A 288,358-nucleotide genomic window follows, 5' to 3' on the forward strand; every position below is an offset into this window, starting at 1 on the left:
TGCTTCACTCCAGGTTTACTGTATCCCTTGGACCTTCTTATTGACGATGAAACACAGAAATTGCATCGGAATTAAATACAAAAGGCACAATGCCGACTTAAGTACATGTAGACTGACTTTTCCTACTGTCTATGTTTTGAACCATTTCTGTGACACTAGTTATAGATTCCGATGGTTCATTTCTGGTTTACTGTATCCCTTGGACCTTCTTATTGACGATGAAACACAGAAATTGCATCGCAATTAAATACAAAAGACACAATGCCGACTTAAGTACAAGAAGACTGACTCTTCCAACTGTCTATGTTTTAAGCATTCCTGTGACACTAGTTATGGATTCCGATGCTTCACTTCAGGTTTACTTTATCCCTCTGACCGTCGTATTGACGAAGAAACACATAAATTGCATCGGAATTAAATAGAAATGGCACAATGCCGACTTAAGTACTACAAGACTGACTCTTCCTACTGTCTATGTTTTGAACCATTCCTGTGACACTAGTTATAGATTCCGATGCTTAACTTCAGGATTAGTGTTTCCCTTGCACCTTCTTATTGACGATGAAACACAGAAATTGCATCGGAATAAATACAAAAGGCACAATGCCGACTTAAGTACAAGAAGACTGACTCTACTGACTGTCTATGTTTTGAACCGTTCCTGTGACTCTAGTTATAGATTCCGATGATTCACTCCAGGTTTGCTGTGTCCCATGGACCTACTTATTGACAATGAAACACAGAAATTGCATCGGAATTAAATACAATAGGAACAATGTCTACTTAAGTACATGTAGACTGACTCTTCCTACTATCTATGCTTTGAACCATTCCTGTGACACTAGTTTTAGATTCCGATGCTTAACATCAGGATTACTTTATCCCTTGGACCTTCTTATTGACGATGAAACACAGAAATTGCATCGGAATTAAATACAAAAGTATCATTGCCGACTTAAGTACAAGAAGACTGACTCTTCTTACTGACTGTGACTTGAACCGTTCCTGTGATACTAGTTATAGATTCCGATGCTTCACTTCAGGTTTACTGTATCCCTTGGACCTTCTTATTGACGATGAATCTCAGAAATTGCATCGGAATAAAATACTAAAGGCACAATGCCGACTTAAGTACAAGAAGACTGACTCTTCCTACTGTCAATGCTTTGAACCATTCCTGTGACACTAGTTATAGATACCGATGCTTCACTTCAGTTTTACTGTATCCCTCTGATCTTCTTATTGACGATGAAACACAGAAATTGCATCGGAATTAAATACAAAAGGTACAAGGCCGACTTAAGTACAAGGAGATTGACTCTTCTTACTGTCTATGGTTTGAACCATTCCTGTGACACTAGTTATAGATTCCGATGCTTCACTCCAGGTTTACTGTATCCCTTGGACCTTCTTATTGACGATGAAACACAGAAATTGCATCAGAATTAAATAGAAAATGCTTAATGATGACTTAAGTACAAGAAGCCTGACTCTTCTTCCTGACTATGATTTGAACCGTCCCTGTGAAACTAGTTATAGATTCCAATGCTTCACTCCAGGTTTACTGTATCTCTTGGACCTTCTTATTGAAGATGAAACACAGAAATTGCATCGGAATTAAATGCAAAAGGCACAATGCCGACATTAGTACAAGAAGACTGACTCTTCCTACCGTCTATGCTTTGAACCATTCCTGTGACACTAGTTTTAGATTCCGATGCTTAACTTCAGGATTAGTGTTTCCCTTGGACCTTCTTATTGACGATGAAACACAGAAATTGCATCGGAATAAATACAAAAGGCACAATGCCGACTTAAGTACAAGAAGACTGACTCTTCTTGCTGTCTATGTTTTGAACCATTGCTGTGACACTAGTTATAGATTCCGATGCTTCTCTCCAGGTTAACTGTATCCCTTGGTCCTTCTTATTGACGATGAAACACAGAAATTGCATCGGATTTAAATACAAAAGGCACAATGCCGACTTAAGTACAAGAAGAATGACTCTTCTTACTGATTATGATTTGAGCCATTCCTGTGACACTTAAATTCCGAGGATTCACTTCAGGTTTACTGTATCCCTTGGACCTTCTTATTGACGATGAAACACAAAAATTGCATCGGAATTAATTACAAAAGGCACAATGCAGAATTAAGTACAAGAAGACTGAATCTTCTTACTGTCTATGTTTTGAACCATTCCTGTGCCACTAGTTATAAATTCCGATGCTACACTCCAGGTTTACTGAATCCCTTGGACCTTCTTATTGACGATGAAACACAGAAAATGCATCAGAATTAAATAGAAAAGGCACAATGCCGACTTAAGTACAAGAAGACTGACGCTCCTTACTGACTATGTTTTGAATCATTCCTGTGACACTAGTTATAGATTCCGATGCTTCACTTCAGGTTTACTATATCCCTTAAACCTTCTTATTGACGATGAAACACAGAAATTGCATCGGAATTAAATAGAAAAGGCACAATGCCGACTTCTACATCTACATCTACATTGATACTCCGTAAGCCACCCAACGGTGTGTGGCGGAGGGCACTTTACGTGCCACTGTCATTACCTTCCTTTCCTGTTCCAGTCGCGTATGGTTCGCGGGAAGAACGACTGTCTGAAAGCCTCCGTGCGCGCTCTAATCTCTCTAATTTTACACTCGTGATCTCCTCGGGAGGTATAAGTAGGGGGAAGCAATATATTCGATACCTCATCCAGAAACGCACCCTCTCTAAACCTGGCGAGCAAGCTACACTGCGATGCAGAGCGCCTCTTTTGCAGAGTCTGCCACTTGAGTTTATTAAACATCTCCGTAACGCTATCACGGTTACCAAATAACCCGGTGACAAAACGCGCCGCTCTTCTTTGGATCTTCTCTATCTCCTCCGTCAACCCGACCTGGTACGGATCCCACACTGATGAGCAATACTCAAGTATAGGTCGAACGAGTGTTTTGTAAGCCACCTCCTTTGGTGATGGACTACATTTTCTAAGCACTCTCCCAATGAATCTCAACCTGGTACCCGCCTTACCAACAATTAATTTTATATGATCATTCCACTTCAAATCGTTCCGTACGCACACTCCCTGATATTTTACAGAAGTAACTGCTACCAATGTTTGTCCCGCTATCATATAATCATACAATAAAGGATCCTTCTTTCTATGTATTCGCAATACATTACATTTGTCTATGTTAAGGGTCAGTTGCCACTCCCTGCACCAAGTGCCTATCCGCTGCAGATCTTCCTGTATTTCGCTACAATTTTCTAATGCAGCAACTTCTCTGTATACTACAGCATCATCCGCGAAAAGCAGCATGGAACTTCCGACACTATCTACTAGGTCATTTATATATATTGTGAAAAGCAATGGCCCCATAACACTCCCCTGTGGCACGCCAGAGGTTACTTTAACGTCTGTAGACGTCTCTCCATTGATAACAAGATGCTGTGTTCTGTTTGCTAAATACTCTTCAATCCAGCCACACAGCTGGTCTGATATTCCGTAGGCTCTTACTTTGTTTATCAGGCGACAGTGCGGAACTGTATCGAACGCCTTCCGGAAGTCAAGAAAAATAGCATCTACCTGGGAGCCTGTATCTAATATTTTCTGGGTCTCATGAACAAATAAGGCGAGTTGGGTCTCACACGATCGCTGTTTCCGGAATCCATGTTGATTCCTACATAGTAGATTCTGGGTTTCAAGAAATGACATGATACACGAGCAAAAAACATGTTCTAAAAGTCTACAAGAGATCGACGTAAGAGATATAGGTCTATAGTTTTGCGCATCTGCTCGACTTAAGTACAAGAAGGCTGACTCTTCTTACTGTCTATGATTTGAAACATTCCTGTGACTCTAGTTATAGATTCCGATGCTTCACTTCAGGTTTACTGTATCCCTCTGTCCTTCTTATTGACGATGAAACACAGAAATTGCATCGGAATTAAATACAAAAGGCACAATGCCGACTTAAGTACAAGAAGAATGACTCTTCTTACGTTCTATGTTTAGAACCAATCCTATGACACTAGTTATAGATTCCGATGCTTCAATTCAGGTCTACTGTATCCCTTGGACCTTCTTATTGACCATGAAACACAGAAATTACATCGGAATTAAATACAAAATGCACAATGCCGACTTAAGTACAAGAAGACTGACTCTTCCTACTGTCTATGTTTAAAACCATTCCTGTGACTCTAGTTATAGATTCCGATGCTTCACTCCAGGTTTACTGTATCCCTTGGACCTTCTTATTGACGATGAAACACAGAAATTGAATCGGAATTAAATACAAAAGTAACATTGCCGACTTAAGTACAAGAAGACTGACTCTTCTTACTGACTATGACTTGAACCGTTCCTGTGACACTAGTTATAGATTCCGATGCTTCACTTCAGGTTTACTGTATCCCTTGGACCTTGTTATTGACGATGAAACACAGAAATTGCATCTGAATTAAACACAAAAGGCACAATGCCGACTTAAGTACAAAAAGACTGACTCTTCTTACCGGCTATGTTTTGAACCATTCCTGTGACACTAGTTATAGATTCCGATGCTTCACTTCAGGTATACTGTATCCCTCTGACCTTCTTATTGACGACGAAACACAGAAATTGCATCGGAATTAAATACAAAAGGCACAATGCCGACTTCAGTACAAGAAGACTGATTTTTTTTACTGACTATGTTTTGAACCATTCCTGTGACGCTAGTTATAGATTCGGATGCTTCACTTCAGGTTTACTGTATCCCTCCGACCTTCTTATTGACGATAAACACAGAAATTGCATCGGAATAAAATAGAAAAGGCACAATGCCCGCTTAAGTACAAGACGACTGACTTATCTCACTGTCTATGTTTTGAACCGTTCCTGTGACACTAGTTGTAGATTCCGATGCTTCACTTCAGGTTTACTGTATCATTTGGACCTTCTTATTGACGATGAAACACAGAAATTGCATCGGAGTTAAATACAAAAGGCACAATGCCGACTTAAGTACAAGAAGACTGAGTCTTCTTACTGACTATGCTTTGAACCATTCCTGTGACACTAGTTATAGATCCCGATGCTTCACTTCAGGTTTACTGTATCCCTCTGACCTTCTTATTGACGAGGAAACACAGAAATTGCATCGGAATTAAATACAAAAGGCACAATGCCGACTTAAGTACAAGAAGACTGACTCTTCCTACTGTCTGTGTTTTGAACCATTCCTGTGACACTCGTTATAGATTCCGATGCTTCACTTCAGGTTTACTGTATCCCTTGAACCTTCTTATTGACGCTGAAACACAGAAATTGAATCGGAATTAAATACAAAAGGCACAATGACGACTTAAGTACAAGAAGACTGACCCTTCCTACAGTCTATGTTTTGAACCATTCCTGTGACACTAGTTATAGATTCCGATGCTTCACTTCAGGTTTACTATATCCCTTAAACCTTCTTATTGACGATGAAACACAGAAATTGCATCGGAATTAAATAGAAAAGGCACAATGCCAACTTCTACATCTACATCTACATTGATACTCCGTAAGCCACCCAACGGTGTGTGGCGGAGGGCACTTTACGTGCCACTGTCATTACCTTCCTTTCCTGTTCCAGTCGCGTATGGTTCGCGGGAAGAACGACTGTCTGAAAGCCTCCGTGCGCGCTCTAATCTCTCTAATTTTACACTCGTGATCTCCTCGGGAGGTATAAGTAGGGGGAAGCAATATATTCGATACCTCATCCAGAAACGCACCCTCTCTAAACCTGGCGAGCAAGCTACACTGCGATGCAGAGCGCCTCTTTTGCAGAGTCTGCCACTTGAGTTTATTAAACATCTCCGTAACGCTATCACGGTTACCAAATAACCCGGTGACAAAACGCGCCGCTCTTCTTTGGATCTTCTCTATCTCCTCCGTCAACCCGACCTGGTACGGATCCCACACTGATGAGCAATACTCAAGTATAGGTCGAACGAGTGTTTTGTAAGCCACCTCCTTTGGTGATGGACTACATTTTCTAAGCACTCTCCCAATGAATCTCAACCTGGTACCCGCCTTACCAACAATTAATTTTATATGATCATTCCACTTCAAATCGTTCCGTACGCACACTCCCTGATATTTTACAGAAGTAACTGCTACCAATGTTTGTCCCGCTATCATATAATCATACAATAAAGGATCCTTCTTTCTATGTATTCGCAATACATTACATTTGTCTATGTTAAGGGTCAGTTGCCACTCCCTGCACCAAGTGCCTATCCGCTGCAGATCTTCCTGTATTTCGCTACAATTTTCTAATGCAGCAACTTCTCTGTATACTACAGCATCATCCGCGAAAAGCCGCATGGAACTTCCGACACTATCTAATAAGTCATTTATATATATTGTGAAAAGCAATGGCCCCATAACACTCCCCTGTGGCACGCCAGAGGTTACTTTAACGTCTGTAGACGTCTCTCCATTGATAACAAGATGCTGTGTTCTGTTTGCTAAATACTCTTCAATCCAGCCACACAGCTGGTCTGATATTCCGTAGGCTCTTACTTTGTTTATCAGGCGACAGTGCGGAACTGTATCGAACGCCTTCCGGAAGTCAAGAAAAATAGCATCTACCTGGGAGCCTGTATCTAATATTTTCTGGGTCTCATGAACAAATAAGGCGAGTTGGGTCTCACACGATCGCTGTTTCCGGAATCCATGTTGATTCCTACATAGTAGATTCTGGGTTTCAAGAAATGACATGATACGCGAGCAAAAAACATGTTCTAAAAGTCTACAAGAGATCGACGTAAGAGATATAGGTCTATAGTTTTGCGCATCTGCTCGACTTAAGTACAAGAAGGCTGACTCTTCTTACTGTCTATGATTTGAAACATTCCTGTGACTCTAGTTATAGATTCCGATGCTTCACTTCAGGTTTACTGTATCCCTCTGTCCTTCTTATTGACGATGAAACACAGAAATTGCATCGGAATTAAATACAAAAGGCACAATGCCGACTTAAGTACAAGAAGAATGACTCTTCTTACGTTCTATGTTTAGAACCAATCCTATGACACTAGTTATAGATTCCGATGCTTCAATTCAGGTCTACTGTATCCCTTGGACCTTCTTATTGACCATGAAACACAGAAATTACATCGGAATTAAATACAAAATGCACAATGCCGACTTAAGTACAAGAAGACTGACTCTTCCTACTGTCTATGTTTAAAACCATTCCTGTGACACTAGTTATGGATTCCGATGCTTCACTCCAGGTTTACTGTATCCCTTGGACCTTCTTATTGACGATGAAACACAGAAATTGCATCGGAATTAAATACAAAAGTAACATTGCCGACTTAAGTACAAGAAGACTGACTCTTCTTACTGACTATGACTTGAACCGTTCCTGTGACACTAGTTATAGATTCCGATGCTTCACTTCAGGTTTACTGTATCCCTTGGACCTTGTTATTGACGATGAAACACAGAAATTGCATCTGAATTAAACACAAAAGGCACAATGCCGACTTAAGTACAAAAAGACTGACTCTTCTTACCGGCTATGTTTTGAACCATTCCTGTGACACTAGTTATAGATTCCGATGCTTCACTTCAGGTATACTGTATCCCTCTGACCTTCTTATTGACGACGAAACACAGAAATTGCATCGGAATTAAATACAAAAGGCACAATGCCGACTTCAGTACAAGAAGACTGATTTTTTTTACTGACTATGTTTTGAACCATTCATGTGACACTAGTTATAGATTCGGATGCTTCACTTCAGGTTTACTGTATCCCTCTGACCTTCTTATTGACGATAAACACAGAAATTGCATCGGAATAAAATAGAAAAGGCACAATGCCCGCTTAAGTACAAGACGACTGACTTATCTCACTGTCTATGTTTTGAACCGTTCCTGTGACACTAGTTGTAGATTCCGATGCTTCACTTCAGGTTTACTGTATCATTTGGACCTTCTTATTGACGATGAAACACAGAAATTGCATCGGAGTTAAATACAAAAGGCACAATGCCGACTTAAGTACAAGAAGACTGAGTCTTCTTACTGACTATGCTTTGAACCATTCCTGTGACACTAGTTATAGATCCCGATGCTTCACTTCAGGTTTACTGTATCCCTCTGACCTTCTTATTGACGAGGAAACACAGAAATTGCATCGGAATTAAATAGATACGCCACAGTGCCTACTTAAGTACGAGAAGACTGACTTTTCTTACTGGCTATGTTTTGAACCATTCCTGTGACACTAGTTATAGATTCCGATGCTTGACTTCGGTTTTACTGTATCCCTTGGACCTTCTTATTGACGATGAAACACAGAAATTGCATCTGCATTAAATACAAAATGCAAAATGTCGACTTAAGTACAAGAAGACTGACCCTTCCTACAGTCTATGTTTTGAACCATTCCTGTGACACTAGTTATAGATTCCGATGCTTAACTTCAGGTTTACTGTATCCCTTGGACCTTCTAATTGACGATGAAACACAGAAATTAGATCGTAATTAAATAGAAAATGCACAATTCCGACTTAAGTACATGAAGACTGATTCTTCTTACTGTCTATGTTTTGAACCATTCCTGTGACACTAGTTATAGCTTCCGATGCTTCACTTCAGGTTTACTGTACCCCTTGGACCCTCTTATTGACGACGAAACACAGAAATTGCATCGGATTTAAATACAAAAGGCACAATACCGACTTAAGTACAAGAAGACTGACTCTTCTTACTGTCTATGTTTTGAACCATTCCTGTGACACTAGTTATAGATTCCGATGCTTCACCTCAGGTTTACTGTATCCCTTGGACCTTCTTATTGACGATGAAACACAGAAATTGTATCGGAATTAAATACAAAAGGCACAATGCCGACTTAAGTATAGGAAGACTGACCCATCCTACTGTCATTGTTTTGAACCATTCCTGTGACACTTGTTATAGATTCCGATGCTTCACTTCAGGTTAACTGTATCCCTCTGATGTTCTTATTGACGATGAAACACAGAAATTGCATCGAAAATCAATACAAAAGGCACAATGCCGACTTAAGTACAAGAAGACTGACTCTTCTTACTGTCTATGTTTTGAAGCATTCTTGTGACACTAGTTATAGATTCCGATGCTTCACTTCAGGTTTACTGTATCCCTTGGACCTTGTTATTGACGATGAAACACAGAAATTGCATCTGAATTAAACACAAAAGGCACAATGCCGACTTAAGTACAAAAAGACTGAATCTTCCTACCGGCTATGTTTTGAACCGTTCCTGTGACACTAGTTATAGATTCCGATGCTTCACTTCAGGTATACTGTATCCCTCTGACCTTCTTATTGACGATGAAACACAGAAATTGCATCGGAATTAAATACAAAAGGCACAATGCCGACTTCAGTACAAGAAGACTGATTTTTTTTACTGACTATGTTTTGAACCATTCCTGTGACACTAGTTATAGATTCAGATGCTTCACTTCAGGTTTACTGTATCCCTCTGGACCTTCTTATTGACGATAAACACAGAAATTGGATCGGAATAAAATAGAAAAGGCACAATCCCGAATTAAGTACAAGACGACTGATATTTCATACTGTGTATGTTTTGAACCGTTCCTGTGACACTAGTTGTAGATTCCTATGCTTCACTTCAGGATTACTGTATCATTTGGACCTTCTTATTGACGATGAATCACAGAAATTGCATCGGAGTTAAATACAAAAGGCACAATGCCGACTTAAGTACAAGAAGACTGACTCTTCTTACTGACTATGTTTTGAACCATTCCTGTGACACTAGTTATAGATCCCAATGCTTCACTTCAGGTTTACTGTATCCCTCTGACCATCTTGTTGACGAGGAAACACAAAAATTGCATCGGAATTAAATAGATACGCCACAGTGCCTACTTAAGTACGAGAAGACTGACTCTTCTTACTGGCTATGTTTTGAACCATTCCTGTGCCACTAGTTATAGATTCCGATGCTTTACTTCGGTTTTACTGTATCCCTTGGACCTTCTAATTGACGATGAAACACAGAAATTGCATCGGAATTAAATACAAAAGGCACAATGCCGACTTAAGTACAAGAAGACTGACCCTTCTTTCAGTCTATGATTTGAACCATTCCTGTGACACTAGTTATAGATTCCAATGCTTAACTTCAGGTTTACTGTAATCCTTGGACCTTCTTATTGACGATGAAACACAGAAATTGCATCGGAATTAAATACAATAGGAACAATGTCGATTTAAGTACAAGTAGACTGACTCTTCCTACTGTCTATGCTTTGAACCTTTCCTGTGACTCTAGTTTTAGATTCCGATGCTTAACTTCAGGATAACTGTATCCCTTGGACCTTCTTATTGACGATTAAACACAGAAATTGCATCGGAATTAAATAGAAATGGCACAATGCCGACTTAAGTACTACAAGACTGACTCTTCCTACTGTCTATGTTTTGAACCATTGCTGTGACACTAGTTATAGATTCCGATGCTTCTCTCCAGGTTAACTGTATCCCTTGGTCCTTCTTATTGACGATGAAACACAGAAATTGCATCGGATTTAAATACAAAAGGCACAATGCCGACTTAAGTACAAGAAGACTGACTCTTCTTACTGATTATGATTTGAGCCATTCCTGTGACACTTAAATTCCGAGGATTCACTTCAGGTTTACTGTATCCCTTGGACCTTCTTATTGACGATGAAACACAAAAATTGCATCGGAATTAAATACAAAAGGCACAATGCAGAATTAAGTACAAGAAGACTGAATCTTCTTACTGTCTATGTTTTGAACCATGCCTGTGACACTAGTTATAAATTCCGATGCTACACTCCAGGTTTACTGTATCCCTTGGACCTTCTTATTGACGATGAAACACAGAAATTGCATCGGAATTAAATACAAAAGGCACAATACTGACTAATGTACAAGAAGACTGACTCTTCTTACAGTGTATGTTTTGAACCATTCCTGTGACACTAGTTATAGTTTCCGGTGCTTCACTCCAGGTTTACTGTATCCCTTGGACCTTCTTATTGACGATGAAACACAGAAATTGCCTCAGAATTAAATAGAAAGGGCACAATGCCGACTAAAGTACAAGAAGACTGACGCTTCTTACTGACTATGATTTGAACCATTGCTGTGACACTGGTTATATTTTCCGATGCTTCACTTCAGGTTTACTGTATCCCTTGGACCTTCTTATTGACGATGAAACACAGATATTGCATCGGAATTAAATAGAAAAGGAACAATGCCGACTTAAGTACAAGAAGACTGACTCTTCTTAGTGTTTATGTTTTGAACCATTCCTGTGACACTAGTTTTGGATTCCGATGCATCACTTCAGGTGTACTGTATCCCTTGGATTTTCTGTGTTTCCTCGTCAATAAGAAGGTCGGATGGATACAATAAACCGGAAGTGAAGCATCGGGATCTATAACTAGTGTCACAGGAATGGTTCAAAACATAGTCAGTAAGAAGAGTCAGTCTTCTTGTACTTAAGTCGGTATTGTGCCTTTTGTATTTAAATCCGATGCAATTTCTGTGTTTCATCGTCAATGAGAAGGTCCAAGGGAAACAGTAAACCGGAAGTGAAGCATCGGAATCTATGACTAGTGTCACAGGAATGGTTCAAAACATAGACAGTAAGAAAAGTCAGTCGTCTTGTACTTAAGTCGGCATTGTGCCTTTTCTATTTAATTCCGATGCAATTTCTGTGTTTCATCGTCAATAAGAAGGTCCAAGGGATACAGTAAACCTGAAGTGAAGCATCGGAATCTATAACTAGTGTCACAGGAATGGTTCTAAACATAGACAGTAAGAAGAGTCAGTCTTTTTGTACTTAAGTCGGCATTGTGACATTTCTATTTAATTACGATGCCATATCTGTGTTTCATCGCCAATAAGAGGGTCAGAGGGATACAGTAAACCTGAAGTGAGGCATCGGAATCTATAACTAGTGTCACTGGAATGGCTCAAAACATAGTCAGTAAGAAGAGTCTGTCTTTTTGTACTTAAGTCGGCATTGTGCGTTTAGTGTTTAATTCTGATGCAATTTCTGTGTTTCATCGTCAATAAGTAGGTCCAAGGGATACAGTAAACCTGAAGTGAAGCATCGGAATCTATAACTAGTGTCACAGGAATGGTTCAAACATAGTCATTAAGAAGAGTCAGTCTTTTTGTACTTAAGTCTTCATTGTGCCTTTTGTGTTTAATTCCGATGCTATTTCTGAGTTTCATTGTCAATAAGTAGGTCCAAGGGATACAGTAAACCAGAAGTGAAGCATCGGAATCTATAACTAGTGTCACAGGAATGGTTCAAAACATAGACAGTAAGAAGAGTCAGTCTTCTTGTTCTTAAGTCGGCATTGTGCCTTTTGTATTTATTTTCGATGCAATTTCTGTGTTTCATCGTCAATAAGAATATCAGAGGGATACAGTAAACCTGAAGTGAAGCATCGGAATCTATAACAAGTGTCACAGGAATGGTTCAAAGCATTGACAGTAGGAAGCGTCAGTCCTCTTGTAGTTAGGTCGACATTGTGCCTTTTGTATTTAATTCCGTTGCAATTTCTGTGTTTCATCGACAATAAGAAGGTCCAAGGGATACAGTAATACCGAAGTCAAGCATGGGAATCTATAACTAGTGTCACAGGAATAGTTCAAAACATAGCCAGTAAGAAGAGTCAGTCTTCTCGTACTTAAGTAGGCACTGTGGCGTATCTGTTTAATTCCGATGCAATTTCTGTGTTTCCTCGTCAATAAGAAGGTCAGAGGGATACAGTAAACCTGAAGTGAAGCATCGGGATCTGTAACTAGTGTCACAGGAATGGTTCAAAACATAGTCAGTAAGAAGAGTCAGTCTTCTTGTACTTAAGTCGAAATTGTGGCTTTTGTTTTTAACTCCGATGCAGTTTCTGTGTTTCATCGTCAATAAGAAGGTCCAAATGATACAGTAAGCCTGAAGTGAAGCATCGAAATCTACAACTAGTGTCACAGGAACGGTTCAAAACATAGACAGTAAGAAAAGTCAGTCGTCTTGTACTTATGTCGGCATTGTGCCTTTTCTATTTTATTCCGATGCAATTTCTGTGTTTATCGTCAATAAGAACGTCAGAGGGATACAGTAAACCTGAAGTGAAGCATCCGAATCTATAACTAGTGTCACAGGAATGGTTAAAACATAGTCAGTAAAAAAAATGAGTCTTCTTGTACTGGAGTCGGCATTGTGCCTTTTGTATTTAATTACGATGCAATTTCTGTGTTTCATCGTCAATAAGAAGGTCCAAGGGATACAGTAAAACCGAAGTCAAGCATCGGAATGTATAACTAGTGTCACAGGAATGGTTCAAACATAGCCAGTAAGAAGAGTCAGTCTTCTCGTACTTAAGTAGGCACTGTGGCGTATCTATTTAATTCCGATGCAGTTTTTGTGTTTCCGCGTCAATAAGATGGTCAGAGGTATACAGTAAACCTGAAGTGAAGCATCGGGATCTATAACTAGTGTCACAGTAATGGTTCAAAACATAGTCAGTAAGAAGAGTCAGTCTTCTTGTCCTTAAGTCGGCATTGTGCCTTTTGTATTTAACTCCGATGCAATTTCTGTGATTCATCGTCAATAAGAAGGTCCAATTGATACAGTAAACCTGAAGTGATGCATAGGAATCTACAACTAGTGTCACATGAACGGTTCAAAACATACACAGTAAGAAATGTTAGTCGTCTTGTACTGAAGTCGGCATTGTGCCTTTTGTATTTAATCCCGATGCAATTTCTGTGTTTCATCATCAATAAGAAGGTCAGAGGGATACAGTATACCAGAAGTGATGCATCGGAATCTATAACTAGTGTCACAGGAACGGTTCAAAACATAGCCGGTAAGAAGAGTCAGTCTTTTTCTACTTAAGTCGGCATTGTGCCTTTTGTGTTTAATTCAGATGCAATTTCCGTGTTTCATCGTCAATAACAAGGTCCAAGGGATACAGTAAACCTGAAGTGAAGCATCGGAATCTATAACTAGTGTCACAAGAATGCTTCAAAACATAGACAGTAAGAAGAGTCAGTCTTCTTGTACTTAAGTCGGCATTGTGCCTTTTGTATTTATTTTCGATGCAATTTCTGTGTTACATCGTCAATAAGAAGGTCCAAGGGATGCAGTAAACCTGAAGTGAAGCATCGGAATCTATAACTAGTGTCACAGGTATGGTTCAAAACATAGACAGTACGAAGAGTCAGTCTTCTTGTACTTAAGTCGGTATTGTGCCTTTTGTATTTAAATCCGTTGCAATTTCTGTGTTTAGTCGTCAATAAGAGGGTCCAAGGGATACAGTAAACCTGAAGTGAAGCATCGGAAGCTATAACTAGTGTCACAGGAATGGTTCAAAACATAGACAGTAAGAAGAATCAGTCTTCATGTACTTAAGTCGGAATTGTGCATTTTCTATTTAATTACGATCTAATTTCTGTGTTTCATCGTCAATTAGAAGGTCCAAGGGATACAGTAAACCTGAAGTTAAGCATCGGAATCTATAACTAGTGTCACAGGAATGGTTCAAAACATAGACTGAAAGAAGGGTCAGTCTTCTTGTACTTAAGTCGGCATTTTGCCTTTTGTATTTAATTCCGATGCAATTTCTGTGTTTCATCGTCAATAAGAAGGTCCAAGGGATACAGTAAAACCGACGTCAAGCATCGGAATCTATAACTAGTGTCACAGGAATGGTTCAAAGCATTGCCAGTAAGAAGAGTCAGTCTTCTCGTACTTAAGTAGGCACTGTGGCGTATCTATTTAATTCCGATGCAATTACTGTGTTTCCTCGTCTATAAGAAAGTCAGAGGGATACAGTAAACCTGAAGTGAAGCATCGGAATCTATAACTAGCGTCACAGGAATGGTTCAAAGCATAGTCAGTAAGAAGAGTCAGTCGTCTTGTACTTAAGTCGGCATTGTGCCTTTTCTATTTTATTCCGATGCAATTTCTGTGTTTATCGTCAATAAGAAGGTCAGAGGGATACAGTAAACCTGAAGTGAAGCATCCGAATCTATAACTAGTGTCACAGGAATGGTTCAAAACATAGCCGGTAAGAAGAGTCAGTCTTTTTGTACTTAAGTCGGCATTGTGCCTTTTGTGTTTAATTCAGATGCAATTTCTGTGTTTCATCGTCAATAACAAGGTCCAAGGGATACAGTAAACCTGAAGTGAAGCATCGGAATCTATAACTAGTGTCACAGGAACGGTTCAAGTCATAGTCAGTAAGAAGAGTCAGTCTTCTTGTACTTAAGTTGGCAATGTTACTTTTGTATTTAATTCCGATGCAATTTCTGTGTTTCATCGTCAATAAGAAGGTCCAAGGGATACAGTAAACCTGGAGTGAAGCATCGGAATCTATAACTAGTGTCAGAGGAATGGTTTTAAACATAGACAGTAGGAAGAGTCAGTCTTCTTGTACTTAAGTCGGCATTGTGCATTTTGTATTTTATTCCGATGTAATTTCTGTGTTTCATGGTCAATAAGAAGGTCCAAGGGATACAGTAGACCTGAATTGAAGCATCGGAATTTATAACTAGTGTCATAGGATTGGTTCAAAACATAGAACGTAAGAAGAGTCAGTCTTCTTGTACTTAAGTCGGCATTGTGCCTTTTGTGTTTACTTCCGATGCAATTTCTGTGTTTCATCGTCAATAAGAAAGTTAGAGGGATACAGTAAACCTGAAGTGAAGCATCGGAATCTATAACTAGAGTCACAGGAATGGTTCAAAACATAGACAGTAAGAAGAGTCAGCCTTCTTGTACTTAAGTCGAGCAGATGCGCAAAACTATAGACCTATATCTCTTACGTCGATCTCTTGTAGAATTTTAGAACATGTTTTTTGCTCGCGTATCATATCATTTCTGGAAACCCAAAATCTACTATGTAGGAATCAACATGGATTCCGGAAACAGCGATCGTGTGAGACCCAACTCGCCTTATTTGTTCATGAGACCCAGAAAATATTAGATACAAGCTCCCAGGTAGATGCTATTTTTCTTGACTTCCGGAAGGCGTTCGATACAGTTCCGCACTGTCGCCTGATAAACAAAGTAAGAGCCTACGGAATATCAGACCAGCTGTGTGGCTGGATTGAAGAGTTTTTAGCAAACAGAACACAGCATGTTGTTATCAATGGAGGGACGTCTACAGACGTTAAAGTAACCTCTGGCGTGCCACAGGGGAGTGTTATGGGACCATTGCTTTTCACAATATATATAAATGACCTAGTAGATAGTGTCGGAAGTTCCATGCGGCTTTTCGCTAATGATGCTGTAGTATACAGAGAAGTTGCTGCATTAGAAAATTGTAGCGAAATACAGGAAGATCTGCAGCGGATAGGCACTTGGTGCAGGGGTGGCAACTGACCCTTAACATAGACAAATGTAATGTATTGCGAATACATAGAAAGAAGGATCCTTTATTGTATGATTATATGATAGCGGGACAAACATTGGTAGCAGTTACTTCTGTAAAATATCTGGGAGTGTGCGTACGGAACGATTTGAAGTGGAATGATCATATAAAATTAATTGTTGGAAAGGCGGGTACCAGGTTGAGATTCATTGGGAGAGTGCTTAGAAAATGTAGTCCATCAACAAAGGAGGTGGCTTACAAAACACTCGTTCGACCTATACTTGAGTATTGCTCATCAGTGTGGGATCCGTACCAGGTCGGGTTGACGGAGGAGATAGAGAAGATCCAAAGAAGAGCAGCGGGTTTTGTCACCGGGTTATTTGGTAACCGTGATAGCGTTACGGAGATGTTTAATAAACTCAAGTGGCAGACTCTGCAAGAGGGGCGCTCTGCATCGCGGTGTAGCTTGCTCGCCAGGTTTCGAGAGGGTGCGTTTCTGGATGAAGTATCGAATATATTGCTTCCCCCTACTTATACCTCCCGAGGAGAGCACGAGTGTAGAATTAGAGAGATTAGGGCGCGCACGGAGGCTTTCAGACAGTCGTTCTTCCCGCGAACCATACGCAACTGGAACAGGAAAGGGAGGTAATGACAGTGGCACGTAAAGTGCCCTCCGCCACACACCGTTGGGTGGCTTGCGGAGTATCAATGTAGATGTAGATGTAAAAGTCGGCATTGTGCCTTTTCTATTTAATTCCGATGGAATTTCTGTGTTTCATCGTCAATAAGAAGGTTTAAGGACTATAGTAAACCTGAAGTGAAGCATCGTAATTAAATAGAAATGTCACAATGCCGACTTAAGTACAAAAAGACTGACTCTTCTTACTGTCTATGTTTAGAACCATTCCTGTGACACTAGTTATAGATTCCGATGCTTCACTTCAGGTTTACTGTATCCCTTGGACCTTCTTATTGACGATGAAACACAGAAATTGCATCGGAATTAAATAGAAAAGGCACAATGCCGACTTAAGTACAAGACGACTGACTTTTCTTACTGTCTATGTTTTGAACCATTCCTGTGACACTAGGTATAGATTCTGATGCTTGACTTTCGTTTTACTGTATGCCTTGGACCTTCTTACTGACGATGAAACACAGAAATTGCATCGGAATTAAATACAAAAGGCACAATGCCGACTTCAGTACAAGAAGACTGACTCTTCTTCTTGTCAACGCTTTGAACCATTCCTGTGACACAAGTTACAGACTCTGATGCTTCACTCCAGGTTTACTGTATCCCTTGGACCTTCTTATTGACGATGAAACACAGAAATTGCATCGGATTTAAATACAAAAGGCACAATGCCGACTTAAGTACAAGAAGACTGGCTCATCTTACTGATTATGATTTGAGCCATTCTTGTGACACTTAAATTCCGATGATTCACTTCAGGTTTACTGTATCCCTTGGACCTTCTTATTGACGATGAAACACAGAAATTGCATCGGAAATAAATACAAAAGGCACAATGCCGACTTAAGTACAAGAAGATTGACTCTTCTTACTGTCTATGCTTTGAACCATCCCTGTGACACTAGTTATAGATTCCGATGCTTCACTACAGGTTTACTGTATCCCTTGGTCCTTCTTATTGACGATGAAACACAGAAATTGCATCGGATTTAAATACAAAAGGCACAATGCCGACGTAAGTACAAGAAGACTGGCTCTTCTTACTGATTATGATTTGAGCCATTCCATTGACACTTAAATTCCGATGATTCACTTCAGGTTTACTGCATCCCTTGGACCTTCTTATTGACGATGAAATACAAAAATTGCAAGGAATTAAATACAAAAGGCAGAATGCAGAATTAAGTACAAGAAGACTGACTCTTCTTTCAGTCTATGTTTTAACCATTCCAGTGACACTAGTTATAGATTCCGATGCTTCACTCCAGGTATACTGTGTCCCTTGCAGAAATTGCATCGGAATTAAATACAATAGGAACAATGTCGACTTAAGTACAAGTATACTGACTCATCCTACTGTCTATGTTTTGAACCATTCCTGTGACACTAGTTTTAATTCCGATCCTTAACTTCTGGATTACTGTATCAATTGGCCCTTCTTATTGACGATGAAACACAGAAATTGCATCGGATTTAAATACAAAAGGCACAATGCCGACTTAAGTACAAGAAGACTGACTCTTCTAACTGATTATGATTTGAGCCATTCCTGTGACACTTAAATTCCGATGATTCACTTCAGGTTTACTGCATCCCTTGGACCTTCTTATTGACGATGAAATACAAAAATTGCATCGGAATTAAATACAAAAGGCACAACGCAGAATTAAGTACAAGAAGACTGACTCTTCTTACAGACTACGTGTTGAACCATTGCTGTGACACTAGTTATAGATTCCGATGCTTCACTTCAGGATTACTGTATCCCTTGGACCTTCTTACTGACGATGAAACGCAGATATTGCATCGGAATTAAATAGAAAAGGAACAATGCCGACTTAAGTACAAGAAGACTGACTCTTCTTACTGTTTATGTTTTGAACCATTCCTCTGACACTAGTTTTGGATTCCGATGCATCACTTCAGGTTTACTGTATCCCTTGGACCTTCTTATTGACGATGAAACACAGAAATTGCATCGGAATTTAATAGAAAAGGCACATGCCAACTAAAGTACAAGAAGACTGACTCTTCTCTCAGTCTATGTTTTAACCATTCCTGTGACACTAGTTATAGATTCCGATGCTTAACTCCAGGTTTACTGTATCCCTTGGACCTTCTTATTGACGATGAAACACAGAAATTACATCGGAATTAAATACAAAAGGAACAATGCCGACTTAAGTAAAAGAAGACTGACTCTTCCTACTGTCAATGTTTTGAACCATTCCTGTCACACTAGTAATACATTCCGATGCTTCACTTCAGGTTTACTGTATCCCTCTGATCTTCTTATTGACGATAAACAAAGATATTGCATCGGAATAAAATAGAAAAGGCACAATGCCGACTTAAGTACATGACGACTGAATTTTCTCACTGTCTAAGATTTGAACCATTCCTGTGACACTAGTTGTAGATTCCGATGCTTCACTTCAGGTTTACTGTATCATTTGGACCTTCTTATTGACGATGAAACACAGAAATTGCATCGGAGTTAAATACAAAAGGCACAATGCCGACTTAAGTACAAGAAGACTGACTCTTCTTACTGACTATGTTTTGAACCATTCCTGTGACACTAGTTATAGATCCCGATGCGTCACTTCAGCTTTACTGTATCCCTCTGACCATCTTATTGACGAGGAAACACAGAAATTGCATCGGAATTAAATAGATACGCCACAGTGCCTACTTAAGTACGAGAAGACTGAGTCTACTTACTAGCTATGTTTTGAAACATTCCTGTGACACTAGTTATAGATTCCGATGCTTGACTTCGGTTTTACTGTATCCCTTGGACCTTCTTATTGACGATGAAACACAGATATTGCATCGGAATTAAATACAAAAGGCACAATGCCGACTTAAGTACAAGAAGACTGACCCTTCTTACAGTCTATGTTTTGAACCATTCCTGTGACACTAGTTATAGATTCCGATGCTTAACTTCAGGTTTACTGTATCCCTTGGTCCTTCTTATTGACGATGAAACACAGAAATTGCATCGTAATTAAATAGAAAATGCACAATGCCGACTTAAGTACATGAAGACTGATTCTTCTTACTGTCTATGCTTTGAACCATTCCAGTGACACTCGTTATAGCTTCCGATGCTTCACTTCAGGTTTACTGTATCCCTTGGACCCTCTTATTGACGATGAAACACAGAAATTGCATCGGAATTAAATACAAAAGGCACAATACCGACTTAAGTACGAGAAGACTGACTCTTCTTACTGTCTATGTTTTGAACCATTCCTGTGACACTAGTTATAGATTCCGATGCTTCACTTCAGGTTTACTGTATCCCTTGGACCTTCTTATTGACGATGAAACACAGAATTTGCATCGGAATTAAATAAAAAAGGGACAATGCCGACTTAAGAACAATAAGACTGACCCTTCCTACTGTCAATGTTTTGAACCATTCCTTTGACACTTGTTATAGACTCCGATGCTTCACTTCAGGTTTACTGTATCCCTCTGATCTTCTTATTGACGATGAAACACAGAAATTGCATCGAAAATAAATACAAAAGGCACAATGCCGACTTAAGTACAAGAAGACTGACTCTTCATACTGTCTATGTTTTGAACCATTCCTGTGACACTTGTTATAGATTCCGATGCCTCACTTCAGGTTTACTGTATCCCTTGGACCCACTTATTGATGATGAAGCACAGAAATTGCATCAGAATTAAAAACAAAATGCACAATACCGACTTAAGTACAAGAAGACTGACTCTTCTTAGTGTCTATGTTTTGAACCATTCCTGTGACACTAGTTATAGATTCCGATGCTTCACTTCAGGTTTAATGTATCACTTGGACCTACTTATTGACGATGAAACACAGAAATTGCATCGGAATTAAACACAAAAGGCACAATGCCGACTTAAGTACAAAAAGACTGACTCTTTTTAATGACTATGTTTTGAACCATTCCTGTGACACTAGTTATAGATTCCGATGCTTCACTTCAGGTGTACTGTATCCCTTGGACCTACTTATTGACGATGAAACACAGAAATTGCATCGGAAATAAACACAAAAGGCACAATGCCGACTTAAGTACAAAAAGACTGACTCTTCTTACTGACTATGTTTTGAACCATTCCAGTGACACTAGTTATAGATTCCGATGCTTCACTTCAGGTTTACTGTATACCTCTGACCCTCTTATTGACGATGAAACACAGAAATTGCATCGGAATTAGATACAAAAGGCACAATGCCGACTTAAGTAAAAGAAGTCTGACTCTTTTTACTGACTATGTTTTGAACAATTCCTGTGACACTAGTTATAGATTAGGATGCTTCACTTCAGGTTTACTGTATCCCTCTGACATTCTTGTTGACGATGAAACACAGAAATTGCATCGGAATTAAATAGAAAAGGCACGATGCCGACTTAAGTACAAGACGACTGACTTTTCTTACTGTCTATGTTTTAAACCATTCCAGTGACACTAGTTATAGATTCCGATGCTTCACTTCCGGTTTACTGTATCCCTTGGACCTTCTCATTGACGATGAAACACAGAAATTGCATCGGAATTAAATACAAAAGGCACAATGCCGACTTAAGTACAAGAAGACTGACTCCTCTTACTGAGTATGTTTTGAACCTTTCCTGTGACACTAGTTATAGATCCCGATGCTTCACTTCCGGTTTACTGTATCCCTCCGACCTTCTTATTGACGAGGAAACACAGAAATTGTATCGGAATTAAATAGAAACGCCACAATCCCTACTAAAGTACAAGAAGACTGACTCTTCTTACTGGCTATGCTTTGAACCATTCCTGTGACACTAGTTATAGATTCTGATGCTTGACTTCCGTTTTACTGTATCCCTTGGACCTTCTTACTGACGATGAAACACAGAAATTGCAACGGAATTAAATACAAAAGGCACAATGCCGACGTAAGTACAAGAAGACTGACCCTTCTTAATGTCTATGATTTGAACCATTCCTGTGACACTAGTTACAAATTCCGATGCTTCACTTCGGGTTTACTGTATCCCTCTGAGCTTCTTATTGACGATGAAACACAGAACTTGCATCGGAATTAAATACAAAAGGCACAATGCCGATTTAAGTACAAGAAGACTGACTCTTCTTACTGACTATGTTTTGATCCATTCCTGTGACACTAGTTACAGATTGCAACGCTTCACTTCAGGTTTACTGTATCCCTCTGACCTTCTTATTGACGATGAAACACAGAAATTGCATCGGAATTAAATACAAAAGGCACAATACCGACTTAAGTACAAGAAGACTGACACTTCGTACTGTCTATGTTTTGAACCATTGCTGTGACACTAGTTATAGATTCCGATGCTTCACTCCAGGTTTACTGTATTCCTTGGACCTTCTTGTAGACGATGAAACACAGAAGTTGCATCGGAATTAAATACAAAAGGCACAATGCCGACTTAAGGACAAGAAGACTGACTCTTCTTACTGACTATGTTTTGAACCATTCCTGTGACACTAGTTATAGATTCCGATGCTTCACTTCAGGTTTACTGTACACCTTGGACCTTCTTATTGACTATGAAACACAGAAATCGCATCGGAATTAAATACAAAAGGCACAATGCCGACTTAAGTACCAGAAGACTGACTCTTCCTACTGTCTATATTTTGAACCATTCCTGTGACACTAGTTATAGATTCCGATGCTTCACTTCAGGTTTACTGTATCCCTCTGACCTTATTGCCGATGAAACACAGAAATTGCATCGGAATTAAATAGAAAAGGCACAATGCCGACTTAAGTACAAGAAGGCTGTCTCTTCTTCTTTGTCTATGCTTTAAGCCATTCCTGTGACACTAGTTATAGATTCCGATGCTTCACTTCAGGTTTACTGTATCCCTTGCACCTTCTTATTGACGATGAAACAAAGAAATTGGTTCGGAATTCAATACAAAAGGCACAATGCCGACTTAGCTACAGGAAGACTGACTCTTCTTACTGACTATGCTCTGAACCATTCCTGTGACACTAGTTATAGATTCCGATGCTTAACTTCAGGATTACTGTATCCCTCTGACCTTCTTAGTGACGATGAAACACAGAAATTGCATCGGAATTAAATACAAAAAGCACAATGCCGACTTAAGTACAAGAATACTGACTCATCTTACTGTCTATGATTTGCACCATTCCTGTGACACTAGTTATAGATTCCGATGCTTCACTCCAGGTTTACTGTATCCCTTGGACCTTCTTATAGACGATGAAACACAGAAATTGCATCGGAATTAAATACAAAAGGCACAATGCCGGCTTAAGGACAAGAAGACTGACTCTTCCTACTGACTATCTTTTGAACCATTCCTGTGACACTAGTTATAGATTCCGATACTTCACTTCAGGTTTACTGTATCCCGCTGACCTTCATATTGACGATGAAACACAGATATTGCATCGGAATTAAATACAAAAGGCACAATGCCGACTTAAGTACAAGAGGACTGACTCTTCTTACTGTCTATGTTTTGGACCATTCCATTGACACTAGTTATAGATTCCGATTCTTCACTCCAGGTTTACCGTTTCCCTTGGACCATCTTATTGACGATGAAACAAAGAAATTGCATCGGAATTAAATAGAAAAGGCACAATGCCGACTTAAGTACAGGAAGACTCAATCTTTTTACTGACTATGTTTTAAACCATTCCTGTGACACTAGTTATAGATTCCGATGCTTCACTTCAGGTTTGCTGTATCCCTTGGACCTTCTTATTGACGATGAAACACAGAAATTGCATCGGAATTAAATACAAAAGGCAAAATGCCGTCATAAGTACACGAAGACTGACTCTTCTTACTTTCTATGGCTTGAACCATTCCTGTGACACTGGTTATAGATTCCGATGTTACACTCCAGGTTTACTGTATCCCTTGGACCTTCTTGTTGACGATGAAACACAGAAATTGAATCGGAATTAAATACAAAAGGCACAATGCCGACTTAAGGACAAGAAGACTGACGCTTCTTTCTGACTATGTTTTGAACCATTCCTGTGACTCTAGTTATAGATTCCGATGCTTCACTTCAGGTTTACTGTATCCCTCTGACCTTCTTATTGACGATGAAAAACAGAAATTGCATCGGAATTAAATACAAAAGGCACAATGCCGACTTAAGGACAAGAAGACTGACACTTTTTACTATCTATGCTTTGAACCATCCCTGTGACACTAGTTAGAGTTTCCGATGCTTCACTCCAGGTTTACTGTATCCCTTGGTCCTTCTTATTGACGAAGAAAAACAGAAATTGCATCGGAATTAAATACAAAAGGCACAATGCCGACTTAAGAACAAGAAGACTGACTCTTATTACTGACTGTGTTTTGGACCATTCCTGTGACACTAGTTATAAATTCCGATGCTTCACTTCGGGTTTACTGTATCCCTTGGACCTTCTTATTGACGATGAAACACAGAAATTACATCGGAATTAAATACATAAGGAACAATGTCGACTTAAGTAAAAGAAGACTGACTCTTCCTACTGTCAATGTTTTGAACCATTCCTGTCACACTAGTAATACATTCCGATGCTTCACTTCAGGTTGACTGTATCCCTCTGATCTTCTTATTGACGATAAACAAAGATATTACATCGGAATAAAATAGAAAAGGCACAATGCCGACTTAAGTACAAGACGACTGAATTTTCTCACTGTCTAAGTTTTGAACCATTCCTGTGACACTAGTTGTAGATTCCGATGCTTCACTTCAGGTTTACTGTATCATTTGGACCTTCTTATTGACGATGAAACACAGAAATTGCATCGGAGTTAAATACAAAAGGCACAATGTCGACTTAAGTACAAGAAGACTGACTCTTCTTACTGACTATGTTTTGAACCATTCCTGTGACACTAATTATAGATCCCGATGCGTCACTTCAGGTTTACTGTATCCCTCTGACCTTCTTATTGACGAGGAAACACAGAAATTGCATCGGAATTAAATAGATACGCCACAGTGCCTACTTAAGTACGAGAAGACTGAGTCTACTTACTGGCTATGTTTTGAAACATTCCTGTGACACTAGTTATAGATTCCGATGCTTGACTTCGGTTTTACTGTATCCCTTGGACCTTCTTATTGACGATGAAACACAGATATTGCATCGGAATTAAATACAAAAGGCACAATGCCGACTTAAGTACAAGAAGACTGACCCTTCTTACAGTCTATGTTTTGAACCATTCCCGTGACACTAGTTATAGATTCCGATGCTTAACTTCAGGTTTACTGTATCCCTTGGACCTTCTTATTGACGATGAAACACAGAAATTGCATCGTAATTAAATAGAAAATGCACAATGCCGACTTAAGTACATGAAGACTGATTCTTCTTACTGTCTATGTTTTGAACCATTCCAGTGACACTCGTTACAGCTTCCGATGCTTCACTTCAGGTTTACTGTATCCCTTGGACCCTCTTATTGACGATGAAACACAGAAATTGCATCGGAATTAAATACAAAAGGCACAATACCGACTTAAGTAAGAGAAGACTGACTCTTCTTACTGTCTATGTTTTGAACCATTCCTGTGACACTAGTTATAGATTCCGATGCTTCACTTCAGGTTTACTGTATCCCTTGGACCTTCTTATTGACGATGAAACACCGAATTTGCATCGGAATTAAATAAAAAAGGGACAATGCCGACTTAAGTACAAGAAGACTGACCCTTCCTACTGTCAATGTTTTGAACCATTCCTTTGACACTTGTTATAGACTCCGATGCTTCACTTCAGGTTTACTGTATCCCTCTGATCTTCTTATTGACGATGAAACACAGAAATTGCATCGAAAATAAATACAAAAGGCACAATGCCGACTTAAGTACAAGAAGACTGACTCTTCATACTGTCTATGTTTTGAACCATTCCTGTGACACTTGTTATAGATTCCGATGCTTCACTTCAGGTTTAATGTATCACTTGGACCTACTTATTGACGATGAAACACAGAAATTGCATCGGAATTAAACACAAAAGGCACAATGCCGACTTAAGTACAAAAAGACTGACTCTTCTTAATGACTATGTTTTGAACCATTCCTGTGACACTAGTTATAGTTTCCGATGCTTCACTTCAGGTTTACTGTATCCCTTGGACCTTCTTATTGACGATGAAACACAGAAATTGCATCGGAATTAAATACAAAAGGCAAAATGCCGACTTAAGTACATGAAGACTGACTCTTCTTACTATCTATGTTTTGAACCATTCCTGTAACACTAGTTATTGATTCCGATGCTTCACTTCAGGTTTACTGTACACCTTGGACCTTCTTATTGACTATGAAACACAGAAATCGCATCGGAATTAAATACAAAAGGCACAATGCCGACTTAAGTACAAGAAGACTGACTCTTCCTACTGTCTATATTTTGAACCATTCCTGTGACACTAGTTATAGATTCCGATGCTTCACTTCAGGTTTACTGTATCCCTCTGACCTTATTGCCGATGAAACACTGAAATTGCATCGGAATTAAATAGAAAAGGCACAATGCCGACTTAAGTACAAGAAGGCTGTCTCTTCTTCTTTGTCTATGCTTTAAACCATTCCTGTGACACTAGTTATAGATTCCGATGCTTCACTTCAGGTTTACTGTATCCCTTGCACCTTCTTATTGGCGATGAAACAAAGAAATTGGTTCGGAATTCAATACAAAAGGCACAATGCCGACTTAGCTACAGGGAGACTGACTCTTCTTACTGACTATGTTTTGAACCATTCCTGTGACACTAGTTATAGATTCCGATACTTCACTTCAGGTTTACTGTATGCCGCTGACCTTCTTATTGACGATGAAACACAGATATTGCATCGGAATTAAATACAAAAGGCACAATGCCGACTTAAGTACAAGAGGACTGACTCTTCTTACTGTCTATGTTTTGGACCATTCCATTGACACTAGTTATAGATTCCGATTCTTCACTCCAGGTTTACCGTTTCCCTTGGACCATCTTATTGACGATGAAACACAGAAATTGCATCGGAATTAAATAGAAAAGGCACAATGCCGACTTAGGTACAGGAAGACTCAATCTTTTTACTGACTATGTTTTAAACCATTCCTGCGACACTAGTTATAGATTCCGATGCTTCACTTCAGGTTTGCTGTATCCCTTGGACCTTCTTATTGACGATGAAACACAGAAAATGCATCGGAATTAAATACAAAAGGCAAAATGCCGACATAAGTACACGAAGACTGACTCTTCTTACTTTCTATGGCTTGAACCATTCCTGTGACACTGGTTATAGATTCCGATGTTACACTCCAGGTTTACTGTATCCCTTGGACCTTCTTATTGACGATGAAACACAGAAATTGCATCGGAATTAAATACAAAAGGCACACAGCCGACTTAAGGACAAGAAGACTGACGCTTCTTTCTGACTATGTTTTGAACCATTCCTGTGACTCTAGTTATAGATTCCGATGCTTCACTTCAGGTTTACTGTATCCCTCTGACCTTCTTATTGACGATGAAACACAGAAATTGCATCGGAATTAAATACAAAGGGCACAATGCCGACTTAAGGACAAGAAGACTGACACTTTTTACTATCCATGCTTTGAACCATTCCCGTGACACTAGTTATAGATTCCGATGCTTCACTGCAGGCTTACTGTGTCCCTTAGACTGTCTTATTGACGATGAAACACAGAAATTACATCGGAATTAAATACAATAGGCACAATGCCGACATGAGTACAAGAAGACTGACTCTTCCTACTGTCTATGTTTTGAACCATTCCTGTGACACTAGTTATAGATTCCGATGCTTCACTTCAGTTTTATTGTATCCCTTGGACCGTCTTATTGACGATGAAACACAGATATTGCATCGGAATTAAATACAAAAGGCACAATGCCGACTTAAGAACAAGAAGACTGACTCTTATTACTGACTGTGTTTTGGACCATTCCTGTGACACTAGTTATAAATTCCGATGCTTCACTTCGGGTTTACTGTATCCCTTTGACCATCTTATTGACGATGAAACACAGATATTGCATCGGATATAAATAGAAAAGGCACAATGTCGAATTAAGTACAAGAAGACTGACTCTTCTTACTGTCTATGTTTTGAGCCATTCCTGTGACACTAGTTATAGATTCCGATGCTTCACTCCAGGTTTACTATATCCCTTGGACCTTCTTATTGACGATGAAACACAGAAATTGCATCGGAATTAAATAGAAAAGGCACAATGCCGACTTAAGTACAAGAAGACTGACGCTTTTTACTGACTATGCTATGAACCATTCCTGTGACACTAGTTATAGATTCCGATGCTTCACTTCAGGTTTACTGTACACGTTGGACCTTGTTATTGACTATGAAACACAGAAATCGCATCGGAATTAAATACAAAAGGCACAATTTTGACTTAAGTACAAGAAGACTGACTCTTCCTACTGTCTATTTTTTGAACCATTCCTGTGACACTAGTTATAGATTCCGATGCTTCAATTTAGGTTTACTGTATCCCTCTGACCTTATTGCCGTTGAAACATTGAAATTGCATCGGAATTAAATACAAAAGGCACAATGCCGACTTAAGGACAAGAAGACTGTCCCTTCTTACTATCTATGTTTTGAACCAGTCCTGTGACACTAGTGATAGATTTCGATGCCTCACTTCAGGTTTACTGTATCCCTTGGACCTTGTTATTTACGATGAATCACAGAAATTTCATCGGAATTAAATACGAAAGGCACAATGCCAAATTAAGTTCAAGAAGACTGACTCTTCTAACTGACTATGTTTTGAACCATTCCTGTGACACTAGTTATAGATTCTGATACTTCACTTCATGTTTACTGTATCCTTCTGACCTTCTTATTGACGATGAAACACAGAAATTGCATCGGAATGAAATAGAAAAGGCACTATGCCGACTTAAATACAAGAAGACTGACTCTTCTTACTGTCTATGCTTTGAGCCATTCCTGTGACACAAGTTATAGATTCCGATGCTTCACTTCAGGTTTACTGTATCCCTTGCACCTTCTTATTGACGATGAAACACAGAAATTAGTTCGGAATTCAATACAAAAGGCACAATACCGACTTAACTACAAGAAGACTGACTCTTCTTACTGACTATGCTTTGAACCATTCCAGTGACACTAGTTATAGATTAAGATGCCTAACTTCAGGATTACTGTATCCCACTGACCTTGTTAGTGACGATGAAACACAGAAATTGCATCGGAATTAAATACAAAAAGCACAATGCTGACTTAAGTACAAGAATACTGACTCACCTTACTGTCTATGATTTGCACCATTCCTGTGACACTAATTATAGATTCCGATGCTTCACTTCAGGTTTACTGTTTCCCTTGGACCTTCTTATTGACGATGAAACACAGAAATTGCTTCGGAATTAAATACAAAAGGCACAATGCCGACTTATGTACAAGAAGACTGACTCTTCCTACTGTCTATGTTTTGAACCATTTCTGTGACACAAGTTATAGAGTCGTATGCTTCACTTCAGGTTTACTGTATCCCTTGGACCTTGTTATTTACGATGAATCACAGAAATTGCATCGGAATTAAATACAAAAGCACAATGCCGACTTAAGTACAAGAAGACCGACTCTTCTTACTGTCTATAATTTGAACCATTCCAGTGACACTAGTTATAGATTCCGATGCTTCACTTCAGGTTTACTGTATCCCTTGGAACTTCTTATTGACGATGAAACACAGAAAGTGCATCGGAATTAAATACAAAAAGCACAATGCCGACTTAACTACAAGAAGACTGACTCTTCTTACTGACTATGCTTTGAACCATTCCTGTGACTCTAGTTATAGATTCCGAAGCTTAACTTCAGGATTACTGTATCCCTCTGACCATCTTAGTGACGAATAATTTCAGAAATTGCATCGGAATTAAATACAAAAAGCACAATGCCGGCTTAAGTACAAGAATACTGACTCATCTTACTGTCTATGAATGCACCATTCCTGTGACACTAGTTATGGATTCCGATGCTTCACTTCAGGTTTACTGTATCCCTTGGACCTTGATATTTACGATGAATCACAGAAATTGCATCGGAATTAAATACAAAAGGCACAATGCCGACTTAAGTACAAGAAGACTGACTCTTCTTACTGTCTATAATTTGACCATTATAGTGACACTAGTTATAGATTCCGATGCTTCACTTCAGGTTTACTGTATCCCTTGGACCTTGTTATTTACGATGAATCACAGGAATTGCATCGGAATTAAATACGAAAGGCACAATGCCAAATTAAGTTCAAGAAGACTGACTCTTCTTACTGACTATGTTTTGAACCATTCCTGTGACACTAGTTATAGATTCTGATACTTCACTTCAAGTTTACTGTATCCTTCTGACCTTCTTATTGACGATGAAACACAGAAATTGCATCGGAATTAAATAGAAAAGCCACTATGCCGACTTAAGTACAAGAAGACTGACTCTTCTTACTGTCTATGCTTTGAGCCATTCCTGTGACACAAGTTATAGATTCCGATGCTTCACTTCAGGGTTACTGTATCCCTTGCACCTTCTTATTGACGATGAAACACAGAAATTAGTTCGGAATTCAATACAAAAGGCACAATGCCGACTTAACTACAAGAAGACTGACTCTTCTTACTGACTATGCTTTGAACCATTCCAGTGACACTAGTTATAGATTAAGATGCCTAACTTCAGGATTACTGTATCCCACTGACCTTGTTAGTGACGATGAAACACAGAAATTGCATCGGAATTAAATACAAAAAGCACAATGCTGACTTAAGTACAAGAATACTGACTTATCTTACTGTCTATGATTTGCACCATTCCTGTGACACTAATTATAGATTCCGATTCTTCACTCCAGGTTTACCGTTTCCCTTGGACCATCTTATTGACGATGAAACACAGAAATTGCATCGGAATTAAATAGAAAAGGCACAATGCCGACTTAGGTACAGGAAGACTCAATCTTTTTACTGACTATGTTTTAAACCATTCCTGTGACACTAGTTATAGATTCCGATGCTTCACTTCAGGTTTGCTGTATCCCTTGGACCTTCTTATTGACGATAAAACACAGAAAATGCATCGGAATTAAATACAAAAGGCAAAATGCCGACATAAGTACACGAAGACTGACTCTTCTTACTTTCTATGGCTTGAACCATTCCTGTGACACCGGTTATAGATTCCGATGATACACTCCAGGTTTACTGCATCCCTTGGACCTTCTTATTGACGATGAAACACAGATATTGCATCGGAATTAAATACAAAAGGCACAATACCGACTTAAGAACAAGAAGACTGACACTTCTTACTGTCTATGTTTTGAACCATCCCTGTGACACTAGTTAGAGTTTCCGATGCTTCACTCCGGGTTTACTGTATCCCTTGGTCCTTCTTATTGACGAAGAAAAACAGAAATTGCATCGGAATTAAATACAAAAGGCACAATGCCGACTTAAGAACAAGAAGACTGACTCTTATTACTGACTGTGTTTTGGACCATTCCTGTGACACTAGTTATAAATTCCGATGCTTATCTTCGGGTTTACTGTATCCCTTTGACCATCTTATTGACGATGAAACACAGAAATTGCATCGGATGTAAATAGAAAAGGCACAATGTCGAATTAAGTACAAGAAGACTGACTCTTCTTACTGTCTATGTTTTGAGCCATTCCTGTGACACTAGTTATAGATTCCGATGCTTCACTCCAGGTTTACTATATCCCTTGGACCTTCTTATTGACGATGAAACACAGAAATTGCATCGGAATTAAATAGAAAAGGCACAATGCCGACTTAAGTACAAGAAGACTGACGCTTTTTACTGACTATGCTATGAACCATTCCTGTGACACTAGTTATAGATTCCGATGCTTCACTTCAGGTTTACTGTACACCTTGGACCTTGTTATTGACTATGAAACACAGAAATCGCATCGGAATTAAATACAAAAGGCACAATGAAGACTTAAGTACAAGAAGACTGACTCTTCCTACTGTCTATTTTTTGAACCATTCCTGTGACACTAGTTATAGATTCCGATGCTTCAATTTAGGTTTACTGTATCCCTCTGACCTTATTGCCGTTGAAACATAGAAATTGCATCGGAATTAAATACAAAAGGCACAATGCCGACTTAAGGACAAGAAGACTGACCCTTCTTACTATCTATGTTTTGATCCAGTCCTGTGACACTAGTGATAGATTTCGATGCCTCACTTCAGGTTTACTGTTTCCCTTGGACCTTGTTATTTACGATGAATCACAGAAATTGCATCGGATTTAAATACAAAAGGCACAATGCCGGCTTAAGTACAAGAAGGCCGACTCTTCTTACTGTCTATAATTTGAACCATTCCAGTGACACTAGTTATAGATTCCGATACTTCACTTCATGTTTACTGTATCCTTCTGACCTTCTTATTGACGATGAAACACAGAAATTGCATCGGAATTAAAAAGAAAAGCCACTATGCCGACTTAAGTACAAGAAGACTGACTCTCCTTACTGTCTATGCTTTGAGCCATTCCTGTGACACAACTTATAGATTCCGATGCTTCACTTCAGGTTTACTGTATCCCTTGCACCTTCTTATTGACGATGAAACAAAGAAATTAGTTCGGAATTCAATACAAAAGGCACAATGCCGACTTAACTACAAGAAGACTGACTCTTCTTACTGACTATGCTTTGAACCATTCCAGTGACACTAGTTATAGATTAAGATGCCTAACTTCAGGATTACTGTATCCCACTGACCTTGTTAGTGACGATGAAACACAGAAATTGCATCGGAATTAAATACAAAAAGCACAATGCTGACTTAAGTACAAGAATACTGACTCATCTTACTGTCTATGATTTGCACCATTCCTGTGACACTAATTATAGATTCCGATGCTTCACTTCAGTTTTATTGTTTCCCTTGGACCTTCTTATTGACGATGAAACACAGAAATTGCATCGGAATTAAATACAAAAGGCACAATGCCGACTTATGTAAAAGAAGACTGACTCTTCCTACTGTCTATGATTTGAACCATTTCTGTGACACAAGTTATAGAGTCGTATGCTTCACTTCAGGTTTACTGTATCCCTTGGACCTTGTTATTTACGATGAATCACAGAAATTGCATCGGAATTAAATACAAAAGCACAATGCCGACTTAAGTACAAGAAGACCGACTCTTCTTACTGTCTATAATTTGAACCATTCCAGTGACACTAGTTATAGATTCCGATGCTTCACTTCAGGTTTACTGTATCCCTTGGACCTTGTTATTTACGATGAATCACAGAAATTGCATCGGAATTAAATACGAAAGGCACAATGCCAAATTAAGTTCAAGAAGACTGACTCTTCTTACTGACTATGTTTTGAACCATTCCTGTGACACTAGTTATAGATTCTGATACTTCACTTCATGTTTACTGTATCCTTCTGACCTTCTTATTGACGATGAAACACAGAAATTGCATCGGAATTAAATAGAAAAGGCACTATGCCGACTTAAGTACAAGAAGACTGACTCTTCTTACTGTCTATGCTTTGAGCCATTCCTGTGACACAAGTTATAGATTCCGATGCTTCACTTCAGGTTTACTGTATCCCTTGCACCTTCTTGTTGACGATGAAACACAGAAATTAGTTCGGAATTCAATACAAAAGGCAAAATGCCGACTTAACTACATGAAGACTGACTCTTCTTACTGACTATGCTTTGAACCATTCCAGTGACACTAGTTATGGATTAAGATGCCTAACTTCTGGATTACTGTATCCCACTGACCTTGTTAGTGACGATGAAACACAGAAATTGCATCGGAATTAAATACAAAATGCACAATGCTGACTTAAGTACAAGAATACTGACTCATCTTACTGTCTATGATTTGCACCATTCCTGTGACACTAATTATAGATTCCGATGCTTCACTTCAGGTTTATTGTTTCCCTTGGACCTTCTTATTGACGATGAAACACAGAAATTGCATCGGAATTAAATATAAAAGGCACAATGCCGACTTATGTAAAAGAAGACTGACTCTTCCTACTGTCTATGTTTTGAACCATTTCTGTGACACAAGTTATAGAGTCGTATGCTTCACTTCAGGTTTACTGTATCCCTTGGACCTTGTTATTTACGATGAATCACAGAAATTGCATCGGAATTAAATACAAAAGCACAATGCCGACTTAAGTACAAGAAGACCGACTCTTCTTACTGTCTATAATTTGAACCATTCCAGTGACACTAGTTATAGATTCCGATGCTTCACTTCAGGTTTACTGTAACCCTTGGAACTTCTTATTGAGTATGAAACACAGAAAGTGCATCGGAATTAAATACAAAAGGCACAATGCCGACTTAACTACAAGAAGACTGACTCTTCTTACTGACTATGCTTTGAACCATTCCTGTGACTCTAGTTATAGATTCCAATGCTTAACTTCAGGATTACTGTATCCCTCTGACCATCTTAGTGACGATGAAACACAGAAATTGAATCGGAATTAACTACAAAAAGCACAATGCCGGCTTAAGTACAAGAATACTGACTCATCTTACTGTCTATGAATGCACCATTCCTGTGACACTAGTTATGGATTCCGATGCTTCACTTCAGGTTTACTGTATCCCTTGGACCTTGATATTTACGATGAATCACAGAAATTGCATCGGAATTAAATACAAAAGGCACAATGCCGACTTAAGTATAAGAAGACTGACTCTTCTTACTGTCTATAATTTGAACCATTATAGTGACACTAGTTATAGATTCCGATGCTTCACTTCAGGTTTACTGTATCCCTTGGACCTTTTTATTGACGATGAAACACAGAAATTGCATCGGAATTAAATACAAAAGGCACAATGCCGACTTAAGTACAAGAAGACTGACTCTTCCTACTGTCTATGTTTTGAACCATTACTGTGACACTAGTTACAGATTCCGATGCTTCACTCGAGGTTCACTGTATCCCTTGGACCTTCTTATTGACGATGAAACACAGAAATTGCATCGGAATTAAATACAAAATGCACAATGCCGACTTTAGTACAAGAAGACTGACTCTTCCAACTGTCTATGTTTTGAACCATTCCTGTGACTCTACTTATACATTCCGATGCTTAACTTCCGGATTACTGTATCCCTCTGACCTTCTCATTGACGATGAAACACAGAAATTGCATCGGAATTAAATACAAAAAGCACAATGCCGACTTAAGTACAAGAATACTGACTCATCTTACTGTCTATGTTTTGAACTGTCCCTGTGACACTAGTTATGGATTCCGATGTTTCACTCCAGGTTGACTGTATCCCTTGGACCTTCTTATTGACGATGAACCACAGAAATTGCAACGGAATTAAATACAAAATGCACAATGCCGACTTAAGTACAAGAAGACTGACCCTTCTTACTGACTATGTTTTGAACAATTCCTGTGACACTAGTTATAGATTCCGTTGCTTCACTTCAGGTTTACTGTATCCCTCTGACCCTCTTATTGACGATGAAACACAGAAATTTCATCGGAATTAAATACAAAAGGCACAATGCCGAATTAAGTACAAGAAGACTGACTCTTCTTACTGTCTATGCTTTTAACCATTCCTGTGGCACTAGTTATAGACTCCGATGCTTCACTCCAGGTTTACTGTATCCCTTCGACCTTCTTATTGACGATGAAACACAGAAATTGCATCGGAATTAAATACAAATGGCACAAGCCGACTTAAGTACAAGAAGACTGACTCTTCTTACTGTCTATGATTTGAACCATCCCTGTGACACTAGTTATAGATTCCGATGCTTCACTGCATGTTTACTGTGTCCCTTAGCCCTTCTAATTGACGATGAAACACAGAAATTACATCGGAATTAAATACAATAGGCACAATGCCGACTTAAGTACAAGAAGACTGACTCTTCCTACTGTCTATGTTTTGAACCATTCGAGTGACACTAGGTATTGATTCCGATGCTTCACTTCAGGTTTACTGTATCCCTTGGACCGTGTTATTGACGATGAAACACAGAAATTGCATCGGAAATAAATACAAAAAGCACAATACCGACTTAAGGACAAGAAGACTGACTCTTTTATGGACTATGCTTTGAACCTTTCCTGTGACACTAGTCATAGATTCCGATGCTTAACTTCAAGATTACTGTATCCCTCTGACCTTCTTATTGACGATGAAACACAGAAATTGCATCCGAATTAAATACAAAAGGCACAATGCCGACTTAAGTACAAGAAGTCTGACTCTTCTTACTGTCTATGTTTTGAACCATCCCTGTGACACTAGTTATAGTTTCCGATTCTTCACTCCAGGTTTACTGCATCCCTTGGTCCTTCTTATTGACGAAGAAACACAGAAATTGCATCGGAATTATATACAAAAGTCACAATGCCGACTTAAGTACAAGAAGACTGACTCTTATTAATGACTATGTTTTGGACCATTCCTGTGACACTAGTTATGAATTCCGATGCTTCACTTCGAGTTTACTGTATCCCTTGGACCATCTTATTGAGGATGAAAAACAGAAATTGCATCGGATATAAATAGAAAAGGCACAATGTCGACTTAAGTACAAGAAGACTGACGCTTCTCACTGACTATGATTTGAACCATTCCTGTGACACTAGTTATAGATTCCGATGCCTCACTTCAGGTTTACTGTACACCTTGGACCTTCTTATTGACTATGAAACACAGAAATCGCATCGGAATTAAATAGAAAAGGCACAATGCCGACATAAGTACAAGAAGACTGACTCTTCCTACTGTCTATATTTTGAACCATTCCTGTGACACTAGTTATAGATTCCGATGCTTCAATTTAGGTTTACTGTATCCCTCTGACCTTATAGCCGATGAAACACAGAAATTGAATCGGAATTAAATACAAAAGGCACAATGCCGACTTAAGGAAAAGAAGACTGACCCTTCTTACTATCTATGTTTTGAACCAGTCCTGTGACACTAGTTATAGATTCCGATGCTTCACTTCTGGTTTACTGTTTCCCTTGGACCTTCTTATTGGCGATGAAACACAGAAATTGCATCGGAATTAAATACAAAAGGCACAATGCCGACTTATGTACAAGGAGACTAACTCTTCCTACTGTCTATGTTTTGAACCATTTCTGTGACACTAGTTATTGAGTCCGCTGCTTCACTTCAGGTTTACTGTATCCCTTGGACCTTCTTATTGACGGTGAAACACTGAAATTGCATCGGAATTAAATACGAAAGGCACAATGCCAACTTAAGTTCAAGAAGACTGACTCTTCTTACTGACTATGTTTTGAACCATTCCTGTGACACTAGTTATAGATTCCGATGCTTCACTTCAGGTTTACTGTATCCTTCTGACCTTCATATTGACGATGAAACACAGAAATTGCATCGGAATTAAATAGAAAAGGCAGTATGCCGACTTAAGTACAAGAAGACTGACTCTTCTTACTGTCTATGATTTGAGCCATTCCTGTGACACTAGTTATAGATTCCGATGCTTCACTTCATGTTTACTCTATCCCTTGCACCTTCTTATTGACGATGAAACACAGAAATTGGTTCGGAATTCAATACAAAAGGCACAATGCCGACTTAACTACAAGAAGACTGACTCTTCTTACTGACTATGCTTTGAACCATTCCAGTGACACTAGTCATAGATATCGATGCCTTACCTCAGTATTACTGTATCCCACTGACTTTGTTAGTGACGATGAAACACAGAAATTGCATCGGAATTAAATACAAAAAGCACAATGCCGACTTAAGTACAAGAATACTGACTCTTCTTACTGTCTATGTTTTGAACCGTCCCTGCGACACTAGTTATAGATTCCAATGTTTCACTCCAGGTTCACTGTATCCCTTGGACCTTCTTATTGACGATGAAACACAGAAATTGCATCGGAATTAAATACAAAATGCACAATGCCGACTTAAGTACAAGAGGACTGACCCTTCTTACTGACTATGTTTTGAACCATTCCTGTGACACTAGTTATAGATTCCGTTGCTTCACTTCAGGTATACTGTATCCCTCTGACCTTCTTATTGACGATGAAACACAGAAATTGCATCGGAATTAAATACAAAAGGCACAATGCCGAATTAAGTGCAAGAAGACTGACTCTACTTACTGTCTATGATTTGAACCATCCCTGTGACACTAGTTATAGATTCCGATGCTTCACTGCAGGTTTACTGTGTCCCTTAGACCTTCTTATTGACGATGAACCACAGAAATTACATCGGAATGAAATACAATAGGCACAATGCCGACTTAAGTACAAGAAGACTGACTCTTCCTACTGTCTATGTTTTGAACCATTCGAGTGACACTAGTTATAGATTCCGATGCTTCACTCCAGGTTTACTGTATCCCTTGGTCCTTCTTATTGACGAAGAAACACGGAAATTGCATCGGAATTATATACAAAAGGCACAATGCCGACTTAAGTACAAGAAGACTGACTCTTATTAATGACTATGTTTTGGACCATTCCTGTGACACTAGTTATAAATTCCGATGCTTCACATCAGGTTTACTGTATCCCTCTGACCATCTTATGTACGATGAAACACAGAAATTGCATCGGAATTAAATACAAAAGGCACAATGCCGACTTATGAACATGTAGATTGACTTTTCCTACTGTCTATGATTTGAACCATTCCTGTGACACTAGTCATAGAATCCGATGGTTCATTTCAGGTTTACTGTATCCCTCTGCCCTTCTTAGTGACGATGAAACACAGAAATTGCATCGGAATTAAATACAAAAAGCGCAATGCCGAATAAAATACAAGAAGACTGACTCTTCTTCTTGTCTACGCTTTGAACCATTCCTGTGACACTAGTTACAGACTCCGATGCTTCACTCCAGGTTGACTGTATCCCTTGGACCTTCTTATTGACGATGAAACACAGAAATTGCATCGGATTTAAATACAAAAGCACAATGCCGACTTAAGTACAAGAAGACTGGCTCTTCTTACTGATTATGATTTGAGCCATTCCTCTGACACTTAAATTCCGATGATTCACTTCAGGTTTACTGTATCCCTTGGACCTTCTTATTGACGGTGAAACACAGAAATTGCATCGGAATTAAATACGAAAGGCACATTGCCAACTTAAGCACAAGAAGACTGACTCTTCTTCCTGACTATGTTTTGAACCATTCCTGAGACACTAGTTTATAGATTCCGATGCTTCAATGCAGGTCTACTGTATCCCTTGGACTTTCCTATTGACGATGAAACACAGAAATTGCATCGGAATTAAATACAAAAGGTACAATGCTGACTTAAGTACAAGAAGACTGACTCTTCTTACTGACTTTGTTTTGAAGCATTCCTGTGACACTAGTTATAGATTCCGATGCTTCACTTCAGGTTTACTGTATCCCTTGGACTTTCCTATTGACGATGAAACACAGAAATTGCATCGGAATTAAATACAAAAGGCACAATGCCGACTTAAGTACAAGAAGACTGACTCTTCTTACTGTCTACGCTTTGAACCATCCCTGTGACACTAGTTATAGATTCCGATGTTTCAATTAAGGTTTACTGTATCCCGTGGACCGTGTTATTGACGATGAAACACAGAAATTGCATCGGAAATAAATACAAAAAGCACAATACCGACTTAAGAACAAGAAGACTGACTCTTCTTATGGACTATGCTTTGAACTATTCCTGTGACACTAGTCATAGATTCCGATGCTTAACTTCAGGATTAATGTATCCCTCTGACCTTCTTATTGACGATGAAACGCAGAAATTGCATCCGTATTAAATACAAAAGGCACAATGCCACCTTAAGTACAAGAAGTCTGACTCTTCTTACTGTCTATGTTTTGAACCATCCCTGTGACACTAGTTATAGTTTCCGTTGCTTCACTCCTGGTTTACTGTATCCCTTGGTCCTTCTTATTGACGAAGAAACACTGAAATTGCATCGGAATTAAATACAAAAGGCACAATGCCGACTTAAGGACAAGAAGACTGACCCTTCTTACTATCTATGTTTTGAACCAGTCCTGTGACACTAGTTATAGATTCCGATGCTTCACTTCAGGTTTACTGTTTTCCTTGGACCATCTTATTGACGATGAAACACAGAAATTGCATCGGAATTAAATACAAAAGGCACAATGCCACCTTAAGTACAAGAAGTCTGACTCTTCTTACTGTCTATGTTTTGAACCATCCCTGTGACACTAGTTATAGAGTCCGTTGCTTCAATTCAGGTTTACTGTATCCTTTGGGCCTTCTCATTGACGGTGAAACACAGAAATTGCATCGGAATTAAATACGAAAGGCACAATGCCAACTTAAGTTCAAGAATACTGACTTTTCTTACTGACTATGTTTTGAACCATTCCTGTGACTCTAGTTATAGATTCCGATTATTCACTGCAGGTTTACTGTATCCTTCTGACCTTCTTATTGACGATGAAACACAGAAATTGCATCGGAATTAGGTAGAAAAGGCAGTATGCCGACTTAAGTACAAGAAGACTGACTCTTCTTACTGTCTATGCTTTGAACCATTCCTGTGACACTAGTTATAGATTCCGACGCTTTACTTCAGGATTACTGTATCCCTCTGACCTTCTTATGGACGATGAAACACAGAAATTGCAACGGAATTAAATACAAAAGGCACAATGCCGACTTCAGTACAAGAACACTGACACTTCTTACTGACTATGTTTTGAACCATTCTTGTGACACTAGCTATAGATTCCGATGCTTCACTTCAGGTTTACAGTAGCCCTTAAACCTTCTAATTGACGATGAAACACAGAAATTGCATCGGAATTAAATACAAAAGGCACAATGCCGACTTAAGTACAAGATGACTGACTCTACTGACTGTCTATGCTTTGTACCATTCCTGTGACTCTAGTTATAGATTCCGATGCTTCAATTCAGGTCTACTGTATCCCTTGGACCTTCTTATTGACGATGAAACACAGAAATTGCATCGGAATTAAATACAAAAGGTACAATGCCGACTTAAGTACAAGAAGACTGACTCTTCTTACTGACTTTGTTTTGAAGCATTCCTGTGACACTAGTTATAGATTCCGATGCTTCACATCAGGTTTACTGTATCCCTCTGACCATCTTATGTACGATGAAACACAGAAATTGCATCGGAATTTAATACAAAAGGCACAATGCCGACTTATGAACATGTAGATTGACTTTTCCTACTGTCTATGATTTGAACCATTCCTGTGACACTAGTCATAGAATCCGATGGTTCATTTCAGGTTTACTGTATCCCTCTGCCCTTCTTAGTGACGATGAAACACAGAAATTGCATCGGAATTAAATACAAAAAGCGCAATGCCGAATAAAATACAAGAAGACTGACTCTTCTTCTTGTCTACGCTTTGAACCATTCCTGTGACACTAGTTACAGACTCCGATGCTTCACTCCAGGTTTACTGTATCCCTTGGACCTTCTTATTGACGATGAAACACAGAAATTGCATCGGATTTAAATAGAAAAGGCACAATGCCGACTTAAGTACAAGAAGACTGGCTCTTCTTACTGATTATGATTTGAGCCCTTCCTGTGACACTTAAATTCCGATGATTCACTTCAGGTTTACTGTATCCCTTGGACCTTCTTATTGACGGTGAAACACAGAAATTGCATCGGAATTAAATACGAAAGGCACATTGCCAACTTAAGCACAAGAAGACTGACTCTTCTTCCTGACTATGTTTTGAACCATTCCTGAGACACTAGTTATAGATTTCGATGCTTCAATTCAGGTCAACTGTATCCCTTGGACCTTCTTATTGACGATGAAACACAGCAATTGCATCGGAATTAAATACAAAAGGTACAATGCTGACTTAAGTAGAAGAAGACTGACTCTTCTTACTGACTTTGTTTTGAAGCATTCCTGTGACACTAGTTATAGATTCCGATGCTTCACTTCAGGTTTACTGTATCCCTTGGACCTTCTTATTGTCGATGAAACACAGAAATTGCATCGGAATTCAATACAAAAGGCACAAGGCCGACTTAACTACAAGAAGACTGACCCTTCTTACTGACTGTGTCTTGAACCATTCCTGTGACACTAGTTATAGATTCCGTTGCTTCACTTCAGGTTTACTGTATCCCTCTGACCTTCTAATTGACGATGAAACACAGAAATTGCATCGGAATTAAATACAAAAGGCACAATGCCGAATTAAGTACAAGAAGACTGACTCTTCTTACTGTGTATGCTTTTAACCATTCCTGTGACACTAGACATAGACTCCGATGCTTCACTCCAGGTTTACTGTATCCCTTGGACCTTCTTATTGTCGATGAAACACAGAAATTGCATCGGAATTAAATACAAAAGGCACAATGCCGACTTAAGTACAAGAAGACTGACTCTTCTTACTGTCTACGCTTTGAACCATCCCTGTGACACTAGTTATAGATTCCGATGTTTCAATTCAGGTTTACTGTATCCCGTGGACCGTGTTATTGACGATGAAACACAGAAATTGCATCGGAAATAAATACAAAAAGCACAATACCGACTTAAGAAGAAGAAGACTGACACTTCTTATGGACTATGTTTTGAACTATTCCTGTGACACTAGTCATAGATTCCAATGCTTAACTTCAGGATTAATGTATCCCTCTGACCTTCTAATTGACGATGAAACACAGAAATTGCATCCGTATTAAATACAAAAGGCACAATGCCGACTTAAGTACAAGAAGTCTGACTCTTCTTACTGTCTATGTTTTGAGCCATCCCTGTGACACTAGTTATAGTTTCCGATGCTTCACTCCTGGTTTACTGTATCCCTTGGTCCTTCTTATTGACGAAGAAACACTGAAATTGCATCGGAATTAAATACAAAAGGCACAATGCCGACTTAAGGACAAGAAGACTGACCCTTCTTACTATCTATGTTTTGAACCAGTCCTGTGACACTAGTTATAGATTCCGATGCTTCACTTCAGGTTTACTGTTTCCCTTGGACCTTCTTATTGACGATGAAACACAGAAATTGCATCGGAATTAAATACAAAAGGCACAATGCCGACTTATGTAGAAGAAGACTAACTCTTCCTACTGTCTATGTTTTGAACCATTTCTGTGACACTAGTTATAGAGTCCGTTGCTTCAATTCAGGTTTACTGTATCCTTTGGGCCTTCTCATTGACGGTGAAACACAGAAATTGCATCGGAATTAAATACGAAAGGCACAATGCCAACTTAAGTTCAAGAAGACTGAATTTTCTTACTGACTATGTTTTGAACCATTCCTGTGACCCTAGTTATAGATTCCGATGCTTCACTGCAGGTTTACTGTATCCTTCTGACCTTCTTATTGACGATGAAACACACAAATTGCATCGGAATTAGGTAGAAAAGGCAGTATGCCGACTTAAGTACAAGAAGACTGACTCTTCTTACTGTCTATGCTTTGAACCATTCCTGTGACACTAGTTATAGATTCCGACGCTTTACTTCAGGATTACTGTATCCCTCTGACCTTCTTATGGACGATGAAACACAGAAATTGCATCGGAATTAAATACAAAAGGCACAATGCCGACTTCAGTACAAGAACACTGACTCTTCTTACTGACTATGTTTTGAACCATTCTTGTGACACTAGCTATAGATTCCGATGCTTCACTTCAGGTTTACAGTAGCCCTTAAACCTTCTAATTGACTATGAAACACAGAAATTGCATCGGAATTAAATACAAAAGGCACAATGCCGACTTAAGTACAAGATGACTGACTCTACTGACTGTCTATGCTTTGAACCATTCCTGTGACTCTAGTTATAGATTCCGATGCTTCAATTCATGTCTACTGTATCCCTTGGACCTTCTTATTGACGATGAAACACAGAAATTGCATCGGAATTAAATACAAACGGTACAATGCCGACTTAAGTACAAGAAGACTGACTCTTCTTACTGACTTTGTTTTGAAGCATTCCTGTGACACTAGTTATAGATTCCGATGCTTCACATCAGGTTTACTGTATCCCTCTGACCATCTTATGTACGATGAAACACAGAAATTGCATCGGAATTTAATACAAAAGGCACAATGCCGACTTAAGTACAAGAAGACTGGCTCTTCTTACTGATTATGATTTGAGCCATTCCTGTGACACGTAAATTCCGATGATTCACTTCAGGTTTACTGTATCTACATCTACATCTACATCTATAGTCCGCGAGCCACCTTACGGTGTGTGGCGGAGGGTACTTATTGTACCACTATCTGATCCCCCCTTCCCTGTTCCATTCACGAATTGTGCGTGGAAAGAACGACTGCTGGTAAGTCTCCGTATTTGCTCTAATTTATCGGATCTTTTAGTTGTGATCATTACGCGAGATATATGTGGGCAGTAGTAATATGTTGCCCATCTCTTCCCGGAATGTGCTCTCTCGTAATTTCGATAATAAACCTCTACATATTGCGTAACGCCTTCCTTGAAGTGTCCGCCACTGGAGCTTGTTCAGCATCTCCGTAACGCTCTCGCGCTGACTAAATGTCCCCATGACGAATCGCGCTGCTTTTCGCTGGATCATGTCTATCTCTTCTATTAATCCAACCTGGTAAGGGTCCCATACTGATGAGCAATACTCAAGAATCGGACGAACAAGCGTTTTGTAAGCTACATCTTTCGTCGATGAGTCACATTTTCTTAGAATTCTTCCTATGAATCTCAACCTGGCGCCTGCTTTTCCCACTATTTGTTTTATGTGATCATCCACTTCAGATCGCTCCGGATAGTAACTCCTATGTATTTTACGGTCGTTACCGCTTCCAATGATTTACCACCTATGGCATAATCGTGCTGGAATGGATTTCTGCCCCTATGTATGCGCATTATATTACATTTATCTACGTTTAGGGAAAGCTGACAGCTGTCGCACCATGCATTAATCCTCTGCAGGTCTCTTGGACCTTCTTATTGACGATGAAACACAGAAATTGCATCGGAAATAAATACAAAAGGCACAATACCGACTTAAGTACAAGAAGACTGACTCTTCTTACTGTCTATGTTTTGAACCATCCCTGTGACACTAGTTATAGATTCCGATGCTTCACTCCAGGTTAACTGTATCCCATGGTCCTTCTTATTGACGATGAAACACAGAAAATGCATCGGAATTAAATACAAAAGGCACAATGCCGACTTAAGTACAAGAAGACTGACTCTTCCTACTGTCTATGTATTGAACCATTACTGTGACACTAGTTATAGATTCCGATGCTTCACTCCAGGTTTACTGTATCCCTTGGACCTTCTTATTCACGGTGAAACACAAAAATTGCATCGGAATTAAATACGAAAGGCACATTGCCAACTTAAGCACAAGAAGACTGACTCTTCTTCCTGACTATGTTTTGAACCATTCCTGAGACACTAGTTATAGATTCCGATGCTTCACTTCTGGTTTACTGTATCCCCCTGACCGTCTTATTGACGATGAAACACAGAAATTTCATCCGAATTAAATAGAAAAGCACAATGCCGACTTAAGTACTAGAAGACTGACTCTTCCTACTGTCTATGTTTTGAACCATTCCTAAGACACTTGTTATAGATTCCGATGCTTCACTTCAGGTTTACTGTATCCCTTGGACCTTCTTATTGTCGATGAAACACAGAAATTGCATCGGAATTCAATACAAAAGGCACAAGGCCGACTTAACTACAAGAAGACTGACCCTTCTTACTGACTGTGTTTTGAACCATTCCTGTGACACTAGTTATAGATTCCGTTGCTTCACTTCAGGTTTACTGTATCCCTCTGACCTTCTTATTGACGATGAAACACAGAAATTGCATCGGAATTAAATACAAAAGGCACAATGCCGAATTAAGTACAAGAAGACTGACTCTTCTTACTGTGTATGCTTTTAACCATTCCTGTGACACTAGTTATAGACTCCGATGCTTCACTCCAGGTTTACTGTATCCCTTCGACCTTCTTATTGACGATGAAACACAGAAATTGCATCGGAATTAAATACAAAAGGCATATTGCCGACTTAAGTACAAGAAGACTGACTCTTCTTACTGTCTACGCTTTGAACCATCCCTGTGACACTAGTTATAGATTCCGATGTTTCAATTCAGGTTTACTGTATCCCGTGGACCGTGTTATTGACGATGAAACACAGAAATTGCATCGGAAATAAATACAAAAAGCACAATACCGACTTAAGAACAAGAAGACTGACTCTTCTTATGGACTATGCTTTGAACTATTCCTGTGACACTAGTCATAGATTCCGATGCTTAACTTCAGGATTACTGTATCCCTCTCACCTTCTTATTGACGATGAAACACAGAAATTGCATCCGTATTAAATACAAAAGGCACAATGCCGACTTAAGTACAAGAAGTCTGACTCTTCTTACTGTCTATGTTTTGAACCAACCCTGTGACACTAGTTATACTTTCCGATGCTTCACTCCTGGTTTACTGTATCCCTTGGACCATCTTATTGACGATGAAACACAGAAATTGCATCGGATATAAATAGAAAAGGCACAATGTCGACTTAAGTACAAGAAGACTGACGCTTCTCACTGACTATGCTTTGAACCATTCCTCTGACACTAGTTATAGATTCCGATGCTTCACTTCAGGTTTACTGTACACCTTGGACCTTCTTATTGACTATGAAACACAGAAATCGCAGCGGAATTAAATACAAAAGGCAGAATGCCGACTTAAGTACAAGAAGACTGACTCTTCCTACTGTCTATATTTTGAACCATTCCTGTGACACTAGTTATAGATTCCGATGCTTCAATTTAGGTTTACTGTATCCCTCTGACGTTATTGCCGATGAAACACAGAAATTGCATCGGAATTAAATACAAAAGGCACAATGCCGACTTAAGGACAAGAAGACTGACCCTTCTCACTATCTATGTTTGAACCAGTCCTGTGACACTAGTTATAGATTCCGATGCTTCACTTCTGGTTTACTGTTTCCCTTGGACCTTCTTATTGACGATGAAACACAGAAATTGCATCGGAATTAAATACAAAAGGCACAATGCCGACTTATGTACAAGAAGACTAACTCTTCCTACTGTCTATGTTTTGAACCATTTCTGTGACACTAGTTATAGAGTCCGTTGCTTCACTTCAGGTTTACTGTATCCCTTGGGCCTTCTTATTGACGGTGAAACACAGAAATTGCATCGGAATAAAATACGAAAGGCACAATGCCAACTAAAGTTCAACAAGACTGACTCTTCTTACAGACAATGTATTGAACCGTTTCTGTGACACTAGTTACAGATTCCGATGCTTCACTTCAGGTTTACTGTATCCTTCTGACCTTCTTATTGACGATGAAACACAGAAATTGCATCGGAATTAAATAGAAAAGGCAGTATGCCAACTTAAGTACAAGAAGACTGACTCTTCTTACTGTCTATGCTTTGAACCATTCCTGTGACACTAGTTATAGATTCCGATGCTTCACTTCAGGTTTACTGTATCCCTTGCACCTTCTTATTGACGATGAAACACAGAAATTGGTTCGGAATTCAATACAAATGGCACAATGCCGACTTAACTACAAGAACACTGACTCTTCTTACTGACTATGCTTTGAACCATTCCAGTTACACTAGTTATAGATTCCGATGCCTAACTTCAGGATTACTGTATCCCACTGACCTTGTTAGTGACGATGAAACACAGAAATTGCATCGGAATTAAATACAAAAAGTACAATGCCGACTTAAGTACAAGAATACTGACTCATCTTACTGTCTATGATTTGCACCATTCCTGTGACACTAGTTATAGAATCCGATGCTTCACTTCAGGTTTACTGTTTCCTTTGGACCTTCTTATTGACGATGAAACACAGAAATTGCATCGGAATTAAATACAAAAGGCACAATGCCGACTTAAGTACAAGAAGACCGACTCTTCTTACTGTCTATAATTTGAACCATTCCAGTGACACTAGTTATAGATTCCGATGCTTCACTTCAGGATTACTGTATCCCTCTGACCTTCTTAGTGACGATGAAACACAGAAATTGCATCGGAATTAAGTACAAAAAGCACAATGCCTACTTATGTACAAGAATACTGACTCATCTTATTGTCTATGAATTGCACCATTCCTGTGACACTAGTTATAGATTCCGATGCTTCACGCCAGGTTTAATGTATCCCTTGGACCTTGTTATTTACGATGAATCACAGAAAATGCATCGGAGATAAATACAAAAGGCACAATGCCGACTTAAGTACAAGAAGACTGACTCTTCTTACTGTCTATAATTTGAACCATTCCAGTGACACTAGTTATAGATTCCGATGCTTCACTTCATGTTTACTGTATCCCTCGGACCTTCTTATTGACGATGAAACACAGAAATTGCATCGGAATTAAATACAAAAGGCACAATGCCGACTTAAGTACAAGAAGACTGACTCTACCTACTGTCTATGTTTGGACCATTTCTGTGACACTAGTTATAGATTCCGATGCTTCACTCCAGGTTTACTGTATCCCTTGGACCTTCTTATTAACGGTGAAACACAGAAATTGCATCGGAATTAAATACGAAAGGCACATTGCCAACTTAAGTACAAGAAGACTGACTCTTCTTCCTGACTATGTTTTCAACCATTCCTGTGACACTAGTTGTACATTCCGATGCTTCACTTCAGGTTTACTGTATCCCTTGGACCTTCTTATTGACGATGAAACACAGAAATAGCATCGGAATTAAATACAAAAGACACAATGCCGACTTAAGTACAAGAAGACTGACTCTTCCAACTGTCTATGTTTTGAACCATTCCTGAGACACTAGTTATAGATTCCGATGCTTCACTTCAGGCTTACTGTATCCCCCTGACCGTCTTATTGACGATGAAACACAGAAATTGCATACGAATTAAATAGAAATGGCACAATGCCGACTTAAGTACTAGAAGACTGACTCTTCCTACTGTCTATGTTTTGAACCATTCCTAAGACACTTGTTATAGATTCCGTTGCTTCACTTCAGGTTTACTGTATCCCTCTGACCTTCTTATTGACGATGAAACACAGAAATTGCATCGGAATTAAATACAAAAGGCACAATGCCGAATTAAGTACAAGAAGACTGACTCTTCTTACTGTATATGCTTTTAACCATTCCTCTGACACTAGTTATACACTCCGATGCTTCGCTCCAGATTTACTGTAACCCTTCGACCTTCTTATTGACGATGAAACACAGAAATTGCATCGGAATTAAATACAAAAGGCACAATGCCGACTTAAGTACATGAAGACTGACTCTTCTTACTGTCTATGCTTTGAACCATCCCTGTGACACTAGTTATAGATTCCGATGCTTCACTGCAGGTTTACTGTGTCCCTTAGACCTTCTTATTGACGATGAAACACAGAAATTACATCGGAATTAAATACAATAGGCACAATGCCGACTTAAGTACTAGAAGACTGACTCTTTTTAATGACTGTGTTTTGAACCAGTCCTGTGACACTAGTTATAAAATCCGATGCTTCACTTCGGGTTTACTGTATCCCTTGGACCATCTTATTGACGATGAAACACAGAAATTGCATCGGATATAAATAGAAAAGGCACAATGTCGACTTAAGTACAAGAAGACTGACGCTTCTCACTGACTATGCTTTGAACCATTCCTGTGACACTAGTTATAGATTCCGATGCTTCACATCAGGTTTATTGTACACCTTGGACCATCTTATTGACTATGAAACACAGAAATCGCATCGGAATTAAATACAAAACGCACAATGCCGACTTATGTACAAGAAGACTAACTCTTCCTACTGTCTATGTTTTGAACCATTTCTGTGACACTAGTTATAGAGTCCGTTGCTTCACTTCAGGTTTACTGTACCCCTTGGGCCTTCTTATTGACGGTGAAACACAGAAATTGCATCAGAATTAAATACGAAAGGCACAATGCCAACTTAAGTACAAGAAGACTGACTATTCTTACTGACTATGATTTGAACCATTCCAGTGACACTAGTTATAGATTCCGATGCTTCACTTCAGGCTAACTGTATCCCTTAAACCTTCTTATTTACGATGAAACGCAGAAATTGCATCGGAATTAAATACAAAAGACACTATGCCGACTTAAGTACAAGAAGACTGACTCTTCTTACCGTCTATGTTTTGACCCGTCCCTGTGACCCTAGTTATAGATTCCGATGTTTCACTCCAGGTTGACTGTATCCCTTGGACCTTCTTATTGACGATGAAACACAGAAATTGCATCGGAATTAAATACAAAATGCACAATGCCGACTTAATTACAAGAAGACTGACTCTTCTTACTGACTATGCTTTTGAACCATTCCTGTGACACTAGTTATAGATTCCGTTGCATCACTTCAGGTTTACTGTATCCCTCTGACCTTCTTATTGACGATGAAACACAGAAATTGCTTCGGAATTAAATACAAAAGGCACAATGCCGAATTAAGTACAAGAAGACTGACTCTTCTTACTGTCTATGCTTTTAACCATTCCTGTGACACTAGTTATAGACTCCGATGCTTCAGTCCAGGTTTACTGTATCCCTTCGACCTTCTTATTAACGATGAAACACAGAAATTGCATCGGAATTAAATACAAAAGGCACAATGCCGACTTAAGTACAAGAAGTCTGACTCTTGTTACTGTCTATGTTTATAACCATCCCTGTGACACTAGTTATAGTTTCCGATGCTTCACTCCTGGTTTACTGTATCCCTTGGTCCTTCTTATTGACGAAGAAACACTGAAATTGCATCGGAATGAATTACAAAAGGCACAATGCCGACTTATGTACAAGAAGACTGACTCTTATTACTGTCTATAATTTGAACCATTCCTGTGACACTAGATATAGATTCCGATGCTTAAGTTTAGGTTTACTGTATCCCTCTGACCTTATTGCCGATGAAACACAGATATTGCATCGGAATTAAATACAAAAGGCACAATGCCGACTTATGTACAAGAAGACTAACTCTTCCTACTGTCTATGTTTTGAACCATTTCTGTGACACTAGTTATAGAGTCCGTTGCTTCACTTCAGGTTTACTGTATCCCTTGGGCCTTCTTATTGACGGTGAAACACAGAAATTGCATCAGAATTAAATTGAAAAGGCAGTATGCCAACTTAAGTACAAAAAGACTGACTCTTCTTACTGTCTATGCTTTGAACCATTCCTGTGACACTAGTTATAGTTTCCGATGCTTCACTTCAGGTTTACTGCATCCCTTGCACCTTCTTATTGACGATGAAACACAGAAACTGGTTCGGAATTCAATACAAAAGGCACAATGCCGACTTAACTACAAGAACACTGACTCTTCTTACTGACTATGCTTTGAACCATTCCAGTGACACTAGTTATAGATTCCGATGCCTAACTTCAGGATTACTGTATCCCACTGACCTTGTTAGTGACGATGAAACACAGAAATTGCATCGGAACTAAATACAAAAAGCACATTGCCGACTTAAGTACAAGAATACTGACTCATCTTACTGTCTATGATTTGCACCATTCCTGTGACACTTGTTATAGATTCCGATGCTTCACTTCAGGTTTACTGTTTCTCTTGGACCTTCTTATTGACGATGAAACACAGAAATTGCATCGGAATTAAATACAAAAGGCACGATGCCGACTTATGTACAAGAAGTCTGACTCTTCCTTCTGTCTATGTTTTGAACCATTTCTGTGACACTAGTTATAGAGTCCGATGCTTCACTTTGGGTTTACTGTATCCCTTGGACCTTGTTATTTACGATGAATCACAGAAATTGCATCGGAATTAAATACAAAAGGCACAATGCCGACTTAAGTACAAGAAGACCGACTCTTCTTACTGTCTATAATTTGAACCATTCCAGTGACACTAGTTATAGATTCCGATGCTTCACTTCAGGATTACTGTATCCCTCTGACCTTCTTAGTGACGATGAAACACAGAAATTGCATCGGAATTAAATACAAAAAGCACAATGCCGACTTAAGTACAAGAATACTGACTCATCATATTGTCTATGAATTGCACAATTCCTGTGACACTAGTTACAGATTCCGATGCTTCACGTCAGGTTTAATGTATCCCTTGGACCGTGTTATTTACGATGAATCACAGAAATTGCATTGGAGATAAATACAAAAGGCACAATGCCGACTTAAGTACAAGGAGACTGACTCTTCTTACTGTCTATAATTTGAACCATTCCAGTGACACTAGTTATAGATTCCGATGCTTCACTTCATGTTTACTGTATCCCTCGGACCTTCTTATTGACGATGAAACACAGAAATTGCATCGGAATTAAATACAAAAGGCACAATGCCGACTTAAGTACAAGAAGACTGACTCTTCCTACTGTCTACGTTTTGAACCATTTCTGTGACACTAGTTATAGATTCCGATGCTTCACTCCAGGTTTACTGTATCCCTTGGACCTTCTTATTGACGGTGAAACACAGAAATTGTATCGGAATTAAATACGAAAGGCACATTGCCAACTTAAGTACAAGAAGACTGACTCTTCTTCCTGACTATGTTTTCAACCATTCCTGTGACACTAGTTGTAGATTCCGATGCTTCACTTCAGGTTTACTGTATCCCTTGGACCATCTTATTGACGATGAAACACAGAAATAGCATCGGAATAAAATACAAAAGACACAATGCCGACTTAAGTACAAGAAGGCTGACTCTCCCAACTGTCTATGTTTTGAACCAGTCCTGAGACACTAGTTATAGATTCCGATGCGTCACTTCAGGCTTACTGTATCCCCCTGACATTTTATTGACGATGAAACACAGAAATTGCATCCGAATTAAATAGAAAAGGCACAATGCCGACCTAAGTACTAGAAGACTGACTCTTCCTACTGTCTATGTTTTGAACCATTCCTAAGACACTTGTTATAGATTCCGTTGCTTCACTTCATTTTTACTGTATCCCTCTGACCTTCTTATTGACGATGAAACACATAAATTGCATCTGAATTAAATACAAAAGGCACAATGCCGAATTAAGTACAAGAAGATTGACTCTTCTTACTGTCTATGCTTTTAACCATTCCTGTGACACTAGTTATAGACTCCGATGCTTCGCTCCAGATTTACTGTATCCCTTCGACCTTCTTATTGACGATGAAACACAGAAATTGCATCGGAATTAAATACAAAAGGCACAATGCCGACTTAAGTACATAAAGACTGACTCTTCTTACTGTCTATGCTTTGAACCATCCCTGTGACACTAGTTATAGATTCCGATGCTTCACTGCAGGTTTACTGTGTCCCTTAGACCTTCTTATTGACGATGAAACACAGAAATTACATCGGAATTAAATACAAAAGACTCAATGCCGACTTAAGTACAAGAAGACTGACTCTTCCAAATGTCTATGTTTTGAACCATTCCTGTGACGCTAGTTATAGATTCCGATGCTTCACTTCAGGATAACTGTATCCCTCTGACCGTCTTAGTGACGATGAAACACAGAAATTGCATCCGAATTAATACAAAAGGCACAATGCCGACTTAAGTACAAGAAGACTGACTCTTCTTACCGTCTATGTTTTGAACCGTCCCTGTGACCCTAGTTATAGATTACGATGTTTCACTCCAGGTTGACTGTATCCCTTGGACCTTCTTATTGACGATGAAACACAGAAATTGCATCGGAATTAAATACAAAATGCACAATGCCGACTTATGTACAAGAATACTGACTCTTCCTACTGTCTATGTTTTGAACCATTCCTGTGACACTAGTTATAGATTCCGTTGCTTCACTTCAGGTTTACTGTATCCCTCTGACCTTCTTATTGACGATGAAACACAGAAATTGCATCGGAATTAAATACAAAAGGCACAATGCCGAATTAAGTACAAGAAGACTGACTCTTCTTATTGTCTATGCTTTTAACCATTCCTGTGACACTTGTTATAGACTCCGATGCTTTAGTCCAGGTTTACTGTATCCCTTCGACCTTCTTATTGACGATGAAACACAGAAATCGCATCGGAATTAAATACAAAAGGCACAATGCCGACTTAAGTACATGAAGACTGACTCTTCTTACTGTCTATGCTTTGAACCATCCCTGTGACACTAGTTATAGATTCCGATGCTTCACAGCAGGTTTACTGTGTCCCTTAGACATTCTTATTGACGATGAAACACAGAAATTACATCGGAATTAAATACAATAGGCACAATGCCGACTTAAGTACAAGAAGACTGACTCTTCCTACTGTCTATGTTGTGACCCATTTCTGTGACACTAGTTATAGAGTCCGATGCTTCACTGCAGGTTTACTGTGTCCCTTAGACCTTCTTATTGACGATGAAACACAGAAATTACATCGGAATTAAATACAAAAGGCACAATGCCGACTTAAGTACAAGAAGACCGACTCTTCTTACTGTCTATAATTTGAACCATTCCAGTGACACTAGTTATAGATTCCGATGCTTCACTTCAGGATTACTGTATCCCTCTGACCTTCTTAGTGACGATGAAACACAGAAATTGCATCGGAATTAAATACAAAATGCACAATGCCGACTTATGTACAAGAATACTGACTCAACTTATTGTCTATGGATTGCACCATTCCTGTGACACTAGTTTTAGATTCCGATGCTTCACGTCAGGTTTAATGTATCCCTTGGACCTTGTTATTTACGATGAATCACAGAAATTGCATCGGAGATAAATACAAAAGGCACAATGCCGACTTAAGTACAAGAAGACTGACTCTTCTTACTGTCTAAAATTTGAACCATTCGAGTGACACTACTTATAGATTCCGATGCTTCACTTCATGTTTACTTTATCCCTCGGACCTTCTTATTGACGATGAAACACAGAAATTGCATCGGAATTAAATACAAAAGGCACAATGCCGACTTAAGTACAAGAAGACTGACTCTTCCTACTGTCTATGATTTGAACCATTACTGTGACACTAGTTATAGATTCCGATGCTTCACTGCAGGTTTACTGTGTCCCTTAGACCTTCTTATTGACGAAGAAACACAGAAATTACATCGGAGTTAAATACAATAGGCACAATGCCGACTTAAGTACAAGAAGACTGACTCTTCTTACTGTCTATAGTTTGAACCATTCCAGTGCCACTAGTAATAGATTCCGATGCTTGACTTCATGTTTACTGTATCCCTTGGATCTTTTATTGACGATGAAACACAGAAATTGCATCGGAATTAAATACAAAATGCACAATGCCGACTTATGTACAAGAATACTGACTCTTCCTACTGTCTATGTTTTGACCCATTTCTGTGACACTAGTTATAGAGTCCGATGCTTCACTTCAGGTTTACTGTATCCCTTGGACCTTCTTATTGACGGTGAAACACAGAAATTGCATTGGAATTAAATACGAAAGGCACAATGCCAACTTAAGTACAAGAAGACTGACTCTTCTTACCGACTATGTTTTGAACCATTCCTGTGACACTAGTTATAGATTCCGTTGCTTCACTTCAGGTTTACTGTATCCCTCTGACCTTCTTATTGACGATGAAACACAGAAATTGCATCGGAATTAAATACAAAAAGCACAATGCCGACTTAAGTACAAGAATACTGACTCATCTTACTGTCTATGATTTGCACCATTCCTGTGACACTAGTTATAGATTCCGATGCCTCACTTCAGGTTTACTGTTTCCTTTGGACCTTCTTATTGACGATGAAACACAGAAATTGCATCGGAATTAAATACAAAAGGCACAATGCCGACTTAAGTACAAGAATACTGACTCATCTTATTGTCTATGAATTGCACCATTCCTGTGACACTAGTTATAGATTCCAATGCTTCACGTCAGGTTTAATGTATCCCTTGGACCTTGTTATTTACGATGAATCACAGAAATTGCATCGGAGATAAATACAAAAGGCACAATGCCGACTTAAGTACAAGAAGACTGACTCTTCTTACTGTCTATAATTTGAACCATTCCAGTGACACTAGTTATAGATTCCGATGCTTCACTTCATGTTTACTGTATCCCTCGGACCTTCCTATTGACGATGAAACACAGAAATTGCATCGGAATTAAATACAAAAGGCACAATGCCGACTTGAGTACAAGAAGACTGACTCTTCCTACTGTCTATGTTTTGAACCATTCCTGAGACACTAGTTATAGATTCCGATGCTTCACTTCAGGCTTACTGTATCCCCCTGACCGTCTTATTGACGATGAAACACAGAAATTACATACGAATTAAATAGAAAAGGCACAATGCCGACTTAAGTACTAGAAGACTGACTCTTCCTACTGTCTATGATTTGAACCATTCCTAAGACACTTGTTATAGATTCCGTTGCTTCACTTCAGGTTTACTGTATCCCTTGGACCATCTTATTGACGATGAAACACAGAAATTGCATCGGATATAAATAGAAAAGGCACAATGTCGACTTAAGTACAAGAAGACTGACGCTTCTCACTGACTATGCTTTGAACCATTCCTGTGACACTTGTTATAGATTCCGATGCTTCACTTCAGGTTTACTGTACACCTTGGACCTTCTTATTGACTATGAAACACAGAAATCGCATCGGAATTAAATACAAAAGGCACAATGCCGACTTATGTACAAGAAGACTAACTCTTCCTACTGTCTATGTTTTGAACCATTTCTTTTACACTAGTTATGGAGTCCGTTGCTTCACTTCAGGTTTACTGTACCCCTTGGGCCTTCTTATTGACGGTGAAACACAGAAATTGCATCGGAATTAAATACGAAAGGCACAATGCCAACTTAAGTACAAGAAGACTGACTCTTCTTACTGACTATGTTTTGAACCATTCCAGTGACTCTAGTTATAGATTCCGATGCTTCACTTCAGGTTTACTGTATCCCTTAAACGTTCTTATTGACGATGAAACGCAGAAATTGCATCGGAATTAAATACAAAAGACACAATGCCGACTTAAGTACAAGAAGACTGACTCTTCTTACTGTCTATGTTTTGACCCGTCCCTGTGACCCTAGTTATAGATTCCGATGTTTCACTCCAGGTTGACTGTATCCCTTGGACCTTCTTATTGACGATGAAACACAGAAATTGCATCGGAATTAAATACAAAATGCACAATGCCGACTTATGTACAAGAAGACTGACTCTTCTTACTGACTATGATTTGAACCATTCCTGTGACACAAGTTATAGATTCCGTTGCTTCACTTCAGGTTTACTGTATCCCTCTGACCTTCTTATTGACGATGAAACACAGAAATTGCATCGGAATTAAATACAAAAGGCACAATGCCGAATTAAGTACAAGAAGATTGACTCTTCTTTCTGTCTATGCTTTTAACCATTCCTGTGACACTAGTTATAGACTCCGATACTTCAGTCCAGGTTTACTGTATCCCTTCGACCTTCTTATTGACGATGAAACACAGAAATTGCATCGGAATTAAATACAAAAGGCACAATGCCGACTAAAGTACAAGAGGTCTGACTCTTCTTACTGTCTATGTTTATAACCATCCCTGTGACACTAGTTATAGTTTCCGATGCTTCACTCCTGGTTTACTGTATCCCTTGGTCCTTCTTATTGACGAAGAAACACTGAAATTGCATCGGAATGAAATACAAAAGGCACAATGCCGACTTAAGTACAAGAAGACTGACTCTTATTAATGACTATGTTTTGGACCATTCCTGTGAAACTAGTTATAAATTCCGATGCTTCACTTCGGGTTTACTGTATCCCTTGGACCATCTCATTGACGATGAAACACAGAAATTGCATCGGATATAAATAGAAAAGGCACAATGTCGACTTAAGTACAAGAAGACTGACGCTTCTCACTGACTATGCTTTGAACCATTCCTGTGACACTAGTTATAGATTCCGATGCTTCACTTCAGGTTTACTGTACACCTTGGAACTTCTTATTGACTATGAAACACAGAAATCGCATCGAAATTAAATACAAAAGGCACAATGCCGACTTAAGTACAAGAAGACTGACTCTTCCTACTGTCTATATTTTGAACCATTCCTGTGACACTAGTTATAGATTCCGATGCTTAAATTTAGGTTTACTGTATCCCTCTGACCTTACTGCCGATGAAACACAGAAATTGCATCGGAATTAAATACAAAAGGCACAATGCCGACTTAAGGACAAGAAGACTGACCCTTCTTACTATCTATGTTTTGAACCAGTCCTGTGACACTAGTTACAGATTCCGATGCTTCACTTCAGGTTTACTGTTTCCCTTGGACCTTCTTAATGACGTTGAAACACAGAAGTTGCATCGGAATTAAATACAAAAGGCACAATGCCGACTTATGTACAAGAAGACTAAGTCTTCCTACTGTCTATGTTTTGAACCATTTCTGTGACACTAGTTATAGAGTCCGTTGCTTCACTTCAGATTTACTGTATACCTTGGGCCTTCTTATTGACGATGAAACACAGAAATTGCATCGGATTTAAATAGAAAAGGCAGTATGCCAACTTAAGTACAAGAAGACTGACTCTTCTTACTGTCTATGCTTTGAACCATTCCTGTGACACTAGTTATAGATTCCGATGCTTCACTTCAGGTTTACTGCATCCCTTGCACCTTCTTAATGACGTTGAAACACAGAAATTGCATCGGAATTAAATACAAAAGACACAATGCCGACTTAAGTACAAGAAGACTGACTCTCCCAACTGTCTATGTTTTGAACCATTCCTGAGACACTAGTTATAGATTCCGATGCTTCACTTCAGGCTTACTGTAACCCCCTGACCGTATTATTGACGATGAAACACAGAAATTGCATCCGAATTAAATAGAAAAGGCACAATGCCGACTTAAGTACTAGAAGACTGACTCTTCCTACTGTCTATGTTTTGAACCATTCCTAAGACACTTGTTATAGATTCCGTTGCTTCACTTCATTTTTACTGTATCCCTCTGACCTTCTTATTGACGATGAAACACAGAAATTGCATCGGAATTAAATACAAAAGGCACAATGCCGAATTAAGTACAAGAAGACTGACTCTTCTTACTGTCTATGCTTTTAACCATTCCTGTGACACTAGTTATAGACTCCGATGCTTCGCTCCAGACTTACTGTATCCCTTCGACCTTCTTATTGACGATGAAACACAGAAATTGCATCGGACTTAAATACAAAAGGCACAATGCCGACTTAAGTACATGAAGACTGACTCTTCTTACTGTCTATGCTTTGAACCATCCCTGTGACACTAGTTATAGATTCCGATGCTTCACTGCAGGTTTACTGTGTCCCTTAGACCTTCTTATTGACGATAAAACACAGAAGTTACATCGGAATTAAAAACAATAGGCACAATGCCGACTTAAGTACAAGAAGACTGACTCTTCTTACTGTCTATAGTTTGAACCATTCCAGTGCCACTAGTTATAGATTCCGATGCTACACTTCATGTTTACTGTATCCCTTGGACCTTCTTATTGACGATGAAACACAGAAATTGCACCGGAATTAAATACAAAATGCACAATGCCGACTTATGTACAAGAAGACTGACTCTTCCTACTGTCTACGTTTTGACCCATTTCTGTGACACTAGTTATAGAGTCCGATGCTTCACTTCAGGTTTACTGTATCCCTTGGACCTTCTTATTGACGGTGAAACACAGAAATTGCATCGGAATTAAATACAAAAGACACAATGCCGACTTAAGTACAAGAAGACTGACTCTTCCAACTGTCTATGTTTTGAACCATTCCTGTGACGCTAGTTATAGACTCCGATGTTTCACTTCAGGCTTACTGTATCCCTCTGACCGTCTTAGTGACGATGAAACACAGAAATTGCATCCGAATCAATACAAAGGCACAATGCCGACTTAAGTACAAGAAGACTGACTCTTCTTACCGTCTATGTTTGAACCGTCCCTGTGACCCTAGTTATAGATTCCGATGTTTCACTCCAGGTTGACTGTATCCCTTGGACCTTCATATTGACGTTGAAAAACAGAAATTGCATCGGAATTAAATACAAAATGCACAATGCCGACTTAAGTACAAGAAGACTGACTCTTCTTACTGACTATGTTTTGAACCATTCCTGTGACACTAGTTATAGATTCCGTTGCTTCACTTCACGTATACTGTATCCCTCTGACCTTCTTATTGACGATGAAACACAGAAATTGCATCGGAATTAAATACAAAAGGCACAATGCCGAATTAAGTGCAAGAAGACTGACTCTTCTTATTGTCTATGCTTTTAACCATTCCGGTGACACTTGTTATAGACTCCGATGCTTCAGTCCAGGTTTACTGTATCCCTTCGACCTTCTTATTGACGATGAAACACAGAAATTGCATCGGAATTAAATACAAAAGGCACAATGCCGACTTAAGTACATGAAGACTGACTCTTCTTACTGTCTGTGTTTTGAACCATCCCTGTGACACTAGTTATAGATTCCGATGCTTCACTGCAGGTATACTGTGTCCCTTAGACCTTCTTATTGACGATGAAACACAGAAATTACATCGGAATTAAATACAATAGGCTCAATGCCGACTTAGGTACAAGAAGACTGACTCTTCCTACTGTCTATGTTGTGACCCATTTCTGTGACACTAGTTACAGAGTTCGATGCTTCACTGCAGGTTTTTCTGTGTCCCTTAGACCTTCTTATTGACGATGAAACACAGAAATTACATCGGAATTAAATACAAAAGGCACAATGCCGACTTAAGTACAAGAAGACCGACTCTTCTTAGTGTCAATAATTTGAACCATAACAGTGACACTAGTTATATATTCCGATGCTTCACTTCAGGATTACTGTATCCCTCTGACCTTCTTAGTGACGATGAAACACAGAAATTGCATCGGAATTAAATACAAAAAGCACAATGCCGACTTATGTACAAGAATACTGACTCATCTTATTGTCTATGAATTGCACCATTCCTGTGACACTAGTTATAGATTCCGATGCTTCACGTCAGGTTTAATGTATCCCTTGGACCTTGTTATTTACGATGAATCACAGAAATTGCATCGGAGATAAATACAAAAGGCACAATGCCGACTTAAGTACAAGAAGACTGACTCTTCTTACTGTCTATAATTTGAACCATTCCAGTGACACTAGTTATAGATTCCGATGCTTCACTTCATGTTTACTGTATCCCTCGGACCTTCTTATTGACGATGAAACACAGAAATTGCATCGGAATTAAATACAAAAGGCACAATGCCGACTTAAGTACAAGAAGACTGACTCTTCCTACTGTCTATGATTTGAACCATTACTGTGACACTAGTTATAGATTCCGATGCTTCACTCCAGGTTTACTGTATCCCTTGGACCTTCTTATTAACGGTGAAACACAGAAATTGCATCGGAATTAAATACGAAAGGCACATTGCCAAGTTAAGTACAAGAAGACTGACTCTTCTGCCTGACTATGTTTTCAACCATTCCTGTGACACTAGTTGTAGATTCCGATGCTTCACTTCAGGTTTACTGTATCCCTTGGACCTTCTTATTGACGATGAAACACAGAAATAGCATCGGAATTAAATACAAAAGACACAATGCCGACTTAAGTACAAGAAGACTGACTCTTCCAACTGTCTATGTTTTGAACCATTCCTGAGACACTAGTTATAGATTCCGATGCTTCACTTCAGGCTTACTGTATCCCCCTGACCGTCTTATTGACGATGAAACACAGAAATTGCATCCGAATTAAATAGAAAAGGCACAATGCCGACTTAAGTACTAGAAGACTGACTCTTGCTACTGTCTATGTTTTGAACCATTCCTAAGACACTTATTATAGATTCCGTTGCTTCACTTCTGGTTTACTGTATCCCTCTGACCTTCTTATTGACAATGAAACACAGAAATTGCATCGGAATTAAATACAAAAGGCACAATGCCGAATTAAGTACAAGAAGACTGACTCTTCTTACTGTCTATGCTTTTAACCATTCCTGTGACACTAGTTATAGACTCCGTTTCTTCGCTCCAGATTTACTGTATCCCTTCGACCTTCTTATTGACGATGAAACACAGAAATTGCATCGGAATTATATAAAAAAGGCACAATGCCGACTTAAGTACATGAAGACTGACTCTTCTTACTGTCTATGCTTTGAACCATCCCTGTGACACTAGTTATAGATTCCGATGCTTCACTGCAGGTTTACTGTGTCCCTTAGACCTTCGTATTGACGATGAAACACAGAAATTACATCGGAGTTAAATACAATAGGCACAATGCCGACTTAACTACAAGAAGACTGACTCTTCTTACTGTCTATAGTTTGAACCATTCCAGTGCCACTAGTTATAGATTCCGATGCTTGACTTCATGTTTACTGTATCCCTTGGACCTTCTTATTGACGATGAAACACAGAAATTGCATCGGAATTAAATACAAAATGCACAATGCCGACTTATGTACAAGAAGACTGACTCTTCCTACTGTCTATGTTTTGACCCATTTCTGTGACACTAGTTATAGAGTACGATGCTTCACTTCAGGTTTACTGTATCCCTTGGACCTTCTTATTGACGGTGAAACACAGAAATTGCATTGGAATTAAATACGAAAGGCACAATGCCAACTTAAGTACAAGAGGACTGACTCTTCTTACTGACTATGTTTTGAACCATTCCAGTGACACTAGTTATAGATTCCGATGCTTCACTTCAGGTTTACTGTATCCCTTAAACCTTCTTATTGACGATGAAACGCAGAAATTGCATCGGAATTAAATACAAAAGACACAATGCCGACTTAAGTACAAGAAGACTGACTCTTCTTACCGTCTATGTTTTGAACCGTCCCTGTGACCCTAGTTATAGATTCCGATGTTTCACTCCAGGTTGACTGTATCCCTTGGACCTTCTTATTGACGATGAAACACAGAAATTGCATCGGAATTAAATACAAAATGCACAATGCCGACTTAAGTACAAGAAGACTGACTCTTCTTACTGACTATGTTTTGAACCATTCCTGTGACACTAGTTATAGATTCCGTTGCTTCACTTCAGGTTTACTGTATCCCTCTGACCTTCTTATTGACGATGAAACACAGAAATTGCATCGGAATTAAATACAAAAAGCACAATGCCGACTTAAGTACAAGAATACTGACTCATTTTACTGTCTATGATTTGCACCATTCCTGTGACACTAGTTATAGATTCCGATGCTTCACTTCAGGTTTACTGTTTCCTTTGGACCTTCTTATTGACGATGAAACACAGAAATTGCATCGGAATTAAATACAAAAGGCACAATGCCGACTTAAGTACAAGAAGACCGACTCTTCTTACTGTCTATAATTTGAACCATTCCAGTGACACTAGTTATAGATTCCGATGCTTCATTTCAGGATTACTGTATCCCTCTGACCTTCTTAGTGACGATGAAACACAGAAATTGCATCGGAATTAAGTACAAAAAGCACAATGCCGACTCATGTACAAGAATACTGACTCATCTTATTGTCTATGAATTGCACCATTCCTGTGACACTAGTTATAGATTCCGATGCTTCACGTCAGTTTTAATGTATCCCTTGGACCTTGTTATTTCCGATGAATCACAGAAATTGCATCGGAGATAAATACAAAAGGCACAATGCCGACTTAAGTACAAGAAGACTGACTCTTCTTACTGACTATGTTTTGAACCATTCCTGTGACACTAGTTATAGATTCCGTTGCTTCACTTCAGGTTTACTGTATCCCTCTGACCTTCTTATTGACGATGAAACACAGAAATTGCATCGGAATTAAATACAAAAAGCACAATGCCGACTTAAGTACAAGAATACTGACTCATCTACTGTCTATGATTTGCACCATTCCTGTGACACTAGTTATAGATTCCGATGCTTCCCTTCAGGTTTACTGTTTCCTTTGGACCTTCTTATTGACGATGAAACACAGAAATTGCATCGGAATTAAATACAAAAGGCACAATGCCGACTTAAGTACAAGAAGACCGACTCTTCTTACTGTCTATAATTTGAACCATTCCAGTGACACTAGTTATAGATTCCGATGCTTCATTTCAGGATTACTGTATCCCTCTGACCTTCTTAGTGACGATGAAACACAGAAATTGCATCGGAATTAAGTACAAAAAGCACAATGCCGACTTATGTACAAGAATACTGACTCATCTTATTGTCTATGAATTGCACCATTCCTGTGACACTAGTTATAGATTCCGATGCTTCACGTCAGGTTTAATGTATCCCTTGGACCTTGTTATTTCCGATGAATCACAGAAATTGCATCGGAGATAAATACAAAAGGCACAATGCCGACTTAAGTACAAGAAGACTGACTCTTCTTACTGTCTATAATTTGAACCATTTCAGTGACACTAGTTATAGATTCCGATGCTTCACTTCATGTTTACTGTATCCCTCGGACCTTCTTATTGACGATGAAACACAGATATTGCATCGGAATTTAATACAAAAGGAACAATGCCGACTTAAGTACAAGAAGACTGACTCTTCCTACTGTCTATGTTTTGAACCATTACTGTGACACTAGTTATAGATTCCGATGCTTCACTCCAGGTTTACTGTATCCCTTGGACCTTCTTATTAACGGTGAAACACAGAAATTGCATCGGAATTAAATACGAAAGGCACATTGCCAACTTAAGTACAAGAAGACTGACTCTTCTTCCTGACTATGTTTTCAACCATTCCTGTGACACTAGTTGTAGATTCCGATGCTTCACTTCAGATTTACTGTATCCCTTGGACCTTCTTATTGACGATGAAACACAGAAATAGCATCGGAATTAAATACAAAAGACACAATGCCGACTTAAGTACAAGAAGACTGACTCTTCCAACTGTCTATGTTTTGAACCATTCCTGAGACACTAGTTATAGATTCCGATGCTTCACTTCAGGCTTACTGTATCCCCCTGACCGTCTTATTGACGATGAAACACAGAACTTGCATACGAATTAAATAGAAAAGGCACAATGCCGACTTAAGTACTAGAAGACTGACTCTTCCTACTGTCTATGTTTTGAACCATTCCTAAGACATTTGTTATAGATTCCGTTGCTTCACTTCAGGTTTACTGTATCCCTCTGACCTTCTTATTGACGATGAAACACAGAAATTGCATCGGAATTAAATACAAAAGGCACAATGCCGAATTAAGTACAAGAAGACTGACTCTTCTTACTGTCTATGCTTTTAACCATTCCTGTGACACTAGTTATAGACTCCGATGCTTCGCTCCAGATTTACTGTATCCCCTCGACCTTCTTATTCACGATGAAACACAGAAATTGCATCGGAATTAAATACAAAAGGCACAATGCCGACTTAAGTACATGAAGACTGACTCTTCTTACTGTCTATGCTTTGAACCATCCCTGTGACACTAGTTATAGATTCCGATGCTTCACTGCAGGTTTACTGTGTCCCTTAGACCTTCGTATTGACGATGAAACACAGAAATTACATCGGAATTAAATACAATAGGCACAATGCCGACTTCAGTACTAGAAGACTGACTCTTATTAATGACTATGTTTTGGACCATTCCTGTGACACTAGTTATAAATTCCGATGCTTCACTTCGGGTTTACTGTATCCCTTGGACCATCTTATTGACGATGAAACACAGAAATTGCATCGGATATAAATAGAAAAGGCACAATGTCGACTTAAGTACAAGAAGACTGACGCTTCTCACTGACTATGCTTTGAACCATTCCTGTGACACTAGTTATAGATTCCGATGCTTCACTTCAGGTTTACTGTACACCTTGGACCTTCTTATTGACTATGAAACACAGAAATCGCATCGAAATTAAATACAAAAGGCACAATGCCGACTTAAGTATAAGAAGACTGACTCTTCCTACTGTCTATATTTTGAACCATTCCTGTGACACTAGTTATAGATTCCGATGCTTAAATTTAGGTTTACTGTATCCCTCTGACCTTATTGCTGATGAAACACAGAAATTGCATCGGAATTAAATACAAAAGGCACAATGCCGACTTAAGGACAAGAAGACTGACCCTTCTTACTATCTATGTTTTGAACCAGTCCTGTGACACTAGTTACAGATTCCGATACTTCACTTCAGGTTTACTGTTTCCCTTGGACCTTCTTAATGACGTTGAAACACAGAAATTGCATCGGAATTAAATACAAAAGGCACAATGCCGACTTATGTACAAGAAGACTAACTCTTCCTACTGTCTATGTTTTGAACCATTTCTGTGACACTAGTTATAGAGTCCGTTGCTTCACTTCAGGTTTACTGTATCCCTTGGGCTTTCTTATTGACGATGAAACACAGAAATTGCATCGGATTTAAATAGAAAAGGCAGTATGCCTACTTAAGTACAAGAAGACTGACCCTTCTTACTGTCTATGCTTTGAACCATTCCTGTGACACTAGTTATAGATTCCGATGCTTCACTTCAGGTTTACTGCATCCCTTGCACCTTCTTATTGACGATGAAACACAGAAATTGGTTCGGAATTCAATACAAAAGGCACAATGCCGACTTAACTACAAGAACACTGACTCTTCTTACTGACTATGCTTTGAACCATTCCAGTGACACTAGTTATAGATTCCGATGCCTAACTTCAGGATTACTGTATCCCACTGACCTTGTTAGTGACGATGAAACACAGAAATTGCATCGGAACTAAATACAAAAAGCACAATGCCGACTTAAGTACAAGAATACTGACTCATCTTACTGTCTATGATTTGCACCATTCCTGTGACACTTGTTATAGATTCCGATGCTTCACTTCAGGTTTACTGTTTCTCTTTGACCTTCTTATTGACGATGAAACACAGAAATTGCATCGGAATTAAATACAAAAGGCACAATGCCGACTTATGTACAAGAAGTTTGACTCTTCCTTCTGTCTATGTTTTGAACCATTTCTGTGACACTAGTTATAGAGTCCGATGCTTCACTTCGGGTTTACTGTATCCCTTGGACCTTGTTATTTACGATGAATCACAGAAATTGCATCGGAATTAAATACAAAAGGCACAATGCCGACTTAAGTACAAGAAGACCGACTCTTCTTACTGTCTATAATTTGAACCATTCCAGTGACACTAGATATAGATTCCGATGCTTCACTTCAGGATTACTGTATCCCTCTGACCTTCTTAGTGACGATGAAACACAGAAATTGCATCGGAATTAAATACAAAAAGCACAATGCCGACTTAAGTACAAGAATACTGACTCATCTTATTGTCTATGAATTGCACAGTTCCTGTGACACTAGTTACAGATTCCGATGCTTCACGTCAGGTTTAATGTATCCCTTGGACCGTGTTATTTACGATGAATCACAGAAATTGCATTGGAGATAAATACAAAAGGCACAATGCCGACTTAAGTACAAGAAGACTGACTCTTCTTACTGTCTATAATTAGAACCATTTCAGTGACACTAGTTATAGATTCCGATGCTTCACTTCATGTTTTCTCTATCCCTCGGACCTTCTTATTGACGATGAAACACAGAAATTGCATCGGAATTAAATACAAAAGGCACAATGCCGACTTAAGTACAAGAAGACTGACCCTTCCTACTGTCTATGTTTTGAACCATTAATGTGACACTAGTTATAGATTCCGATGCTTCACTCCAGGTTTACTGTATCCCTTGGACCTTCTTATTGACGGTGAAACACAGAAATTGCATCGGAATTAAATACGAAAGGCACATTGCCAACTTAAGTACAAGAAGACTGACTGTTCTTCCTGACTATGTTTTCAACCATTCCTGTGACACTAGTTGTAGATTCCGATGCTTCACTTCAGGTTTACTGTATCCCTTGGACCTTCTTATTGACGATGAAACACAGAAATAGCATCGGAATTAAATACAAAAGACACAATGCCGACTTAAGTACAAGAAGACTGACTCTCCCAACTGTCTATGTTTTGAACCATTCCTGAGACACTAGTTATAGATTCCGATGCTTCACTTCAGGCTTACTGTATCCCCCTGACCGTCTTATTGACGATGAAACACAGAAATTGCATCCGAATTAAATAGAAAAGGCACAATGCCGACTTAAGTACTAGAAGACTGACTCTTCCTACTGTCTATGCTTTGAACAATTCCTAAGACACTTGTTATAGATTCCGTTGCTTCACTTCATTTTTACTGTATCCCTCTGACCTTCTTATTGACGATGAAACACAGAAATTGCATCGGAATTAAATACAAAAGGCACAATGCCGAATTAAGTACAAGAAGACTGACTCTTCTTACTGTCTATGCTTTTAACCATTCCTGTGACACTAGTTACAGACTCCGATGCTTCGCTCCAGATTTACTGTATCCCTTCGATCTTCTTATTGACGATGAAACACAGAAATTGCATCGGAATTAAATACAAAAGGCACAATGCCGACTTAAGTACATGAAGACTGACTCTTCTTACTGTCTATGCTTTGAACCATCCCTGTGACACTAGTTATAGATTCCGATGCTTCACTGCAGGTTAACTGTGTCCCTTAGACCTTCTTAATGACGATGAAACACAGAAATAACATCGGAATTAAATACAATAGGCACAATGCCGACTTAAGTACGAGATGACTGACTCTTCTTACTGTCTATAGTTTGAACCATTCCAGTGCCACTAGTTATAGATTCTGATGCTTCACTTCATGTTTACTGTATTCCTTGGACCTTCTTATTGACGATGAAACACAGAAATTGCACCGGAATTAAATACAAAATGCACAATGCCGACTTATGTACAAGAAGACTGACTCTTCCTACTGTCTACGTTTTGACCCATTTCTGTGACACTAGTTATAGAGTACGATGCTTCACTTCAGGTTTACTGTATCCCTTGGACCTTCTTATTGACGGTGAAACACAGAAATTGCATTGGAATTAAATACGAAAGGCACAATGCCAACTTAAGTACAAGAAGACTGACTCTTCTTACTGACTATGTTTTGAACCATTCCAGTGACACTAGTTATAGATTCCGATGCTTCACTTCAGGTTTACTGTATCACTTAAACCTTCTTATTGACGATGAAACGCAGAAATAGAATCGGAATTAAATACAAAAGACACAATGCCGATTTAAGTACAAGAAGACTGACTCTTCCAACTGTCTATGTTTTGAACCATTCCTGTGACGCTAGTTATAGATTCCGATGCTTCACTTCAGGTTTACTGTATCCCTCTGACCGTCTTAGTGACGATGAAACACAGAAATTGCATCCGAATTAATACAAAAGGCACAATGCCGACTTAAGTACAAGAAGACTGACTCTTCTTACCGTCTATGTTTTGAACCGTCCCTGTGACCCTAGTTATAGATTCCGATGTTTCACTCCAGGTTGACTGTATCCCTTGGACCTTCTTATTGACGATGAAAAACAGATATTGCATCGGAATTAAATACAAAATGCACAATGCCGACTTAAGTACAAGAAGACTGACTCTTCTTACTGACTATGTTTTGATCCATTCCTGTGACACTAGTTATAGATTCCGTTGCTTCACTTCAGGTATACTGTATCCCTCTGACCTTCTTATTGACGATGAAACACAGAAATTGCATCGGAATTAAATACAAAAGGCACAATGCCGAATTAAGTACAAGAAGACTGACTCTTCTTACTGTCTATGCTTTTAACCATTCCTGTGACACTTGTTATAGACTCCGATGCTTCAGTCCAGGTTTACTGTATCCCTTCGACCTTCTTATTGACGATGAAACACAGAAATTGCATCGGAATTAAATACAAAAGGCACAATGCCGACTTAAGTACATGAAGACTGACTCTTCTTACTGTCTATGCTTTGAACCATCCCTGTGACACTAGTTATAGATTCCGATGCTTCACTGCAGGTTTTCTGTGTCCCTTAGACCTTCTTATTGACGATGAAACACAGAAATTACATCGGAATTAAATACAATAGGCACAATGCCGACTTAAGTACAAGAAGACTGACTCTTCCTACTGTCTATGTTGTGACCCATTTCTGTGACACTAGTTATTGAGTTCGATGCCTCACTGCAGGTTTACTGTGTCCCTTAGACCTTCTTATTGACGATGAAACACAGAAATTACATCGGAATTAAATACAAAAGGCACAATGCCGACTTAAGTACAAGAAGACCTACTCTTCTTACTGTCTATAATTTGAACCATTCCAGTGACACTAGTTATAGCTTCCGATGCTTCACTTCAGGATTACTGTATCCCTCTGACCTTCTTAGTGACGATGAAACACAGAAATTGCATCGGAATTAAATACAAAAAGCACAATGCCGACTTATGTACAAGAATACTGACTCATCTTATTGTCTATGAATTGCACCATTCCTGTGACACTAGTTATAGATTCCGATGCTTCACGTCAGGTTTAATGTATCCCTTGGACCTTGTTATTAACGATGAATCACAGAAATTGCATCGGAGATAAATACAAAAGGCACAATGGCGACTTAAGGACAAGAAGACTGACTCTTCTTACTGCCTATAATTTGAACCATTCCAGTGACACTAGTTATAGATTCCGATGCTTCACTTCATGTTTACTGTATCCCTCGGACCTTCTTATTGACGATGAAACACAGAAATTGCATCGGAATTATATACAAAAGGCACAATGCCGACTTAAGTACAAGAAGACTGACTCATCTTATTGTCTATGAATTGCACCATTCCTGTGACACTAGTTATAGATTCCGATGCTTCACTTCAGGTTCAATGTATCCCTTGGACCTTGTTATTTACGATGAATCACAGAAATTGCATCGGAGATAAATACAAAAGGCACAATGCCGACTTAAGTAAGAGAAGACTAACTCTTCTTACTGTCTATGTTTTGAACCATTACTGTGACACTAGTTATAGATTCCGATGCTTCGCTCCAGATTTACTGTATCCTTTCGACCTTCTTATTGACGATGAAACACAGAAATTGCATCGGAATTAAATACAAAAGGCACAATGCCGACTTAAGTACATGAAGACTGACTCTTCTTACTGTCTATGCTTTGAACCATCCCTGTGACACTAGTTATAGATTCCGATGCTTCACTGCAGGTTTACTGTGTCCCTTAGACCTTCTTATTGACGATGAAACACAGAAATTACATCGGAGTTAAATACAATAGGCACAATGCCGACTTAAGTACAAGAAGACTGACTCTTCTTACTGTCTATAGTTTGAACCATTCCAGTGCCACTAGTTATAGATTCCGATGCTTGACTTCATGTTTACTGTATCCCTTGGACCTTCTTATTGACGATGAAACACAGAAATTGCATCGGAATTAAATACAAAATGCACAATGCCGACTTATGTACAAGAAGACTGACTCTTCCTACTGTCTATGTTTTGACCCATTTCTGTGACACTAGTTATTGTGTCCGATGCTTCACTTCGGGTTTACTGTATCCCTTGGACCTTCTTATTGACGGTGAAACACAGAAATTGCATTGGAATTAAATACGAAAGGCACAATGCCAACTTAAGTACAAGAAGACTGACTCTTCTTACTGACTATGTTTTGAACCATTCCAGTGACACTAGTTATAGATTCCGATGCTTCAGTCCAGGTTTACTGTATCCCTTCGACCTTCTTATTGACGATGAAACACAGAAATTGCATCGGAATTAAATACAAAAGGCACAATGCCGACTTAAGTACAAGAAGTCTGACTCTTCTTACTGTCTATGTTTTGAACCATCCCTGTGACACTAGTTATAGTTTCCGATGCTTCACTCCTGGTTTACTGTATCCCTTGGTCCTTCTTATTGACGAAGAAACACTGAAATTGCATCGGAATGAAATACAAAAGGCACAATGCCGACTTAAGTACAAGATGACTGACTCTAATTATTGACTATGTTTTCGACCATTCCTGTGACACTAGTTATAAATTCCGATGCTTCACTTCAGGTTTACTGTACACCTTGGACCTTCTTATTGACTATGAAACACAGAAATCGCATCGGAATTAAATACAAATGGCACAATGCCGACTTAAGTACAAGAAGACTGACTCTTCCTACTGTCTATATTTTGAACCATTCCTGTGGCACTAGTTATAGATTCCGATGCTTCAATTTAGGTTTACTGTATCCCTCTGACCTTATTGCCGATGAAACACAGAAATTGCATCGGAATTAAATACAAAAGGCACAATGCCGACTAATGTACAAGAAGACTAACTCTTCCAACTGTCTATGTTTTGAACCATTTCTGTGACACTAGTTATAGAGTCCGTTGCTTCACTTCAGGTTTACTGTACCCCTTGGGCCTTCTTATTGACGGTGAAACATCAGAAATTGCATCTGATTTAAATACAAATTGCACAATGCCGACTTAAGTACAAGAAGACTGACTCTTCTTACTGACTATGTTTTGTACCATTCCTGTGACACTAGTTATAGATTCCGTTGCTTCACTTCAGGTTTACTGTATCCCTCTGACCTTCTTATTGACGATGAAACACAGAAATTGCATCGGAATTAAATACAAAAGGCACAATGCCGAATTAAGTACAAGAAGACTGACTCTTCTTACTGTCTATGCTTTTAACCATTCCTGTGACACTAGTTATAGACTCCGATGCTTCAGTCCATGTTTACTGTATCCCTTCGACCTTCTTATTGACGATGAAACACAGAAATTGCATCGGAATTAAATACAAAAGGCACAATGCCGACTTAAGTACAAGAAGTCTGACTCTTCTTACTGTCTATGTTTTGAACCATCCCTGTGACACTAGTTATAGTTTCCGATGCTTCACTCCTGGTTTACTGTATCCCTTGGTCCTTCTTATTGACGAAGAAACACTGAAATTGCATCGGAATGAAATACAAAAGGCACAATGCCGACTTAAGTACAAGAAGACTGACTCTTATTAAAGACAATGTTGTGGACCATTCCTGTGACACTAGTTATAAATTCCGATGCTTGACTTCGGGTTTACTGTAACCCTTGGACCATCTTATTGACGATGAAACACAGAAATTGCATCGGATATAAATAGAAAAAGCACAATGTCGACTTAAGTACAAGAAGACTGATTCTTCTCACTGACTATGCTTTGAACCATTCCTGTGACACTAGTTATAGATTCCGTTGCTTCACTTCAGGTTTACTGTATCCCTCTGACCTTCTTATTGACGATGAAACACAGAAATTGCATCGGAATTAAATACAAAAGGCACAATGCCGAATTAAGTACAAGAAGACTGACTCTTCTTACTGTCTATGCTTTTAACCATTCCTGTGACACTAGTTATAGACTCCGATGCTTCAGTCCAAGTTTACTGTATCCCTTGGTCCTTCTTATTGACGAAGAGACACTGAAATTGCATCGGAATGAAATACAAAAGGCACAATGCCGACTTAAGTACAAGATGACTGACTCTAATTATTGACTATGTTTTCGACCATTCCTGTGACACTAGTTATAAATTCCGATGCTTCACTTCAGGTTTACTGTACACCTTGGACCTTCTTATTGACTATGAAACACAGAAATTGCATCGGAATTAAATACAAAAGGCACAATGCCGACTTAAGTACAAGAAGACTGACTCTTCCTACTGTCTATATTTTGAACCATTCCTGTGACACTAGTTATAGATTCCGATGCTTCAATTTAGGTTTACTGTATCCCTCTGACCTTATTGCCGATGAAACACAGAAATTGCATCGGAATTAAATACAAAAGGCACAATGCCGACTTAAGGACAAGAAGACTGACCCTTCTTACTATCTATGATTTGAACCAGTCCTGTGACACTAGTTACAGATTCCGATGCTTCACTTCAGGTTTACTGTTTCCCTTGGACCTTCTTAATGACGATGAAACACAGAAATTGCATCGGAATTAAATACAAAAGGCACAATGCCGACTTATGTACAAGAAGACTAACTCTTCCTACTGTCTATGTTTTGAACCATTTCTGTGACACTAGTTATAGTGTCCGTTGCTTCACTTCAGGTTTACTGTATCCCTTGGGCCTTCTTATTGACGGTGAAACATAGAAATTGCATCGGAATTAAATACGAAAGGCACAATGCCAACTTAAGTTCAACAAGACTGACTCTTCTTACTGACTATGTATTAAACCGTTCCTGTGACACTAGTTATAGATTCCGATGCTTCACTTCAGGTTTACTGTATCCTTCTGACCTTCTTATTGACGATGAAACACAGAAATTGCATCGGAATTAAATAGAAAAGGCAGTATGCCAACTTAAGTACAAGAAGACTGACTCTTCTTACTGTCTATGCTTTGAACCATTCCTGTGACACTAGTTATAGATTCCGATGCTTCACTTCAGGTTTATTGCATCCCTTGCACCTTCTTATTGACGATGAAACACAGAAATTGGTTCGGAATTCAATACAAAAGGCACAATGCAGATTTAACTACACGAACACTGACTCTTCTTACTGACTTTGGTTTGAACCATTCCAGTGACACTAGTTATAGATTCCGATGCCTAACTTCAAGATTACTGTATCCCACTGACCTTGTTAGTGACGGTGAAACACAGAAACTGCATCGGAACTAAACACAAAAAGCACAATGCCGACTTAAGTACAAGAATACTGACTCATCTTACTGTCTATGATTTGCACCATTCCTGTGACACTTGTTATAGATTCCGATGCTTCACTTCAGGTTTACTGTTTCTCTTGGACCTTCTTATTGACGATGAAACACAGAAATTGCATCGGAATTAAATACAAAATGCACAATGCCGACTTATGTACAAGAAGACTGACTCTTCCTTCTGTCTATGTTTTGAACCATTCCTGTGACACTAGTTATAGAGTCCGATGCTTCACTTCGGGTTTACTGTATCCCTTGGATCTTGTTATTTACGATGAATCACAGAAATTGCATCGGAATTAAATACAAAAGGCACAATGCCGACCTAAGTACAAGAAGACCGACTCTTCTTACTGTCTATAATTTGAACCATTCCAGTGACACTAGTTATAGATTCCGATGCTTCACTTCAGGATTACTGTATCCCTCTGACCTTCTTATTGACGGTGAAACACAGAAATTGCATCGGAATTAAATACAAAAGTCACAATGCCGACTTAAGTACATGAAGACTGACTCTTCTTACTGTCTATAGTTTGAACCATTCCTGTGACACTAGTTATAGATTCCGATGCTTCACTTCAGGTTTACTGTTTCTCTTGGACCTTCTTATTGACGATGAAACACAGAAATTACATCGGAATTAAATACAATATGCACAATGCCGACTTAAGTACAAGAAGACTGACTCTTCTTACTGTCTATAGTTTGAACCATTCCAGTGCCACTAGTTATAGATTCCGATGCTTCACTTCAGGTTTATTGCATCCCTTGCACCTTCTTATTGACGATGAAACACAGAAATTGGTTCGGAATTCAATACAAAAGGCACAATGCAGACTTAACTACACGAACACTGACTCTTCTTACTGACCTTGCTTTGAACCATTCCAGTGACACTAGTTATAGATTCCGATGCCTAACTTCAAGATTACTGTATCCCACTGACCTTGTTAGTGACGGTGAAACACAGAAACTGCATCGGAACTAAACACAAAAAGCACAATGCCGACTTAAGTACAAGAATACTGACTCATCTTACTGTCTATGATTTGCACCATTCCTGTGACACTTGTTATAGATTCCGATGCTTCACTTCAGGTTTACTGTATCCCTTGGACCTTCTTATTGATGGTGAAACACAGAAATTGCATTGGAATGAAATACGAAAGGCACAATGACAACTTAAGTACAAGAAGACTGACTCTTCTTACCGTCTATGTTTTGAACCGTCCCTGTGACCCTAGTTATAGATTCCGATGTTTCACTCCAGGTTGACTGTATCCCTCTGACCTTCTTATTGACGATGAAACACAGAAATTGCATCGGAATAAAGTACAAAAGGCACAATGCCGAATTAAGTACAAGAAGACTGACTCTTCTTACTGTCTATGATTATAACCATTCCTGTGACACTAGTTATAGACTCCGATGCTTCAGTCCAGGTTTACTGTATCCCTTCGACCTTCTTATTGACGATGAAACACAGAAATTGCATCGGAATTAAATACAAAAGGCACAATGCCGACTTAAGTACAAGATGTCTGACTCTTCTTACTGTCTATGTTTTGAACCATCCCTGTGACACTAGTTATAGTTTCCGATGCTTCACTCCTGCTTTACTGTATCCCTTGGTCCTTCTTATTGACGAAGAAACACTGAAATTGCATCGGAATGGAATACAAAAGGCACAATGCCGACTTAAGTACAAGAAGACTGACTCTTATTAATGACTATGTTTTGGACCATTCCTGTGACAGTAGTTATAAATTCCGATGCTTCACTTCGGGTTTACTGTATCCCTTGGACCATCTTATTGACGATGAAACACAGAAATTGCATCGGATATAAATAGAAAAGGCACAATGTCGACTTAAGTACAAGAAGACTGACGCTTCTCACTGACTATTCTTTGAACCATTCCTGTGACACTAGTTATAGTTTCCGATGCTTCAATTTAGGTTTACTGTATCCCTCTGACCTTATTGCCGATGAAACACAGAAATTGCATCGGAATTAAATACAAAAGGCACAATGCCGACTTAAGGACAAGAAGACTGACCCTTCTTACTATCTATGTTTTGAACCAGTCCTGTGACACTAGTTACAGATCCCGATGATTCACTTCAGGTTTACTGTTTCCCTTGGACCTTCTTAATGACGATGAAACACAGAAATTGCATCGGAATTAAATACAAAAGGCACAATGCCAACTTATGTACAAGAAGACTAACTCTTCCTACTGTCTATGTATTGAACCATTTCTGTGACACTAGTTATAGAGTCCGTTGCTTCACTTCAGGTTTACTGTACCCCTTGGGCCTTCTTATTGACGGTGAAACACAGAAAATGCATCGGAATGAAATACGATAGGCACAATGCCAACTTAAGTACAAGAAGACTGAATCTTCTTACTGACTATGTTTTGAACCATTCCAGTGACACTAGTTATAGATTCCGATACTTCACTTCAGGTTTACTGTATCCCTTAAACCTTCTTATTGACGATGAAACGCAGAAATTGCATCGGAATTAAATACAAAAGACACAATGCCGACTTAAGTACAAGAAGACTGACTCTTCTTACCGTCTATGTTTTGACCCGTCCCTGTGACCCTAGTTATAGATTCCGATGTTTCACTCCAGGTTGACTGTATCCCTTGGACCTTCTTATTGACGATGAAACACAGAAATTGCATCGGAATTAAATACAAAATGCACAATGCCGACTTAAGTACAAGAAGACTGACTCTTCTTACTGACTATGTTTTGAACCATTCCTGTGACACTAGTTATAGATTCCGTTGCTTCACTTCAGGTTTACTGTATCCCTCTGACCTTCTTATTGACGATGAAACACAGAAATTGCATCGGAATTAAATACAAAAGGCACAATGCCGAATTAAGTACAAGAAGACTGACTGTTCTTACTGTCTATGCTTTTAACCATTCCTGTGACACTAGTTATAGACTCCGATGCTTCAGTCCAAGTTTACAGTATCCCTTCGACCTTCTTATTGACGATGAAACAAAGAAATTGCATCGGAATTAAATACAAAAGGCACAATGCCGACTTAAGTACAAGAAGTCTGACTCTTCTTACTGTCAATGTTTTGAACCATCCCTGTGACACTAGTTATAGTTTCCGATGGTTCACTCCTGGTTTAGTGTATCCCTTGGTCCTTCTCATTGACGAAGAAATACTGAAATTGCATCGGAATGAAATACAAAAGGCACAATGCCGACTTAAGTACAAGAAGACTGACTCTTATTAATGACTATGTTTTGGACCATTCCTGTGACACTAGTTATAAATTCCGATGCTTCACTTCGGGTTTACTGTATCCCTTGGACCATCTTTTTGACGATGAAACACAGAAATTGCATCGGATATAAATAGAAAAGGCACAATGTCGACTTAAGTACAAGAAGACTGACGCTTCTCACTGACTATGCTTTGAACCATTCCTGTGACACTAGTTATAGATTCCGATGCTTCACTTCAGGTTTACTGTATCCTTCTGACCTTCTTATTGACGATGAAACACAGAAATTGCATCGGAATTAAATAGAATAGGCAGTATGCCAACTTAAGTACAAGAAGACTGACTCTTCTTACTGTCTATGCTTTGAACCATTCCTGTGACACCAGTTATAGATTCCGATGCTTCACTTCAGGTTTACTGCATCCCTTGCACCTTCTTATTGACGATGAAACACAGAAATTGGTTCGGAATTCAATACAAAAGGCACAATGCCGACTTAACTACAAGAACACTGACTCTTCTTACTGACTATGCTTTGAACCATTCCAGTGACACTAGTTATAGATTCCGATGCCTAACTTCAGGATTACTGTATCCCACTGACCTTGTTAGTGACGATGAAACACAGAAATTGCAACGGAACTAAATACAAAAAGCACAATGCCGACTTAAGTACAAGAATACTGACTCATCTTACTGTCTATGATTTGCACCATTCCTGTGACACTTGTTATAGATTCCGATGCTTCACTTCAGGTTAACTGTTTCTCTTGGACCTTCTTATTGACGATGAAACACAGAAATTGCATCGGAATTAAATACAAAAGGCACAATGCCGACTTATGTACAAGAAGACTGACTCTTCCTTCTGTCTATGTTTTGAACCATGTCTGTGACACTAGTTATAGAGTCCGATGCTTCACTTCGGGTTTACTGTATCCCTTGGACCTTGTTATTTACGATGAATCACAGAAATTGCATCGGAATTAAATACAAAAGGCACAATGCCGACTTAAGTACAAGAAGACCGACTCTTCTTACTGTCTATAATTTGAACCATTCCAGTGACACTAGTTATAGATTCCGATGCTTCACTTCAGGATTACTGTATCCCTCTGACCTTCTTATTGACGGTGAAACACAGAATTTGCATCGGAATTAAATACGAAAGGCACATTGCCAACTTAAGTACAAGAAGACTGACTCTTCTTCCTGACTATGTTTTCAACCATTCCTGTGACACTAGTTGTAGATTCCTATGCTTCACTTCAGCTTTACTGTATCCCTTGGACCTTCTTATTGACGATGAAACACAGAAATAGCATCGGAATTAAATATAAAAGACACAATGCCGACTTAAGTACAAGAAGACTGACTCTTCCAACTGCCTATGTTTTGAACCATTCCTGAGACACTAGTTATAGATTCCGATGCTTCACTTCAGGTTTACTATATCCCCCTGACCGTCTTATTGACGATGAAACACAGAAATTGCATCCGAATTAAATAGAAAAGGCACAATGCCGACTTAAGTACTAGAAGACTGACTCTTCCTACTGTCTATGTTTTGAACCATTCCTAAGACACTTGTTATAGATTCCGTTGCTTCACTTCATTTTTACTGTATCCCTCTGACCTTCTTATTGACGATGAAACACAGAAATTGCATCGGAATTAAATACAAAAGTCACAATGCCGAATTAAGTAGAAGAAGACTAATTCATCTTACTGTCTATGCTTTTAACCATTACTGTGACACTAGTTATAGACTCCGATGCTTCGCTCCAGATTTACTGTATCCCTTCGACCTTCTTATTGACGATGAAACACAGAAATTGCATCGGAATTAAATACAAAAGGCACAATGCCGACTTAAGTACATGAAGACTGACTCTTCTTACTGTCTATGCTTTGAACCATCCCTGTGACACTAGTTATAGATTCCGATGCTTCACTGCAGGTTTACTGTGTCCCTTAGACCTTCTTATTGACGATGAAACACAGAAATTACATCGGAATTAAATACAATGGGCACAATGCCGACTTAAGTACAAGAAGACTGACTCTTCTTACTGTCTATAGTTTGAACCATTCCAGTGCTAATAGTTATAGATTCCGATGCTTCACTTCATCATTACTGTATCCCTTGGACCTTCTTATTGACGATGAAACACAGAAATTGCACCGGAATTAAATACAAAATGCACAATGCCGACTTATGTACAAGAAGACTGACTCTTCCTACTGTCTATGTTTTGACCCATTTCTGTGACACTAGTTATAGAGTCCGATGCTTCACTTCATGTTTACTGTATCCCTTGGACCTTCTTATTGACGGTGAAACACAGAAATTGCATTGGAATTAAATACGAAAGGCGCAATGGCAACTTAAGTACAAGAAGACTGACTCTTCTTACTGACTATGTTTTGAACCATTCCAGTGACACTAGTTATAGATTCCGATGCTTCACTTCACGTTTACTGTATCCCTTAAACCTTCTTATTGACGATCAAACGCTGAAATTGCATCGGAATTAAATACAAAAGACACAATGCCGACTTAAGTACAAGAAGACTGACTCTTCCAACTGTCTAAGTTTTGAACCATTCCTGTGACGCTAGTTATAGATTCCGATGCTTCACTTCAGGTTTACTGTATCCCTCTGACCGTCTTAGTGACGATGAAACACAGAAATTGCATCCGAATTAATACAAAAGGCACAAAGCCGACTTAAGTACAAGAAGACTGACTCTTCTTACCGTCTATGTTTTGAACCGTCCCTGTGACCCTAGTTATAGATTCCGATGTTTCACTCCAGGTTGACTGTATTCCTTGGACCATCTTATTGACGATGAAACACAGAAATTGCATCAGAATTAAATACAAAAGGCACAATGCCGACTTAAGTACAAAAAGACTGAATCTTCCTACTGTCTATGTTGTGACCCATTTCTGTGACACTAGTTATAGAGTTCGATGCTTCACTTCAGGTTTACTGTATCCCTTGGACCTTCTTATTGACGGTGAAACACAGAAATTGCATTGGAATTAAATACGAAAGGCACAATGCCAACTTAAGTACAAGAAGACTGACTCTTCTTACGGACTATGTTTTGAACCATTCCAGTGACACTAGTTATAGATTCCGATGCTTCACTTCAGGTTTACTGTATCCCGTAAACCTTCTTAATGACGATGAAACGCAGAAATTGCATCGGAATTAAATACAAAAGACACAATGCCGTCTTAAGTACAAGAAGACTGACTCTTCCAACTGTAAATGTTTTGAACCATTCCTGTGACGCTAGTTATAGATTCCGATGCTTCACTTCAGGTTTACTGTATCCCTCTGACCGTCTTAGTGACGATGAAACAGAGAAATTGCATTCGAATTAAATAGAAACGGCACAATGACGACTTAAGTACTAGAAGACTGACTCTTCCTACTGTCTATGCTTTGAACCATTCCTAAGACACTTGTTATAGATTCCGATGCTTCACTTCAGGATTACTGTATCCCTTGGACCTACTCATTGTCGATGAAACACAGAAATTGCATCGGAATTCAATACAAAAGGTACAAGGCCGACTTAACAACAAGAAGACTGACTCCTCTTACTGACTGTGCTTTGAACCATTCCTGTGATTCTAGTTATAGATTCCGATGCTTAACTTCCGGATTACTGTATCCCTCTGACCTTCTTAGTGACGATGAAACACAGAAATTGCATCGGAATTAAATACAAAAGGCACAATGCCGACTTATGAACAAGAAGAATGACTCTTCCTACTGTCTATGTTTTGACCCAATTCTGTGACACTAGTTATAGAGTCCGATGCTTCACTTCAGGTTTACTGTATCCCTTGGACCTTCTTATTGACGGTGAAACACAGAAATTGCATCGGAATTAAATACGAAAGGCACAATGCCAACTTAAGTACAAGAAGACTGACTCTTCTTACTGACTATGTTTTGAACCATTCCTGTGACACTATTTATAGATTCCGATGCTTCACTTCAGGTTTACTGTATCCCTCTGACCTTCTTATTGACGATGAAACACAGAAATTTCATCGGAATTAAATAGAAAAGGCACAATGCCGACTTAAGTACAAGAAGACTGACTCTTCTTACTGTCTATGCTTTGAACCATTCCTGTGACACTAGTTATAGATTCCGATGCTTCACTTCAGGTTTACTGTATCCCTTGCACCTTCTTATTGACGAAAAAAAACACAGAAATTGGTTCGGAATTCAATACAAAAGGCACAATGCCGACTTAAGTACAAGAAGACTGACTCTTCTTACTGTCTACGCTTTGAACCATCCCTGTGACACTAGTTATAGATTCCGATGTTTCACTTTAGGTTTACTGTATCCCGTGGACCGTGTTATTGACGATGAAACACAGAAATTGCATCGGAAATAAATACAAAAAGCACAATACCGACTTAAGAACAAGAAGACTGACTCTTCTTATTGACTATGCTTTGAACCATTCCTGTGACACTAGTCATAGATTCCGATGCTTAACTTCAGGATTACTGTATCCCTCTGACCTTCTTATTGACGATGAAACACAGAAATTGCATCCGTATTAAATACAAAAGGCACAATGCCGACTTAAGTACAAGAAGTCTGACTCTTCTTACTGTCTATGTTTTGAACCATCCCTGTGACACTAGTTATAGTTTCCGATGCTTCACTCCTGGTTTACCGTATCCCTTGGTCCTTCTTATTGACGAAGAAACACTGAAATTGCATCGGAATTAAATACAAAAGGCACAATGCCGACTTAAGTACAAGAAGACTGACTCTTATTAATGACTATGCTTTGGACCATTCCTGTGACACTAGTTACAAATTCCGATGCTTCACTTCGGGTTTACTGTATCCCTTGGACCATCTTATTGACGATGAAACACAGAAATTGCATCGGATATAAATAGAAAAGGCACAATGTCGACTTAAGTACAAGAAGACTGCCGCTTCTCACTGACTATGCTTTGAACCATTCCTGTGACACTAGTTATAGATTCCGATGCTTCACTTCAGGTTTACTGTACACCTTGGACCTTCTTATTGACTATGAAACACAGAAATCGCATCGGAATTAAATACAAAAGGCACAATGCCGACTTAAGTACAAGAAGACTGACTCTTCCTACTGTCTATATTTTGAACCATTCCTGTGACACTAGTTATAGATTCCGATGCTTCAATTTAAGTTTACTGTATCCCTCTGACCTTATTGCCGATGAAACACAAAAATTGCATCGGAATTAAATACAAAAGGCACAATGCCGACTTAAGGACAAGAAGACTGACTCTTCTTACTGACTATGCTTTGAACCATTCCTGTGACACTAGTTATAGATTCCGATGCTTCACTTCAGGTTTACTGTATCCCTTGCACCTTCTTATTGACGATGAAACACAGAAATTGGTTCGGAATTCAATACAAAAGGCACAATGCCGACTTAACTACAAGAACACTGACACTTCTTACTGACTATGCTTTGAACCATTCCAGTGACACTAGTTATAGATTCCGATGCCTAACTTCAGGATTACTGTATACCACTGACCTTGTTAGTGACGATAAAACACAGAAATTGCATCGAAATTAAATACAAAAAACACAATGCCGACTTAAGTACAAGAATACTGACTCATCTTACTGTCTATGATTTGCACCATTCCTGTGACACTAGTTACAGATTCCGATGCTTCACTTCAGGTTTACTGTTTCTCTTGGACCTTCTTATTGACGATGAAACACAGAAATTGCATCGGAATTAAATACAAAAGGCACAATGCCGACTTATGTACAAGAAGACTGACTCTTCCTACTGTCTATGTTTTGAACCATTTCTGTGACACTAGTTATAGAGTCCGATGCTTCACTTCAGGTTTACTGTATCCCTTGGACCTTGTTATTTACGATGAATCACAGAAATGGCATCGGAATTAAATACAAAAGGCACAATGCCGACTTAAGTACAAGAAGACCGACTCTTCTTACTGTCTATAATTTGAACCATTCCAGTGACACTAGTTATAGATTCCGATGCTTCACTTCAGGTTTACTGTATGCCTTGGACCTTCTTATTGACGATGAAACACAGAAAGTTCATCGGAATTAAATACAAAAGGCACAATGCCGACTTAACTACAAGAAAACTGACTCTTCTTACTGACTATGCTTAGAACCATTCCTGTGACTCTAGTTATAGATTCCGATGCTTCACTTCAGGATTACTGTATCCCTCTGACCTTCTTAGTGACGATGAAACACAGAAATTGCATCGGAATTAATTACAAAAAGCACAATGCCGACTTAAGTACAAGAATACTGACTCATCTTATTGTCTATGAATTGCACCATTCCTGTGACACTAGTTATAGATTCCGATGCTTCACTTCAGGTTCAATGTATCCCTTGGACCTTGTTATTTACGATGAATGACAGAAATTGCATCGGAGATAAATACAAAATGCACAATGCCGACATAAGTACAAGAAGACTGACTCTTCTTACTGTCTATAATTTGAACCGTTCCAGTGACACTAGTTATAGATTCCGATGCTTCACTTCATGTTTACTGTATCCCTCGGACCTTCTTATTGACGATGAAACACAGAAATTGCATCGGAATTAAATACAAAAGGCACAATGCCGACTTAAGTACAAGAAGACTGACTCTTCCTACTGTCTATGCTTTGAACCATTACTGTGACACTAGTTATAGATTCCGATGCTTCACTCCAGGTTTACTGTATCCCTTGGACCTTCTTTTTGACGGCGAAACACAGAAATTGCATCGGAATTATATACGAAAGGCACATAGCCAACATAAGTACAAGAAGACTGACTCTTCTTCCTGACTATGTTTTCAACCATTCCTGTGACACTAGTTGTAGATTCCAATGCTTCACTTCAGGTTTACTGTATCCCTTGGACCTTCTTATTGACGATGAAACACAGAAATAGCATCGGAATTAAATACATAAGACACAATGCCGACTTAAGTACAAGAAGACTGACTCTTCCAATGTTTTGAACCATTCCTGAGACACTAGTTATAGATTCCGATGCTTCACTTCAGGCTTACTGTATCCCCCTGACCGCCTTATTGAAGATGAAACACAGAAATTGCATCCGAATTAAATAGAAAAGGCACAATGCCGACTTAAGTACTAGAAGACTGACTCATCCTACTGTCTATGTTTTGAACCATTCCTAAGACACTTGTTATAGATTCCGTTGCTTCACTTCAGGTTTACTGTATCCCTCTGACCTTCTTATTGGCGATGAAACACAGAAATTGCATCGGAATTAAATACAATAGGCACAATGCCGACTTAAGTACATGAATACTGAATTTTCTTACTGTCTATGCTTTGAACCATCCCTGTGACACTAGTTATAGATTCTGATGCTTCACTGCAGGTTTACTTGGTCCCTTAGACCTTCTTATTGACGATGAAATACAGAAATTACATCGGAATTATATACAATAGGCACAATGCCGACTTAAGTACAAAAAGACTGACTCTTCTTACTGTCTATAGTTTGAACCATTCCAGTGCCACTAGTTATAGATTCCGATGCTTCACTTCATGTTTACTTTACCCCTTGGACCTTCATATTGACGATGAAACACAGAAATTGCATCGGAATTAAATACAAAATGCACAATGCTGACTTATGTACAAGAAGACTGACTCTTCCTACTGTCTATGTTTTGACCCATTTCTGTGACACTAGTTATAGAGTCCGATGCTTCACTTCAGGTTTACTGTATCCCTTGGACCTTCTTATTGACGGTGAAACACAGAAATTGCATTGGAATTAAATACGAAAGGCACAATGCCAACTTAAGTACAAGAAGACTGACTCTTCTTACTGACTATGTTTTGAACCATTCCAGTGACACTAGTTATAGATTCCGATTCTTCACTTCAGGTTTACTGTATCCCTTAAGCCTTCTTATTGACGATGAAACGCAGAAATTGCATCGGAATTAAATACAAAAGACACAATGCCGACTTAAGTACAAGAAGACTGACTCTTCCAACTGTCTATGTTTTGTACCATTCCTGTGACGCTAGTTATAGATTCCGATGCTTCACTTCAGGTTTACTGTATCCCTTAATCCTTCTTATTGACGATGAAACGCAGAAATTGCATCGGAATTAAATACAAAAGGCACAATGCCGACTTAAGTACAAGAAGACTGACTCTTCTTACCGTCTATGTTTTGAACGTTTCCTGTGACCCTAGTTATAGATTCCGATGTTTCACTCGAGGTTGACTGTATCCCTTGGACCTTGTTATTGACGATGAAACACAGAAATTGCATCGGAATTAAATACAAAATGCACAATGACGACTTAAGTACAAGAAGACTGACTCTTCTTACTGACTATGTTATGAACCATTCCGGTGACACTAGTTATAGATTCCGTCGCTTCACTTCAGGTTTACTGTATCCCTCTGACCTTCTTATTGACGATGAAACACAGAAATTGCATCTGAATTAAATACAAAAGGCACAATGCCGAATTAAGTACAAGAAGACTGAATCTTCTTACTATCTATGCTTTTAACCATTCCTGTGACACTAGTTATAGACTCCTATGCTTCACTCCAGGTTTACTGTATCCCTTCGACCTTCTTATTGACGATGATTCATAGAAATTACATCGGAACTAAATACAATAGGCACAATGCCGACTTAAGTACAAGAAGACTGACTCTTCTTACTGTCTATAGTTTGAACCATTCCAGTGACACTAGTTATAGATTCCGATGCTTCACTTCATGTTTACTCTATCCCTTGGAGCTTCTTATTGACGATGAAACACAGAAATTGCATCGGAATTAAATACAAAAGGCACAATGCCGACTTAAGTACAAGAAGACTGACTCTTCCAAGTATCTATGATTTGACCCATTTCTGTGACACTAGTTATAGAGTCCGATGCTTCACTTCAGGTTTACTGTATCCCTTGGACCTTCTTATACGGTGAAACACAGAAATTACATTGGAATTAAATACGAAAGGCACAATGCCAACTTAAGTACAAGAAGACTGACTCTTCTTACTGACTATGTTTTGAACCATTCCAGTGACACTAGTTATAGATTCCGATGCTTCACTTCAGGTTTACTGTATCCCGTAAACCTTCTTATTGACGATGAAACGCAGAAATTGCATCGGAATTAAATACAAAAGACACCATGCCGACTTAAGTACAAGAAGACTGACTCTTCCAACTGTCTATGTTTTGAACCATTCCTGTGACGCTAGTTATAGATTCCGATGCTTCTCTTCAGGTTTACTGTATCCCTCTGACCGTCTTAGTGACGATGAAACAGAGATATTGCATCCGAATTAAATAGAAAAGGCACAATGACGACTTAAATACTAGAAGACTGACTCTTCCTACTGTCTATGTTTTGAACCATTCCTAAGACACTTGTTATAGATTCCGATGTTTCACTTCAAGTTTACTGTATCCCTTGGACCTTCTTATTGTCGATGAAACACAGAAATTGCATCGGAATTAAATACGAAAGGCACAATGCCAACTTAAGTACAAGAAGACTGACTCTTCTTACTGACTATGTTTTGAACCATTCCTGTGACACTAGTTATAGATTCCGATGCTTCACTTCAGGTTTACTGTATCCCTCTGACCTTCTTATTGACGATGTTGTTGTTGTTGTTGTTGTGGTCTTCAGTCCTGAGACTGGTTTGATGCAGCTCTCCATGCTACTCTATCCTGTGCAAGCTTTTTCATTTCCCAGTACCTACTGCAACCTACATCCTTCTGAATCTGCTTAGTGTATTCATCTCTTGGTCTCCCTCTACGATTTTTACCCTCCACGCTGCCCTCCAATACTAAATTGGTGATCCCTTGATGCCTCAGGACATGTCCTACCAACCGATCCCTTCTTCTGGTCAAGTTGTGCCACAAACTTCTCTTCTCCCCAATCCTATTCAATACTTCCTCATTAGTTATGTGATCTACCCATCTAATCTTCAGCATTCTTCTGTAGCACCACATTTCGAAAGCTTCTATTCTCTTCTTGTCCGAACTATTTATCGTCCATGTTTCACTTCCATACATGGCTACACTCCATACGAATACTTTCAGAAATGACTTCCTGACACTTAAATCACTACTGGATGTTAACAAATTTCTCTTCTTCAGAAACGCTTTCCTTGCCATTGCCAGCCTACATTTTATGTCCTCTCTACTTCGACCATCATCAGTTATTTTACTTCCTAAATAGCAAAACTCCTTTACTACTTTAAGTGCCTCATTTCCTAATCTAATTCCCTCAGCATCACCCGACTTAATTAGACTACATTCCATTATCCTTGTTTTGCTTTTGTTGATGTTCATCTTATATCCTCCTTTCAAGACACTGTCCATTCCATTCAACTGCTCTTCCAAGTCTTTTGCTGTCTCTGACAGAATTACAATGTCATCGGCGAACCTCAAAGTTTTTATTTCTTCTCCATGAATTTTAATACCTACTCCGAATTTTTCTTTTGTTTCCTTTACTGCTTGCTCAATATACAGATTGAACAACATCGGGGAGAGGCTACAACCCTGTCTTACTCCCTTCCCAACCACTGCTTCCCTTTCATGTCCCTCGACTCTTATAACTGCCATCTGCTTTCTGTACAAATTGTAAATAGCCTTTCGCTCCCTGTATTTTACCCCTGCCACCTTTAGAATTTGAAAGAGAGTATTCCAGTCAACGTTGTCAAAAGCTTTCTCTAAGTCTACAAATGCTAGAAACGTAGGTTTGCCTTTCCTTAATCTTTCTTCTAAGATAAGTCGTAAGGTCAGTATTGCCTCACGTGTTCCAGTGTTTCTACGGAATCCAAACTGATCTTCCCCGAGGTTGGCTTCTACTAGTTTTTCCATTCGTCTGTAAAGAATTCGTGTTAGTATTTTGCAGCTGTGACTTATTAAGCTGATAATTCGGTAATTTTCACATCTGTCAACACCTGCTTTCTTTGGGATTGGAATTATTATATTCTTCTTGAAGTCTGAGGGTATTTCGCCTGTTTCATACATCTTGCTCACCAGATGGTAGAGTTTTGTCAGGACTGGCTCTCCCACGGCCGTCAGTAGTTCCAATGGAATATTGTCTACTCCGGGGGCCTTGTTTCGACTCAGGTCTTTCAGTGCTCTGTCAAACTCTTCACGCAGTATCATATCTCCCATTTCATCTTCATCTACATCCTCTTCCATTTCCATAATATTGTCCTCAAGTACATCGCCCTTGTAGAGACCCTCTATATACTCCTTCCACCTTTCTGCTTTCCCTTCTTTGCTTAGAACTGGGTTTCCATCTGAGCTCTTGATATTCATACAAGTCGTTCTCTTATCTCCAAAAGTCTCTTTAATTTTCCTGTAGGCGGTATCTATCTTACCCCTAGTGACGATGAAACACAGAAATTGCATCGGAATTAAATAGAAAAGGCACAATGCCGACTTAAGTACAAGAAGACTGACTCTTCTTACTGTCTATGCTTTGAACCATTCCTGTGACACTAGTTATAGATTCCGATGCTTCACTTCAGGTTTACTGTATCCCTTGCACCTTCTTATTGACGATGAAACACAGAAATTGGTTCGGAATTCAATACAAAAGGCACAATGCCGACTTAACTACAAGAAGACTGACTCTTCTTACTGACTATGCTTTGAACCATTCCAGTGACACTAGTTATAGATTCGAATGCTTAACTTCAGGATTACTGTATCCCACCGACCTTGTTAGTGCCGATGAAACACAGAAATTGCATCGGAATTAAATACAAAAAGCACAATGCCGACTTAAGTACAAGAATAGTGACTCTTACAGTCTATGATTTGCACCATTCCTGTGACACTAGTTATAGATTCCGATGCTTCACTTCAGGTTTACTGTTTCCCATGGACCTTCTTATTGACGATGAAACACAGAAATTGCATCGGAATTAAATACAAAAGGCACAATGCCGTCTTATGTACAAGAAGACTCACTCTTCCTACTTTCTATGTTTTGAACCATTTCTGTGACACTAGTTATAGAGTCCGATGCTTCACTTCAGGTTTACTGTATCCCTTGGACCTTGTTATTTACGATGAATCACAGAAATTGCATCGGAATTAAATACAAAAGGCAGAATGCCGACTTAAGTACAAGAAGACTGACTCCTCCAACTGTCTATGTTTTGAACCATTCCTGTGACACTAGTTATACATTCCGATGCTTCACTTCAGGTTTACTGTATCCCCCTGACCGTCTTATTGACGATGAAACACAGAAATTGCATCCGAATTAAATAGAAAAGGCACAATGCCGACCTAAGTACAAGAAGACTGACTCTTCATACTGTCTATAATTTGAACCATTCCAGTGACACTAGTTATAGATTCCGATGCTTCACTTCAGGTTTACTGTATCCCTCTGACCTTCTTATTGACGATGAAACACAGAAATTGCATCGGAATTAAATACAAAAGGCACAATGCCAACTTAAGTACAAGAAGACTGACTCTTCTTACTGTCTATGTTTGAACCATTCCTGTGACACTAGTTATAGATTCCGATGCTTCACTTCAGGTTTACTGTATCCCTCTGACCTTCTTATTGACGATGAAACACAGAAATTGCATCGGAATTAAATACAAAAGGCACAATGCCAACTTAAGTACAAGAAGACTGACTCTTCTTACTGTCTATGTTTGAACCATTCCTGTGACACTAGTTATAGATTCCGATGCTTCACTTCAGGTTTACTGTATCCCTCTGACCTTCTTATTGACGGTGAAACACAGAAATGTCATCGGAATGAAATACGAAAGGCAAAATGCCAACTTAAGTACAAGAAGACTGACTCTTCTTCCTGATTATGTTTTGAACCATTCCTGTGACACTAGTTATAGAGTCCGATGCTTCACTTCAGGTTCACTGTATCCCTTGGACCTTGTTATTTACGACGAATCACAGAAATTGCATCGGAATTAAATACAAAAGGCACAATGCCGACTTAAGTACAAGAAGACTGACTCTTCCAACTGTCTATGTTTTGAACCATTCCTGTGACACTAGTTATACATTCCGATGCTTCACTTCAGGTTTACTGTATCCCTCTGACCGTCTTATTGACGATGAAACACAGAATTTGCATCCGAATTAAATAGAAAAACCACAATGCCGACTTAAGTACTGGAAGACTGACTCTTCCTACTGTCTATGTTTTGAACCATTCCTGTGACACAAATTATAGATTCCGTTGCTTCACTTTAGGTTTACTGTATCCCTCTGACCTTCTTATTGACGATGAAACACAGAAATTGCATCGGAATTAAATACAAAAGGCACAATGCTGGATTAAGTACAAGAAGACTGACACTTCTTACTGTCTATGCTTTTAACCATTCCTGTGACACTAGTTATAGACTCCGATGCTTCACTCCAGAATTACTGTATCCCTTCGACCTTCTTATTGACGATGAAACACAGAAATTGCATCGGAATTAAATACAAAAGGCACAATGCCGACTTAGGTACAAGAAGACTGACTCTTCTTACTGTCTATGCTTTGAACCATCCCTGTGACACTAGTTATAGATTCCGATGCTTCACTGCAGGCTTACTGTGTCCCTTAGACCTTCTTATTGACGATGAAACACAGAAATTGCATCGGAATTAAATACAAAAGGCACAATGCCGACTTGAGTACAAGAAGACTGACTCTTCTTCCTGACTACGTTTTGAATCATTCCTGTGACACTATTTGTAGATTCCGATGCTTCACTTCAGGTTTACTGTATCCCTTGGACCTTCTTATTGCCGATGAAACAGAGAAATAGCATCGGAATTAAATACAAAAGACACAATGCCGACTTAAGTACAAGAAGACTGACTCTTCCAACTGTCTATGCTTTCAACCATTCCTGTGATACTAGTTATAGATTCCGATGCTTCAATTCAGGTTTACTGTATCCCCCTGACCGTCTTATTGACGATGAAACACAGACATTGCTTCCGAAAGAAATAGAAAAGGCACAATGTCGACTTAAGTACTAGAAGACTGACTCTTCCTACTGTCTATGTTTTGAACCATTCCTAAGACACTTGTTATGGATTCCGATGCTTCACTTCAGGTTTACTGTATCCCTTGGACCTCCTTATTGTCGATGAAACACAGAAATTGCATCGGAATTCAATACAAAAGGCACAAGGCCGACTGAACTACAAGAAGACTGACCCTTCTTACTGACTATGCTTTGAACCAATCCTGTGACTCTAGTTATAGATTCCGATGCCTAACTTCCGGATTACTGTATCCCTCTGACCTTCTTAGTGACGATGAAACACAGAAATTGCATCGGAATTAAATACAAAAAGCACAATGCCGATTTAAGTACAAGAATACTGACTCATCTTCCTGTCTATGTTTTGAACCGTCCCTGTGACACTAGTTATAGATTCCGATGTTTCCCTCCAGGTTGACTGTATCCCTTGGACCTTCTTATTGACGATGAAACACAGAAATTGCATCGGAATTAAATACAAAAGGCACAATGCCGACTTAAGTACAAGAAGACTGACTCTTCTTACTGTCTATGCTTTGAACCATCCCTGTGACACTAGTTATAGATTCCGATGCTTCACTGCAGGTTTACTGTGTCCCTTTGACCTTCTTATTGACGATGAAACACAGAAATTACATCGGAATTAAATACAATAGGCACAATGCCGACTTAAGTACAAGAAGACTGACTCTTCCTACTGTCAATGTTTTCAACCATTATTGTGACACTAGTTATAGATTCCGATGCTTCACTTCAGGTTTACTGTATCCCTTGGACCGTGTTATTGACGATGAAACACAGAAATTGCATCGGAATTAAATACAAAAAGGCACAATACCGACTTAAGAACAAGAAGACTGAATCATCTTATGGACTATGCTTTGAACCATTCCTGTGACACTAGTCATAGATTCCGATGCTTAACTTCAGGATTACTGTATCCTTCTGACCTTCTTATTGACGATGAAACACAGAAATTGCATCCAAATTAAATTCAAAAGGCACAGTGCCGACTTAAGTACAAGAATACTGACTCTTCTTACAGACTATGATTTGAACCATTCCTGTGACACTATTTATAGATTCCGATGCTTCACTTCAGGTTTACTGTATCCCTCTGACCTTCTTATTGACGATGAAACACAGAAATTGCATCGGAATTAAATACAAAAGGCACAATGCCAACTAAAGTACAAGAAGACTGACTCTTCTTACTGTCTATGTTTGAACCATTCCTGTGACACTAGTTATAGATTCCGATGCTTCACTTCAGGTTTACTGTATCTCTCTGACCTGCTTATTGACGGTGAAACACAGCAATTTCATCGGAATTAAATACGAAAGGCACAATGCCAACTTAAGTACAAGAAGACTGACTCTTCTTCCTGATTATGTTTTGAACCATTCCTGTGACACTAGTTGTAGATTCCGATGCTTCACTTCAGGTTTACTGTAACCCTTGGACCTTCTTATTGACGATGAAACACAGAAATTGCATCGGAATTAAATACAAAAGGCACAATGCCGACTTATGTACAAGAAGACTGACTCTTCCAACTGTCCATGTTTTGAACCATTCCTGTGACGCTAGTTATAGAATCCGATGCTTCACTTCAGGTTTACTGTATCCCTCTGACCGTCTTATTGACCATGAAACACAGCAATTGCATCCGAATCAAATAGAAAAGGCACAATGCCGACTTAAGTACTAGAAGCCTGACTCTTCCTACTGTCTATGTTTTGAACCATTCCTAAGACACTTGTTATAGATTCCGATGATTCACTTCAGGTTTACTGTATCCCTTGGACCTTCTTATTGTCGATGAAACACAGAAATTGCATCGGAATTCAATACAAAAGGCACAACGCCAACGTAACTACAAGAAGACTGACTCCTTTTACTGACTATGCTTTGAACCATTCCTGTGACCCTAGTTATAGATTCCGATGTTTCACTTCAGGTTGACTGTATCCCTTGGACCGTCTTGTTGACGATGAAACACAAAAACTGCATCGGAATTAAGTACAAAATGCACAATGCCGACTTAAGTACAAGAAGACTGACTCTTCTTACTGACTATGTTTTGAACCATTGCTGTGACACTAGTTACAGATTCTGTTGCTTCACTTCAGGTTTACTGTATCCCTCTGACCTACTTATTGACGATGAAACACAGAAATTGCATCGGAATTAAATACAAAAGGCACAATACCGACTTAAGTACAAGTAGACAGACTCTTATAACTGACTATGCTTTGAACCATTCCTGTGACACTAGTCTTAGATTCCGATGCTTAACTTCAGGATTACTGTATCCCTCTGACCTTCTTATTGACGATGAAACACAGAAATTGCATCGGAATTAAATACAAAAGGCACAATGCCGCATTACTGTCTATGCTTTGAACCATTCCTGTGACACTAGTTATAGATTCCGATGCTTCACTCCAGGTTTACTGTAACCCTTGGACCTTCTTATTGACGATGAAACACAGAAATTGCATTGGAATTAAATAGAAAAGGCACAATGCCGACTTAAGTACAAGAAGACTGACTCTTCTTACTGACTATGTTTAAACCATTCCTGTGACACTAGTTATAGATCCGATGCTTCACTTCAGGTTTACTGTATCCCTCTGACCTTCTTATTGACGATGAAACACCGAAATTGCATCGGAATTAAATAGAAAACTCACAATGCCGACTCAAGTAGAAGAATACTGACTCTTCTTACTGTCTATGTTTTGAACCATTCCTGTGACACTAGTTATAGATTCCGATGCTTCACTCCAGGTTTACTGTATACCTTGGACCTTCTTATTGACGATGAAACACAGAAATTGCATCGGAATTAAATAGAAAAGGCACAATGGCGACTTAAGTACAAGAAGACTGACTCTTCTTAGTGATTATAGTTTGAACCATTGCTGTGACACTAGTTTTAGATTCCGATGCTTTACTACACGTTTACTGTATACCTTGGTCATTCTTATTGACGATGAAACACAGAAATTGCATCGGAATTAAATAGAAAAGGCACAATGTCGACTTAAGTACAAGAAGACTGACTCTTCTGACTGTCTATGTTTGAACCATTCCTGTGACACTAGTTATAGATTCCGATGCTTCACTCCAGGTTTACTGTATCCCTCTGACCTTATTGCCGATGAAACACAGAAATTGCATCGGAATTATATACAAAAGTCACAATGCCGACTTAGGGACCAGAAGACTGACTCTTCATACTGTCTATGTTTTGAACCATTCGTGTGACACTAGTTATAGATTCCGATGCTTCACTTCAGGTTTACTGTATCCCTCTGACCTTCTTATTGTCAATGAAACACAGAAATTGCATCGGAATTGAAAACAAAAGGCACAATGCCGACTTAAGTACAAGAAGGCTGACTCCTTCTACTGTCTATGCTTTGAACCATTCCTGTGACACTAGTTAAGGAATCCGATGCTTCACTCCAGGTTTACTGTATCCCTTGGACCTTCTTATTGACGATGAAAAACACATAATGCATCGGAATGAAATAGAAATGGCACAATGCCGACTTAAGTAAAATAGGACTGACTCTTCTTACTGATAACAGCTTGAACCATTCCGGTGATAATGGTTTTAGATTCCGATGCTTCACTTCAGGTTTACTGTATCCCTTGCACCTTGTTATTGACGGTGACACACAGTAGTAGCATTGGAATTAAATACAAAAGGCAAAATGCCAACTTTAGTACACGAAGACTGACTCTTCTTACTGTCTATGTTTTGAACCATTCCTGTGACACTAGTTATAGAATCCGATGCTTCACTTCAGGTTTACTGTATCCCTTGGACCTTCTTATTGACGATGAAACACAGAAATTGCATCGGAATTAAATACAAAAAGGCACAATGACGACTTAAGTACAAGAAGACTGTATCTTCTTACTGTCTATGTTTTGAAACATTCCTGTGACACTAGTTATAGATTCCGATGCTTCACTCCAGGTCTACTGTATCCCTTGGACCTTCTTATTGACGATGAAACACAGAAAATTCATCGGAATTAAATACAAAAGGCCCAAGGCCGACTTAAGTACAAGAAGACTGACTCTTCTTACTGACTATGTTTTGAACCATTCCTATGACACTAGTTGTAGGTTCTGATTCTCACTTCAGGTTTACTGTATCCCTCTGACTTTCGTATTGACGATGAAACACAGAAATTGCACCGGAATTAAATACAAAAGGCACAATGCCGACTTAAGGACAAGAAGACTGACACTTCTTACTGACTATGTTTTGGACCATTCCTGTGACACTAGTTATGGATTCCGATGCTTAACTTCAGGATTACTGTATCCCTCTGACCTTCTTATTGACGATGAAACACAGAAATTGCATCGGAATTAAATACAAAAGGCACAATGCCTCATTACTGTCTATGCTTTGAACCATTCCCGTGACACTAGTTATAGATTCCGATGCTTCACTCCAGGTTTACTGTAACCCTTGGACCTTCTTATTGACGATGAAACACAGAAATTGCATTGGAATTAAATAGAAAAGGCACAATGCCGACTTAAGTACAAGAAGACTGACTCTTCTTACTGTCTATGTTTTCAACCATTATTGTGAGACTAGTTATGGATTCCGATGCTTCACTTCAGGTTTACTGTATCCCTTGGACCGTGTTATTGACGATGAAACACAGAAATTGCATCGGAATGAAATACAAAAAGGCACAATGACGACTTAAGTACAAGAAGACTGTATCTTCTTACTGACTATGTTTTGAACCATTCCCGTGACACTAGTTATAGGTTCTGATTCTCACTTCAGGTTTACTGTATCACTCTGACTTTCGTATTGACGATGAAACACAGAAATTGCACCGGAATTAAATACAAAAGGCACAATGCCGACTTAAGGACAAGAAGACTGACACTTCTTACTGACTATGTTTTGGACCATTCCTGTGACACTAGTTATAGATTCCGATGCTTCACTTCAGGTTTACTGTATCCCTCTGACCTTCTTATTGACGAAGACACACAGAAATTGCCTCGGAATTTAATAGAAAACGCACAATGCCGACTTAAGTACAAGGAGACTGACTCTTCTTAATGTCTATGTTTTGAACCATTCCTGTGACACTAGTTATAGATTCCGATGCTTCACTGTCGGTTTAGTGTATCCCTTGGACCTTCTTATTGACGATGAACACAGTAATTGCATCGGAATTAAAGAGAAAATGCACAATGCCGACTTAAGTAGAAGAAGACTGATCTTCTTACTGACAATGTTTTGAACCATTCCTGAGACACTAGTTATAGATTCCGATGCTTCACTTCAGGTTTACTGTATCCCTCTGACCTTCTTATTGACGATGAAACACAGAAATTGCATCGGAATTAAATAAAAAAGGCACAATGCCGACTTAAGTACAAGAAGACTGACTCTTCTTACTGTCTATGTTTTGAACCATTCCATTGACATTAGTTATAGATTCCCATGCTTCACTCCAGGTTTACTGTATCCCTTTTACACTCTTATTGACGATGAAACACTAAAATTGCATCGGAATTAAATACAAAAGTCAAAATGTAGGCTTAAGTACAAGAACACTGACTCTTCCTACTGTCTATGTTTTGAACCATTCCTGTGACACTAGTTATAGATTCCGATGCTTCACTTCAGGTTTACTGTATCCCTCTGACCTTATTCACGATGAAACACAGAAATTGCATCGGAATGAAGTACAAAAGGCACAATACCGACTTAAGTACAAGAAGACTGACTCTTCTTACTGTCTATGCTTTGAACCATTCCTGTGACACTAGTTATTGATTCCGATGCTTCACTTCAGGTTTACTGTATCATTTTGAACTTCTTATTGACGATGAAACTCAGAAATTACATCGGAATCAAATACAAAAAGCATAATGCCGACTTAAGTACAAAAAGACTGACTCTTCTTACTGACTATGTTTTGAACCATTCCTGTGCCACTAGTTATAGATTCCGATGCTTCACTTCAGGTTTACTGTATCCCTCTGACCTTATTCACGATGAAACACAGAAATTGCATCGGAATTAAATACAAAAGGCACAATACGGACTGACCATTCTTACTGTCTATGTTTTGAACAATTCCTGTGACACAAGTTATAGATTCCGATGCTTCACTTAAGGTTTGCTGTATCCATCTGACATTCTTATTGACGATGAAACATAGAAATTGCATCGGAATTAAATACAAAAGGAACAATGCTGACTTATGTACAAGAAAACTGACTCTTCTTACTGTCTATGTTTGAACCATTCATGTGACACTAGTTATAGATTCCGATGCTTCACTTGAGGTTTACATTATCCCTCTGAACTTCTTATTGACGATGAAACACAGACATTGCATCGGAATTAAATAGGAAAGGCACAATGCCGAATTAAGTACAAGAAGACTGACTCTTCTTACTGTCTATGTTTTGAACCATTCCTGTGACACTATTTATAGATTCCGATGCTTGACTTCTGGTTTACTGTATCCTTGGACCTTCTTATTGACGATGAAATACAGAAATTGCATCGGAATTTAATACAAATGGCACAATGCCGACTCAAGTACAAGAAGACTGACTCTTCTTACTGTCTATGTTTTGAAACATTCCTGTGACACTAGTTATAGGTTCCGATGCTTCACTTCAGGTTTACTGTAACCCTCTGACTTTCTTATTGAGGATGAAACACAGAAGTTGCACCGGAATTAAGTACAAAAGGCACAATGCTGACTTAAGGACAGGAAGACTGACTCTTCTTACTGACTATGTTTTGAACCATTCCTGTGACACTAGTTATAGATTCCGATGCTGCACTTCAGGTTTACTGTATCCCTCTGACCATCTTATTGACGATGAAATACAGAAATTGCATCGCAATTAAATACAAATGGCACAATGCCGAATTAAGTACAAATAGTCTGACTCTTCCTATTGTCTATGTTTTGAACCATTTCTGTGGCACTAGTTATATATTCCGATGCTTCACTTCAGGTTACCTGTATCCCTTGGACCTTCTTATTGACGATGAAACACAGAAATAGCATCGGAATTAAATACAAAAGGCACAATGCCGAATTAAGTACAAGAAGACTGACTCTTCTTACTGTCTATGTTTTGAACCATTCCTGTGACACTATTTATAGATTCCGATGCTTGACTTCAGGTTTACTGTAACCTTGGACCTTCTTATTGACGATGAAATACAGAAATTGCATCGCAATGTAATACAAATGGCACAATGCCGACTCAAGTACAAGAAGACTGACTCTTCTTACTGTCTATGTATTGAACCATTCCATTGACACTAGTTATAGATTCCGATGCTTGACTTCAGGTTTACTGAATCCCTTGGACCTTCTTATTGACGATAAAACACAGTAATTGCATCGGAATTTAATACAAAAGGCACAATGCCGACTCAAGTACAAGAAGACTGACTCTTCTTACTGTCTATGCTTTGAAACATTCATGTGACACTAGTTATACATTCCAATGCTTCACTTCAGGTTTACAGTATCCCTCTGGCCTTCTTATTGACGATGAAACACAAAAATTGCATCGGAATTAAATAGAAAAGGCACAATGCCGAATTAAGTACAAGAAGACTGACTCTTCCTACTGTCTATGTTTTGAACTATTTCTGTGACACTAGTTATATATTCCGATGCTTCAATTCAGGTTTACTGTATCCCCTGGACCTTCTTATTGACGATGAAACACAGTAATTGCATCGGAATTAAATACAAAAGGCACAATGCCGACTTAAGTACAAGAAGACTGTATCTTCATACTGTCTATGTTTTGAAACATTCCTGTGACACTAGTTATAGATTCCGATGCTTCACTCCAGGTTTACTGTATCCCTTAGACCTTCTTATTGACCATGAAACACAGAAATTGCATCCGAATTAAATACAAAAGGCACAATGCCGACTTAAGGACAAGAAGACTGACTCTTCTTACTGACTATGTTTTGAAACATTCCTGTGACACTAGTTATAGATTCCGATGCTTCACTTCAGGTTTACTGTATCCCTCTGACTTTCTTATTGACGATGAAACACAGAAAATAAACCGGAATTAAATTCAAAAGGCACAATGCTGACTTAAGGACAAGAAGACTGAACCTTCTTACTGACTATGTTTTGAACCATTCCTGTGACACTAGTTATTGATTCCGATGCTTCACACCAGGTTTACTGTATCCCTCTGACCTTCTGATTAACGATGAAACTCAGAAATTGCATCGGAATTAAATACAAAATGCACAATACCGAATTAAGTACAAGAAGACTGACTCTTCCTACTGTCTATGTTTTGAACCATTTCTGTGACACTAGTTATGTATTACGATGCTTCACTTCAGGTTTACTGTATATCTTGGACCTTATTATTGACGATGAAACACAGAAATAGCATCGGAATTAAATACAAAAGGCACAATGCCGAATTAAGTACAAGAAGACTGACTCTTCCTACTGTCTATGTTTTGAACCATTCCATTGACACTAGTTATAGATTCCGATGCTTGACTTCAGGTATACTGAATCCCTTGGACCTTCTTATTGACGATAAAACACAGAAATTGCATCGGAATTTAATACAAAAGGCACAATGCCGACTCAAGTACAAGAAGACTGACTCTTCTTACTGTGTATGTTTTGAACGATTCCTGTGACACTAGTTATAGATTCCAATGCTTCACTCCAGGTTTACTGTATCCCTTGGACCTGCTTATTGACGATGAAACACAGAAATTGCATCGGAATTAAATACAAAAGGCACAATGCCGACTTAAGGACAAGAATACTGACTCTTCTAACTGACTATATTTTGAAGCATTCCTGTGACACTAGTTATAGATTCCGATGCTTCACTTCAGGTTTACTGTATCCCTCTGACCATCTTATTGACGAAGACACACAGAAATTGCCTCGGTATTAAATAGAAAAGGCACAATGCCGACTTAAGTACAAGAAGACTGACTCTTCTTAATGTCTATGTCTTGAACCATTCCTGTGACACTAGTTATAGATTCCGATGCTTCACTCTTGGTTTACTGTAACATTTGGACCTTCTTATTGACGATGAAACACAGAAATTGCATCGGAATTAAATACAAAAGGCACAATGCCGACTTAGGGACAAGACGACTGACTCTTCCTACTGACAATGTTTTGAACCATTCCTGTGACACTAGTTATAGATTCCGATGCTTCACTTCAAGGTTTACTGTATCCCTCTGACCTTATTCACGATGAAACACAGAAATTGCATCGGAATTAAATACAAAACGCACAATACCGACTGACTCTTCTTACTGTCTATGTTTTGAACAATTCCTGTGACACTAGTTATAGATTCCGATGCTTCACTTCAGGTTTACAGTATCCCTCTGACCTTCTTATTGACGATGAAACACAAAAATTGCATCGGAATTAAATAGAAAAGGCACAATGCCGATTTAAGTACAAGAAGACTGACTCTTCCTACTGTCTATGTAATGAACCGTTCCATTGACAATAGTTATAGATTCCGATGCTTCACTTCAGGTTTACTGTATCCCTCTGACTTTCTTATTGACGATGAAACACAGAAGTTAAACCGGAATTAAATACAAAAGGCACAATGCTGACTTAAGTACAAGAAGACTGATTCTTCTTACTGTCTATGCTTTGAACCATTCCTGTGACACTAGTTATTGATTCCGATGCTTCACTTCAGGTTTACTGTATCATTTTGAACTTCTTATTGACGATGAAACTCAGAAATTACATCGGAATCAAATACAAAAAGCATAATGCCGACTTAAGTACAAAAAGACTGTTTCTTCTTACTGACTATGTTTTGAACCATTCCTGTGCCACTAGTTATAGATTCCGATGCTTCACTTCAGGTTCACTGTATCCCTCTGACCTTATTCACGATGAAACACAGAAATTGCATCGGAATTAAATACAAAAGGCACAATACGGACTGACCATTCTTACTGTCTATGTTTTGAACAATTCCTGTGACACTAGTTATAGATTCCGATGCTTCACTTCAAGTTTACTGTATGCCTCTGACCTTCTTATTGACGATGAAACATTGAATTTGCAAAGGAATTAAATACAAAAGGCACAATGCCGACGTAATTACAAGAAAACTGACTCTTCTTACTGTCTATGTTTTGAACCATTCCTGTGACACAAGTTATAGATTCCGATGCTTCACTTAAGGTTTGCTGTATCCATCTGACATTCTTATTGACGATGAAACATAGAAATTGCATCGGAATTAAATACAAAAGGAACAATGCTGACTTATGTACAAGAAAACTGACTCTTCTTACTGTCTATGTTTGAACCATTCATGTGACACTAGTTATAGATTCCGATGCTTCACTTGAGGTTTACATTATCCCTCTGAACTTCTTATTGACGATGAAACACAGACATTGCATCGGAATTAAATAGGAAAGGCACAATGCCGAATTAAGTACAAGAAGACTGATTCTTCTTACTGTCTATGCTTTGAACCATTCCTGTGACACTAGTTATTGATTCCGATGCTTCACTCCAGGTTTACTGTATCCCTTAGACCTTCTTATTGACCATGAAACACAGAAATTGCATCCGAATTAAATACAAAAGGCACAATGCCGACTTAAGGACAAGAAGACTGACTCTTCTTACTGACTATGTTTTGAAACATTCCTGTGACACTAGTTATAGATTCCGATGCTTCACTTCAGGTTTACTGTATCCCTCTGACTTTCTTATTGACGATGAAACACAGAAAATAAACCGGAATTAAATACAAAAGGCACAATGCTGACTTAAGGACAAGAAGACTGAACCTTCTTACTGACTATGTTTTGAACCATTCCTGTGACACTAGTTATTGATTCCGATGCTTCACACCAGGTTTACTGTATCCCTCTGACCTTCTTATTAACGATGAAACTCAGAAATTGCATCGGAATTAAATACAAAATGCACAATACCGAATTAAGTACAAGAAGACTGACTCTTCCTACTGTCTATGTTTTGAACCATTTCTGTGACACTAGTTATGTATTACGATGCTTCACTTCAGGTTTACTGTATCCCTTGGACCTTATAATTGACGATGAAACACAGAAATAGCATCGGAATTAAATACAAAAGGCACAATGCCGAATTAAGTACAAGAAGACTGACTCTTCCTACTGTCTATGTTTTGAACCATTCCATTGACACTAGTTATAGATTCCGATGCTTGACTTCAGGTTTACTGAATCCCTTGGACCTTCTTATTGACGATAAAACACAGAAATTGCATCGGAATTTAATACAAAAGGCACAATGCCGACTCAAGTACAAGAAGACTGACTCTTGTTACTGTGTATGTTTTGAACGATTCCTGTGACACTAGTTATAGATTCCAACGCTTCACTCCAGGTTTACTGTATCCCTTGGACCTTCTTATTGACGATGAAACACAGAAATTGCATCGGAATTAAATACAAAAGGCACAATGCCGACTTAAGGACAAGAATACTGTCTCTTCTAACTGACTATGTTTTGAAGCATTCCTGTGACACTAGTTATAGATTCCGATGCTTCACTTCAGGTTTACTGTATCCCTCTGACCTTCTTATTGACGAAGACACACAGAAATTGCCTCGGAATTAAATAGAAAAGGCACAATGCCGACTTAAGTACAAGAAGACTGACTCTTCTTAATGTCTATGTCTTGAACCATTCCTGTGACACTAGTTATAGATTCCGATGCTTCACTCTTGGTTTACTGTAACATTTGGACCTTCTTATTGACGATGAAACACAGAAATTGCATCGGAATTAAATACAAAAGGCACAATGCCGACTTAGGGACAAGAAGACTGACTCTTCCTACTGACAATGTTTTGAACCATTCCTGTGACCCTAGTTATAGATTCCGATGCTTCACTTCAAGGTTTACTGTATCCCTCTGACCTTATTCACGATGAAACACAGAAATTGCATCGGAATTAAATACAAAAGGCACAATACCGACTGACTCTTCTTACTGTCTATGTTTTAACAATTCCTGTGACACTAGTTATAGATTCCGATGCTTCACTTCAGGTTTACTGTATCCCTCTGACCTTATTCACGATGAAACACAGAAATTCCATCGGAATTACATACAAAAGGCACAATGCCGATTTAAGTACAAGAAGACTGACTCTTCCTACTGTCTATGTAATGAACCGTTCCATTGACAATAGTTATAGATTCCGATGCTTCACTTCAGGTTTACTGTATCCCTCTGACTTTCTTATTGACGATGAAACACAGACATTGCACCGGAATTAAATACAAAAGGCACAATGCCGGCTGAAGGACACGAAGACTGACTCTTCTTACTGACTATGTTTTGAACCATTCCTGTGACACTAGTTATAGATTCCGATGCTTCACTTTAGGTTTACTGTATCCCTCTGACCTTCTTATTGACGAAGACACACAGAAATTGCCTCGGAATTAAATAGAAAAGGCACAATGCCGACTGAAGTACAAGAAGACTGACTCTTCTTACTGTATATGTTTTGAAACATTCCTGTGACACTAGTTATAGATTCCGATGCTTCACTTCAGGTTTACTGTATCCCTCTGACTTTCTTATTGACGATGAAACACAGAAGTTAAACCGGAATTAAATACAAAAGGCACAATGCTGACTTAAGGACAAGAAGACTGACCCTTCTTACTGACTATGTTTTGAAACATGCCTGTGACACTAGTTATAGATTCCGATGCTTCACTTCAGGTTTACTGTATCCCTCTGACCTTCTTATTGACGATGAAACTCAGAAATTGCATCGGAATTAAATACAAAAGGCACAATGCCGAATTAAGTACAAGAAGACTGACTCTTCCTACCGTCTATGTTTTGAACCATTTCTGTGACACTAGTTATTTATTCCGATGCTTCACTTCAGGTTTACTGTATCCCTTGGACCTTATGATTGACGATGAAACACAGACATAGCATCGGAATTAAATACAAAAGGCACAATGCCGAATTAAGTACAAGGAGACTGACTCTTCCTACTGTCTATGTTTTGAACCATTCCATTGACACTAGTTATTGATTCCGATGCTTGACTTCAGGTTTACTGAATCCCTTGGACCTTCTTATTGACGATAAAACACCGAAATTGCATCGGAATTTAATACAAAAGGCACAATGCCGACTCAAGTACAAGAAGACTGACTCTTATTACTGTCTATGTTTTGAACCATTCCTGTGACACTAGTTATAGATTCCAATGCTTCACTTCAGGTTTACTGTATCCCTCTGACCTTCTTATTGACGATGAAACACAGAAATTTCCTCGGAAATAAATAGAAAAGGCACAATGCCGACTTAAGTACAAGAAGACGGACTCTTCTTAATGTCTATGTTTTGAACCATTCCTGTGACACTAGTTATAGATTCCGATGCTTCACTTTAGGTTTAGAGTATCCCTTGGACCTTCTTATTGACGATGAACACAGTAATTGCATCGGAATTAAATAGAAAAGGCACAATGCCAACTTAAGTAGAAGAAGACTGACTCTTCTTACTGTCTATGTTTTGAACCATTCCATTGACACTAGTTATAGATTCCGATGCTTCACTCCAGGTTTACTGTATCCCTTTTACATTCTTATTTACGATGAAACACTGAAATTGCATCGGAATTAAATACAAAAGCCAAAATGCCGGCTTAAGTACAAGAAGACTGACTCTTCCTACTGTCTATGTTTTTAACCATTCCTGTGACACTAGTTATAGATTCCGATGCTTCACTTCAGGTTTACTGTATCCCTCTGACCATATTCACGATGAAACACAGAAATTGCATCGGAATTAAATACAAAAGGCACAATACCGACTGACCCTTCTTACTGTCTATGTTTTGAACAATTCCTGTGACACTAGTTATAGATTCCGATGCTTCACTTCAGGTTTACTGTATGCCTCTGACCTTCTTATTGACGATGAAACATTGAATTTGCATCGGAATTAAATACAAAAGGCACAATGCCGACTTAAGTACAAGAAAACTGACTCTTCTTACTGTCTATGGTTTGAACCATTCATGTAACACTAGTTATAGATTCCGATGCTTCACTTGAGGTTTACATTATCCCTCTGAACTTCTTATTGACGATGAAACACAGACATTGCATCGGAATTAAATAGAAAAGGCACAATGCCGAATTAAGTACAAGAAGACTGACTCTTCCAACTGTCCATGTTTTGAACCATTCCTGTGACGCTAGTTATAGAATCCGATGCTTCACTTCAGGTTTACTGTATCCCTCTGACCGTCTTATTGACCATGAAACACAGAAATTGCATCCGAATCAAATAGAAAAGGCACAATGCCGACAAGTATTAGAAGCCTGACTCTTCCTACTGGCTATGTTTTGAACCATTCCTAAGACACTTGTTATAGATTCCGATGCTTCACTTCAGGTTTACTGTATCCCTTGGACCTTCTTATTGTCGATGAAACACAGAAAATGCATCGGAAATCAATACAAAAGGCACAACGCCAACTTAACTACAAGAAGACTGACTCCTTTTACTGACTATGCTTTGAACCATTCCTGTGACCCTAGTTATAGATTCCGATGTTTCACTCCAGGTTGACTGTATCCCTTGGACCGTCTTATTGAGGATGAAACACAAAAACTGTATCGGAATTAAGTACAAAATGCACAATGCCGACTTAAGTACAAGAAGCCTGACTCTTCTTACTGACTATGATTTGAACCATTGCTGTGACACTAGTTATAGATTCCGTTGCTTCACTTCAGGTTTACTGTATCCTTCTGACCTACTTATTGACGATGAAACACAGAAATTGCATCGGAATTAAATACAAAAGGCACAATACCGACTTAAGTACAAGAAGACAGACTCTTATTACTGACTATGCTTTGAACCATTCCTGTGACACTAGTCATAGATTCCGATGCTTAACTTCAGGATTACTGTATCCCTCTGACCTTCTTATTGACGATGAAACACAGAAATTGCATCGGAATTAAATACAAAAGGCACAATGCCGCATTACTGTCTATGCTTTGAACCATTCCTGTGACACTAGTTATAGATTCCGATGCTTCACTCCAGGTTTACTGTAACCCTTGGACCTTCTTATTGACGATGAAACACAGAAATTGCATTGGAATTAAATAGAAAAGGCACAATGCCGACTTAAGTACAAGAAGACTGACTCTTCTTACTGACTATGTTTAAACCATTCCTGTGACACTAGTTATAGATTCCGATGCTTCACTTCAGGTTTACTGTATCCCTCTGACCTTCTTATTGACGATGAAACACCGAAATTGCATCGGAATTAAATAGAAAACTCACAATGCCGACTCAAGTAGAAGAAGACTGACTCTTCTTACTGTCTATGTTTTGAACCATTCCTGTGACACTAGTTATAGATTCCGATGCTTCACTCCAGGTTTACTGTATACCTTGGACCTTCTTATTGACGATGAAACACAGAAATTGCATCGGAATTAAATAGAAAAGGCACAATGGCAACTTAAGTACAAGAAGACTGACTCTTCTTAGTGATTATAGTTTGAACCATTGCTGTGACACTAGTTTTAGATTCCGATGCTTTACTACACGTTTACTGTATACCTTGGACATTCTTATTGACGATGAAACACAGAAATTGCATCGGAATTAAATAGAAAAGGCACAATGTCGACTTAAGTACAAGAAGACTGACTCTTCTGACTGTCTATGTTTGAACCATTCCTGTGACACTAGTTATAGATTCCGATGCTTCACTCCAGGTTTACTCTAACCCTTGGACCTTCTAATTGACGATGAAACACAGAAATTGCATCGGAATTAAATACAAAAGGCACAATGCCGACTTAAGTACAAGAAGACTGACTCTTCTAACTGACTATGTTTTGAACCATTCCTGTGACACTAGTTATAGAATCCGATGCTTCACTTTAGGTTTACTGTATACCTTGTACCTTCTTATTGACGATGAAACACAGAAATTGTATCGGAATTAAATACAAAAGGCACAATGCCGACTTAAGTACAAGAAGACTGACTCTTCCTACTGTCTATGCTTTGAAACATTCCTGTGACACTAGTTTTGGATTCCGATGCTTCACCTCAGGTTTACTGTATCTTTCTGACCTTCTTATTGACAATGAAACACAGAAATTGCATCGGAATTAAATACAAAAGACACAATGCCGACTTAAGTACAAGAAGACTGACTCTTCCTACTGTCTATGTTTTGAACCATTCCTGTGACACTAGTTATAGATTCCGATGCTTCACTTCAGATTTACTGTATCCCTCTGACCTTATTGCCGATGAAACACAGAAATTGCATCGGAATTAAATACAAAAGGCACAATGCCGACTTAAGGACAAGAAGACTGACTCTTCTTACTGACTATGTTTTGAAACATTCCTGTGACTCTAGTTATAGATTCCGATGCCTCACTTCAGGTTCACTGTATCCCCTGGACCTTCTTATTGACGATGAATCACAGGAATTGCATCGGAATTAAACACAAAAGGCACAATGCTGACTTAAGTACAAGAAGACTGACTCTTCTTACTGTCTATATTTTGAACCATTCCAGTGACACTAGTAATAGATTCCGATGCTTCACTTCAGGTTTACTGTATTCCTTGGACCTTCTTATTGACGATGAAACACAGAAATTGCATCGAAATTAAATACAAAAGGCACAATGCCGACTTAAGTACAAGAAGACTGACTCTTCTTACTGTCTATGTTTTGAACCATTACTGTGACACTAGGTATAGATTCCGATGCTTCACCCCAGGTTTACTGTATCCCTTGAACCTTCTTGTTGACGATGAAACACAGAAATTGCATCGGAATAAAATACAAAAGGCACAATGCCGAATTAAGGACAAGAAGACTGACTCTTCTTACTGTCTATGTTTTGAACCATTCCTGTGAAACTAGTTATAGTTTCCGATGCTTCACTTCAGGTTTACTGTATCCCTCTGACCTTCTTATTGACAATGAAACACAGAAATTGCATCGGAATTAAAAACTAAAGGCACAATGCCGACTTAAGTACAAGAAGGCTGACTCCTTCTACTGTCTACGTTTTGAACCATTCCTGTGACACTAGTTATAGAATCCGATGCTTCACTCCAGGTTTACTGTATCACTTGGACCTTCTTATTGACGATGAAAAACACATACTGCATCGGAATGAAATATAAATGGCACAATGCCGACTTAAGTACAAGAGGACTGACTCTTCTTACTGATAATAGTTTGAACCATTCCGGTGACAATAGTTATAGATTCCGATGCTTCACTTCAGGTTTACTGTATCCCTTGGACCTTGTTATTGACGGTGACACACAGAAATAGCATTGGAATTAAATACAAAAGGCAAAATGCCAACTTTAGTACACGAAGACTGACTCTTCTTACTGTCTATGTTTTGAACCATTCCTGTGACACTAGTTATAGAATCCGATGCTTCACTTCAGGTTTACTGTACCCCTCTGACCTTCTTATTGACGATGAAACACAGAAATTGCATCGGAATTTGATACAAAAGGCACAATGCCGACTCAAGTACAAGAAGACTGACTCTTCTTCCTGTCTATGCTTTGAACCATTCCTTTGACACTAGTTATAGATTCCAATGCTTCACTTCAGGCTTACTGTATCCCTCTGACCTTCTTATTGACGATGAAACACAGAAATTGCATCGGAATTAAATAGAAAAGGCACAATGCCGAATTAAGTACAAGAAGACTGACTCTTCCTACTGTCTATGTTTTGAACCATTCCTGTGACACTAGTTATATATTCCGATGCTTCACTTCAGGTTTACTGTATCCCTTGGACCTTCTTATTGACGATGAAACACAGAAATTGCATCGGAATTAAATACAAAAAGGCACAATGACGACTTAAGTACAAGAAGACTGTATCTTCTAACTGTCTATGTTTTGAAACATTCCTGTGACACTAGTTATAGATTCCGATGCTTCACTCCAGGTTTACTGTATCCCTTGGACCTTCTTGTTGACGATGAAACACAGAAAATGCATCGGAATTAAATACAAAAGGCCCAAGGCCGACTTAAGTACAAGAAGACTGACTCTTCTTACTGACTATGTTTTGAACCATTCCTGTGACACTAGTTATAGATTCCGATTCTCACTTCAGGTTTACTGTATCCCTCTGACTTTCGTATTGACGATGAAACACAGAAATTGCACCGGAATTAAATACAAAAGGCACAATGCCGACTTAAGGACAAGAAGACTGACTCTTCTTACTGACTATGTTTTGAACCATTCCTGTGACACTAGTTATAGATTCCGATGCTTCACTTCAGGTTTACTGTATCCCTCTGACCTTCTTATTGACGTAGACACACAGAAATTGCCTCGGAATTAAATAGAAAAGGCACAATGCCGACTTAAGTACAAGGAGACTGACTCTTCTTAATGTCTATGTTTTGAACCATTCCTGTGACACTAGTTATAGATTCCGTTGCTTCACTGTCGGTTTAGTGTATCGCTTGGACCTTCTTATTGACGATGAACACAGTAATTGCATCGGAATTAAAGAGAAAATGCACAATGCCGACTTAAGTAGAAGAAGACTGATCTTCTTACTGACTATGTTTTGGACCATTCCTGAGACACTAGTTATAGATTCAGATGCTTCACTTCAGGTTTACTGTATCCCTCTGACCTTCTTATTGACGATGAAACACAGAAATTGCATCGGAATTAAATACAAAAGGCACAATGCCGACTTAAGTACAAGAAGACTGACTCTTCTTACTGTCTATGTTTTGAACCATTCCATTGACACTAGTTATAGATTCCGATGCTTCACTCCAGGTTTACTGTATCCCCTTTACATTCTTATTGACGATGAAACACTGAAATTGCATCGGTATTAAATACAAAAGTCAAAATGCCGGCTTAAGTACAAGAACACTGACTCTTCCTACTGTCTATGTTTTGAACCATTCCTGTGACACTAGTTATAGATTCCGATGCTTCACTTCAGGTTTAATGTATCCCTCTGACCTTATTCACGATGAAACACAGAAATTGCATCGGAATGAAATACAAAAGGCACAATACCGACTTAAGTACAAGAAGACTGACTCTTCTTACTGTCTATGCTTTGAACCATTCCTGTGACACTAGTTATTGATTCCGATGCTTCACTTCAGGTTTACTGTATCCCTTGCAGTTTCTTATTGACGATGAAACACAGAAATTGGTTCGGAATTAAAATACAAAAGGCACAATGCCGACTTAACTACAAGAAGACTGACTCTTCTTACTGACTATGATTTGAACCATTCCAGTGACACTAGTTATAAATTCGAATGCTTAACTTCAGGATTACTGTATCCCACCGACCATGTTAGTGCCGATGAAACACAGAGATTGCATCGGAATTAAATACAAAAAGCACAATGCCGACTTAAGTACAAGAATACTGACTCATCTTACAGTCTATGATTTGCACCATTCCTGTGACACTAGTTATAGATTCCGATGCTTCACTTCAGGTTTACTGTTTCCCTTGGACCTTCTTATTGACGATGAAACACAGAAATTGCATCGGAATTAAATACAAAAGGCACAATGCCGTCTTATGTACAAGAAGACTGACTCTTCCTACTGTCTATGTTTTGAACCATTTCTGTGACACTAGTTATAGAGTCCGATGCTTCACTTCAGGTTTACTGTATCCCTTGGACCTTGTTATTTACGATGAATCACAGAAATTGCATCGGAATTAAATACAAAAGGCACAATGCCGACTTAAGTACAAGAAGACTGACTCCTCCAACTGTCTGTGTTGTGAACCATTCCTGTGACACTAGTTATAGATTCCGTTGCTTCACTTCAGGTTTACTGTATGCTTCTGACCTACTTATTGACGATGAAACACAGAAATTGCATCGGAATTAAATACAAAAGGCACAATACCGACTTAAGTACAAGAAGACTGACTCTTCTGACTGTCTATGTTTGAACCATTCCTGTGACACTAGTTATAGATTCCGATGCTTCACTCCAGGTTTACTCTAACCCTTGGACCTTCTAATTGACGATGAAACACAGAAATTGCATCGGAATTAAATACAAAAGGCACAATGTCGACTTAAGTACAAGAAGACTGACTCTTCTGACTGTCTATGTTTGAACCATTCCTGTGACACTAGTTATAGATTCCGATGCTTCACTCCAGGTTTACTCTAACCCTTGGACCTTCTAATTGACGATGAAACACAGAAATTGCATCGGAATTAAATACAAAAGGCACAATGCCGACTTAAGTACAAGAAGACTGACTCTTCTAACTGACTATGTTTTGAACCATTCCTGTGACACTAGTTACAGAATCCGATGCTTCACTTTAGGTTTACTGTATACCTTGTACCTTCTTATTGACGATGAAACACAGAAATTGTATCGGAATTAAATACAAAAGGCACAATGCCGACTTAAGTACAAGAAGACTGACTCTTCCTACTGTCTATGCTTTGAAACATTCCTGTGACACTAGTTTTGGATTCCGATGCTTCACCTCAGGTTTACTGTATCACTCTGACCTTCTTATTGACAATGAAACACAGAAATTGCATCGGAATTAAATACAAAAGACACAATGCCGACTTAAGTACAAGAAGACTGACTCTTCCTACTGTCTATGTTTTGAACCATTCTCGTGACACTAGTTATAAATTCCGATGCTTCACTTCAGCTTTACTGTATCCCTCTGACCTTATTGCCGATGAAACACAGAAATTGCATCGGAATTAAATACAAAAGGCACAATGCCGACTTAAGGACAAGAAGACTGACTCTTCTTACTGACTATGTTTTGAAACATTCCTGTGACTCTAGTTATAGATTCCGATGCCTCACTTCAGGTTCACTGTATCCCCTGGACCTTCTTATTGACGATGAATCACAGGAATTGCATCGGAATTAAACACAAAAGGCACAATGCTGACTTAAGTACAAGAAGACTGACTCTTCTTACTGTCTATATTTTGAACCATTCCAGTGACACTAGTTATAGATTCCGATGCTTCACTTCAGGTTTACTGTATTCCTTGGACCTTCTTATTGACGATGAAACACAGAAATTGCATCGAAATTAAATACAAAAGGCACAATGCCGACTTCAGTACAGGAAGACTGACTCTTCTTACTGTCTATGTTTTGAACCATTACTGTGACACTAGGTATAGATTCCGATGCTTCACTCCAGGTTTACTGTATCCCTTGAACCTTCTTGTTGACGATGAAACACAGAAATTGCATCGGAATAAAATACAAAAGGCACAATGCCGAATTAAGGACAAGAAGACTGACTCTTCTTACTGTCTATGTTTTGAACCATTCCTGTGAAACTAGTTATAGTTTCCGATGCTTCACTTCAGGTTTACTGTATCCCTCTGACCTTCTTATTGACAATGAAACACAGAAATTGCATCGGAATTAAAAACTAAAGGCACAATGCCGACTTAAGTACAAGAAGGCTGACTCCTTCTACTGTCTACGTTTTGAACCATTCCTGTGACACTAGTTATAGAATCCGATGCTTCACTCCAGGTTTACTGTATCACTTGGACCTTCTTATTGACGATGAAAAACACATACTGCATCGGAATGAAATATAAATGGCACAATGCCGACTTAAGTACAAGAGGACTGACTCTTCTTACTGATAATAGTTTGAACCATTCCGGTGACAATAGTTATAGATTCCGATGCTTCACTTCAGGTTTACTGTATCCCTTGGACCTTGTTATTGACGGTGACACACAGAAATAGCATTGGAATTAAATACAAAAGGCAAAATGCCAACTTTAGTACACGAAGACTGACTCTTCTTACTGTCTATGTTTTGAACCATTCCTGTGACACTAGTTATAGAATCCGATGCTTCACTTCAGGTTTACTGTACCCCTCTGACCTTCTTATTGACGATGAAACACAGAAATTGCATCGGAATTTGATACAAAAGGCACAATGCCGACTCAAGTACAAGAAGACTGACTCTTCTTCCTGTCTATGCTTTGAACCATTCCTTTGACACTAGTTATAGATTCCAATGCTTCACTTCAGGCTTACTGTATCCCTCTGACCTTCTTATTGACGATGAAACACAGAAATTGCATCGGAATTAAATAGAAAAGGCACAATGCCGAATTAAGTACAAGAAGACTGACTCTTCCTACTGTCTATGTTTTGAACCATTCCTGTGACACTAGTTATATATTCCGATGCTTCACTTCAGGTTTACTGTATCCCTTGGACCTTCTTATTGACGATGAAACACAGAAATTGCATCGAAATTAAATACAAAAAGGCACAATGACGACTTAAGTACAAGAAGACTGTATCTTCTAACTGTCTATGTTTTGAAACATTCCTGTGACACTAGTTATAGATTCCGATGCTTCACTCCAGGTTTACTGTATCCCTTGGACCTTCTTGTTGACGATGAAACACAGAAAATGCATCGGAATTAAATACAAAAGGCCCAAGGCCGACTTAAGTACAAGAAGACTGACTCTTCTTACTGACTATGTTTTGAACCATTCCTGTGACACTAGTTATAGATTCCGATTCTCACTTCAGGTTTACTGTATCCCTCTGACTTTCGTATTGACGATGAAACACAGAAATTGCACCGGAATTAAATACAAAAGGCACAATGCCGACTTAAGGACAAGAAGACTGACTCTTCTTACTGACTATGTTTTGAACCATTCCTGTGACACTAGTTATAGATTCCGATGCTTCACTTCAGGTTTACTGTATCCCTCTGACCTTCTTATTGACGTAGACACACAGAAATTGCCTCGGAATTAAATAGAAAAGGCACAATGCCGACTTAAGTACAAGGAGACTGACTCTTCTTAATGTCTATGTTTTGAACCATTCCTGTGACACTAGTTATAGATTCCGTTGCTTCACTGTCGGTTTAGTGTATCGCTTGGACCTTCTTATTGACGATGAACACAGTAATTGCATCGGAATTAAAGAGAAAATGCCCAATGCCGACTTAAGTAGAAGAAGACTGATCTTCTTACTGACTATGTTTTGGACCATTCCTGAGACACTAGTTATAGATTCAGATGCTTCACTTCAGGTTTACTGTATCCCTCTGACCTTCTTATTGACGATGAAACACAGAAATTGCATCGGAATTAAATACAAAAGGCACAATGCCGACTTAAGTACAAGAAGACTGACTCTTCTTACTGTCTATGTTTTGAACCATTCCATTGACACTAGTTATAGATTCCGATGCTTCACTCCAGGTTTACTGTATCCCCTTTACATTCTTATTGACGATGAAACACTGAAATTGCATCGGAATTAAATACAAAAGTCAAAATGCCGGCTTAAGTACAAGAACACTGACTCTTCCTACTGTCTATGTTTTGAACCATTCCTGTGACACTAGTTATAGATTCCGATGCTTCACTTCAGGTTTACTGTATCCCTCTGACCTTATTCACGATGTAACACAGAAATTGCAACGGAATGAAATACAAAAGGCACAATACCGACTTAAGTACAAGAAGACTGACTCTTCTTACTGTCTATGCTTTGAACCATTCCTGTGACACTAGTTATTGATTCCGATGCTTCACTTCAGGTTTACTGTATCCCTTGCAGTTTCTTATTGACGATGAAACACAGAAATTGGTTCGGAATTAAAATACAAAAGGCACAATGCCGACTTAACTACAAGAAGACTGACTCTTCTTACTGACTATGATTTGAACCATTCCAGTGACACTAGTTATAAATTCGAATGCTTAACTTCAGGATTACTGTATCCCACCGACCTTGTTAGTGCCGATGAAACACAGAAATTGCATCGGAATTAAATACAAAAAGCACAATGCCGACTTAAGTACAAGAATACTGACTCATCTTACAGTCTATGATTTGCACCATTCCTGTGACACTAGTTATAGATTCCGATGCTTCACTTCAGGTTTACTGTTTCCCTTGGACCTTCTTATTGACGATGAAACACAGAAATTGCATCGGAATTAAATACAAAAGGCACAATGCCGTCTTATGTACAAGAAGACTGACTCTTCCTACTGTCTATGTTTTGAACCATTTCTGTGACACTAGTTATAGAGTCCGATGCTTCACTTCAGGTTTACTGTATCCCTTGGACCTTGCTATTTACGATGAATCACAGAAATTGCATCGGAATTAAATACAAAAGGCACAATACCGACTTAAGTACAAGAAGACAGACTCTTATTACTGACTATGCTTTGAACCATTCCTGTGACACTAGTCATAGATTCCGATGCTTAACTTCAGGATTACTGTATCCCTCTGACCTTCTTATTGACGATGAAACACAGAAATTGCATCGGAATTAAATACAAAAGGCACAATGCCGCATTACTGTCTATGCTTTGAACCATTCCTGTGACACTAGTTATAGATTCCGATGCTTCACTCCAGGTTTACTGTAACCCTTGGACCTTCTTATTGACGATGAAACACAGAAATTGCATTGGAATTAAATAGAAAAGGCACAATGCCGACTTAAGTACAAGAAGACTGACTCTTCTTACTGACTATGTTTAAACCATTCCTGTGACACTAGTTATAGATTCCGATGCTTCACTTCAGGTTTACTGTATCCCTCTGACCTTCTTATTGACGATGAAACACCGAAATTGCATCGGAATTAAATAGAAAACACACAATGCCGACTCAAGTAGAAGAAGACTGACTCTTCTTACTGTCTATGTTTTGAACCATTCCTGTGACACTAGTTATAGATTCCGATGCTTCACTCCAGGTTTACTGTATACCTTGGACCTTCTTATTGACGATGAAACACAGAAATTGAATCGGAATTAAATAGAAAAGGCACAATGGCAACTTAAGTACAAGAAGACTGACTCTTCTTAGTGATTATAGTTTGAACCATTGCTGTGACACTAGTTTTAGATTCCGATGCTTTACTACACGTTTACTGTATACCTTGGACATTCTTATTGACGATGAAACACAGAAATTGCATCGGAATTAAATAGAAAAGGCACAATGTCGACTTAAGTACAAGAAGACTGACTCTTCTGACTGTCTATGTTTGAACCATTCCTGTGACACTAGTTATAGATTCCGATGCTTCACTCCTGGTTTACTCTAACCCTTGGACCTTCTTATTGACGATGAAACACAGAAATTGCATCGGAATTAAATACAAAAGGCACAATGCCGACTTAAGTACAAGAAGACTGACTCTTCTTACTGACTATGTTTTGAACCATTCCTGTGACACTAGTTATAGAATTCGATGCTTCACTTTAGGTTTACTGTATACCTTGTACCTTCTTATTGACGATGAAACACAGAAATTGTATCGGAATTAAATACAAAAGGCACAATGCCGACTTAAGTACAAGAAGACTGACTCTTCCTACTGTCTATGCTTTGAAACATTCCTGTGACACTAGTTTTGGATTCCGATGCTTCACTTCAGGTTTACTGTATCTCTCTGACCTTCTTATTGACAATGAAACACAGAAATTGCATCGGAATTAAATACAAAAGACACAATGCCGACTTAAGTACAAGGAGACTGACTCTTCCTACTGTCTATGTTTTGAACCATTCCTGTGACACTAGTTATAGATTCCGATGCTTCACTTCAGCTTTACTGTATCCCTCTGACCTTCTTATTGACAATGAAACACAGAAATTGCATCGGAATTAAAAACTAAAGGCACAATGCCGACTTAAGTACAAGAAGGCTGACTCCTTCTACTGTCTACGTTTTGAACCATTCCTGTGACACTAGTTATAGAATCCGATGCTTCACTCCAGGTTTACTGTATCACTTGGACCTTCTTATTGACGATGAAAAACACATACTGCATCGGAATGAAATATAAATGGCACAATGCCGACTTAAGTACAAGAGGACTGACTCTTCTTACTGATAATAGTTTGAACCATTCCGGTGACAATAGTTATAGATTCCGATGCTTCACTTCAGGTTTACTGTATCCCTTGGACCTTGTTATTGACGGTGACACACAGAAATAGCATTGGAATTAAATACAAAAGGCAAAATGCCAACTTTAGTACACGAAGACTGACTCTTCTTACTGTCTATGTTTTGAACCATTCCTGTGACACTAGTTATAGAATCCGATGCTTCACTTCAGGTTTACTGTACCCCTCTGACCTTCTTATTGACGATGAAACACAGAAATTGCATCGGAATTTGATACAAAAGGCACAATGCCGACTCAAGTACAAGAAGACTGACTCTTCTTCCTGTCTATGCTTTGAACCATTCCTTTGACACTAGTTATAGATTCCAATGCTTCACTTCAGGCTTACTGTATCCCTCTGACCTTCTTATTGACGATGAAACACAGAAATTGCATCGGAATTAAATAGAAAAGGCACAATGCCGAATTAAGTACAAGAAGACTGACTCTTCCTACTGTCTATGTTTTGAACCATTCCTGTGACACTAGTTATATATTCCGATGCTTCACTTCAGGTTTACTGTATCCCTTGGACCTTCTTATTGACGATGAAACACAGAAATTGCATCGGAATTAAATACAAAAAGGCACAATGACGACTTAAGTACAAGAAGACTGTATCTTCTAACTGTCTATGTTTTGAAACATTCCTGTGACACTAGTTATAGATTCCGATGCTTCACTCCAGGTTTACTGTATCCCTTGGACCTTCTTGTTGACGATGAAACACAGAAAATGCATCGGAATTAAATACAAAAGGCCCAAGGCCGACTTAAGTACAAGAAGACTGACTCTTCTTACTGACTATGTTTTGAACCATTCCTGTGACACTAGTTATAGATTCCGATTCTCACTTCAGGTTTACTGTATCCCTCTGACTTTCGTATTGACGATGAAACACAGAAATTGCACCGGAATTAAATACAAAAGGCACAATGCCGACTTAAGGACAAGAAGACTGACTCTTCTTACTGACTATGTTTTGAACCATTCCTGTGACACTAGTTATAGATTCCGATGCTTCACTTCAGGTTTACTGTATCCCTCTGACCTTCTTATTGACGTAGACACACAGAAATTGCCTCGGAATTAAATAGAAAAGGCACAATGCCGACTTAAGTACAAGGAGACTGACTCTTCTTAATGTCTATGTTTTGAACCATTCCTGTGACACTAGTTATAGATTCCGTTGCTTCACTGTCGGTTTAGTGTATCGCTTGGACCTTCTTATTGACGATGAACACAGTAATTGCATCGGAATTAAAGAGAAAATGCACAATGCCGACTTAAGTAGAAGAAGACTGATCTTCTTACTGACTATGTTTTGGACCATTCCTGAGACACTAGTTATAGATTCCGATGCTTCACTTCAGGTTTACTGTATCCCTCTGACCTTCTTATTGACGATGAAACACAGAAATTGCATCGGAATTAAATACAAAAGGCACAATGCCGACTTAAGTACAAGAAGACTGACTCTTCTTACTGTCTATGTTTTGAACCATTCCATTGACACTAGTTATAGATTCCGATGCTTCACTCCAGGTTTACTGTATCCCCTTTACATTCTTATTGACGATGAAACACTGAAATTGCATCGGAATTAAATACAAAAGTCAAAATGCCGGCATAAGTACAAGAACACTGACTCTTCCTACTGTCTATGTTTTGAACCATTCCTGTGACACTAGTTATAGATTCCGATGCTTCACTTCAGGTTTAATGTATCCCTCTGACCTTATTCACGATGAAACACAGAAATTGCATCGGAATGAAATACAAAAGGCACAATACCGACTTAAGTACAAGAAGACTGACTCTTCTTACTGTCTATGCTTTGAACCATTCCTGTGACACTAGTTATTGATTCCGATGCTTCACTTCAGGTTTACTGTATCCCTTGCAGTTTCTTATTGACGATGAAACACAGAAATTGGTTCGGAATTAAAATACAAAAGGCACAATGCCGACTTAACTACAAGAAGACTGACTCTTCTTACTGACTATGATTTGAACCATTCCAGTGACACTAGTTATAAATTCGAATGCTTAACTTCAGGATTACTGTATCCCACCGACCTTGTTAGTGCCGATGAAACACAGAGATTGCATCGGAATTAAATACAAAAAGCACAATGCCGACTTAAGTACAAGAATACTGACTCATCTTACAGTCTATGATTTGCACCATTCCTGTGACACTAGTTATAGATTCCGATGCTTCACTTCAGGTTTACTGTTTCCCTTGGACCTTCTTATTGACGATGAAACACAGAAATTGCATCGGAATTAAATACAAAAGGCACAATGCCGTCTTATGTACAAGAAGACTGACTCTTCCTACTGTCTATGTTTTGAACCATTTCTGTGACACTAGTTATAGAGTCCGATGCTTCACTTCAGGTTTACTGTATCCCTTGGACCTTGTTATTTACGATGAATCACAGAAATTGCATCGGAATTAAATACAAAAGGCACAATGCCGACTTAAGTGCAAGAAGACTGACTCCTCCAACTGTCTGTGTTGTGAACCATTCCTGTGACACTAGTTATAGATTCCGTTGCTTCACTTCAGGTTTACTGTATGCTTCTGACCTACTTATTGACGATGAAACACAGAAATTGCATCGGAATTAAATACAAAAGGCACAATACCGACTTAAGTACAAGAAGACTGACTCTTCTGACTGTCTATGTTTGAACCATTCCTGTGACACTAGTTATAGATTCCGATGCTTCACTCCAGGTTTACTCTAACCCTTGGACCTTCTAATTGACGATGAAACACAGAAATTGCATCGGAATTAAATACAAAAGGCACAATGTCGACTTAAGTACAAGAAGACTGACTCTTCTGACTGTCTATGTTTGAACCATTCCTGTGACACTAGTTATAGATTCCGATGCTTCACTCCAGGTTTACTCTAACCCTTGGACCTTCTAATTGACGATGAAACACAGAAATTGCATCGGAATTAAATACAAAAGGCACAATGCCGACTTAAGTACAAGAAGACTGACTCTTCTAACTGACTATGTTTTGAACCATTCCTGTGACACTAGTTATAGAATCCGATGCTTCACTTTAGGTTTACTGTATACCTTTTACCTTCTTATTGACGATGAAACACAGAAATTGTATCGGAATTAAATACAAAAGGCACAATGCCGACTTAAGTACAAGAAGACTGACTCTTCCTACTGTCTATGCTTTGAAACATTCCTGTGACACTAGTTTTGGATTCCGATGCTTCACCTCAGGTTTACTGTATCTCTCTGACCTTCTTATTGACAATGAAACACAGAAATTGCATCGGAATTAAATACAAAAGACACAATGCCGACTTAAGTACAAGAAGACTGACTCTTCCTACTGTCTATGTTTTGAACCATTCTCGTGACACTAGTTATAGATTCCGATGCTTCACTTCAGCTTTACTGTATCCCTCTGACCTTATTGCCGATGAAACACAGAAATTGCATCGGAATTAAATACAAAAGGCACAATGCCGACTTAAGGACAAGAAGACTGACTCTTCTTACTGACTATGTTTTGAAACATTCCTGTGACTCTAGTTATAGATTCCGATGCCTCACTTCAGGTTCACTGTATCCCCTGGACCTTCTTATTGACGATGAATCACAGGAATTGCATCGGAATTAAACACAAAAGGCACAATGCTGACTTAAGTACAAGAAGACTGACTCTTCTTACTGTCTATATTTTGAACCATTCCAGTGACACTAGTTATAGATTCCGATGCTTCACTTCAGGTTTACTGTATTCCTTGGACCTTCTTATTGACGATGAAACACAGAAATTGCATCGAAATTAAATACAAAAGGCACAATGCCGACTTAAGTACAAGAAGACTGACTCTTCTTACTGTCTATGTTTTGAACCATTACTGTGACACTAGGTATAGATTCCGATGCTTTACTCCAGGTTTACTGTATCCCTTGAACCTTCTTGTTGACGATGAAACACAGAAATTGCATCGGAATAAAATACAAAAGGCACAATGCCGAATTAAGGACAAGAAGACTGACTCTTCTTACTGTCTATGTTTTGAACCATTCCTGTGAAACTAGTTATAGTTTCCGATGCTTCACTTCAGGTTTACTGTATCCCTCTGACCTTCTTATTGACAATGAAACACAGAAATTGCATCGGAATTAAAAACTAAAGGCACAATGCCGACTTAAGTACAAGAAGGCTGACTCCTTCTACTGTCTACGTTTTGAACCATTCCGGTGACAATAGTTATAGATTCCGATGCTTCACTTCAGGTTTACTGTATCCCTTGGACCTTGTTATTGACGGTGACACACAGAAATAGCATTGGAATTAAATACAAAAGGCAAAATGCCAACTTTAGTACACGAAGACTGACTCTTCTTACTGTCTATGTTTTGAACCATTCCTGTGACACTAGTTATAGAATCCGATGCTTCACTTCAGGTTTACTGTACCCCTCTGACCTTCTTATTGACGATGAAACACAGAAATTGCATCGGAATTTGATACAAAAGGCACAATGCCGACTCAAGTACAAGAAGACTGACTCTTCTTCCTGTCTATGCTTTGAACCATTCCTTTGACACTAGTTATAGATTCCAATGCTTCACTTCAGGCTTACTGTATCCCTCTGACCTTCTTATTGACGATGAAACACAGAAATTGCATCGGAATTAAATAGAAAAGGCACAATGCCGAATTAAGTACAAGAAGACTGACTCTTCCTACTGTCTATGTTTTGAACCATTCCTGTGACACTAGTTATATATTCCGATGCTTCACTTCAGGTTTACTGTATCCCTTGGACCTTCTTATTGACGATGAAACACAGAAATTGCATCGAAATTAAATACAAAAAGGCACAATGACGACTTAAGTACAAGAAGACTGTATCTTCTAACTGTCTATGTTTTGAAACATTCCTGTGACACTAGTTATAGATTCCGATGCTTCACTCCAGGTTTACTGTATCCCTTGGACCTTCTTGTTGACGATGAAACACAGAAAATGCATCGGAATTAAATACAAAAGGCCCAAGGCCGACTTAAGTACAAGAAGACTGACTCTTCTTACTGACTATGTTTTGAACCATTCCTGTGACACTAGTTATAGATTCCGATTCTCACTTCAGGTTTACTGTATCCCTCTGACTTTCGTATTGACGATGAAACACAGAAATTGCACCGGAATTAAATACAAATGGCACAATGCCGACTTAAGGACAAGAAGACTGACTCTTCTTACTGACTATGTTTTGAACCATTCCTGTGACACTAGTTATAGATTCCGATGCTTCACTTCAGGTTTACTGTATCCCTCTGACCTTCTTATTGACGTAGACACACAGAAATTGCCTCGGAATTAAATAGAAAAGGCACAATGCCGACTTAAGTACAAGGAGACTGACTCTTCTTAATGTCTATGTTTTGAACCATTCCTGTGACACTAGTTATAGATTCCGTTGCTTCACTGTCGGTTTAGTGTATCGCTTGGACCTTCTTATTGACGATGAACACAGTAATTGCATCGGAATTAAAGAGAAAATGCACAATGCCGACTTAAGTAGAAGAAGACTGATCTTCTTACTGACTATGTTTTGGACCATTCCTGAGACACTAGTTATAGATTCAGATGCTTCACTTCAGGTTTACTGTATCCCTCTGACCTTCTTATTGACGATGAAACACAGAAATTGCATCGGAATTAAATACAAAAGGCACAATGCCGACTTAAGTACAAGAAGACTGACTCTTCTTACTGTCTATGTTTTGAACCATTCCATTGACACTAGTTATAGATTCCGATGCTTCACTCCAGGTTTACTGTATCCCCTTTACATTCTTATTGACGATGAAACACTGAAATTGCATCGGAATTAAATACAAAAGTCAAAATGCCGGCTTAAGTACAAGAACACTGACTCTTCCTACTGTCTATGTTTTGAACCATTCCTGTGACACTAGTTATAGATTCCGATGCTTCACTTCAGGTTTACTGTATCCCTCTGACCTTATTCACGATGTAACACAGAAATTGCATCGGAATGAAATACAAAAGGCACAATACCGACTTAAGTACAAGAAGACTGACTCTTCTTACTGTCTATGCTTTGAACCATTCCTGTGACACTAGTTATTGATTCCGATGCTTCACTTCAGGTTTACTGTATCCCTTGCAGTTTCTTATTGACGATGAAACACAGAAATTGGTTCGGAATTAAAATACAAAAGGCACAATGCCGACTTAACTACAAGAAGACTGACTCTTCTTACTGACTATGATTTGAACCATTCCAGTGACACTAGTTATAAATTCGAATGCTTAACTTCAGGATTACTGTATCCCACCGACCTTGTTAGTGCCGATGAAACACAGAAATTGCATCGGAATTAAATACAAAAAGCACAATGCCGACTTAAGTACAAGAATACTGACTCATCTTACAGTCTATGATTTGCACCATTCCTGTGACACTAGTTATAGATTCCGATGCTTCACTTCAGGTTTACTGTTTCCCTTGGACCTTCTTATTGACGATGAAACACAGAAATTGCATCGGAATTAAATACAAAAGGCACAATGCCGTCTTATGTACAAGAAGACTGACTCTTCCTACTGTCTATGTTTTGAACCATTTCTGTGACACTAGTTATAGAGTCCGATGCTTCACTTCAGGTTTACTGTATCCCTTGGACCTTGCTATTTACGATGAATCACAGAAATTGCATCGGAATTAAATACAAAAGGCACAATGCCGACTTAAGTACAAGAATACTGACTCCTCCAACTGTCTGTGTTGTGAACCATTCCTGTGACACTAGTTATAGATTCCGTTGCTTCACTTCAGGTTTACTGTATGCTTCTGACCTACTTATTGACGATGAAACACAGAAATTGCATCGGAATTAAATACAAAAGGCACAATACCGACTTAAGTACAAGAAGACAGACTCTTATTACTGACTATGCTTTGAACCATTCCTGTGACACTAGTCATAGATTCCGATGCTTAACTTCAGGATTACTGTATCCCTCTGACCTTCTTATTGACGATGAAACACAGAAATTGCATCGGAATTAAATACAAAAGGCACAATGCCGCATTACTGTCTATGCTTTGAACCATTCCTGTGACACTAGTTATAGATTCCGATGCTTCACTCCAGGTTTACTGTAACCCTTGGACCTTCTTATTGACGATGAAACACAGAAATTGCATTGGAATTAAATAGAAAAGGCACAATGCCGACTTAAGTACAAGAAGACTGACTCTTCTTACTGACTATGTTTAAACCATTCCTGTGACACTAGTTATAGATTCCGATGCTTCACTTCAGGTTTACTGTATCCCTCTGACCTTCTTATTGACGATGAAACACCGAAATTGCATCGGAATTAAATAGAAAACACACAATGCCGACTCAAGTAGAAGAAGACTGACTCTTCTTACTGTCTATGTTTTGAACCATTCCTGTGACACTAGTTATAGATTCCGATGCTTCACTCCAGGTTTACTGTATACCTTGGACCTTCTTATTGACGATGAAACACAGAAATTGAATCGGAATTAAATAGAAAAGGCACAATGGCAACTTAAGTACAAGAAGACTGACTCTTCTTAGTGATTATAGTTTGAACCATTGCTGTGACACTAGTTTTAGATTCCGATGCTTTACTACACGTTTACTGTATACCTTGGACATTCTTATTGACGATGAAACACAGAAATTGCATCGGAATTAAATAGAAAATGCACAATGTCGACTTAAGTACAAGAAGACTGACTCTTCTGACTGTCTATGTTTGAACCATTCCTGTGACACTAGTTATAGATTCCGATGCTTCACTCCTGGTTTACTCTAACCCTTGGACCTTCTTATTGACGATGAAACACAGAAATTGCATCGGAATTAAATACAAAAGGCACAATGCCGACTTAAGTACAAGAAGACTGACTCTTCTTACTGACTATGTTTTGAACCATTCCTGTGACACTAGTTATAGAATTCGATGCTTCACTTTAGGTTTACTGTATACCTTGTACCTTCTTATTGACGATGAAACACAGAAATTGTATCGGAATTAAATACAAAAGGCACAATGCCGACTTAAGTACAAGAAGACTGACTCTTCCTACTGTCTATGCTTTGAAACATTCCTGTGACACTAGTTTTGGATTCCGATGCTTCACCTCAGGTTTACTGTATCTCTCTGACCTTCTTATTGACAATGAAACACAGAAATTGCATCGGAATTAAATACAAAAGACACAATGCCGACTTAAGTACAAGGAGACTGACTCTTCCTACTGTCTATGTTTTGAACCATTCCTGTGACACTAGTTATAGATTCCGATGCTTCACTTCAGCTTTACTGTATCCCTCTGACCTTATTGCCGATGAAACACAGAAATTGCATCGGAATTAAATACAAAAGGCACAATGCCGACTTAAGGACAAGAAGACTGACTCTTCTTACTGACTATGTTTTGAAACATTCCTGTGACTCTAGTTATAGATTCCGATGCCTCACTTCAGGTTCACTGTATCCCTTGGACCTTCTTATTGACGATGAATCACAGGAATTGCATCGGAATTAAACACAAAAGGCACAATGCTGACTTAAGTACAAGAAGACTGACTCTTCTTACTGTCTATATTTTGAACCATTCCAGTGACACTAGTTATAGATTCCGATGCTTCACTTCAGGTTTACTGTATTCCTTGGACCTTCTTATTGACGATGAAACACAGAAATTGCATCGATATTAAATACAAAAGGCACAATGCCGACTTAAGTACAAGAAGACTGACTCTTCTTACTGTCTATGTTTTGAACCATTACTGTGAGACTAGGTATAGATTCCGATGCTTCACTCCAGGTTTACTGTATCCCTTGAACCTTCTTGTTGACGATGAAACACAGAAATTGCATCGGAATTAAATACAAAAGGCACAATGCCGAATTAAGGACAAGAAGACTGACTCTTCTTACTGTCTATGTTTTGAACCATTCCTGTGAAACTAGTTATTGTTTCCGATGCTTCACTTCAGGTTTACTGTATCCCTCTGACCTTCTTATTGACAATGAAACACAGAAATTGCATCGGAATTAAAAACTAAAGGCACAATGCCGACTTAAGTACAAGAAGGCTGACTCCTTCTACTGTCTATGCTTTGAACCATTCCTGTGACACTAGTTATAGAATCCGAGGCTTCACTCCAGGTTTACTGTATCACTTGGACCTTCTTATTGACGATGAAAAACACATACTGCATCGGAATGAAATAGAAATGGCACAATGCCGACTTAAGTACAAGAGGACTGACTCTTCTTACTGATAATAGTTTGAACCATTCCGGTGACAATAGTTATAGATTCCGATGCTTCACTTCAGGTTTACTGTATCCCTTGGACCTTGTTATTGACGGTGACACAAGGAAATAGCATTGGAATTAAATACAAAAGGCAAAATGCCAACTTTAGTACACGAAGTCTGACTCTTCTTACTGTCTATGTTTTGAACCATTCCTGTGACACTAGTTATAGAATCCGATGCTTCACTTCAGGTTTACTGTACCCCTCTGACCTTCTTATTGACGATGAAACACAGAAATTGCATCGGAATTTGATACAAAAGGCACAATGCCGACTCAAGTACAAGAAGACTGACTCTTCTTCCTGTCTATGCTTTGAACCATTCCTTTGACACTAGTTATAGATTCCAATGCTTCACTTCAGGCTTACTGTATCCCTCTGACCTTCTTATTGACGATGAAACACAGAAATTGCATCGGAAATAAATAGAAAAGGCACAATGCCGAATTAAGTACAAGAAGACTGACTCTTCCTACTGTCTATGTTTTGAACCATTCCTGTGACACTAGTTATATATTCCGATGCTTCACTTCAGGTTTACTGTATCACTTGGACCTTCTTATTGACGATGAAACACAGAAATTGCATCGGAATTAAATACAAAAAGGTACAATGACGACTTAAGTACAAGAAGACTGTATCTTCTTACTGTCTATGTTTTGAAACATTCCTGTGACACTAGTTATAGATTCCGATGCTTCACTCCAGGTTTACTGTATCCCTTGGACCTTCTTATTGACGATGAAACACAGAAAATGCATCGGAATTAAATACAAAAGGCCCAAGGCCGACTTAAGTACAAGAAGACTGACTCTTCTTACTGACTATGTTTTGAACCATTCCTGTGACACTAGTTATAGATTCCGATTCTCACTTCAGGTTTACTGTATCCCTCTGACTTTCGTATTGACGATGAAACACAGAAATTGCACCGGAATTAAATACAAAAGGCACAATGCCGACTTAAGGACAAGAAGACTGACTCTTCTTCCTGACTATGTTTTGAACCATTCCTGTGACACTAGTTATAGATTCCGATGCTTCACTTCAGGTTTACTGTATCCCTCTGACCTTCTTATTGACGAAGACACACAGAAATTGCCTCGGAATTAAATAGAAAAGGCACAATGCCGACTTAAGTACAAGGAGACTGACTCTTCTTAATGTCTATGTTTTGAACCATTCCTGTGACACTAGTTATAGATTCCGTTGCTTCACTGTCGGTTTAGTGTATCGCTTGGACCTTCTTTTGACGATGAACACAGTAATTGCATCGGAATTAAAGAGAAAATGCACAATGCCGACTTAAGTAGAAGAAGACTGATCTTCTTCCTGACTATGATTTGGACCATTCCTGAGACACTAGTTATAGATTCAGATGCTTCACTTCAGGTTTACTGTATCCCTCTGACCTTCGTATTGACGATGAAACACAGAAATTGCATCGGAATTAAATAAAAAAGGCACAATGCCGACTTAAGTCCAAGAATACTGACTCTTCTTACTGTCTATGTTTTGAACCATTCCATTGACACTAGTTGTAGATTCCGATGCTTCACTCCAGGTTTACTGTATCCCCTTTACATTCTTATTGACGATGAAACACTGAAATTGCATCGGAATTAAATACAAAAGTCAAAATGCCGGCTTAAGTACAAGAACACTGACTCTTCCTACTGTCTATGTTTTGAACCATTCCTGTGACACTAGTTATAGATTCCGATGCTTCACTTCAGGTTTAATGTATCAACTGACCTTATTCACGATGAAACACAGAAATTGCATCGGAATGAAATACAAAAGGCACAATACCGACTTAAGTACAAGAAGACTGACTCTTCTTACTGTCTATGCTTTGAACCATTCCTGTGACACTAGTTATTGATTCCGATGCTTCACTTCAGGTTTACTGTATCCCTTGCAGCTTCTTATTGACGATGAAACACAGAAATTGGTTCGGAATTAAAATACAAAAGGCACAATGCCGCCTTAACTACAAGAAGACTGACTCTTCTTACTGACTATGCTTTGAACCATTCCAGTGACACTAGTTATAGATTCGAATGCTTAACTTCCGGATTACTGTATCCCACCGACCTTGTTAGTGCCGATGAAACACAGAAATTGCATCGGAATTAAATACAAAAAGCACAATGCCGACTTAAGTACAAGAATACTGACTCATCTTACAGTCTATGATTTGCACCATTCCTCTGACACTAGTTATAGATTCCGATGCTTCACTTCAGGTTTACTGTTTCCCTTGGACCTTCTTATTGACGATGAAACACAGAAATTGCATCGGAATTAAATACAAAAGACACAATGCCGTCTTATGTACAAGAAGACTGACTTTTCCTACTGTCTATGTTTTGAACCATTTCTGTGACACTAGTTATAGAGTCCGATGCTTCACTTCAGGTTTACTGTATCCCTTGGACCTTGTTATTTACGATGAATCACAGAAATTGCATCGGAATTAAATACAAAAGGCACAATGCCGACTTAAGTACAAGAAGACTGACTCCTCCAACTGTCTATGTTGTGAACCATTCCTGTGACACTAGTTATACATTCCGATGCTTCACTTCAGGTTTACTGTATCCCCCTGACCATCTTATTGACGATGAAACACAGAAATTGCATCCGAATTAAATAGAAAAGGCACAATGCCGACTTAAGTACAAGAAGACTGACTCTTCATACTGTCTATAATTTGAACCATTCCAGTGACACTAGTTATAGATTCCGATGCTTCACTTCAGGTTTACTGTATCCATCTGACCTTCTTATTGACGATGAAACACAGAAATTGCATCGGAATTAGATACAAAAGGCACAATGCCAACTTAAGTACAAGAAGACTGACTCTTCTTACTGACTATGTTTTGAACCATTCCTGTGACACTAGTTATAGATTCCGATTCTCACTTCAGGTTTACTGTATCCCTCTGACTTTCGTATTGACGATGAAACACAGAAATTGCACCGGAATTAAATACAAAAGGCACAATGCCGAATTAAGTACAAGAAGACTGACTCTTCCTACTGTCTATGTTTTGAACCATTCCTGTGACACTAGTTATAGAATCCGAGGCTTCACTCCAGGTTTACTGTATCACTTGGACCTTCTTATTGACGATGAAAAACACATACTGCATCGGAATGAAATAGAAATGGCACAATGCCGACTTAAGTACAAGAGGACTGACTCTTCTTACTGATAATAGTTTGAACCATTCCGGTGACAATAGTTATAGATTCCGATGCTTCACTTCAGGTTTACTGTATCCCTTGGACCTTGTTATTGACGGTGACACAAGGAAATAGCATTGGAATTAAATACAAAAGGCAAAATGCCAACTTTAGTACACGAAGTCTGACTCTTCTTACTGTCTATGTTTTGAACCATTCCTGTGACACTAGTTATAGAATCCGATGCTTCACTTCAGGTTTACTGTATCACTTGGACCTTCTTATTGACGATGAAACACAGAAATTGCATCGGAATTAAATACAAAAAGGTACAATGACGACTTAAGTACAAGAAGACTGTATCTTCTTACTGTCTATGTTTTGAAACATTCCTGTGACACTAGTTATAGATTCCGATGCTTCACTCCAGGTTTACTGTATCCCTTGGACCTTCTTATTGACGATGAAACACAGAAAATGCATCGGAATTAAATACAAAAGGCCCAAGGCCGACTTAAGTACAAGAAGACTGACTCTTCTTACTGACTATGTTTTGAACCATTCCTGTGACACTAGTTATAGATTCCGATTCTCACTTCAGGTTTACTGTATCCCTCTGACTTTCGTATTGACGATGAAACACAGAAATTGCACCGGAATTAAATACAAAAGGCACAATGCCGACTTAAGGACAAGAAGACTGACTCTTCTTCCTGACTATGTTTTGAACCATTCCTGTGACACTAGTTATAGATTCCGATGCTTCACTTCAGGTTTACTGTATCCCTCTGACCTTCTTATTGACGAAGACACACAGAAATTGCCTCGGAATTAAATAGAAAAGGCACAATGCCGACTTAAGTACAAGGAGACTGACTCTTCTTAATGTCTATGTTTTGAACCATTCCTGTGACACTAGTTATAGATTCCGTTGCTTCACTGTCGGTTTAGTGTATCGCTTGGACCTTCTTTTGACGATGAACACAGTAATTGCATCGGAATTAAAGAGAAAATGCACAATGCCGACTTAAGTAGAAGAAGACTGATCTTCTTCCTGACTATGATTTGGACCATTCCTGAGACACTAGTTATAGATTCAGATGCTTCACTTCAGGTTTACTGTATCCCTCTGACCTTCGTATTGACGATGAAACACAGAAATTGCATCGGAATTAAATAAAAAAGGCACAATGCCGACTTAAGTCCAAGAATACTGACTCTTCTTACTGTCTATGTTTTGAACCATTCCATTGACACTAGTTGTAGATTCCGATGCTTCACTCCAGGTTTACTGTATCCCCTTTACATTCTTATTGACGATGAAACACTGAAATTGCATCGGAATTAAATACAAAAGTCAAAATGCCGGCTTAAGTACAAGAACACTGACTCTTCCTACTGTCTATGTTTTGAACCATTCCTGTGACACTAGTTATAGATTCCGATGCTTCACTTCAGGTTTAATGTATCAACTGACCTTATTCACGATGAAACACAGAAATTGCATCGGAATGAAATACAAAAGGCACAATACCGACTTAAGTACAAGAAGACTGACTCTTCTTACTGTCTATGCTTTGAACCATTCCTGTGACACTAGTTATTGATTCCGATGCTTCACTTCAGGTTTACTGTATCCCTTGCAGCTTCTTATTGACGATGAAACACAGAAATTGGTTCGGAATTAAAATACAAAAGGCACAATGCCGCCTTAACTACAAGAAGACTGACTCTTCTTACTGACTATGCTTTGAACCATTCCAGTGACACTAGTTATAGATTCGAATGCTTAACTTCCGGATTACTGTATCCCACCGACCTTGTTAGTGCCGATGAAACACAGAAATTGCATCGGAATTAAATACAAAAAGCACAATGCCGACTTAAGTACAAGAATACTGACTCATCTTACAGTCTATGATTTGCACCATTCCTGTGACACTAGTTATAGATTCCGATGCTTCACTTCAGGTTTACTGTTTCCCTTGGACCTTCTTATTGACGATGAAACACAGAAATTGCATCGGAATTAAATACAAAAGACACAATGCCGTCTTATGTACAAGAAGACTGACTTTTCCTACTGTCTATGTTTTGAACCATTTCTGTGACACTAGTTATAGAGTCCGATGCTTCACTTCAGGTTTACTGTATCCCTTGGACCTTGTTATTTACGATGAATCACAGAAATTGCATCGGAATTAAATACAAAAGGCACAATGCCGACTTAAGTACAAGAAGACTGACTCCTCCAACTGTCTATGTTGTGAACCATTCCTGTGACACTAGTTATACATTCCGATGCTTCACTTCAGGTTTACTGTATCCCCCTGACCGTCTTATTGACGATGAAACACAGAAATTGCATCCGAATTAAATAGAAAAGGCACAATGCCGACTTAAGTACAAGAAGACTGACTCTTCATACTGTCTATAATTTGAACCATTCCAGTGACACTAGTTATAGATTCCGATGCTTCACTTCAGGTTTACTGTATCCATCTGACCTTCTTATTGACGATGAAACACAGAAATTGCATCGGAATTAGATACAAAAGGCACAATGCCAACTTAAGTACAAGAAGACTGACTCTTCTTACTATCTATGTTTGAACCATTCCTGTGACACTAATTATAGATTCCGATGCTTCACTTCAGGCTTACTGTATCCCTCTGACCTTCTTATTGACGATGAAACACAGAAATTGCATCGGAATTAAATACAAAAGGCACAATGCCAACTTAAGTACAAGAAGACTGACTCTTCTTACTGTCTATGTTTGAACCATTCCTGTGACACTAGTTATAGATTCCGATGCTTCACTTCAGGTTTACTGTATCCCTCTGACCTTCTTATTGACGGTGAAACACAGATATGTCATCGGAATTAAATACGAAAGGCACAATGCCAACTTAGGTACAAGAAGACTGACTCTTCTTCCTGATTATGTTTTGAACCATTCCTGTGACACTAGTTGTAGATTCCGATGCTTCACTTCAGGTTTACTGTATCCCTTGGACCTTCTTATTGACGATGAAACGCTGAAATTGCATCGGAATGAAATAGAAAAGACACAATGCCGACTTAAGTACAAGAATACTGACTCATCTTACAGTCTATGATTAGCACCATTCCTGTGACACTAGTTATAGATTCCGATGCTTCACTTCAGGTTTACTGTTTCCCTTGGACCTTCTTTTTGACGATGAAACACAGAAATTGCATCGGAATTAAATACAAAAGGCACAATGCCGACTTATGTACAAGAAGACTGACTCTTCCTACTGTCTATGTTTTGAACCATTTCTGTGACACTAGTTATAGAGTCCGATGCTTCACTTCAGGTTTAATGTATCCCTTGGACCTTGTTATTTACGATGAATCACAGAAATTGCATCGGAATTAAATACAAAAGGCACAATGCCGACTTAAGTACAAGAAGACTGACTCTTCCTGTTGTCTATGTTTTGAACCATTCCTGTGACACTAGTTATACATTCCGATGCTTCACTTCAGGTTTACTGTATCCCTCTGACCGTCTTATTGACGATGAAACACAGAATTTGCATCCGAATTAAATAGAAAAGGCACAATGCCGACTTAAGTACTGGAAGACTGACTCTTCCTACTGTCTATGTTTTGAACCATTCCTGTGACACAAGTTATAGATTCCGTTGCTTCACTTTAGGTTTACTGTATCCCTCTGACTTCTTATTGACGATGAAACACAGAAATTGCATCGGAATTAAATACAAAAGGCACAATGCCGACTTAAGTACAAGAAGACTGACTCTTCTTACTGTCTATGCTTTGAACCATCCCTGTGACACTAGTTATAGATTCCGATGCTTCACTGCAGGCTTACTGTGTCCCTTAGACCTTCTTATTGACGATGAAACACAGAAATTGCATCGGAATTAAATACAAAAGGCACAATGCCGACTTGAGTTGAAGAAGACTGACTCTTCTTCCTGACTACGTCTTGAATCATTCCTGTGACACTAGTTGTAGATTCCGATGCTTCACTTCAGGTTTACTGTATCCCTTGGACCTTCTTATTGCCGATGAAACAGAGAAATTGCATCGGAATTAAATACAAAAGACACAATGCCGATTTAAGTACAAGAAGACTGACTCTTCCAACTGTCTATGCTTTCAACCATTCCTGTGACACTAGTTATAGATTCCGATGCTTCAATTCAGGTTTACTGTATCCCCCTGACCGTCTCATTGACGATGAAACACAGAAATTGCTTCCGAATGAAATAGAAAAGGCACAATGCCGACTTAAGTACTAGAAGACTGACTCTTCCTACTGTCTATGTTTTGAACCATTCCTAAGACACTTGTTATTGATTCCGATGCTTCACTTCAGGTTTACTGTATCCTTTGGACCTCCTTATTGTCGATGAAACACAGAAATAGCATCGGAATTTAATACAAAAGGCACAAGGCCGACTGAACTACAAGAAGACTGACCCTTCTTACTGACTATATTTTGAACCATTCCTGTGACTCTAGTTATAGATTCCGATGCTTAACTTCCGGATTACTGTATCCCTCTGACCTTCTTAGTGACGATGAAACACAGAAATTGCATCGGAATTAAATACAAAAAGCACAATGCCGATTTAAGTACAAGAATACTGACTCATCTTACTGTCTATGTTTTGAACCGTCCCTGTGACACTAGTTATAGATTCCGATGTTTCACTCCAGGTTGACTGTATCCCTTGGACCTTCTTATTGACGATGAAACACAGATATTGCATCGGAATTAAATACAAAAGGCACAATGCCGACTTAAGTTCAAGAAGACTGACTCTTCTTACTGTCTATGCTTTGAACCATCCCTGTGACACTAGTTATGGATTCTGATGCTTCACTGCAGGCTTACTGTGTCCCTTAGACCTTCTTATTGACGATGAAACACAGAAATTGCATCGGAATTAAATACAAAAGGCACAATGCCGACTTGAGTTGAAGAAGACTGACTCTTCTTCCTGACTACGTCTTGAATCATTCCTGTGACACTAGTTGTAGATTCCGATGCTTCACTTCAGGTTTACTGTATCCCTTGGACCTTCTTATTGCCGATGAAACAGAGAAATTGCATCGGAATTAATTACAAAAGACACAATGCCGATTTAAGTACAAGAAGACTGACTCTTCCAACTGTCTATGCTTTCAACCATTCCTGTGACACTAGTTATAGATTCCGATGCTTCAATTCAGGTTTACTGTATCCCCCTGACCGTCTCATGGACGATGAAACACAGAAATTGCTTCCGAATGAAATAGAAAAGGCACAATGCCGACTTAAGTACTAGAAGACTGACTCTTCCTACTGTCTATGTTTTGAACCATTCCTAAGACACTTGTTATTGATTCCGATGCTTCACTTCAGGTTTACTGTATCCCTTGGACCTCCTTATTGTCGATGAAACACAGAAATAGCATCGGAATTTAATACAAAAGGCACAAGGCCGACTGAACTACAAGAAGACTGACCCTTCTTACTGACTATATTTTGAACCATTCCTGTGACTCTAGTTATAGATTCCGATGCTTAACTTCCGGATTACTGTATCCCTCTGACCTTCTTAGTGACGATGAAACACAGAAATTGCATCGGAATTAAATACAAAAAGCACAATGCCGATTTAAGTACAAGAATACTGACTCATCTTACTGTCTATGTTTTGAACCGTCCCTGTGACACTAGTTATAGATTCCGATGTTTCACTCCAGGTTGACTGTATCCCTTGGACCTTCTTATTGACGATGAAACACAGATATTGCATCGGAATTAAATACAAAAGGCACAATGCCGACTTATGTACAAGAAGACTGACTCTTCTTACTGTCTATGCTTTGAACCATCCCTGTGACACTAGTTATGGATTCCGATGCTTCACTGCAGGTTTATTGTGTCCCTTAGACATTCTTATTGACGATGAAACACAGAAATTACATCGGAATTAAATACAATAGGCACAATGCCGACTTAAGTACAAGTAGACTGACTCTTCCTACTGTCTATGTTTTCAACCATTATTGTGACACTAGTTATAGATTCCGATGCTTCACTTCAGGTTTACTGTATCCCTTGGACCGTGTTATTGACGATGAAACACAGAAATTGAATCGGAATTAAATACAAAAAGGCACAATACCGACTTAAGAACAAGAAGACTGACTCTTCTTATGGACTATGCTTTGAACGATTCCTGTGACACTAGTCATAGATTCCGATGCTTAACTTCAGGATTACTGTATCCTTCTGACCTTCTTATTGACGATGAAACACAGAAGTTGCATCCAAATTAAATACAAAAGGCACAATGCCGACTTAAGTACAAGAAGACTGACTCTTCTTACAGACTATGTTTTGAACCATTCCTGTGACACTATTTATAGATTCCGATGCTTCACTTCAGGTTTACTGTATCCCTCTGACCTTCTTATTGACGATGAAACACAGAAATTGCATCGGAATTAAATACAAAAGGCACAATGCCAACTTAAGTACAAGAAGACTGACTCTCCTTACTGTCTATGTTTGAACCATTCCTGTGACACTAGTTATAGATTCCGATGCTTCACTTCAGGTTTACTGTATCCCTCTGACCTTCCTATTGACGGTGAAACACAGAAATTTCATCGGAATTAAATACGAAAGGCACAATGCCAACTTAAGTACAAGAAGACTGACTCTTCTTCCTGATTATGTTTCGAACCATTCCAAAGACACTTCTTATAGATTCCGATGCTTCACTTCACGTTTACTGTATCCCTTGGACCTTCTTATTGTCGATGAAACACAGAAATTGCATCGGAATTCAATACAAATGGCACAACGCCAACTTAACTACAAGAAGACTGACTCCTTTTACTGACTATGCTTTGAACCATTCCTGTGACCCTAGTTATAGATTCCGATGTTTCACTCCAGGTTGACTGTATCCCTTGGACCGTCTTATTGACGATGAAACAAAAAAACTGCATCGGAATTAAGTACAAAATGCACAATGCCGACTTAAGTACAAGAAGACTGACTCTTCTTACTGACTATGTTTTGAACCATTGCTGTGACACTAGTTACAGATTCCGTTGCTTCACTTCAGGTTTACTGTATCCCTCTGACCTACTTATTGACGATGAAACACAGAAATTGCATCGGAGTTAAATACAAAAGGCACAATGCCGCATTACTGTCTATGCTTTGAACCATTCCTGTGACACCAGTTATAGATTCCGATGCTTCACTCCAGGTTTACTGTAACCCTTGGACCTTCTTATTGACGATGAAACACAGAAATTGCATTGGAATTAAATAGAAAAGGCACAATGCCGACTTAAGTACAAGAAGACTGACTCTTCTTACTGACTATGTTTAAACCATTCCTGTGACACTAGTTATAGATTCCGATGCTTCACTTCAGGTTTACTGTATCCCTCTGACCTTCTTATTGACGATGAAACACCGAAATTGCATCGGAATAAAATAGAAAACTCACAATGCCGACTCAAGTAGAGGAAGACTGACTCTTCTTACTGTCTATGTTTTGAACCATTCCTGTGACACTAGTTATAGATTCCGATGCTTCACTCCAGGTTTACTGTATACCTTGGACCTTCTTATTGACGATGAAACACAGAAATTGCATCGGAATTAAATAGAAAAGGCACAATGGCGACTTAAGTACAAGAAGACTGACTCTTCTTAGTGATTATAGTTTGAACCATTGCTGTGACACTAGTTTTAGATTCCGATGCTTTACTACACGTTTACTGTATACCTTGGACATTCTTATTGACGATGAAACACAGAAATTGCATCGGAATTAAATAGAAAAGGCACAATGTCGACTTAAGTACAAGAAGACTGACTCTTCTGACTGTCTATGTTTGAACCATTCCTGTGACACTAGTTATAGATTCCGATGCTTCACTCCAGGTTTACTGTAACCCTTGGACCTTCTTATTGACGATGAAACACAGAAATTGCATCGGAATTAAATACAAAAGGCACAATGCCGACTTAAGTACAAGAAGACTGACTCTTCTTACTGTCTATGTTTTGAACCATTACTGTGACACTAGTTATAGAATCCGATGCTTCACTCCAGGTTTACTGCATCCCTTGGACCTTCTTATTGACGATGAAAAACACATACTGCATCGGAATGAAATAGAAATGGCACAATGCCGACTTAAGTACAAGAGTACTGACTCTTCTTACCGATAACAGTTTGAACCATACCGGTGACAATAGTTATAGATTCCGATGCTTCACATCAGGTTAACTGTATCCCTTGGACCTTGTTATTGACGGTGACACACAGTAATAGCATTGGAATTAAATACAAAAGACAAAATGCCAACTTTAGTACACGAAGACTGACTCTTCTTACTGTCTATGTTTTGAACCATTCCTGTGACACTAGTTATAGAATCCGATGCTTCACTTCAGGTTTACTGTATCCCTTGGACCTTCTTATTGACGATGAAACACAGAAATTGCATCGGAATTAAATACAAAAAGGCACAATGACGACTTAAGTACAAGAAGACTGTATCTTCTTACTGTCTATGTTTTGAAACATTCCTGTGACACTAGTTATAGATTCCGATGCTTCACTCCAGGTTTACTGTATCCCTTGGACCTTCTTATTGACGATGAAACACAGAAAATGCATCGGAATTAAATACAAAAGGCCCAAGGCCGACTTAAGTACAAGAAGACTGACTCTTCTTACTGACTATGTTTTGAACCATTCCTGTGACACTAGTTATACATTCCGATTCTCACTTCAGGTTTACTGTATCCCTCTGACTTTCGTATTGACGATGAAACACAGAAATTGCACCGGAATTAAATACAAAAGGCACAATGCCGACTTAAGGACAAGAAGACTGACACTTCTTACTGACTATGTTTTGAACCATTCCTGTGACACTAGTTATAGATTCCGATGCTTCACTTCAGGTTTACTGTATCCCTCTGACCTTCTTATTGACGAAGACACACAGAAATTGCCTCGGAATTAAATAGAAAAGGCACAATGCCGACTAAAGTACAAGGAGACTGACTCTTCTTAATGTCTATGTTTTGAACCATTCCTGTGACACTAGTTATAGATTCCAATGCTTCACTGTCGGTTTAGTGTATCCCTTGGACCTTCTTATTGACGATGAACACAGTAATTGCATCGGAATTAAAGAGAAAATGCACAATGCCGACTTAAGTAGAAGAAGACTGATCTTCTTACTGACTATGTTTTGAACCATTCCTGAGACACTAGTTATAGATTCCGATGCTTCACTTCAGGTTTACTGTATCCCTCTGACCTTCTTATTGACGATGAAACACAGAAATTGCATCGGAATTAAATAAAAAGGCACAATGCCGACTTAAGTACAAGAAGACTGACTCATCTTACTGTCTATGTTTTGAAACATTCCATTGACACTAGTTATAGATTCCGATGCTTCACTCCAGGTTTACTGTATCCCTTTTACATTCTTATTGACGATGAAACACTAAAATTGCATCGGAATTAAATACAAAAGTCAAATTGCCGGCTTAAGTACAAGAACACTGACTCTTCCTACTGTCTATGTTTTGAACCATTCCTGTGACACTAGTTATAGATTCCGATGCTTCACTTCAGGTTTACTGTATCCCTCTGACCTTATTCACGATGAAACACAGAAATTGCATCGGAATGAAATACAAAAGGCACAATACCGACTTAAGTACAAGAAGACTGACTCTTCTTACTGTCTATGCTTTGAACCATTCCTGTGACACTATTTATAGATTCCGATGCTTGACTTCAGGTTTACTGTATCCTTGGACCTTCTTATTGACGATGAAATACAGAAATTGCATCGGAATTTAATACAAATGGCACAATGCCGACTCAAGTACAAGAAGACTGACTCTTCTTACTGTCTATGTTTTGAAACATTCCTGTGACACTAGTTATGGATTCCAATGCTTCACTTCAGGTTTACTGTATCCCTCTGACTTTCTTATTGACGATGAAACACAGAAGTTGCACCGTAATTAAGTACAAAAGGCACAATGCTGACTTAAGGACAGGAAGACTGACTCTTCTTACTGACTATGTTTTGAACCATAACTGTGACACTAGTTATAGATTCCGATGCTTCACTTCAGGTTTACTGTATCCCTCTGACCATCTTATTGACGATGAAATACAGAAATTGCATCGCAATTAAATACAAAAGGCACAATGCCGAATTAAGTACAAATAGTCTGACTCTTCCTATTGTCTATGTTTTGAACCATTTCTGTGACACTAGTTATATATTCCGATGTTTCACTTCAGGTTACCTGTATCCCTTGGACCTTCTTATTGACGATGAAACACAGAAATAGCATCGGAATTAAATACAAAAGGCACAATGCCGAATTAAGTACAAGAAGACTGACTCTTCCTACTGTCTATGTATTGAACCATTCCATTGACACTAGTTATAGATTCCGATGCTTGACTTCAGGTTTACTGAATCCCTTGGACCTTCTTATTGACGATAAAACACAGAAATTGCATCGGAATTTAATACAAAAGGCACAATGCCGACTCAAGTACAAGAAGACTGGCTCTTCTTACTGTCTATGTTTTGAAACATTCATGTGACACTAGTTATACATTCCAATGCTTCACTTAAGGTTTACAGTATCCCTCTGACCTTCTTATTGACGATGAAACACAGAAATTGCATCGGAATTAAATAGAAAAGGAACAATGCCGAATTAAGTACAAGAAGACTGACTCTTCCTACTGTCTACGTTTTGAACCATTTCTGTGACACTAGTTATATATTCCGATGCTTCACTTCAGGTTTACTGTATCCCCTGGACCTTCTTATTGACGATGAAACACAGTAATTGCATCGGAATTAAATACAAAAGGCACAATGCCGACTTATGTACAAGAACACTGTATCTTCATACTGTCAATGTTTTGTAACATTCCTGTGACACTAGTTATAGATTCCGATGCTTCACTCCAGGTTTACTGTATCCCTTAGACCTTCTTATTGACCATGAAACACAGAAATTGCATCCGAATTAAATACAAAAGGCACAATGCTGACTTAAGGACAAGAAGACTGACTCTTCTTACTGACTATGTTTTGAAACATTCCTGTGACACTAGTTATAGATTCCGAGGCTTCACTTCAGGTTTACTGTATCCCTCTGACTTTCTTATTTACGATGAAACACAGAAAATAAACCGGAATTAAATACAAAAGGCACAATGCTGACTTAAGGACAAGAAGACTGAACCTTCTTACTGACTATGTTTTGAACCATTCCTGTGACACTAGTTATTGATTCCGATGCTTCACTTCAGGTTTACTGTATCCCTCTGACCTTCTTATTAACGATGAAACTCAGAAATTGCATCGGAACTAATACAAAAGGCACAATACAGAATTAAGTACAAGAAGACTGACTCTTCCTACTGTCTATGTTTTGAACCATTTCTGTGACACTAGTTATATATTCCGATGCTTCACTTCAGGTTTACTGTATGCCTTGGACCTTATTATTGACGATGAAACACAGAAATAGCATCGGAATTAAATACAAAAGGCACAATTCCGAATTAAGTACAAGAAGACTGACTCTTCCTACTGTCTATGTTTTGAACCATTCCATTGACACTAGTTATAGATTCCGATGCTTGACTTCAGGTTTACTGAATCCCTTGGACCTTCTTATTGACGATAAAACACAGAAATTGAATCGGAATTTAATACAAAAGGCACAATGCCGACCCAAGTACAAGAAGACTGACTCTTCTTACTGTCTATGTTTTGAAATATTCCTGTGACACTAGTTATAGATTCCAATGCTTCACTCCAGGTTTACTGTATCCCTTGGACCTTCTTATTGACGATGAAACACAGAAATTGCATCGGAATTAAATACAAAAGGCACAATGCCGAATTAAGGACAAGAAGACTGACTCTTCTTACTGACTATGTTTTGAAGCATTCCTGTGACACTAGTTATAGATTCCGATGCTTCACTTCAGGTTTACTGTATCCCTCTGACCTTCTTATTGACGAAGACACACAGAAATTGCCTCGGAATTAAATAGAAAAGGCACAATGCCGACTTAAGTACAAGAAGACTGACTCTTCTTAATGTCTATGTTTTGAACCATTCCTGTGACACTAGTTATAGATTCCGATGCTTCACTCTAGGTTTACTGTAACCCTTGGACCTTCTTATTGACGATGAAACACAGAAAATGCATCGGAATTAAATACAAAAGGCACAATGCCGACTTAGGGCAAGAAGACTGACTCTTCCTACTGACAATGTTTTGAACCATTCCTGTGACACTAGTTATAGATTCCGATGCTCACTTCAAGGTTTACTGTATCCCTCTGACCTTATTCACGATGAAACACAGAAATTGCATCGGAATTAAATACAAAAGGCACAATACCAACTGACTCTTCTTACTGTCTATGTTTTGAACAATTCCTGTGACACTAGTTATAGATTCCGATGCTTCACTTCAGGTTTACTGTATCCCTCTGACCTTATTCACGATGAAACACAGAAATTGCATCGGAATGAAATACAAAAGGCACAATGCCGACTCAAGTACAAGAAGACTGACTCTTCTTACTGTCTATGTTTTGAACCATTCCTGTGACACTACTTATACATTCCAATGCTTCACTTCAGGTTTACTGTATCCCTCTGACCTTCTTATTGACGATGAAACACAGAAATTGCATCGGAATTAAACAGAAAAGGCACAATGCCGAATTAAGTACAAGAAGACTGACTCTTCCTACTGTCTATGTTTTGAACCATTTCTGTGACACTAGTTATATACTCCGATGTCTCACTTCAGGTTTACTGTATCCCTCTGACTTTCTTATTGACGATGAGACACAGAAATTGCACCGGAATTAAATACAAAAGGCACAATGCCGGCTGAAGGACACGAAGACTGACTCTTCTTACTGACTATGTTTTGAACCATTCCTGTGACACTAGTTATAGATTCCGATGCTTCACTTTAGGTTTACTGTATCCCTCTGACCTTCCTATTGACGAAGACACACAGAAATTGCCTCGGAATTAAATAGAAAGGGCACAATGCCGACACAAGTACAAGAAGACTGACTCTTCTTACTGTATATGTTTTGAAACATTCCTGTGACACTAGTTATAGATTCCGATGCTTCACTTCAGGTTTACTGTATCCCTCTGACTTTCTTATTGACGATGAAACACAGAAGTTAAACCGGAATTAAATACAAAAGGCACAATGCTGAATTAAGGACAAGAAGACTGACCCTTCTTACTGACTATGTTTTGAACCATTCCTGTGACACTAGTTATAGATTCCGATGCTTCACTTCAGGTTTACTGTATCCCTCTGACCTTCTTATTGACGATGAAACTCAGATATTGCATCGGAATTAAATACAAAAGGCACAATGCCGAATTAAGTACAAGAAGACTGACTCTTCCTACTGTCTATGTTTTGAACCATTTCTGTGACACTAGTTATATATTCCGATGTTTCACTTCAGGTTTACTGTATCCCTTGGACCTTATGATTGACGATGAAACACAGACATAGCATCGGAATTAAATACAAAAGGCACAATGCCGAATTAAGTACAAGGAGACTGACTCTTCCTACTGTCTATGTTTTGAACCATTCCATTGACACTAGTTATAGATTCCGATGCTTGACTTCAGGTTTACTGAATCCCTTGGACCTTCTTATTGACGATAAAACACCGAAATTGCATCGGAATTTAATACAAAAGGCACAATGCCGACTCAAGTACAAGAAGACTGACTCTTTTTACTGTCTATGTTTTGAACCATTCCTGTGCCACTAGTTATAGATTCCAATGCTTCACTTCAGGTTTACTGTATCCCTCTGACCTTCTTATTGACGATGAAACACTCAAATTGCATCGGAATTAAATACAAAAGGCACAATGCCGACTCAAGTACAAGAAGACTGACTCTTCTTACTGTCTATGTTTTGAACCATTCCTGTTACACTAGTTATAGATTCCAATGCTTCACTTCAGGTTTACTGTATCCCTCTGACCTTCTTATTGACGATGAAACAGAGAAATTGCCTCGGAAATAAATAGAAAAGGCACAATGCCGACTTAAGTACAAGAAGACGGACTCTTCTTAATGTCTATGTTTTGAACCATTCCTGTGGCACTAGTTATAGATTCCGATGCTTCACTTTAGGTTTAGAGTATCCCTTGGACCTTCTTATTGACGATGAACACAGTAATTGCATCGGAATTAAATAGAAAAGGCACAATGCCAACTTAAGTAGAAGAAGACTGACTCTTCTTACTGTCTATGTTTTGAACCATTCCATTGACACTAGTTATAGATTCCGATGCTTCACTCCAGGTTTACTGTATCCCTTTTACATTCTAATTGACGATGAAACACTTAAATTGCATCGGAATTAAATACAAAAGCCAAAATGCCGGCTTAAGTACAAGAAGACTGACTCTTCCTACTGTCTATGTTTTGAACCATTCCTGTGACACTAGTTATAGATTCCGATGCTTCACTTCAGGTTCACTGTATACCTCTGACCTTATTCACGATGAAACACAGTAATTGCATCGGAATTAAATACAAAAGGCACAATACCGACTGACCCTTCTTACAGTCTATGTTTTGAACAATTCCTGTGACACTAGTTATAGATTCCGATGCTTCACTTCAGGTTTACTGTATGCCTCTGACCTTCTTATTGACGATGAAACATTGAATTTGCATCGGAATTAAATACAAAAGGCACAATGCCGACTTAAGTACAAGAAAACTGACTCTTCTTACTGTCTATGTTTTGAACCATTTCTGTGACACAAGTTATAGATTCCGATGCTTCACTTCAGGTTTGCTGTATCCCTCTGACATTCTTATTGACGATGAAACATAGAAATTGCATCGGAATTAAATACAAAAGGCACAATGCTGACTTAAGTACAAGAAAACTGCCTCTTCTTACTGTCTATGTTTGTACCATTCATGTGACACTAGTTATAGATTCCGATGCTTCACTTGAGGTTTACATTATCCCTCTGAACTTCTTATTGACGATGAAACACAGACATTGCATCGGAATTAAATAGAAAAGGCACAATGCCCAATTAAGTACAAGAAGACTGACTCTTCCAACTGTCCATGTTTTGAACCATTCCTGTAACGCTAGTTATAGAATCCGATGCTTCACTTCAGGTTTACTGTATCCCTCTGACCGTCTTATTGACCATGAAACACAGAAATTGCATCCGAATCAAATAGAAAAGGCACAATGCCGACTTAAGTACTAGAAGCCTAACTCTTCCTACTGTCTATGTTTTGAACCATTCCTAAGACACTTGTTATAGATTCCGATGCTTCGCTTCAGGTTTACTGTATCCCTTGGACCTTCTTATTGTCGATGAAACACAGAAAATGTATCGGAATTAAATACAAAAGGCACAATACCGACTTAAGTACAAGAAGACAGACTCTTATTACTGACTATGCTTTGAACCATTCCTGTGACACTAGTCATAGATTCCGATGCTTAACTGCAGGATTACTGTATCCCTCTGACCTTCTTATTGACGATGAAACACAGAAATTGCATCGGAAGTAAATACAAAAGGCACAATGCCGACTTAAGTACAAGAAGACTTACTCTTCCAACTGTCTATGTTTTGAACCATTCCTGTGTCACTAGTTATACATTCCGATGCTTCACTTCAGGTTTACTGTATCCCTCTGACCGTCTTATTGACGATGAAACACAGAAATTGCATCCGAATTAAATAGAAAAGGCACAATGCCGACTTAAGTACTGGATGACTGACTCTTCCTACTGTCTATGTTTTGAACCATTCCTGTGACACTAGTTATAGATTCCGTTGCTTCACTTCAGGTTTACTGTATCCCTCTGACCTTCTTATTGACGATGAAACACAGAAATTGCATCGGAATTAAATACAAAAGGCACAATGCCGCATTACTGTCTATGCTTTGAACCATTCCTGTGACACTAGTTATAGATTCCGATGCTTCACTCCAGGTTTACTGTAACCCTTGGACCTTCTTATTGTCGATGAAACACAGAAATTGCTTCGGAATTAAATACAAAATGCACAATGCCGACTTAAGTACAAGAAGACTGACTCTTCTTACTGACTATGTTTTGAACCATTCCTGTGACACTAGTTATAGATTCCGATGCTTCACTTCAGGTTTACTGTATACCTTGTACCTTCTTATTGACGATGAAACACAGAAATTGTATCGGAATTAAATACAAAAGGCACAAGGCCGACTTAAGTACAAGAAGACTGACTCTTCCTACTGTCTATGCTTTGAAACATTCCTGTGACACTAGTTTTGGATTCTGATGCTTCACCTCAGGTTTACTGTATCTCTCTGACCTTCTTATTGACAATGAAACACAGAAATTGCATCGGAATTAAATACAAAAGGCACAATGCCGACTTAAGTACAAGAAGACTGACTCTTCCTACTGTCTATGATTTGAACCATTCCTGTGACACTAGTTATAGATTCCGATGCTTCACTTCAGCTTTACTGTATCCCTCTGACCTTATAGCCGATGAAACACAGAAATTGCATCGGAATTAAATACAAAAGGCACAATGCCGACTTAAGGACAAGAAGACTGACTCTTCTTACTGACTATGTTTTGAAACATTCCTGTGACTCTAGTTATAGATTCCGATGCTTCACTTCAGGTTCACTGTACCACTTGGACCTTCTTATTGACGATGAATCACAGGAATTGCATCGGAATTAAACACAAAAGGAACAATGCTGACTTAAGTACAAGAAGACTGACTCTTCTTATAGTCTATATTTTGAACCATTCCAGTGACACTAGTTATAGATTCCGATGCTTCACTTCAGGTTTAGTGTATTCCTTGGACCTTCTTATTGACGATGAAACACAGAAATTGCATCGAAATTAAATTCAAAAGGCACAATGCCGACTTAAGTACAAGAAGACTGACTCTTCTTACTGTCTATGTTTTGAACCATTACTGTGACACTAGGTATAGATTCCGATGCTTCACTCCAGGTTTACTGTGTCCCTTGAACCTTCTTGTTGACGATGAAACACAGAAATTGCATCGGAATTAAATACAAAGGGCACAATGCCGACTTAAGGACAAGAAGACTGACTCTTCTTACTGTCTATGTTTTGAACCATTCCAGTGACACTAGTTATAGTTTCCGATGCTTCACTTCAGGTTTACTGTATCCCTCTGACCTTCGTATTGACAATGAAACACAGAAATTGCTTCGGAATTAAAAACAAAAGGCACAATGCCGACTTAAGTACAAGAAGGCTGACTCCTTCTACTGTCTATGCTTTGAACCATTCCTGTGACACTAGTTATAGAATCCGATGCTTCACTCCAGGTTTACTGTATCACTTGGACCTTCTTATTGACGATGAAAAACACATACTGCATCGGAATGAAATAGAAATGGCACAATGCCGACTTAAGTACAAGAGGACTGACTCTTCTTACTGATAATAGTTTGAACCATTCCGGTGACAATAGTTATAGATTCCGATGCTTCACTTCAGGTTTACTGTATCCCTTGGACCTTGTTATTGACGGTGAAACACAGAAATAGCATTGGAATTAAATACAAAAGGCAAAATGCCAACTTTAGTACACGAAGACTGACACTTCTTACTGTCTATGTTTTGAACCATTCCTGTGACACTAGTTATAGAATCCGATGCTTCACTTCAGGTTTACTGTACCCCTCTGACCTTCTTATTGACGATGAAACACAGAAATTGCATCGGAATTAAATAGAAAACTCACAATGCCGACTGAAAAACAAGAAGACTGACTCTTCTTACTGTCTATGTTTTGAACCATTCCCTTGACACTAGTTATAGATTTCGATGCTTCACTCCAGGTTTACTGTATCCCTTGGACCTTCTTATTGACGATGAAACACAGAAATTGCATCGGAATTAAATAGAAAAGGCACAATGCCGACTTAAGTTCAGGAAGACTGACTCATCTAAGTGATTATAGTTTGAACCATTGCTGTGACACTAGTTATGGATTCCGATGCTTTACTTCAGGTTTACTGAATCCCTTGGACGTTCTTATTGACGATGAACCACAGAAATTGCATCGGAATTTAATACAAAAGGCACAATGCCGACTCAAGTACAAGATGACTGACTCTTCTACCTGTCTATGCTTTGAACCATTCCTTTGACACTAGTTATAGATTCCAATGCTTCACTTCAGGCTTACTGTATCCCTCTGACCTTCTTATTGACGATAAAACACAGAAATTGCATCGGAATTAAATAGAAAAGGCACAATGCTGAATTAAGTACAAGAAGACTGACTCTTCCTACTGTCTATGTTTTGAACCATTCCTGTGACACTAGTTATATTTTCCGATGCTTCACTTCATGTTTACTGTATCCCTTGGACCTTCTTATTGACGATGAAACACAGAAATTGCATCGGAATTAAATACAAAAAGGCACAATGACGACTTAAGTACAAGAAGACTGTATCTTCTTACTGTCTATGTTTTGAAACATTCCTGTGACACTAGTTATAGATTCCGAAGCTTCACTCCAGGTTTACTGTATCCCTTGGACCTTCTTATTGACTATGAAACACAGAAAATGCATCGGAATTAAATACAAAAGGCCCAAGGCCGACTTAAGTACAAGAAGACTGACTCTTCTTACTGACTATGTTTTGAACCATTCCTGTGACACTAGTTATAGATTCCGATTCTCACTTCAGGTTTACTGTATCCCTCTGACTTTCGTATTGACGATGAAACACAGAAATTGCACCGGAATTAAATACAAAAGGCACAATGCCGACTTAAGGACAAGAAGACTGACTCTTCTTACTGACTATGTTTTGAACCATTCCTGTGACACTAGTTATAGATTCCGATGCTTCACTTCAGGTTTACTGTATCCCTCTCACCTTCTTATTGACGAAGACACACAGAAATTGCCTCGGAATTAAATAGAAAAGGCACAATGCCGACTTAAGAACAAGGAGACTGACTCTTCTTAATGTCTATGTTTTGAACCATTCCTGTGACACTAGTTATAGATTCCGATGCTTCACTGTCGGTTTAGTGTATCGCTTGGACCTTCTTATTGACGATGAACACAGTAATTGCATCGGAATTAAAGAGAAAATGCACAATGCCGACTTAAGTAGAAGAAGACTGATCTTCTTACTGACTATGTTTTGAACCATTCCTGAGACACTAGTTATCGATTCCGATGCTTCACTTCAGGTTTACTGTATCCCTTTTACATTCTTATTGACGATGAAACACTGAAATTGCATCGGAATTAAGTACAAAAGTCAAAATGCCGGCTTAAGTACAAGAACACTGACTCTTCCTACTGTCTATGTTTTGAACCATTCCTGTGACACTAGTTATAGATTCCGATGCTTCACTTCAGGTATACTGTATCCCTCTGACCTTATTCACGATGAAACACAGAAATTGCATCGGAATGAAATACAAAAGGCACAATACCGACTTAAGTACAAGAAGACTGACTCTTCTTACTGTCTATGCTTTGAACCATTCCTGTGACACTAGTTATTGATTCCGATGCTTCACGTCAGGTTCACTGTATCATTTTGAACTTCTTATTGACGATGAAACTCAGAAATTACATCGGAATCAAATACAAAAAGCATAATGCCGACTTAAGTACAAAAAGACTGACTCTTCTTACTGACTATGTTTTGAACCATTCCTGTGCCACTAGCTATAGATTCCGATGCTTCACTTCAGGTTTACTGTATCCCTCTGACCTTATTCACGATGAAACACCGAAATTGCATCGGAATTAAATACAAAAGGCACAATACGGACTGACCATTCTTACTGTCTATGTTTTGGTCAATTCCTGTGACACTAGTTATAGATTCCGATGCTTCACTTCAAGTTTACTGTATGCCTCTGACCTTCTTATTGACGATGAAACATTGAATTTGCAAAGGAATTAAATACAAAAGGCACAATGCCGACGTAAGTACAAGAAAACTGACTCTTCTTACTGTCTATGTTTTGAACCATTCCTGTTACACAAGTTATAGTTTCCGATGCTTCACTTAAGGTTTGCTGTATCCCTCTGACATTCTTATTGACGATGAAACATAGAAATTGCATGGGAATTAAATACAAAAGGAACAATGCTGACTTATGTACAAGAAAACTGACTCTTCTTACTGTATATGTTTGAACCATTCATGTGACACTAGTTATAGATTCCGATGCTTCACTTGAGGTTTACATTATCCCTCTGAACTTCTTATTGACGATGAAACACAGACATTGCATCGGAATTAAATAGAAAAGGCACAATGCCGAATTAAGTACAAGAAGACTGACTCTTCTTACTGTCTATGTTTTGAACCATTCCTGTGACACTATTTATAGATTCCGATGGTTGACTTCAGGTTTACAGTATCCTTGGACCTTCTTATTGACGATGAAATACAGAAATTGCATCGGAATTTAATACAAAAGGCACAATGCCGACTCAAGTACAAGAAGACTGACTCTTATTACTGTCTATGTTTTGAAACATTCCTGTGACACTAGTTATAGATTCCGATGCTTCACTTCAGGTTTACTGTATCCCTCTGACTTTCTTATTGACGATGAAACACAGAAGTTGCACCGGAATTAAGTTCAAAAGGCACAATGCTGACTTAAGGACAGGAAGACTGACTCTTCTTACTGACTATGTTTTGAACCATTCCTGTGACACTAGTTATAGATTCCGATGCTTCACTTCAGGTTTACTGTATCCCTCTGACCATCTTATTGGCGATGAAATACAGAAATTGCATCGCAATTAAATACAAAAGGCACAATGCCGAATTAAGTACAAATAGACTGACTCTTCCTACTGTCTATGTTTTGAACCATTTCTGTGACACTAGTTATATATTCCGATGCTTCACTTCAGGTTACCTGTATCCCTTGGACCTTCTTATTGACGATGAAACACAGAAATAACATCGGAATTAAATACAAATGGCACAATGCCGAATTAAGTACAAGAAGACTGACTCTTCCTACTGTCTATGTATTGAACCATTCCATTGACACTAGTTAGAGATTCCGATGCTTGACATCAGGTTTACTGAATGCCTTGGACCTTCTTATTGACGATAAAACATAGAAATTGCATCGGAATTTAATACAAAATGCACAATGCCGACTCAAGTACAAGAAGACTGACTCTTCTTACTGTCTATGTTTTGAAACATTCCTGTGACACTAGTTATACATTCCAATGCTTCACTTCAGGTTTACAGTATCCCTCTGACCTTCTTATTGACGATGAAACACAGAAATTGCAACGGAATTAAATAGAAAAGGCACAATACCGAATTTAGTACAAGAAGACTGACTCTTCCTACTGTCTATGATTTGAACCATTTCTGTGACACTAGTTATATATTCCGATGCTTCACTTCAGGTTTACTGTATCCCCTGGACCTTCTTATTGACGATGAAACACAGTAAATGCATCGGAATTAAATACAAAAGGCACAATGCCGACTTAAGTACAAGAAGACTGTACCTTCATACTGCCTATGTTTTGAAACATTCCTGTGAAATTAGTTATAGATTCCGATGCTTCACTCCAGGTTTACTGTATCCCTTAGACCTTCTTATTGACCATGAAACACAGAAATTGCATCCGAATTAAATACAAAAGGTACACTGCCGACTTAAGGACAAAAAGACTGACTCTTCTTACAGACTATGTTTTGAAACATTCCTGTGACACTAGTTATAGATTCCGATGCTTCACTTCAGGTTTACTGTATCCCTCTGACTTTCTTATTGACGATGAAACACAGAAAATAAACCGGAATTAAATACAAAAGGCACAATGCTGACTTAAGGACAAGAAGACTGAACCTTCTTACTGACTATGTTTTGAATCATTCCTTTGACACTAGTTATTGAATCCGATGCTTCACTTCAGGTTTACTGTATCCCTCTGACCTTCTTATTAACGATGAAACTCAGACATTGCATCGGAATTAAATACAAAAGGCACAATACCGAATTAAGTACAAGAAGACTGACTCTTCCTACTGTCTATGTTTTGAACCATTTCTGTGACACTAGTTATATATTCCGATGCTTCACTTCAGGTTTACTGTATCCCTTGGACCTTATAATTGACGATGAAACACAGAAATAGCATCGGAATTAAATACAAAAGGCACAATGACGAATTAAGTACAAGAAGACTGACTCTTCCTACTGTCTATGTTTTGAACCATTCCATGGACACTAGTTATAGATTCCGATGCTTGACTTCAGGTTTACTGAATCCCTTGGACCTTCTTATTGACGATAAAACACAGAAATTGCATCGGAATTTAATACAAAAGGCACAATGCCGACTCAAGTACAAGAAGACTGACTCTTCTTACTGTCTATGTTTTGAACCATTCCTGTGACACTAGTTATAGATTCCAATGCTTCACTCCAGGTTTACTGTATTCCTTGGACCTTCTTATTGACGATGAAACACAGGAATTGCATCGGAATTAAATACAAAAGGCACAATGCCGACTTAAGGACAAGAAGACTGACTCTTCCTACTGACTATGTTTTGAAGCATTCCTGTGACAATAGTTATAGATTCCGATGCTTCACTTCAGGATTACTGTATCCCTCTGACCTTCTTATTGACGAAGACACACAGAAATTGCCTCGGAATTAAATAGAAAAGGCACAATGCCGACTTAAGTACAAGAAGACTGAATCTTCTTAATGTCTATGTTTTGAACCATTCCTGTGACACTAGTTATAGATTCCGATGCTTCACTCTAGGTTTACTGTAACCCTTGGACCTTCTTATTGACGATGAAACACAGAAATTGCATCGGAATTAAATACAAAAGGCACAATGCCGACTTAGGGACAAGAAGACCGACTCTTCCTACTGACAATGTTTTGAACCATTCCTGTGACACTTGTTATAGATTCCGATGCTTCACTTCAAGGTTTACTGTATCCCTCTGACCTTATTCACGATGAAACACAAAAATTGCATCGGAATTAAATACAAAAGGCACAATACCGACTGACTCTTCTTACTGTCTATGTTTTGAACAATTCCTGTGACACTAGTTATAGATTCCGATGCTTCACTTCAGGTTTACTGTATCCCTCTGACCTTATTCACGATGAAACACAGAAATTCCATCGGAATTAAATACTAAAGGCACAACGCCGAATTAAGTACAAGAAGACTGACTCTTCCTACTGTCTATGTAATGAACCGTTCCATTGACACTAGTTATAGATTCCGATGCTTGACTTCAGGTTTACTGAATCCCTTGGACCTTCTTATTGACGATGAAACACAGAAATTGCATCGGAATTAAATACAAAAGGCACAATGCCGCATTACTGTCTATGCTTTGAACCATTCCTGTGACACTAGTTATAGATTCCGATGCTTCACTCCAGGTTTACTGTAACCCTTGGACCTTCTTATTGTCGATGAAACACAGAAATTGCATCGGAATTGAATACAAAATGCACAATGCCGACTTAAGTACAAGAAGACTGACTCTTCTTACTGACTATGTTTTGAACCATTCCTGTGACACTAGTTATAGATTCCGATGCTTCACTTCAGGTTTACTGTATACCTTGTACCTTCTTATTGACGATGAAACACAGAAATTGTATCGGAATTAAATACAAAAGGCACAAGGCCGACTTAAGTACAAGAAGACTGACTCTTCCTACTGTCTATGCTTTGAAACATTCCTGTGACACTAGTTTTGGATTCCGATGCTTCACCTCAGGTTTACTGTATCTCTCTGACCTTCTTATTGACAATGAAACACAGAAATTGCATCGGAATTAAATACAAAAGGCACAATGCCGACTTAAGTACAAGAAGACTGACTCTTCCTACTGTCTATGATTTGAACCATTCCTGTGACACTAGTTATAGATTCCGATGCTTCACTTCAGCTTTACTGTATCCCTCTGACCTTATAGCCGATGAAACACAGAAATTGCATCGGAATTAAATACAAAAGGCACAATGCCGACTTAAGGACAAGAAGACTGACTCTTCTTACTGACTATGTTTTGAAACATTCCTGTGACTCTAGTTATAGATTCCGATGCTTCACTTCAGGTTCACTGTACCCCTTGGACCTTCTTATTGACGATGAATCACAGGAATTGCATCGGAATTAAACACAAAAGGAACAATGCTGACTTAAGTACAAGAAGACTGACTCTTCTTACAGTCTATATTTTGAACCATTCCAGTGACACTTGTTATAGATTCCGATGCTTCACTTCAGGTTTACTGTATTCCTTGGACCTTCTTATTGACGATGAAACACAGAAATTGCATCGAAATTAAATTCAAAAGGCACAATGCCGACTTAAGTACAAGAAGACTGACTCTTCTTACTGTCTATGTTTTGAACCATTACTGTGACACTAGGTATAGATTCCGATGCTTCACTCCAGGTTTACTGTATCACTTGGACCTTCTTATTGACGATGAAAAACACATACTGCATCGGAATGAAATAGAAATGGCACAATGCCGACTTAAGTACAAGAGGACTGACTCTTCTTACTGATAATAGTTTGAACCATTCCGGTGACAATAGTTATAGATTCCGATGCTTCACTTCAGGTTTACTGTATCCCTTGGACCTTGTTATTGACGGTGAAACACAGAAATAGCATTGGAATTAAATACATAAGGCAAAATGCCAACTTTAGTACACGAAGACTGACACTTCTTACTGTCTATGTTTTGAACCATTCCTGTGACACTAGTTATAGAATCCGATGCTTCACTTCAGGTTTACTGTACCCCTCTGACCTTCTTATTGACGATGAAACACAGAAATTGCATCGGAATTAAATAGAAAACTCACAATGCCGACTGAAAAACAAGAAGACTGACTCTTCTTACTGTCTATGTTTTGAACCATTCCTGTGACACTAGTTATAGATTTCGATGCTTCACTCCAGGTTTACAGTATCCCTTGGACCTTCTTATTGACGATGAAACACAGAAATTGCATCGGAATTAAATAGAAAAGGCACAATGCCGACTTAAGTTCAGGAAGACTGACTCTTCTAAGTGATTATAGTTTGAACCATTGCTGTGACACTAGTTATGGATTCCGATGCTTTACTTCAGGTTTACTGAATCCCTTGGACGTTCTTATTGACGATGAACCACAGAAATTGCATCGGAATTTAATACAAAAGGCACAATGCCGACTCAAGTACAAGATGACTGACTCTTCTACCTGTCTATGCTTTGAACCATTCCTTTGACACTAGTTATAGATTCCAATGCTTCACTTCAGGCTTACTGTATCCCTCTGACCTTCTTATTGACGATGAAACACAGAAATTGCATCGGAATTAAATAGAAAAGGCACAATGCTGAATTAAGTACAAGAAGACTGACTCTTCCTACTGTCTATGTTTTGAACCATTCCTGTGACACTTGTTATATATTCCGATGCTTCACTTCATGTTTACTGTATCCCTTGGACCTTCTTATTGACGATGAAACACAGAAATTGCATCGGAATTAAATACAAAAAGGCACAATGACGACTTAAGTACAAGAAGACTGTATCTTCTTACTGTCTATGTTTTGAAACATTCCTGTGACACTAGTTATAGATTCCGAAACTTCACTGCAGGTTTACTGTATCCCTTGGACCTTCTTATTGACGATGAAACACAGAAAATGCATCGGAATTAAATACAAAAGGCCCAAGGCCGACTTAAGTACAAGAGGACTGACTCTTCTTACTGACTATGTTTTGAACCATTTCTGTGACACTAGTTATAGATTCCGATTCTCACTTCAGGTTTACTGTATCCCTCTGACTTTCGTATTGACGATGAAACACAGAAATTGCACCGGAATTAAATACAAAAGGCACAATGCCGACTTAAGGACAAGAAGACTGACTCTTCTTACTGACTATGTTTTGAACCATTCCTGTGACACTAGTTATAGATTCCGATGCTTCACTTCAGGTTTACTGTATCCCTCTCACCTTCTTATTGACGAAGACACACAGAAATTGCCTCGGAATTAAATAGAAAAGGCACAATGCCGACTTAAGAACAAGGAGACTGACTCTTCTTAATGTCTATGTTTTGAACCATTCCTGTGACACTAGTTATAGATTCCGATGCTTCACTGTCGGTTTAGTGTATCGCTTGGACCTTCTTATTGACGATGAACACAGTAATTGCATCGGAATTAAAGAGAAAATGCACAATGCCGACTTAAGTAGAAGAAGACTGATCTTCTTACTGACTATGTTTTGAACCATTCCTGAGACACTAGTTATCGATTCCGATGCTTCACTTCAGGTTTACTGTATCCCTTTTACATTCTTATTGACGATGAAACACTGAAATTGCATCGGAATTAAGTACAAAAGTCAAAATGCCGGCTTAAGTACAAGAACACTGACTCTTCCTACTGTCTATGTTTTGAACCATTCCTGTGACACTAGTTATAGATTCCGATGCTTCACTTCAGGTATACTGTATCCCTCTGACCTTATTCACGATGAAACACAGAAATTGCATCGGAATGAAATACAAAAGGCACAATACCGACTTAAGTACAAGAAGACTGACTCTTCTTACTGTCTATGCTTTGAACCATTCCTGTGACACTAGTTATTGATTCCGATGCTTCACGTCAGGTTCACTGTATCATTTTGAACTTCTTATTGACGATGAAACTCAGAAATTACATCGGAATCAAATACAAAAAGCATAATGCCGACTTAAGTACAAAAAGACTGACTCTTCTTACTGACTATGTTTTGAACCATTCCTGTGCCACTAGCTATAGATTCCGATGCTTCACTTCAGGTTTACTGTATCCCTCTAACCTTATTCACGATGAAACACCGAAATTGCATCGGAATTAAATACAAAAGGCACAATACGGACTGACCATTCTTACTGTCTATGTTTTGATCAATTCCTGTGACACTAGTTATAGATTCCGATGCTTCACTTCAAGTTTACTGTATGCCTCTGACCTTCTTATTGACGATGAAACATTGAATTTGCAAAGGAATTAAATACAAAAGGCACAATGCCGACGTAAGTACAAGAAAACTGATTCTTCTTACTGTCTATGTTTTGAACCATTCCTGTGACACAAGTTATAGATTCTGATGCTTCACTTAAGGTTTGCTGTATCCCTCTGACTTTCTTATTGACGATGAAACACAGAAAATAAACCGGAATTAAATACAAAAGGCACAATGCTGACTTAAGGACAAGAAGACTGAACCTTCTTACTGACTATGTTTTGAATCATTCCTTTGACACTAGTTATTGATTCCGATGCTTCACTTCAGGTTTACTGTATCCCTCTGACCTTCTTATTAACGATGAAACCCAGACATTGCATCGGAATTAAATACAAAAGGCACAATACCGAATTAAGTACAAGAAGACTGACTCTTCCTACTGTCTATGTTTTGAACCATTTCTGTGACACTAGTTATATATTCCGATGCTTCACTTCAGGTTTACTGTATCCCTTGGACCTTATAATTGACGATGAAACACAGAAATAGCATCGGAATTAAATACAAAAGGCACAATGCCGAATTAAGTACAAGAAGACTGACTCTTCCTACTGTCTATGTTTTGAACCATTCCATGGACACTAGTTATAGATTCCGATGCTTGACTTCAGGTTTAATGAATCCCTTGGACCTTCTTATTGACGATAAAACACAGAAATTGCATCGGAATTTAATACAAAAGGCACAATGCCGACTCAAGTACAAGAAGACTGACTCTTCTTACTGTCTATGTTTTGAACCATTCCTGTGACACTAGTTATAGATTCCAATGCTTCACTCCAGGTTTACTGTATTCCTTGGACCTTCTTATTGACGATGAAACACAGAAATTGCATCGGAATTAAATACAAAAGGCACAATGCCGACTTAAGGACAAGAAGACTGACTCTTCCTACTGACTATGTTTTGAAGCATTCCTGTGACAATAGTTATAGATTCCGATGCTACACTTCAGGATGACTGTATCCCTCTGACCTTCTTATTGACGAAGACACACAGAAATTGCCTCGGAATTAAATAGAAAAGGCACAATGCCGACTTAAGTACAAGAAGACTGAATCTTCTTAATGTCTATGTTTTGAACCATTCCTGTGACACTAGTTATAGATTCCGATGCTTCACTCTAGGTTTACTGTAACCCTTGGACCTTATTATTGACGATGAAACACAGAAACTGCATCGGAATTAAATACAAAAGGCACAATGCCGACTTAGGGACAAGAAGACCGACTCTTCCTACTGACAATGTTTTGAACCATTCCTGTGACACTTGTTATAGATTCCGATGCTTCACTTCAAGGTTTACTGTATCCCTCTGACCTTATTCACGATGAAACACAGAAATTGCATCGGAATTAAATACAAAAGGCACAATACCGACTGATTCTTCTTACTGTCTATGTTTTGAACAATTCCTGTGACACTAGTTATAGATTCCGATGCTTCACTTCAGGTTTACTGTATCCCTCTGACCTTATTCACGATGAAACACAGAAATTCCATCGGAATTAAATACTAAAGGCACAACGCCGAATTAAGTACAAGAAGACTGACTCTTCCTACTATCTATGTAATGAACCGTTCCATTGACACTAGTTATAGATTCCGATGCTTGACTTCAGGTTTACTGAATCCCTTGGACCTTCTTATTGACGATGAAACACAGAAATTGCATCGGAATTAAATACAAAAGGCACAATGCCGCATTACTGTCTATGCTTTGAACCATTCCTGTGACACTAGTTATAGATTCCGATGCTTCACTCCAGGTTTACTGTAACCCTTGGACCTTCTTATTGTCGATGAAACACAGAAATTGCATCGGAATTAAATACAAAATGCACAATGCCGACTTAAGTACAAGAAGACTGACTCTTCTTACTGACTATGTTTTTAACCATTCCTGTGACACTAGTTATAGATTCCGATGCTTCACTTCAGCTTTACTGTATCCCTCTGACCTTATAGCCGATGAAACACAGAAATTGCATCGGAATTAAATACAAAAGGCACAATGCCGACTTAAGGACAAGAAGACTGACTCTTCTTACTGACTATGTTTTGAAACATTCCTGTGACTCTAGTTATAGATTCCGATGCTTCACTTCAGGTTCACTGTACCCCTTGGACCTTCTTATTGACGATGAATCACAGGAATTGCATCGGAATTAAACACAAAAGGAACAATGCTGACTTAAGTACAAGAAGACTGACTCTTCTTACAGTCTATATTTTGAACCATTCCAGTGACACTAGTTATAGATTCCGATGCTTCACTTCAGGTTTACTGTATTCCTTGGACCTTCTTATTGACGATGAAACACAGAAATTGCATCGAAATTAAATACAAAAGGCACAATGCCGACTTAAGTACTAGAAGACTGACTCTTCTTACTGTCTATGTTTTGAACCATTACTGTGACACTAGGTATAGATTCCGATGCTTCACTCCAGGTTTACTGTGTCCCTTGAACCTTCTTGTTGACGATGAAACACAGAAATTGCATCGGAATTAAATACAAAGGGCACAATGCCGACATAAGGACAAGAAGACTGACTCTTCTTACTGTCTATGTTTTGAACCATTCCTGTGACACTAGTTATAGTTTCCGATGCTTCACTTCAGGTTTCCTGTATCCCTCTGACCTTCTTATTGACAATGAAACACAGAAATTGCTTCGGAATTAAAAACAAAAGGCACAATGCCGACTTAAGTACAAGAAGGCTGACTCCTTCTACTGTCTATGCTTTGAACCATTCCTGTGACACTAGTTATTGAATCCGATGCTTCACTCCAGGTTTACTGTATCACTTGGACCTTCTTATTGACGATGAAAAACACATACTGCATCGGAATGAAATAGAAATGGCACAATGCCGACTTAAGTACAAGAGGACTGACTCTTCTTACTGATAATAGTTTGAACCATTCCGGTGACAATAGTTATAGATTCCGATGCTTCACTTCAGGTTTACTGTATCCCTTGGACCTTGTTATTGACGGTGAAACACAGAAATAGCATTGGAATTAAATACAAAAGGCAAATTGCCAACTTTAGTACACGAAGACTGACACTTCTTACTGTCTATGTTTTGAACCATTCCTGTGACACTAGTTATAGAATCCGATGCTTCACTTCAGGTTTACTGTACCCCTCTGACCTTCTTATTGACGATGAAACACAGAAATTGCATCGGAATTAAATAGAAAACTCACAATGCCGACTGAAAAACAAGAAGACTGACTCTTCTTACTGTCTATGTTTTGAACCATTCCTGTGACACTAGTTATAGATTTCGATGCTTCACTCCAGGTTTACTGTATCCCTTGGACCTTCTTATTGACGATGAAACACAGAAATTGCATCGGAATTAAATAGAAAAGGCACAATGCCGACTTAAGTTCAGGAAGACTGACTCTTCTAAGTGATTATAGTTTGAACCATTGCTGTGACACTAGTTATGGATTCCGATGCTTTACTTCAGGTTTACTGAATACCTTGGACGTTCTTATTGACGATGAACCACAGAAATTGCATCGGAATTTAATACAAAAGGCACAATGCCGACTCAAGTACAAGAAGACTGACTCTTCTTCCTGTCTATGCTTTGAACCATTCCTTTGACACTAGTTATAGATTCCAATGCTTCACTTCAGGCTTACTGTATCCCTCTGACCTTCTTATTGACGATGAAACACAGAAATTGCATCGGAATTAAATAGAAAAGGCACAATGCCGAATTAAGTACAAGAAGACTGACTCTTCCTACTGTCTATGTTTTGAACCATTCCTGTGACACTAGTTATATATGCCGATGCTTCACTTCAGGTTTACTGTATCCCTTGGACCTTCTTATTGACGATGAAACACAGAAAATGCATCGGAATTAAATACAAAAGGCCCAAGGCCGACTTAAGTACAAGAAGACTGACTCTTCTTACTGACTATGTTTTGAACCATTCCTGTGACACTAGTTATAGATTCCGATTCTCACTTCAGGTTTACTGTATCCATCTGACTTTCGTATTGACGATGAAACACAGAAATTGCACCGGAATTAAATACAAAAGGCACAATGCCGACTTAAGGACAAGAAGACTGACTCTTCTTACTGACTATGTTTTGAACCATTCCTGTGACACTAGTTATAGATTCCGATGCTTCACTTCAGGTTTACTGTATCCCTCTCACCTTCTTATTGACGAAGACACACAGAAATTGCCTCGGAATTAAATAGAAAAGGCACAATGTCGACTTAAGTACAAGGAGACTGACTCTTCTTAATGTCTATGTTTTGAACCATTCCTGTGACACTAGTTATTGATTCTGATGCTTCACTTCAGGTTTACTGTATCATTTTGAACTTCTTATTGACGATGAAACTCAGAAATTACATCGGAATCAAATACAAAAAGCATAATGCCGACTTAAGTACAAAAAGACTGACTCTTCTTACTGACTATGTTTTGAACCATTCCTGTGCCACTAGCTATAGATTCCGATGCTTCACTTCAGGTTTACTGTATCCCTCTGACCTTATTCACGATGAAACACCGAAATTGCATCGGAATTAAATACAAAAGGCACAATACGGACTGACCATTCTTACTGTCTATGTTTTGATCAATTCCTGTGACACTAGTTATAGATTCCGATGCTTCACTTCAAGTTTACTGTATGCCTCTGACCTTCTTATTGACGATGAAACATTGAATTTGCAAAGGAATTAAATACAAAAGGCACAATGCCGACGTAAGTACAAGAAAACTGACTCTTCTTACTGTCTATGTTTTGAACCATTCCTGTGACACAAGTTATAGATTCCGATGCTTCACTTCAGGTTTACTGTATCCCTCTGACTTTCTTATTGACGATGAAACACAGAAGTTGCACCGGAATTAAGTTCAAAAGGCACAATGCTGACTTAAGGACAGGAAGACTGACTCTTCTTACTGACTATGTTTTGAACCATTCCTGTGACACTAGTTATAGATTCCGATGCTTCACTTCAGGTTTACTGTATCCCTCTGACCATCTTATTGGCGATGAAACACAGAAATTGCATCGCAATTAAATACAAAAGGCACAATGCCGAATTTAGTACAAATAGACTGACTCTTCCTACTGTCTATGATGTGAACCATTTCTGTGACACTAGTTATATATTCCGATGCTTCACTTCAGGTTTACTGTATCCCCTGGACCTTCTTATTGACGATGAAACACAGTAAATGCATCGGAAATAAATACAAAAGGCACAATGCCGACTTAAGTACAAGAAGACTGTACCTTCATACTGTCTATGTTTTGAAACATTCCTGTGAAATTAGTTATAGATTCCGATGCTTCACTCCAGGTTTACTGTATCCCTTAGACCTTCTTATTGACCATGAAACACAGAAATTGCATCCGAATTAAATACAAAAGGTACACTGCCGACTTAAGGACAAAAAGACTGACTCTTCTTACAGACTATGTTTTGAAACATTCCTGTGACACTAGTTATAGATTCCGATGCTTCACTTCAGGTTTACTGTATCCCTCTGACTTTCTTATTGACGATGAAACACAGAAAATAAACCGGAATTAAATACAAAAGGCACAATGCTGACTTAAGGACAAGAAGACTGAACCTTCTTACTGACTATGTTTTGAATCATTCCTTTGACACTAGTTATTGATTCCGATGCTTCACTTCAGGTTTACTGTATCCCTCTGACCTTCTTATTAACGATGAAACTCAGACATTGCATCGGAATTAAATACAAAAGGCACAATACCGAATTAAGTACAAGAAGACTGACTCTTCCTACTGTCTATGTTTTGAACCATTTCTGTCACACTAGTTATATATTCCGATGCTTCACTTCAGGTTTACTGTATCCCTTGGACCTTATTATTGACGATGAAACACAGAAATAGCATCGGAATTAAATACAAAAGGCACAATGCCGAATTAAGTACAAGAAGACTGACACTTCCTACTGTCTATGTTTTGAACCATTCCATGGACACTAGTTATAGATTCCGATGCTTGACTTCAGGTTTACTGAATCCCTTGGACCTTCTTATTGACGATAAAACACAGAAATTGCATCGGAATTTAATACAAAAGGCACAATGCCGACTCAAGTACAAGAAGACTGACTCTTCTTACTGTCTATGTTTTGAACCATTCCTGTGACACTAGTTATAGGTTTCAATGCTTCACTCCAGGTTTACTGTATTCCTTGGACCTTCTTATTGACGATGAAACACAGAAATTGCATCGGAATTAAATACAAAAGGCACAATGCCGACTTAAGGACAAGAAGACTGACTCTTCCTACTGACTATGTTTTGAAGCATTCCTGTGACAATAGTTATAGATTCCGATGCTTCACTTCAGGATTACTGTATCCCTCTGACCTTCTTATTGACGAAGACACACAGAAATTGCCTCGGAATTAAATAGAAAAGGCACAATGCCGACTTAAGTACAAGAAAACTGACTCTTCTTAATGTCTATGTTTTGAACCATTCCTGTGACACTAGTTATAGATTCAGATGCTTCACTCTAGGTTTACTGTAACCCTTGGACCTTCTTATTGACGATGAAACACAGAAATTGCATCGGAATTAAATACAAAAGGCACAATGCCGACTTAGGGACAAGAAGACCGACTCTTCCTACTGACAATGTTTTGAACCATTCCTGTGACACTAGTTATAGATTCCGATGCTTCACTTCAAGGTTTACTGTATCCCTCTGACCTTATTCACGATGAAACACAGAAATTGCATCGGAATTAAATACAAAAGGCACAATACCGACTGACTCTTCTTACTGTCTATGTTTTGAACAATTCCTGTGACACTAGTTATAGATTCCGATGCTTCACTTCAGGTTTACTGTATCCCTCTGACCTTATTCACGATGAAACACAGAAATTCCATCGGAATTAAATACAAAAGGCACAATGCCGAATTAAGTACAAGAAGACTGACTCTTCCTACTGTCTATGTAATGAACCGTTCCATTGACACTAGTTATAGATTCCGATGCTTGACTTCAGGTTTACTGAATCCCTTGGACCTTCTTATTGACGATAAAACACAGAAATTGCATCGGAATTTAATACAAAATGCACAATGCCGACTCAAGTACAAGAAGACTGACTCTTCTTACTGTCTATGTTTTGAACCATTCGTGTGACACTAGTTATATATTCCAATGCTTCACTTCAGGTTTACTGTATCCCTCTGACCTTCTTATTGACGATGAAACACAGAAATTGCATCGGAATTAAATAGAAAAGGCACAATGCCGAATTAAGTACAAGAAGACTGACTCTTCCTACTGTCTATGTTTTGAACCATTTCTGTGACACTAGTTATATATTCCGATGCTTCACTTCAGGTTTAATGTATCCCTTGGACCTTCTTATTGACGATGAAACACAGAAATTGCATCGGAATTAAATACAAAAGGCACAATGCCGACTTAAGTACAAGAAGACTGTATCTTTATACTGTCTATGTTTTGAAACATTCCTGTGACACTAGTTATAGATTCCGATGCTCACGTCAGGTTTACTGTATCCCTCTAACTTTCTTATTGACGATGAAACACAGAAATTGCACCGGAATTAAATACAAAAGGCACAATGCCGGCTGAAGGACACGAAGACTGACTCTTCTTACTGACTATGTTTTGAACCATTCCTGTGACACTAGTTATAGATTCCGATGCTTCACTTTAGGTTTACTGTATCCCTCTGACCTTCTTATTGACGAAGACACACAGAAATTGCCTCGGAATTAAATAGAAAAGGCACAATGCCGACTTAAGTACAAGAAGACTGACTCTTCTTACTGTATATGTTTTGAAACATTCCTGTGACACTAGTTATAGATTCCGATGCTTCACTTCAGGTTTACTGTATCCCTCTGACTTTCTTATTGACGATGAAACACAGACGTTAAACCGGAATTAAATACAAAAGGCACAATGCTGACTTAAGGACAAGAAGACTGACCCTTCTTACTGACTATGTTTTGAACCATTCCTGTGACACTAGTTATAGATTCCGTGCTTCACTTCAGGTTTACTGTATCCCTCTGACCTCTTTATTGACGATGAAATTCAGAAATTGCATCGGAATTAAATACAAAAGGCACAATGCCGAATTAAGTACAAGAATACTGACTCTTCCTACTGTCTATGTTTTGAACATTTTCTGTGACACTAGTTATATATTCCGATGCTTCACTTCAGGTTTACTGTATCCCTTGCACCTTATGATTGACGATGAAACACAGACATAGCATCGGAATTAAATACAAAAGGCACAATGCCGAATTAAGTACAAGGAGACTGACTCTTACTACTGTCTATGTTTTGAACCATTGCATTGACACTAGTTATAGATTCCGATGCTTGACTTCGGGTTTACTGAATCCCTTGGACCTTCTTATTGACGATAAAACACCGAAATTGCATTGGAATTTGATACAAAAGGCACAATGCCGACTCAAGTACAAGAAGACTGACACTTCTTACTGTCTATGCTTTGAACCATTCCTGTGACACTAGTTATAGATTCCAATGCTTCCCTTCAGGTTTACTGTATCCCTCTGACCTTCTTATTGACGATGAAACACTTTAAATGCATCGGAATTAAATACAAAAGGCACAATGCCGACTCAAGTACAAGGAGACTGACTCTTCTTACTGTCTATGTTTTGAACCATTCCTGTGACACTAGTTATGGATTCCAATGCTTCACTTCAGGTTTACTGTATCCCTCTGACCTTCTTATTGACGATGAAACACAGAAATTGCCTTGGAAATAAATAGAAAAGGCACAATGTCGACTTAAGTACAAGAAGACAGACTCTTCTTAATGTTTTGGTTTGAACCATTCCTGTGACACTAGTTATAGATTCCGATGCTTCACTTTAGGTTTAGAGTATCCCTTGGACCTTCTTATTGACGATGAACACAGTAATTGCATCGGAATTAAATAGAAGAGGCACAATGCCAACTTAAGTAGAAGAAGACTGACTCTTCTTACTGTCTATGTTTTGAACCATTCCATTGACACTAGTTATTGATTCCGATGCTTCACTCCAGGTTTACTGTATCCCTTTTACATTCCTATTGACGATGAAACACTGAAATTGCATCGGAATTAAATACAAAAGCCAAAATGCCGGCATAAGTACAAGAAGACTGACTCTTCCTACTGTCTATGTTTTGAACCATTCCTGTGACACTAGTTATAGATTCCGATGCTTCACTTCAGGTTTACTGTATCCCTCTGACCTTATTCACGATGAAACACAGAAATTGCATCGGAATTACATACAAAAGGCACAATACGGACTGACCATTCTTACTGTCTATGTTTTGAACAATTCCTGTGACACTAGTTATTGATTCCGATGCTTCACTTCAAGTTTACTGTGTGCCTCTGACCTTCTTATTGACGATGAAACATTGAATTAGCAGAGGAATTAAATACAAAAGGCACATTGCCGACGTAAGTACAAGAAAACTGCCTCTTCTTACTGTCTATGTTTTGAACCATTCCTGTGACACAAGTTATAGATTCCGATGCTTCACTTAAGGTTTGCTGTATCCCTCTGACATTCGTATTCACGATGAAACATAGAAATTGCATCGGAATTAAATAAAAAAGGAACAATGCTGACTTATGTACAAGAAAACTGCCTCTTCTTACTGTCTATGTTTTGAACCATTCCTGTGACACTAGTTATAGATACCGATGCTTCACTTCAGGTTTACTGTATCCCTCTGACCATCTTATTGACGATGAAATACAGAAATTGCATCGCAATTAAATACAAAAGGCACAATGCCGAATTAAGTACAAATATACTGACTCTTCCTACTGTCTATGTATTGAACCATTCCATTGACACTAGTTATAGATTACGATGCTTGACTTCAGGTTTACTGAATCCCCTGGACCTTCTTATTGACGATGAAACACAGTAATTGCATCGGAATTAAATACAAAAGGCACAATGCCGACTTAAGTACAAGAAGACTGTATCTTCATACTGTCTATGTTTTGAAACATTCCTGTGACACTAGTTATAGATTCCGATGCTTCACTCCAGGATTACTGTATCCCTTAGACCATCTTATTGACCATGAAACACAGAAATTGCATCCGAATTAAATACAAAAGGCACAATGCCGACTTAAGGACAAGAAGACTGACTCTTCTTACTGACTTTGTTTTGAAACATTCCTGTGACACTAGTTATAGATTCCGATGCTTCATCTCAGGTTTACTGTATCCCTCTGACTTTCTTATTGACGATGAGACACAGAAAATAATCAGGAATTAAATACAAAAGGCACAATGCTGACTTAAGGACAAGAAGACTGACTCTTCTTACTGACTATGTTTTGAACCATTCCTGTGACACTAGTTATTGATTCCCATGCTTCACTTCAGGTTTACTGTATCCCTCTGACCTTCTTATTAACGATAAAACTCAGAAATTGCATCGGAATTTAATACAAAATGCACAATACCGAATTAAGTACAAGAAGACTGACTCTTCCTACTGTCTATGTTTTGAACCATTTCTGTGACACTAGTTATATATTCCGATGCTTCACTTCAGGTTTACTGTATCCCTTGGACCTTATTATTGACGATGAAACACAGAAATAGCATCGGAATTAAATACAAAAGGCACAATGCCGAATTAAGTACAAGAAGACTGACTCTTCCTACTGTCTATGTTTTGAACCATTCCATTGACACTAGTTATAGATTCCGATGCTTGACTTCAGGTTTACTGAATCCCTTGGACCTTTTATTGACGATAAAACACAGAAATTGCATCGGAATTTAATACAAAAGGCACAATGCCGACTCAAGTACAAGAAGACTGACTCTTCTTACTGTCTATGTTTTGAACCATTCCTGTGACACTAGTTATACATTCCAATGCTTCACTCTAGGTTTACTGTAACCCTTGGAACTTCTTATTGACGATGAAACACAGAAATTGCATCGGAATTAAATACAATAGGCACAATGCCGACTTAGGGACAAGAAGACTGACTCTTCCTACTGACAATGTTTTGAACCATTCCTGTGACACTAGTTATAGATTCCGATGCTTCACTTCAAGGTTTACTGTATCCCTCTGACCTTATTCACGATGAAACACAGAAATTGCATCGGAATTAAATACAAAAGGCACAATACTGACTGACTCTCCTTACTGGCTATGTTTTGAACAATTCCTGTGACACTAGTTATAGATTCCGATGCTTCACTTCAGGTGTACTGTATCCCTCTGACCTTCTTATTGACGAAGACACACAGAAATTGCCTCGGAATTAAATAGAAAAGGCACAATGCCGACTTAAGTACAAGAAGACTGACTCTTCTTAATGTCTATGTTTTGAACCATTCCTGTGACACTAGTTATAGATTCCGATGCTTCACTCTAGGTTTACTGTAACCCTTGGAACTTCTTATTGACGATGAAACACAGAAATTGCATCGGAATTAAATACAATAGGCACAATGCCGACTTAAGGACAAGAAGACTGACTCTTCTTACTGACTATGTTTTGAACCATTCCTGTGACAGTAGTTATAGATTCCGATGCTTCACTTCAGGTTTATTGTATCCCTCTGACCTTCTTATTGACGATGAAACACAGATATTGCATCGGAATGAAATAGAAAGGGCACAATGCCGACTTAAGTACAAGAAGACTGACTCTTCTTACTGTCTATGTTTTGAACAATTCCTGTGACACTAGTTATAGATTCCGATGCTTCACTTCAGGTTTACTGTATCCCTCTGACCTTATTCACGATGAAACACAGAAATTCCATCGGAATTATATACAAAAGGCACAATGCCGAATTAAGTACAAGAAGACTGACTCTTCCTACTGTCTATGTAATGAACCGTTCCATTGACACTAGTTATATATTCCGATGCTTGACTTCAGGTTTACTGAATCCCTTGGACCTTCTTATTGACGATAAAACACAGAGATTGCATCGGAATTTAATACAAAAGGCACAATGCCGACTCATGTACAAGAAGACTGACTCTTCTTACTGTCTATGTTTTGAACCATTCCTGTGACACTAGTTATACATTCCAATGCTTCACTTCAGGTTTACTGTATCCCTCTGACCTTCTTATTGACGATGAAACACAGAAATTGCATCGGAATTAAATAGAAGAGGCTCAATGCCGAATTAAATAGAAGAAGACTGACTCTTCCTACTGTTATGTTTTGAACCATTTCTGTGACACTAGTTATATATTCCGATGCTTCACTTCAGGTTTACTGTATCCCTTGGACCCTCTTATTGACGATGAAACACAGAAATTGCATCGGAATTAAATACAAAAGGCACAATGCCAACTTAAGTACAAGAAGACTGTATCTTTATACTGTCTATTTTTTGAAACATTCCTGTGACACTAGTTATAGATTCCGATGCTCACTTCAGGTTTACTGTATCCCTCTGACATTCTTATTGACGATGAAACACAGAAATTGCACCGGAATTAAATACAAAAGGCACAATGCCGGCTGAAGGACACGAAGACTGACTCTTCTTACTGACTATGTTTGGAACCATTCCTGTGACACTAGTTATAGATTCCGATGCTTCACTTCAGGTTTACTGTATCCCTCTGACTTTCTTATTGACGATGAAACACAGAAGTTAAACCGGAATTAAATACAAAAGGCACAATGCTGACTTAAGGACAAGAAGACTGACCCTTCTTACTGACTATGTTTTGAAACATTCCTGTGACACAAGTTATAGATTCCGATGCTTCACTTCAGGTTTACTGTATCCCTCTGACTTTCTTATTGACGATGAAACTCAGAAATTGCATCGGAATTAAATACAAAAGGCACAATGCCGAATTAAGTACAAGAAGACTGACTCTTCCTACTGTCTATGTTTTGAACCATTTCTGTGACACTAGTTATATATTCCGATGCTCACTTCAGGTTTACTGTATCCCTTGCACCTATGATTGACGATGAAACACAGACAAGGCATCGGAATTAAATACAAAAGGCACAATGCCGAGTTAAGTACAAGGAGACTGACTCTTCCTACTGTCTATGTTTTGAACCATTCCATTGACACTAGTTATAGATTCCGATGCTTGACTTCAGGTTTACTGAATCCCTTGGACCTTCTTATTGGCGATAAAACACCGAAATTGCATCGGAATTTAATACAAAAGGCACAATGCCGACTCAAGTACAAGAAGACTGACACTTCTTACTGTCTATGTTTTGAACCATTCCTGTGACACAAGTTATAGTTTCCGATGCTTCACTTCAGGTTTACTGTATCCCTCTGACCTTATTCACGATGAAACACAGAAATTGCATCGGAATTAAATACAAAAGGCACAATACCGACTGACCCTTGTTACTGTCTATGTTTTGAACAATTCCTGTGACGCTAGTTATAGATTCCGATGCTTCACTTCAGGTTTACTGTATGCCTCTGACCTTCTTATTGACGATGAAACATTGAATTTGCATCGGAATTAAATACAAAAGGCACAATGCCGACTTAAGTACAAGAAAACTGACTCTTCTTACTGTCTATGTTTTGAACCATTACTGTGACACAAGTTATAGATTCCGATGCTTCACTTCAGGTTTGCTGTATCCCTCTGACATTCTTATTGACGATGAAACATAGAAATAGCATCGGAATTAAATACAAAAGGCACAATGCTGACTTAAGTACAAGAAAACTGACTCTTCTTACTGTCTATGTTTGAACCATTCATGTGACACTAGTTATAGATTCCGATGCTTCACTTGAGGTTTACATTATCCCTCTGAACTTCTTATTGACGATGAAACACAGACATTGCATCGGAATTAAATAGAAAAGGCACAATGCCGAATTAAGTACAAGAAGACTGACTCTTCTTACTGTCTATGTTTTGAACCATTCCTGTGACACTAGTTATAGATTCCGATGCTTGACTTCAGGTTTACTGTATCCTTGGACCTACTTACAGTCGATGAAATACAGAAATTGCATCGGAATTTAATACAAAAGGCACAATGCCGACTCAAGTCCAAGAAGACTGACTCTTCTTACTGTCTATGTTTTGAAACATTCCTGTGACACTAGTTATAGATTCCGATGCTTCACTTCAGGTTTACTGTATCCCTCTGACTTTCTTATTGACGATGAAACACAGAGGTTGCACCGGAATTAAATACAAAAAGCACAATGCTGACTTAAGGACAAGAAGACTGACTCTTCTTACTGACTATGATTTGAACCATTCCTGTGACACTAGTTACAGATTCCGATGCTTCACTTCAGGTTTACTGTATCCCTCTGACCTTCTTGTTGACGATGAAATACCGAAATTGCATCGCAATTAAATACAAATGGCACAATGCCGAGATAAGTACAAGAAGACTGACTCTTCCTACTGTCTACGTTTTGAACCATTTCTGTGACACTAGTAATATATTCCGAAGCTTCACTTCAGGTTAACTGTATCCCTTGGACCTTCTTATTGACGATGAAACACAGAAATAGCATCGGAATTAAATACAAATGGCACAATGCCGAATTAAGTACAAGAAGACTGACTCTTCCTACTGTCTATGTATTGAACCATTCCATTGACACTAGTTATAGATTCCGATGCTTGACTTCAGGTTTACTGAATCCCTTGGACCTTCTTATTGACGATAAAACACAGAAATTGCATCGGAATTAAATACAAAATGCACAATGCCGACTCAAGTACAAGAAGACTAACTCTTCTTACTGTCTATGTTTTGAACCATTCCTGTGACACTAGTTATACATTCCAATGCTTCACTTGAGGTTTACTGTATCCCTCTGACCTTCTTATTGACGATAAAACACCCAAATTTTATCGGAATTAAATAGAAAATGCACAATGCAGAATTAAGTATAAAGAAGACTGACTCTTCCTACTGTCTATGGTTTGAACCATTTCTGTGACACTAGTTATATATTCCGATGCTTCACTTCAGGTTAACTGTATCCCTTGGACCTTCTTATTGACGATGAAACACAGAAATTGCATCGGAATTAAATACAAAAGGCACAATGCCGAATTAAGTACAAGAAGACTAACTCTACCTACTGTCTATGTTTTGAACCATTCCATTGGCACTAGTTATAGATTCCGATGCATCACTCCAGGTTTACAGTATACCTTTTACATTCTTATTGACGATGAAACACTGAAATTGCATCGGAATTAAATACAAAAGGCACAATGCCGACTCAAGTACAAGAAGACTGACTCTTCTTACTGTCAATGTTTTGAACCATTCCTGTGACACTAGTTATAGATTCCAATGTTTCACTTCAGGTTTACTGTATCCCTCTGAACTTCTTATTGACGATGAAACACAGTAATTGCATCGGAATTAAATAGAAAAGGCACAATGCCGAATTAAGTACAAGAAGACTGACTCTTCTTACTGTCTATGTTTTGAACCATTCCTGTGACACTAGTTATATATTCCGATGCTTCACTCCAGGTTTACTGTATCCCTTGGACCTTCTTATTGACGATGAAACACAGAAATTGCATCGGAATTAAATACAAAAGGCACAATGCCGACTTAAGGACAAGAAGACTGACTCTTCTTACTGACTATGTTTTGAAGCATTCCTGTGACACTAGTTATAGATTCCGATGCTTCACTTCAGGTTTACTGTATCCCTCTGACCGTCTTATTGACGAAGACACACAGAAATTGCCTGGGAATTAAATAGAAAAGGCACAATGCCGACCTAAGTACAAGAAGACTGACTCTTCTTAATGTCTATGTTTTGAACCATTCCTGTGACACTAGTTATAGATTCCGATGCTTCACTCTAGGTTTACTGTATCCCATGGACCTGCTTATTGACGATGAAACACAGAAATTGCATCGGAATTAAATACAAAAGGCACAATGCCGACTTATGGACAAGAAGACTGACTCTTCTTACTGACTATGTTTCTACCATTCCTGTGACACTAGTTATAGATTCCGATGCTTCACTTCCCCTTTACTGTATCCCTCTGACCTTATTCACGATGAAACACAGAAATTGCATCGGAATTAAATACAAAAAGCACAATACCGACTAACTCTTCTTACTGTCTACGTTTTGGACAATTCCTGTGACACTAGTTATAGATTCCGATGCTTCACTTCAGGTTTACTGAATGCCTCTGACATTCGTATTGACGATGAAACACAGAATTTGCATCGGAATTAAATATTAAAGGCACAATGCCGAATTAAGTACAAGAAGACTGACTCTTCCTACTGTCTATGTATTGAACCGTTCCATTGACGCTAGTTATAGATTCCGATGCTTGACTTCAGGTTTACTGAATCCCTTGGACCTTCTTATTGACGATAAAACACAGAAATTGCATCGGAATTTAATACAAAAGGCACAATGCCGACTCAAGTACAAGAAGACTGACTCTTCTTACTGTCTATGTTTTGAACCACTCCTGCGACACTAGTTATACATTCCAATGCTTCACTTCAGGTTTACTGTATCCCTCTGACCTTCGTATTGACGATGAAACACAGAAATTGCATCGGAATTAAATAGAAAAGGCACAATGCCGAATTAAGTACAAGAAGACTTACTCTTCCTACTGTCTATGTTTTGAACCATTTCTGTGATACTAGTTATATATTCCGATGCTTCACTTCAGGTTTACTGTATCCCTTGGACCATCTTATTGACGATGAAACACAGAAATTGCATCGGAATTAAATACAAAAGGCACAATGCCGACTTAAGTACAAGAAGACTGTATCTTCATACAGTCTATGTTTTGTAACATTCCTGTGACACTAGTTATAGATTCCGATGCTTCACTCCAGGTTTACTGTATCCCTTGGACCTTCCTATTGACGATGAAACACAGAAATTGCACCGGAATTAAATACAAAAGGCACAATACCGACTTAAGGACAAGAAGACTGACTCTTCTTACTGACTATGTTTTGAACCATTCCTGTGACACTAGTAATAGATTCCGATGCTTCACTTCAGGTTTACTGTATCCCTCTGACCATCTTATTGACGATACAATACAGAAATTGCATCGCAATTAAATACAAAAGGCACAATGCCGAATTAAGTACAAATAGACTGACTCTTCCTACTGTTTATGTTTTGAACCATTTCTGTGACACTAGTTATATATTCCGATGCTTCACTTCAGGTTACCTGTATCCCTTGGACCTTCTTATTGACGATGAAACACAGAAATAGCATCGGAATTAAATACAAAAGGCACAATGCCGAATTAAGTACAAGAAGTCTGACTCTTCCTATTGTCTATGTATTGAACCATTCCATTGACACTAGTTATAGATTCCGATGCTTGACGTGAGGTTTACTGAATCCCTTGGACCTTCTTAATGACGATAAAACACAGAAATTGCATCGGAATTTAATACAAAAGGCACAAGGCCGACTCAAGTACAAGAAGACTGACTCTTCTTACTGTCTATGTTTTGAACCATTCCTGTGACACTAGTTATAGATTCCAATGCTTCACTACAGGTTTACTGTATCCCTTGGACCTTCTTATTGACGATGAAACACAGAAATTGCATCGGAATTAAATACAAAAGGCACAATGCCGACTTAGGGACAAGAAGACTGACTCTTCCTATTGACAATGTTTTGAACCATTCCTGTGACACTAGTTATAGATTCCGATGCTTCACTTCAAGGTTTACTGTATCCCTCTGACCTTATTCACGATGAAACACAGAAATTGCATCGGAAATAAATACAAAAGGCACAATACCGACTGACTCTTCTTACTGTCTATGTTTTGAACAATTCCTGTGACACTAGTTATAGATTCCGATGCTTCACTTCAGGTTTACTGTATCCCTCTGACCTTATTCACGATGAAACACAGAAATTCCATCGGAAATAAATACGAAAGGCACAATGCCGAATTAAGTACAAGAAGACTGATTATTCCTACTGTCTATGTAGTGAACGGTTCCATTGACACTAGTTATATATTCCGATGCTTGACTTCTGGTTTACTGAATCCCATGGACCTTCTTATTGACGATAAAACACAGAAATTGCATCGGAATTTAATACAAAAGGCACAATGCCGACTCAAGTACAAGAAGACTGACTCTTCTTACTGTCTATGATTTGAACCATTCCTGTGACACTAGTTATACATTCCAATGAATCACTTCAGGTTTACTGTATCCCTCTGACCTTCTTATTGACGATGAAACACAGAAATTGCATCGGAATTAAATAGAAGATGCTCAATGCCGAATTAAGTACAAGAAGACTGACTCTTCCTACTGTCTATGTTTTGAACCATTTCTGTGACACTAGTTATATATTCCGATGCTTTACTTCAGGTTTACTGTATCCCTTGGACCTTCTTATTGACGATGAAACACAGAAATTGCGTCGGAATTAAATACAAAAATGCACAATGCCGACTTAAGTACAAGAAGACTGTATCTTTATACTGTCTATTTTTTGAAACATTCCTGTGACACTAGTTATAGATTCCGATGCTCACTTCAGGTTTACTGTATCCCTCTGACTTTCTTATTGACTATGAAACACAGAAGTTAAACCGGAATTTTATACAAAAGGCACAATGCTGACTTAAGGACAAGAAGACTGACCCTTCTTACTGACTATGTTTGAACCATTCCTGTGACACTAGTTATAGATTCCGATGCTTCACTTCAGGTTTACTGTATCCTTCTGACCTTCTTATTGACGATGAAACTCAGAAATTGCATCGGAAATAAATACAAAAGGCACAATGCCGAATTAAGTACAAGAAGACTGACTTTTCCTACTGTCTATGTTTTGAACCATTTCTGTGACACTAGTTATATATTCCGATGCTTCACTTCAGGTTTACTGTATCCCTTGCCCTTTATGATTGACGATGAAACACAGACAAGGCATCGGAATTAAATACAAAAGGCACAATGCCGAATTAAGTACAAGGAGACTGACTCTTCCTACTGTCTATGTTTTGAACCATTCCATTGACACTAGTTATAGATTCCGATGCTTGACTTCAGGTTTACTGAATCCCTTGGACATTCTTATTGACGATAAAACACCGAAATTGCATCGGAATTTAATACAAAAGGCACAATGCCGACTCAAGTACAAGAAGACTGACACTTCTTACTGTCTATGTTTTGAACCATTCCTGTGACATTAGTTATAGATTCCAATGCTTCACTTCAGGTTTACTGTATCCCTCTGACCTTATTCACGATGAAACACAGAAATTGCGTCGGAATTAAATACAAAAGGCACAATACCGACTGACCCTTCTTACTGTCTATGTTTTGAATAATTCCTGTGACGCTAGTTATAGATTCCGATGCTTCACTTCAGGTTTACTGTATGCCTCTGACCTTCTTATTGACGATGAAACATTGAATTTGCATCGGAATTAAATACAAAAGGCACAATGCCGACTTAAGTACAAGAAAACTGACTCTTCTTACTGTCTATGTTTTGAACCATTTCTGTGACACAAGTTATAGATTCCGATGCTTCACTTCAGGTTTGCTGTATCCCTCTGACATTCTTATTGACGATGAAACATAGAAATTGCATCGGAATTAAATACAAAAGGCACAATGCTGACTTAAGTACAAGAAAACTGACTCTTCTTACTGTCTATGTTTGAACCATTCATGTGACACTAGTTATAGATTCTGATGCTTCACTTGAGGTTTACATTATCCCTCTGAACGTCTTATTGACGATGAAACACAGACGTTGCCTCGGAATTAAATAGAAAAGGCACAATGCCGAATTAAGTACAAGAAGACTGACTCTTCTTACTGTCTATGTTTTGAACCATTCCTGTGACACTAGTTATAGATTCCGATGCTTCACTTCAGGTTTACTGTATCCCTCTGACCTTCTTGTTGACGATGAAATACCGAAATTGCATCGCAATTAAATACAAAAGGCACAATGCCGAGTTAAGTACAAGAAGACTGACTCTTCCTACTGTCTACGTTTTGAACCATTTCTGTGACACTAGTAATATATTCCGAAGCTTCACTTCAGGTTAACTGTATCCCTTGGACCTTCTTATTGACGATGAAACACAGAAATAGCATCGGAATTAAATACAAAAGGCACAATGCCGAATTAAGTACAAGAAGACTGACTCTTCCTACTGTCTATGCTTTGAACCATTCCATTGACACTAGTTATAGATTCCGATGCTTGACTTCAGGTTTACTGAATCCCTTGGACCTTCTTATTGACGATAAAACACAGAAATTGCATCGGAATTAAATACAAAATGCACAATGCCGACTCAAGTACAAGAAGACTGACTCCTCTTACTGTCTATGTTTTGAACCATTCCTGTGACACTAGTTATATATTCCAATGCTTCACTTGAGGTTTACTGTATTCCTCTGACCTTCTTATTGACGATAAAACACAGAAATTTTATCGGAATTAAATAGAAAATGCACAATGCAGAATTAAGTAAAAAGAAGACTGACTCTTCCTACTGTCTATGGTTTGAACCATTTCTGTGACACTAGTTATATATTGCGATGCTTCACTTCAGGTTTACTGTATCCCTTGGACCTTCTTATTGACGATGAAACACAGAAATTGCATCGGAATTAAATACAAAAGGCACAATGCCGAATTAAGTACAAGAAGACTGACTCTTCCTAGTGTCTATGTTTAGAACCATTCCATTGGCACTAGTTATAGATTCCGATGCATCACTCCAGGTTTACAGTATCCCTTTTACATTCTTATTGACGATGAAACACAGAAATTGCATCGGAATTAAATACAAAAGGCACAATGCCGACCTAAGGACAAGAAGACTGACTCTTCTTACTGACTATGTTTTGAAGCATTCCTGTGACACTAGTTAGAGATTCCGATGCTTCACTTCAGGTTTACTGTATCCCTCTGACCTTCTTATTGACGAAGACACACAGAAATTGCCTCGGAATTAAATAGAAAAGGCACAATGCCGACTTAAGTACAAGAAGACTGACTCTTCTTAATGTCTATGTTTTGAACCATTCCTGTGACACAAGTTATAGATTCCGATGCTTCACTCTAGGTTTACTGTAACCCTTGGAACTTCTTATTGACAATGAAACACAGAAATTGCATCGGAATTAAATACAAAAGGCACAATGCCGACTTAGGGACAAGAAGACTGACTCTTCCTACTGACAATATTTTGAACCATTCCTGTGACACTAGTTATAGATTCCGATGCTTCACTTCAAGGTTTACTGTATCCCTCTGACCTTATTCACGATGAAACACAGAAATTGCATCGGAATTAAATACAAAAGGCACAATACCGACTGACTCTTCTTACTGTCTATGTTTTGAACAATTCCTGTGACACTAGTTATAGATTCCGATGCTTCACTTCAGGTTTACTGTATCCCTCTGAACTTATTCACGATGAAACACAGAAATTCCGTCGGAATTAAATACAAAAGGCACAATGCCGAATTAAGTACAAGAAGACTGACTCTTCCTACTGTCTATGTAATGAACCGTTCCATTGACACTAGTTATATATTCCGATGCTTGACTTCAGGTTTACTGAATCCCTTGGACCTTCTTATTGACGATAAAACACAGAAATTGCATCGGAATTTAATACAAAAGGCACAATGCCGACTCAAGTACAAGAAGACTGACTCTTCTTACTGTCTATGTTTTGAACCATTCCTGTGACACTAGTTATACATTCCAATGCTTCACTTCAGGTTTACTGTATCCCTCTGACCTTCTTATTGACGATGAAACACAGAAATTGCATCGGAATTAAATAGAAGGGGCTCAATGCCGAATTCAGTACAAGAGGACTGACTCTTCCTACTGTCTATGTTTTGAACCATTTCTGTGACACTAGTTAAATATTCCGATGCTTTACTTCAGGTTTACTGTATCCCTTGGACCTTCTTATTGACGATGAAACACAGAAATTGCATCGGAATTAAATACAAAAGGCACAATGCCGACTTAAGTACAAGAAGATTGTATCTTTATACTGTCTATGTTTTGAAACATTCCTGTGACACTAGTTATAGATTCCGATGCTCACTTCAGGTTTACTGTATCCCTCTGACTTTCTTATTGACGATGAAACACAGAAATTGCACCGGAATTAAATACAAAAGGCACAATGCCGGCTGAAGGACACGAAGACTGACTCTTCTTACTGACTATGTTTTGAACCATTCCTGTGACACTAGTTATAGATTCCGATGCTTCACTTTAGGTTTACTGTATCCCTCTGACCTTCTTATTGACGAAGACACACAGAAATTGCCTCGGAATTAAATAGAAAAGGCACAATGCCGACTTAAGTACAAGAAGACTGACTCTTCTTACTGTATATGTTTTGAAACATTCCTGTGACACTAGTTATAGATTCCGATGCTTCACTTCAGGTTTACTGTATCCCTCTGACTTTCTTATTGACGATGAAACACAGAAGTTAAACCGGAATTTTATACAAAAGGCACAATGCTGACTTAAGGACAAGAAGACTGACCCTTCTTACTGACTATGTTTTGAACCATTCCTGTGACACTAGTTATAGATTCCGATGCTTCACTTCAGGTTTACTGTATCCTTCTGACCTTCTTATTGACGATGAAACTCAGAAATTGCATCGGAAATAAATACAAAAGGCACAATGCCGAATTAAGTACAAGAAGACTGACTCTTCCTACTGTCTATGTTTTGAACCATTTCTGTGACACTAGTTATATATTCCGATGCTTCACTTCAGGTTTACTGTATCCCTTGCACCTTATGATTGACGATGAAACACAGACAAGGCATCGGAATTAAATACAAAAGGCACAATGCTGACTTAAGTACAAGAAAACTGACTCTTCTTACTGTCTATGTTTGAACCATTCCTGTGACACTAGATATAGATTCCGATGCTTCACTTCAGGTTTACTGTATCCCTCTGATCTTCTTATTGACGATGAAACACAGAAATTGCATCGGAATTAAATACAAAAGGCACAATGCCACCCTAAGTACAAGAGGACTGATCCTTCTTACTGTCTCTGTTTTGAACCATTACTGAGACACTAGTTATAGATTCCGATGCTTCACTTCAGGTTTACTGTATCCCTCTGACTTTCTTATTGACGATGAAACACAGAAGTTGCACCGGAATTAAATACAAAAAGCACAATGCTGACTTAAGGACAAGAAGACTGACTCTTCTTACTGTCTATGTTTTGAACCTTTCCTGTGACATTAGTTATAGATTCCAATGCTTGACTTCAGGTTTACTGAATCCCTTGGACATTCTTATTGACGATAAAACACCGAAATTGCATCGGAATTTAATACAAAAAGCACAATGCCGACTCAAGTACAAGAAGACTGACACTTCTTACTGTCTATGTTTTGAACCTTTCCTGTGACATTAGTTATAGATTCCAATGCTTCACTTCAGGTTTACTGTATCCCTCTGACCTTATTCACGATGAAACACAGAAATTGCGTCGGAATTAAATACAAAAGGCACAATACCGACTGACCCTTCTTACTGTCTATGTTTTGAACAATTCCTGTGACGCTAGTTATAGATTCCGATGCTTCACTTCAGGTTTACTGTATGCCTCTGACCTTCTTATTGACGATGAAACATTGAATTTGCATCGGAATTAAATACAAAAGGCACAATGCCGAACTAAGTACAAGAAGACTGACTCTTCTTACTGTCTATGTTTTGAACCATTCCTGTGACACTAGTTATAGATTCCGATGCTTGACTTCAGGTTTACTGTATCCTTGGACCTCCTTATTGACGATGAAATACAGAAATTGCATCGGAATTTAATACAAAAGGCACAATGCCGACTCAAGTCCAAGAAGACTGACTCTTCTTACTGTCTATGTTTTGAAACATTCCTGTGACACTAGTTATAGATTCCGATGCTTCACTTCAGGTTTACTGTATCCCTCTGACTTTCTTATTGACGATGAAACACAGAAGTTGCACCGGAATTAAATACAAAAAGCACAATGCTGACTTAAGGACAAGAAGACTGACTCTTCTTACTGACTATGTTTTGAACCATTCCTGTGACACTAGTTACAGATTCCGATGCTTCACTTCAGGTTTACTGTATCCCTCTGACCTTCTTGTTGACGATGAAATACCGAAATTGCATCGCAATTAAATACAAAAGGCACAATGACGAGTTAAGTACAAGAAGACTGACTCTTCCTACTGTCTACGTTTTGAACCATTTCTGTGACACTAGTATTATATTCCGAAGCTTCACTTCAGGTTAACTGTATCCCTTGGACCTTCTTGTTGACGATGAAACACAGAAATAGCATCGGAATTAAATACAAAAGGCACAATGCCGAATTAAGTACAAGAAGACTGACTCTTCCTACTGTCTATGCTTTGAACCATTCCATTGACACTAGTTATAGATTCCGATGCTTGACTTCAGGTTTACTGAATCCCTTGGACCTTCTTATTGACGATAAAACACAGAAATTGCATCGGAATTAAATACAAAATGCACAATGCCGACTCAAGTACAAGATGACTGACTCTTCCTAGTGTCTATGTTTTGAACCATTCCATTGGCACTAGTTATAGATTCCGATGCATCACTCCAGGTTTACAGTATCCCTTTTACATTCTTATTGACGATGAAACACTGAAATTGCATCGGAATTAAATAAAAAAGGCACAATGCCGACTCAAGTACAAGAAGACTGATTCTTCTTACTGTCTATGTTTTGAACCATTCCTGTGACACTAGTTATATATTCCGATGCTTCACTCCAGGTTTACTGTATCCCTTGGACCTTCTTATTGACGATGAAACACAGAAATTGCATCGGAATGAAATACAAAAGGCACAATGCCGACTTAAGGACAAGAAGACTGACTCTTCTTACTGACTATGTTTTGAAGCATTCCTGTGACACTAGTTATAGATTCCGATGCTTCACTTCAGGTTTACTGTATCCCTCTGTCCGTCTTATTGACGAAGACACACAGAAATTGCCTGGGAATTAAATAGAAAAGGCACAATGCCGACTTAAGTACAAGAAGACTGACTCTTCCTAATGTCTATGTTTTGAACCATTCCTGTGACACTAGTTATAGATTCAGATGCTTCACTCTAGGTTTACTGTATCCCATGGACCTGCTTGTTGACGATGAAACACAGAAATTGCATCAGAATTATATACAAAAGGAACAATGCCGACTTATGGACAAGAAGACTGACTCTTCTTACTGACTATGTTTTGAACCATTCCTGTGACACTAGTTATAGATTCCGATGCTTCACTTCCGCTTTACTGTATCCCTCTGACTTTATTCACGATGAAACACAGAAATTGCATCGGAATTAAATACAAAAAGCACAATACCGACTGACTCTTCTTACTGTCTACGTTTTGGACAATTCCTGTGACACTAGTTATAGATTCCGATGCTTCACTTCAGGTTTACTGAATGCCTCCGACATTCTTATTGACGATGTAACACAGAATTTGCATCGGAATTAAATACTAAAGGCACAATGCCGAATTAAGTACAAGAAGACTGACTCTTCCTACTGTCTATGTATTGAACCGTTCCATTGACACTAGTTATAGATTCCGATGCTTGACTTCAGGTTTACTGAATCCCTTGGACCTTCTTATTGACGATAAAACACAGAAATTGCATCGGAATTTAATACAAAAGGCAAAATGCCGACTCAAGTACAAGAAGACTGACTCTTCTTACTGTCTATGTTTTAAACCATTCCTGCGACTCTAGTTATACATTCCAATGCTTCACTTCAGGTTTACTGTATCCCTCTGACCTTCGTATTGACGATGAAACACAGAAATTGCATCGGAATTAAATAGAAAAGGCACAATGCCGAATTAAGTACAAGAAGACTTACTCTTCCTACTGTCTATGTTTTGAACCATTTCTGTGACACTAGTTATATATTCCGATGCTTCACTTCAGGTTTACTGTATCCCTTGGACCTTCTTATTGACGATGAAACACAGAAATTGCATCGGAATTAAATACAAAAGGCACAATGCCGACTTAAGTACAAGAAGACTGTATCTTCATACAGTCTATGTTTTGAAACATTCCTGTGACACTAGTTATGGATTCCGATGCTTCACTCCAGGTTTACTGTATCCCTTGGACCTTCCTATTGACGATGAAACACAGAAATTGCACCGGAATTAAATACAAAAGGCACAATACCGACTTAAGGACAAGAAGACTGACTCTTCTTACTGACTATGTTTTGAACCATTCCTGTGACACTAGTTATAGATTCCGATGCTTCACTTCAGGTTTACTGTATCCCTCTGACCATCTTATTGACGATACAATACAGAAATTGCATCGCAATTAAATACAAAAGGCACAATGCCGAATTAAGTACAAAGAGACTGACCCTTCCTACTGTCTATGTTTTGAACCATTTCTGTGACACTAGTTATATATTCCGATGCTTCACTTCAGGTTACCTGTATGCCTTGGACCTTCTTATTGACGATGAAACACAGAAATAACATCGGAATTAAATACAAAAGGCACAATGCCGAAATAAGTACAAGAAGACTGACTCTTCCTATTGTCTATGTATTGAGCCATTCCATTGACACTAGTTATAGATTCCGATGCTTGACTTGAGGTTTACTGTATCCCTTGGACCTTCTTATTGACGATAAAACACAGAAATTGCATCGGAATTTAATACAAAAGGCACAATGCCGACTCAAGTACAAGAAGACTGACTCTTCTTACTGTCTATGTTTTGAAACATTCCTGTGACACTAGTTATACATTCCAATGCTTCACTTCAGGTTTACAGTATCCCGCTGACCTTCTTATTGACGATGAAACACAGAAATTGCATCGGAATTATATAGAAAAGGCACAATGCCGAATTAAGTACAAGAAGACTGACTCTTCCTACTGTCTATGTTTTGAACCATTTCTGTGCCACTAGTTATATATTCCGATGCTTCACTTCAGGTTTATTGTATCCCCTGGACCTTCTTATTGACGATGAAACACAGTAATTGCATCGGAATTAAATACAAAAGGCACAATGCCGACTTAAGTACAAGAAGACTGTATCTTCATACTGTCTATGTTTGAAACATTCCTGTGACACTAGTTATGGATTCCGATGCTTCACTCCAGGTTTACTGTATCCCTTAGACCTTCTTATTGACTATGAAACACAGAAATTGCATCCGAATTAAATACAAAAGGCACAATGCCGACTTAAGGACAAGAAGACTGACTCTTCTTACTGACTATGTTTGAAACATTCCTGTGACACTAGTTATAGATTCCGATGCTTCACTTCAGGTTTACTGTATCCCTGTGACTTTCTTATTGACGATGAAACACAGAAAATAAACCGGAATTAAATACAAAAGGCACAATGCTGACTTAAGGACAAGAAGACTGAGCCTTCTTACTGACTATGTTTTTAACCATTCCTGTGACACTAGTTATTGATTCCGATGCTTCACTTCAGGTTTACTGTATCCCTCTGACCTTCTTATTAACGATGAAACTCAGAAATTGCATCGGAATTTAATACAAAAGGCACAAAGCCGAATTAAGTACAAGCAGACTGACTCTTCCTACTGTCTATGTTTTAAACCATTTCTGTGACACTAGTTATATATTCCGATGCTTCACTTCAGGTTTACTGTATCCCTTGGACCTTCTTATTGACGATGAAACACAGAAATTGCATCGGAATTAAATACAAAAGGCACAATGCCGACTTAGGGACAAGAAGACTTAACCTTCTTACCGACTATGTTTTGAACCATTCCTGTGACACTATTTATTGATTCCGATGCTTCACTTCAGGTTTGCTGTATCGCTCTGACCTTCTTATTGACGAAGACACACAGAAATTGCCTCGGAATTAAATAGAAAAGACACAATGCCGACTTAAGTTCAAGAAGACTGACTCTTCTTAATGTCTATGTTTTGAACCATTCCTGTGACACTAGTTATAGATTCCGATGCTTCACTCTAGGTTTACTGTAACCCTTGGACCTTCTTATTGACGATGAAACACAGAAATTGCATCGGAATTAAATACAAAAGGCACAATGCCGACTTAGGGACAAGAAGACTGACTCTTCCTACTGACAAAGTTTTGAACCATTCCTGTGACACTAGTTATAGATTCCGGTGCTTCACTTCAAGGTTTACTGTATCCCTCTGACCTTATTCACGATGAAACACAGAAATGGCATCGGAATTAAATACAAAAGGCACAATACCGACTGACTCTTCTTACTGTCGATGTTTTGAACAATTCCTGTGACACTAGTCATAGATTCCGATGCTTCACATATGGTTTACTGTATCCCTCTGACCTTATTCACGATGAAACACAGAAATTGCATCGGAATTAAATAGAAAAGGCACAATGCCGAATTAAGTACAAGAAGACTGACTCTTCCTACTGTCTATGTTTTGAACCATTTCTGTGACACTAGTTATATATTCCGATGCTTCACTTCAGGTTTACTGTATCCCTTGGACCTTCTTATTGACGATGAAACACAGAAATTGCATCGGAATTAAATACAAAAGGCACAATGTCGACTTAAGTACAAGAAGACTGTATCTTTATACTGTCTATGTTTTGAAACATTCCTGTGACACTAGTTATAAATTCCGATGCTCACTTCAGGTTTACTGTATCCCTCTGACTTTCTTATTGACGATAAAACACAGAAATTGCACCGGAATTAAATACAAAAGGCACAATGCCGGCTGAAGGACACGAAGACTGACTCTTCTTACTGACTATGTTTTGAACCATTCCCGTGACACTAGTTATAGATTCCGATGCTTCACTTTAGGTTTACTGTATCCCTCTGACCTTCTTATTGACGATGAAACTCAGAAATTGCATCGGAATTAAATACATAAGGCACAATGCCGAATTAAATACAAGAAGACCGACTCTTCCTACTGTCTATGTTTTGAACCAGTTCTGTGACACTAGTTATATATTCCGATGCTTCACTTCAGGTTTACTGTATCCCTTGGACCTTATGATTGACGATGAAACACAGACATAGCATCGGAATTAAATACAAAAGGCACAATGCCGAATTAAGTACAAGGAGACTGACTCTTCCTACTGTCTGTGTTTTGAACCATTCCATTGACACTAGTTATAGATTCCGATGCTTGACTTCAGGTTTACTGAATCCCTTGGACCTTCTTATTGACGATAAAACACCGAAATTGCATCGGAATTTAATACAAAAGGCACAATGCCGACTCAAGTACAAGTAGGCTGACTCTTCTTACTGTCTATGTTTTGAACCATTCCTGTGACACTAGTTATAGATTCCAATGCTTCACTTCAGGTTTACTGTATCCCTCTGACCTTCTTATTGACGATGAAACACTGAAATTGCATCGGAATTAAATACAAAAGGCACAATGCCGACTCAAGTACAAGAAGACTGACTCTTCTTACTGTCTATGTTTTGAACCATTCCTGTGACACTAGTCATAGATTCCAATGCTTCACTTCAGGTTTACTGTATCCCTCTGACCTTCTTATTGACGATGAAACACAGAAATTACCTCGGAAATAAATAGAAAAAGCACATTGCCGACTTAAGTACAAGAAGTCGGACTCTTCTTAATGTCTATGTTTTGATACATTCCTGTGACACTAGTTATATATTCCGATGCTTCACTTTAGGTTTAGAGTATCCCTTGGACCTTCTTATTGACGATGAACACAGTAATTGCATCGGAATTAAATAGAAAAGGCACAATGCCAACATAAGTAGAAGAAGACTGACTCTTCTTACTGTCTATGTTTTGAACCATTCCATTGACACTAGTTATAGATTCCGATGCTTGACTCCAGGTTTACTGTATCACTTTTACATTCTTATTGACGATGAAACACTGAAATTGCATCGGAATTAAATACAAAAGCCAAAATGCCGGCTTAAGTACAAGAAGACTGACTCTTCCTACTGTCTATGTTTTGAACCATTCCTGTGACACTAATTATAGATTCCGATGCTTCACTTCAGGTTTACTGTATCCCTCTGACCTTATTCACGATGAAACTCAGAAATTGCATCGGAATTAAATACAAAAGGCACAATATCGACTGACCCGTCTTACTGTCTATGTTTTGAACAATTCCTGTGACACTAGTTATAGATTCCGATGCTTCACTTCAGGTTTACTGTATGCCTCTGACCTTCTTATTGACGATGAAACATTGAATTTGCATCGGAAAGAAATACAAAAGGCAAAATGCCGACTTAACTACAAGACAACTGACTCTTCTTACTGTATATGTTTTGAACCATTTCTGTGACACAAGTTATAGATTCCAATGCTTCACTTCAGGTTTGCTGTATCCCTCTGACATTCTTATTGACGATGAAACATAGAAATTGCATCGGAATTAAATACAAAAGGCACAATGCTCACCTAAGTACAAGAAAACTGACACTTCTTATTGTCTATGTTTGAACCATTCATGTGACACTAGTTATAGATTCCGATGCTTCACTTGAGGTTTACATTATCCCTCTGAACTTCTTATTGACGATGAAACACAGACATTGCATCGGAATTAAATAGAAAAGGCACAATGCCGAATTAAGTACAAGAAGACTGACTCTTCTTACTGTCTATGTTTTGAACCATTCCTGCGACACTAGTTATAGATTCCGATGCTTGACTTCAGGTTTACTGTATCCTTGGACCTTCTTATAGACGATGAAATACAGAAATTGCTTCGGAATTTAATACAAAAGGCACAATGCCGACTCAAGTACAAGAAGACTGACTCTTCTTACTGTCTATGTTTTGAAACATTCCTGTGACACTAGTTATAGATTCCGATGCTTCACTTCAGGTTTACTGTATCCCTCTGACTTTCTTATTGACGATGAAACACAGAAGTTGCACCGGAATTAAATACAAAAGGCACAATGCTGACTTAAGGACAAGAAGACTGACTCTTCTTACTGACTATGTCTTGAACCATTCCTGTGACACTAGTTACAGATTCTGATGCTTCACTTCAGGTTTACTGTATCCCTCTGACTTTCTTATTGACGATGAAACACAGAAGTTGCACCGGAATTAAATACAAAAGGCACAATGCTGACTTAAGGACAAGAAGACTGACTCTTCTTACTGACTATGTTTTGAACCATTCCTGTGACACTAGTTATACATTCCAAAGCTTCACTTGAGGTTTACTGTATCCCTCTGACCTTCTTATTGACGATGAAACACAGAAATTTTATCGGAATTAAATAGAAAATGCACAATGCCGAATTAAGTACAAGAAGACTGACTCTTCCTACTGTCTATGGTTTGATACACTTCTGTGACACTAGTTATATATTCCGATGCTTCACTTCAGGTTTACTGTATCCCTTGGACCTTCTTATTGACGATGAAATACAGAAATTGCATCGGAATTAAATACAAAAGGCACAATGCCGAATTAAGTACAAGAAGACTGACTCTTCTTACTGACTATGTTTTGAAGCATTCCTGTGACACTAGTTATCGATTCCGATGCTTCACTTCAGGTTTACTGTACCCCTCTGACCTTCTTATTGACGAAGACACACAGAAATTGTCTGGGAATTAAATAGAAAAGGCACAATGCCGACTTAAGTGCAAGAAGACTGACTCTTCTTAATGTCTATGATTTGAACCATTCCTGTGACACTAGTTATAGATTCCGATGCTTCACTCTAGGTTTACTGTATCCCATGGACCTGCTTATTGACGATGAAACACAGAAATTGCATCGGAATTAAATACAAAAGGCACAATGCCGACTTATGGACAAGAAGACTGACTAATCTTACTGACTATGTTTTGAACCATTCCTGTGACACTAGTTATAGATTCCGATGCTTCACTTCAGCTTTACTGTATCCCTCTGACCTTATTCACGATGAAACACAGAAATTGCAGCGGAAATTAATACAAAAAGCACAATACCGACTGACTTTTCTTACTGTCTACGTTTTAAACAATTCCTGTGACCCTAGTTATAGATTCCGATGCTTCACTTCAGGTTTACTGAATGCCTCTGACCTTCTTATTGACGATGAAACACAGAATTTGCATCGGAATTAAATACAAAAGGCACAATGCCGAATTAAGTACAAGAAGACTGACTCTTCCTATTGTCTATGTATTAAACCGTTCCATTGACACTAGTTATAGATTCCGATGCTTGACTTCAGGTTTACTGAATCCCTTGGACCATCTTATTGACGATAAAACACAGAAATTGCATCGGAATTTAATACAAAAGGCAAATGCCGACTCAAGTACAAGAAGACTGACTCTTCTTACTGTCTATGTTTTGAACCATTCCTGCGACACTAGTTATACATTCCAATGCTTCACTTCAGGTTTACTATATCCCTCTGACCTTCTTATTGACGATGAAACACAGAAATTGCATCGGAACTAAATAGAAAAGGCACAATGCCGAATTAAGTACAAAAAGACTGACTCTTCTTACTGTCTATGTTTTGAAACATTCCTGTGACACTAGTTATGGATTTCGATGCTTCACTTCAGGTTTACTGTATACCTCTGACTTTCTTATTGACAATGAAACACAGAAATTGCACCGGAATTAAATACAAAAGGCACAATGCCGGCTTAAGGACAAGAAGACTGACTCTTCTTACTGAGTATGATTTGAACCATTCCTGTGACACTAGTTATAGATTCCGATGCTTCACTTTAGGTTTACTGTTTCCCTCTGACCTTCTTATTGACGAAGACACACAGAAATTGCCCCGGAATTAAATAGAAAAGGCACAATGCCGACTTAAGTACAAGAAGACTGAGTCTTCTTACTGTCTATGTTTTGAAACATTCCTGTGACACTAGTTATAGATTTCGATGCTTCACTTCAGGTTTACTGTATCCCTCTGACTTTCTTATTGACGATGAAACACAGAAGTTAAACCGGAATAAAATACAAAAGGCACAATGCTGACTTAAGGACAAGAGGACTGCCCCTTCTTACTGACTATGTTTTGAACCATTCCTGTGACACTAGTTATAGATTCCGATGCTTCACTTCAGGTTTACTGTATCCCTCTGACCTTCTTATTGACGATGAAACTCAGAAATTGCATCGGAATTAAATACAAAAGGCACAATGCCGAATTAAGTACAAGAAGACTGACTCTTCCTACTGTCTATGTTTTGAATCATTTCTGTGACACTAGTTATATATTCCGATGCTTCACTTCAGGTTTACTGTATCCCTTGGACCTTATTATTGACGATGAAACACAGAAATTGCATCGGAATTAAATACAAAGGGCACAATGCCGAATTAAGTACAAGAAGACTGACTCTTCCTACTGTCTATGTTTTGAACCATTCCATTGACACTAGTTATAGATTCCGATGCTTGACTTCAGGCTTACTGAATCCCTTGGACCTTCTTATTGACGATAAAACACAGAAATTGCATCGGAATTTAATACAAAAGGCACAATGCCGACTCAAGTACAAGAAGACTGACTCTTCTTACTGTCTGTGTTTTGAACCATTCCTGTGACACCAGTTATAGATTCCAATGCTTCACTTCAGGTTTACTGTATCCCTCTGACCTTCTTATTGACGATGAAACACAGAAATTGCATCGGAATTAAATAGAAAAGGCAGAATGCGCACTTAAGTACAAGAAGACTGACTCTTCTTACTGTCTATGTTTTGAAGCATTCCTGTGACACTAGTTATAGATTCCGATGCTTCACTTTAGGTTTAGAGTATCCCTTGGACCTTCTTATTGACGATGAACACAGTAATTGCATCGGAATTAAATAGAAAAGGCACAATGCCGACTTAAGTAGAAGAAACTGCCTCTTCTTACTAACTATGATTTGAACCATTCCTGAGACACTAGTTATGGATTCCGATGCTTCACATCAGGTTTACTGTATCCCTCTGACTTTCTTATTGACGATGAAACACAGAAATTGCATCGGATTTAAATAAAAAAGGCACAATGCCGACTTAAGTACAAGAAGACTGACTCTTCTTACTGTCTATGTTTTGAACCATTCCATTGACACTAGTTATAGATTCCGATGCTTCACTCCAGGTTTACTGTATCCCTTTTACATTCTTATTGACGATGAAACTCTGAAATTGCATCGGAATTAAATACAAAAGGCAAAATGCCGGCTTAAGTACAAGAAGACAGACTCTTCCTACTGTCTATGTTTTGAACCATTCCTGTGACACTAGTTATAAATTCCGATGCTTCACTTCAGGTTTACTGTATTCCTCTGACCTTATTCTTGATGAAACACAGAAATTGCATCGGAATGAAATACAAAAGGCACAATACCGACTTAAGTACAAGAAGACTGACTCTTCTTACTGTCTAAGTTTTGAACCATTCCTGTGACATTAGCTATTGATTCCGATGCTTCACTTCAGGTTTACTGTATCATTTTGAACTTCTTATTGACGATGAAACACAGAAATTACATCGGAATCAAATACCAAAAGCATAATGCCGACTTAAGTACAAAAAGACTGACTCTTCTTACTGACTATGTTTTGAACCATTCCTGTGACACTAGTTATAGATTCCGATGTTTCACTTCAGGTTTACTGTATCCCTCTGACCTTATTCACGATGAAACACAGAAAGTGCATCGGAATTAAATACAAAAGGCACAATACCGAATGACTCTTCTTACTGTCTACGTTTGATCAATTCCTGTGACACTAGTTATACATTCCAATGCTTCACTTGAGGTTTACTGTATCCCTCTGACCTTCTTATTGACGATGAAACACAGAAATTTTATCGGAATTAAATAGAAAAGGCACAATGCCGAACTAAGTACAAGAAGACTGACTCTTCCTACTGTCTATGTTTTGAACCATTTCTGTGACACTAGTTATATATTCCGATGCTTCACTTCAGGTTTACTGTATCCCTTCGACCTTCTTATTGACGATGAAACACAGAAATTGCACCGGAATTAAATACAAAAGGCACAATGCCGACTTAAGTACAAGAAGACTGTATCTTCATACTGTCTATGTTTTGAACCATTCCATTAACACTAGTTATAGATTCCGATGCTTGACTTCAGGTTTACTGAATCCCTTGGACCTTCTTATTGACGATAAAACACAGAAATTGCATCGGAATTTAATACAAAAGGCAAATGCCGACTCAAGTACAAGAAGACTGACTCTTCTTACTGTCTATGTTTTGAACCATTCCTGCGACACTAGTTATACATTCCAATGCTTCACTTCAGGTTTACTATATCCCTCTGACCTTCTTATTCACGATGAAACACAGAAATTGCATCGGAACTAAATAGAAAAGGCACAATGCCGAATTAAGCACAAAAAGACTGACTCTTCTTACTGTCTATGTTTTGAAACATTCCTGTGACACTAGTTATGGATTTCGATGCTTCACTTCAGGTTTACTGTATACCTCTGACTTTCTTATTGACAATGAAACACAGAAATTGCACCGGAATTAAATACAAAAGGCACAATGCCGGCTTAAGGACAAGAAGACTGACTCTTCTTACTGAGTATGATTTGAACCATTCCTGTGACACTAGTTATAGATTCCGATGCTTCACTTTAGGTTTACTGTTTCCCTCTGACCTTCTTATTGACGAAGACACACAGAAATTACCCCGGAATTAAATAGAAAAGGCACAATGCCGACTTAAGTACAAGAAGACTGAGTCTTCTTACTGTCTATGTTTTGAAACATTCCTGTGACACTAGTTATAGATTTCGATGCTTCACTTCAGGTTTACTGTATCCCTCTGACTTTCTTATTGACGATGAAACACAGAAGTTAAACCGGAATAAAATACAAAAGGCACAATGCTGACTTAAGGACAAGAGGACTGCCCCTTCTTACTGACTATGTTTTGAACCATTCCTGTGACACTAGTTATAGATTCCGATGCTTCACTTCAGGTTTACTGTATCCCTCTGACCTTCTTATTGACGATGAAACTCAGAAATTGCATCGGAATTAAATACAAAAGGCACAATGCCGAATTAAGTACAAGAAGACTGACTCTTCCTACTGTCTATGTTTTGAATCATTTCTGTGACACTAGTTATATATTCCGATGCTTCACTTCAGGTTTACTGTATCCCTTGGACCTTATTATTGACGATGAAACACAGAAATTGCATCGGAATTAAATACAAAGGGCACAATGCCGAATTAAGTACAAGAAGACTGACTCTTCCTACTGTCTATGTTTTGAACCATTCCATTGACACTAGTTATAGATTCCGATGCTTGACTTCAGGCTTACTGAATCCCTTGGACCTTCTTATTGACGATAAAACACAGAAATTGCATCGGAATTTAATACAAAAGGCACAATGCCGACTCAAGTACAAGAAGACTGACTCTTCTTACTGTCTGTGTTTTGAACCATTCCTGTGACACCAGTTATAGATTCCAATGCTTCACTTCAGGTTTACTGTATCCCTCTGACCTTCTTAATGACGATGAAACACAGAAATTGCATCGGAATTAAATAGAAAAGGCAGAATGCGCACTTAAGTACAAGAAGACTGACTCTTCTTACTGTCTATGTTTTGAAGCATTCCTGTGACACTAGTTATAGATTCCGATGCTTCACTTTAGGTTTAGAGTATCCCTTGGACCTTCTTATTGACGATGAACACAGTAATTGCATCGGAATTAAATAGAAAAGGCACAATGCCGACTTAAGTAGAAGAAACTGCCTCTTCTTACTAACTATGATTTGAACCATTCCTGAGACACTAGTTATGGATTCCGATGCTTCACATCAGGTTTACTGTATCCCTCTGACTTTCTTATTGACGATGAAACACAGAAATTGCATCGGATTTAAATAAAAAAGGCACAATGCCGACTTAAGTACAAGAAGACTGACTCTTCTTACTGTCTATGTTTTGAACCATTCCATTGACACTAGTTATAGATTCCGATGCTTCACTCCAGGTTTACTGTATCCCTTTTACATTCTTATTGACGATGAAACTCTGAAATTGCATCGGAATTAAATACAAAAGGCAAAATGCCGGCTTAAGTACAAGAAGACAGACTCTTCCTACTGTCTATGTTTTGAACCATTCCTGTGACACTAGTTATAAATTCCGATGCTTCACTTCAGGTTTACTGTATCCCTCTGACCTTATTCTTGATGAAACACAGAAATTGCATCGGAATGAAATACAAAAGGCACAATACCGACTTAAGTACAAGAAGACTGACTCTTCTTACTGTCTAAGTTTTGAACCATTCCTGTGACATTAGCTATTGATTCCGATGCTTCACTTCAGGTTTACTGTATCATTTTGAACTTCTTATTGACGATGAAACACAGAAATTACATCGGAATCAAATACCAAAAGCATAATGCCGACTTAAGTACAAAAAGACTGACTCTTCTTACTGACTATGTTTTGAACCATTCCTGTGACACTAGTTATAGATTCCGATGTTTCACTTCAGGTTTACTGTATCCCTCTGACCTTATTCACGATGAAACACAGAAAGTGCACCGGAATTAAATACAAAAGGCACAATACCGAATGACTCTTCTTACTGTCTACGTTTGATCAATTCCTGTGACACTAGTTATACATTCCAATGCTTCACTTGAGGTTTACTGTATCCCTCTGACCTTCTTATTGACGATGAAACACAGAAATTTTATCGGAATTAAATAGAAAAGGCACAATGCCGAACTAAGTACAAGAAGACTGACTCTTCCTACTGTCTATGTTTTGAACCATTTCTGTGACACTAGTTATATATTCCGATGCTTCACTTCAGGTTTACTGTATCCCTTCGACCTTCTTATTGACGATGAAACACAGAAATTGCACCGGAATTAAATACAAAAGGCACAATGCCGACTTAAGTACAAGAAGACTGTATCTTCATACTGTCTATGTTTTGAACCATTCCATTAACACTAGTTATAGATTCCGATGCTTGACTTCAGGTTTACTGAATCCCTTGGACCTTCTTATTGACGATAAAACACAGAAATTGCATCGGAATTTAATACAAAAAGCACAATGCCGACTCAAGTACAAGAAGACTGACTCTTCTTACTGTCTATGATTTTAACCATTCCTGTGACACTAGTTATAGATTCCAATGCTTCACTTCAGGTTTACTGTATCCCTTGGTCCTTCTTATTGACGATGAATCACAGAAATTGCATCGGAATTAAATACAAAAGGCACAATGCCGAAATAAGTACAAGAAGACTGACCCTTCCTACTGTCTATGTTTTGAACCATTCCATTGGCACTAGTTATAGATATCGATGCATCACTCCAGGTTTACAGTATCCCTTTTACATTCTTATTGACGATGAAACACTGAAATTGCAACGGAATTAAATTCAAAAGGCACAATACCGACTCAAGTACAAGAAGACTGACTCTTCTTACTGTCTATGTTTTGAACCATTCCTGTGACACTAGTTATAGATTCCAATGCTTCACTTCAGGTTTACTGTATCCCTCTGACCTTCTTATTGACGATGAAACACAGAAATTGCATCGGAATTAAATAGAAAAGGCAGAATGCGCACTTAAGTACAAGAAGACTGACTCTTCTTACTGTCTATGTTTTGAAGCATTCCTGTGACACTAGTTATAGATTCCGATGCTTCACTTTAGGTTTAGAGTATCCCTTGGACCTTCTTATTGACGATGAACACAGTAATTGCATCGGAATTAAATAGAATAGGCACAATGCCGACTTAAGTAGAAGAAACTGCCTCTTCTTACTAACTATGATTTGAACCATTCCTGAGACACTAGTTATGGATTCCGATGCTTCACATCAGGTTTACTGTATCCCTCTGACTCTCTTAATGACGATGAAACACAGAAATTGCATCGGATTTAAATAAAAAAGGCACAATGCCGACTTAAGTACAAGAAGACTGACTCTTCTTACTGTCTATGTTTTGAACCATTCCATTGACACTAGTTATAGATTCCGATGCTTCACTCCAGGTTTACTGTATCCCTTTTACATTCTTATTGACGATGAAACTCTGAAATTGCATCGGAATTAAATACAAAAGGCAAAATGCCGGCTTAAGTACAAGAAGACAGACTCTTCCTACTGTCTATGTTTTGAACCATTCCTGTGACACTAGTTATAAATTCCGATGCTTCACTTCAGGTTTACTGTATCCCTCTGACCTTATTCTTGATGAAACACAGAAATTGCATCGGAATGAAATACAAAAGGCACAATACCGACTTAAGTACAAGAAGACTGACTCTTCTTACTGTCTATGTTTTGAACCATTCCTGTGACATTAGCTATTGATTCCGATGCTTCACTTCAGGTTTACTGTTTCATTTTGAACTTCTTATTGACGATGAAACACAGAAATTACATCGGAATCAAATACCAAAAGCATAATGCCGACTTAAGTACAAAAAGACTGACTCTTCTTACTGACTATGTTTTGAACCATTCCTGTGACACTAGTTATAGATTCCGATGTTTCACTTCAGGTTTACTGTATCCCTCTGACCTTATTCACGATGAAACACAGAAAGTGCATCGGAATTAAATACAAAAGGCACAATACCGAATGACTCTTCTTACTGTCTACGTTTGATCAATTCCTGTGACACTAGTTATACATTCCAATGCTTCACTTGAGGTTTACTGTATCCCTCTGACCTTCTTATTGACGATGAAACACAGAAATTTTATCGGAATTAAATAGAAAAGGCACAATGCCGAACTAAGTACAAGAAGACTGACTCTTCCTACTGTCTATGTTTTGAACCATTTCTGTGACACTAGTTATATATTCCGATGCTTCACTTCAGGTTTACTTTATCCCTTGGACCTTCTTATTGACGATGAAACACAGAAATTGCACCGGAATTAAATACAAAAGGCACAATGCCGACTTAAGTACAAGAAGACTGTATCTTCATACTGTCTATGTTTTGAACCATTCCATTAACACTAGTTATAGATTCCGATGCTTGACTTCAGGTTTACTGAATCCCTTGGACCTTCTTATTGACGATAAAACACAGAAATTGCATCGGAATTTAATACAAAAAGCACAATGCCGACTCAAGTACAAGAAGACTGACTCTTCTTACTGTCTATGATTTTAACCATTCCTGTGACACTAGTTATAGATTCCAATGCTTCACTTCAGGTTTACTGTATCCCTCTGACCCTCTTATTGACGATGAAACACAGAAATTGCATCGGAATTAAATATAAAAGGCACAATGCCGAATTAAGTACAAGAAGACTGACTCTTCCTACTGTCTATGGTTTGAACCATTTCTGTGACACTAGTTAGGTATTCCGATGCTTCACTTCAGGTTTACTGTATCCCTTGGTCCTTCTTATTGACGATGAATCACAGAAATTGCATCGGAATTAAATACAAAAGGCACAATGCCGAAATAAGTACAAGAAGACTGACCCTTCCTACTGTCTATGTTTTGAACCATTCCATTGGCACTAGTTATAGATATCGATGCATCACTCCAGGTTTACAGTATCCCTTTTACATTCTTATTGACGATGAAACACTGAAATTGCAACGGAATTAAATTCAAAAGGCACAATACCGACTCAAGTACAAGAAGACTGACTCTTCTTACTGTCTATGTTTTGAACCCTTCCTGTGACACTAGTTATAGATTCCAATGCTTCACTTCAGGTTTACTGTATCCCTCTGAACTTCTTATTGACGATGAAACACAGAAATTGCATCGGAATTAAATAGAAAAGGCACAATGCCGAATTAAGTACAAGAAGACTGATCCTTCCTACTGTCTATGTTTTGAACCATTCCTGTGACACTAGTTATATATTCCGATGCTTCACTCCAGGTTTACTGTATCCCTTGGACCTTCTTATTGACGATGAAACACAGAAATAGCATCGGAATTAAATACAAAAGGCACAATGCCGAATTAAGTACAAGAAGACTGACTCTTCCTACTGTCTATGTATTGAACCATTCCATTGACACTAGTTATAGATTCCGATGCTTGACTTCAGGTTTACTGAATCCCTTGGACCTTCTTATTGACGATAAAACACAGAAATTGCATCGGAATTAAATACAAAAGGCACAATGCCGACTCAAGTACAAGAAGACTGACTCTTCTTACTGTCTATGTTTTGAACCATTCCTGTGACACTAGTTATACATTCCAATGCTTCACTTGAGGTTTACTGTATCCCTCTGACCTTCTTATTGACGATGAAACACAGAAATTTTATCGGAATTAAATAGAAAATGCACAATGCCGAATTAAGTACAAGAAGACTGACTCTTCCTACTGTCTATGGTTTGATACACTTCTGTGACACTAGTTATATATTCCGATGCTTCACTTCAGGTTTACTGTATCCCTTGGACCTTCTTATTGACGATGAAATACAGAAATTGCATCGGAATTAAATACAAAAGGCACAATGCCGAATTAAGTACAAGAAGACTGACTCTTCTTACTGACTATGTTTTGAAGCATTCCTGTGACACTAGTTATCGATTCCGATGCTTCACTTCAGGTTTACTGTACCCCTCTGACCGTCTTATTGACGAAGACACACAGAAATTGCCTGGGAATTAAATAGAAAAGGCACAATGCCGACTTAAGTGCAAGAAGACTGACTCTTCTTAATGTCTATGATTTGAACCATTCCTGTGACACTAGTTATTGATTCCGATGCTTCACTCTAGGTTTACTGTATCCCATGGACCTGCTTATTGACGATGAAACACAGATATTGCATCGGAATTAAATACAAAAGGCACAATTCCGACTTATGGAAAAGAAGACTGACTCCTCTTACTGACTATGTTTTGAACCATTCCTGTGACACTAGTTATAGATTCCGATGCTTCACTTCAGCTTTACTGTATCCCTCTGACCTTATTCACGATGAAACACAGAAATTGCAGCGGAAATTAATACAAAAAGCACAATACCGACTGACTTTTCTTACTGTCTACGTTTTAAACAATTCCTGTGACACTAGTTATAGATTCCGATGCTTCACTTCAGGTTTACTGAATGCCTCTGACCTTCTTATTGACGATGAAACACAGAATTTGCATCGGAATTAAATACAAAAGGCACAATGCCGAATTAAGTACAAGAAGACTGACTCTTCCTATTGTCTATGTATTAAACCGTTCCATTGACACTAGTTATAGATTCCGATGCTTGACTTCAGGTTTACTGAATCCCTTGGACCTTCTTATTGACGGTAAAACACAGAAATTGCATCGGAATTTAATACAAAAGGCAAATGCCGACTCAAGTACAAGAAGACTGACTCTTCTTACTGTCTATGTTTTGAACCATTCCTGCGACACTAGTTATACATTCCAATGCTTCACTTCAGGTTTACTATATCCCTCTGACCTTCTTATTGACGATGAAACACAGAAATTGCATCGGAATTAAATAGAAAAGGCACAATGCCGAATTAAGTACAAGAAGACTGACTCTTCTTACTGTCTATGATTTGAAACATTCCTGTGACACTAGTTATGGATTTCGATGCTTCACTTCAGGTTTACTGTATCCCTCTGACTTTCTTATTGACAATGAAACACAGAAATTGCACCGGAATTAAATACAAAAGGCACAATGCCGGCTTAAGGACAAGAAGACTGACTCTTCTTACTGAGTATGATTTGCACCATTCCTGTGACACTAGTTATAGATTCCGATGCTTCACTTTAGGTTTACTGTTTCCCTCTGACCTTCTTATTGACGAAGACACACAGAAATTGCCCCGGAATTAAATGGAAAAGGCACAATGCCGACTTAAGTACAAGAAGACTGAGTCTTCTTACTGTCTATGTTTTGAAACATTCCTGTGACACTAGTTATAGATTTCGATGCTTCACTTCAGGTTTACTGTATCCCTCTGACTTTCTTATTGACGATGAAACACAGAAGTTAAACCGGAATAAAATACAAAAGGCACAATGCTGACTTAAGGACAAGAGGACTGCCCCTTCTTACTGACTATGTTTTGAACCATTCCTGTGACACTAGTTATAGATTCCGATGCTTCACTTCAGGTTTACTGTATCCCTCTGACCTTCTTATTGACGATGAAACTCAGAAATTGCATCGGAATTAAATACGAAAGGCACAATGCCGAATTAAGTACAAGAAGACTGACTCTTCCTACTGTCTATGTTTTGAATCATTTCTGTGACACTAGTTATATATTCCGATGCTTCACTTCAGGTTTACTGTATCCCTTGGACCTTATTATTGACGATGAAACACAGAAATTGCATCGGAATTAAATACAAAGGGCACAATGCCGAATTAAGTACAAGAAGACTGACTCTTCCTAATGTCTATGTTTTGAACCATTCCATTGACACTAGTTATAGATTCCGATGCTTGACTTCAGGCTTACTGAATCCCTTGGACCTTCTTATTGACGATAAAACACAGAAATTGCATCGGAATTTAATACAAAAGGCACAATGCCGACTCAAGTACAAGAAGACTGACTCTTCTTACTGTCTGTGTTTTGAACCATTCCTGTGACACCAGTTATAGATTCCAATGCTTCACGTCAGGTTTACTGTATCCCTCTGACCTTCTTATTGACGATGAAACACAGAAATTGCATCGGAATTAAATAGAAAAGGCAGAATGCGCACTTAAGTACAAGAAGACTGACTCTTCTTACTGTCTATGTTTTGAAGCATTCCTGTGACACTAGTTATAGATTCCGATGCTTCACTTTAGGTTTAGAGTATCCCTTGGACCTTCTTATTGACGATGAACACAGTAATTGCATCGGAATTAAATAGAAAAGGCACAATGCCGACTTAAGTAGAAGAAACTGCCTCTTCTTACTAACTATGATTTGAACCATTCCTGAGACACTAGTTATGGATTCCGATGCTTCACATCAGGTTTACTGTATCCCTCTGACTTTCTTATTGACGATGAAACACAGAAATTGCATCGGATTTAAATAAAAAAGGCACAATGCCGACTTAAGTACAAGAAGACTGACTCTTCTTACTGTCTATGTTTTGAACGATTCCATTGACACTAGTTATAGATTCCGATGCTTCACTCCAGGTTTACTGTATCCCTTTTACATTCTTATTGACGATGAAACTCTGAAATTGCATCGGAATTAAATACAAAAGGCAAAATGCCGGCTTAAGTACAAGAAGACAGACTCTTCCTACTGTCTATGTTTTGAACCATTCCTGTGACACTAGTTATAAATTCCGATGCTTCACTTCAGGTTTACTGTATCCCTCTGACCTTATTCTTGATGAAACACAGAAATTGCATCGGAATGAAATACAAAAGGCACAATACCGACTTAAGTACAAGAAGACTGACTCTTCTTACTGTCTATGTTTTGAACCATTCCTGTGACATTAGCTATTGATTCCGATGCTTCACTTCAGGTTTACTGTATCATTTTGAACTTCTTATTGACGATGAAACACAGAAATTACATCGGAATCAAATACCAAAATCATGATGCCGACTTAAGTACAAAAAGACTGACTCTTCTTACTGACTATGTTTTGAACCATTCCTGTGACACTAGTTATAGATTCCGATGTTTCACTTCAGGTTTACCGTATCCCTCTGACCTTATTCACGATGAAACACAGAAAGTGCATCGGAATTAAATACAAAAGGCACAATACCGAATCACTCTTCTTACTGTCTACGTTTGATCAATTCCTGTGACACTAGTTATACATTCCAATGCTTCACTTGAGGTTTACTGTATCCCTCTGACCTTCTTATTGACGATGAAACACAGAAATTTTATCGGAATTAAATAGAAAAGGCACAATGCCGAACTAAGTACAAGAACACTGACTCTTCCTACTGTCTATGTTTTGAACCATTTCTGTGACACTAGTTATATATTCCGATGCTTCACTTCAGGTTTACTGTATCCCTTGGACCTTCTTATTGACGATGAAACACAGAAATTGCACCGGAATTAAATACAAAAGGCACAATGCCGACTTAAGTACAAGAAGACTGTATCTTCATACTGTCTATGTTTTGAACCATTCCATTAACACTAGTTATAGATTCCGATGCTTGACTTCAGGTTTACTGAATCCCTTGGACCTTCTTATTGACGATAAAACACAGAAATTGCATCGGAATTTAATACAAAAAGCACAATGCCGACTCAAGTACAAGAAGACTGACTCTTCTTACTGTCTATGATTTTAACCATTCCTGTGACACTAGTTATAGATTCCAATGCTTCACTTCAGGTTTACTGTATCCCTCTGACCCTCTTATTGACAATGAAACACAGAAATTGCATCGGAATTAAATATAAAAGGCACAATGCCGAATTAAGTACAAGAAGACTGACTCTTCCTACTGTCTATGGTTTGAACCATTTCTGTGACACTAGTTATATATTCCGATGCTTCACTTCAGGTTTACTGTATCCCTTGGTCCTTCTTATTGACGATGAATCACAGAAATTGCATCGGAATTAAATACAAAAGGCACAATGCCGAAATAAGTACAAGAAGACTGACCCTTCCTACTGTCTATGTTTTGAACCATTCCATTGGCACTAGTTATAGATATCGATGCATCACTCCAGGTTTACAGTATCCCTTTTACATTCTTATTGACGATGAAACACTGAAATTGCAACGGAATTAAATTCAAAAGGCACAATGCCGAATTAAGTACAAGAAGACTGACCCTTCCTACTGTCTATGATTTGAACCATTCCTGTGACACTAGTTATATATTCCGATGCTTCACTCCAGGTTTACTGTATCCCTTGGACCTTCTTATTGACGATGAAACACAGAAATTGCATCGGAATTAAATACAAAAGGCACAATGCCGACTTTAGGATAAGAAGACTGACTCTTCTTACTGACTATGTTTTGAAGCATTCCTGTGACACTAGTTATAGATTCCGATGCTTCACTTCAGGTTTACTGTATCCCTCTGACCTTCTTATTGACGAAGACACACAGAAATTGCCTCGGAATTAAATAGTAAAGGCACAATGCCGACTTAAGTACAAGAAGACTGACTCTTCTTAATGTCTATGTTTTGAACCAATCCTGTGACACTAGTTATAGATTCCGATGCTTCACTCTAGGTTGACTGTATCCCATGGACCTGCTTATTGACGATGAAACACAGAAATTGCATCGGAATTAAATACAAAAGGCACAATGCCGACTTAAGGACAAGCAGACTGACTCTTCTTACTGACTATGTTTTGAACCATTCCTGTGACACTAGTTATAGATTCCGATGCTTCACTTCAGGTTTACTGTATCCCTCTGACCTTATTCACGATGAAACACAGAAATTGCATCGGAATTAAATACAAAAAGCACAATACCGACTGACTCTTCTTACTGTCTATGTTTTGAACAATTGCTGTGACACTAGTTATAGATTCCGATGCTTCACTTCAGGTTTACTGAATGACTCTGACCTTCTTATTGACGATGAAACACAGAATTTGCATCGGAATTAAATACAAAATGCACAATGCCGAATTAAGTACAAGAAGACTGACTCTTCCTACTGTCTATGTATTGAACCGTTCCATTGACACTAGTTATAGATTCCGATGCTTGACTTCAGGTTTACTGAATCCCTTGGACCTTCTTATTGACGATAAAACACAGAAATTGCATAGGAATTTAATACAAAAGGCACAATGCCGACTCAAGTACAAGAAGACTGACTCTTCTTACTGTCTATGTTTTGAACCATTCCTGCGACACTAGTAATACATTCCAATGCTTCACTTCAGGTTTACTGTATCCCTTGGACCTTCTTATTGACGATGAAACACAGAAATTGCATCGGAATTAAATACAAAAGGCACAATGCCGACTTAAGTACAAGAAGACTGTATCTTCATACAGTCTATGTTTTGAAACATTCCTGTGACACTAGTTATAGATTCCGATGCTTCACTCCAGGTTTACTGTATCCCTTTTACCTTCTTATTGACGATGAAACACAGAAATTGCACCGGAATTAAATACAAAAGGCACAATACCGACTTAAGGACAAGAAGACTGACTCTTCTTACTGACTATGTATTGACCCATTCCTGTGACACTAGTTATAGATTCCGATGCTCACTTCAGGTTCACTGTATCCCTCTGACCTTCTTATTGACGAAGACACACAGAAATTGCCTCGGAATTAAATAGAAAAGGCACAATGCCGACTTAAGTACAAGAAGACTGACTCTTCTTACTGTCTATGTTTTGAACCATTCCTGTGGCACTAGTTGTAGATTCCGATGTTTCACTTCAGGTTTACTGTATTCCTTGGACCTTCTTATAGACGATGAAACACAGAAATTGCATCGGAATTATATACAAAACGCACAATGCCGACTTAAGTACAAGAAGACTAACTCTTCTTACAGTCCATGTTATGAACCATTCCTGTGACACTAGTTATAGATTCCGATGCTTCGCTCCATATTTACTATATCCCTTGGACCTTCTTATTGACGATGAAATACAGATATTGCATCGGAATTAAATACAAAAGGCACAATGCCGAATTAAGTACAAGAAGACTGACTCTTCCTACTGTCTATGTTTTGAACCATTTCTGTGACACTAGTTATATATTCCGATGCTTCACTTCAGGTTTACTGTATCCCTTGGACCTTATTATTGACGATGAAACACAGAAATTGCATCGGAATTAAATACAAAGGGCACAATGCCGAATTAAGTACAAGAAGACTGACTCTTCCTACTGTCTATGTTTTGAACCATTCCATTGACACTAGTTATAGATTCCGATGCTTGACTTCAGGCTTACTGAATCCCTTGGACCTCCTTATTGACGATAAAACACAGAAATTGCATCGGAATTTAATACAAAAGGCACAATGCCGACTCAAGTACAAGAAGACTGACTCTTCTTACTGTCTATGTTTTGAACCATTCCTGTGACACTAGTTATAGATTCCAATGCTTCACTTCAGGTTTACTGTATCCCTCTGACCTTCTTATTGACGATGAAACACTGAAATTGCATCGGAATTAAATACAAAAGGCACAATTCCGACTCAAGTACAAGAAGACTGACTCTTATTACTGTCTATATTTTGAACCATTCCTGTGACACTAGTTATAGATGCCAATGCTTCACTTCAGGTTTACTGTATCCCTCTGACTTTCTTATTGACGATGAAACACAGAAATTGCATCGGAATTAAATACAAAAGGCACAATGCCGACTTAAGTACAAGAAGACTGTATCTTCATACTGTCTATGTTTTCAACCATTCCATTCACACTAGTTATAGATTCCGATGCTTGACTTCAGGTTTACTGAATCCCTTGGACCTTCTTATTGACGATAAAACACACAAATTGCATCGGAATTAAATACAAAAAGCACAATGCCGACTCAAGTACAAGAAGACTGACTCTTCTTACTGTCTATGCTTTGAACCATTCCTGTGACACTAGTTATAGATTCCAATGCTTCACTTCAGGTTTACTTATCCCTCTGACCCTCTTATTGACGATGACACACAGAAATTGCATCGGAATTAAATATAAAAGGCACAATGCCGAATGAAGTACAAGAAGACTGACTCTTCTTACTGTCTATGTTTTGAACCATTCCTGTGACACTAGTTATAGATGCCAATGCTTCACTTCAGGTTTACTGTATCCCTCTGACCTTCTTATTGACGATGAAACACAGAAATTGCATCGGAATTAAATACAAAAGGCACAATGCCGACTTAAGTACAAGAAGACTGTATCTTCATACTGTCTATGTTTTCAACCATTCCATTCACACTAGTTATAGATTCCGATGCATCACTCCAGGTTTTTACAGTATCCCTTTTACATTCTTATTGACGATGAAACACTGAAATTGCAACGGAATTAAATTCAAAAGGCACAATGCCGACTCAAGTACAAGAAGACTGACTCTTCTTACTGTCTATGTTTTGAACCATTCCTGTGACACTAGTTATAGATTCCAATGCTTCACTTCAGGTTAACTGTATCCCTCTGAACTTCTTATTGACGATGAAACACGGAAATTGCATCGGAATTAAATAGAAAAGGCACAATGCCGAATTAAGTACAAGAAGACTGACTCTTCCTACTGTCTATGTTTTGAACCATTCCTGTGACACTAGTTATATATTCCGATGCTTCACTCCAGGTTTACTGTATCCCTTGGACCTTCTTATTGACGATGAAACACAGAAATTGCAACGGAATTAAATACAAAAGGCACAATGCCGACTTAAGGACAAGAAGACTGACTCTTCTTACTGACTATGCTTTGAAGCATTCTTGTGACACTAGTTATAGATTCCGATGCTTCACTTCAGATTTACTGAATCCCTCTGACCTTCTTATTGACGAAGACACACAGAAATTGCCTCGGAATTAAATACAAAAGGCACAATGCCGACTTAAGGACAAGAAGACTGACTCTTCTTACTGACTATGTTTTGAACCATTCCTGTGACACTAGTTATAGATTCCGATGCTTCACTTCAGGTTCACTGTATCCCTCTGACCTTATTCACGATGAAACACAGAAATTGCATCGGAATTAAATACAAAAAGCACAATACCGACTGACTCTTCTTAATGTCTATGTTTTGAACAATTCCTGTGACACTAGTTATAGATTCCGATGCTTCACTTCAGGTTTACTGAATGCCTCTGACCTTCTTATTGACGATGAAACACAGAATTTGCATCGGAATTAAATACAAAAGGCACAATGCCGAATTAAGTACAAGAAGACTGACTCTTCCTACTGTCTATGTATTGAACCGTTCCATTGACACTAGTTATAGATTCCGATGCTTGACTTCAGGTTTACTGAATCCCTTGGACCTTCTTATTGACGATAAAACACAGAAATTGCATCGGAATTTAATACAAAAGGCACAATGCCGACTCAAGTACAAGAAGACTGACTCTTCTTACTGTCTATGTTTTGAACCATTCCTGCGACACTAGTAATACATTCCAATGCTTCACTTCAGGTTTACTGTATCCCTCTGACCTTCTAATTGACGATGAAACACAGAAATTGCATCGGAATTAAATAGAAAAGGCACAATGCCGAATTATATACAAGAAGACTGACTCTTCCTACTGTCTATGTTTTGAACCATTTCTGTGACACCAGTTATATATTCCTATGCTTCACTTCAGGTTTACTGTATCCCTTGGACCTTCTTATTGACGATGAAACACAGAAATTGCATCGGAATTAAATACAAAAGGCACAATGCCGACTTAAGTACAAGAAGACTGTATCTTCATACAGTCTAAGTTTTGAAACATTCCTGTGACACTAGTTATAGATCCGATGCTTCACTCCAGGTTTACTGTATCCCTTGGACCTTCTTATTGACGATGAAACACAGAAATTGCACCGGAATTAAATACAAAAGGCACAATACCGACTTAAGGACAAGAAGACTGACTCTTCTTACTGACTACGTTTTGAACCATACCTGTGACACTAGTTATAGATTCCGATGCTCACTTCAGGTTTACTGTATCCCTCTGACTTTCTTATTGACGATGAAACACAGAAATTGCACCGGAATTAAATACAAATGGCACAATGCCGGCTTAAGGACAAGAAGACTGACTCTTCTTACTGAGTATGATTTGAACCATTCCTGTGACACTAGTTATAGATTCCGATGCTTCACTTTAGGTTTACTGTATCCCTCTGACCTTCTTATTGACGAAGACACACAGAAATTGCCTCGGAATTAAATAGAAAAGGCACAATGCCGACTTAAGTACAAGAAGACTGACTCTTCTTACTGTCTATGTTTTGAAACATTCCTGTGACACTAGTTATTGATTCCGATGCTTCACTTCAGGTTTACTGTATCCCTCTGACTTTCTTATTGACTATGAAACACAGAAGATAAAACGGAATTAAATACAAAAGGCACAATGCTGACTTAAGGACAAGAGGACTGACCCTTCTTACTGACTATGTTTTGAACCATTCCTGTGACACTAGTTATAGATTCAGATGCTTCACTCCAGGTTTACTGTATCCCTTGGACCTTCTTATTGACGATGAAACACAGAAATTGCATCGGAATTAAATACAAAAGGCACAATGCCGACTTAAGGACAAGAAGACTGACTCTTCTTACTGACTATGTTTTGATGCATTCCTGTGACACTAGTTATAGATTCCGATGCTTCACTTCAGGTTTTCTGTATCCCTCTTACCTTCTTATTGACGAAGACACACAGAAATTGCCTCGGATTTAAATTGAAGAGGCACATGCCGACTTAAGTACAGGAAGACTGACTCTTCTTAATGTCTATGTTTTGAAGCATTCCTGTGACAATAGTTATAGATTCCGATGCTTCACTTTAGGTTTAGAGTATCCCTTGGACCTTCTTATTGACGATGAACACAGTAATTGCATCGGAATTAAATAGAAAAGGCACAATGCCGACTTAAGTAGAAGAAAACTGCCTCTTCTTACTAACTATGTTTTGAACCATTCCTGAGACACTAGTTATAGATTCCGATGCTTCACATCAGGTTTACTGTGTCCTTCTGACCTTCTTATTGACGATGAAACACAGAAATTGCATCGGATTTAAATAAAAAAGGCACAATGCCGACTTAAGTACAAGAAGACAGAATCTTCTTACTGTTCTTGTTTTGCACCATTCCATTGACACTAGTTATAGATTCCGATGCCTCACTCAAGGTTTACTGTATCCCTTTTACATTCTTATTGACGATGAAACACTGAAATTGCATCGGAATTAAATACAAAAGGCAAAATGCCGGCTTAAGTACAAGAAGACTGACTCTTCCTACTGTCTATGTTTTGAACCATTCCTGTGACACCAGTTATAGATTCCGATGCTTCACTTCAGGTTTACTGTATCCCTCTGACCTTATTCTTGATGAAACACAGAAATTGCATCGGAATGAAATACAAAAGGCACAATACCGACTTAAGTACAAGAAGACTGACTCTTCTTACTGTCTATGTTTTGAACCATTCCTGTGACACTAGCTATTGATTCCGATGCTTCACTTCAGGTTTACTGTATCATTTTGAACTTCTTATTGACGATGAAACACAGAAATTACATCGGAATCAAATACCAAAAGCATAATGCCGACTTAAGTACAAAAAGACTGACTCTTCTTACTGACTATGTTTTGAACCATTCCTGTGACACTAGTTATAGATTCCGAAGCTTCACTTCAGGTTTACTGTATCCCTCTGACCTTATGGACGATGTAACACAGAAAGTGCATCGGAATTAAATAAAAAAGGCACAATACCGACTGCCTCTTCTTTCTGTCTATGTTTTGAACAATTCCTGTGACACTAGTTATAGATTACGATGCTTCACTTCGGGTTTACTGTATGTCTCTGACTTTCTTATTGACGATGAAACACAGAAGTTGCACCGCAATTAAATACAAAAGGCACAATGCTGACTTAAGGACAGGAAGACTGACTCTTCTTACTGACTATGTTTTGAACCATTCCTGTGACACTAGTTATAGATTCCGATGCTTCACTTCAGGTTTACTGTATCCCTCTGACCTTCTTATTGACGACGAAACACAGAAATAGCATCGGAATTAAATACAAAAGGCACAATGCTGAATTAAGTACAAGAAGACTGACTCTTCCTACTGTCTATGTTTTGAACCATTCCATTGACACTAGTTATAGATTCCAATGCTTCACTTCAGGTTTACTGTATCCCTCTGACCTTCTTATTGACGATGAAACACAGAAATTGCATCGGAATTATATAGAAAAGGCACAATGCCGAATTAAGTACAAGAAGACTGCCTCTTCCTACTGTCTATGTTTTGAACCATTTCTGTGACACTAGTTATATATTCCGATGCTTCACTTCAGGTTTACTGTATCCCTGGGACCTTCTTATTGACGATGAAACACAGAAATTGCATCGGAATTAAATACAAAAGGCACAATGCCGACTTAAGTACAAGAAGACTGTATCTTCTTACTGTCTATGTTTTGAAACATTCCTGTGACACTAGTTATAGATTCCGATGCTTCACTCCAGGTTTACTGTATCCCTTTGACCTTCTTATTGACGATGAAACACAGAAATTGCATCGGAATTAAATACAAAAAGCACAAGGCCGACTTAAGGACAAGAAGACTGACTCTTCTTACTGACTATGTTTTGAAACATTCCTGTGACACTAGTTATAGATTCCGATGCTCACGTCATGTTTACTGTATCCCTCTGACTTTCGTATTGACGATGAAACACAGAAATTGCACCGGAATTAAATACAAAAGGCACAATGCCGATATTAGGACAAGAAGACTGACTCTTCTTACTGACTATGTTTTGAACCATTCCTGTGACACTAGTTATAGATTCCGATGCTTCACTTTAGGTTTACTGTATCCCTCTGACCTTCTTATTGACGAAGACACACAGAAATTGAATCGGAATTAAATAAAAAAGGCACAATGCCGACTTAAGTACAAGAAGACTGACTCTTCCTACTGTCTATGTTTTGAACCATTTCTGTGACACTAGTTATATATTCCGATGCTTCACTTCAGGTTTACTGTATCCCTTGGACCTTATTATTGACGATGAAACACAGAAATAGCAACGGAATTAAATACAAAAGGCACAATGCCGAATTAAGTACAAGAAGACTGACTCTTCCTACTGTCAATGTTTTGTACCATTCCATTGACACTAGTCATAGATTCCGATGCTTGACTTCAGGTTTACTGAATCCATTGGACCTTCTTATTGACGATAAAACACAGAAATTGCATCGCAATTTAATACAAAGGTCACAATGCCGACTCAAGTACAAGAAGACTGACTCTTCTTAATGTCTATGATTTGAACCATTCCTGTGACACTAGTTATACATTCCAATGCTTCACTCCAGGTTTACTGTATCCCTCTTACCTTCTTATTGACGATGAAACACAGAAATTGCATCGGAATTAAATAGAAAAGGCGCAATGCTGAATTAAGTACAAGAAGACTGACTCTTCCTAGTGTCTATGTTTTGAACCATTCCTGTGACACTAGTTATATATTCCGATGCTTCACTTCCGGTTTACTGTATCGCTTGGACCTTCTTATTGACGATGAAACACAGAAATTGCATCGGAATTAAATACAAAAGGCACAATGCCGACTTATGTACAAGAAGACTGTATCTTCTTACTGTCTATATTTTGAAACATTCCTGTGACACTAGTTACAGATTCCGATGCTCACGTCATGTTTACTGTATCCCTCTGACTTTCGTATTGACGATGAAACACAGAAATTGCACCGGAATTAAATACAAAAGGCACAATGCCGATATAAGGACAAGAAGACTGACTCTTCTTACTGACTATGTTTTGAACCATTCCTGTGACACTAGTTATAGATTCCGATGCTTCACTTTAGGTTTACTGTATCCCTCTGAACTTCTTATTGACGAAGACACACAGAAATTGCCTCGGAATTAAATAAAAAAGGCACAATGCCGACTTAAGTACAAGAAGACTGACTCTTCCTACTGTCTATGTTTTGAACCATTGCTGTGACACTAGTTATATATTCCGATGCTTCACTTCAGGTTTACTGTATCCCTTGGACCTTATTATTGACGATGAAACACAGAAATAGCAACGGAATTAAATACAAAAGGCACAATGCCGAAATAAGTACAAGAAGACTGACTCTTCCTACTGTCAATGTTTTGTACCATTCCATTGACACTAGTTATAGATTCCGATGCTTGACTTCAGGTTTACTGAATCCCTTGGACCTTCTTAATGACGATAAAACGCAGAAATTGCATCGCAATTTAATACAAAGGTCACAATGCCGACTCAAGTACAAGAAGACTGACTCTTCTTAATGTCTATGATTTGAACCATTCCTGTGACACTAGTTATACATTCCAATGCTTCACTCCAGGTTTACTGTATCCCTCTTACCTTCTTATTGACGATGAAACACAGAAATTGCATCGGAATTAAATAGAAAAGGCGCAATGCCGAATTAAGTAAAAGAAGACTGACTCTTCCTAGTGTCTATGTTTTGAACCATTCCTGTGACACTAGTTATATATTCCGATGCTTCACTTCCGGTTTACTGTATCCCTTGGACCTTCTTATTGACGATGAAACACAGAAATTGCATCGGAATTAAATTCAAAAGGCACAATGCCGACTTAAGTACAAGAAGACTGTATCTTCTTACTGTCTATGTTTTGAATCATTCCTGTGACACTAGTTACAGATTCCGATGCTTCACTCTAGGTTTAGTGTATCCCTTGGACCTTCTTATTGACGATGAACACAGTAATTGCATCGGAATTAAATAGAAAAGGCACAATGCCGACTTAAGTAGAAGAAGACTGACTCTTCTTACTAACTATGTTTTGAACCATTCCTGAGACACTAGTTATAGATTCGGATGCTTCACTTCAGGTTTACTGTATCCCTTGGACTTTCTTATTGACGATGAAACACAGAAATTGCATCGGAATTAAATACAATAGGTACAATGCCGACTTAAGGACAAGAAGACTGACTCTTCTTACTGACTATGTTTTGAAGCATTCCTGTGACACTAGTTATAGATTCCGATGCTTGACTTCAGGTTTACTGTATCCCTTGGACCTTCTTATTGACGATGAAACACAGAAATTGCATCGGAATGTTATACAAAAGGCACAATGCCGACACAAGTACAAGAAGATTGACTCTTCTTACTGTCTATGTTTTGAAACATTCCTGTGACACTAGTAATAGATTCCGATGCTTCACTTCGGTTAACTGTATCCCTCTGACTTTCTTATTGACTATAAAACACAGAAGTTGCACTGGAATTAAATACAAAAGGCACAATGCTGACTTAAGGACAAGAAGACTGACTCTTCTTACTGACTATGTTTTGAACCATTCCTGTGACACTAGTTATAGATTCGGATGCTTCACTTCAGGTTTACTGTATCCCTCTGACCTTCTTATTGACGATGAAACACAGAAATTGCATCGGAATTAAATACAAAAGGCACAATGCCGACTGATGTACAAGAAGACTGACTCTTCTTACTGATTATTTGTGAACCATTTCTGTGACACTAGTTATAGATTCCGATGCTTCACTTCAGGTTTACTGTATCCGTCTGACCTTCTTATTGACGATGAAACACAGAAATTGCATCGGAATTAAATACAAAAGGCAGAATGCCGACTTAAGTACAAGAAAACTGACTCTTCTTACTCTCTATGTTTTCAACCATTCCTGTGACACTAGTTATAGATTCCAATGCTTGACTTCAGGTTTACTGAATCCCTTGGACCTTCTTATTGACGATAAAACACAGAAATTGCATCGGAATTTAATACAAAAGGCACAATGCCGACTCAAGTACAAGAAGACTTACTCTTCTTACTGTCTATGTTTGAACCATTCCTGTGACACTAGTAATACATTCCAATGCTTCACTTCAGGTTTACTGTATCCCTCTGACCTTCTTATTGACGATGAAACACAGAAATTGCATCGGAATTAAATAGAAAAGGCACAATGCCGAATTAAGTACAGGAAGACTGACTCTTCCTACTGTCTATGTTTTGAACCATTTATGTGACACTGGTTATATATTCCGATGCTTCACTTCAGGTTTACTGTATCCCTCTGACCTTCTTATTGACGATGAAACACAGATATTGCACCGGAATTAAATACAAGAGGCACAATGCCGACTTAAGGACAAGAAGACTGACTCTTTATACTGACTATGTTTTGAACCATTCCTGTGACACTAGTTATAGATTCCGATGCTTCACTTCAGGTTAACTGTATCCCTCTGACCTTCTTATTGACGAAGCCACACAGAAATTGCGTCGGAATTAAATAGAAAAGGCACATAGCCGTTTAAGTACAAGAAGACTGACTCTTCTTAATGTCTATGTTTTGAACCATTCCTGTGACACTAGTTATAGATTCCGTTGCGTCACTCTAGGTTTAGTGTATCCCTTGGACCTTCTTATTGACGATGAACACAGTAATTGCATCGGAATTAAATAGAAAAGGCACAATCCCGACTTAAGTTGAAGAAGACTGACTCTTCTTACTGACTATGTTTTGAACCATTCCTGAGACACTAGTTATAGATTCCGATGCTTCACTTCAGGTTTACTGTATCCCTCTAACCTTCTTATTGACGATGAAACACAGAAATTGCATCGGAATTTAATACAAAAGGCACAATGCCGACTTAAGTACAAGAAGACTGACTGTGCCCACTGTCTATGTTTCGAATCATTCCTGAGACACTAGTTAAAGATTCCGATGCTTCACTTCAAGTTTACTGTATCCCTCTGACCTACATATTGACAATGAAACACAGAAATTGCACCGGAATTCAATACAAAAGGCACAATGCCGACTTAAGTACAAGAAGACTGACTCTTCTTACTGTCTATGTTTTGAACCATACCACTGACACTAGTTATAGTTTCCGATGCTTCACTCCAGGTTTACTGTATCCCTTGGACCTTCTTATTGACGATGAAACACAGAAATTGCATCGGAATTAAATAGAAAAGGCACAATGCCGACTAAAGTACAAGAAGACTGACTCTTCTTACTGTCTATGTTTTGAAACATTCCTCTGACACTAGTTATAGATTCCGATGCTTCACTCCAGGTTTACTGTATCCCTTGGACCATCTTATTGACGATGAAACACAGAAATTGCATCGGAATTAAATACAAAAGGCACAAGGCCGACTTAAGGACAAGAAGACTGACTCTTTTTACTGACTATGTTTTGAACCATTCCTGTGACACTAGTTATAGATTCCGCTGCTCAGTTCAGGTTTACGGTGTACCTCTGACCTAATTCACGATGAAACACAGAAATTGCATCGGAATGAATTACAAAAGGCACAATACCGACTTAAGTACAAGAAGACTGACCCTTCTTACTGTCTATGTTTTGAACCATACCACTGACACTAGTTATAGTTTCCGATGCTTCACTCCAGGTTTACTGTATCCCTTGGACCTTCTTATTGACGATGAAACACAGAAATTGCATCGGAATTAAATAGAAAAGGCACAATGCCGACTAAAGTACAAGAAGACTGACTCTTCTTACTGTCTATGTTTTGAAACATTCCTGTGACACTAGTTATAGATTCCGATGCTTCACTCCAGGTTTACTGTATCCCTTGGACCATCTTATTGACGATGAAACACAGAAATTGCATCGGAATTAAATACAAAAGCACAAGGCCGACTTAAGGACAAGAAGACTGACTCTTCTTACTGACTATGTTTTGAACCATTCCTGTGACACTAGCTATTGATTCCGATGCTTCACTTCAGGTTTACTGTATCATTTTGAACTTCTTATTGACGATGAAGCACAGAAATTACATCGGAATCAAATACAAAAAGGATAATGCCGACTTAAGTACAAGAAGACTGACTCTTCTTACTGACTATGTTTTGTACCATTCCTGTGACACTCGTTATAGATTACGATGCTTCACTTCATGTTTACTGTATCCCTTGGACCTTTTTATTGACGATGAAACACAGAAATAGCAACGGAATTAAATACAAAAGGCACAATGCCGAATTTAGTACAAGAAGACTGTCTCTTCCTACTTGTTTATGATTTGAACCATTCCATTGACACTAGTTATAGATTCCGATGCTTGACTTCAGGTTTACTCAATCCCTTGGACCTTCTTATTGACGATAAAACACAGAAATTGCATCGGAATTTAATACAAAAGGCACAATGCCGACTCAAGTACAAGAAGACTGACTCTTCCTACTGTCTATGTTTTGAACCATTTCTGTGACACTAGTTAAATATTCCGATGCATCACTTCAGGTTTACTGTATCCCTTGGACCTTATTATTGACGATGAAACACAGAAATAGCAACGGAATTAAATACAAAAGGCACAATGCCGAATTAAGTACAAGAAGACTGTCTCTTCCTACTTGTTTATGTTTTGAACCATTCCATTGACATTAGTTATAGATTCCGATGCTTGACTTCAGGTTTACTCAATCCCTTGGACCTTCTTATTGACGATAAAACACAGAAATTGCATCGCAATTTAATACAAAAGGCACAATGCCGACTCAAGTACAAGAAGACTGACTCTTCTTACTGACTATGTTTGAAGCATTCCTGTGACACTAGTTATAGATTACGATGTTTCACTTCAGGTTTACAGTATCCCTCTGACCTTCTTATTGACGAAGACACACAGATATTGCCTCGGAATTAAATAGAAAAGGCATTATGCCGACTTAAGTACAAGAAGACTGACTCCTCTTAATGTCTATGTTTTGAACCATTCCTGTCACACTAGTTATAGATTCCGATGCTTCACTCTACGTTTAGTGTATCCCTTGGACCTTCTTATTGACGATGAACACAGTAATTGCATCGGAATTAAATAGAAAAGGCACAATGCCGACTTAAGTAGAAGGAGACTGACTCTTCTTACTAACTATGTTTTGAACCATTCCTGAGACACTAGTTATAGATTCCGATGCTTCACTTTAGGTTTACTGTATCCCTCTGACCTTCGTATTGTCGATGAAACACAGAAATTGCATCGGATTTAAATAAAAAAGGCACAATGCGACTTAAGTACAAGAAGACTGTCTCTTCTTACTGTCTATGTTTTGAACAATTCCATTGACACTAGTTATAGATTCCGATGCTTCACTCCAGGTTTACTGTATCCCTTTTACATTCTTATTGACGATGAAACACAGAAATTGCATCGGAATTAAATACAAAAGGCAAAATGCCGGCTTAAGTACAAGAAGACTGACTGTTCCTACTGTCTATGTTTTGAACCAATCCTGTGACACTAGCTATTGATTCCGATGCTTCACTTCAGGTTTACTGTATCATTTTGAACTTCTTATTGACGATGAAACACAGAAATTACATCGGAATCAAATACAAAATGTATAATGCCGACTTAAGTACAAGAAGACTGACTCTTCTTACTGACTATGTTTTGTGCCATTCCTGTGACACTAGTTATAGATTCCGATGCTTCACTTCAGGTTTACTGCATCCCTCTGACCTTATTCACGATGAAACACAAAAAATTGCATCGGAATTAAATACAAAAGGCACAATACCGACTGACTTTTCTTTCTGTCAATGTTTTGTACAATTCCTGTGACACTAGTTATAGATTCCGATGCTTCACTTCAGGTTTACTGAATGCCTCTGACCTTCTTATTGACGATGAAACACAGAATTTGCATGGGAATTAAATACAAAAGGCACAATGCCGACTTAAGTACAAGAAAACTGACTCTTCTTACTGTCTATGTTTTGAACCATTCCTGTGACACAAGTTAAAGATTCCGATGCTTGACTTCAGGTTTACTGTATCACTTGGACCTTCTTATGGACGATGAAACACAGAAATTGCATCGGAATTTAATACAAAAGGCACAATGCCGACTCAAGTACAAGAAGACTGACTCTTCTTACTGTCTATGTTTTGAAACATTCCTGTGACACTAGTTATAGATTCCGATGCTTCACTTCGGTTTACTGTATCCCTCTGACTTTCTTATTGACGATGAGACACAGAAGTTGCACCGGAATTAAATACAAAAGGCACAATGCTGACTTAAGGACAAGAAGACTGACTCTTCTTACTGACTATGTTTTGAACCATTTCTGTGACACTAGTTATAGATTCCGATGCTTCACTTCAGGTTTACTGTATCCCTCTGACCTACTTATTGACAATGAAACACAGAAATTGCATCGGAATTAAATACAAAAGGCAGAATGCCGACGTAAGTACAAGAAAACTGATTCTTCTTACTCTCTATGTTTTGAACCATTCCTGTGACACTAGTTATAGATTCCGATGCTTGACTTCAGGTTTACTGAATCCCTTGGACCTTCTTATTGACGATAAAACACAGAAATTGCATCGGAATTTAATACAAAAGGCACAATGCCGACTCAAGTACAAGAAGACTTACTCTTCTTACTGTCTATGTTTTGAACCATTCCTGTGACACTAGTTATAGATTCCAATGCTTCACTTCAGGTTTACTGTATCTCTCTGACCTTCGTACTGACGATGAAACACAGAAATTTCATCGGAATTAAATAGAAAAGGCACAGTGCCGAATTAAGTACAAGAAGACTGACTCTTCCTACTGTCAATGTTATGAAAAATTTATGTGACACTAGTTATATATTCCGATGCTTCATTTCAGGTTTACTGTATCCCTCTGACCTTCTTATTGACGATGAAACACAGAAATTGCACCGGAATTAAATACAAGAGACACAATGCCGACTTAAGGACAAGAAGACTGACTCTTCTTACTGACTATGTTTTGAACCATTCCTGTGACATTAGTTGTAGATTCCGATGCTTCACTTCACGTTTACTGTATCCCTCTGACCTTCTTATTGACGAAGACACACAGAAATTGCCTCGGAATTAAATAGAAAAGGTACAATGCCGTTTAAGTACAAGAAGACTGACTCTTCTTAATGTCTATGTCTTAAACCATTCCTGAGACACTAGTTATTGATTCCGATGCTTCACTCTAGGTTTAGAGTATCCCTTGGACCTTCTTATTGACGATGAACACAGTAATTGCATCGGAATTAAATAGAAAAGGCACAATGCCGACTTAAGTAGAAGAAAACTGCCTCTTCTTACTAACTATGTTTTGAACCATTCCTGAGACACTAGTTATAGATTCCGATGCTTCACATCAGGTTTACTGTGTCCTTCTGACCTTCTTATTGACGATGAAACACAGAAATTGCATCGGATTTAAATAAAAAAGGCACAATGCCGACTTAAGTACAAGAAGACTGAATCTTCTTACTGTTCTTGTTTTGCACCATTCCATTGACACTAGTTATAGATTCCGATGCCTCACTCAAGGTTTACTGTATCCCTTTTACATTCTTATTGACGATGAAACACTGAAATTGCATCGGAATTAAATACAAAAGGCAAAATGCCGGCTTAAGTACAAGAAGACAGACTCTTCCTACTGTCTATGTTTTGAACCATTCCTGTGACACCAGTTATAGATTCCGATGCTTCACTTCAGGTTTACTGTATCCCTCTGACCTTATTCTTGATGAAACACAGAAATTGCATCGGAATGAAATACAAAAGGCACAATACCGACTTAAGTACAAGAAGACTGACTCTTCTTACTGTCTATGTTTTGAACCATTCCTGTGACACTAGCTATTGATTCCGATGCTTCACTTCAGGTTTACTGTATCATATTGAACTTCTTATTGACGATGAAACACAGAAATTACATCGGAATCAAATACCAAAAGCATAATGCCGACTTAAGTACAAAAAGACTGACTCTTCTTACTGACTATGTTTTGAACCATTCCTGTGACACTAGTTATAGATTCCGAAGCTTCACTTCAGGTTTACTGTATCCCTCTGACCTTATGGACGATGTAACACAGAAAGTGCATCGGAATTAAATAAAAAAGGCACAATACCGACTGCCTCTTCTTTCTGTCTATGTTTTGAACAATTCCTGTGACACTAGTTATAGATTACGATGCTTCACTTCGGGTTTACTGTATGTCTCTGACTTTCTTATTGACGATGAAACACAGAAGTTGCACCGCAATTAAATACAAAAGGCACAATGCTGACTTAAGGACAGGAAGACTGACTCTTCTTACTGACTATGTTTTGAACCATTCCTGTGACACTAGTTATAGATTCCGATGCTTCACTTCAGGTTTACTGTATCCCTCTGACCTTCTTATTGACGACGAAACACAGAAATAGCATCGGAATTAAATACAAAAGGCACAATGCTGAATTAAGTACAAGAAGACTGACTCTTCCTACTGTCTATGTTTTGAACCATTCCATTGACACTAGTTATAGATTCCAATGCTTCACTTCAGGTTTACTGTATCCCTCTGACCTTCTTATTGACGATGAAACACAGAAATTGCATCGGAATTATATAGAAAAGGCACAATGCCGAATTAAGTACAAGAAGACTGCCTCTTCCTACTGTCTATGTTTTGAACCATTTCTGTGACACTAGTTATATATTCCGATGCTTCACTTCAGGTTTACTGTATCCCTTGGACCTTCTTATTGACGATGAAACACAGAAATTGCATCGGAATTAAATACAAAAGGCACAATGCCGACTTAAGTACAAGAAGACTGTATCTTCTTACTGTCTATGTTTTGAAACATTCCTGTGACACTAGTTATAGATTCCGATGCTTCACTCCAGGTTTACTGTATCCCTTTGACCTTCTTATTGACGATGAAACACAGAAATTGCATCGGAATTAAATACAAAAAGCACAAGGCCGACTTAAGGACAAGAAGACTGACTCTTCTTACTGACTATGTTTTGAAACATTCCTGTGACACTAGTTATAGATTCCGATGCTCACGTCATGTTTACTGTATCCCTCTGACTTTCGTATTGACGATGAAACACAGAAATTGCACCGGAATTAAATACAAAAGGCACAATGCCGATATTAGGACAAGAAGACTGACTCTTCTTACTGACTATGTTTTGAACCATTCCTGTGACACTAGTTATAGATTCCGATGCTTCACTTTAGGTTTACTGTATCCCTCTGACCTTCTTATTGACGAAGACACACAGAAATTGAATCGGAATTAAATAAAAAAGGCACAATGCCGACTTAAGTACAAGAAGACTGACTCTTCCTACTGTCTATGTTTTGAACCATTTCTGTGACACTAGTTATATATTCCGATGCTTCACTTCAGGTTTACTGTATCCCTTGGACCTTATTATTGACGATGAAACACAGAAATAGCAACGGAATTAAATACAAAAGGCACAATGCCGAATTAAGTACAAGAAGACTGACTCTTCCTACTGTCAATGTTTTGTACCATTCCATTGACACTAGTCATAGATTCCGATGCTTGACTTCAGGTTTACTGAATCCATTGGACCTTCTTATTGACGATAAAACACAGAAATTGCATCGCAATTTAATACAAAGGTCACAATGCCGACTCAAGTACAAGAAGACTGACTCTTCTTAATGTCTATGATTTGAACCATTCCTGTGACACTAGTTATACATTCCAATGCTTCACTCCAGGTTTACTGTATCCCTCTTACCTTCTTATTGACGATGAAACACAGAAATTGCATCGGAATTAAATAGAAAAGGCGCAATGCTGAATTAAGTACAAGAAGACTGACTCTTCCTAGTGTCTATGTTTTGAACCATTCCTGTGACACTAGTTATATATTCCGATGCTTCACTTCCGGTTTACTGTATCGCTTGGACCTTCTTATTGACGATGAAACACAGAAATTGCATCGGAATTAAATACAAAAGGCACAATGCCGACTTATGTACAAGAAGACTGTATCTTCTTACTGTCTATGTTTTGAAACATTCCTGTGACACTAGTTACAGATTCCGATGCTCACGTCATGTTTACTGTATCCCTCTGACTTTCGTATTGACGATGAAACACAGAAATTGCACCGGAATTAAATACAAAAGGCACAATGCCGATATAAGGACAAGAAGACTGACTCTTCTTACTGACTATGTTTTGAACCATTCCTGTGACACTAGTTATAGATTCCGATGCTTCACTTTAGGTTTACTGTATCCCTCTGAACTTATTGCCGAAGACACACAGAAATTGCCTCGGAATTAAATAAAAAAGGCACAATGCCGACTTAAGTACAAGAAGACTGACTCTTCCTACTGTCTATGTTTTGAACCATTGCTGTGACACTAGTTATATATTCCGATGCTTCACTTCAGGTTTACTGTATCCCTTGGACCTTATTATTGACGATGAAACACAGAAATAGCAACGGAATTAAATACAAAAGGCACAATGCCGAAATAAGTACAAGAAGACTGACTCTTCCTACTGTCAATGTTTTGTACCATTCCATTGACACTAGTTATAGATTCCGATGCTTGACTTCAGGTTTACTGAATCCCTTGGACCTTCTTATTGACGATAAAACGCAGAAATTGCATCGCAATTTAATACAAAGGTCACAATGCCGACTCAAGTACAAGAAGACTGACTCTTCTTAATGTCTATGATTTGAACCATTCCTGTGACACTAGTTATACATTCCAATGCTTCACTCCAGGTTTACTGTATCCCTCTTACCTTCTTATTGACGATGAAACACAGAAATTGCATCGGAATTAAATAGAAAAGGCGCAATGCCGAATTAAGTAAAAGAAGACTGACTCTTCCTAGTGTCTATGTTTTGAACCATTCCTGTGACACTAGTTATATATTCCGATGCTTCACTTCCGGTTTACTGTATCCCTTGGACCTTCTTATTGACGATGAAGCACAGAAATTGCATCTGAATTAAATACAAAAGGCACAATGCCGACTTAAGTACAAGAAGACTGTATCTTCTTACTGTCTATGTTTTGAATCATTCCTGTGACACTAGTTACAGATTCCGATGCTTCACTCTAGGTTTAGTGTATCCCTTGGACCTTCTTATTGACGATGAACACAGTAATTGCATCGGAATTAAATAGAAAAGGCACAATGCCGACTTAAGTAGAAGAAGACTGACTCTTCTTACTAACTATGTTTTGAACCATTCCTGAGACACTAGTTATAGATTCGGATGCTTCACTTCAGGTTTACTGTATCCCTTGGACTTTCTTATTGACGATGAAACACAGAAATTGCATCGGAATTAAATACAATAGGTACAATGCCGACTTAAGGACAAGAAGACTGACTCTTCTTACTGACTATGTTTTGAAGCATTCCTGTGACACTAGTTATAGATTCCGATGCTTGACTTCAGGTTTACTGTATCCCTTGGACCTTCTTATTGACGATGAAACAAAGAAATTGCATCGGAATGTTATACAAAAGGCACAATGCCGACACAAGTACAAGAAGATTGACTCTTCTTACTGTCTATGTTTTGAAACATTCCTGTGACACTAGTTATAGATTCCGATGCTTCACTTCGGTTAACTGTATCCCTCTGACTTTCTTATTGACGATAAAACACAGAAGTTGCACTGGAATTAAATACAAAAGGCACAATGCTGACTTAAGGACAAGAAGACTGACTCTTCTTACTGACTATGTTTTGAACCATTCCTGTGACACTAGTTATAGATTCGGATGCTTCACTTCAGGTTTACTGTATCCCTCTGACCTTCTTATTGACGATGAAACACAGAAATTGCATCGGAATTAAATACAAAAGGCACAATGCCGACTGATGTACAAGAAGACTGACTCTTCTTACTGATTATTTGTGAACCATTTCTGTGACACTAGTTATAGATTCCGATGCTTCACTTCAGGTTTACTGTATCCGTCTGACCTTCTTATTGACGATGAAACACAGAAATTGCATCGGAATTAAATACAAAAGGCAGAATGCCGACTTAAGTACAAGAAAACTGACTCTTCTTACTCTCTATGTTTTCAACCATTCCTGTGACACTAGTTATAGATTCCAATGCTTGACTTCAGGTTTACTGAATCCCTTGGACCTTCTTATTGACGATAAAACACAGAAATTGCATCGGAATTTAATACAAAAGGCACAATGCCGACTCAAGTACAAGAAGACTTACTCTTCTTACTGTCTATGTTTGAACCATTCCTGTGACACTAGTAATACATTCCAATGCTTCACTTCAGGTTTACTGTATCCCTCTGACCTTCTTATTGACGATGAAACACAGAAATTGCATCGGAATTAAATAGAAAAGGCACAATGCCGAATTAAGTACAGGAAGACTGACTCTTCCTACTGTCTATGTTTTGAACCATTTATGTGACACTGGTTATATATTCCGATGCTTCACTTCAGGTTTACTGTATCCCTCTGACCTTCTTATTGACGATGAAACACAGATATTGCACCGGAATTAAATACAAGAGGCACAATGCCGACTTAAGGACAAGAAGACTGACTCTTTATACTGACTATGTTTTGAACCATTCCTGTGACACTAGTTATAGATTCCGATGCTTCACTTCAGGTTAACTGTATCCCTCTGACCTTCTTATTGACGAAGCCACACAGAAATTGCGTCGGAATTAAATAGAAAAGGCACATAGCCGTTTAAGTACAAGAAGACTGACTCTTCTTAATGTCTATGTTTTGAACCATTCCTGTGACACTAGTTATAGATTCCGTTGCGTCACTCTAGGTTTAGTGTATCCCTTGGACCTTCTTATTGACGATGAACACAGTAATTGCATCGGAATTAAATAGAAAAGGCACAATCCCGACTTAAGTTGAAGAAGACTGACTCTTCTTACTGACTATGTTTTGAACCATTCCTGAGACACTAGTTATAGATTCCGATGCTTCACTTCAGGTTTACTGTATCCCTCTAACCTTCTTATTGACGATGAAACACAGAAATTGCATCGGAATTTAATACAAAAGGCACAATGCCGACTTAAGTACAAGAAGACTGACTGTGCCCACTGTCTATGTTTTGAATCATTCCTGAGACACTAGTTAAAGATTCCGATGCTTCACTTCAAGTTTACTGTATCCCTCTGACCTACATATTGACAATGAAACACAGAAATTGCACCGGAATTCAATACAAAAGGCACAATGCCGACTTAAGTACAAGAAGACTGACTCTTCTTACTGTCTATGTTTTGAACCATACCACTGACACTAGTTATAGTTTCCGATGCTTCACTCCAGGTTTACTGTATCCCTTGGACCTTCTTATTGACGATGAAACACAGAAATTGCATCGGAATTAAATAGAAAAGGCACAATGCCGACTAAAGTACAAGAAGACTGACTCTTCTAACTGTCTATGTTTTGAAACATTCCTCTGACACTAGTTATAGATTCCGATGCTTCACTCCAGGTTTACTGTATCCCTTGGACCATCTTATTGACGATGAAACACAGAAATTGCATCGGAATTAAATACAAAAGGCACAAGGCCGACTTAAGGACAAGAAGACTGACTCTTTTTACTGACTATGTTTTGAACCATTCCTGTGACACTAGTTATAGATTCCGATGCTCAGTTCAGGTTTACTGTGTACCTCTGACCTAATTCACGATGAAACACAGAAATTGCATCGGAATGAATTACAAAAGGCACAATACCGACTTAAGTACAAGAAGACTGACCCTTCTTACTGTCTATGTTTTGAACCATACCACTGACACTAGTTATAGTTTCCGATGCTTCACTCCAGGTTTACTGTATCCCTTGGACCTTCTTATTGACGATGAAACACAGAAATTGCATCGGAATTAAATAGAAAAGGCACAATGCCGACTAAAGTACAAGAAGACTGACTCTTCTTACTGTCTATGTTTTGAAACATTCCTGTGACACTAGTTATAGATTCCGATGCTTCACTCCAGGTTTACTGTATCCCTTGGACCATCTTATTGACGATGAAACACAGAAATTGCATCGGAATTAAATACAAAAGCACAAGGCCGACTTAAGGACAAGAAGACTGACTCTTCTTACTGACTATGTTTTGAACCATTCCTGTGACACTAGCTATTGATTCCGATGCTTCACTTCAGGTTTACTGTATCATTTTGAACTTCTTATTGACGATGAAGCACAGAAATTACATCGGAATCAAATACAAAAAGGATAATGCCGACTTAAGTACAAGAAGACTGACTCTTCTTACTGACTATGTTTTGTACCATTCCTGTGACACTAGTTATAGATTACGATGCTTCACTTCAGGTTTACTGTATCCCTTGGACCTTTTTATTGACGATGAAACACAGAAATAGCAACGGAATTAAATACAAAAGGCACAATGCCGAATTTAGTACAAGAAGACTGTCTCTTCCTACTTGTTTATGTTTTGAACCATTCCATTGACACTAGTTATAGATTCCGATGCTTGACTTCAGGTTTACTCAATCCCTTGGACCTTCTTATTGACGATAAAACACAGAAATTGCATCGGAATTTAATACAAAAGGCACAATGCCGACTCAAGTACAAGAAGACTGACTCTTCCTACTGTCTATGTTTTGAACCATTTCTGTGACACTAGTTATATATTCCGATGCATCACTTCAGGTTTACTGTATCCCTTGGACCTTATTATTGACGATGAAACACAGAAATAGCAACGGAATTAAATACAAAAGGCACAATGCCGAATTAAGTACAAGAAGACTGTCTCTTCCTACTTGTTTATGTTTTGAACCATTCCATTGACATTAGTTATAGATTCCGATGCTTGACTTCAGGTTTACTCAATCCCTTGGACCTTCTTATTGACGATAAAACACAGAAATTGCATCGCAATTTAATACAAAAGGCACAATGCCGACTCAAGTACAAGAAGACTGACTCTTCTTACTGACTATGTTTGAAGCATTCCTGTGACACTAGTTATAGATTCCGATGCTTCACTTTAGGTTTACTGTATCCCTCTGACCTTCGTATTGTCGATGAAACACAGAAAATGCATCGGATTTAAATAAAAAAGGCACAATGCGACTTAAGTACAAGAAGACTGTCTCTTCTTACTGTCTATGTTTTGAACAATTCCATTGACACTAGTTATAGATTCCGATGCTTCACTCCAGGTTTACTGTATCCCTTTTACATTCTTATTGACGATGAAACACAGAAATTGCATCGGAATTAAATACAAAAGGCAAAATGCCGGCTTAAGTACAAGAAGACTGACTGTTCCTTCTGTCTATGTTTTGAACCATTCCTGTGACACTAGTTATAGATTCCGATGCTTCACTTCAGGTTTACTGTATACCTCTGACCGTATTCACGATGAAACACAGAAATTGCATAGGAATGAATTACAAAAGGCACAATACCGACCTAAGTAGAAGAAGACTGACTCTTCTTACTGTCTATGTTTTGAACCAATCCTGTGACACTAGCTATTGATTCCGATGCTTCACTTCAGGTTTACTGTATCATTTTGAACTTCTTATTGACGATGAAACACAGAAATTACATCGGAATCAAATACAAAATGTATAATGCCGACTTAAGTACAAGAAGACTGACTCTTCTTACTGACTATGTTTTGTGCCATTCCTGTGACACTAATTATAGATTCCGATGCTTCACTTCAGGTTTACTGTATCTCTCTGACCTTCGTACTGACGATGAAACACAGAAATTTCATCGGAATTAAATAGAAAAGGCACAGTGCCGAATTAAGTACAAGAAGACTGACTCTTCCTACTGTCAATGTTTTGAAAAATTTATGTGACACTAGTTATATATTCCGATGCTTCACTTCAGGTTTACTGTATCCCTCTGACCTTCTTATTGACGATGAAACACAGAAATTGCACCGGAATTAAATACAAGAGACACAATGCCGACTTAAGGACAAGAAGACTGACTCTTCTTACTGACTATGTTTTGAACCATTCCTGTGACATTAGTTATAGATTCCGATGCTTCACTTCACGTTTACTGTATCCCTCTGACCTTCTTATTGACGAAGACACACAGAAATTGCCTCGGAATTAAATAGAAAAGGTACAATGCCGTTTAAGTACAAGAAGACTGACTCTTCTTAATGTCTATGTCTTAAACCATTCCTGAGACACTAGTTATTGATTCCGATGCTTCACTCTAGGTTTAGTGTATCCCTTGGACCTTCTTATTGACGATGAACACAGTAATTGCATCGGAATTAAATAGAAAAGGCACAATACCGACTTAAGTAGAAGAAGACTGACTCTTCTTACTGACTATGATTTGAACCATTCCTGAGACACTAGTTATAGAATCCGATGTTTCACTTCAGGTTTACTGTATCCCTCTGACCTTCTTATTGACGATGAAACACAGAAATTGCATCGGAATTAAATACAAACGGCACAATGCCGACTTAAGTACAAGAAGACCGACTGTGCCCACTGTCTATGTTTTGAATCATTCCTGAGACACTAGTTAAAGATTCCGATGCTTCACTTCAGGTTTACTGTATCCCTCTGACCTACATATTGACGATGAAACACAGAAATTGCACCGGAATTCAATACAAAAGGCACAATGCCGACTTAAGTACAAGAAGACTGACTCTTCTTACTGTCTATGGTTTTGAACCATACCACTGACACTACTTATAGTTTCCGATGCTTCACTCCAGGTTTACTGTATCTCTTGGACCTTCTTACTGACGATGAAACACAGAAATTGCATCGGAATTAAACAGAAAAGGCACAATGCCGACTAAAGTACAAGAAGACTGACTCTTCTTACTGTCTATGTTTTGAACCATTCCTGCGACACTAGTTACAGCTTCCGATGCTTCACTCCAGGCTTAGTGTATCCCTTGGAACTTCTTATTAACGATGAAACACAGAAATTGCATCGGAATTAAATAGAAAAGGCACTATGCCGACTTTAGTACAAGATGACTGACTCTTCTTACTGACTATGTTTTGATCCATTCCTGTGACACTAGTTATAGATTCCGATGCTTCACTTCAGGTTTACTGTATCCCTTTGACCTTCTTATTGACGATGAAACACAGAAATTGGATAGGAATTAAATAGAAAAGGCACAATGAGGACTTAAGTAGAAGAAGACTGACTTTTCTTACTGTCTATGTTTGAACCATTCCATTGACACTAGCTATAGCTTCCGAAGCTTCACTTCACGTTTATTGTTTCCCTTGGACCTTCTTATTAACGATGAAACAATGAAATTGCATCGGAATTAAATACAAAAGGCACAATGCCGACTTAAGTACATGAAGACTGACTCTTCTTACTGACTATGTTTTGAACCATTCCTGTGACACTAGTTATAGATTCCGATGCTTCACTTCAGGGTTACTGTATCCCGCTGACCTTCTTATTGACGATGAATTACAGAAATTGCATCAGAATTAAATACAAAAGACACAATGCCTACTTAAGTATAAGAACACTGACTCTTCCTTCTGTCTATGTTTTGATCCATTCCTGTGACACTAGTTATGGATTCCGATGCTTCACTTCAGGTTTACTGTATCCCTTGGACCTTCTTATTGACGATGAATCACAGAAATTGCATCGGAATTAAATAGAAAACGCACAATGCCGATATAAGTACAAGAAGACTGACTCATCCTAATGTCTATGTTTGAACCATACCATTGACACTAGTTATAGCTTCCGATGTTTCACTTCAGGTTTACTGTTTCCCTCGGACCTTCTTATTAACGATGAAACAATGAAATTGCATCGGAATTAAATAAAAAAGGCACAATGCCGACTTAAGTACATGAAGACTGATTCTTCTTACTGACTATGATTTGAACCATTCCTGTGACACTACTTATAGAATCCGATGGTTCACTTCAGGTTTACTGAATCCGTTGGACCTTCTTATTGACGATGAAACACAGAAATTGCATCGGAATTAAATACAAAAGGCACAATGCCGACTTAAGTACAAGAAGACTGACTCATCCAACTGTCTATGTTTGAACCATTCCATTGACACTAGTTAAGGCTTCCGAAGATTCACTTCAGGTTTACTGTTTCCCTTGCACCTTCTTATTAACGATGAGACAATGAAATTGCATCGGAATTACATACAAAAGTCACAATGCCGACTTAAGTATATGAAGACTGACTCTTCTTACTGTCTATGTTTTGCACCATTTCTGTGACACTAGTTATAGATTCCGATGCTTCACTCAGGGTTACTGTATCCCTCTGACCTTCTTATTGACGTTGAAACACAGAAATTGCATCAGAATTAAATACAATAGTCACAACGCCTACTTAAGTACAAGAAGACTGACTCTTCCATCTGTCTATGTTTTGATCCATTCCTGTGACACTAGTTATGGATTCCGATGCTTCACTTCAGGTTTACTGTATCCCTTGGACCTTCTTATTGACGATGAAACACAGAAATTGCATCGGAATTAAATACAAAAGGCACAATGCTGACTTAAGTACATGAAGACTGATTCTTCTTACTGACTACGTTTTATACCATTCCTGTGACACTAGTTATAGATTCCGATGGTTCACTTCAGGTTTACTGTATCCGTTGGACCCTCTTATTGACGATGAAACACAGAAATTGCATCGGAATTAAATACAAAAGGCACAATGCCGACTTAAGTACAAGAAGACTGACTCATCCTACTGTCGATGTTTGAAACATTCCATTGACACTAGTTATAGCTTCCGAAGCTTCACTTCAGTTTTACTGTTTCCCTTGGACGTTCTTATTAACGATGAAACAATGAAATTGCATCGTAATTAAATACAAAAGGCACAATGCCGACTTAAGTACATGAAGACTGATTCTTCTTACTGTCTATGATTTGAATCATTCCTGTGACACTAGTGATAGATTCCGATCCTTCACTCCAGGATTACTGTATCGGTCTGACCTTCTTATATACGATGAAACACAGAAATTGCATCGGAATTAAGTACAAAATGCACAATGCCGACTTAAGTACATGAAGACTGAGTCTTCTTACTGTCTATGTTTTGAACCATTTCTGTGACACTATTATAGATTCCGATGCTTCACTTCAGGTGTACTGTATCCCTCTGACCTTCTTATTGACGATGAAACACAGAAATTGCATCGGAATTAAATACAAAAGGCACAATGCTGACTTAAGTACATGAAGACTGATTCTTCTTACTGACTACGTTTTATACCATTCCTGTGACACTAGTTATAGATTCCGATGGTTCACTTCAGGTTTACTGTATCGGTCTGACCTTCTTATATACGATGAAACACAGAAATTGCATCGGAATTAAGTACAAAATGCACAATGCCGACTTAAGTACATGAAGACTGAGTCTTCTTACTGTCTATGTTTTGAACCATTTCTGTGACACTAGTTATAGATTCCGATGCTTCACTTCAGGGTTACTGTAGATCTCTGACCTTCTTATAGACGATGAAACACTGAAATTGCATCGGAATTAAATACAAACGGCACAATGCCGACTTAAGTACAAGAAGACTGACTCATCCTACTGTCTATGTTTGAACCATTCCATTGACACTAGTTATAGCTTCCGATGCTTCACTTCAGGATTACGGTTTCCCTTGGACCTTCTTATTAACGATGAAACAATGAAATTGCATGGAATTAAATACAAAAGGCACAATGCCGACTTAAGTACATGTAGACTGATTCTTGTAACTGACTATGATTTGAACCATTCCTGTGACACTAGTTATAGATTCCGATGCTTCACTTCAGGTTTACTGTATCCGTTGGACCTTCTTATTGACGATGAAACACAGAAATTGCATCGGAATTAAATACAAAAGGCACAATGCCGACATATTTACAAGAAGGATGACTCTTCTTACTGTCTATGTTTTGAACCATTCCTGTGACACTAGTGATAGATTCCGATGCTTCACTCCAGGATTACTGTATCCCTTGGACCTTCTTATTGACGATGAAACACAGAAATAGCATCGGAATTAAATACAAAAGGCACAATGCCGAATTAATGACAAGAAGACTGTATCTTCTTACTGCCTATGATTTGAACCATTCCTGTGACACTAGTTATAGATTCCGATGCTTCACTTCAGGTTTACTGTATCCCTCTGACCTTCTTACTGACGATGAAACACAGAAATTGCATCGGAATTAAATTCAAAACGCACAATGCCGACTTAAGTGCAAGGAGACCGACTCTTCTTACAGACTATGTTTTGAACCATTCCTGTGACACTATGTATAGATTCCAATGCTTCACTTCAGGTTTACTGTATCCGTTGGACCCTCTTATTGACGATGAAACACAGAAATTGCATCGGAATTAAATACAAAAGGCACAATGCCGACTTAAGTACAAGAAGACTGACTCATCCTACTGTCGATGTTTGAAACATTCCATTGACACTAGTTATAGCTTCCGAAGCTTCACTTCAGTTTTACTGTTTCCCTTGGACGTTCTTATTAACGATGAAACAATGAAATTGCATCGTAATTAAATACAAAAGGCACAATGCCGACTTAAGTACATGATGACTGATTCTTCTTACTGTCTATGATTTGAATCATTCCTGTGACACTAGTGATAGATTCCGATCCTTCACTCCAGGATTACTGTATCCCTTGCACATTCTTATTGACGATGAAACACAGAAATTGCATCGGAATGAAATACAAAAGGCACAATGCCGACTTAAGGACAAGAAGACTGTATCTTCTTACTGCCTATATTTGAACTATTTCTGTGACACTAGTTATAGAATCCGATGCCTCACTTCAGGTTTACTGTATCCCTCTGACCTTCTTATTGACGATGAAACACAGAAATTGCATCGGAATTAAATTCGAAAGGCACAATGCCGACTTAATTGCAAGGAGACTGACTCTTGTCACTGTCTATGTTTTGAACCCTTCCTGTGACACTAGTTATAGGTTCTGATGCCTCACTTCAGGTTTACTGTATCCCTTGGATCTTCTTATTGACGATGAAACACAGAAATTGCATCAGAATTAAATACAAAAGGCACAATGCCGACTTAAGGACAAGAAGACTGACTCTTCTTACTGACTATGTTTGGACCATTCCTGTGACACTAGTTATGGATTCCGATGCTTCACTCCAGGTTTACTGTATCCCTTGGTCCTTCTTATTGACGATGAAACACTGAAATTGCATCGGAATTAAATACAAAAGGCACAATGACGACTTAAGTATAAGAAGACTGACTCTTCTTACTGTCTATGTTTTGAAACATTCCTGTGACACTAGCTATAGATTCCGATGCTTTACTTCGTTATTACTGTATCCCTCTGACCTTATTGACGATGAAACACAGAAAAGGCATCGGAATTAAATACGAAAGGCACAATACCGACTTAGGTACAAGAAGACTGACTCTTCTTACTGTCTATGTTTTGAACCACTCCTGTGACACTAGATATAGATTCCGATGCTTCACTTCAGGTTTACTGTATCATTTGGACCTTCTTGTTGACGATGAAACACAGAAATTACATCGAAATTAAATACAAAAGGCACAATGCCGACTTAAGTACAAAAAGACTGTCTCTTCTTACTGACTATGATTTGAACCATTCCTGTGACACTAGTTATAGATTCCGATGCTTCACTTCAGGTGTACTGTATCCCTCTGACCTTCTTATTGACGATGAAACACAGACATTGGATAGGAATTAAATAGAAAAGGCACAATGAGGACTTAAGTACAAAAAGACTGACCCATCTTACTGTCTATGTTTTGAACCACTCCTGTGACACTAGTTGTAAATTCCGATGCATCACTTCAGGTTTACTGTATCGATCTGACCTTCTTATATACGATGAAACACAGAAATTGCATCGGAATTAAATACAAAATGCACAATGCCGACTTAAGTACATGAAGACTGAGTCTTCCTACGGTCTATGTTTTGAACCATTTCTGTGACACTAGTTATAGATTCCGATGCTTCACTTCAGGGTTACTGTATATCGCTGACCTTCTTATTGACGATGAAACACAGAAATTGCATCGGAATTAAATACAAAAGGCACAATGCCGACTTAAGTACAAGAAGACTGACTCATCCTACTGTCTATGTTTGAACCATTCCATTGACACTAGTTATAGCTTCCGATGCTTCACTTCAGGATTGCGGTTTCCCTTGGACCTTCTTATTAACGATGAAACAATGTAATTGCATCGGAATTAAATACAAAAGGCACAATGCCGACTTAAGTACATGTAGACTGATTCTTCTTACTGACTATGTTTTGAACCATTCCTGTGACACTAGTTATAGATTCCGATGCTTCACTTCAGGTTTACTGTATCCGTTGGACCTTCTTATTGACGATGAAACACAGAAATTGCATCGGAATTAAATACAAAAGGCACAATGCCGACTTATTTACAAGAAGGCTGACTCTTCTTACTGTCTATGTTTTGAACCATTCCTGTGACACTAGTGATAGATTCCGATGCTTCACTCCAGGTTTACTGTATCCCTCTGACGTTCTTACTGACGATGAAACACAGAAATTGCATCGGAATTAAATTCAAAAGGCACAATGCCAACTTAAGTGCAAGGAGACTGACTCTTCTCACTGTCTATGTTTTGAACCCTTCCTGTGATACTGGTTATAGGTTCTGATGCTTCACTTCAGGTTTACTGTATCCCTTGGACCTTCTTATTGACGATGAAACACAGAAATTGCATCGGAATTAAACAGAAAAGGCACAATGCCGACTTAGGTACAAGAAGACTGACTCTTCTTACTGACTATGTTTTGAACCATTCGTGTGACACTAGTTATACAATCCGATGCTTCACTTCATTTTTACTGTATCCCTTGGACCGTCTTATTGACGATGAAACACAGAAATTGCATCGGAATTAAATACAAAAGGCACAATGCCGACTTAAGTGCTAAAAGACTGACTCTTCCTTCTGTCAATGGGTTGATCCATTCCTGTGACACTAGTTATGGATTCCGATGCTTCACTTCAGGTTTACTGTATCCCTTGGACCTTCTTATTAACGTTGAAACACAGAAATTGCATCGGAATTAAATAAAAAAGGCACAATGCCGACTTAAGTACAAGAAGACTGACTCATCCTACTGTCTATGTTTGAACCATTCCATTGACACTAGTTATAGCTTCCGAAGCTTCACTTCAGTTTTACTGTTTCCCTTGGACCTTCTTATTGACGATGAAACACAGAAATTGCATCGGAATTAAATACAAAAGGCACAATGCTGACTTAAGTACATGAAGACTGATTCTTCTTACTGACTACGTTTTATACCATTCCTGTGACACTAGTTATAGATTCCGATGGTTCACTTCAGGTTTACTGTATCCGTTGGACCTTCTTATTGACGATGAAACACAGAAATTGCATCGGAATTAAATAGAAAAGGCACAATGCCGACTTAAGTACAAGAAGACTGACTCATCCTACTGTCTATGTTTGAACCATTCCATTGACACTAGTTATAGCTTCCGAAGCTTCACTTCAGTTTTACTGTTTCCCTTGGACGTTCTTATTAACGATGAAACAACGAAATTGCATCGGAATTAAATAGAAAAGGCACAATGCCGACTTAAGTACATGAAGACTGATTCTTCTTACTGTCTATGATTTGAACCATTCCTCTGACACTAGTGATAGATTCCGATCCTTCACTCCAGGTTTACTGTATCCTTTGCACATTCTTATTGACGATGAAACACAGAAATTGCATCGGAATGAAATACAAAAGGCACAATGCAGACTTAAGGACAAGAAGACTGTATCTTCTTACTGCCTATATTTTGAACTATTCCTGTGACACTAGTTATAGATTCCGATGCCTCACTTCAGGTTTACTGTATCCCTCTGACCTTCTTATTGACGATGAAACACAGAAATTGCATCGGAATTAAATTCGAAAGGCACAATGCCGACTTAAGTGCAAGGAGACTGACTCTTCTCACTGTCTATGTTTTGAACAATGCCTGTGACACTAGTTATAGGTTCTGATGCCTCACTTCAGGTTTACTGTATCCCTTGGATCTTCTTATTGACGATGAAACACAGAAATTGCATCAGAATTAAATACAAAAGGCACAATGCCGACTTAAGGACAAGAAGACTGACTCTTCTTACTGACTATGTTTGGACCATTCCTGTGACACTAGTTATGGATTCCGATGCTTCACTCCAGGTTTACTGTATCCCTTGGACCTTCTTATTGACGATGAAACACAGAAATTGCATCGGAATTAAATACAAAGGGCACAATGTCGACTTAAGTATAAGAGGACTGACTCTTCTTACTGTCTATGTTTTGTAACATTCCTGTGACACTAGCTATAGATTCCGATGCTTCACTTCGTTATTACTGTATCCCTCTGACCTTATTGACGATGAAACACAGAAATTGCATCGGAATTTAATGCAAAAGGCATAATGCCGACTCAAGTACAAGAAGACTGACTCTTCTGATTGTCTATGTTTTGAACCACTCCTGTGACACTAGTTGTAAATTCCGATGCATCAGTTCAGGTTTACTGTATCGGTCTGACCTTCTTATATACGATGAAACACAGAAATTGCATCGGAATTAAGTACAAAATGCACAATGCCGACTTAAGTACATGAAGACTGAGTCTTCTTACTGTCTATGTTTTGAACCATTTCTGTGACACTAGTTATAGATTCCGATGCTTCACTTCAGGGTTACTGTAGATCTCTGACCTTCTTATTGACGATGAAACACAGATATTGCATCGGAATTAAAAACAAACGGCACAATGCCGACTTAAGTACAAGAAGACTGACTCATCCTACTGTCTATGTTTGAACCATTCCATTGACACTAGTTATAGCTTCCGATGCTTCACTTCAGGATTACGGTTTCCCTTGGACCTTCTAATTAACGATGAAACAATGAAATTGCATCGGAATTAAATACAAAAGGCACAATGCCGACTTAAGTACATGTAGACTGATTCTTCTAACTGACTATGTTTTGAACCATTACTGTGACACTAGTTATAGATTCCGATGCTTCACTTCAGGATTACTGTATCCGTTGGACCTTCTTATTGACGATGAAACACAGAAATTGCATCGGAATTAAATACAAAAGGCACAATGCCGACATATTTACAAGAAGGCTGACTCTTCTTACTGTCTATGTTTTGAACCATTCCTGTGACACTAGTGATAGATTCCGATGCTTCACTCCAGGATTACTGTATCCCTTGGACCTTCTTATTGACGATGAAACACAGAAATAGCATCGGAATTAAATACAAAGGCACAATGCCGAATTAATGACAAGAAGACTGTATCTTCTTACTGCCTATGATTTGAACCATTCCTGTGTCACTAGTTATAGATTCCGATGCTTCACTTCAGGTTTACTGTATCCCTCTGACCTTCTTACTGACGATGAAACACAGAAATTGCATCGGAATTAAATTCAAAAGGCACAATGCCGACTTAAGTGCAAGGAGACTGACTCTTCTTACAGACTATGTTTTGAACCATTCCTGTGACACTATTTATAGATTCCAATGCTTCACTTCAGGTTTACTGTATCCGTTGGACCTTCTTATTGACGATGAAACACAGAAATTGCATCGGAATTAAATACAAAAGGCACAATGCCGACTTAAGTACAAGAAGACTGACTAATCCTACTGTCGATGTTTGAAACATTCCATTGACACTAGTTATAGCTTCCGAAGCTTCACTTCAGTTTTACTGTTTCCCTTGGACGTTCTTATTAACGATGAAACAATGAAATTGCATCGTAGTTAAATACAAATGGCACAATGCCGACTTAAGTACATGAAGACTGATTCTTCTTACCGTCTATGATTTGAATCATTCCTGTGACACTAGTGATAGATTCCGATCCTTCACTCCAGGATTACTGTATCCCTTGCACATTCTTATTGACGACGAAACACAGAAATTGCATCGGAATGAAATACAAAACGCACAATGCCGACTTAAGGACAAGAAGACTGTATCTTCTTACTGCCTATTTTTGAACTATTCCTGTGACACTAGTTATAGATTCCGATGCCTCACTTCAGGTTTACTGTATCCCTCTGACCTTCTTATTGACGATGAAACACAGAAATTGCATCGGAATTAAATTCGAAAGGCACAATGCCGACTTAAGTGCAAGGAGACTGACTCTTCTCACTGTCTATGTTTTGAACCCTTCCTGTGACACTAGTTATAGGTTCTGATGCCTCACTTCAGGTTTACTATATCCCTTGGATCTTCTTATTGACGATGAAACACAGAAATTTCATCAAAATTAAATACAAAAGGCACAATGCCGACTTAAGGACAAGAAGACTGACTCTTCTTACTGACTATGTTTGGACCATTCCTGTGACACTAGTTATGGATTCCGATGCTTCACTCCAGGTTTACTGTATCCCTTGGACCTTCTTATTGACGATGAAACACAGAAATTGCATCGGAATTAAATACAAAAAGCACAATGACGACATAAGTATAAGAAGACTGACTCTTCTTACTGTCTATGTTTTGAAACATTCCTGTGACACTAGCTATAGATTCCGATGCTTTACTTCGTTATTACTGTATCCCTCTGACCTTATTGACGATGAAACACAGAAAAGGCATCGGAATTAAATACGAAAGGCACAATACCGACTTAGGTACAAGAAGACTGACTCTTCTTACTGTCTATGTTTTGAACCACTCCTGTGACACTAGATATAGATTCCGATGCTTCACTTCAGGTTTACTGTATCATTTGGACCTTCTTGTTGACGATGAAACACTGAAATTACATCGAAATTAAATACAAAAGGCACAATGCCGACTTAAGTACAAAAAGACTGTCTCTTCTTACTGACTATGATTTGAACCATTCCTGTGACACTAGTTATAGATTCCGATGCTTCACTTCAGGTGTACTGTATCCCTCTGACCTTCTTATTGACGATGAAACACAGACATTGGATAGGAATTAAATAGAAAAGGCACAATGAGGACTTAAGTACAAGAAGACTGACTCTTCTTACTGTCTATGTTTTGAACCATTCCTGTGACTCTAGTTATAGATTCCGATGTTTGACTTCAGGTTTACTGTATCCCTTGGAACTTCTTATTGACGATGAAACACAGAAATTGCATCGGAATTTAATGCAAAAGTCACAATGCCGACTCAAGTATAAGGAGACTGACTCTTCTGATTGTCTATGTTTTGAACCACTCCTGTGACACTAGTTGTAAATTCCGATGCATCACTTCAGGTTTACTGTATCGATCTGACCTTCTTATATACGATGAAACACAGAAATTGCATCGGAATTAAATACAAAATGCACAATGCCGACTTAAGTACATGAAGACTGAGTCTTCCTACTGTCTATGTTTTGAACCATTTCTGTGACACTAGTTATAGATTCCGATGCTTCACTTCAGGGTTACTGTATATCTCTGACCTTCTTATTGACGATGAAACACAGAAATTGCATCGGAATTAAATAAAAAAGGCACAATGCCGACTTAAGTACAAGAAGACTGACTCATCCTACTGTCTATGTTTGAACCATTCCATTGACACTAGTTATAGCTTCCGATGCTTCACTTCAGGATTACGGTTTCCCTTGGACCTTCTTATTAACGATGAAACAATGAAATTTGCATCGGAATTAAATACAAAAGGCACAATGCCGGCTTAAGTACATGTAGACTGATTCTTCTTACTGACCATGTTTTGAACCATTCCTGTGACACTAGTTATAGATTCCGATGGTTCACTTCAGGTTTACTGTATCCGTTGGACCTTCTTATTGACGATGAAACACAGAAATTGCATCGGAATTAAATACAAAAGGCACAATGCCGACTTATTTACAAGAACGCTGACTCTTCTTACTGTCTATGTTTTGAACCATTCCTGTGACACTAGTGATAGATTCCGATGCTTCAATCCAGGTTTACTGTATCCCTTGGACCTTCTTATTGACGATGACACACAGAAATAGCATCGGAATTAAATACAAAAGGCGCAATGCCGAATTAAGGACAAGAAGACTGTATCTTTTTACTGCCTATGATTTGAACCATTCCTGTGACACTAGTTATAGATTCCGATGCTTCACTTCAGGTTTACTGTATCCCTCTGACCTTCTTACTGACGATGAAACACAGAAATTGCATCGGAATTAAATTCAAAAGGCACAATGCCAACTTAAGTGCAAGGAGACTGACTCTTCTCACTGTCTATGTTTTGAACCCTTCCTGTGACACTGGTTATAGGTTCTGATGCTTCACTTCAGGTTTACTGTATCCCTTGGACCTTCTTATTGACGATGAAACACAGAAATTGCATCGGAATTAAACAGAAAAGGCACAATGCCGACTTAAGTACAAGAAGACTGACTCTTCTTACTGACTATGTTTTGAACCATTCGTGTGACACTAGTTATACAATCCGATGCTTCACTTCATTTTTACTGTATCCCTTGGACCGTCTTATTGACGATGAAACACAGAAATTGCATCGGAATTAAATACAAAAGGCACAATGCCGACTTAAGTGCAAAAAGACTGACTCTTCCTTCTGTAAATGGGTTGATCCATTCCTGTGACACTAGTTATGGATTCCGATGCTTCACTTCAGGTTTACTGTATCCCTTGGACCTTCTTATTGACGATGAAACACAGACATTGCATCGGAATTAAATAAAAAGGGCACAATGCCGACTTAAGTACAAGAAGACTGACTCATCCTACTGTCTATGTTTGAACCATTCCATTGACACTAGTTATAGCTTCTGATGCTTCACTTCAGGTTTACTGTTTCCCTTGGACCTTCTTATTAACGATGAAACAATGAAATTGCATCGGAATTAAATACAAAAGGCACAATGCCGACTTAAGTACATGAAGACTGATTCTTCTTACTGACTATGTTTCGAACCATTCCTTTGACACTAGTTATAGATTCCGATGGTTCACTTCAGAATAGAATAGAAAAGGCACAATGCCGACTTAAGTACAAAAAGACTGACTCTTCATACTGTCTATGTTTTGAACCATTCCTGTGACACTAGTTATAGAGTCCGATGCTTCACTCCAGGTTTACTGTATCCCTTGGACCTTCTTATTGACGATGAAACACAGAAACTGCATCGGAATTCAATAGAAAAGGCACAATGCCGACTTAAGTACAAGATGACTGACTCTTCCTACTGTCAATGTTTTGAACCAGTCCTGTGACACTAGTTTTAGATTCCGATGCTTCACTTCAGCTTTACTGTATCCCTTTGACATTCTTATTGACGATGAAACACAGAAATTGCAGCGAAATTAAATACAAAAGCACAATGCCGACTTAAGTACAAGAAGACTGACTCTTCCTACAGACTAGGTTTTGAACCATTCCTGTGACACTAGTTATAGATTCCGATGCTTCACTTCAGGTTTACTGAATCCCTTGGACCTTCTTATTGACGACGAAACACAGAAATTGCATCGGAATTAAATGCAAAAGGCACAATGCCGACATAAGTACAAGAAGACTGACTGTTCTTACTGTCTATGTTTTGAACCATTCCTGTGACACTAGTTATAGATTCCTATGCTTCACTTCAGGTTTACTGTTTACCTTGGACCTTCTTATTAACGATGAAACAATGAAATTGCATTGGAATGAAATACAAAAGGCACAATGCCGACTTAAGTACAAGAAGACTGATTCTTCTTACTGACTATGTTTTGAACCATTCCTGTGACACTAGTTATAGATTCCGATGCTCCACTTCAGGTTTACTGTATCCCTTGGACCTTCTTATTGACGATGAAACCCAGATATTGCATCGGAATTAAATACAAGAGACACAATGCCGACTTAAGTACAAGAAGACTGTATCTTCTTACTGCCTATGTTTTGAACCATTCCTGTGACACTAGTTATAGATTCCGATGCTTCACTTCAGGTTTACTATATCCCTCTGACCTTCTTATTGACGATGAAACACAGAAATTGCATCGGAATTAAATACAAAAGGCACAATGCCGACTTAAGGATAAGAAGACAGACTCTTCTTACTGACTATGTTTGAACCATTCCTGTGACACTAGTTAAAGATTCCGATTCTTCACTTCATGTTCACTGTATCCCTCTGACACTCTTATTGACGATGGAACACAGAAACAGCATCGGAATTAAATAGAAAAGGCACAATGCCGACTTAAGTACAAGAAGACTGACTCTTCCTACTGTCTATGTTTTGAACCATTCCTGTGACACTAGTTTTAGATTCCGATGCTTCACTTCAGCCTTACTGTATCCCTCTGACCTTCTTATTGACGATGAAACACAGAAATTGCAGCGGAATTAAGTTCAAAAGGCACAAATCCGACTTATGTACAAGAAGACTGACTCTTCCTACAGACTAGGTTTTGAACCATCCCTATGACACTAGTTAGAGATTCCGATGCTTCACTTCAGGTTTAATGAATCCCTTGGAACTTCTTATTGACGACTAAACACAGAAATTGCATCGGAATTAAAAACAAAAGGCACAATGCCGACTTAAGTACAAGAAGACTGACTGTACTTACTGTCTATGTTTTGAACCATTCCTGTGACAGTAGTTATAGATTCCGATTCTTCACACCAGGTTTACTGTATCCCTTGGACCTTCTTATTGACGATGAAACACCGAAATAGCATCGGATTTAAATAGAAAAGGCACAATGCCGACTTAGGTACAAGAAGATTGACTCTTGTTACTGACTATGTTTTGAACCATCCCTGTGACACTAGTTATGGATTCCGATGCTTCACTTCCGGTTTACTGTATCCCTTTTACCTTCTTATTGACGATGAAACACATAAATTGCATCGGAATTAAATACAAAAGGCACAATGTCGACTTAAGGACAAGAAGACAGACTCTTCTCACTGACTATGTTTTGAACCATTCCTGTGACACTAGTTATAGATTCCGATGCTTCACTTCATCTTCACTGTATCCCTCTGACACTCTTATTGACGATGGAACACAGAAACTGCATCGGAATTAAATAGAAAAGACACAATGCTGACTTAGGTACAAAAAGACTGACTCTACATACTGTCTATGTTTTGAACCATTCCTGTGACACTAGTTATAGAGTCCGATGCTTCACTCCAGGTTTACTATTTCCCTTGGACCTTCTTATTGACGATGAAACACAGAAATTGCATCGGAATTAAATAGAAAAGGCACAGTGCTGACTTAAGTACAAGAAGACTGACTCTTCTCACTGGCTATGTTTTGAACCATTCCTGTGACACAAGTTATACAATCCGATGCTTCACTTCAGGTTTACTGTATCCCTTGGACCGTCTTATTGACGATGAAACACAGAAATTGCATCGGAATTAAATAGAAAAGGCACAATGCCGTTTAAGTACAAGAAGACTGACTCTTCTTAATGTCTATGTCTTAAACCATTCCTGTGACACTAGTTATAGATTCCGATGCTTCACTCTAGGTTTAGTGTATCCCTTGGACCTTCTTATTGACGATGAACACAGTAATTGCATCGGAATTAAATAGAAAAGGCACAATGCCGACTTAAGTAGAAGAAGACTGACTCTTCTTACTGACTATGATTTGAACCATTCCTGAGACACTAGTTATAGATTCCGATGTTTCACTTCAGGTTTACTGTATCCCTCTGACCTTCTTATTGGCGATGAAACACAGAAATTTCATCGGAATTAAATACAAACGGCACAATGTCGACTTAAGTACAAGAAGACTGACTCTTCTTACAGTCTATGTTTTGAACCATTCCTGTGACACTAGTTATAGATTCCGATGCTTCACCTCCGTTTATCTGTATCCCTCTGACCTTCTTATTGACGATGAAACACAGAAATTGCAACTGAATTAAATAGAAAAGGCACAATGCCGACTTAAGTACAAGAAGACTGACTCTTCTTACTGTCTATGTTTTGAACCATTCCTGTGACGCTAGTTACAGGTTCCGATGCCTCACTTCAGGTTTACTGTATCCCTTGGACCTTCTTATTGACGATGAAACACTGAAATAGCATCGGAATTAAATACAAAAGGCACAATGCTGACTTAACTACAAGAAGACTGACTCTTCTTAGTGTCTATGTTTTGAACCAATCCTGTGACGCTAGTTATAGATTCTGATGCTTCACTTCAGGTTTACTGTATCCCTTGGACCTTCTTATTGATGACGAAACACAGCAATTGCATCGGAATTAAATAGAAAAGGCACAATACCGACTTATGTACAAGAAGACTGCCTCTTCCTACTGTCTATGTTTTGAACCATTCCTGTGACACTAGTTATGGATTCCGATGCTTCACTTCAGGTTTACTGTATCCCTCGGACCTTCTTATTGACAATGAAACACAGAAATTGCATCGGAATTGAATACAAAAGGCACAATGCCGACTTATGTACAAGAAGACTGATCTTCATACTGACTATATCTTGATCCATTCCTGTGACACTAGTTATAGATTCCGATGCTTCACTTCAGGTTTACTGTATCCCTTGGATCTTCTTATTGACGATGAAACACAGAAATTGCATCGGAATTAAATACAAAAGGCACAATGCCGACTTAAGTACAAGAAGACTGACTCTTCTTACTGACTATGATTTGAACCATTCCAGTGATACTAGTTGTAGATTCCGATGCTTCACTTCATGTTTACTGTATCCCTCTGACCTTCTTATTAACGATGAAACACCGATATTGCATCGGAATTAAATAGAAAAGGCACAATGCCGACTTAAGTACAAGAAGAACGACTCTTCCAACTGTCTATGTTTTGAACCATTCCTGTGACACTAGTTATAGATTCCGATACTTCACCTCAGGTTCACTGTATCCCTCTGACCTTCTTATTGACGATGAAACACAGAAATTGCATCGGAATTAAATAGAAAAGGCACAATGCCGTCTTAAGTACAAGCAGACTGACTCTTCTTAGTGTCTATGCTTTGAACCATTCCTGTGACGCTAGTTACAGATTCCGATGCTTCACTTCAGGCTTACTGTATCCCTTGGACCTTCTTATTGACGATGAAACACAGAAATTGCATCGGAATTAAATACAAAAGGCACAATGCCGACTTAAGTACAAGAAGACTGACTCTTCTTACAGACTATGTGTTGAACCATTCCTGTGACACTATTTGGAGATTCCGATGCTTCTCTTCAAGTTTACTGTATCCCTCTGACCTTCTTATTGTCGATTAAACACAGTAATTGCATCGGAATTAAATTGGAAAGGGCACAATGCCGACTTAAGTACAAGAAGACCGACTCTTCTTACTGTCTATGTTTTGAACCATTCCGGTGACACTAGTTATAGATTCCGATGCTCCACTTCAGGTCTACTGTATCTCTTGGACCTTCTTATTGACGATGAAACACAGAAGTTGCATCGGAATTAAATACAAAAGGCACAATGCCGACTTAAGTACAAGAAGACTGACTCTTCTTACCGACTATGTTTTGAACCATTCCTGTGACACTAGTTATAGATTCCGATGCTTCACTTCAGGTTTACTGTATCCCTCTGACCTTCTTATTGACGATGAAAAACAGAAATATCATCGGAAATAAATACAAAAGGCACAATACGGACTGAAGTACATTTAGACTGAATCTTCCTACTGTCTAAGTTAAGAACCATTCCCGTGACACTAGTTATAGATTCCGATGCTTCATATCAGGTTTACTGTATCCCTTGGACCTTCTTAATGACGATGAAACACAGATAGCGCATCGGAATTAAATACAAAAGGCACAAGGCCAACTTAAGTACAAGAAGACTGACTCTTCCTATTGTGTATGTTTTGAACCATTCCTGTGACACTAGTTATAGATTCCGATGATTCACCTCAGGGTTACTGTATCCCTTGGACCTTCTTATTGACGATAAAACACAGAAATTGCATCGGAATTAAATACAAAAGGGACAATGCCTACTTAAAACCAAGGAGACTGACTCTTCTTACTGACTATGTTTTGAACCATTCCTGTGACACTAGTTGTATATTTCGATGCTTCACTTCAGGTTTACTGCATCCCTAGGACCTTCTTATTGACGATGAAACACAGAAATTGCATCGGAACTAAATACAAAAGGCACAATGCCGACTTATCTATAAGATGACTGACTGTTCTTACTGTCTATGTTTTGAACCATTCCTGTGACACTAGTTATAGATTCCGATGCTTCACCTCAGTTTCACTGAATCCCTCTGACTTCTTATTGACGATGAAACACAGAAATTGCATCGGAATTAAATAGAAAAGGCACAATGCCGTCTTAAGTACATGAAGACTGACTCTTCTTGCGGACTATATCTTGAACCATGCCTGTGACACTAGTTATAGATTCCGATGCTTCACCTCAGATTCACTGAATCCCTCTGACCTTCTTATTGACGATGAGACACAGAAATTACATCGGTATTAAATACTAAAGGCACAATGCCGACTTAAGTACAAGACGGCTGACTCTTCATATTGTGTATGTTTTGAACCATTCCTGTGACACTAGTTATAGATTCCGATGCTTCACTTCAGGGTTACTGTATCCCTCTTACCTTCTTTTTGACGATGAAACACAGAAATTGCATCGGAATTAAATAGAAAATGCACAATGCCGACTTAAGTGCAGGAAGACTGACTCTTCGTACTGACTATATCTTGAACCATTCCTGTGACACTAGTTATAGATTCTGATGCTTCACCTCAGTTTCACTGAATCCCTCTGACTTCTTATTGACGATGAAACACAGAAATTGCATCGGAATTAAATACTAAAAGCACAATGCCGACTTAAGTACAAGAAGGCTCACTCTTCTTTCTGACTGTTTTGAACCATTCCTGTGACACTAGTTATAGATTCCGATGCTTCACTTCATGTTTACTGTATCCTTCCGACCTTCTTATTGACTATGATACACAGAAACTGCATCGGAATTAAATACAAAAGGCACAATGCCGAATTAAGTGCAAGAAAGCTGACTCTTCTTACTGTCTATGTTTTGAACCATTCGTGTTACACTAGTAATAGTTTCCGATGCTTCTCTCCAAGTTTACTGTACACTTTGGACCTTCTTATTGACGATGAAACACAGAAATTGCATCGAAACTAATTACAAAAGGCACAATGCCGACTTAAGTACAAGAAGACTGAATCTTCTTGGTGCCTATGTTTTGAACCATTCGTGTGACACTAGTTATGGATTCCGATGCTTCATTTCAGGTTTACTGTATCCCTCTGACCTTCTTATTGACGATGAAACACAGAAATTGCCTCGGAATTAAAAAGAAAAGGCACAATGCCGACTTAAGTACAAGAAGACTTACTCTTCTTACTGTCTATGTTTTGAACCATTCCTGTGCCACTAGTTATAGATTCCGATGCTTCACTCCAGGTTTAGTGTATCCCTCTGACCTTCTTATTGACGCTGAAACACAGAAATTGCAACGGAATTAAATACAAAAGGCACAATGCCGACTTAAGTGCAGGAAGACTGATTCTTCTTACTGTCTATGTTTTGAACCATTCTTTATACACTAGTTATAGGTTCTGACGCTTCACTTCAGGTTTTACTGTATCCCTTGAATCTTCTTATTGTCGATGAAACACAGAAATTGCATCGGAATTAAATACAAAAGGCACAATGCCGACTTAAGGACAAGAAGACAGACTCTTCTCACTGACTATGTTTTGAACCATTCCTGTGACACTAGTTATAGATTCCGATGCTTCACTCCAGGTTTACTGTATCCCTTGCACCTTCTTATTGACGATGAAACACTGAAATTGCATTGGAATTAAATACAAAAGGCACAATGCCGACTTAAGGACAGGAAAATGTATCTTCTTACTGCCTATGCATTGAACCATTCCCGTGACACTAGTTATAGATTCCGATGCTTCACTTCAGGTTTACTGTATCCCTCTGACCTTCTTATTGACGATGAAACACAGAAATTGCATCGGAATTAAATACAAAAGGCACAATGCCGACTTAAGGATAAGAAGACAGACTCTTCTTACTGACTATGTTTGAACCATTCCTGTGACACTAGTTAAAGATTCCGATGCTTCACTTCAGGTTCACTGCATCCCTCTGACACACTTATTGACGATGGAACACAGAAACAGCATCGGAATTAATTAGAAAAGGCACAATGCCGACTTAAGTACAAGAAGTCTGACTCTTCTCACTGACTATGCTTTGAAACATTCCTGTGACACTAGTTATACAATCCGATGCTTCACTTCAGGTTTACTGTATCCCTTGGACCGTCTTATTGGCGATGAAACACAGAAATTGCATCGGAATTAAATAGAAAAGGCACAATGGCGACTTAAGTACAAGAAGACTGACTATTCCTAGTGTCTATGTTTTGAACCATTCCTGTGACACTAGTTTTAGATTCCGATGATTCACTTCAGCTTTACTGGATCCCTCTGACCTTCTAATTGACGATGAAACACAGAAATTGCAGCGGAATTAAGTACAAAAGGCACAATTCCGACTTAAGTACAAGAAGACTGACTCTTCCTACAGACTAGGTTTTGAACCATTCCTGTGACACTAGTTAGAGATTCCGATGCTTCACTTCAGGTTTACTGAATCCCTTGGACCTTCTTATTGACGACAAAACACAGAAATTGCATCGGAATTAAATACAAAAGGCACAATGCCGACTTAAGTACAAGAAGACTGACTGTTCTTACTGTCTATGTTTTGAACCATTCCTGTGACAGTAGTTATAGATTCCGATTCTTCACACCAGGTTTACTGTATCCCTTGGACCTTCTTATTGACGATGAAACACCGAAATAGCATCGGATTTAAATTGAAAAGGCACAATGCCGACTTAGGTGCAAGAAGATTGACTCTTGTTACTGACTATGTTTTGAACCATCCCTGTGATACTAGTTATAGATTCCGATGCTTCACTTCCGGTTTACTGTATCCCTTTTACCTTCTTATTGACGATGAAACACATAAATTGCATCGGAATTAAATACAAAAGGCACAATGCCGACTTAAGGACAAGAAGACAGACTCTTCTCACTGACTATGTTTTGAACCATTCCTGTGACACTAGTTATAGATTCCGATGCTTCACTTCATCTTCACTGTATCCCTCTGACACTCTTATTGACGATGGAACACAGAAACTGCATCGGAATTAAATAGAAAAGACACAATGCTGACTTAGGTACAAAAAGACTGACTCTTCATAGTGTCTATGTTTTGAACCATTCCTGTGACACTAGTTATAGAGTCCGATGCTTCACTCCAGGTTTACTATTTCCCTTGGACCTTCTTATTGACGATGAAACACAGAAATTGCATCGGAATTAAATAGAAAAGGCACAATGCTGACTTAAGTACAAGAAGACTGACTCTTTTCACTGGCTATGTTTTGAACCATTCCTGTGACACAAGTTATACAATCCGATGCTTCACTTCAGGTTTACTGTATCCCTTGGACCGTCTTATTGACGATGAAACACAGAAATTGCATCGGAATTAAATAGAAAAGGCACAATGCCGTTTAAGTACAAGAAGACTGACTCTTCTTAATGTCTATGTCTTAAACCATTCCTGTGACACTAGTCATAGATTCCGATGCTTCACTCTAGGGTTAGTGTATCCCTTGGACCTTCTTATTGACGATGAACACAGTAATTGCATCGGAATGAAATAGAAAAGGCACAATGCCGACTTAAGTAGAAGAAGACTGACTCTTCTTACTGACTATGATTTGAACCATTCCTGAGACACTAGTTATAGATTCCGATGTTTCACTTCAGGTTTACTGTATCCCTCTGACCTTCTTATTGGCGATGAAACACAGAAATTGCATCGGAATTAAATACAAACGGCACAATGCCGACTTAAGTACAAGAAGACTGACTCTTCTTACAGTCTATGTTTTGAACCATTCCTGTGACACTAGTTATAGATTCCGATGCTACACCTCCGGTTATCTGTATCCCTCTGACCTTCTTATTGACGATGAAACACAGAAATTGCAACTGAATTAAATAGAAAAGGCACAATGCCGACTTAAGTACAAGAAGACTGACTCTTCTTACTGTCTATGTTTTGAACCATTCCTGTGACGCTAGTTACAGGTTCCGATGCTTCACTTGAGGTTTACTGTATCCCTTGGACCTTCTTATTGACGACGAAACACTGAAATAGCATCGGAATTAAATACAAAAGGCACAATGCCGAATCAAGTACAAGAAGACTGACTCTTCTAACTGACTATGATTGGAACCATTCCTGTGACACTAGTTATAGATTCCGATGATTCATTTCAGGTTTACTGTATCCCTCTGACTTTCTTATTAACGATGAAACACCGATATTGCATCGGAATTAAATAGAAAAGGCACAATGCCGACTTAAGTACAAGAAGACCGACTCTTCCAACTGTCTATGTTTTGAACCATTCCTGTGACACTAGTTATAGATTCCGATACTTCACCTCAGGTTCACTGTATCCCTCTGACCTTCTTATTGACGATGAAACACAGAAATTGCATCGGAATTAAATAGAAAAGGCACAATGCCGTCTTAAGTACAAGCAGACTGACTCTTCTTAGTGTCTATGTTTTGAACCATTCCTGTGACGCTAGTTACAGATTCCGATGCTTCACTTCAGGCTTACTGTATCCCTTGGACCTTCTTATTGACGATGAAACACAGAAATTGCATCGGAATTAAATACAAAAGGCACAATGCCGACTTAAGTACAAGAAGACTGACTCTTCTTACAGACTATGTGTTGAACCATTCCTGTGACACTATTTGGAGATTCCGATGCTTCTCTTCAAGTTTACTGTATCCCTCTGACCTTCTTATTGTCGATTAAACACAGTAATTGCATCGGAATTAAATTGAAAAGGGCACAATGCCGACTTAAGTACAAGAAGACCGACTCTTCTTACTGTCTATGTTTTGAACCATTCCGGTGACACTAGTTATAGATTCCGATGCTCCACTTCAGGTCTACTGTATCTCTTGGACCTTCTTATTGACGATGAAACACAGAAGTTGCATCGGAATTAAATACAAAAGGCACAATTCCGACTTAAGTACAAGAAGACTGACTCTTCTTACCGACTATGTTTTGAACCATTCCTGTGACACTAGTTATAGATTCCGATGCTTCACTTCAGGTTTACTGTATCCCTCTGACCTTCTTATTGACGATGAAAAACAGAAATATCATCGGAAATAAATACAAATGGCACAATACGGACTGAAGTACATTTAGACTGAATCTTCCTACTGTCTAAGTTAAGAACCATTCCCGTGACACTAGTTATAGATTCCGATGCTTCATATCAGGTTTACTGTATCCCTTGGACCTTCTTAATGACGATGAAACACAGATAGCGCATCGGAATTAAATACAAAAGGCACAATGCCAACTTAAGTACAAGAAGACTGACTCTTCCTATTGTGTATGTTTTGAACCATTCCTGTGACACTAGTTATAGATTCCGATGCTTCACTTCAGGGTTACTGTATCCCTCTGACCTTCTTTTTGACGATGAAACACAGAAATTGCATCGGAATTAAATAGAAAAGGCACAATGCCGACTTAAGTACAGGAAGACTGACTCTTCTTACTGACTATATCTTGATCCATTCCCGTGACACTAGTTATAGATTCCGATGCTTCACTTCAGGTTTACTGTATCCCTTGGACCTTCTTATTGACGATAAAACACAGAAATTGCATCGGAATTAAATACAAAAGGGACAATGCCTACTTAAAACCAAGGAGACTGACTCTTCTTACTGACTATGTTTTGAACCATTCCTGTGACACTAGTTGTATATTTCGATGCTTCACTTCAGGTTTACTGCATCCCTAGGACCTTCTTATTGACGATGAAACACAGAAATTGCATCGGAACTAAATACAAAAGGCACAATGCCGACTTATCTATAAGATGACTGACTCTTCCTACTGTCTATGTTTTGAACCATTCCTGTGACATTATTTATGGATTCCAATGCTTCACTTCAGGTTTACTGTATCCTTTTGACCTTCTTATTGGCGACGAAACACAGAAATTGCATCGGATTAATTAGAAAAGGCACAATGCCGACTTAAGTACAAGAAGACTGACTCTTCTTACTGTCTATGTTTTGAACCATTCCTGTGACACTAGTTATAGATTCCGATGCTTCACCTCAGTTTCACTGAATCCCTCTGACCTTCTTATTGACGATGAAACACAGAAATTGCATCGGAATTAAATAGAAAAGGCACAATGCCGTCTTAAGTACATGAAGACTGACTCTTCTTACGGACTATATCTTGAACCATTCCTGTGACACTAGTTATAGATTCCGATGCTTCACCTCAGATTCACTGAATCCCTCTGACCTTCTTATTGACGATGAGACACAGAAATTACATCGGTATTAAATACTAAAGGCACAATGCCGACTTAAGTACAAGACGGCTGACTCTTCCTATTGTGTATGTTTTGAACCATTCCTGTGACACCAGTTATAGATTCCGATGCTTCACTTCAGGGTTACTGTATCCCTCTTACCTTCTTTTTGACGATGAAACACAGAAATTGCTTCGGAGTTAAATAGAAAATGCACAATGCCGACTTAAGTGCAGGAAGACTGACTCTTCGTACTGACTATATCTTGAACCATTCCTGTGACACTAGTTATAGATTCTGAAGCTTCACCTCAGTTTCACTGAATCCCTCTGACCTTCTTATTGACGATGAAGCACAGAAATTGCATCGGAATTAAATACTAAAGGCACAATGCCGACGTAAGTACAAGAAGGCTCACTCTTCTTTCTGACTGTTTTGAACCATTCCTGTGACACTAGTTATAGATTCCGATGCTTCACTTCATGTTTACTGTATCCTTCCGACCTTCTAATTGACTATGAAACACAGAAACTGCATCGGAATTAAATGCAAAAGGCACAATGCCGAATTAAGTGCAAGAAAGCTGACTCTTCTTACTGTCTATGTTTTGAACCATTCGTGTGACACTAGTTATAGTTTCCGATGCTTCTCTCCAAGTTTACTGTACACTTTGGACCTTCTTATTGACGGTGAAACACAGAAATTGCATCGAAACTAAATACTAAAGGCACAATGCCGACTTAAGTACAAGAAGACTGAATCTTCTTGCTGCCTATGTTTTGAACCATTCGTGTGACACTAGTTATGGATTCCGATGCTTCATTTCAGGTTTACTGTATCCCTTGGACCTTCTTATTGACGATTAAACACCGATATTGCCTCGGAATTATATACAAAAGGCACAATGCCGACTTAAGTACAAGAAGACTGACTCTTCCTACTGTCTATGTTTGAACCATTCCATTGACACTAGTTATTGACTCCGATGCTTCACTTCATGTTTACTGTTTCCCTTGGACCTTCTTATTGACGACTAATCAATGAAATTGCATCGGAATTAAATACAAAAAGCACAATGCCGACTTAAGTATATGAAGACTGACTCTTCTTACTGACTATGTTTTTAACCACTCCTGTGACACTAGTTGTAGATTCGGATGCTTCACTTCAGGTTTACTGTATCCCTTGCACCTTCTTAGTGACGATGAAACACCGAAATTGCATCGGAATTAAATACAAAAGGCACAATGCCGACTTAAGTACAAGATGGCTGTCTCTTCTTACTGTCTATGTTTTGAACCATTCCTGTGACACTAGTTATAGTTTCCGATGCTTCTCTCCAAGTTTACTGTACACTTTGGACCTTCTTATTGACGGTGAAACACAGAAATTGCATCGAAACTAAATACTAAAGGCACAATGCCGACTTAAGTACAAGAAGACTGATTCTTCCTACTGTCTATGTTTGGAACCATTCCTGTGACACTAGTTATAGATTCTGATGCTTCACTTTAGGTTTACTGAATCCCTTGGACCTTCTTATTGACGATGAAACACAAAAATTGCATCGGAATTAAATACAAAAGGCACAATGCCGACTTAAGTACAAGAAGACTGACTCTTCTTACCGTCTATGTTTTGAACCATTCCTGTGACACTAGTTATAGATTCCGATGCTTCACCTCCGGTTATCTGTATTCCTCTGACCTTCTTATTGACGATGAAACACAGAAATTGCATCGGAATTAAATAGAAAAGGCACAATGCCGACTTAAGTACAAGAAGACTGACTCTTCCTACTGTCTATGTTTCGAACCATTCCTGTGACGCTAGTTACAGGTTCCGATGCTTCACTTCAGGTTTACTGTATCCCTTGGACATTCTTATTGGCGATGAAACACAGTAATAGCATCGCAATTAAATAGAAAAAGCACATTGCCGACATAAGTACAAGAAGACTGATTGTCCTTACTGACTATGTTATCAACCATTCCTGTGATTCTAGTTATAGATTCCGACGCTTCACCTCAGGTTTACTGTATCCCACTCACCTTCTTACTGACGATGAAACACAGAAATTGCATCGGAATTAAATAGAAAAGTCACAATGCCCACTTAAGTACAAGAAGACTGACTCATCTCACTGACTATGTTTGAACCATTCCTGTGACACTAGTTATAGATTCCGATGCTTCACTTCAGGTTTACTGTATCCCTTTGGCCTTCTTATTGACGATGAAACACAGAAATAGCATCGGAATGAAATACAAAAGGCACAATACCGACTTAAGTACAAGAAGACTGACTCGTCTTACTGACTATGATTTGAACCATTCCTGTGACACCAGTTAGAGATTCCGATGCTTCATTTCAGGTTTATTGTATCCCTCTGACCTTCGTATTGACGATGAAACACAGAAATTGCATCGGACTTAATTTGAAAAGGGCACAATGCCGACTTAAGTACAAGAAGACTGACTCTTCTTACTGTCTATGTTTTGAACCATTCCTGTGACACTAGTTATAGATTCCGATGCTTCACTTCAGGTTTACTGTATCCCTTGGACCTTCTTATTGACGATGAAATACAGAAATTGCATCGGAATTAAATACAAAAGGCACAATGCCGACTTAAGTAGAAGATGACCGACCCTTCTTACTGTCTATGTTCTGAACCATTCATGTCACAAAAGTTCTAGATTCCGATGCTTCACTTCAGGTTTAGTGTATCCCTCTGACCATCCTATTGACGATGAAACACAGAAATTTAATCGGAATTAAATACAAAAGGCACAATGCCGACTTAAGTACAAGAAGACTGTCTCTTCTTACTGACTATGTTTTGAACCATATCTGTGACACTAGTTATAGATTCCGATGCTTCACTTCAGCTTAACTGTATCCCTTGGACCTTCTTATTGACGATGAAACACTGAAATAGCATCGGAATTAAATAGAAAAGGCACAATGCTGAATCAAGTACAAGAAGACTGACTCTTCTAACTGACTATGATTGGAACCATTCCTGTGACACTAGTTATAGATTCCGAATATTCACTTCAGGTCTACTGTGTCCCTCTGACCTTTTTATTGAAGATGAAACACAGAAATAGCATCGGAATTAAATACAAAAGGCACAATGCTGACTTAAATACAAGAAAACTGACTCTTCTTACTGACTATGTTTTGAACCATTCCTGTGACACTAGTTATAGATTCCGATGCTTCACTTCAGGTTTACTGTATCTCTTGGACGCTCTTATTGACGATGATACACAGAAATTGCATCGGAATTAAATACAAAAGGCAAAATGCCTACTTAAGTACAAGAAGACTGACTCTTCTTACTGTCTATGTTTTGAACCATTCCTGTGACGCTAGTTATAGATTCCGATGCTTCACTTCAGGTTTACTGTATCCCTTGGACCTTCTTATTGATGACGAAACACAGAAATTGCATCGGAATTAAATAGAAAAGGCACAATGCCGATTTATGTACAAGAAGACTGACTCTTCATACTGACTATATCTTGATCCATTCCTGTGACACTAGTTATAGATTCCGATGCTTCACTTCAGGTTTACTGTATCCCTTGGATCTTCTTATTGACGATGAAACACATAAATTGCATCGGAAGTAAATACAAAAGGCACAATGCCAACTTAAGTACAAGAAGACTGACTCTTCTTACTGACTATGATTTGAACCATTCCAGTGATACTAGTTGTAGATTCCGATGCATCACTTCATGTTTAATGTATCCCTCTGACCTTCTTATTAACGATGAAACACCGATATTGCATCGGAATTAAATAGAAAAGGCATAATGCCGACTTAGGTACAAGAAGACCGACTCTTCCAACTGCCTATGTTTTGAACCATTCCTGTGACACTAGTTATAGATTCTGATGCTTCACCTCAGGTTCACTGTATCCCTCTGACCTTCTTATTGACGATGAAACACAGAAATTGCATCGGAATTAAATAGAAAAGGCACAATGGCGTCTTAAGTACAAGCAGACTGACTCTTCTTAGTGTCTATTTTTTGAACCATTCCTGTGACGCTAGTTACAGATTCCGATGCTTCACTTCAGGTTTACTGTACCTCTTGGACCTTCTTATTGACGATGAAACACAGATGTTGCATCGGAATTAAATACAAAAGGCACAATGCCGACTTAAGTACAAGAAGACTGACTCTTCTTACCACTATGTTTTGAACCATTCCTGTGACACTAGTTATAGATTCCGATGCTTCACTTCAGGTTTACTGTATCCCTCTGACCTTCTTATTGACGAAGAAACACAGAAATTGCATCGGAAATAAATACAAAAGGCACAATGCCGACTTAAGTACAGGAAGACTGACTCTTCTTACTGACTATATCTTGATCCATTCCTGTCGCACTAGTTATAGATTCCGATGCTTCACTTCAGGTTTACTGTAACCCTTGGACCTTCTTAATGACGATGAAACACAGATAGTGCATCGGAATTAAATACAAAAGGCACAATGCCAACTTAAATACAAGAAGACTGACTCTTCCTATTGTCTATGTTTTGAACCATTCCTGTGACACTAGTTATAGATTCCGATGCTTCACTTCAGGTTTACTGTATCCCTCTGACCTTCTTTTTGACGATGAAGCACAGAAATTGCATCGGAATTAAATAGAAAAGGCACAATGCCGACTTAAGTACAGGAAGACTGACTCCTCTTACTGACTATATCTTGATCCATTCCTGTGACACTAGTTACAGATTCCGATGCTTCACATCAGGTTTACTGTATCCCTTGGACCTTCTTATTGACGATGAAACACAGCAATTCCATCGGAATTAAATACAAAAGGGACAATGCCTACTTAAGTACAAGAAGACTGACTCTTCTTACTGACTATGTTTTGAACCATTCCTGTGACACTAGTTGTATATTTCCATGCTTCACTTCAGGTTTACTGCATCCCTAGGACCTTCTTATTGACGATGAAACACAGAAATTGCATCGGAACTAAATACAAAAGGCACAATGATGACTTATGTATAAGATGACTGACTCTTCCTACTGTCTATGTTTTGAACCATTCCTGTGACATTATTTATGGATTCCAATGCTTCACTTCAGGTTTACTGTATCCTTTGGACCTTCTTATTGACGATGAAACACAGAAATAGCATCGGAATTAAATAGAAAAGGCACAATGCCGTCTTAAGTACAAGCAGACTGACTCTTCTTAGTGTCTATGATTTGAACCATTCCTGTGACGCTAGTTACAGATTCCGATGCTACACTTCAGGTTTACTTTATCCCTTGGACCTTCTTATTGACGATGAAACACAGAAATTGCATAGGAATTAAATACAAAAGGCACAATGCCGACTTAAGTACAAGAAGACTGACTCTTCTTTCTGACTGTTTTGAACCATTCCTGTGACACTAGTTATAGATTCCGATGCTTCACTTCAGGTTTACTGTATCCCTTCGACCTTCTTATTGACTATGAAACACAGAAACTGCATCGGAATTAAATACAAAACGCACAATGCCGACTTAAGTGCAAGAAAGCTGACTCTTCTTACTGTCTATGTTTTGAACCATTCGTGTGACACTAGTTATAGTTTCCGATGCTTCTCTCCAGGTTTACTGTATATCTTGGACCTTCTTATTGACGATGAAACACAGAAATTGCATCGAAACTAAATACAAAAGGCAATTGCCGAATTAAGGACAAGAAGACTGAATCTTCTTACTGCCTATGTTTTGAACCATTCGTGTGACACTAGTTATGGATTCCGATGCTTCACTTCAGGTTTACTGTATCCCTTGGACCTTCTTATTCAAGATTAAACACCGATATTGCCTCGGAATTAAATACTAAAGGCACAATGCCGACTTAAGTACAAGAAGACTGACTCTTCCTACTGTCTATGTTTGAACCATTCCATTGACACTAGTTATAACTCCGATGCTTCACTTAATGTTTACTGTTTCCCTTGGACCTTCTTATTGACGACTAATCAATGAAATTGCTTCGGAATTAAATACAAAAGGCACAATGCCGACTTAATTACATGACGACTGACTCTTATTACTGACTATGTTTTTAACCACTCCTGTGACACTAGTTGTAGATTCGGATGCTTCACTTCAGGTTTACTGTATCCCTTGGACCTTCTTAGTGACGATGAAACACAGAAATTGCATCGGAATTAAATACAAAAGGCACAATGCCGACTTAAATACAAGATGGCTGACTCTTCTTACTGTCTATGATTTGAACCATTCCTGTGACACTAGTTATAGATTCCGATGCTTCACTCCAGGTTTACTCTATACCTTGGACCTTCTTATTGACGATGAAACACAGAAATTGCATCGGATTTAAATACAAAAGGCACAATGCCGACTTAAGTACAAGAAGACTGACTCTTCTTACTGACTATGTTTTGAACCATTCCTGTGACACTAGTTAGAGATTCCGATGCTTCACTTCAGGTTTACTGTATGCCTCTGACCTTCTTATTGACGATGAAACACAGAATTTGCATCGGAAATAGATACAAAACGATCAATACCGACTTAAGTACATGTAGACTGAATCTTCCTACTGTCTATGTTTTGAACCATTCCAAAGACACTAGTTATAGATTCCGATGCTTCATTTCAGATTTACTGTATCCCTTGGACCTTCTTAATGACGATGAAACACAGATAGTGCATCGGAATTAAATACAAAAGGCACAATGCCGACTTAAGTACAAGAAGACTGACTCTTCTTACTGACTATATCTTGATCCATCCCTGTGACACTAGTTATAGATTCCGATGCTTCACTTCAGGTTTACTGTATCCCTTGGACCTTCTTATTGACGATGAAACACAGAGATTGCATCGGAATTAATTACAAAACGTACAATGCCTACTGAAGTACAAGAAGACTGACTCATCTTACTGACTATGCTTTGAACCATTCCTGTGACACTAGTTGTAGATTCCGATGCTTCAGGTTCACTGTATCCCTAGGACCTTCTTATTGACGATGAAACACAGAAATTGCATCGGAACTAAATACAAAAGGCACAATGCCTACTTAAGTATAAGAAGACTGACTCTTCACACTCTCTATGTTTAGAACCATACCTGTGACATTAGTTATGGATTCCGATGCTTCAATTCAGGGTTACTGTATCCTTTGGACCTTCGTATTCTCGACGAAACACAGAAATAGCATCGGAACTAAATAGAAAACGCACTTTGCCTACTTAAGTACAAGAAGGCTGACTCTTCCTACTCTCTATGTTTGAACCATTCCTATGACACCAGTTATAGATTCCCATGCTTCACCTCAGGTTCACTGTATCCCTCTGACCTTCTTATTGACGATGAATCACAGAAATTGCATCGGAATTAAATAGAAAACGCACAATGCCGACTTAGGTACAAGAAGACTGACTCTTCTTAGTGTCTATGATTTGAACCATTCCTGTGACTATAGTTACAGATTACGATGCTTCACTTCAGGTTTACTGTATCCCTTGGACCTTCTTATTGACGATGAAACACAGAAATTGCATCGGAATTAAATATAAAAGGCACAATGCCGACTTAAGTACAAGAAGACTGACTCTTCTTACTGATTGCTTAGAACCATTACTGTGACACTAGTTATTGATTCCGATGCTTCACTTCAGGTTTACTGTATCCCTCTGACCTTCCTATTGACGATGAAACACAGAAAATGCATCGGAATTAAATACAAAAGGCACAATGCCGACTTAAGGACATAAAGACTGTCTCTTCATACTGACTATGTTTTGAACCATTCCGGTGACACTAGTTATAGATTCCAATGCTTCACTTCATGTTCATTGTATCCCTCTGACACTCTTATTGACGGTGAAACACAGAAATTGCATCGGAATTAAATAGAAAAGGCACAATGCCGACTTAAGTACAAGAAGCCGGACTCTTCTTACTGTCTATGTTTTGAACCACTCGAGTGACACTAGTTATAGATTCCGATGCTTCATTTCAGGTTTACTGTATCCCTTGGACCTTCTTAATGACGATGAAACACAGCCAGTGCATCGGAATTTAGTACAAAAGTCACAATGCCAAATTAAGTACAAGAAGACTGACTCTTCCAACTGACTATGTTTTGAACCATTCCTGTGGCACTAGTTATAGATTCCGATGCTTCATTTCAGGTTTACTGTATAGCTTCGACCTTCTTAATGACGATGAAACACAGACAGTGCATCGGAATTAAATACAAAAGTCACAATCCCAAATTAAGTACAAGAAGACTGACTCTTCCTACTGACTATGTTTTCAACCATTCCTGTGACATTAGTTATGGATTCCGAAGCTTCACTTCTGGGTTACTGTATCCCGTGGACGTTCTTATTGACGATGAAACACAGAAATTGCATCGGAATTAAATACAAAAGACACAATGCCGACTTAAGTACAAGAAGACTGACTCTTCTTACTGTCTATGTTTTGAACCATTCGAGTGACACTAGTTATAGATTCCGATGCTTCATTTCAGGTTTACTATATCCCTTGGACCTTCTTAATGATGATGAAACACAGCCACTGCATCGGAATTTAGTACAAAAGTCACAATGCCAAGTTAAGTACAAGAAGACTGACACTTCTTACTGACTATACTTTGAACCATTCCTGTGACACTAGTTGTAGATTCCGATGCTTCCCGTCAGGTTTACTGTATCCCTAGGACCTTCTTATTGACGATGAACCACAGAAATTGCATCGGAACTAAATACAAAAGGCACCATGCCGACTTAAGTATAAGAAGACTGACTCTTCCTACTGTCTATGTTTTGAACCATTCCTGTGACATTAGTTATGGATTCCGAAGCTTCACTTCTGGGTTACTGTATCCCGTGGACCTTCTTATTGACGATGAAACACAGAAATTGCATCGGAATTAAATACAAAATACACAATGCCGACTTAAGTACAAGAAGACTGACTCTTCTTACTGACTGCTTTGAACCGTTCCTGTGACGCTAGTCTTAAATTCCCATGCTTCACTTCAAGTTTACTGTATCCCCCTGACTTTCTTTTTGACGATGAAACACAGAAATTGCATCTTAATTAAATAGAAAACGCACAATGCCGACTTAGGTACAAGAAGACTGACTCTTCTTACTGACCATATCTTGATCCATTCCTGTGACACTAGTTATTGATTCCGATGGTTCACTTCAGGTTTACTGTATCCCTTGGACCTTCTTGTTGACGATGAAACACAGAAATTGCATCGGAATTCAATACAAAAGGTACAATGCCTACTTAAGTACAAGAAGACTGACACTTCTTACGGACTATGCTTTGAACCATTCCTGTGACACTAGTTGTAGATTCCGATGCTTCACTTCAGGTTTACTGTATCCCTAGGACCTTCTAATTGACGATGAACCACAGAAAATGCATCGGAACCAAATACAAAAGGCACAATGCCGACTTAAGTATAAGAAGACTGACTCTTCCTACTGTCTATGTTTTGAACCATTCCTGTGACACTAGTTATGGATTCAGAAGCTTCACTTCAGGGTTACTGTATCCTTTGGACCTTCTTATTGGCGACGAAACTCAGAAATTGCATCGGAATTAAATAGAAAAGGCACAATGCCGACTAAAGTACAAGAAGACTGACTCTTCTTACTGTCTATGTTTTGAACCATTCCTGTGACCCTTGTTATAGATTCCGATGCTTCACCTCAGGTTCACTGTATCCCTCTGACCATCTTATTGACGATGAAACACAGAAATTGCATCCGAATTAAATAGAAAAGCCACAATGCCGTCTTAAGTACGAGCAGACTGACTCTTCTTAGTGTCTATGTTTTGAACCATTCCTGTGACGCTGGTTACAGATTCCGATGCTCCACTTCAGGTTTACTGTATCTCTTGGACCTTCTTATTGACGATGAAACACAGAAATTGCATCGGAATTAATTACAAAAGGCAAAATGCCGACTTAAGTACAAGGAGACTGACTCTTCTTACTGACTGTTTTGAACCATTCCAGTAACATACGTTATAGATTCCCATGCTTCACTTCAGATTTACTGTATCCCTCTGACCTTCTTATTTACGATGAAACACAAAAATTGCATCGGAATTAAATACAAAAGGCACAATGCCGACTTAAGGATAAGAAGACTGACTCTTCTTACTGACTATGTTTTGAACCATTCCTGTGCCACTAGTTATAGATTCCGATGCTTCACTTCATGTTCACTGTATTCCTCTGACCTTCTTATTGACGATGAAACACAGAAATTGCATCGGAATTAAATAGAAAAGGCACAATGCCGACTTAAGTACAAGAGGACTGACTCTTCTTACTGACTATGCTTTGAACCATTCCTGTGACACTAGTTCAGATTCCGATGCTTCACTTCAGGTTTACTGTATCCTTAGGACCTTCTTATTGGCGACGAAACACAGAAATTGCATCGGAATTAAATAGAAAAGGCACAATGCCTACTAAAGTACAAGAAGACAGACTCTTCTTACTGTCTATGTTTTGAACCATTCCTATGATACTAGTTATAGATTCCGATGCTTCACCTCAGGTTCACTGTATCCCTCTAACCCTCTTATTGACGATGAAGCACAGAAATTGCATCGGAATTAAATAGAAAAGGCACAATGCCGACTTCAGTACAAGCAGACTGACTCTTCTTAGTGTCTATGTTATTAACCATTCCTGTGACGCTAGTTACAGCTTCCGATGCTTCACTTCAGGTTTACAGTATCCCTTGGACCTTCTTATTGACGATGAAACACAGAAATTGCATCGGAATTAAATACAATAGGCACAATGCCGACTTAGGTACAAGAAGACTGACTCATCTTACTGACTGCATTGAACCGTTCCTGTGACACTAGTTATAGATTCCGATGCTTCACTTCAGGTTTACTGTATCCCTTGGACCTTCTTATTGACGACGAAACACAGAAATTGCATCGGAATTAAATACAAAAGGCACAATGCCGACTTAAGGACAAGTAGACTGACTCTTCTTACTGACTATGTTTTGAACCATTCCGGTGACACTAGTTATAGATTCCGTTGCATCACTTCATGTTCACTCTATCCCTCTGACCCTCTTATTGACGGTGAAACACAGAAATTGCATCGGAATTAAATAGAAGAGGCACAATGCCGACTGAAGTACAAGAAGACTGACTCTTCTTACTGTTTATGTTTTAGACCATTCCTGTGACACTAGTTATGGATTCCGATGCTTCACGTCAGGTTTACTGTATCACTCTGACCTTCTTTTTGACGATGAAACACATAAAATGCATCGGAATTAAATAGGAAAGGCCCAATGCCGACTAAAGTACTAGAAGACTGATTCTTCTTACTGACTATGTTTTGAACCATTCCTGTGACACTAGTTATAGATTCCGATGCTTCGCTTCAGGTTACTGTATCCCTTGGACCTTCTTATTGACGATGAAACACAGAAATTGCATCGGAACTAAATACAAAAGGCACAATGCCGACTTAAGTATAAGAAGACTGAATCTTCCTACTGTCTATGGTTTGACCCATTCCTGTGACATTAGTTATGGATTCCGATGCTTCACTTCAGGGTTACTGTATCCTTTGGACCTTCTTATTGGCGACGAAACACAGAAATTGCATCGGAATTAAATACAAAAGGCACAATGCCGACTTAAGGACAAGAAGACTGACTCTTCTTACTGACTATGTTCTGAACCATTCCGGTGACACTAGTTATAGATTCCGTTGCATCACTTCATGTTCACTGTATCCCTCTGACCCTCTTATTGACGGTGAAACACACAAATTGCATCGGAATTAAATAGAAAAGGCACAATGCCGACTTAAGTACAAGAAGACTGACTCTTCTTACTGTCTGTGTTTGAACCATTCCAGTGACACTAGTTATAGTTTCCGATGCTCCACTTCAGGTTTACTGTATCTCTTGGACCTTCTTATTGACGATGAAAAACAGAAATTTCACCGAAATTAAATACAAAAGGCACAATGCCGACTTAAGTACAAGAAGACTGACTCTTCTTACTGACTATGTTTTGAACCATTCGTGTGACATTAGTTATAGATTCCGATGCTTCACTTCAGGTTAACTGTATCCCTCTGACCTTCTTATTGACGATGAAACACAGAAATTGAATCGGAAATAAATACAACAGGCACAATTCCGACTTAAGTACATGTAGACTGAATCTTCCTACTGTCTATGTTTTGAACCATTCCTGTAACACTAGTTATAGATTTCGATGCTTCATTTCAGGTTTACTGTATCCCTTGGACCTTCTTAATGACGATGAAACACAGATAGTGCATCGGATTTAAATACAAAAGGCACAATGCCAACTTAAGTACAAGAAGAATGACTCTTCTTACTGACTATGTTTTGAACCATTCCTGTGACACTAGTTATAGATTGCGATGCTTCACTTCTGGTTTAATGTATCTCTTGGACCGTCGTATTGATGATGAAACACAGAAATTTCATCAGAATTAAATACAAAAGGCACAATGCCGACTTACGTACAAGAAGACTGACTATTCTTACTGACTATGTTTTGAACCATTCCTGTGACACTAGTTATGGATTCCGATGCTTCACTTCAGGTTTACTGTATCCCATGGACCTTCTCATTGACGATGAAACACAGAAATTGAATCGGAATTAGATACAAAAGGCACAATGCCGACTTAAGTACAACAAGACTGACTCTTCTTACTGACTGCATCTTGATCTATACCTGTGACACTAGTTACAGATTCCGATGCTTCACTTCAGGTTTACTGTATCCCTTGGACCTTCTTATTGACGATGAAACACAGATATTGCATCGGAATTAAATACAAAAGAAACAATGCCGACTTAAGTACAAGAAGGCTGACTCTTCTTACTGTCTATGTTTTGAACCGTTCCTGTGACACTAGTTACAGTGTCCGATGCTTCACTCCAGGTTTACTGTATCCCTTGGACCTTCTTATTGACGATGAAACACAGAAATAGCATCGGAATTAAATAGAAAAGGCACAATGCCGACTTAGGTACAAGAAGACTGACTCTTCCTACTGTCTATGTTTTGAACCATTCCTGTGACACTTGTTATAGATTCCGATGCTTCACCTCAGGTTCACTGTATCCCTCTGACCTTCTTATTGACGATGAAACACAGAAATTGCATCGGAATTAAATACAAAAGGCACAATGCCGTCTTAAGTACAAGCAGACTGACTCTTCTTAACGTGTATGTTTTGAACCATTCCTGTGACACTAGTTAAAGATTCCGATGCTTCACTTCAGGTTTACTGTATCCCTTGGACCTTCTTAATGACGACGAAACACAGAAATTGCATCGAAAATAAATACTAAAGGCACAATGCCGACTTAAGTACAACAAGACTGATTCTTCTCACTGGATATGTTTTGAACCATTCCTGTAACACTAGTTATAGATTCCGATACTTCACTTCAGGCTTACTGTATCCCTCTGACCTTCTTATTGACGATGAAACACAGAAATTGCATCGGAATTAAATACAAAAGGCACAATACCGACTTAAGTACATGTAGACTGAATCTTCCTACTGTCTATGTTTTGAACCATTCCTGTGACACTAGTTATAGATTCCGATGCTTCATTTCAAGATTACTGCATCCCTCGGACCTTCTTAATGACGATGAAACACAGATAGTGCATCGGAATTAAATACAAAAGGTACAATGCCAACTTAAGTAGAAGAAGACTGACTCTTCCTACTGTCTATGTTTTGAACCATTCCTGTGACACTAGTTATAGTTTACGATGCTTCACCTCAGGTTCACTCTATCCCTTGGACCTTCTTATTGACTATGAAACACAGAAATTGCAACGGAGTTAAATACAAAAGGCACAATGCCGACTTAAGTACAAGAAGACTGACTCTTCTTACTGACTGTTTTGAACCATTCCTGTGACACTAGTTATAGATTACGATGCTTCACTTCAGGTTTACTGTATCCCTCTGACCTTCTTATTAACGATGAAACACAGATATTGCATCGGAATTAAATACAAAAGGCACAATGCCGACTTAAGTACAAGAACACTGACTCTTCTTACTGACTATGTTTTGAACCATTCCTGTGTCACTAGTTATAGATTCCGATGCTTCACTTGTGGTTTACTGTATCCCTTGGACCTTCGTATTGACGATGAAACACAGACAATGCATGGGAATTAAATACAAAAGGCGCAATGCCCAATGAAGTACAAGAAGACTGACTCCTCTTACTTACTATACCTTGATTCATTCCTGTGACACTAGTTATAGATTCCGATGCTTCACTTCAGGTTTACTGTATCCCTTGGACCTTATTATTGACGATGAGACACAGAAATTGCATCGGAATTAAATACAAAAGGCACAATGCCGACTAAAGGACAAGAAGACTGGATCTCCTTACTGCCCATGATTTGAACCATTCCTGTGACACTAGTTATAGATTCCGATGCTTCACTTCATGTTTACTGTATCCCTCTGACCTTCTCATTGACGATGAAACACAGAAATTGCATCTGAATTAAATACAAAAGGCACAATGCCGACTTAAGTGCAAGAAGACTGACTCTTCTTACTGTCTGTGTTTTGAACCATTCCTGTGACACTAGATATAGATTCCGATGCTTCACACAAGGTTTACTGTATCCCTTGGACCTTCTTATTGACGATGAAACACCGAAATTGCATCGGAATTAAATAGAAAAGGCACAATGCCGACATAGGTGCAAGACGACTGTCTCTTCTTACTGTCTATGTTTTGAACCATTTTCTGTGACACTAGTTATGGATTCCGATGCTTCACTTCAGGTTTACTGTATCCCTTGGACCTTCTTATTGACGATGAAACACAGAAATTGCATCGGAATGAAATACAAAAGGCACAACGCCGACTTAAGTACAAGAACACTGACTCTTCTTACTGACTATATATTGATCCATTCCTGTGACACTAGTTATAGATTCGGATGCTTCACTTCAGGTTTACTTTATACCTTGGACCATCTTATTGACGACGAAACACAGAAATTGCATCGGAATTAAATACAAAAGGCACAATGCCGACTTACGTACAAGAAGACTGACTCTTCTTACTGACTATGATTTGAACAATTCCTGTGACACTAGTTGTAGATCCCGATGCTTCACTTCAGGTTTACTGTATCCCTTGGACCTTCTTATTGACGATGAAACACAGAAATTGCATCGGAATTAAATACAAAAGGCACAATGCCGACTTAAGAACAAGTAGACTGACTCTTCTTACTGACTATGTTCTGAACCATTCCGGTGACAGTAGTTATAGATTCCGTTGCATCACTTCATGTTCACTGTATCCCTCTGACCCTCTTATTGACGGTGAAACACAGAAATTGCATCGAAATTAAATAGAAAAGGCACAATGCCGAGTTAAGTACAAGAAGACTGACTCTTCTTACTGTCTGTGTTTGAACCATTCCAGTGACACTAGTTATAGTTTCCGATGCTTCACTTCAGGTTTACTGTATCTCTTGGACCTTCTTATTGACGATGAAACACAGAAATTGCATCGGAATTAAATAGAAAAGGCACAATACCGACTTAAGTACATGTAGACTGAATCTTCCTACTGTCTATGTTTTGAACCAATCCTGTAACACTAGTTATAGATTCCGACGCTTCATTTCAGGTTTACTGTATCCCTTGGACCTTCTTAATGACGATGAAACACAGATAGTGCATCGGATTTAAATACAAAAGGCACAATGCCAACTTAAGTACAAGAAGAATGACTCTTCTTACTGACTATGTTTTGAACCATTCCTGTGACACTAGTTATAGATTGCGATGCTACACTTCTGATTTAATGTATCTCTTGGACCGTCGTATTGATGATGAAACACAGAAATTTCATCGGAATTAAATTCAAAAGGCACAATGCCGACTTACGTACAAGAAGACTGACTCTTCTTACTGACTATGTTTTGAACCATTCCTGTGACACTAGTTATGGATTCCGATGCTTCACTTCAGGTTTACTGTGTCCCATGGACCTTCTCATTGACGATGAAACACAGAAATTGCATCGGAATTAGATACAAAAGGCACAATGCCGACTTAAGTACAACAAGACTGACTCTTCTTACTGACTACATCTTGATCTATACCTGTGACACTAGTTACAGATTCCGATGCTTCACTTCAGAATTACAGTATCCCTTGGACCTTCTTATTGACGATGAAACACAGATATTGCATCAGAATTAAATACAAAAGAAACAATGCCGACTTAAGTACAAGAAGGCTGACTCTTCTTACTGTCTATGTGTGAACCGTTCCTGTGACACTAGTTATAGCGTCCGATGCTTCACTCCAGGTTTACTGTATCCCTTGGACCTTCTTATTGACGATGAAACACAGAAATTGCATCGGAATTAAATAGAAAAGGCACAATGCCGACTTAAGTACAAGAAGACTGACTCTTCCTACTGTCTATGTTTTGAACCATTCCTGTGACACTAGTTATAGATTCCGATGCTTCACCTCAGGTTCACTGTATCCCTCTGACCTTCTTATTGACGATGAAACACAGAAATTGCATCGGAATTAAATACAAAAGGCACAATGCCGTCTTAAGTACAAGCAGACTGACACTTCTTAATGTGTATGTTTTGAACCATTCCTGTGACACTAGTTAAAGATTCCGATGCTTCACTTCAGGTTTATTGTATCCCTTGGACCTTCTTATTGACGATGAAACACAGAAATTGCATCGAAAATAAATACAAAAGGCACAATGCCGACTTAAGTACAACAAGACTGACTCTTCTCACTGGATATGTTTTGAACCATTCCTGTAACACTAGTTATAGATTCCGATGCTTCACTTCAGGCTTACTGTATCCCTCTGACCTTCTTATTGACGATGAAACACAGAAATTGCATCGCAATTAAATACAAAAGGCACAGTGCCGACTTAAGAAGACTTACCCTTCTTACTGACTATGATTTGAACCATTCCTGTGACACTAGTTTTGGATTCCGATGCTTCACTTCAGGTTTACTGTATTCCTTGGACCTTCTTATTGGCGATGAAACACAGAAATTGCATCGGAATTAAATACAAAAGGCACAATGTCGACTTAAGTACAAGAAGATTGACTCTTCTTACTGACTATATCTTCATCCATTCCTGTGACACTAGTTATAGATTCCGATGCTTCACTTCGGGATTTCTGTATCCCTTGGACCTTCTTATTGACGATGAAACACAGGAATTGCATCGGAATTAAATACAAAAGGCACAATGCCGACTTAAGTACAAGAAGACTGACTCTTCTTAATGTCTATGATTTGAACCATTCCTGTGACACTAGTTGTAGATTCCGATGCTTCACTTCAGGTTTATTGTATCGCTCTGACCCTCTTATTAACGATGAAACACAGATATTGCATCGGAATTAAATACAAAAGGCACAATGCCAACTTAAGTACAAGCAGACTGACTCTTCTTACTGACTATGTTTTGATCCATTCCTGTGACACTAGTTATAGATTCCGATGCTTCACCTCAGGTTCACTGTATCCCTCTGACCTTCTTATTGACGATGAAACACAGATATTGCATCGGAATTGAATAGAAAAGGCACAAAGCCGTCTTAAGTACAAGCAGACTGACTCTTCTTAGTGTCTATGTTTTGAACCATTCCTGTGACACTAGTTAAAGATTCCGATGCTTCACTTCAGGTTTGCTGTATCCCTTGGACCTTCTTATTGACGATGAAACACAGAAATTGCATCGAAAATAAATACAAAAGGCACAATACCGACCTAAGTACAACAAGACTGACTCTTCTTACTGGATATGTTTTGAACCATTCCTGTGACACTAGTTATAGATTCCGATGCTACACTTAAGGTTTAGTGTATCCCTCTGACCTTCTTATTGACGATGAAACACAGAAATTGCATCGGAAATAAATACAAAAGGCACAATACCGACTTAAGTACATGTAGACTGAATCTTCCTACTGTCTATGTTTTGAACCAATCATGTGACACTAGTTATAGATTCCGATGCTTCATTTCAGGATTACTGCATCCCTCGGACCTTCTTAATGACGATGAAACACAGATAGTACATCGGAATTAAATACAAAATGTACAATGCCAACTTAAGTAGAAGAAGACTGACTCTTCCTACTGTCTATGTTTTGAACCATTCCTGTGACACTAGTTATAGTTTCCGATGCTTCACCTCAGGTTCACTCTATCCCATGGACCTTCTTATTGACGATGAAACACAGAAATTGCAACGGAGTTAAATACAAAAGGCACAATGCCGACTTAAGTACAAGAAGACTGACTCTTCTTACTGACTGTTTTGAACCATTCCTGTGACACTAGTTATAGATTACGATGCTTCACTTCAGGTTTACTGTATCCCTCTGACCTTCTTATTAACGATGAAACACAGATATTGCATCGGAATTAAATACAAAAGGCACAATGCCGTTTTAAGTACAAGAAGACTGACTCTTCTTACTGACTATGTTTTGAACCATTCCTGTGTCACTAGTTATAGATTCCGATGCTTCACTTCTGGTTTACTGTATCCCTTGGACCTTCGTATTGACGATGAAACACAGAAATTGCATGGGAATTAAATACAAAAGGCACAATGCCCAATGAAGTACAAGAAGACTGACTCTTCATACTGACTATGCTTTGAACCATTCCTGTGATACTAGTTATGGATTCCGATGCTTCACTTCAGGTTTACTGTATCCCTTGGACCTTCGTATTGACGATGAAACACTGAAATTGCATCGGTATTAAATACAAAAGGCACAGTGCCGACCTAAGTACGAGAAGACTGACTCCTCTTACTGACTATACCTTGATTCATTCCTGTGACACTAGTTATCGATTCCGATGCTTCACTTCAGGTTTACTGTATCCCTTGGACCTTATTATTGACGATGAGACACAGAAATTGCATCGGAATTAAATACAAAAGGCACAATGCCGACTAAAGGACAAGAAGACTGGATCTTCTTACTGACTATGTTTTGAACCATTCCTGTGACACTAGTTATAGATTCCGATGCTTCACTTCATGTTTACTGTATCCCTCTGACCTTCTCATTGACGATGAAACACAGAAATTGCATCTGAATTAAATACAAAGGTCACAATGCCGACATAAGTGCATGAAGACTGACTCTTCTTACTGTCTGTGTTTTGAACCATTCCTGTGTCACTAGTTATAGATTCCGATGCTTCACACAAGGTTTACTGTATCCCTTGGACCTTCTTATTGACGATGAAACACCGAAATTGCATCGGAATTAAATAGAAAAGGCACAATCCCGACTTAGGTACAAGACGACTGTCTCTTCTTACTGTCTATGTTTTGAACCATTTTCTGTGACACTAGTTATGGATTCCGATGCTTCACTTCAGGTTTACTGTATCCCTTGGACCTTCTTATTGACGATGAAACACAGAAATTGCATCGGAATGAAATACAAAAGGCACAATGCCGACTTATGTACAAGAACACTGACTCTTCTTACTGACTATATATTGATCCATTCCTGTGACACTAGTTATAGATTCGGATGCTTCACTTCAGGTTTACTGTATACCTTGGACCTTCTTATTGACGACGAAACACAGAAATTGCATCGGAATTAAATACAAAAGGCACAATGCCGACTTACGTACAAGAAGACTGACTCTTCTTACTGACTATAATTTGAACAATTCCTGTGACACTAGTTGTAGATCCCGATGCTTCACTTCAGGTTTACTCTATCCCTCTGACGTTCTTATTAACGATGAAACACAGATATTGCATCGGAATTAAATACAAAAGGCACAATGCTGACTTAAGTACAAGAAGACTGACTCTTCTTACTGACTATGTTTTGAACCATTCCTGTGACACTAGTTATAGATTACGGTGCTTCACTTCCGGTTTACTGTATCCCTGGGACCTTCGTATTGACGATGAAACACAGAAATTGCATCCGAATTAAATAGAAAAGGCACAATGCCGTCTTAATTACATGCAGACTGACTCTTCTTAGTGTCTATGTTTTGAACCATTCCTGTGACGCTAGTTAAAGATTCCGATGCTTCACTTCAGGTTTACTGTATCCGTTGGAGCTTCTTATTGACGATGAAACACAGAAATTGCATCGGAATTGAATACAAAAGGCACAATGCCTACTTAAGTTCAAGATGACTGGCTCTTCTTACTGAGTATGTTTTGAACCATTCCTGTGACACTAGTTGTAGATTCCGAGGCTTCACTTCAGGTTTACTGTATCCCTAGGACCTTCTCATTGACGATGAAACACAGAAATTGCATCGGAACTAAATACAAAAGGCACAATGCCGACTTAAGTATAAGAAGACTGACTCTTTACTGCTGTCTACGTTTGAACCATTCCTGTGACATTAGTTATAGATTCCGATGCTTCACTTCAGGGTTACTGTATCCTTTGGACCTTCTTATTGGCGACGAAACACAGATATTGCATCCTAATTAAATAGAAAATGCACAATGCCGACTTAAGTACAAGTAGACTGACTGTTCTTACTGTCTATGTTTCGAACCATTGCTGTGACACTAGTTATAGATTCCGATGCTTCACCTCAGGTCCACTGTATCCCTCTGACCTTCTTATTGACGATGAAACACAGAAATTGCATCGGAATTAAATAGAAAAGGCACAATGCCGTCTTAAGTACAAGCAGACTGACTCTTCTTAGTGTCTATGTTTTGAACCATTCCTGTGACGCTAGTTACAGATTCCGATGCTTCACTTCAGGTTTACTGTGTCCCTTGGACCTTCTTATTGACGATGAAACACAGATATTGCATCGGAATTAAATACAAAAGGCAAAATGGCGACTTAAGTACAAGAAGTCTGACTCTTCTTACTGACAGTTTTGAACCATTCCTGTGACACTAGATATAGATTCCGATGCTTCACTTCAGGTTTACTGTATCTCTCTGACGTTCTTATTAACGATGAAACGCAGATATTGCATCGGAATTAAATACAAAATGCACAATGCCGACTTAAGTACAAGAAGACTGACTCTTCTTACTGACTATGTTTTGAACCATTCCTGTGACACTAGTTATAGATTCCGATGCTTCACTTCTGGTTTACTGTATCCCTTGGACCGTCGTATTGATGATGAAACACAGAAATTTCATCGGAATTAAATACAAAAGGCACAATGCCGACATTCGTACAAGAAGACTGACTCTTCTTACTGACTATGTTTTGAACCATTCCTGTGACACTAGTTATGGATTCCGATGCATCACTTCAGGTTTACTGTATCCCATGGACCTTCTTATTGACGATGAAACACAGAAATTGCATCGGAATTAGATACAAAATGCACAATGCCGACTTAAGTACAAAAAGACTGACTATTCTTGCTGACTATATCTTGTTCCATTCCTGTGACACTAGTTATAGATTCCGATGCTTCACTTCAGGTTTACTGTATCCCTTGGACCTTCTTATTGACGATGAAACACAGAAATTGCATCGGAATTAAATACAAAAGAAACAATGCCGAATTAAGTACAAGAAGGCTGACTCTTCTTACTGTCTATGTTTTGAACCGTTCCTGTGACACTAGTTACAGAGTCCGATGCTTCACTCCAGGTTCACTGTATCCCTTGAACCATCTTATTGACGATGAGACACAGAAATTGCATCGGAATTAAATAGAAAAGGCACAATGCCGACTTAAGTAAAAGAAGACTGACTCTTCCTACTGTCTATGTTTTGAACCATTCCTGTGACACTAGTTATAGATTCCGATGCTTCACCTCAGGTTCACTGTATCCCTCTGACCTTCTTATTGACGATGAAACACAGAAATTGCATCGGAATTAAATACAAAAGGCACAATGCCGTCTTAAGTGCAAGCAGACTGACTCTTCTTAATGTGTATGTTTTGAACCATTCCTGTGACACTAGTTATAGATTCCGATGCTTCATTTCAGGATTACTGCATCCCTCGGACCTTCTTAATGACGATGAAACACAGATAGTGCATCGGAATTAAATACAAAAGGTACAATGCCAACTTAAGTAGAAGAAGACTGACTCTTCCTACTGTCTATGTTTTGAACCATTCCTGTGACACTAGTTATAGTTTCCGATGCTTCACCTCAGGTTCACTCTATCCCTTGGACCTTCTTATTGACGATGAAACACAGTAATTGCAACGGAGTTAAATACAAAAGGCACAATGCCTACTTAAGTACAAGAAGACTGACTCTTCTTACTGACTGTTTTGAACCATTCCTGTGACACTAGTTGTAGATTACGATGCTTCACTTCAGGTTTACTGTATCCCTCTGACCTTCTTATTAACGATGAAACACAGATATTGCATCGGAATTAAATACAAAAGGCACAATGCCGACTTAAGTACAAGAAGACTGACTCTTCTTACTGACTATGTTTTGAACCATTCCTGTGTCACTAGTTATAGATTCCGATGCTTCACTTCTGGTTTACTGTATCCCTTGGACCTTCGTATTGACGATGAAACACAGAAATTGCATGGGAATTAAATACAAAAGGCATAATGCCCAATGAAGTACAAGAAGACTGACTCTTCTTACTGACTATGTTTTGAACCATTCCTGTGATACTAGTTATGGATTCCGATGCTTCACTTCAGGTTTACTGTATCCCTTGGACCTTCGTATTGACGATGAAACACTGAAATTGCATCGGTATTAAATACAAAAGGCACAGTGCCGACCTAAGTACGAGAAGACTGACTCCTCTTACTGACCATACCTTGATTCATTCCAGTGACACTAGTTATAGATTCCGATGCTTCACTTCAGGTTTACTGTATCCCTTGGACCTTATTATTGACGATGAGACACAGAAATTGCATCGGAATTAAATACAAAAGGCACAATGCCGACTAAAGGACAAGAAGACTGGATCTTCTTACTGCCTATGTTTTGAACCATTCCTGTGACACTAGTTATAGATTCCGATGCTTCACTTCATGTTTACTGTATGCCTCTGACCTTCTCATTGACGATGAAACACAGAAATTGCATCTGAATTAAATACAAAAGGCACAATGCCGACTTAAGTGCAAGAAGACTGACTCTTCTTACTGTCTATGTTTTGAACCATTCCTGTGACACTAGTTATGGATTCCGATGCTTCACACAAGGTTTACTGTATCCCTTGGACCTTCTTATTGACGATGAAACACCGAAATTGCATCGGAATTAAATAGAAAAGGCACAATCCCGACTTAGGTACAAGACGACTGTCTCTTCTTACTGTCTATGTTCTGAACCATTTTCTGTGACACTAGTTATGGATTCCGATGCTTCACTTCAGGTTTACTGTATCCCCTGGACATTCTTATTGACGATGAAACACAGAAATTGCATCGGAATGAAATACAAAAGGCACAATGCCGACTTATGTACAAGAACACTGACTCTTCTTACTGACTATATATTGATCCATTCCTTTGACACTAGTTATAGATTGGGATGCTTCACTTCAGGTTTACTGTATACCTTGGACCTTCTTATTGACGACGAAACACAGAAATTGCATCGGAATTAAATACAAAAGGCACAATGCCGACTTAAGTGCAAGAAGACTGACTCTTCTTACTGTCTATGTTTTGAACCATTCCTGTGACACTAGTTATAGATTCCGATGCTTCACACGAGGTTTACTGTATCCCTTGGACCTTCTTATTGCAGATGAAACACCGAAATTGCATCGGAATTAAATAGAAAAGGCACAATGCCGACTTAAGTGCAAGAAGACTGACTCTTCTTACTGACTATGATTTGAACAATTCCTGTGACACTAGTTGTAGATCCCGATGCTTCACTTCAGGTTTACTGTATCCCTCTGACGTTCTTATTAACGATGAAACACAGATATTGCATCGGAATTAAATACAAAAGGCACAATGCTGACTTAAGTACAAGAAGACTGACTCTTCTTACTGACTATGTTTTGAACCATTCCTATGACACTAGTTATAGATTACGATGCTTCACTTCCGGTTTACTGTTTCCCTTGGACCTTCGTGTTGACGTTGAAACACAGAAATTGCATCGGAATTAAATAGAAAAGGCACAATGCCGTCTTAAGTACAAGCAGACAGACTCTTCTTAGTGTCTATGTTTTGAACCATTCCTGTGACGCTAGTTAAAGATTCCGATGCTTCACTTCAGGTTTACTGTATCCGTTGGAGCTTCTTATTGACGATGAAACACAGAAATTGCATCGGAATTGAATACAAAAGGCACAATGCCTACTTAAGTTCAAGATGACTGGCTCTTCTTACTGAGTATGTTTTGAACCATTCCTGTGACACTAGTTGTAGATTCCGATGCTTCACTTCAGGGTTTCTGTATCCTTTGGACCTTCTTATTGGCGACGAAACACAGAAATTGCATCCTAATTAAATAGAAAATGCACAATGCCGACTTAAGTACAAGAAGACTGACTGTTCTTACTGTCTATGTTTCGAACCATTGCTGTGACACTAGTTATAGATTCCGATGCTTCACCTCAGGTCCACTGTATCCCTCTGACCTTCTTATTGACGATGAAACACAGAAATTCCATCGGAATTAAATAGAGAAGGCACAATGCCGTCTTAAGTACAAGCAGACTGACTCTTCTTACTGACTATGTTTTGATCCATTCCTGTGACACTAGTTATAGATTCCGATGCTTCACCTCAGGTTCACTGTATCCCTCTGACCTTCTTATTGACGATGAAACACAGAAATTGCATCGGAATTGAATAGAAAAGGCACAATGCCGTCTTAAGTACAAGCAGACTGACTCTTCTTAGTGTCTATGTTTTGAACCATTCCTGTGACACTAGTTAATGATTCCGATGCTTCACTTCAGGTTTGCTGTATCCCTTGGACCTTCTTATTGACGATGAAACACAGAAATTGCATCGAAAATAAAAACAAAAGGCACAATGCCGACCTAAGAACAACAAGACTGACTCTTCTTACTGGATATGTTTTGAACCATTCCTGTGACACTAGTTATAGATTCAGATGCTACACTTCAGGTTTAGTGTATCCCTCTGACCTTCTTATTGACGATGAAACACAGAAATTGCATCGGAAATAAATACAAAAGGCACAATACCGACTTAAGTACATGTAGACTGAATCTTCCTACTGTCTACGTTATGAACCAATCCTGTGACACTAGTTATAGATTCCGATGCTTCATTTCAGGATTACTGCATCCCTCGGACCTTCTTAATGACGATGAAACACAGATAGTGCATCGGAATTAAATACAAAAGGTACAATGCCAACTTAAGTAGAAGAAGACTGACTCTTCCTACTGTCTATGTTTTGAACCATTCCTGTGACACTAGTTATAGTTTCCGATGCTTCACCTCAGGTTCACTCTATCCCTTGGACCTTCTTATTGACGATGAAACACAGAAATTGCAACGGAGTTAAATACAAAAGGCACAATGCCGACTTAAGTACAAGAAGACTGAATCTTCTTACTGACTGTTTTGAACCATTCCTGTGACACTAGTTATAGATTACGATGCTTCACTTCAGGTTTACTGTATCCCTCTGACCTTCTTATTAACGATGAAACACAGATATTGCATCGGAATTAAATACAAAAGGCACAATGCCGACTTAAGTACAAGAAGACTGACTCTTCTTACTGACTATGTTTGAACCATTCCTGTGTCACTAGTTATAGATTCCGATGCTTCACTTCTGGTTTACTGTATCCCTTGGACCTTCGTATTGACGATGAAACACAGAAATTGCATGGGAATTAAATAAAAAAAGGCACAATGCCCAATGAAGTACAAGAAGACTGACTCTTCTTACTGACTATGTTTTGAACCATTCCTGTGATACTAGTTATGGATTCCGATGCTTCACTTCAGGTTTACTGTATCCCTTGGACCTTCGTATTGACGATGAAACACTGAAATTGCATCGGTATTAAATACAAAATGCACAGTGCCGACCTAAGTACGAGAAGACTGACTCCTCTTACTGACCATACCTTGATTCATTCCTGTGACACTAGTTATAGATTCCGATGCTTCACTTCAGGTTTACTGTATCCCTTGGACCTTATTATTGACGATGAGACACAGAAATTGCATCGGAATTAAATACAAAAGGCACAATGCCGACTAAAGGACAAGAAGACTGGATCTTCTTACTGCCTATGTTTTGAACCATTCCTGTGACACTAGTTATAGATTCCGATGCTTCACTTCATGTTTACTGTATCCTCTGACCTTCTCATTGACGATGAAACACAGAAATTGCATCTGAATTAAATACAAAAGGCACAATGCCGACTTAAGTGCAAGAAGACTGACTCTTCTTACTGTCTATGTTTTGAACCATTCCTGTGACACTAGTTATAGATTCCGATGCTTCACACAAGGTTTACTGTATCCCTTGGACCTTCTTATTGACGATGAAACACCGAAATTGCGTCGGAATTAAATAGAAAAGGCACAATCCCGACTTAGGTACAAGACGACTGTCTCTTCTTACTGTCTATGTTTTGAACCATTTTCTGTGACACTAGTTATGGATTCCGATGCTTCACTTCAGGTTTACTGTATCCCCTGGACCTTCTTATTGACGATGAAACACAGAAATTGCATCGGAATGAAATACAAAAGGCACAATGCCGACTTATGTACAAGAACACTGACTCTTCTTACTGACTATATATTGATCCATTCCTTTGACACTAGTTATAGATTGGGATGCTTCACTTCAGGTTTACTGTATACCTTGGACCTTCTTATTGACGACGAAACACAGAAATTGCATCGGAATTAAATACAAAAGGCACAATGCCGACTTACGTACAAGAAGACTGACTCTTCTTACTGACTATGTTTTGAACCATTCCTGTGACACTAGTTATAGATTACGATGCTTCACTTCCGGTTTACTGTATCCCTTGGACCTTCGTATTGACGATGAAACACAGAAATTGCATCGGAATTAAATAGAAAAGGCACAATGCCGTCTTAAGTACAAGCAGACTGACTCTTCTTAGTGTCTATGTTTTGAACCATTCCTGTGACGCTAGTTAAAGATTCCGATGCTTCACTTCAGGTTTACTGTATCCGTTGGAACTTCTTATTGACGATGAAACACAGAAATTGCATCGGAATTGAATACAAAAGGCACAATGCCTACTTAAGTTCAAGATGACTGGCTCTTCTTACTGAGTATGATTTGAACCATTCCTGTGACACTAGTTGTAGATTCCGAGGCTTCACTTCAGGGTTACTGTATCCCTAGGACCTTCTCATTGACGATGAAACACAGAAATTGCATCGGAACTAAATACAAAAGGCACAATGCCGACTTAAGTATAAGATGACTGACTCTTTACTGCTGTCTATGTTTGAACCATTCCTGTGACATTAGTTATAGATTCCGATGCTTCACTTCAGGTTTACTGTATCCCCTGGACCTTCTTATTGACGATGAAACACAGAAATTGCATCGGAATGAAATACAAAAGGCACAATGCCGACTTATGTACAAGAACACTGACTCTTCTTACTGACTATATATTGATCCATTCCTGTGACACTAGTTATAGATTCGGATGCTTCACCTCAGGTTTACTGTATACCTTGGACCTTCTTATTGACGAAGAAACACAGAAATTGCATCGGAATTAAATACAAAAGGCACAATGCCGACTTACGTACAAGAAGACTGACTCTTCTTACTGACTATGATTTGAACAATTCCTGTGACACTAGTTGTAGATCCCGATGCTTCACTTCAGTTTTACTGTATCCCTCTGACGTTCTTATTAACGATGAAACACAGATATTGCATCGGAATTAAATACAAAAGGCACAATGCTGACTTAAGTACAAGAAGACTGACTCTTCTTACTGACTATGTTTTGAACCATTCCTGTGACACTAGTTATAGATTACGATGCTTCACTTCCGGCTTACTGTATCCCTTGGACCTTCGTATTGACGATGAAACACAGAAGTTGCATCGGAATTAAATAGAAAAGGCACAATGCCGTCTTAAGTACAAGCAGACTGACTCATCTTAGTGTCTATGTTTTGAACCATTCCTGTGACGCTAGTTAAAGATTCCGATGCTTCACTTCAGGTTTACTGTATCCGTAAGAGCTTCTTATTGACGATGAAACACAGAAATTGCATCGGAATTAAATACAAAAGAAACAATGCCGAATTAAGTACAAGAAGGCTGACTCTTCTTACTGTCTATGTTTTGAACCGTTCCTGTGACACTAGTTATAGAGTCCGATGCTTCACTCCTGGTTCACTGTATCCCTTGAACCTTCTTATTGACGATGAAACACAGAAATTACATCGCAATTAAATACAAAAGGCACAATGCTGACTTAAGGACAAGAAGCCTGAATCTTTTTACTGCCTATGTTTTGAACAATTCCTGTGACACTAGTTCTAGATTCCGATGCTTCACTTCAGGCTTACTGTATCCCTCTGACCTTCTTATTGACGACGAAACACAGAAATTGCATCGGAATTAAATACAAAAGGCACAATGCTTACTTAAGAAGACTTACTCTTCTTACTGACTATGTTTAAACCATTCCTGTGACACTAGTTTTGGATTCCGATGCTTCACTTCAGGTTTACTGTATCCCTTGGACCTTCTAATTGACGATGAAACACAGAAATTGCATCGGAATTAAATACAAAAGGCACAATGTCGACTTAAGTACAAGATGACTGACTCTTCTTACTGACTCTATCTTGATCCATTCCTGTGACACTAGTTATAGATTCCGATGCTTCACTTCGGGTTTACTGTACCCCTTGGACCTTCTTATTGACGATGAAACACAGAAATTGCATCGGAATTAAATACAAAAGGCACAATGCCGACTTAAGTACAAGCAGACTGACTCTTCTTACTGACTATGTTTTGATCCATTCCTGTGACACTAGTTATAGATTCCGATGCTTCACTTCTGGTTTACTGTATCCCTTGGACCTTCATATTGACGACGAAACACAAAAATTGCATCGGAATTAGATACAAAAGGCACAATGCTGACTCAAGTACAAGAAGACTGACTCTTCCTACTGACTATGTTTGAACGAATCCTGTGACATTAGTTATTGTTTCCGATGCTTCACTTCAGGTTTACTGTATCCTTTCGACCTTCCTATTGGCAACGAAACACAGAAATTGCATCGGAACAAAATACAAAAGGCACAATGCCGACTTAAGTACAAGAAGACTGACTCTTCCTACTGTCTATGTTTGAACGAATCCTGTGACATTAGTTGTAGAATCCGATGCTTCACTTCAGGTTTACTGTATCCTTTGGACCTTCCTATTGGCGACGAAACACAGAAATTGCATCGGAATTAAATAGAAAAGGCACAATGCCGACTTAAGTACAAGAAGACTGACTCTTCTTACTGACTGTTTTGAACCATTCCTGTGACACTAGTTATAGATTACGATGCTTCACTTCAGGTTTACTGTATCCCTCTGACCTTCTTATTAACGATTAAACACAGATATTGCATCGGAATTAAATACAAAAGGCACAATGCCGACTTAAGAACAAGAAGACTGACTCTTCTTACTGACTATGTTTTGAACCATTCCTGTGTCACTAGTTATAGATTCCGATGCTTCACTTCTGGTTTACTGTATCCCTTGGACCTTCGTATTGACGTTGAAACACAGAAATTGCATGGGAATTAAATACAAAAGGCACAATACCCAATGAAGTACAAGAAGACTAACTCTTCTTACTGACTATGTTTTGAACCATTCCTGTGACACTAGTTATGGATTCCGATGTTTCACTTCAGGTTTTCTGTATCCCTTGGACCTTCGTATTGACGATGAAACACTGAAATTGCATCGGTATTAAATACAAGAGGCACAGTGCCGAACAATGTACGAGAAGACTGACTCCTCTTACTGACCATACCTTGATTCATTCCTGTGACACTAGTTATAGATTCCGATGCTTCACTTCAGGTTTACTGTATCCCTTGGACCTTCTTATTGACGATGAAACACCGAAATTGCATCGGAATTAAATAGAATAGGCACAATGCCGACTTAGGTACAAGAAGACTGTCTCTTCTTACTGTCTATGTTTTGAACCATTCCTGTGACACTAGTTATGGATTCCGATGCTTCACTTCAGGTTTACTGTATCCCTTGGACCTTCTTAGTGACGATGAAACACAGAAATTGTATCGGAATTAAATACAAAAGGCACTATGCCAACTTAAGTACAAGAACACTGACTCTTCTTACTGACTATTTATTGATCCATTCCTGTGACACTAGTTATAGATTCGGTTGCTTCACTTCAGGTTTACTGTATACCTTGGACCTTCTTATTGACGACGAAACACAGAAATTGCATCGGAATTAAATACAAAAGGCACAATGCCGACTTAAGTACAAGAAGACTGACTCTTCTTACTGACTATGATTTGAACAATTCCTGTGACACTAGTTGTAGATCCCGATGCTTCACTTCAGGTTTACTATATCCCTCTGACGTTCTTATTAACGATGAAACACAGATATTGCATCGGAATTAAATACAAAACGCACAATGCTGACTTAAGTACAAGAAGACTGACTCTTCTTACTGACTATGTTTTGAACCATTCCTGTGCCACTCGTTATAGATTACGATGCTTCACTTCCGGTTTACTGTATCCCTTGGACCTTCGTATTGACGATGAAACACAGAAATTGCATCGGAATTAAATAGAAAAGGCACAATGCCGTCTTAAGTACAAGCAGACTGTCTCTTCTTAGTGTCTATGTTTGAACCATTCCTGTGACGCTACTTAAAGATTCCGATGCTTCACTTCAGGTTTACTGTACCCGTTGGACCTTCTTATTGACGATGAAACACAGAAATTGCATCGGAATTGAATACAAAAGGCACAGTGCCTACTTAAGTACAAGATGACTGGCTCTTCTTACTGAGTATGTTTTGAACCATTCCTGTGACACTAGTTGTAGATTCCGAGGCTTCACTTCAGGTTTACTGTATCCCTAGGACCATCTTATTGACGATGAAACACAGAAATTGCATCGGAACTAAATACAAAAATCACAATGCCGACTTAAGTATAAGAAGACTGACTCTTTACTGCTGTCTATGTTTGAACCATTCCTGTGACATTAGTTATAGATTCCGATGCTTCACTTCAGGGTTACTGTATCCTTTGGACCTTCATATTGGCGACGAAACACAGAAATTGCATCAGAATTAAATAGAAAATGCACAATGCCGACTTAAGTACAAGAAGACTGACTGTTCTTACTGTCTATGTTTCTAACCATTGCTGTGACACTAGTTATAGATTCCGATGCTTCACCTCAGGTCCACTGTATCCCTCTGACCTTCTTATTGACGATGAAACACAGAAATTGCATCGGAATTAAATAGAAAAGGCACAATGCCGTCTTAAGTACAAGCAGACTGTCTCTTCTTACTGTCTATGTTTTGAACCATTCCTGTGACACTAGTTATGGATTCCGATGCTTCACTTCAGGTTTACTGTATCCCTTGGACCTTCTTATTGACGATGAAACACAGAAATTGCATCGGAATTAAATACAAAAGGCACAATGTCGACTTAAGTACAAGATGACTGACTCTTCTTACTGACTCTATCTTGATCCATTCCTGTGACACTAGTTATAGATTCCGATGCTTCACTTCGGGTTTACTGTACCCCTTGGACCTTCTTATTGACGATGAAACACAGAAATTGCATCGGAATTAAATACAAAAGGCACAATGCCGACTTAAGTACAAGCAGACTGACTCTTCTTACTGACTATGTTTTGATCCATTCCTGTGACACTAGTTATAGATTCCGATGCTTCACTTCTGGTTTACTGTATCCCTTGGACCTTCATATTGACGACGAAACACAAAAATTGCATCGGAATTAGATACAAAAGGCACAATGCTGACTCAAGTACAAGAAGACTGACTCTTCCTACTGACTATGTTTGAACGAATCCTGTGACATTAGTTATTGTTTCCGATGCTTCACTTCAGGTTTACTGTATCCTTTCGACCTTCCTATTGGCAACGAAACACAGAAATTGCATCGGAACAAAATACAAAAGGCACAATGCCGACTTAAGTACAAGAAGACTGACTCTTCCTACTGTCTATGTTTGAACGAATCCTGTGACATTAGTTGTAGAATCCGATGCTTCACTTCAGGTTTACTGTATCCTTTGGACCTTCCTATTGGCGACGAAACACAGAAATTGCATCGGAATTAAATAGAAAAGGCACAATGCCGACTTAAGTACAAGAAGACTGACTCTTCTTACTGACTGTTTTGAACCATTCCTGTGACACTAGTTATAGATTACGATGCTTCACTTCAGGTTTACTGTATCCCTCTGACCTTCTTATTAACGATGAAACACAGATATTGCATCGGAATTAAATACAAAAGGCACAATGCCGACTTAAGAACAAGAAGACTGACTCTTCTTACTGACTATGTTTTGAACCATTCCTGTGTCACTAGTTATAGATTCCGATGCTTCACTTCTGGTTTACTGTATCCCTTGGACCTTCGTATTGACGTTGAAACACAGAAATTGCATGGGAATTAAATACAAAAGGCACAATACCCAATGAAGTACAAGAAGACTAACTCTTCTTACTGACTATGTTTTGAACCATTCCTGTGACACTAGTTATGGATTCCGATGTTTCACTTCAGGTTTTCTGTATCCCTTGGACCTTCGTATTGACGATGAAACACTGAAATTGCATCGGTATTAAATACAAGAGGCACAGTGCCGAACAATGTACGAGAAGACTGACTCCTCTTACTGACCATACCTTGATTCATTCCTGTGACACTAGTTATAGATTCCGATGCTTCACTTCAGGTTTACTGTATCCCTTGGACCTTCTTATTGACGATGAAACACCGAAATTGCATCGGAATTAAATAGAATAGGCACAATGCCGACTTAGGTACAAGAAGACTGTCTCTTCTTACTGTCTATGTTTTGAACCATTCCTGTGACACTAGTTATGGATTCCGATGCTTCACTTCAGGTTTACTGTATCCCTTGGACCTTCTTAGTGACGATGAAACACAGAAATTGTATCGGAATTAAATACAAAAGGCACTATGCCAACTTAAGTACAAGAACACTGACTCTTCTTACTGACTATTTATTGATCCATTCCTGTGACACTAGTTATAGATTCGGTTGCTTCACTTCAGGTTTACTGTATACCTTGGACCTTCTTATTGACGACGAAACACAGAAATTGCATCGGAATTAAATACAAAAGGCACAATGCCGACTTAAGTACAAGAAGACTGACTCTTCTTACTGACTATGATTTGAACAATTCCTGTGACACTAGTTGTAGATCCCGATGCTTCACTTCAGGTTTACTATATCCCTCTGACGTTCTTATTAACGATGAAACACAGATATTGCATCGGAATTAAATACAAAACGCACAATGCTGACTTAAGTACAAGAAGACTGACTCTTCTTACTGACTATGTTTTGAACCATTCCTGTGCCACTCGTTATAGATTACGATGCTTCACTTCCGGTTTACTGTATCCCTTGGACCTTCGTATTGACGATGAAACACAGAAATTGCATCGGAATTAAATAGAAAAGGCACAATGCCGTCTTAAGTACAAGCAGACTGTCTCTTCTTAGTGTCTATGTTTGAACCATTCCTGTGACGCTACTTAAAGATTCCGATGCTTCACTTCAGGTTTACTGTACCCGTTGGACCTTCTTATTGACGATGAAACACAGAAATTGCATCGGAATTGAATACAAAAGGCACAGTGCCTACTTAAGTACAAGATGACTGGCTCTTCTTACTGAGTATGTTTTGAACCATTCCTGTGACACTAGTTGTAGATTCCGAGGCTTCACTTCAGGTTTACTGTATCCCTAGGACCATCTTATTGACGATGAAACACAGAAATTGCATCGGAACTAAATACAAAAATCACAATGCCGACTTAAGTATAAGAAGACTGACTCTTTACTGCTGTCTATGTTTGAACCATTCCTGTGACATTAGTTATAGATTCCGATGCTTCACTTCAGGGTTACTGTATCCTTTGGACCTTCATATTGGCGACGAAACACAGAAATTGCATCAGAATTAAATAGAAAATGCACAATGCCGACTTAAGTACAAGAAGACTGACTGTTCTTACTGTCTATGTTTCTAACCATTGCTGTGACACTAGTTATAGATTCCG

This window comes from Schistocerca serialis, chromosome 3 (assembly GCF_023864345.2).
Source record: "Schistocerca serialis cubense isolate TAMUIC-IGC-003099 chromosome 3, iqSchSeri2.2, whole genome shotgun sequence".
NCBI lineage: Eukaryota > Metazoa > Arthropoda > Insecta > Orthoptera > Acrididae > Schistocerca > Schistocerca serialis.